This window comes from Lathamus discolor, chromosome 5, assembly GCF_037157495.1.
Source record: "Lathamus discolor isolate bLatDis1 chromosome 5, bLatDis1.hap1, whole genome shotgun sequence".
Taxonomy (NCBI): Eukaryota; Metazoa; Chordata; class Aves; order Psittaciformes; family Psittacidae; genus Lathamus; species Lathamus discolor.
Genome location: NC_088888.1, coordinates 123,902,163 through 124,117,448, shown reverse-complemented (window position 1 = coordinate 124,117,448; position 215,286 = coordinate 123,902,163). Strand labels below are relative to the sequence as shown.

The 215,286-nt window shown below is 42.3% G+C and overlaps 2 protein-coding genes across 6 annotated transcripts; one reads left to right on the top strand and one right to left on the bottom strand.

Annotated features, from left to right (window-relative positions):
- Positions 1-7,358: 7,358 nt before the first annotated feature.
- On the top strand, positions 7,359-124,265 carry EML6 (EMAP like 6). Its single transcript, XM_065682510.1, has 41 exons — positions 7,359-7,555; positions 42,963-43,122; positions 50,094-50,192; positions 52,256-52,324; positions 54,923-55,108; positions 56,951-57,086; positions 59,493-59,694; positions 65,330-65,467; positions 67,810-68,066; positions 68,712-68,924; positions 69,793-69,960; positions 70,833-70,939; positions 73,941-74,059; positions 74,672-74,858; positions 75,539-75,644; positions 79,793-79,886; positions 84,035-84,135; positions 85,998-86,200; positions 87,550-87,661; positions 88,396-88,523; positions 89,839-89,980; positions 91,134-91,286; positions 91,551-91,682; positions 93,029-93,117; positions 93,813-93,989; positions 94,102-94,303; positions 94,514-94,640; positions 106,018-106,096; positions 107,251-107,380; positions 107,986-108,084; positions 109,662-109,835; positions 110,526-110,734; positions 112,547-112,704; positions 113,791-113,905; positions 115,047-115,235; positions 116,896-117,068; positions 117,650-117,812; positions 119,273-119,376; positions 120,478-120,631; positions 120,975-121,075; positions 122,751-124,265. The coding sequence occupies exons 1-41, from the start codon at positions 7,359-7,361 to the stop codon at positions 122,773-122,775; spliced, it is 5,877 nt and encodes a 1,958-aa protein (XP_065538582.1). The 3' UTR covers positions 122,776-124,265.
- Positions 124,266-125,336: 1,071 nt separating this feature from the next.
- On the bottom strand, positions 125,337-174,382 carry RTN4 (reticulon 4). Of its 5 annotated transcripts, XM_065682511.1 has the most exons (9): positions 173,628-174,382; positions 154,774-154,830; positions 151,496-153,949; positions 136,468-136,675; positions 134,178-134,316; positions 128,674-128,743; positions 128,018-128,064; positions 126,779-126,837; positions 125,337-126,399 (listed from the first exon to the last, which is right to left on the bottom strand). In XM_065682511.1, exons 1-9 carry the CDS (start codon positions 174,085-174,087, stop codon positions 126,357-126,359), a joined length of 3,537 nt encoding a protein of 1,178 aa, XP_065538583.1. In that variant the 5' UTR covers positions 174,088-174,382; the 3' UTR covers positions 125,337-126,356. The 5 variants fall into 5 exon arrangements, with proteins under 5 accessions (XP_065538583.1, XP_065538584.1, XP_065538585.1 ...); XM_065682512.1 differs by lacking the exons at positions 151,496-153,949; positions 154,774-154,830 and adding an exon at positions 166,060-166,095 and having other exon boundaries at positions 173,628-174,212; XM_065682513.1 differs by lacking the exons at positions 151,496-153,949; positions 154,774-154,830 and having other exon boundaries at positions 173,628-174,210.
- Between the last annotated feature and the right edge of the window lie 40,904 nt (positions 174,383-215,286).

Here is a 215,286-nt window from a genome sequence, read left to right as displayed (position 1 = left end):
ATGGGAACAGGACTGGAACTGGAGCAGGTTGTCAGCACCACTAGCATTAACTCTTGTAGAGGTACTGTGTTGCTTTGCATTGCACCACTAAATGTGGTTCGACCTCCCAGCAGAAGAAATGCTGTGCTCCTCCTGGTTACCGCAGTGAAGAATGAAGACTTGTAGTACAGTTTGACTCTGTATTTCAGGTTCCTTTGTTGGCTGGTTTTGAAAGCTAACTCATATTTAAGTTGTTTATGTTTTCTCTGGAGATACATAGTAGAGAAGTTGAACCTCAATGTTTTCAAAGAAAACTAATGAAGGGCAACCACTTTTCAGCTATGTTGCTATCATTGTTATGAAGAAGAGAAATCATCCTCCGATCAGGTCAGTCTGCCTTTTTTGTCTCAGTGGGAGGCCTTGGATTGTCTGTTCTAAACTGAGGAAAAATAGCAGAGCGCTGCACCTGAAGGGGCCTTTCTATATCTACACAAATAAAGCACAACGAGGGGAAAGAATCCAAACCTCATTAGCCAAAGGAATTAAGCATGTGTTGAGTGGGAGGGTTTTCTTTTAGATTGATGCAAATAATCTGTTAATCCATCTGTTCTGCATAGAGAATATGTTCCATTGTAGGGTTGTACTCTGCATGATGAAGATCAATGGTAAAGGAAAAGTATGAATAATCTCTGTTCTGGTGAAATACTGGTTCAGCTGGGTTTTCACTTCTTGTTGTTCTGGTTTTTATGATTGAGTTCCCAGAGAATGGATTTTAATTATGGAGGGTCTTTAAGAATATACTTTTGTAATAAATTACTTGTAGGTATGATGCAGTTTTGCTCTTTTTGGTGGCTATTTGGGGTTTGTTTCTACCTTAACTAATCTGAATAAATATAGAAACTTAAATCGCAATGATTTTGGACAAACATTAGTCCTTTTCCTTAAGAAAAAACACTTCAGAAAATCAGGTTGTGCTAAAGGACTGACAATGTTAGGAATCAAGTTAGTGGGAAAAGCAGAATTCAGCTCTTTGACGCTACAGCTCCACCTGTGGACCGAACAATTGAGGCCACATCCTGACAAGGGGAGGAATGGGAGATCTTGCCAACAGAAGTGGAAGGATTTGGCTTGTTTCTCTGTGTCCTACTATGAAGAAGGTGTGTTCTGAGGCCAGGCAGAGCACAGCTGAGGTAAGAAAGCACTGTGTTCTCAATGCATCAGGATCAGAACTGTCCCCACAGCTACAGGTGTGCAGGGCTGAGTTAAGAAGTCAGTATTCAGCACTTGAGACTAATTTATTCCTTCCTTACTGCTGGATGTAATTTATTCCCTGTTGTCAAGCATTTTTCTCTAGCCTTGTGACAGCAATTCACTGACTATTCTGGTTCTGATAGAGCACTGGATTTTGTTCCAAAGGATTTTAAACAAGATTATGGTACAAATCAGGCGAGGCATAAAGCAAACCCACAATGCAGTACTGGAAATGCTGCAGCAGGCAGGACAACTAGTCAGAATAAAGAGAAATGTATTACAACATGGAGCAATTAAATGCAAAGAGCATAGTGTTTATGGGGTTTACTTGTAATTCAGCTTGTACCCTTTGTCGCTGTGCATTCTGACAACAGCCTGTCGGGGTGAGATGTCTTCTAGGATGTGTGAATGCTATGGAAGCGGATGTGGATGAGCTGGGTGGGTGAGTGACTCTGTGTAGCGAGGCAGCAGAGCGGCTCCGGCAAGCCCACGTGGTCACATCTGCAGTGTGTCATAATGCAGCACACGCAGCACGCACAGGGAGCTGCCTGTGCTGAGCCACCTGCAGCAGGGGCCCACAGCAGAGGAGCGGGAGACCTGGAATGGTCTGCTTGGTAGTAAAATACTGACCTATTCCATGAAGAATGAAATGAGGGATTTTGTGCCTAAGTGTGTAATGAATTCTCCCTTGCTTCTGAAGCTCTGCATGCTGATTGGCCTGGTGATGGTGAACATCGCACCTACAGTTCAATTACTTGTGTTGTTCTATGTTTGAAGTATCATCTACTCTGTGTACCAAACTAATGCACTGCACAGAGTAATCTTAGGTGAGATGCTGTGGTGGTTCGTTATGTTATACTAGCAGAAATTATCTGGTCCCAACGTGATTTTTTACTAGTTTGTTATTAGTATCACTATTCCTCTACTCCCACAGGCAGCTGAGAAAAGTATTCCCCTTGTTGACAGTGCAAGCGCTATCCATGAGAGGTCACTCTGTGCAAAGCGTTGCTGAGCTGCGTCAGATCCGCTGTGGCCTGAACAATATCAAGTGTATTTATTGTGTTATTATATTAGTGTACCATATTTTGAATTCAAGAGAATTAAGAGCTTGGACAAAAATTTTCTTAATTTGGAGAAGTCAGATTTTAAAGGAGTTATGTAAACTTGTGGCAAGATTTAGACGTGTCTTGGGTGAATCATCATAGGAAGGAAGCTGAGTCAAGCATGGCAGCCAGCATATGGAAAGGCAAGGAACACCACCATCCTTGCTGTGGCAGGAAAAGTGATGAATTTCTGTGGGAAGATCAAGATCTCTGCTGTGGTGATAGTAAGTTTTAGCTGATCACTGCAATTCCATGAAAATATGACAAAAAGAGCCCTGTGTGTGTCTGGAGAAAGACAGGAGTAACCCATTGGAGACGAGGTCTCCTGTTGGGTCGGGGTTATCCTTGGGGCAGGTGGTTGTGTTGCAATGCAGAGGCTCCGTGGGGTCAACCAGACTGCTTCGGAGGCTGGCTCCATGCTGTGACTCTGAACCTCCAGACTCTGAGTAGGGATGAGCACAGGAGACCAAGACCAAGGTTTTTATCATTCTGCTGCTGATGGTAGTCCTAGACTGCACTCAGAAATGCAGCAAAATGAATGCATTAGGGCTGGTCAGAAGGACTTTCTGCCCAGTCTGGGATTTGAAAGAATATTGTACGCCTGATCTTTTACAAATGCTTTGCATTTGAGGATGGAGAAGACTCAATTTTTTCTTTTCCCTCGTTTCCTTAACATTATTTCTGTCCAGACCCTAGCATTTCATCAATGCAAATCAGTACTTCCACCCACAAGGACTAAAAGCTTAGAGCCAATTCCCCTGTTATTATTTTGTACTTAGATAGTAAAAACCACTGAGAGGCATCAGTCAGGATTGGATTAATGTAATGCCAGGCAACAGACAAACAGAACTAGATCACAGTTCCTGCTTCTGATCCCTGCCCCCAAGTTCTTATAGATTTTACATAATTACAGCTCAAATAAGAGGTACAAAATAGGAAATGCCAATTAATATGCCATCTCTGTGCATCTGCTGTACATTCATCCATTAAAATATGAGTTACAAGTGGGATTTTGTGTAACAAAGAGGTAGAATATAACACAGATTTTTCTGGAGGGGGGGTAAATCTCAGTGTTTATTGTTAATCACAGCTCTTGCATATGTAGGATATATCACTGAGGATTGGAGTTAATTCGAGATGCGGTGCTTTTTGGCATCTTCTATAGAAGGCACGCTTTAAAACAAACAAGATAACAAAACAACAACAGCAAAATAACTACGAATAACCCCAAAACCCTCAAAAACCCCAGTGTGGAAGCTGTCATTCAAGCGCTGCTCATACAAAGTGCTCTATTAGATTGGTTTTATATTTAAAAGAAGAAGTAAATGTAGTGAAATATATGTTCTAGGCTAGGCTAATGGAGTCCTTGCCCCAGGGAGGATGGAAAACGGTGGTGCTACTGCAAATTGTTATATTTCAGTTATGTTCTGAAATACATCCTGAAGCGTTGGGTTTTTTGTGATATTTATGTTGTACTGACAATGGACGGCAGGCTGCAGTATTGAGGAGCATTTTTAGTGACAGAACGGCTCCTAATAGGAAAGTAGTAATGCCGTTTGGCTTTTGATGGGGGAAAAAACTTGCCATGAAAGATAATTCACAAAATCCTTGAGTACAGATACTAGGAGCATGAGTGAAGCTGACCTTGGGGTTGCACATGGTTAAGGCTTTTTTCTTTAAGGTCTTTTTGGGTGTTGGTTCATGACTAGCATACTTCATTGCTGCAATAATGATCATTGTTTATACCAAAGCATTTTTTCCAACATTGGGGATGTATTTTCAGTGAAACAATGCCTAGTATTTACAGCCTCCACACCTTATACTGAATATCACAAATGAGACAAAGAATACGCCGAGGTTTTACTGAAGGATGAAGTACAAAGTTCAACTTGAACACTTGCTCACAGCAAGATGGCAAGCAAACTTCAGACTACCTTTTCTTTGTCCTTGCTGAGTAGGTGAAGAACTGGTTTGTCATAAGTATTATTGTTTTAATGAGAATTATGTAATATGACAAACAAAATCATTCAAAGAAAGCTAAGATCACATGGAAGTTATTCCATGGACTAATACTGGGATAACAAAAGATGAAGAATTCAGAATTCATTGGAAGTCTTATTAGATATCAACACCCGCTCGTTGGCAAAGCAACTTTCTATGTTCTTATGTTTCAGAACAGGCAAAAATCAGTGGTTTTTAGCAGTTTCGTCATGGTTTAACCCCACTGCTCCCCTCTGGTGTGGGAGTTTATGGTGAATGTTTAATAATGAATGCTCCATCCCTGGCTGTGTTCAAAGAGGGGTTGGACAGAGCCTTGGGTACCATGGTTTAGTGTGAGGTGTCCCTGCCCATGGCAGGGGGTTGGAACTGGGTGATCTTAAGGCCCTTTCCAACCCTGACTATTCTATGATTCTATTAAGTGTTAAATACATTTTCATTATTTTAAGCACATTTTCTAAACAGTTACCTAAGGGAGAGAGGGTTGATTTAGCAATTACATTACTCAAAGTTTCAAAGTCCCTGAGTTTTAAGTTTATTGATGTAAACAGGCGGGAGATAGGCACAAAGGCACCCATGAGAGCACTACACCCTTTATGAACCTGAAATACTTTAAATAGCTTTTAACAGCGTTCACTATGCAGAACTGACTTTGACATGAGTAAACAACAGCGTTTTAAGTCTTTGCGGCTCCATCCCTGAGGGACCATTGGAAGAGAAGGTATTTTTGTACAGGCCCTGAGGATTTCTTGTAATCCCAAAGGGAAATTAATTGAACACAACAGACTTGCACCAAGATGTGTTTTGCTGCGTGGCTGCTAGGATTTACCAGGTTAACAGCTGGCGAAGCAGCTGAACGCAGGGAAGAGCTGGCCTCGAGGAAAGGGTCAGGTAATTGTTTATATCTTCATTTTTCTCGATTCTTGTGAGAAATTCTGGGTGCAGCTGCAAGGGAGGAAAGCAGAGAGAGGGGGTTTATTGTGTGAATTCACGTATGGCTCTTGCGGCAAGCCACGCTTGAGGGAGGGAAGGGCTGGGGCGAGCTCGTATTCAACACCGAACGCTCTCTCGCAGGACTGAGGTGACCCACTCGCCGCGGTAAGCGACGGGCAGGGCGGCTCCGGCCGCAGGACTCAGCGCGTTGAACACCGCAGGCCGGGGGGCGCGGACCCCTCCGTCCCTCCCCTCAGGGGCTGCCTCAGCGCCCTCAGAAAGGGCGGGAAGAGCCGCGGGCGAGCCGTTGGGCGGCCGTCACCATAGCAACCGCGCTCCGCGGCGCCGCAGGGCACGCTGGGAGTTGTAGTCCTCCCTGGCCTCAGCCTCCCGGCTGCCCAGGAAACAACAGCCCCCAGAACTCGCGTTCCCATGAGGCACCGCGGGGGCCGGGCGCCAGCCGAAGGCGGTCTCCACAGCGCTGAGGGAGCGCCGCCCTGCGCGCCACCGCCTCCGGGGCGGCTGTTGTTGTGGGGCCGGCTCCTCTTGCCTTTGAGGGAGGGTGGACACGGAGGTGCCCCCGCCCCTCGCACACGCCCAGGCTGCCGTCCCTGCCGTGCGGGGGGAGCGGGCAGCGCCCGGTCCTCCCTTTGCAGTACCGCCCGCCCCGGCGGGGATGGAGCTCCGGCTGCTGGGGAGCCAGGCTGAGGGGCGGCGGTAGGGACTGGGGTCATGAGAGGTGGTACTCCCTGTGGAGGCTGTTGATCTGGGTGTGATGACAGGTTTTACTCGAAAGCGTGGAGTGTAATCCGTGAATGGCGGGTTGTATCGCTTGTACGCCGGGCAGTACTGCCGGCACTAAAAGCCTTTATGTAAGCCGCTATCAACACACGGCTCCTCGGTTTGGGCACACAGTGAATGTGAGGTGTCTTGTGAGGGGAAAGGTAACGGGATTAGCCTTGTAGCAGGTAGTTCATTCTTCCTTTCCATGTGGCACTTATCCTCTGTGAATGAGGCTTTGCATTTGCTCCTCTGATTTTAGCATTCTCTTCCCTGCGGTTGTGGCCGAGCTTCGGAGGGTTGGGTTCGGTCTCTTGTTGAGCGATACTGTAAAGTGGTGGATGTCTTACCACAAACAACAGGCACTGTACTGGTGATACCCATACAAATCTTGCTTTAGAAAAAGCAGAAGGCGAGCAAGGACGTGTGTATTCCTTGGGAATATTGTTCCAACGAATGGCTAAATAGGCACAAGCCCCCACTACTTCATGGCAAACTGGAGTGGTTTGTGACTGAGAAATGGGAATGTAAAACTGTTTTAATTACATCGTTGCTATAGACTCCAAAAGGAGGAAATTTGGGGTTGCTGGGGGATAAGGAAAGGTGGGGTGGTATTGCCATGCTGGATGTTGTATACGAGTCTTCTCTTTTAATAGCATCTCATGTGAAGACTCAAGGTTTGATTCTGTGAAAGCTTAGAGGACCCTAGAGCCCCAGAACCGCCACAGCACGGCTCCCAGCAGTGCCTCCCCTATTCAGAGTAGTCCCTTTACATTATAAATACACGTATATTGTGCAACTCAAACGCACGGCTTTTTTTGTGTGTGTTTTTCAGTTCGCACCCAAAGGTAGATAGCTTAAAAAGCAGAGCACCCAGGAAGCCTCTCGCAGCCAACCGGGAAGGTGCAGCCTTCGGCAGGTGCTGACGCACAGAAGTTTCTTTGCCTTCGGAAAGATAAAGCCCCGTCTACTGCTCCTGAAGGTGCATTTCTGCGATCTCGCCTCTCCCCTAAGAAGTTACCCGGGTGGCAGCAGCGGGGCCGCGGCTGCTGCTCGCCCTGGGCAGCGGCAGCAGCAGATTATGGAGGCAGCGCAGCGGTGAGGAGCGGCGGCAGCAGCAGACCTGATCCGCGAATGCGTTTTCCGTTTAAGCCCGCCGCTGGGAAGTGCCACCTGAAGCTCTGCTGGGCAGCGATCGCTAACGTTCTAAAGGGGGAAACCCCGGAGGGGGAAGGAGTTGAGGGAAGGAGGGGCAGCGCTCGGCTCTGTGTGTGCTGGGGGGTGGAGTGGGGGGGGGAGAGGGGATTGGTTATCATGGCGGATCGGACGGCTCCTGGATGCCAGCTCCGTCTGGAGTGGGTTTACGGGTACAGGGGTCACCAGTGCCGCAACAACCTGTACTACACGGCAGGCAAAGAGGTGGTATACTTCGTGGCTGGAGTCGGCGTGGTTTATAACACCAGAGAGCACAGCCAGAAATTCTTCCTCGGGCACAACGATGATATTATCAGGTAAGGGGGCTGACTTTGCTGCTGGTGGGGTGGGGTGGGGTTTAAAGGGAAGGGAGGAGAATGCAGGGCTGGCAGAATACCCCCTCCTCGCTTCCCACAGCTCTGCTTGTACCTGCCGTTTTAAAGCAGCTCAGCTCTCTTAGCAGCAGCCTGTGTGAGAGCTTTATTTCTAGATACCGTTCATGATCGTTATTTTTGTACCAAAGCTTCAAAATGTTGCAATAATAAGAGAGAAGGTAAGTTTTCTCCATTGCACTGCACCAAAAGCAAAGCACTTCGTTTCGGTAAGGAAATGCCCTGGGAAGCTCTTAGTGCAACAGTGCTGCAAAATCGTGGTTCAAGCACCTTGATCTTCCCAGAGCCGGGACTCTAGCTCGCCAATTTTGATGTCTAGAGAGAGAAAGTGTAGCTCTGCTTACGCTCCACAAACCCCAGCACAAGAGTGCCATAAATCTGGCACATGGGGCAAACTAATCTCTTTTTAATATCTGGAAAAATTCAATCAAAATCAAGTTTAGCTGTTTGTACTCCAGCCAAAGAGCCCCAAACGTGCTGGTGCAAGATGGCTACAGAAGCACAGGTCTTGAGCCTGGTCTAATGGTGTTTTGTCTCTTTCTGTCAAATTTTGCCTGAGAAAGAAGTGGATTTGGGTGATGATCTTGTCCTGCAGGAATACTGATTTTACTGCATCTCACAAAATAACACACTAAAAACGTGGTTGCAGAGTTCAAGGTGGTGTTTTAAGAACTCTGTCCAAAATGCACTAATTGACATAATAGAAAATTAATGTTTTATCTGCTACTTTATGGCAGAAATCAGAACGTAGCATATCCTTATGAAGGACGTTGCATGGTGACGGCACTCCTCCAAGCACAGCTAACTGCTGCCCTCCCTATTCACCTAATACAGCATGAATGAAGCCTTTCTTTGATGATGTGAAACCAGAACAGCCCTGGGTGACTCATGGTGCAGGAGTACCGTGGAAACATCTGCTGAAGTCACAGCTTTGACACTCGGCAGCAAAATCACATAAATGTCATGTAATCATTCTGGAGTTCACAGAAAGCCATCCACGTTTCCCAGTGAGAGCTTTTCCCTGCCGTGTATCCTGGCAGTGTTCTTCTCCTCCTCTTTATAATATGTTACAGCAGTAGGATTTCGTGAAGTACAATGTGTACAGTGTGTGAAAGTTTATTTTGGTTTCAAAGGTATTACCAGCTCTAAATGGGTGTTTTAAATAGACACATGGCTTCTCAGGTCCTTCAGGGGAATGAGTACTTCAGATGCATCTGCATTGTTGTGAGATGAAAGTTTTCCTTGTTGTGTGGATGTAAGTTTTGGTACTCTGTGGAATATGAAGTGCAATATATAGAGTTATTTTTCTGAGTTCTGACTGAACTCTCATTAAATACTAGAAATACAATTTGTCAAGACACAGCTGTGAATCTGGAGAAACCCACTGGTGTCTGACTGGACAGCAATGCTTTGGTTCTCTCACTTCTTTCTTCTTTCTTTCCTTTTCGCCTTTCTTCATTTCTTTCCTTTTTGTCTTTCTTCATTTCTTTCACCATTTCTTCTTTCTTCTTTCTCTTTTTTAATATAGCATCAGCTGAGTTGAAAGTGATCCTGTTACACTTGACAACACTCCCCCTCCCAAAAATAATTGCATTGTACAGCTTCTTTGGCAACAGCCTGTTGAAATCAGTGGGTGATTTGAGGGACTCAGGGAATCGCTGGACATCCAGCTAATATCTTGGAAAGATGAGTCTTGGTTTTGATCTGCAACAAGATCCGCATTTCATGAGATAACTGTAGTTTCAACAAGGGATGAAACATTTAGGTCTATAAAGCACAAGCCGAACACAAATAATTTCAGCTTTTAGTGGCCAAGAAGTGTTGCTGTTACACGGGCTTTAAGGAAGTAGAGAATCTCCAAACTGTTGCTAGAATATTCTGTTGTTTGCACCTCGTAGTGGTTGCCTGTTTTGCCACTGATGCACTGTGCAGTCCTTATCAGTGTAATACCCCATTAATGTTTGTACTTTAATTAGGTGCTTCCTTGTATGGTTATCACTGATATGGCTCATAAATAAGGGTATTTAAATACTCACGTTTTAGGCTTCACAGCTATCATTCAACTGAGATGAATGGGGCAAATCTACTTGACCAAATCATCTGGTTCTGTTGATATTTACTTGCTGAGACCAGGTTTTAAACAGCAGTGATACATGTGCAGTCCAACAGGGTGTAATTCCTAAAGAGAGTTGAATCATGATGTTAAAACAGAAAACATGCAGATTTGGGGAAATACAGTGAAACCATTAAGACTGGCTGATCTTGAAGAGGGAAGGTCTGCTTCCAAGCACTGCCATTAATTCCTCCTGTGTTGAAAGGTTTCAGTGAATACTATTTGTGGGGAAAATAATTAAGGAACTCATGATGCAAGGGGTTGAGAACCTGTGTATGACCTTGAAGGTTTATTAAGTTCACAAAAGTGGGTATTTGTCCTTGGAGAAAAAGTTCAGGTGTTCAAAAGTGTATGTTTAATGTGTTTTCAAAGCTTTAATAGTTCTGCCTCTTGTTTTGTATCAAGATAATGCAATTGGACATAATTTAGTTTGGTCTACAGTAATCCAGACTGTATTGGATTAATGGAGAAATGCTATTTCTCCCAAGATTCATATTTGAAAAACAAGTTCTATTTGCATAAGGAACATACAGCACTCAGCTAATAAGGTAAATGTCTAGAGTATGAGCAAGTGAGCTCTGAAGTGTTCTGCTTCCTGTGCAAAGCCACTGCAAGATGCTGTGCTTCCAGACTCTTCCTCTTTATAACTTCATGATGAAATAAGGTCTTGTACAACTTGATTTAACTTGGAAGTGAGCTCTGTTTTGTGAAGGGGTTGGACTGAGTAACCTCCAGAGCTCTCTTACTAACCTGAAGGGTTGTAAGCCCTATGGTTTACCCAAAGGTCTAAGCTTCAGACCACAAAGCAGTCATGAAGTGTCTTGCATGATAGCTCTGCATTTGATTGCTCTTGAAGTGTGATCTAGCTGAAGCATTATAGCCAATGTGTAATAGCTATGTGAAAGCTATTGCAACAATCTAATATAGAAAGTGTCATGTAGACACATCATTACACGTGTAGCTGATTTTCAATGAATTCAGTCATTGGTGCTTTGCAGGATTAGGTTTCAGGAGCTGTCATGCTGACATAAGGGTATTGTTTTCCTTTGTAAGTAATTGCAAAGTGGGCTTCTGCAGCAGCTCGTTCTACTGGCTGTAAATCCATGTATTAATGAGAATCATGCGATTCATGCAGCACCACTGTCATCAGTGGAATTCATGCACATGTGGGATTTATGTTTATTATAACCACTTACAAGACTGGATTGTTAGTTTTGACAGCAATTAAACATTTTCAAAGGAACAGAAGGTTTTCTTACTTTTATATTGTGCATTACCTGTATTGCAGCAAGCAATTAGATCACTCCTCTTTTTTCTCTTGATGAAGTGTTAAATAGAGGTAGTTCTTTCCTGGAATTTTTCTGCAATTTATGCATGCAAAAGCCAAAAAAGCTTTCCACAGAAAACAGCAAAAATCGAAATATAACCACTTCAGATACTTATTATAATTTAAAATAGTTGATTTTGTTTATTTTTACAGAATTCATTTGTTAACAGAGGTTCCTAACTTCAGAAAGGTTTTCTGATGATGTAGTTGGTATGTCTCCCTGTCCTTGTAGTTCCAAGAATGTCTGCAGTATTGAACAGTTTTCTTTACTGTGTCAAAAGTTAGTGAGAGAAAACCTTTGACAGCATGTTAAAGACTTCACCTGCACTTTTTAAATACCCCAGTTTCTTGTGTTATCTGATATGTTGTGGTATTGAGCACAGGACACTTGATCAGGAACTGTAGTGATAGGACAAGGGCTGATGGGCTTAAACTTAAACAGAGGAAGTTCAGGTTAGATATAAAGAAAAGGCTCTTTACTGCGAGGGTGGTGGGGCAGTTGAACAGGTTGCCCAAAGAAGCGGTAAATGCCCCATCCATGGCAGTGTTCAAGGCCAGGCTGGACAGAGCAACGTGGTCTAGAATGAGGCATCCCAGCCCATGGCAAGGGGTTGTAGCTGGATGATCTTAAGGTACCTTCCAACCCAACCATTTTATGATTCTGTGATTCTGTTATTTACAAAAGTACATTTTGCCCTCCAGTAGCCTCCAAGGGAGTCACTTGTGAGATGGTGCTGCAAGAGATCAACCCCTTTCTCAGGTCTCTCTGCAGCGCTTGCTGCTTGGCTCAGTCCCTGGGAAGCCATCCCATTATCTATGGATGCCAAAGCATGTAGTTTCTGAAAGGCTGCTTATAGCGTAATAGCAATGTCGGATTTATCAGAATATTGCTGTAAGTACTCTGGCGTGTGTGTTCCACTCTGCTGACAGATTGAGATTAGAAATGCGGATGTGCCAGGGGTGATGAGATTTGCTGGGCTGCGAGAGTGACTGGAGGCCTGGTTTGTTCTTTAGAGTGATGGTTTCAGGAGACAGGGTGCATACTGGAACATGACTGAAAGTTTTCTTGTCTTTCTGCAGTGAGGAAAAAAGAAATATGAGATTTGAAGCAATGTTGCTGACTGTAGTAAATGTAATTTTGGAACAATTAAATTGGCAGCAGAGGTATTCAAACCAAAACCTCAGAGTTAAAATAGCCAATTTGTACTTTAAGTTTCTATTTAACATTAGGTGTTGTAATAATATTTCTGTTCATAAGGTATTGCTTATATGAAAGGATCTAAAATACATTATGTTTAGTTGCCACCATTCAGATGATAAGCAAAAGTTCCTGTTTTCTGTAGAATGACGTTCAAGTTACTGTGGTTACTACTTATTATAAGTGTGTGGAAGACTGTTCTGTCCATAGCTTGTGCTAAACCTTGACTTCTGTCTCAGAAGGTACACATACAGGGCAGCTGAAATGTAGTGACCCAAAACACAGCAAAGTAGCAACAAAGCTATCTGTGTCTTTCAACAACAGAAATTCCAGACCTGTTGTTTTTACACGTTGACATGCAAGTTCCTATGTGGAAAAGACATGACTTTGGAACAGCTAGAATGAAGCAGAACCTGAGATCATGTGTACTAACTTGCTTCGGAAACTGTTTTGAGACTGTAGGTTGTTAAAGGAGTTTCATGTTACAGAAATTAATCCCCCATAAAAGCTCCTCTAATTTCCTCTTATTGCTTCGTATTCCTAAGCTCCTCTTATTGCTTCTTTGGCTTTCAATCTCATAAAACCTGGGGAAAATGCCTTTTATTTCATGGAGTCCTGGTGGCTACTCCTTTTGCTCTGCTTGATTGCTGTGCTGCATTTAGATTTTAAGTCTCTGCTGGGGCATGAGGTCTTACAATTTTTTTCTTCAATACCTATATTAATGCATGAAACATTAGAATATATAGTTACAGTATGATATTGAGTATGGTGTTAAAAACACATAGATCAGTTAAAAATGTAGAGAAACTCCAGAGGCATGTGTAGCAACCTGTCTGTGAGGACAGTTATCACTTAGCTGCACTATTTGAAGAGTGGGGTCTGTATACACCCTAGTGATACATCAGGTATGGTAGCAGAGGAATATGTAAACTTTATTACTTGTCCAATCACAGCTCACTTGTCTGAACAAATGAAGAGATGTTTTTTATTACAAATCACAGATGGAGTTTTGAGCATTTAAATCATCACATTGATGTAACTCCTTTTAAAAATGGAAAAGAAATAAACATGTCCACCAAAATAGGAAGCCCTTTTATTCCTCAGTAGAGTAAGTTTGCATCTTTACAATGTTCTTATCTTTCAGAGCTGAAAGGCAGACAACTGTTCAAGTCTGTATCAGCTAGCATATTACATTTTCACTGGATTTGTGTGAAGCAGAACTGACTATCCAGCTTATTAAATACCAAGATTTATCACACAGAACTGAGTATCCAGTTTATTAAATATCCAGATTTTCACAAGCATTAGTCTAATATTGGGATTTTGCAGTTAGAGATTTCTGTCACATTATTTTACCTTTATTTCTCCACTCCTTACAGTATCTTAAACTTTAATCAGCCCTATTTTCTTTTCCACATTTGTTCTGTGTTAACTTTCTTCAACTCTTATTTCACTTCAATTTGATTGAAGATGACTAGGAATCATCAGGTAGTGCTGTGTAACTGTTGTTCAGCAGGATGAAAATTCATAGAAAATATTTTGATATAAGAACCTTAATTTCAAACCATCTTCTTAGTTAGAAGAAGGGAGGAAATTATGGGTTTGTATTACCATTTTCTGCTAGAAAACTTCCTGTCAAAGTCTACAAATTCTGTGTTTTACTGAAGTTTATAAACTGTACTTCGTAGAACAGAAGAGATCAACCTCCATGAACTATTATTCCTATCTTTCTTAATGACTGTATGGATGTCAGAGACATTTATCTTGGCAGTTTCCAGATAGCTACTTTCTTTCTTCTAAGTCTTGGTTAGGTTTTTGCAGGAAGAATCACATCTTCTGTTTAACACTTAAGGGAAAAATAATACTGTGTATTTCAGCCATGAACATTAAAAAATCATACTTTTGCCCACGGTAACTTCTTCATAACTGGGTATTGCAAGAAAGAATTGTCCTGTGGCGACTACAAACATCCTTCCAACGTTCTCACCACTCAAGCTGAGACTTTTCAGGTGAGTAAGTGCAAGTTGCTGTAGTCTGTGCTTTGGGCTTTCCCTCAAGGATGCAGGTGCTATTTTGTGAAAGTGGATGAGAGCTTTTGGGGTTTGTACTGCATTGCAGAAGAAAGCTCCTTTGCTGTAGTATCTGTTTGGGAATAGAAACAGGGGCTTCAGTTTGAGGGAGATAGGTATTTAATTTTAAAACCCAAAGTCTTGGCGAAGAAACTGCATCAATATTTGTAGCAATATTCCCCATGTGATTCTGTAGAAGGACAAACTGCTGGAACTGGTTTTGGATACCATAACTAGTTCTGTGAAGTGTCCTCAATGACTTCAGCACTGTGCTTGCACCTAGAATCCATATGCTTTCCACAGCTCCAAGTGTTTGAATGTTTCTTTGTAGAAGTAGGAGGGGGCTTAAAGAGTAGTCTGCTCACTTGCCTACCACTCAGTTCTTTAGGAACACTGATAAATGGCAAAAGTGCCTACTTATTTTCCCACTTAGACTCTTCCTTGGAATAGCAGTTTGTTTTTCATGAGACGCATGTCTACCTCAAGAACGTTTAGTTTTCTAGAGTTTCTGTCTTGGAAACATTTTGAATTTTAATTTTTTTTTTTTGAGGTGGTATTTATAATGGACTTGGAATGAGACTTCCAAAGCTTAAAGCCAAATAGAGACCATGTGTTTATGTCTGTCTTGAAGCCTGACATGGTGAACCAACCTAAGAGATCCCTAAAAGAAACATCTTTCAACCCTGATACGTCTTCAGGGACACTGGATGCATCCAGGGAAGAACATTAACAGCACTTCTTTCTGGAGACATTGGTATTGCAGGAAAAGGGTTAGATGCGTTGTGCAAATATGCTGGAAATAAGTGGCTAATTTAGGTTTCACCTCATTTCTACCTCACATTCTGAACAAAACTGTACAAGTTATTAAGAACAGCTTAATGAAGGATTATTCAAACGAAACACAAAAGTATTGCTACTTGTGTGACTGTGTTGTGGTGATGTTCTGGGCTGCACGTTTGCTTTTGCAAGTTCATGAGCTTTTTGCACTTACCAGACATGACTAACAGCATAGTGACTCAACTCTGGTCAGAGATGGCTTGATGACTCCAGATTTCAATGAGTGTGGTGTGCTGCTGTACACATTCAGATTTCAGAATCGTTGCCGAGGTGTTTTGAGTGTACTCATGAGTTTCTGTTATAAAACACATCAAGTTTCTTTCAGCAGTCTAACAGTACAATGAACTTTGGTACACTGTATCTTACTGATATAATTAATGTTGATGCTGGCATTGAAGTCTGTTCTATCTTTTGTGACAGATGGATTGGAATACACTGAAACTATGGTAATAAAAATAGAACATGAAATAAATTATACTCGGAGAGATACAACAGGATTCTAGTTGCCTAATACTCCTTGTTACCGAAGATTTAACTGAATTTTTATTGGGATTTTTGAATGCCTTCATTATTTTTAGCAGACCTGAACGTTCAAGGGATAATCCTACATGGAAGTTGCTGACTATTAATACAGTTTATAGATCATCCTACTAATATTGATGCATCCACATCAAAATTGGGCATGTTTTTATGCAGAACGTCTGCTTCCTCATCTTGAGAAATTGTCTTCCATATGCAGAGATAAAAATTGCAAGTGGCATTTACTCTTACACTATTTTTAGTAGTCAATTATTACTTACAAATATTAATTGCAAATTAAGGGTATTTATAACAGCTTTGAGCAAGAGCTGAACTTGTTACACTGTATCCTGAATTCTTCACATTTCCCTCTTTTAAAAAATAAACGTTTTTTATTCTAGAAACCATTGTTAACTCTAGTAAAAAAAAAAAAGACAATCAGTAAAATACGCCTTCAGTTTATTACAGCTCTACTTGCAGTTAAGGTTAGAGCATGTGTTTCCTTTCACCCTGACTAGTCAGATCACACTTTGTTCTTTCATGTAACTTATGACATGCTTAACAACAGTAACCTGTTGTCACAGTCAGCTTCTCTCTGATAAGAAAACATAACTTGAATGTAAATTTCCTTAATTTTTCTTTCACATCTCCAGTTTTTGAACATTATTCATAAGGTACCTAAAGAAATTTCTGGCTTAGTTCTCCAAATGCTGAAATCTGTGTTTAGGTAGAAGTTAAGTCTTCTCTTCATCTTTCTGCCTGTCAGAATATGGGAAAGATTATTATGTGTATGTGACAAATGACACTAATAGGACCAACCGTTTGGCCCTGGTTTTACTGATGTTGAATATGTATTTGTGTGGCTGCATTTAAACTGGATTTTAGCAGTAGGTCTAGAGCAGATTCCTGATCCCTCAGGATTCTGAGATGACATTCTCATCTGTATAGAAGTGATATATTCATTGTTTTCTAAATGCCTATCAAACACTGTTTAGTGGAACTACCCTTTCTGTTAGCAGCTCTAAACCAAGTTTGTAATATGCAATTATAGTGTTATGCAGATACAGTGATTACTGCATGTGGGCTGACTCCACTACTTCTAGAGTAGTTCAATATTATACAACTACTACTTTGTTCCAAGTGAAACTTGCTTTATCTCCCCAGTAACAAAACTCTTGCTGGTGCACTGTTTACAGCTCAGAAGAAATCTTCTAAGCAGCAGCTTTTGCAGGTGCTAAATTATTTTAAACTGGAAACTTAAAAGCAAGCTGCTTGTAGGTGACGCTGCACATCTGTGTAAATAGGATTGCTGTTCACTGTGGTGGTCTTCTAGACATTACCTTCTCTTTTTGTTATGGTGGGGGGTTGGTGCGGTCAAAACAGTGACAGTGAAAGCCGATGTTTGAGGAAGACACAGTAGCTGCAGAATATGGTGAAGGGTAGGCTTCTGCTGGCAACGGAGCTCTGGAAAAACTGATTTAGCTGTAGTTGCAGCATTGAAAAATACATTACTTTATAACCTATGAGTAGTCATGATGAATAGTGTATTAGATGCATGCATTTATTAGTAGTGGTGATAAATCACTGCTTTGAACCCAGCAAGAAGTGTGAAAGCTTTTACATTTCTGCTATAAAATGTATTTTGACAAATAGATGAAAGAAGGTAGAATAGTTTAATCCACACTATATAACTATAGCCATGGACTGTAGATAACAAGATTAATCCACGCAATTAGCTTCCATAGCCTCTAATGTAAATGTGTACTAAATGTAAAGGTACCTTACTCCTTGCTAAGGTAGATTTCAGTAGGTCCTTAAAACTTAGACCTTTCTGAGATAAGGATTGTAATCCTAAATTTATTTGGCTAACTGTTGGGGTGTTTTTAATTACTGTGATGCTAGTATTTCTGGTTGAGAGAAATTATTGATTCAGAAATAGAACTAAGGTGACAAAACGTTCAGGGACCTCCGTCATAAATCCTTGTAAAGTGAAAGACAAAACTGACAGTAATAAAACTTATGTAAATGTGCACACATAAGGAGTAAGTATGGTTTTAAGAAAAAACTGAGGTGTTAAAGAATATTGCTATGGTAAACTCCAGATACTGACGTTTTAATGGATTTTGTATTTAATTAAATCCCTCATATTCTATCTAGAGATAGAATGGGATCAAAACATGCTGTTTCTTATTTTGTTTGTGGATTGTGCTGTGCCTGAAATCTTACCTGTGTCTGTAGCCAGCTACAAGGGAGATGTTAATTACAGGAAGGAGTACAGAGACACTGAATTTTCACAGTTGCACTCTTTTTAATTGAGCAGCAAATTTATATCCCTGTTCACTTTATATCACTACTATACAGATTTTTGGACTACTCTGGTATTCTTAAAGCTTACAGATTGCAAACTGTTTAGTTGTCCTTGTACAGTGCTACTTCCATCAATTTTATTTTAGCTGAAGAGGAGCTGCTAGCAAAATCACTTTTGATATGAAAATGTTTCTCATATGATTAATGTCTAGTCTGTCTGGCAGCCTAAAATCACTTATTGCCTTTTAAAGTGATTCTTTGAGCTTTTAAATGATCCTTATATCATTTTTAAAATTACCTTTCATAAATCCAAGTCCTTCCTGTCAGAACACTAAGAGTTTTATCAAAAAAGCAAGAAAATAGACCCAAAATACTTTCTTCCTTTGAAATAGAACTTAAGAGTTTTGAAGGTTTGCAGTTTGCTTTGCTTTGGTTTCATATTTACTTTTCCTTGGGCTTCTATCAAATTTTGGGGTTTATACATTTTATTCTTCTTGGAAGGAGATTAATTTCTTGGAGAGAGAAATAAAATACAGCATGAAAGATACCATCTTATTTCAGTTTTGTTTGCAGAGTGAGTGGAGTGCATGCTACTCGTTATGCTAGAGGAGGTCTTGTACTGATTTCTGGCTACTCACCTCTAAGGCATTGCTTCTGTATCTCAGCACTGAGAAGGAGGCAATAGGGCTGTTCTGAGCGGCCTGCAGTATCCTTATAGTAGAATCTATGGAAAATAATTCCTCAGCAGGAAGAAAATACCAAAGTTATAAATGTTGGTACTTTTCAAGGCTTTTAGCAGAATATGCCCTATTGTTTGAATGTCTGCTCTGTAGATGTGTTCTAGAATAATAAATCTTCAAAAGCACATATGGCAAAAGCCTACAGGTTTCAACTCTTGCACCAAACCAGTTATGTCAGTGTATATTTTAACACTTTCTTTTGCAGTGAGGTTAATGAATTACCAGAGAAATCATAAATAATAATATCATGCATGTACAGAAAATTCATGGCTTGAATTAACCATGAAAACCAGGACTGGGTGAGTTTTTGGAAAGCTTGCCCACTGGGTTTGTTAGTGTAGGTATATACTGGAGCATTATGTATGATACCTCTTTCTGTAATAGGTAACTTGCACAGGTGCAGTTTCATCCTCAAAATACTTTCATGAAGAGTAGGTATTTTGTTCAGGAAACCTGTAGGAGAACATAAGAGCAACTATGTATCTGAACTGTGTACAAGGACACAGGAAATCTTCAGAAGCTTGTGTTTTCTAAAGCTCTGATAGAAACTAATATCTTAGTAATGCAGAGACCCGTTTCTTTTCCATATGTCCCTGCACACAAAGCCCATTGCTATTTCCCACTCCTGGCTGTCTGCCATCATATGGTTAAATCTGGAAGTCTGATAAGCCAAACTGAATGCAGTTGATTAGCTCTTTCATTGAAACAGCACTTCCCTAATATTACATTGGGTTTGTGCTCAAATATTCTGTTCAGTTTTAGCCTCCAAATATCAGATAAGCTATTAGTAGACCCCACTTTCTGTGTGTAACGGGAGAGTGCAATGCTTCGATTGCTGAGGCAGAAGTAAATAGAAAAGATGCTGTCGAGAGGAAGATGCATTTTGTTCTTCAGATGAACCTGGCAGTTGTGGTATGGAGCCTGCTTTCTCTCCTGCTGTGATGCAGAAGGCAAAACTTCCTGTAACACCCATGGTACCATAAGCTGGAGAAAAAACAGAGTATTAGAAAATGGCAAGCAGTAAACTAGATTATTACTGCTGGAAACTGCATGCTGTCAGGCACTTAAGTAATTGCATGAAACTCTTCAGTCTCTGAACCTAAAATTCAGCAAAAAAGGTCTTGGATGAGACCTGCTCCCCGAGATTTCACAGAAGGCACAACTCCAGGTTCAGAGTCTCTGCTTTGAATAGGTTGTGAAGAAATCAAGAGAAAACCAGAAATAATAACAGACAAGGGAGTGAGTCATAGTGCTTACATAAAAACATAAGAAGTCACAATTCCATGTTTGTTAATATAATTCCTGGTATTGGTCTCACCAGAACATGTTTAAAAGGCATTCTTTGGATGACTGTAAGCTCTCTCGAATGCAGCATTTCATGGAGTTTGGTAGTGAAATTACTTCACAACACCAGCTCTTTCCTATATGTGCTTGTGACTGTCTGCACATCCAGTAAACCCCAAGCAAAATTAATAACTATATGGAGAATTAATAACTTCATGTTTCATAAAAAGATACCTGTGTTTTGAATAATAGGGGGACTCTGAGGGTGGTAGTGCTGCCAGCTCTAGTGAGCTAAAAATAAGCTGAGGCTTTTTTGTGAGTATCTTCTGGAAGTGTCTGATCAGTCGTTCACCAGAATGTGAGGATTAATGGTTCCAGTGACCATAATATAATGGTCAGAAACTTTATAAAGAAAGATTTATCTACTTATGTAAAATATTAACTACATAGTATTATTTTGTATTTGAAACTGTACTTACATTTTATATAAATTAATTTTTAAGCAAATATAAGGCAATCCCAGAAACATTGCTTAACTCAAGATAAAGTTAATGCCAAGTCAGATTGTGCATTTAGCCTGTGGGATTTGAACAGAGTGTCAAGTGTTTATATAGTTTCTTTTTGTTATCAAGCTTAGGTGCTGCTTGAGAAACTAAAGTCAGGAGCCTGTTTATTCAGTTGTCAAAGGAGAGCTGTTTCCAGGCAGGCAATTTAAACTTCTACCAACCTGTTGCCTAAAATAACCTTAAAAGAGATACTGCACGATCTCCCTTCACGCGTTTTCTCCCAGCTATCCATTTGTAGCCAGCAAAGAAGTGATCTGATTCAAAGAACGTGCTAAGTTTCCAAACTCTATCTTCATTTTCTGCTATTTCTCTTATCTTTCTGTAGAGTTGCCACAGACATAATTTGCTTCTCAGCTATCACGATGGCTCTGTGGGCTCTACCTTATGTGCTAACATATGAACAGCTCTGTTAACACAGATGGATCTTTTAAAGAGTTTGGAAGTAACTTCATCCTCAGTGTCTAAAATTTCTAGAAAATACTTGAATACTTGAATTTCCAGTGGCAGGAGTCGTGGTGTATGTTGAGACTTGTGGTTTAACTGTCTGTATGTTATGTGGTGTCTGTATGTGATAGTGGTGACTCTGCATGTTTGTACAGTAGACTGGTTAGATGGAGTTTGGAACAAATAAAAGACTTCCAGCTGTATAAATGGACATGCTAGATTTTGGGTGAGAAAAAGAGATTCACTTTCCAAAACCTGGTGAATACATGAGTGTGCCCAGTCATGTGAGGAGATCTTAGATCAGCTTACATGGCTGACACTATTGTTTTTGTAAATGCCTGTCTTGAAGAGTATTTTAAATCTGGATAGAGAGTATTTTTCTCTGAGAGCTGGCATCATGTGAGATACGATTTTTCTGTAAGAGAGCTGAGAGAGCAGTGTCCATGTATCTGAGCAAGGAATGTTTTGGCACTTGTGTCTACTTCAGTATAATTCTACAATGATATTTCAGTAAACAGTTAGACCTGGGGGTTGGTCATAAGACAGTTTAAATCAGGAATAAACATGTTATGTTGTTTTTCAGCGCAGGACACATTAAATCCAGTATGAATACACTGTTGTTTAAATAAGCTCTTTAGAATGCACTGTTTCTTGCTGTATTAAGCAGTTCCTTGATGGAATTACTCTGGCTGTCCACTGTACACAGAATATTGCATTTCACTTTTCCCCTGCGGTATCTGTTATTTTTCATTCTGAACCTATGGGACTCCCACTGCCTAGAGGTAAATGTTCTTTTACCTTGTCATTTAGTCTGGTATGAATTACTTATACATGATGACAGCTCAGTGCACTGCACAATCTGCCTTCTTCCTCCCTATCAAATGGAACTGTTTAATCAGCCTCACCCCCTCGAAGCTGAGCATTTTCTGCAGTTGTCACATGTTACTTACTACCAGTTGAGTACTAAGTATATAGTTTCTTTGTACTGATCCACCTCATTCTGCTGTCAGGATTGTGTTCTGGGGGTTTAATATTAATTTTTAGATATACTCACACACTATATATATATGTATGCTTATACATAGATTATTATATGATTATGTAGAAATACATAATGCATAAATATATATAATATATATGTTTGGCTTTCAAATGAATTCTTGGCTAAATGTTTCACATCAGTGTTCAGTATTAAAAAAGCCCCACACCCCTATTCCATGTTACAGCATCCTGTGTGCTTTGGATTTATGGGCAATTGAGCTGATGACAGCCACAGTGTGCAATGTGAGTTATCTCTAGATAAACAGGAATATGTCTCTCGCAGAAAGATGTCCATACAGCAATAAATTTGGGAATGAGCCTTCCTTCAGCTTTCCAAAAGTCAATTTCACTGTAAATTCAAATCAATAGTATTAGAACTCTTGCCAATGAATTACAGTGATCATGGCCACCTCTGCTTTACTCCTTTGGTTTCTAGACACTCTCCTTTGCACTGGTGATAGCAGTGGTGAGTGAGGCTGTCCCTGCCTTCAGTTTATGGATGTGCTGGACTTAACCCTGGGGTTTCTAAGCAGTTGGAACTAGAGATGTTCAATACTGGCAAACCTGAGATCTTTCCTAGTTGTGATGGAATTTTAGGCTCCTTGGAAACATCACCAATGAGACAGAAGCTCTTGCATCGTGTCAGGATGGGGGTTTTTGGCAGTGGTATGTGGTAGAAATTAGGAAAAAGAAAAAAAGTGATAGTCACCCAAAAAAAGTGATAGTCACAACCATGATTTGTTCTTTGTGGATTGATCTGCTGGCTTTATAACATGTCCAAATCTAGTGTACTGGTAATAACATACACCCCCCTAAATCACAAACAGAAGAGCTTTGCTATATTTACACATAAATCTAAGGCATGAGCACAAGACATTACATTCTGCTCAGAAGCTCATGGGCATTTTTAGCTCTTCATTGCTTTCTGCAGACGGATCATGGCATTTCACATGTCATTTCCAGTTATCTTCTGTACTGATCATTCCTGTAGGAATGTTAGCATACTCTTTCCAACATGTTGTATTTCAGTTTATCTTCCAGCTCCCCTGAGCCAGTTAGGTAGAACTAGTTTCCCGTTACCTTTGGCATCCACCACCCCAAATGGAATAGCTTCAGTGGAACTGAAATGAAAGTACATTTGTGTCTCTCCTATTTTGCTCTTGGATTGCTCCCTGCTGTGGGGCTCCCCAGGCTCAGCTGTTCGTACAACGTGACAACATATTTCACCTATGTTATTTTGAACTTTTTAGTGTGTGTCCTTGATCAGCTTTTCCAGAAACTGATAAAAACCCCTGAGGTATTTAGTTCATAGGAAAAATTGGTAGCTTCTCATAAGTTTTGAATGTCTTTCTGTTGTTAGACATACAGTCTTTATTTTTATTTATTAGAATCTTCATTTATATCTTAAAGCGTACTCCTGATTTAATAATTTTCCTTTTTCTCAAACTTATTGGACTTCTTAGACTGTTGTAAAATGAAAGCTCAGCTGACACAATCAATAAAACGAGTGCTTCTCAGGAGCCTTTGGGGAGATAACTTCAGAGTTATCAATTAATCTCCCACACAGCTGCAGCAGTCTGCTTTGAGTGATGACCCAATGGTCACCTCCCTAAAGGCTTGCTGAAGGTCTCTTCTCTGCCCTAACTCAGAGACATTCTTTGATTAATATGTGGAAAGTTTCCCTGCTGTCTTCTCTCAATTCTGTTCAGTTTCCATCCCTTTTTTTTAGGGGATCTATTTTCACTCTTCCATGTTAATCTAGATATTAATTTCATAGTTCTTTCCAGTCAACATAAGATGATATCCCTTGGGTAAAACAGTCATTTGTCATGAATCTTTATTGTTCATCAAATCTGTAAGAGTTAGATGTGACTCACACAGCTGAGAGATTTATTTCTCTGAAATGAGCTTCAGTTGTTTGCAACCTTTTAATCCTGGGAGTACTGCTGGGCCAAGGGACAACTGATTTCTGTACTTCTAAAGAAAACAGTGACGGCACTTGGTTCTCCAGCCTTAAGAATAAATAGCATGGTACAGCTTGCATCCATGCAGTTGCCTGGTTTTCCCTCTCAAAAGAAAATAACACCATGCATGTCATAAGAAAATGTCTATGTCATGTTTTGTCTTTCAAACCTTGTCCTGGGTTTGGGACAGAGCTAGAGGCCTCAGGCTAAAACTGCTGCTGTTTCAGTAGCACAGATGGTAGTAGGTCAGTGCTGACCCCATGTTTCTATAGTAGTTTATTTGCTAGTATAGATGTGGCTATTAACAGAGTTTATGCTAAATGCTTGGGAATTAAATATCGAACTCTGAATAACTAAAGTCAATCAGGCAATTGCTAACAGATGTATCTGAGAACTTGAAGACCCTCTCCTGTTGGAATGCTGGGGTGATAGATTCACATCAAGCCACAGTGACATACATACATACATACATACACACACACACACACACACACACACACACACATATATATATATGTCCTGGAGGTATGACAAGGGAAGCTGTATACAGAATGGACAATCAGCCACTCCAGAGCTCTATCACTTGTAGAAGCTCTCAGGGTCATGCTATGCATCTCTATTTCGTATTTGTAAGAGTAGAATCACAGGATCATAGAATAGTTAGGGTTGGAGAGGACCTTAAGATCATCCAGTTGCAACCCCACTGCCATGGGCAGGTAGAATAAAGCCCATTACATCTTTCCTCTTCTCTGCTGTCATATGAACTGAATTCAAACATGGATAGAACTGAAAATAATTTCTGTGGAAGTTGTGTGTGTACAATACTATTACCCAGACCCAGTAAAGATGGCTTTCCTGGAGGAGTAGAGAAAACATTGGCATTAATATTTCCCGCACTTCAGTAGCTGAACTGTTTTGTCCAAACTATCCAGACTAGCATAAACCACAAAAAAACAATAGAACATCCTCGCTAGGTGTTAATATTTTTATTTTTGATACATGTCCATAGTGTCTTGAAGTTTCAGTGTACGTCGCTTATATTCAGCTGTACATCAGAAACAGGTGGAATTGGCATCATTAATAGAAGTGTTTCTCCTGAAGAAAGGACTTAGTTTCCTTTGAGGATTGTTTCCAAACTACTCAACTGAGACCTAAGAGAGATCATCTTTATACATAGCAAGCTATTGCCACCTGCATGGGAGGAATGTGTATATTATCTGTCAAGAGATAAAACAAAAATGTAAAAGGGGTCCTCTTCCTAGACCTACTGTAGAGATGGGGAGGTGGGTTTGAAAAGAGGAATTGTTGGAAAAATGTATAGCAGTCTTCAGTTTTGGTGTTTTTGTTTAACACTGTTGAACTGCACCTGGTGGGGTATTTAGGTTTCTTAATGAATATAACATAACTGAATATATAGATTTATTCTGTTGCATTCAAGAAACCAACAAGAGGTGACACCCTGTAGGACCCTGTATTCGCCGACAAGAACAGGTCAGAGATGTCAATGTCAGGAGGAGGCTTGGCTGCAGTGGCCATTGAGGTAGTGAAATTCAGGATCCTGAGGGGCAGCAGTGAGGAAATTGAGATTGTAAACGTGGATTTCAGGAGAGCAGGCTTGGGGCTTTTCAGGGTCTGCTTCACATGTGAAAGATCTTGCTATCGCGACTCTGGCTTTTAGTCTCATTAATCTTAGTTTCAAATCTTTCTTCAATGTGGAACACCTACTTGCTTTAACATTGATAGGCTGTCACATATAGTTCATAAAATAATAAAAAAGCAAAGTGAGCCATATATTCAGCCAAATAAGTTAACTTGAATGTTATTAAACTTAAACAGTCGTTTCCAAAGAAATAAAAAAAGAGTATTATCTAATGCCATGTAAAGAAGAAAACACCACTTTCATTTTTCTTTGTTGAGGTGTGTTCCAGTCAGGTTATGAGGCTCATTTCCAAAGTGAAAATACAAATGTTTCTAAATATATTTATGACTTCATTATGAGATCATAAAAGCCAAAGTATATAATTTTACTATTTTACTATTTAAATCATGAATCTGAAAAGGAAACTCTGGTTTTCAATGTGTTTTTAGGCCAGGGAAGAATGCAGATCTTTTTTTACTTATTCCAGCTGCCCGCATAATACCAAAATAAGAGCAAATTTATGCAAAATACAGTGTATAAATCAACATATATTAAGATTCGAGTTGTTTCTCCACTAGTCTGGTATTTTTGCCAGTGAGAAGAGAAGAATGTGGATAATGTGTCTCACATCAGTCAGATGTATTAATATTCTGCTTTCAGAAACACAAAAGTAATCAGGCAATGCTGATGGCTGAGCTGCAGGTGTCTGAGTGCTGCAGACTGTAATGGTCCTGGGCATATTTTCAGCTAGCCAGCTTAGGTGCCACTTGCATGGAATCCCAAAGGACAAATAGCCTTAGTTTTGTTATTCCTTCTGTGGCAAATCTGGGAATTCCTCCAATGCACTATCACTTAAAATATGTCTGCTTCCCATTTGATCTATTTGATCTACACTGAGAGCACAACACAAGACATGAATACCTAAATCGGCTCAGAAGCTGTTTTGTAGCACATTTTAGAAGCCGTACCCCAAGTATGCCAAATGTATGCAACATCCCATAGATGCTGTAGATGCAGTAATTTGAATTAGGCAGATTTATTGCATTCAAATCTTAAATTACATTTTAATGCACACTTGAAACCTTATGACAGTGTAAACAATTATTGAGAAAACAGCATATTGATTTATTTAACTCCTAGTAGTTGTCTTTGCTCTCATATGCTTCTGTTCTGAAGCTAATGAAGAATGAAATCTGTATATAGTTGATTTAGCTTTGCAGCTAAAGCCTGAAACATATTACATGAGACAACCTTGTTGTGTTTCCTTCTTCTGCTTTATGGAATGTCACATTTATGAATGTGGTGCCAAATAATATGTTTGGCTTTTTTCTTGAGAGGAAAATAGAATCATTCTGTGATTCTAGGCACTCTCATCCTGTTCTTTTGAGTTGTCCTGGTGGATTTTAGCTGGCATTAAGGTAGACAGCTTGAAACTCTTTGAACTTTCTTATCTATCATTCCTATTGCTTTTAGCAATACTAATTCATGAGTCCTCCCTTTGTAGGTTAGAGACTTTTGGGAGAAGTAGATTCTGCTGTCACCTGCAGCCGAGGAGCTGGTGAATCTCGGTGGAGAGCAGGTGCAAGGGATGCCTGAGGCACCCACATCTTGTCTTTTATACAGTACCCAGGGTACACACCCTGGGCTTCCTTAGATTCAAACTATATACTAGCCTGTGTGTGCATGCTCTTCATGTTTTATATACATTGTTATGCACATATGTATAGTCTTAATATGCTTTCAGTTATCACAAAAATTGAAGGAAGTCTGCATATTCTTCCTAAATAGCGTTAAAATACTATGTTGGTATTAACATCTGATTTTTGGGATTATAATCTCAAGAGTAAGATTTTATATTTTAGAAGTCTAAGAAGTAATTTGATTTTCTAGTCGTGATGAACTACAGTTTCTCATCTGAAAGCACTGCTCATGCCCCCATTAACCTCAAAAAAATACATTTTTAAAGTATATACAACATTATACAGATTCCAAAAGAAAAAAAACCCCAAAGATTTACTTTGGCTTGTGTAATTAGTATTAACATTTACATTTGAAGCTGCTTCTTTCTTTTACTTTGTTAAACAATAAATTATTCCTTTTGTGGCAGGTTGATGGAATAATATAATCAAACTTTCTCATGGGCTTTCTACCTCTTCAGGCAGTCTGCTTTTGTATGGAGCACCAGACTAGGGTGAACTTGATGTACTCAGTAGCTAATAAAGCCATCTACCTCTTTATCCTTTTTATTATTACTATAGGGGGCTATAAAGATGCTTGGGAGGGACTCTTCATCAGGGACTGTAGTGACAGGACAAGGGGTAATGGGTTCAAACTTAAACAGGGGAAGTTTAGATTGGATCTAAGGAGTAAATTCTTTCCTGTTAGGGTGGTGAGGCACTGGAATGGGTTGCCCAGGGAGGCTGTGAATGCTCCATCCCTGGAGGTGTTCCAAGGCCAGGTTGGACAGAGCCTTAGGTGGGATGGTTTAGTGTGAGGTGTCCCTGTCCATGGCAGGGGGGTTGGAACTGGATGATCTTCAGGTCCTTTCCAACTCAAACTATTCTATGATTCTATGATTGTATGATTAGAAAAGCATAAAAAGTACTTGCATAACAGGGCATTAAATGTTTAGTAATATCACAGGAAATTAACCTTTTCCTGATTATAATTTCTGTATATAGTTCAGTTCTAAAAATGACCAGAGTGAATTTCTGTCTTTCAGCAGATATGGGTGGGAGAAACTTGTTTAATACACATGGTTTGGGCTTTTACACTTCTTTGGCAAAGGGTTATATCTTCATATTCTTAGAGTCATTTCTGTAAAGATAAACTCAACAGTACTTGTATGTGTTGAGTGAAGGGACATTTTTAAAGGCATTCATGTATTTGTCTAGGTCTTACAGTAGTTTCAGTAGTTTTAATAGGAAATGTAGGTGTCTCATTGAAGTATATCAGCGTTAGGCTGAGTTTTGTTAGCCAGTATCCTAAAACATCACTCTTACAGGAACTTAGCAGAATTTGACTCTTAAATCACTCTGGTAAAATGACAGTTTCTTGAGATTCTTTGAGTTATGGTTCTCAGATTGCTTAAGGCCACAGATGGTATGGCCCAGATGTGGTCATCGTTTACCTGCAGTTTGTGAAGAAATAACTCCGGGTTTCCTTTCGCAGATCTCTGTGGCATCTGCTCTTGTTTGTAGTGGATGTTTTTCTATATTGCCTTCAGGAAGAAAAGGTAATTCCTTTGTTATCGTGATGAAAAGGGAGGCACTAAACTAACTGTACATATAGTTTATGTTTTACATAAGCTCTTACAGTCCTTTAACCTTTACATTTCCTCTGTGTGATTAACAGCTAGAAGGAGGTGAGATAAATCCTTTGCTAGTAAACTTCCATCTAACAGCAGTGAGGAGCTGGGGAGATTTTGAGCTCACAATTTCTGTAAAGAAGCAGATCTTGCTAGTCCCACACACTTCTGCTGCTGCAAGATTCAAGAACTCTGTCTTTAGACATTCTCACCTCCAGTCCTCCCATTCCCAGTTTCTGCATTTAGTGTAATAGTCAGAGATGGAGTCCTGATGCCTGTGTCTGGGATCTTCAGAGGATTCCACTAGCAAATAGATACATCATCATGGAGACTTTCTGAGACATATGTTGGCCTTATTTAGGCTTATTTTCACAAGTGAAGCTTCTTCAGCTTGAGCACCTGTTTTAGAAACATTTTAAATAGCTGCAGATAGTGCCATGAGTCAGATTCCTATTAAAATGGTGTCCTTTCATTACCTTTGATTAATAAGTAATTTATTTCAGTATAAGGTTTCAAAATGAGATGCCTTTTCCCAGACATCTGAAAACTTCCACTTGGCAAAGTGAACACTCTTAACTGATGATCAGAGGGCTGAGAGCTGGGCTTGTTCAGCCTGGAGAAGAGAAGGCTCTCAGGAGACCTTATAAAAGCCTTCCAATACCTAAAGAGGGTCTACAGGAAACCTGGAGAGGGCTTTGGACAAGGGCCTGTAGGGCCAGGCCAAGGGGAATGGCTTGAACCTGCCCGAAGGGAGACTGAGCTGAGCTCTTAGGCAGAAGCTCTTCCCTGTGAGGGTGCTGAGGCGCTGGCACAGGGTGCCCAGAGAAGCTGTGGCTGCCCCATCCCTGGCAGTGCTCAAGGCCAGGTTGGACACAGGGGCTTGGAGCAAGCTGCTCCAGTGGAAGGGGTCCCTGCCCGTGGCAGGGGTTGGAACTGGATGAGCTTTGAGGTCCCTTCCAACACAAACCATTCCAGGATTCCTTACATGTAGAGTTTAGTGTAATGTCTGTGCTTTGGACACTAGTGATTTCACTGTGAAAAAGATCTGGACTGTAGAATCAATTCTGCGATTCCAAACCAATGCAGACTTGAATTTCAGCTTTTCCTGGTAAAATCCAGCTCTGTCTGTGAGGACTTTCTGGTGTCTAACATTGGCTAAGCCCACATTTTTCTCAAATGAGTCTTTCACCTCTACTTGACCACCTGAACTTGAGAAACCAAAAGTTAGAAGGTACAAAAAGCAATTAAGGACCTGCACCTGGACTTGCCAGGGCTTTCTGTTTGGAGCTTATGTGGAGCACCTGGAAGAGGGAGGGGACAATAGATGTGGGTTAGATGCAGAATTCAGTTGTTAAACTGGAATTAAAGAAGCTGCTCCAAGACCTGGTAAGCATTTATGTTGCTTATTCCTGCTTTTCCAAACAAAACCCCAAACCTTAAAACATTTTCTAGTTTTGTTTGATGAAGAAACTGGAAAATAATTCCTCAAATCTTTCAGTATTTTCCCCATTCAGAGGCAGATCTTTCACTATTTAGTGGTTCAAATCAGCAATAGCTTAAATCACCTGTGTTGCAATGACTGACAAAGGCTGTGGTGGAGAGACGGTTAAAAGGTGTAAGCGGTGGAACACTGATCACAATGAACTTCTAAGTGTGTTTTACTGCTTTACCTTTCTGGATTTTCTGTGCAGAGTATTGGTGTGTTTTTGGTGAACCAAGTTACAGGGTTTGCCATGATGCTGCTTAACTTCACCATCAGAAGTACAGCAGAGTATGGTGAAACCAAGGCTTTGGTTTTAGTCCTTAATTATTTTCTGTTATGGTCTTAAAAGGTAATGATACTCAGCTGCTGTTTGTTTAATAATAAGCTATAGCTGGGTGACATGCCTTTGAGCCAGGGCAGCTAGAACAAGCTCTGGGAAACCAGATAAATTCTGTTAGGAAAGAAGGTTTGTGCCATTCCTGGAAACATTCTAGGCCCAGCTGGATGTGGTTCTGCGCAACCTGATCTAGTTGAAGATGTCCTTGCTCGCTGTGGGGGGGTTGGACCAGATGGGCTTTAGCAGTCCCTTCCAACCCATGATTCTATATGGTTAAAACTGAAGTCTAATGCTGGGTGGGCTGTAGTAGCTTCTTGTTATTATAGTTGGCAACTGAGATACAGAACCTTTGTATATACATCATATAAAACAGACACCAAATACTTAAAACCTTCAGGGTATGTAGACAATATAAAGCAAGATAACAATGGTAATTTATTTTAGTAACTGCACTTCTTGACAGATAAAATAGCTTCATGGGGTTTTGTATGGAAACTTTTATTGTTTTAACTGCTAGGAAAAGGGAAAATGGATTTATAACATGTATGTGTTAAAAACAGTCTCTGAGTTTTCAGGAACAGTGTTTGCATTTGTGTTCTCCACAATTAGCTGGTGAAACAGGGTTTCAGGAGCCTGGTGAGAGGCCTCATAAAACTGGTATTCACAGCCATGCCACTGATGCACTGTAACTAGAAATTTGTAGTATAGACCCATTTAACGTTAAATATGGCTTCTGTGTACTCTGCAGTGCTCTCTGCTCCGATCTGATCCTTGTTGTTATTCACTTCAGTATGCCAAAAGGAGCAGGATTTCTCTGCAATCATACAAGATTTGCTTTCCTATTTCTGCTATTTTTTACCCTCTAAAATACAAGGGAAGATAGTTTCTCCAAGAACCAAAGTGAACATGAGCTTTCAGCTGGCTACAACAAAATGGCATTAACAGTTCTGTCCTTTTTGCAGTTCTTAAGGGAGCAAAATAATTCAGTTTAGACAAAGTAGAACTACAACTCCTAATTACAACACAGTGTAGCTGATCTCAGGCGCTCCACCATGATGACTTAGAAGTTTGACAACGTTTTATTGCTGCCTAGCAGCAGTCCTAAAACTGGGCCACATCCATATATATACAGCCAATGTGTCAGTGTTACACGTCTTCTACTACAGCATGCTCAACAAAGAAAAACTGCTAGTTACCAAGTTACCACTTGGCTAGTGGAGATACTTCCAGTTCCTCCGCACTGTGCGATATTCTGCCCTTCATTATGCCTAGAGATCTGTGACCCTGTGGAGGTGTAACTGGCTGCAGAATATGGACTGCTGTCATTCAGAAAGTACAAAAGCAAACTGAAGTGTAATTCCTTCTCCAGCACAGAAAGCTTGTTTTATCTCCCTCGGTCAGACCTGATGATCATCCCATGTAACGATACCCTATTTTTGAACAGGAACAAAATTGCAGGTCTTGTCTTCACATTTGTGTGAAATAATGAGAAATGTGGTGTTCATAAGAGGCAAAAGCATCCTCAGGAGCACTGAAAACTCCCCATAGTCTAGGGCACCTAAAAGTTAATGTTTTTCTCCAACCACATTTATTCTGTGCAAGAAGAGTCATCATCTGCTTCTGACTGATCAAGTGCAGCTCAATGTGTTTGTTTGATGGATTATTGAATCAAGTGCTTGCTTTTCTCTACTTCTTTCCATTAAATTGCTTAAACTCAAAACATTGTGTGTCAGGATTATCATGAGAAGAATATCAGAGTAGAATGCAGCTCTAACACTATGCAGTCATGGCACTTGAAGAATAGTTTCCCTCAGCTTAAACCCCTTCTCCCTGCTGACCAGTTAAAGGCAAACCTTTGCAAGCAGTATTATCCCCCCTGTGTGAATCTTTTAAAGGCTGATGAGATGTCAGATCACACAACTTGTCGTAAGTGTGAACAGACCCAGGGATTTTCAAAAGGATGAGATGAAATCTCTTAAACTAAAAATGAAAGAGTAATCCAGAAAAGTTATGACAGGGGAGGGGTGCTTTTCCTTCTTCTCTACAATACTTCCAGTTTGTCCTTGACTGCTCTTCTCTGGGCTTTTTGGTTATTTTGGTCACATCTATGTTTTATTCATTTTGAACTCCATCTTGGTGCCTCTTTCTATTAGCTATGTCTATGTCTGTCCTGTTTCCATGATTTTCTTCCCATTTCCTCCCTCCTCTTTCTCAGATGTTTCTGCAGATATTTTGACTTGGCTTGTGTTGAGTAATCTGCATATTTGAGTTACAGCTGCATTCATTGATGACTGTTAGCTGTAGAAAAAGCAGAGTAGATCCAGGAAATCCCAAAGCAGCTAATTACCAAACCAGCCTGTGGAAAGAATACCTTCAGCTGTGCTGTCAAGCATAGTACCCATCTGCAGCAACACTGGTACAGCTTGATTGACATCATCATGCTGTGGGCTATTAATCAGTGCACAGATATTTGCTGTTCATTGTGACCACCAGTTTTAGAGCTGTTGGCTTAATCTTTTCCTCAATTATGATCACATCTTTGCACTGGGAGAAAAGGCACAGCTACATCAAGTCCATTTTTAGATGTTTCAGCCCTGGAGTGTGATGGAATCACAAAGATAAACAGTTTGATTACCAGCAGCCATGCACAGTTCATGTCATCTGTTTGGACTGCACTTCGGAACTAGTATTTCAAGGGAGTCAGACTGAAATTGGGTGAAATAAAAGAGGCTACAACATGTGACAGTGGCCATGATTTCTTAACTTGCAATTTATACATAAGATAAAATCTGTATTTTGAATCCCAGTGTTCACACTGGCCTGGAAATTCTTTCTACCAGATGAACGTGAACGTTTTGCTCGTTTTTGTTGAGCAATACTAAATCTGCAGCAGTGCATAATCTGTTTTCTATGTACTGAGTTAACCTGGTATCATTTATGTTGCTGGTTTTATCTCAACTTCAGAGACTAAGAATCTACTTAATGTTTTGTTGTGCATTATATTTCAAAATATCTTACATTGTCCATTTAAGTTTTATAAACACAGAATAGGGAAGGGGGCAAATATAATGCTGAACTAAAAAGCTCTTTCCTCTTTCCTGCCCTTGTTTTTAGTCTTCAATTCTAGTATGGTTTTCTTTAGAATAATTGATTCAGCTCCATCTTCCTGATTTTGCCAAATCATGATGGTTAAATCCAGAGATATCTGTCATGGTATTTATTTACATGTCTTTTGGCCAGAGTCTCTACAGTCTTTTTCAGTGGTTTCTATGATGTTCACACTTACATACCTGTAATTTTCAAGCAGGCCATGACTGAGGCTATGCAGCAAAAGCTTATCCAGAAATGCTTCAGGTATCTGAAAAGTCTATTCCCTCTTCTAATGTATAGCTTTGATACCTTCCTGCTCTGTTTCTACACAAAACCAGCCCCACTAAGTTTTCTTTCAGACCAGAAGTACTATCGCTGTCCTGGCTAAACTCCACACATCAGCACAACTTTATCCAGCTGTTTGTTTAGCAGCACCACCATACTTCTCTCAGCATGGGCCAGGACCCTCTCTTTCCAGTATATCCTAGAATAGTTTGGGTTGGAAGGGACGTTCAAAGCTCACCCAGTCCAATCCCCCTGCAATGAGCAGGGACACCATCAGGATCAGGATGCCCAGAACCACCTCCAGCCTGGCCTTGAGTGTCTCCAGGGATGGTGCAGCCACCACCTCTCTGGGCAACCTGTGCCAGTGTTTCACCACCCTCATTGTAAAGAGTTTCTTCCTCACACCCAGCCTGAATCTCCCCTATCTTCAGGTCTTTCTAGAAAAAATAGCCATACCGTGCTACATTTGAAAATTCCCAGAAATTTCATAGTTGTGTCATTTGGGGGATTATTTTCAGATATTGCAGCATGCTGCAGTCATCATCATGAATGCAAAATGTAATTAGACTCAGATGCCAACTCTGTGCATGCATGTAAAAGATGAAGGGCAAAACTGGTATATGGTAGTTTAACCTCAGATTTACCCAGTAGGGTCAGTTTGGTGTAGTGCAGCTGATAAGCACTGCATGTTTTCCCCTGGTCACTCACTTGTTGCTCAAAACCCTTGATTCATGAGGCTACCAACCATTGTTTCTACTTACCTTTCAATGCCATTAAATGGGCTTTGGATAACATCTCCTTGGACTTCTTTTCACTGGCAGAAGCTCAGAGTTGCAAAATATCCATGAGATACATATGGAATAAATATGCATGAGGATAATATGTCACTAGAGAGCTGTGTGACCTTTGTGCTACCTTAGCCATGTGTGATGAGGAACCACAGTGCTGCAGTGTCCTCTTATTAAACCTGCCAAATGTTTCTCAGTGTACAGATGCATGGGTGTAAATCAGAGCTGGCCCTAATTAAAATGCAGAACACTTTTGCTCAGAACATTAAATTTTAAGAGTTTGGGGATTTTTTTGCTTGCTTCTTTTTCTCTTCTGTCATTGGGGAAATTTTAATCACTTGATCAAAAGCAATTTAGTCTTTAAATCGGGCCTGACTCTGTGACCCCCCCTGTAGCTCCATGGTGCAACCACAAATCCCATGTTCTGCTAGGCTGCCTACACAGCCTTATGGGCCTGGTCTGTTAGGGCTTCTAATAAGCACTGAGCAGCTGAACAAACCCTACTGAAGTGTGGTGGAATATCTCCATAGGCTTGAACAACAAACACTGGCACAGGGAGCAGGTCAGCAGTGATTTTCCAAGGACAGTTTTAGAGTGGCAGGAATGATTATGCTTCTGTCACCATTCCACCCACCATGAGAAGTAAAATCCTTGTCAAAATGCCCCTTGCAGTCCCAGGACACCTTAAACAGACTTTAGCATAACAACAGCTATTAATGTGTGTGCTTTAAAGACCTCTATTAAGCCCTGAGCTGCACATCCGCTTCATAAATGATTAATCTTAGACTCAGTCTGTGGCCAAGACCAGTCAGGAGTGCCAAGCCTAACGCAGTGATTTCCAATCCCAGGCTGCGTTGGGTTCATTCAGAGCTGGAGGTGTTCACTTCCTCTGACAAGCAGATAGGCTGGAGCAGGCCACCCAATTCAGAAACTGCTGCTGAGCAGGTGAGCCAGCACTGGCTTGTTCTAGGTGGGAAGGCAGTGCTGAATGGTGACTAAATGCTAGAACCTCTAGCTCTATCACTTTTCTTCCTACACAGGGAGTATGGAGGGGAAAAGCAAGCAGCGGAATAGTTAGTAAAAGCTTCGACCTCAAAAATGCCTTATTTGCCAGATGGTCTTAAAAACATATTTCTTAAAAAACATATGCTGTTCTGTGTTATAAAAAGCAAGATATTACCATATAGATATCAAGCCAGTAAATAAATTGTCATTGCCCTTACCCAGTGGTGTTCCCATCAAAGTCTAATTTTTTCAGGACAAGTATGTTCTGTACTTGAGTTTGCAAGAAGTTTGTGGCAACATTTCTATATTTTCTATATAGAAATGTCTATATTTCAGTTTATTATTGTAGCTATATGTTCATGTGTATAAAAACTGATTCAGTTGTATGAGTGTGTGCATTAATTGCATTGTACATGCATACAGACACAGAGAGTCTCTGCATGTATCGGAGCCACCAGAGCAGATCTCTGTTCTCCCAGGCTGGTTTCCTCTGTCTGCACTGTGGTACATGTCAAATAGAATCGGTTATCCTGGCGTGTGATGTGCCTGCCAGCTCCTCACAGCATGTGGGGTCACAGGCTTGCCCTGGAAGAGCAAAAGGTTGGGAGCTGTGTACATGCACAGCAGACTCCATAATTAAGACCCTGATTTCCCTCTAATGATAATTGTGGTATTTGTGTCCTGGAAGTAATCTCTAAGGAGAATATACACAGAATAAGCATGTCAAATTCCTGGAGTTTCCTTCTCAATGCTTCTCTCCATTTTAACAGCATGATCTAGTGGGGTTTGTGCAGGTTGCTTTGTTCTTACTTTGTTCTTCTTCCCTTTTCCTCCCTCCCCTTTCCTTTCCGTTGTTCCTATGCTGCTGCAGTCCCCCACATTTCCAATTTAACTGCTGGTCTTTATTCCCATGCTTCCTTTAGAACTCAGGCTGCATCTTGCCTTATTTGGCTGATGATTGTGTTCCGTCTGTGCAGTCTTCCCTTTTGACCCCACCACTGAAGAAGGAACTCATTTTGTTCTGTGAAATGAGGAATTCCTAAAGAGTGTTCTTTGCTGATACGTGAAGACAGCTCTGTCCTTAGCACTGCGTGATCAGTAAAATGCAGCTGGAAAGCTTCCTGGTCTTTAAACATGCCCGTGGTCTGTCAGGATCTTGAAAGTGTCACTTCCTTCTATGCAGAGAACTCACAGCACAGAGCAGAAGGAGACAACAAAGACCATACCTGCTGGCACATAATGGCCTATTTCAGGGCAGGCTTGGAGCTTCTTGGAAGCATTTTTTCTTCAGAGGTATTTTTTGCTACAAAGTCTTCAGAAAAAAACAGAGTTGTGTAATTTATCTGTCTGTCATCCAAGCGTGGCACAGTCAGTGCCCTGAGTACTCGGCAAGAAGTTTGACCTGATTTCTGAGGAAAAACCCACTATGTTCTCTGTTCTGCTGAAATGTAGAGGTTTAGCAGATCTTGAGCACAAAACCAAATGATTTCATTTATTTCTGAAGAGAACTACTCAGATACAGACAGTAGCTGTATCTCCCCAAGTCTTCATTATCACTATAGCAGAGTTACATAAAACTGCATAGTTCATAGAATCATAGAATGCTTTGGGTTGGACCTTAATCCTGTAAAAGTCTGTCTAAACATTAAAGTTATGGCAAATTTAAACCAGGGTGGATTTGAAGTAGGGAATGATTTATCGGTGTCTAACAGTCTGGAGTTATTTTAGAATAGCATCAAATCCTCTTTAGGTGGAAAACAGCCCTAGCACTGAAGGTGAATTGCATTGATGGGAAATCCAGAATCCACATTGACTTCATTCAGAACTGGAGGTGTTTACTTCCTCTTTCAAAGAGCAATCCTCGTTTGTCAGGTGGGATGTTCTGGAAACTAGTTTTAGTTTGTATGAGAAGTGTATATACTGGATTCATGTTAATCAAACAAGAGTAAATAGGACGGTTATAAAAAGGTTCATATTAATGTGACATTTATGAATAGAAAACATACCTTGAAAAATTACACACTCAAAACCATAAAAGCAAATGTTCAGCCTTCAGTTGCTGCAGTGAAAAAGTCTTTTGGCTGTCTGATAAATAGGATAATGCTATGATATATTTAAAAGACTTAGAATGGTGAGTTTTTAACTTCTATCTCTTCTCTGATCCACCCATTTCAAGACCTCCACAAACCTATCAATTCCATGTGTATGTATTAAAGATAACAGGGTTGCTTGCTTTCTGCAGCATCAAGGAGCAATTATCTAATGCAAGTAAACTGCTGTGAGTCAAAATGTGGTTTTACTTTGATTATTTCAGACTTTCTGGATGTATTTCAGTATTGGGAATAACAGCAAAGTCTAATTTAGAAGGGGCCTCTGGAGATCATCCAGTGCAACTTTCTCTTGAGAGCATGACCTCGGATTAGGTTATTCAGGGTCTTGTCAGGCCAAGTAAGTCTTGAATCGTTGTCTAGCGAGGGGCGTTCTTACCACTTCTCTAGGCAACTTATCCCAATCTTTAGCTGTTCTTATGGTGGAGAACATTTTTCTTGTATCCAGACAATTTCCCATGAAGGAACTTGTGTCTCTTGCCTTTTGTCCTCTCACCCTGCATCCTTGTGAAAAGAGCACCTCCACCTTCTCTGTAACTGCTTTGGACGTTCTGGAAGACTGTCCTTAAATCCACCCTGAGCCTTCTCTTCCTCAACCGTCATCAATTCCCTCATCCCTTTTTTGTTCTTCCCAGTCATCCATTCTTTCCAGGACCTGCAATTCTCCGGTTTCTTGCCTGTATGCTTTGTGAAGGAAAAAGTGTTTTATCCACAGCTTGGGAACAATTTCAATACACGAATTGCAATTGAATATTCAATTCAACTACTTGAAGTAGATCAATTTCCCTATGTAATCTGTTCTACTCGGTTCCATTTCAGTTTAAACTCAATGTGTATTGTATGTACTTTAGTGTATGGAACCTGTTACATAAAACCAAAAAAAAAAATTAAATACAGACAAGAAACAAATATTTTCAGTCCCTTGAATTTCCAAAGTGGTTACAAAAGAAGAAGAAAAACCTGGAGCGGGTATTATTGCACCAGAAATTGCGGAGGAAGCAGGAGTTTACCATCTGGCAGGGCCTCCAGACCAGATGGATCCACTAATGACTTTGATACAGCATTTCATCAGACCCTGCTGGAACACGACTGGCATCTTTAATCATCCTACATTAATGGGGTTCCAGCCTTGGGTGCTACAATCAGAACTGCTGATCTTGGAAGGGGAGGATGAGGCAATGTTCCCTGAAATCTCTTCTTCCTAATAGACCATTTTATTAATGAGGTGAAATGTTAAAATATTACCTTGGTTCGTCTTAAATGGAGTGTTTGCTTAAAAGATGTACCCATCGAGGCACTTTTATTAAAGCCCTTTTTTGCAAACACATCAGAGTGCTGTAGGAATTCACTGTTAGCTTTATGCACACACACAAACATTCAGCTGCTCGCAAGAGCAGACTGCCAGGAATCCTTTACTTGCTTTGCCTTCCCAGAAGAAAGGGAACATGCACTTCCAAAGAAGTTGATCTCAGCATCTTACCCTACATGTGCATCTGCCCCTGTTACTCTGCCCACTGAGAGACGGTCGAGTTGTGCGAAGAAGTGACTGCCACTACCAGCAAGCAGTACCAGCAGCAATTGTGCTACTTTTATCCCATCTCTTTCTTCTAGTGAGAGAGTGTCCACTTCTTTTTCCCTTTTCTTCTGAGATTTCTTCTGCCCTCTCTGCTTGGATCTTGTGAGAATACAGCCTGGTCAGTGCAGCACTGCCTGTGCTGCCATGGCTGCCCTTGGTTCCCTGCTTATCTTTCCTTGTAGAGCAACCCTGCTCTCACTGCTCATTCATAGTAAAGCCATTGCTACTATAATGTGTATAGTGTGCTTATAGGAAAAGCATGGGAATTACATGTATTACGTCTAAGAGAAATGCTCATGGTTTTAAGATCATAGAATCATAGAATATCAGGTTGGAAGGGACCTCAGTGATCCAGTGTTCCAGCACCCTGTCCAGCCCGATCTTACATATTTCCAACATTGGGGAATCCTGGGGATATTATTCCAGTGGCTGATGTTCTCATGGAAGATTTTGGGAAAATTTTGGTGAAAAAGTTGTGTGGTGGGGCTGTGGGACTGGAGAAATTGTGACTTGCTTGAAGATGTGAAGCCTACAGTGGTCCAGCCATTCCCTTTAGCTGAACAGCTCTGTTGTACACTGATGTGTCTCAGACAGGTATGTGCAGAGCTGTTGCCTGTGACTTGAAGAAAATTGTCTGGTTGCATAAGAATTGTGTTTCTAGATGTTCTGCCTGTTGAAAGGAATAGAAAGTAATTGCCTAGTACTATTTTTCTGTACCATGAATTACTGTTGTTTGATTCCCTAATCTGTTCTAATCATATTTTCATGTTGCACCGATATCATAGTATTTCAGTATTTTCCAGTGGTGCAAATAGTGAGGTTATGTCATAATAAATGGTGTAGATACAGGATATTTGCTTAGAAAGGTTGAATAAGTGCACCTAAATGTAAAACACAAGCAATGAAGTTCATACTCATCTTAAAAGGGAGGGAAGGTCGTGGAACCTGCTCCAGGAGAAATCTTACAACATGAAGACAGGAACTGATCCACACAACAGATACAAGGTACAGTTGGACATACTATTTTAATATTTTAATACATAACAAAGCTGTAAATCATATATACAGGTATCTGAGATTTGTTCTTGAAATTGGACTCATGTAACCCACTGTTCTGTCTGCCAAAAATAAGCACTTGGTTATCTAAGAGCCAGACTGAATGTAGGCGGTCGTAGTGCATTGTAAAGGCTGTTAGCAGGAGATGAATGTCCTCAGTGGTTCTGAAAGACCAGACTGCTTATTTAGGTGCCAAAAATTGATATTAGTTCCTAATTTTAGCTCCCCCACTAGTTGACTTCATGCATCAGAAAGGATAAAACAAATAACGGATGCGTTCAGTACAGACATGTTTATGTTGTAGGAGATGTTCTTGTTCTTAACCTTATATGCAGGAATGGGAATGTAAAATGTAGAATAGGAAGTTCTAGTATGTGAAAACTGAACTGTACAAAGCAAAGATAGATATAATTAAGCTGCAGTTCTGCCCTAGCAGTGAGATAGAAGAGCCCAATTAATCTGTTCAGTCTGGTTCTTAATGAAGAAAAGTATTCTAACGTAATTATAGGTATCACAGCTTAAGTATGGTGGAGTCATCCTTTATTCCCCCTCTGGGTTTAGAATTGAGGTGAGCTACTTGACACACAGTATAATGTAGAATCAAAGCCTGTGAAGGAGAGGAGGAATGAGCAAGTACAGGAGCAGATCAAGCATTTTTACTGGGCATTGTGTTCTTTCTGCATGAATTGTTCTTTAACATGAAAAATTGAATACATACATTTGTGAAAAGTCCTCAAGTTTTTTGATATATTCTTAGTAATTAGTATTGTCTACTCCTGGGATAGCAGAAATCCTCAGCTTCCCTAAGCCATCTGTTGAATGTCAGTTTATTGATAGGATATTTTTCCTCGTGCCATCTGTAGCTCGCTCAGATATTGTTCAGATTTCTTTCCTGGCTAACGCTGTCAAACTGTCTTTGTGTTCAGATTTCCTTAGGGTGGGTTTTTATTATTAACACCCCCAAGCTAGATTTTCAAACTAGATCCTCTGGGGTTTGTGAGAAAATACCACAAGGGCTGAAGAGCAGCTTGACAACAGCTGAGAGTAATTGCAAAGAGGAGCTGCTGGTACGGTGCCACCAGTGATAGCCTGTACTCCTCTTGTTAACGTGGGATGAAGTTTGCTAAATGGCAGCCTTTTGTCTTCTGTGCTCCAATGAAAATCTGTTATATGTGATGAGGAAAACAGAATTTTATGGTTTATTTTGAAATGATGCTGCTGCTTCGTTCCAGAAAATGTTTGACATCCAAGAGGAATGCTCCCAACACAACAAAATGGAAGTAAATGTTACTGTTCACACTTAAATGGGGTGTGAGAAGGATTCTGTGGAGGTTTTCAGATCTCTGAAGGATTGTGAACAGACATGCAGTTGGATTCTGCTAAGATTCCCTCCACCAGAGTGCAGCTTGCAGTAACAGCTCTGTGCAAATACCACAGAGAATGTTTAATAAATGTCATTTTCATTGTCAAAGCAAGCTTTCTGGATGCTTATGGAGTTAATAGCTGAAAATCAGAAACAGTGTTTGCAGCTCTGGCGCCTTTCTGTGATTTAAGCAGTAGAAATACTGCTTGATCTGACAGTTGTGCAAAGTACCATTTCTAACTGGCTGTTAGAGAAAATGGGGTAAACTGATAAATTACAGTCAATTTTACCTCTCCTTAGGCAGCAGTAACTAAAAGATCTGAAAATACATATGTCATTGTTCAAGTATAGAAGAAACAGTATATTTCTCTGTCTCTTCTGAGGTTACTGTCTTTAAACATGTGAAGATGAGGGTGTTTCTTGCATGTACTTTTCATAGTGAAATATATCCATTATTTAGCCAGTGGTCCTTATTTCAGAATGTTCTAGCTGATGTGTAAAAGAGGAATAAACTGTAGAAACTCATCCATTGGCTTTATAAAGCTATGAAAGACTAACATAAAAGCCTGTGTCTATTCAGCTTCCTAACCAGAAGTATTCAGAAATTCTCTGTCTATGTTTTCCTTCAGTTTTCCAGTTAAATATTATTACATGGTAGGTTGTACCCTGCACTAGCCATGTTGGTCTCAGTAAAACGTTATTTGAAGTAAACAAGGGGATAAACTCAGTTTAGAAGATGGGTTTTATCATCATGCCAATGAACCAAAAGGAACTGAAGTTTTTGAGAATTAAAACATATCAAGTTATATTGTAATTAATTTTTATATTTTATACTATTTTCCTGACCCAGAAAGTGTATTATAACTTCACCTGTGTTCTATTTTAGCCTTGCAGTTCACCCGGATAAAACCTTAGTAGCTACAGGGCAGGTGGGGAAGGACCCTTACATCTGCATCTGGGACTCCTATCGCGTACAGACTGTGTCTGTCCTCAAGGATGCACATACACATGGAGTTGCCTGCTTAGCTTTTGATTCAGATGGCCAGGTTTGTATATCTTCTTTCTCTATGTTGTGAATTTAGTTTGATTTCTGATTCTGGAAGGTACACATAGTATTTTATGTTCAGGAAGTTATATGGCTGTAGTGCTGAAACCCCTATTACTGTTAAATTGTTAATCATAGAATCCCAGACTGGTTTGGGTTGGAAGGGACCTTAAAGCTCATCCAGTTCCATCCCCAATGCCACGGGCAGGGATGCCTTCCACTAGACCAGGTTGCTCCAAACCCCATCCAAACACTTCCAGGGATGGAGAATGCAAGGTCTGCAAATACAGCTCTTTCAAAGAAGGTGGTTTTGAGATGAAAATCAGCACCTAACATTCAAGTCAAATGGAAGCATTGGGTGATGGACAAATATCCACAGAAGAAATGGCCCGGGGTGGCTGAAATGTCAGAGCTTCACCACATTTTTGTTGCTGCTGCTCGAAGAGATCAGTTCCTGGCAAAGGCCTCACAACAGTGCAGTGTTTTTGGCTCAGGAACTCCAGCAAGCTCACTGCTGGGAGAGTCTCCTTGGCTGGGGTGCACAGTCAGTTGTACAATGGGGTTAGGGCACAGAGTGTGTGGCTTTGTACAATGTGATTAGATTATATTGTAATTTGAGACAAAATTTAAAATATAAGTTAATGATGAGGTATTCACAGCTAAACACATTGATTTTTCTGTTTTTCTCCCTGGAGGCAAACTATTAAAATCATTCAGTTGTCAATGAAGTAGGAGGAAAATAGATCTACAGTCCACATAAACCTGAGAAATATCTTTATTAATATCTATCTGTACAATTTTGTCCTTGCTGTGGTCATACTTCATAGCTGGTTGCTGAACTTATTTCTAGGAATGCTTAGAGCTGATACTTAGATCCGTACTGGATCTACACACATCCGTATTGGGGCTTGTAGTTACTTGTGCATCTCAATTGCATTCCAAGAGGGCAAACTGCCTTTAGGTGGTGTTCTTCAAATCATGTGCTAGATAGGTAGCTGTCTACTGAGAGTGCTTTATTGTAACTCTTCCACTGACCACACAGTGCTTTTATTACTCATTTTGAGATCAGAACTGGCCATACAATTCATAAAATGTATTCTCAGATGAAGCAAAAGTACTTTTTATTGCACATTATCCAAAGATTAGTCTGAAATTAAGGACATCAACGTAAGCAGTTGCCTTTAACATGTTTAAAAAGCATTGGGTAACTTGAATTGCTAACAGCACTATGGATGATATTTCCCCATTAGAAACTGGAACTAGCTTTCTATTTTAAGCCTAGTTTTTAACCTTTTTCCTCCAGTTTTCTTAAATTAAAGCCATTTCCTCTGAAATCTCTTGTGCCAATTCTAATTAAAGGAAAAGGTGTTCCTGGGAGTTGTGGAATAAAAACATCAGATCAGAAAGCCCTCAAATCAACAGAACAAAATTGCTATTGCTATAATACTTTTTAGAATCATAGAATCCCAGACTGCTTTGGGTTGGAAAGGACCTTAAGATCACCCAGTTCCAACCCCTGCCATGAACAGGGACACCTTCCACTGGACCAGGTTACTCCAAGCCCTTGACTGGTCTCTAGTTTCTCAGGTCTTCAACTTTCCCCTTCTTGAAAATGGGAGTTATATTTCCTTTTTCACCTGACTGCCATGATTTTTCAGATAGGATGGACGTTGGCTTACCCCAGGACCTCAGGGGTAATGGGTTCAAACTTAAACAGGGGAAGTTTAGATTGGATATAAGGAAGAAAATCTTTACTGTAAGGGTGGTGAGGCACTGGAATGGGTTGCCCAGGGAGGTTGTGAGTGCTCCATCCCTGGAGGTGTTCAAGGCCAGGTTGGACAGAGCCTTCGGTGAGATGGTTTAGTGTGAGGTGTCCCTGCCCATGGCAGGGGGGTTGGAACTGGATGATCTTAAGGTCCTTTCCAACCTTTCCAAAACTATTCTATGATTCTATAAATACCCGTTCTTAATTTTTTTCCTCATTTTTAACTTCATAAGACTGGTGAATAAACTTTTTTAGTTTTTTAAAAATCTTAAAGCACCAAGTAGGAATAAAGACACCCTGAAGAGCCCAGTCAGTGTGAAGTAAAGGTGGAGGCTCTTCTGCAAATCCTGGCTGTAATGAAAACCTGAACTCATTCCTATGTTGACCCTGCAGAACAGCAAAGTTCTGCTTCTGGATGTGCTGGAGAAGTTGCTGTTTATTCTGGAAATACAAATTTGCACAGATCTGGAGAAAGCCCAAGCCTGGAAAACATAAATATGAATGATGTATCTTGGCTTTTTGCTGCTCTTTCTGGCTTTGCAGAAGAAGCTGCCGTGCTGCACCAAAATTAAAGGGCATGGTAGAAAGACTGAGTATTTGGAATTCGTTGCTGCTAGCAGGTCCAGTTTCTTTAGTCAGCACACCCAAGGGAGCTGGCATCTTGTGACAGAACAAACCAGACTTCACATACATTGTGTGCACCTTGCCTTCCAAAGCATACCTTTCATTCTTTTATACTGAATGTCTGTTAATACCCAAGACAGGGCTTTATTTTAGCCCCAAATCACAAATAGATTCAACAAGCATGTAAAGTATAGATGCTGTAAGAAACATGTTTTCTCTGCTCACTCTGTCAGCTGTCTGTCCACTTTCTAAATGTAAGCAGCCTGAGGAAAAGCCTGGCTAACTCTGCTTCTCTACCTGAACTGGTTCCCATGCAGTCAGTGGGCTTTGTCCCGCTCCAGTGTGCCCAGCTCTGGTTCCGAGGGTTGCTGCTGTGCTGGGTGCTGCACAGCTCCAGTCTGTGCATTTAGTGTCTCAGATACTGACGCTGCCTCTGTATTTTAGCCAAATTAATCAGCTCCTCTTGTGCCGGGATCTCTGGGTGTCTGTCTGAGGCATTCGGATGAATCAGTTCTAAAGTATTACTCCCTGCTGTACTTCAGCTGACACTGCTTGGAGATAGCTTAGTTGTTTCTGCAGTGCTTCTCTGGAATGATTTACCACAGACTGGGTAATGGAGAGTAGACAGGATTTGTTATCTTTTATAATATAGGAGATCAGAATGCATCTTAAATGAGGGAGTAGCTTATAGCTTCCTTTACTTTGTAGAATCATAGAATGGTTTGAGTTGGAAAGGACCTAATTAAAACTCATCGAGCTCCAACCCCTGCCATGGGCAGGGACCCCTTCCACTGGAGCAGCTTGCTCCAAGCCCCTGTGTCCAACCTGGCCTTGAGCACTGCCAGGGATGGGGCAGCCACAGCTTCTCTGGGCACCCTGTGCCAGCGCCTCAGCACCCTCACAGGGAAGAGCTTCTGCCTAAGATTTAACCTAAATCTCCCCTGTTTAAATTTGAACTCATCACCCCTTGTTCTATCACTGTGTACATTCATTCATGTACCTTCAATGCAAATATAAATTTGGAGGCAAATACTTTTTGAGTAAATTTCCTATTTTGAACATTATCTGTATTTAAAACTGTATTTTAGTAGTACAGGTGGGAGCTAAATATCCTGCAGACCTGTTGCTATTTAAAACCAGGTATTTCACTTTGGTCTTTTTGTGTATGACCAGGAGATTACATTTGGCAGGCGAGAAGCTGCATTTAGTTCAAATGTTTAATGAAGAGCTGTCAGTTTGCCTGGAATTAAAAGTATTTTTTGTTGAATTAAGCATTAACTGCAGTTCCTCCTTAAAAGGACCAATGTCCACCCTTTGTGGAATTACCTACAGAGCTGATGACTTTCCTGTTCACCAGTATTGTATACTTCAGTTACTTTCCTGAGTTATTTTCAATGAACCCTTTTGTGTGTTTCCTAAAAATACAATTTTTTCAATGGAACGAGGAGGGCACTGCACAATACACAGATACATTTCTAAGTTTGGCCTTAGGTAGCAGTTGGCTTCTTTATCCAGATCTTCCAAATCTGTGTAGATTTAAAAAGGATTGTTTCATTTCCATGTGCATAAACTACTTGGCAGATATTTTCTTCTGTGAATTCTCTGAACAGAATTCTGTCAAATTCTCCTCCAGAAGGAGGACTAAAAGTGTCAGTGTTCAACCAAAAAGGAAATCCAGCATTTAGCGCTTTTCTGCCACCTTCCTCAGCAGACATATGTAAAAAGAGAATCTCAAATATTCCTTCATTTCCCCATGGACTTTCACTGTCCATCTACCCCACTAATGGCAATTTCCTGACTGATAGCTGCAGTTCAGGTCTGATGATGTTCACACCATGAATCTGAAAGATGCTGTAAGCACTGCCATGGTTTCCATGGTGAAGAGTATAAAAGAGGTGAGAAAAAGTTGGAATTGGTGAAGGTTCTGTGAAAAATATCTTGTGTTTTGATCAGTACATCCAAGCCCCTGGGTGGGTGTAGATTGCTGAGGGCAAAGCAAACTTCCTTTTCTACATTAATAGGCATTTCTGGAAAGTAAGATTTTTATGCTGGTAACTGGCAGGAGCAAGTTTATTCTTTCCTATATTTGATTTTCTTTTTCCTTCTTTATCATATGTCTAATAACCAAGCATGTTGTCCAAGGTTAAATGAAGATTTTCAGGGCACATCTGAGAGAGAAAAACTTGGGGGTTCATTCACATCTAGTGATAGAACCTCAGATTTTGAACCTACCTTTACCTACCATTGCAGAGACTCACATATGAAGAGTCTTCAAACAGATTGTGCTCAGGCATTGGAACAGGCTGCCCAGGGCAGGGCTGCAGGCACCAGCCCTGCAAGTGTTCACACACTGTGGAGACGAGGCCTCAGTGCCATGGGTTAGTGGTGGCCTTGGCAGTGCTGGGAGCGGTTGGACTGGATGAGCTTAAAGGGCTTTTGCAACCTGCTTGATTCTGTGATTCTGTATTGTAATAAAGTCTTCTGAGTACTTGGTGTCTTGTGGGTTCCTGCAGTACATTCTCACACAGTTTGATTTAATAAGACCTGTGGCATTTTTTATTCCAGTGAAAAGCAATATAAAAGTAGACCAGGCTCAGAGGAACTTGTGGAATAAGTCTGTAAATAGGTTTTTGGCTTGTTGGCTTTGTTGGTTTGGTTTTTTTATTGTTTGGGGTTTTTTGGTTTTGTTTTTCTTGAATACCATATTGCTTAGTACATTTGCTGGTAGGATATTGGTTGGGTTATACATTATTCACTAGGCAGAGTTCAAATATTGCCTTAGGCATAATGCATATTGTCAGCTCTCATGCAACCAAAGTCTGAGAAGACCTCTTTCGTTTCTCTGAAATAAAAGAATTGTAACTACTGAGGGGAGAGTGTAGGGTGCATGTGTATCTACTGCATTTAGACCAGAGGCTTTTGATAGTGGCTCCCTTAAGAAGGAAGATGTACTCTATGTTTTTACACTTATAAATGGTGTGAAAAGGCATGGAGTACCTGGTCTCTGAAGTATTTTGCTACAGAGTGAAAACTGGAACCTTGTGTTTCTCTATGAATGATAATCCTTTCTCTCAGTTGTGCAGTAGTTGTTGGCCTTACTGCAGTTAGTATTTTTTCTAATATAGCATTTTAGGGGAGTCTCTAGTGATTGTACCTGTTTTCTTTGCTGGCTCAGTCCTTTGTATTATCAAATATGTCTCCAGACTTTAAACAATTTGCCTATTGAAAATTTGAGCCAAAAATAGCGGACATTTAGTTGAAGGAAATCCAGTTGAAGGGATGCAGTTTGCAAGTCATCTTCTTGAAGCAAATCTTCAAGGAAAAGATCTGTTCAGTGTTATCTCTGAAACATACATCCATCTGGACCAGAAGGTTCATCTGTTGATCTTTGACTCTGAGGCAAAAAGAAAGGTTTCATCTATTTCATGGTCTTGAATTGCAGGATTTCCTATAACTGAGCAAAATGCTGTGGAACTTCAGTTGGACTGATAATTCCTTGTGAGATGAAGTTATTAGGCAGGACAGTGAGAAGAACAAGGGACAGGCAACACAGACATCACAGATACAAGTCTTTTTAAGAAGTCCTGTTGCTGAGCTCTTACATAGTTTCCCATGAAAATAGTCTCTTGTCTTCCCAGTCACTCAGGCACACTATTTTAACTAATATATGTTGAATATATCCATTACATATGTTATATATCCCTATACAACACACCTTGGCATCACATCTAGTATGTACAGATGAAGTACGTTTGGCACTAGCTTAGTCTTTGCCCTGGTACATATAATGAACCCAGTTCTCCTGTCTCTGGGCTGCGAAGTCCAGGTGAGCCCTCTTACCTAGTAGGAAGCTCTGGGGGAAATCATGTAATGCTGGACATAGTGAGCACAGCCACTGAAAGAGGACCTACAACCTCCATGATAACCATTGATCTTTGGATGCTTTGCTAGTGCATGCAGTCTACCTCCTCCCCTCTAGATTTTCCCTTCCATTTTATTTTGTTCTTTTTTTCCCTTGTATTAATGAGATATGAAAGTATTAAAATAATCAGTTGTTTTAATTGCTGAATAATTAATAATAATTTTAATGAATAACTTTAATTTGGCAAGTAATAATTTTAATTACTTTAATTGGTATTTTGCTATACTAAGCTATGGAGAAGGCAATCAGTAAAGCGTATCTAATTGTGATTCTAAAGCTCAACAAAATGAGCACAATGAACAAAACTGTAGTTGGAAATAGCAAGAGCTTTTATTTCCCATTCACTTTCATTATCAGATTAAGAAATCAAAATGCTACAATGGTGTGCACCTGAAACAAGCACCTTGAATATTTCATGGTAAGAATTATACTTGAGACATTGGTAACCCAAGATTAAAACTTGACTTTTTTGAATAGGTTTGACTTTTCAGCACTTTGTGCAGTGAGTAAATGTTGAATATGAGTATCTCGAAGGTTCCTTTTTAGTTCACTCCAAGTCACATGTTGGGAAAATCAATTTGTACACATAATAATCTGAGCTACAGTAAAGAGATCTTTGAGCTGGTTTTCTGCTAACTGGATTACTGTTGTTTTTCCTTAGCGTTTAGCTTCAGTGGGACTGGATGCCAAAAACACAGTGTGTATTTGGGACTGGAAGAGAGGAAAACTACTGGCGACAGCTACAGGCCATTCAGACAGGGTAATTGTATGAATTGAATTGTATCTTGTGTTTTAAAAATAATTTTAATTGTATCAGGTTAATGCAAAGATAATTTGGATCATTCTGCCTGACTTTTAAAATCCTGACCAAGGTATTTATTTCTTCTCCATTATGCCAGAAATAGCATAAAGCACTGTGTTAGTAAAAGAGGAAGACAATGGATTCTTGTGCTGACTGTTTACTAAGCCTAGGGAGGAAACACTTTGCAGCTACACACTGATTAGGATGATTTATAGCTCTCCACATGAGATGTGAAGAGCTAGTTCAATGGACAAAGATCATCTTCTTTCTGAATATGTCCGAAAGACAGTTTATCCTGAGGGAAAGTTTAATTAGCTCTGGTTTCTTTTTGCCTTAGACAGTTAACTGTAGGAGAAACATAATTAGGATAAATAGTCCTTTTCTGTCTATTAACTTCAGATAAAGGATCTTAACTTCAATATGTATGAGACCTGAAAAGGTTTGAGTTTTGAACATTATTCAGGATTAGGAAATGTTTTAACAGGTTTAGCATAAGCAAAATACCACCCCAACATATATAAGCACAAGGATGTGTACCTTTAAATAAATTAATGACACATTCTGACAAATCCTAACCTTGTTATGATATTATAAGATGCTTGAATGCTATAATATTGAGCTTTATGATGTTTTATTACACATGATGGAGTATCTATAAATGCAAAGCAGCAGACTAAACCCTTCCTTGCAGTCTGTGTATGCATACAGTCTACCTGCATCTTGTGTGTCATCTGAGTAAATCTGGTGGTTCATTTTTACTTACAATGTTCACAACACAGCAGAAGCTTAGTCATCATTCTAATTTCTCTTTCAGAACTGATTAATTTCCCAGTCACATCAGCAGAAGTTTTGCTACTGAGCTCAGTAGGTCCAAGATCAGGTTCTGAATTAGCAGAAGACCCCAGGACAGGCAAGAAACACTAAACCCTTAGTATCCCAGTAGACTTTCACAACCAATGAGGAGATATTTTGCACTGAAGAGGGAGTGGGGAAGAATGCATCTCTAATTGGGCCACAGATTCCAATGATATAGTGTACAACAGTCCTAAAGCATTTCTGAAGGTGAAATATTTCGTGTGTTCTAAACCTTTTAAACAAATAGTGCTTGAGCTAGCGTGAATCCTGATGTTCATAAAGAAGATAAATATTCTGTAGGAAGACAGTGCTTCCTGGTGTATAAACTGGATGATGAGTAAGCTTAAGACAATATGTTTGTGTAAACTGATCAGAATTCTCTTGTGATTTATACTTAACAGCTAAAGAGCTACAAGCAGAAAAAAGTCCCATTGTCTTTCTGTACAGGCCTACATTTCCTGGAGTAACTAATGGTTGTGGTACTTCATTGGTTTTCAGCTTGGACATTGAAAAGCTGAATGCCAGAGGTACAAAGTCTAAAACCAACAAGTGGTTGGAAATTTGGGCCAAAATACAGCCTTTTTGTTTCCATACCTTATAGAGTAATTTTTATTTGGCATAATCCCATAGCCACAGAATACACTTTGAGTTTGCTCTGGTAAACTACACAGGACCTTTTACTTCATTTTTTGATGCATATTGTTATAAATGAAAATGTGAGACTAATCAAATAGAAGAATTCAATTTTAACTCTGTAGATTGAGTCAGATGAACGATATTCACCCATTTTGTCACTGGGGTCTTTGGTAATCAGGTTAAGTTAGATACTGTACCTTCTACCTGAAATAATGCGGAAAGATAAATGCACCAGTCTTTCATCCCTAATCACACTGTTAATTCCCACTTTACTTGACACAGTAAATGGTGTTTATTCAATAACATCTTGGAGCTGCAATACATTGGTATACAAAGGCAGGAATGAGGTGTGCTGACAGAACTCTGTGAGGAAGCCTACATATTTGCTTTAATCTTTACCTAAATGGTGTTCTTTCATTGTTAGTAATACGTTGGAGCAGAAATGATGCCTAAATATTGGCAAAAGCAAACCGAGCCTAGATGCAATTACTCTATAATTTGAATTATCAGCTTACTGTATTTCTTAACAGATATTTGATATCTCCTGGGATCAATATCAACCAAATAGAATTGTCAGCTGTGGAGTAAAACACATAAAGGTAAATAGTTTTTTACTGTTTAATCATTAAAAGGAAAATAAATGCCACAAAAGAAATTTGTTCTATTATATGATCGGGGTTTAAGCATAAAAAACTATCATATATATTTATTTCTTTCTTTACTCTGTGAACTTTTAACAACACTTTCTTTGGAGCCAGATTAGGCACTCAGCAGTGGCTGAGGTGCAAATCCACTTGACAAGATCATTTGAGGTCATTTTCCTCATTACATACTTGTCATTTTGGGATTCTCTGCCCTCTCCATTCCACTTCAATTGGCTCAGAATTGTCTCAGCCTGTAGCGATTTCTCTCACTGAGCATCACAAAGGGTCACTAAGCAGGTACAGGAGGAATGAAGTTAAAGTATGGATTAAATGAACTGCTATTTGGCATGTCATGGAATACCACAGAGAAGGTAAACAAAGCCTGAGAGATGAACAGACCAGAACTCTAGTGCCCACTTTTGCTCACTCTCACCCTTTCTGGCAATTTAAATATGAACCTAGGTATATACTGTAAATTTAGGATAAAACATCCTCGTGCCTGTGAAAGAAATCCTTCTGTTTGCCAATATTCCCTGCAGGTTTCTATTTTTCTCCTGTCTCATCAAAAGCTCTCCTAACAGATGGCAATTATTTCACATGACTGGGGTGGGAAGAGCTTAACTAGAAGTTTAGGAAACCAGTTAATATCTCTAGCTCTGGTTAGTGAGAAACCCGTGCCCTTAAAACCACCACTGCTTTCAAACTGTGGGTGGGCTTGGCAGCAGTGATACCATCTGTTGTATTCTGCAAGCTGTTTTCCAAAACCTGCCTTTGTTTGGCACCTGTATTCTGTTTAAAATGGCCATAATTGCCCTGAAATGCATCACACCAGGCAAAGTAAATACATATGGATAGAGGCATGCAAAAACCCAATAAATAACTGTGGAGGGGAAGTGATTCAATGTTCCCCTCCAGTGGTGCCCAAACAGTAGTCTGTATACTTGCCATTCATTGTAAGACTGTGAGAACATGATAATTAACTTGCAACAAAGAACAGCTCTGAAGTAATTGTGTCACTGTGAGAATGGGACTAGGACTTGGAAATAGTGCCATTTATTCCTTTAGCATTTCAGTTCTGTTGGCTCCTTTGGCTGAGCAGGTATTAGAGGGTGTGGCAAAGCCTGGGAGCTAAGGGTGCTAAGGAATCGCAACAGTGAGCCCAGGATCCTCCCTCCACCTCTTTCCTAACATGACTGTCTGCTCTCTTGTTCTGCTGCAGCTAACCAGAAGTGAGGAGAGCATATGTTTTGCTCACAGAAAGCAAGCCATAGAGGAAATATTCCCACTGACTTCTCATAAACTGGCTTATTAAGAGGCAAAGGGAAAATTTAGGTGAATTAGAAATAGAGAAGGATCTGAAATAAGAATGCTTCATCCAAGAATTTTATGGAATTCTGCTTTATAGGAGTTTTATAGAAGGACAAAGAGAAAGACCTAAAAATTCATCTTAAAGCCATAAAAAGGTTTATATAGGTATATAAAGTGGGAATGAGACAGGCATTATGCATCTGTGTCAGGCACTTCAATATTCCTGTTCAGTCCCTGTCTATATCTCTCCAGTGCAATGGACCACAGAGCATAGATCTCAGCTATAAAGAGCTGAGCTGGCAAGTCCAGACAGGATTGTGCTACACTGCATAGTTTTCCTCTGTCTCTGTATGCGTCCAGAACACTTCAGTGCCTGCAGGCCTGGATATTTCAGCATTTCTCTTACACATCTAATTGAAATTCTCTTTACTCTGCCTTCCCTGGAAGCTCTGATCCTTGGGGGGAACAGAGAGCACAAACCACTCTCTCTGCTTGCTAAATTGTGTTTTTAAAACAAAAAGGGGCGCTCTGATTCAGGAAGAAATAGTGTGGTATTTCTAGCCTACCGCTAAAGACACCCTTCTAAGGCAAACTGTGTATTCTCTTGTCTCTTACAATCTTACATTCTTTTCTGCAGTATCTATGTCTGTGGAGAATTCAATAAAGTCGCCATTCCACACTTAGAGAACCTAGTACACTTGTCAGAGAGAGTTGTTTCACATACAAGCATTTTCAGTCTCCATCCAACAGATGGTTTCTTCGTAAATGTAACTATACTTGAAGGACCTAGCTCAGCGCACCGGAAAAGGCCAGAAATGTCTACTTCAGGCACATAAGTTCGTTAAGATAAAGTATTTTATCACTTCAGAACTGTAGCTGTATTTTGAGTTTTGCAGACCAGAGAAATGGCACATTCCTGGCTTTAAAAAGTGTGCATTGACAGATGCCCCCAGCAAAACACGATAAAAGGCAGTGAGGTAATGAGAAGGGAAGTGTAACAATAGTGAGTCGGAACTGTGCCTCACTTGCTCAGTTTGATCATTTTGCTCTGTTCTTAGACTTACTGCACTTGCCTGGGGGTGTCCATGGTAGGTGGGAAGGTTTTGGAGTAATGGGAATTATGATGGGACTGCAGAAGTCATGTAAGTGTCCGTCCAGGATGTACGTCTGTGAGATCTGCACATTAATATGAGCAAACAGATATTCAGCAGAAGTTCTTCCTAATATGCCATTTCTATTTCACAGTTTTGGACGTTGTGTGGAAATGCACTGACAGCAAAGAGAGGAATATTTGGTAAAACAGGAGATCTCCAAACTATCCTTTGTTTGGCATGTGCAAAAGAAGATATCACATACTCTGGTGCTTTAAATGGAGACATCTATGTTTGGAAAGGGCTAAACTTAGTCCGCACAATTCAAGGAGCACATAGTGTAAGTTATGGTTTTAACATGAATTCCTGAAGTGAACTGTTTGTTCAATGGCAAAACTTCTTGAAGGCTCATCTACAAAGATGATCTTCTGTTTCAGGCCAGAAGAATGTCTTAGGACTGCTCATCAATTAAGAACTTCTATGTAATGTTATACTTCATGTATTGTCAACAGATGCTAGGGCTGAAATGGATATTGGCAGAACTGCTGATATTTATAGCATTGATTTAACCGAGCAGACTAAATCTGAAGAGACGTTTCTAAATCTAAAGTTTCACAGATTGAGTAGCTTTAGTTATGATCAGTTTACTTAAAAATAGTTGGTAAGCAAATGATCTGATTTTAAATAGAATTTTACTACTAAAATTCCCAACACTGAAGACTGACTCTACATAAAAGCTTCAGTGTGGAGTAAATCTGTTTAATCTGCAAATTGCTCTCCAGTCACATTCCAAAGGCTGTTTACTCCAACTGGCTTCATTACACGCCCCCCCCAAGTTTGGAGCATTTGTAATTGCTGAGAAAGGGGGATGTGTAGGATAATGTTAGATTCCTAACCAGTCTAATATAACAAATTGATGTCTTTGCTGCTGCAGCAAAGGCACAACAGGATTTTCACATCTTGTTTCAAATGTATTTGAGGGCTACTCCTGTTTTAAAACATGGTTGTGGCCAACGGCATTCCAGCATAACGGGTTTGAACAAAAGGAAAAGTGATGTGAAATCTGACAACTGTCACTATAGTTTGCTTCTAAAACCTTTCTAGAAAGAGGACTGCAAACTTAACAGTTTGTTCTGACCTCCCGAATCAGTTACGCTGACAGTGCATCAAGATTCATAGTAGCTCTTCAAATCAGATCTAAGTGTTCAGGAGAGTAGTTGCTATTTATAGACATAATCCCTCATTTAGGAAAGCAGTCAGTGGGACATCCTACCTGCAGAACTGTTGTGTAATTGCCAGGTTGTGGTAATGTGCAACTGCAGTAACATGGAAATACCTTTGGCAAAGAGTATATCTGTACGTACTGTAGTATATTTGCAGAACTTTTGTTTGCAGAACTTCATTTAGATCCATTAGAATGATTAAATAGAATCTCTTTGTATTTCTTTGTCCAGTTTCATTCTTGTAAATTATGGCTAATATGCATTCTCTTGCCCAATTTCCAATACTAATTTATTAAGACATTGATCAAAACCACTTTGAAAACATAGGTCTTCTCTTCATTTTATTAATTTCCATGCAGTTCAGCTTGTCTCTCAACCAAGAGGCTTTCCTAATAGAGCACTGAATCAGCATTCATTCCATGAGCTATTACAGTGTAGTACAGCGCAGTCATCAATCACAAGGCCTTGTCACTAGTGAGGAAGAACTTCAGACTGTAACAGAAACTTGCCTTTCAGTGAAGAGAATGAATTGACACTCTTTCAGTTCCTGTCAGATTCCAGCTGACGTCTGAACTGAAATCATGAAAGAATATCTCAGTCACCTCCGCACCTGTAAGAATATTTGTGTGGCCTGTTTGCTTGGTTTTGCTTATTCTGGGTAACTATTTATTTTAAGTGTTCCATTATTTATTTAATGCTCCTTGTAGCAATATTAACTAAATCAGATTTAAAGTTCTATGTCTCTGCTGTTTGTACAAAAATCCCTATATCAGCCCCTAAAGTGGGAGCACTTGAAATAAAAGTATCCCCCTGTGTTTGCTGTTTGGCTTTCTGGATGAACAGCATTTTGCTGCCTAGCAGTTTCTAGCCTTAAACAAGAGTCTATTCATAAACATTTACTTTGTGTATTTATTTTGATTGCAAAAAGCATTAAAACTTGTTATACTATTGGTTAACAGGCTGGAATTTTTAGTATGTATGCTTGTGAGGAAGGTTTTGCCACTGGAGGGAGAGATGGTTGCATTCGGTTATGGGACACTGATTTCAAACCAATTACTAAAATTGATCTCAGGGAGACTGAACAAGGATACAAAGGTAACAAGCTATTACTTTAATGATTTTTCACACATCTAGATAATGGGTACAATTTAATTTGAAGCATAAATGTCTGCATACTGCTGGGTTTTTTACTTAATGACTGCATTAACTTTTGAGATCTGTATTCCCTCTTTTCTCTGACAATGATGTGGCCTGAAGAGTTATCCATGTGCCGTAGAATAAACAGGAGGATGCTTATAGGTGCTGTTCCCCACCATGCACATACAAGAAGATAAACGAAAACTAATTAAACACAAGAAGAGAAGATAATGAAATTAGTCAATCTTTAAATAATTGTTATTAACTGAGATTTCTGGAACCTGATATTCAAAGCTGCTGACCATCTGAGCACTCCATTAGGTCCATCTGGAAGTGTAGCACTTGGAATATTAATGCATAGAAAGTTGATAGCTTCTTGACCATCATATTTGTTGAACCTACTCATGCTTCCTGTGAGCTTAGTCATCACTTGGTTTTATGATTAGACTCTCAGAGCATTTATAATCTCCATAGGTTGTAGAGCGTGCTTTAACAAGATCTTAGTCTTCTGGGAATTCTACACATCTGTCTGGAGTGAAAATAGAGCAGTCTGTCTGCTGGTTTGCAGTAGGCTTTATACACTTTTGGCAGCCAACTTTGCAATGGTAATTGTTAATTTCCCCTGTTTCTCAACTTCTGTTTTTAGACCTAGTTTTCATATTAAAATTACCATTGAAATAGTCAAGATGCCACTAAAAAGGGTAAAATCTACTTTGTCAATTATGGACATTTTGGCTGTGATCTGGTAACATCTGGACAGCTTCCACTGGAGCAGGTTGCAAAGGCATCAGCTTTCAAACTTAAAATGTCTTTCTAGGGTGCCAGGAAGACTTCACAGCCTCCCATGTACTCATTCATCAGTCATCCTGTACTGAAGGATACTAACCACTTTTTAAATGGGCTGCATCACCAGTAACAATCTGACCATAGGCTTGGCTTTTATATGTAAAATATACATGTATATTAGTAAAGAATTCTGACAATAGATATCTTTATGTGCAGTATGTCACATTAAACATTACCTTTCCCACATAAAAGAGCTACTTCGTATTCTCAAACTTAACAATACTCGTTTTCCACTTAACATCTAAACTTCATTGTGTGTGTAGCCTTTGGTGTGTATCAAGAAGAAGATACAAGTCATAACTTCAATGTAAATTTAGCTAAGTCACAAAATGACTATCAAAAAGTACTGGAAATGGACAAGACAGTAAGTGAAGATTTATTTGTCTTTCTCAAGAGATGACACAAAATGCCTACAATGAATATATTTTATTTGTGACCATTAATTAATTGCATTATGTATTTGGTTCCAAAAGATGTTCAAATGATGACATGGTTGACCTTGCCTACATGACTAATGGAGTTGTTATTCATTCACATCTCACAGCATCCAGAGCCATTACCCAGACTTTAATTTTCATATCCTGGAACAGAAAAGACAAACTCTGCAGGGAGTTAGCCAGAGGATGCTGTCAAATTGATCAGCCTGTTAAGAGGCTGTTTCTAAGCCTAAGTTAGTAACATTCCAGCTGCAAAGTTAGGATCAGATTTGTGGAATAAGATCAATCATAGAATCATAGAATAGTTAGGGTTGGAAAGAACCTCAAGATCATCCAGTTCCAACCCCCCTGCCATGGGCAGGGACCCCTCACACTAAACCATCCCACACAAGGCTTCATCCAACCTGGCCTTGAACACTGCCAGCGATGGAGCACTCACAACCCCCCTGGGCAACCCATTCCAGTGCCTCACCACCCTAACAGGAAAGAATTTCCTCCTTATATCCAATCTAAAATCAAGCTGTAAAAGTTATACTAAGCAAGATTCTGTTGGCTCAGTGGCTTTTTTGATGTTTTGGCTTATTTTCTAACAGTCAGCTGGGACTAAAGTGTGGTAGTACAGGCACAAACCATTTAGATTTGCCATTAAAAATGTATTCACCATTGTTATTTTCATGTGAAAAAAGAAAAGTACTGAAGAAAGGAACAAAACCAGCTTCAGTCACAGGAACCTTGCCTCATCTGAAATTTACGGCTTTAAATCATGTGAAATTGAATTGCTTTTTAAAGTAAATTCCCAAGGTTTACACAAAGCATGAGAGCTTGATCCCTTGAGGAGCTGGCAGCAGCAATGTTAGACACTCAGCACCTTCCTAGGACTGAGATTTTCTCTTCCTCTGTAAATTAAGATGATTTAACAGAACTGGTTTGAGATTTTAATCAGCTGTGATGTATTGTAAGACTTCAGTGTGAAAACATAACAGTGGCTATAAACTAACTCTCGAAGTCTCAATGATCTTCACTGTACTATCACTTTGTCTTGTCATTGCCGTTAATCTCAGACTATTCTGTCCCCTGTCAGGTCTGTCCATCCGAAGTGTCTGTTGGAAAGCAGACAGGCTTTTAGCAGGGACACAGGACAGTGAGATATTTGAGGTGCTAGTAAGAGAGAGAGATAAACCCATGCTGATCATGCAGGGCCATTGTGAAGGGGAGCTTTGGGCCCTGGCAGTCCACCCAAAGAAGCCTTTAGCAGTCACAGGCAGCGATGATCGATCTGTACGGTAAGGCTGGATCTTATTTATTGTCTTATTCATTCATGCTCACATTGATTCGTCATTTATTTATTTTAAGACCCCATTAAACTTTTTCCCCCCGTGTTTTTCATGAGGGAAAAAGCAGCTTTGCTTTTTCTCTTCAGCCCTCATATTTGGGATCAACACATTGTATAAAAGTAATCAGAATTGGTGTTCAAAACATGCTGGATTTATATACTCTGCTATAAGTACTGTTCTGAACAGCAGGGGTAGGTATCTCAGTGGAGAATGGTCACCTCCCACTTCTGCCAATAAACTTAAAACCTCAATACCTTTGACCAGTGGTTTACACAGCAGGAGTCTGCCTCAGCCTAGAGTGTTAGAAAATCCGATCTAAACCCAATTCAGTTAAAATGCCACAAAATGAGATTAGTGAAAAAATGCTGATGTGCCCCAGTGAAGATCTTTGAGATGTTTAGTTGTAGCACTTGTGCCTCAGGGCTTTGTAGCAGAGATCTGAAATTTTGTGCATGGATTTTGTGGATGTATTTATGGAAACTGTCACCAAGTCAAGGCTGGCTTTTTCCTGTGCCTGTTAAAATCTGGCAAATTGATAAGCCTCTGAAAAAAAAAACCTAAGCATTTTTAATAAAGTAAGACTTTACAGTAAAGTTTGGAGATTAGGCGAAGATTCTCACTGTAATGACGTCCCCCCATACCCACACAGCTGCTGTGTGTTATCTCAACTGGGCAGAGCCACTGCCCTTCCTGACTAATTATTTACTTGTGATTTAAGCAATTGAGATTTTCCTGTCTGCTAAAACTACCCATGGGGACTGGAGAGATCTGTGGGAGACCTGGCTTTATTATGGTGGTCTCCTGAGTCTTTCCTCAAGTTGTGGGTCTTCCTTTACCCTGCAGCACAGCACACACAGTGGGGCTCATGGCAGCTTGGTATCCCAAGCTCTGCTGCCCATGATGTCCTCATTACTGTTTTCTCCTATCGCACTATCCTAGTTTCTAACCCCTCCATCAGGTTTTTCTCCAACCCTATGCCAGATGGGTGATGGCAGCTTTTCATCTTACCTAGGTAATTTGATTGCATCTTTTCAAATCAACCCCAGGCAGCTACCAAAGCGTTCTTCAGTTTTATGGACAACTAGGCACCTTATTTCAGAAACACACCTGGATTATACCACTTGGGAAAAATCAACTCCTGCCATATATACAGCTTCTAATTCATGCTCCTTTGGATTCCACGTTATGATTCCCCTCTGCTTTGAGGCTGGTCAGCTGAAATTTCTTTTTCCCTTTCCTTTCATTTTGCTTGCACTGATTTCCTGTTCCTGCTATCCCTCATCTCTTTTTAACCATAATTAAAACCCAGAGTGTGAAACTAATAGAACTGCCAGTTGTTCGCCACAGTCATGTTATCTCCCTGCTTCCTACACCTTAGTATGATTTCTTTCAGTTCATAAAACACACGAGTAGTCTCTTCTGGTTGAGTTTATCTGCACAGATGTATAGATAGACACAAGTTCACACTGCCTGCATTCTGGTGGGATGTAAGCCAGTTCTGAAACAAGCTGCAAAGCTGGGATTAGCATTGTGCTGCCCTCAAGCTAATAAGCCTTGCTAAGACTTTTGGATCTCTTGTTTTGGGCTCATCTCTGGGTTAGTGGTAACTTAGCTCTGGCTTGGAGCTGGGAGATGTACTGCTGGCTCAAATTGTGCTGGAACAAACTTGTGCCCATCTGTGAAAGACTCTGCAGGCAAGCTCTTTGTGCACATACAGACTTCATTAGTGGTGTTCTGATGATTATTATAATTGTTATTACTGCTGCCTTTGGACATTGCCATTCTATCAAGTGTCAAAAGGCAGCAGTAATATGCAAGTATAAAATACCTTGTTTTGGTAACATTGCAGGTATTTTACTGTGCTACGTCACACATTCATTTAGCTTTTTAGGCCCTAGAGAATGTGGGATTTGAATTCTAGTTCAGACAGAGGTATTTTTTACATACTGTGGCTTCATGCGAGGAATAAAAAAGTCCATAGAAGGATTATGGATCTTGCTCCTCTCCCTGCCTCCAATAAGAAAATTGCATTGACAGGAATGTTTCTATAGTGCTGTGTCAGTTTTCTTAGTATTTGGTTATCCCATTATTTTGAAAAGAGTTACGATATAATATAAATCTAAATCGTTCTACAAATAAAAGTATTTAGTGGGCCAGATTATTTTTATGTCTGAGATGTCTCAGTGGGAAGGACCTCTGTAAGTTAAGGGGAATTACTGTAGCCTCATGCAGCTGAGAGAAGGCTCTAGCCAAATACAGCGTTTTAAACTTCACAAGTGTACCAACTAGGAAAGCTGCCTGCTTCCCACCTCTTCCAGCAGGAAAAACCCACCATTCTCATCTGAATGCAAAGAGTCACACAGAATCAGTTATTACATTTGTTCAGTGGACCTCACATAGGTCTTTTTGTAATATGGTGTTAGAACACCTACCTGAAGGGCCACAGGTAGCTGCTCTTCTGGCAGAAGCTCTCTGCTGCACTGTCTTCTGGAACAGTCTCCTTCTCTATTCCTGCATTTGTGAGAAGATTGATTAGAAACCTGGCTTTGTATGAATGCATTTGAATATTTATACCTCTGACTTCTGTGTGGAGCCTTGCTCTGCCAGTTGCATGGAACAGCAGCAGTAAAGCTCCTGTCATCAGCTATTGCTTTTTCTGCAAGTGAAGAGGGTACGAGTAACCCTCTTGAGAGGCTGTAATCAGTCTGTGCTCCAGTAAATAAACTCACCCGCCAGAGCGGTGGCAGGAAAGTCCAGAATGCTGGCTAATAAAATGATGTTTCATGAGCCCATCTGGGTTTTATACAGTCAGTAACAACGCAAAGGAAAATTGTCATAGAATGGCAGAAACACCTTATTTGAAAATGCAAGCACTTCTCACATGGAAATAGTTTACTTCTCTGACTCTTCCAAAAACAGTGTGCAGAAGTACCTTGCCAGAATAGATACTTCTGCTATTTTCATAAGGCTTTTATTTTGTCAGATGTTTATACAAATGGCTGCATGCATGCAAAATGCTTTTATTTTTCTTTATAAAATTAAAAAGCTCATGTTTGGAATTACCCTTCCATTGATTCAAAAAGTGGTTCGTTTGGTTTTTGAGAAACTGGAATTATTCTGCTTGTGCTGCCATGTATTGCACTTACATTTCTAATGAATTGGACAAAGTGATTCATGGGAAAGCAACAGTTTGGAGGCAGATTTTATCCTGACGTATCCTTTGAAATCTTTCCAAATCCTTTCTGGTTTGTTCCTCATTGTGTTGGGCTCATAGCTTCTGCCTCGCAAGGCTGCTGAGATTCTTGCATCTGATCCTACTTCTGTTCTGTCTTTGAAAACAGTTTCAGCATCCCACATCCGTTTTGTTCCCCGGGAAGAACAGAGAAGCCTTTTCAAGTTCTTTCTCATCCTTTTCAAGTTCTTTCTCATCCTTGAATTCTCTCGGCCTAAGAGGAGACCAGCATCGTTCAGGGTAGTTGATTCTAGACTGATCCTAATACTTTACCATGACAAGGCCCACAGGGTTTCTGCTTGAAAGGAAATGCTCAGGTCACAGGTTTCCATCCTTTCTCAGTGCAGGCAGTCAAGTTCTATAATCCTTTCACTAAATTTATCAAACTCTAGCTTTACTTTTTTCTGCTGTTTCTCTTACTTCAAGGCCGTTACTGCTGGGGTGGACAGAAACTTTGTTCTCTCGGGCTATATTCACTTCCTGTTGATGCTGTTTGTTTCAGTGCCAGCATGGTCCTTCAGCAGAACTGTTTCTCCTTTGACATTTATCTTACTGATGTGTTTTTGGAAGCAATCCTACCCCCTCCCAGCCTTTGTTTCATTAAGGTATAAAAATTAAACTCCTTTGGTCATCTTTGATGTGATACAATCTTCATTCTCTTAATCAACCCATTAATCCTTCGCTGCATCTATTCCTGGTTTTATTCCAGTTTCTTTGGATAATTCATAAAGAACATGCCAGATGTGTGCTATTGTTTTTTGTGTACCTCCTGGAATAGCACCCAGGATTTCCTTTCTCCTGTCTGCAGCTCTGTCAGTGATCATAAAGACAGCATGAGATCTTCCTCCTTTTTGCCGGTTCCACTGAGCATACAGCATAGTGCTAGACATAAGGCTCTGAAAGTACGGGCTTTGCTTAAGTTTCATTCCATGTCTGTTTGTTTCATCATCAGGAAACCTCTGTTTCTTCCAGCAAGATAAATCCATCTCCGGGTTCACAGTGCCTCCCAGCTCACTGTCCATAGCAGATCCCATCAGCATTCTCATCTCCTGTGCCGGTGTCTAGCGAGAATATTAAATGTCACTATTCCAAAGCTTGTACTGGAAATGTCAGTGCTATCTTCCAGCCAGCCTGACTGTCTCTTTCTGTAAAGCTTGCTGTAAAACTTCATCCAATGTCACATTGCACTTCTTGGACAAATTGTCATTTTCTTGAGTTCAGCCAATGATCACATATGCTCCTGTTCAAATATTTTATACATCTTTTACAAGCACATCAGATGTACAATGCTGTCCTCAAAATATTGGTATTAATAACTTAATTTTTCTACCTCAAAAGGGGTTTTATGCAATTTCTTCCATACTTCTAATTATTCTTTTCTATAATTCTACATCTTGCATTCTACTGAGATCAGATTAACCAGTTTGTAGTGATCGGGGGAACTCCCTCCATTCCTTCTTAAAACTACAGGGACATGGTTTGCCTTTCTCTATCTTATGGCACAATTTATTGGTTGATTCTGTCTATTTAAGATGATGCAAATGAGTGAACCAGAGTGCAGTTTTGTCTGCTGGTTCATCCAGGGTTATGACATTGTGTTCCAAGATGTTCCCCATGGTCGGAATATTTTGCTCTCTTGAGTATTGCCTTCACTTTCAGTAAAGATTTCAGTCTGGTCTGCCCTGACCTTTTCTGTGTACAGAAACTGCATTTTTTGTTATATTTTTTGTTATATTTTGTTATTTTGTTTATAAGTAAAGTCCAGAGGTAACACCAAATGATAATGTGATTTAGCTTCACCCTGTTTTCTCTTCCTCTGTCACAGGTACATAGAAACCCAGACTGGTTTGGACTGGGAGGGACGTTAAAGGTCATCCAGTTCCAAACCCCAGTCATGGGCAGGGGCACCTTCCACTAGGCCAGGCTGCATGTTCAAGTCTGATGTGCCATTCCTGCTAGAACTGGGACCAGTAGAGAATCTGAAGCTGGTGCTTCACTTGAAGGTGTCTGGAAGCTTCATTTGATATTATTTGCCCAGACATGCAGTGCCAGTGTCAGAGAATGCTGTGTCCATGTATTGACTCAGGCACTCATTCTGCACCCTCTTTCTCTTGTAGATCAATAGTTTTGAGCTTTTAAAAACTGCATTTTAGTAGGTCTGTATGCTCAAGTCAGTGACATTATCTTTGTTCCATGCTTGGAAAGGAACTCATTATAAAATCTGAATACAAGGTGTGCATGCAAATGGGCCTTTACCAACTAACTTAGACTTTTTGGTTTTACTCTTGATGCCATTGAAATATTGTACAGTCAGGAAAAATGTGCTACTGCTTCCAATTTGCTTTGGTGCAGATTATGGAGTCTGGCTGACCATGCCTTGATAGCCCGTTGTAACATGGAAGAAGCGGTGCGGAGCGTCTCTTTCAGTCCAGATGGATCCCAGTTAGCACTCGGAATGAAGGATGGCTCCTTCATCGTTCTTCGAGTAAGGTACAAGAAGAAAATCTTACGTTACTTTCTCATATTAGTAGTTTTAGTAGTACATAATTGAGATAACAGTTTTGAGACAGATCTCCTTGATCATACAGTTCATTTCCTGTCATACACAAGAATGGATACCAGGCAAACTAACTGGTGATAGATGTTTTTAATCAGTTGTAAGATACATGTGAATTCTACTTTTCCCATAAGAGGACAAGCCTCTTTTTGCATGAATGCATCTTACTCTGTAGGCATTTTGTGTCTGGATTACTATTACGGAAGACACACAAGAATAGGTAAAACAGAAAGTTGGCGATAAGAGTGAAACAGCCAAACAAAACAGTGTGATTTCGTAACACACAAGCTATTTTAATTGATGCTTGGAAGAGATTACTGCTTCCTTAACATCACTTCGTATGTTTGGTGAGCATATATTGAAAACATTTGGAACAACTAGCTGATAGGAGAGAAAGCCTGCAGCTGATGGAGGATCTGTGAAATCTCCTGTAAATTTACTGCTTTAAAGACTTTAGCAAAACTTAAATGATCTGTTCATATTAATACAAAATCCTTTTCAAAGACTACTATTTTTCTACAGATGTTAATCTTCTTTGTCTCACAGTAATCTTGTCTTTGCTAATTTGCCTGATAACTAACATTATTAATCACTCAGCTTGTGGAGACTGATAATGATAAACCCAGCATTATTCCTTGTATAAGGCCCTCAATGCAATTGCTTTTCCATCTGCTCCTTCCCTGTGACAGACCTCCTGATGGGGTGACAAATCTGCAGCACAGGATCCTGTAAAACTGAGTGATGCTAGTGTGTTTTATTGTCATTTTCTTTGAATCATGCACTCAGCCACATGAATCTATATTCACTTTTTTCTCGATCAGGAAGGATCTGGATCAATGGAATAATCCAGAGAATGAGCTGCTCTTCTCAGTAGTAATATTGACTAATGGAATAGTTATGTTACCAGTTTTTGGTAATAACTGGTAGCTCTTAGCAGGGCTAAGAACTGATTTGGGGTTTTTTCCCCCAAGACACTTTTTGAAGTTAAAAATGGTTATGAATAAATAACAAATTTCCCAACAAAATTTCTGCCATTATTGACATTCCGGAATGTCACCATTTTAAGAGAAATTTCTAACAAACTTAGTCTATTAGGTCTTTTTAAGATCTTGATCATCTGTAACACTAACCTTTCCATTCATATTGGCATCTCTCAGAAATCTCTGTCTTCAGTTACGGATAATTCTCCTTTCACGACTCTGCTTTTAACAGTGCTGTGTATCAGCATTTTTAAGCAATATTAACAAAATTTATTAGGTTTTAAATAGATTTGAGTCTTTTCATAAAGTTGATGTTTCTACCAACAATTAATTAAAGCAGAAATAAGGAGAGTATTTCAAAAGCTGAAAATACAGAGTAACAGCAGCATGATATCCACAGAAGACTCTTCCTCCCAATGTTTTCTTATAGCCCAAATGCGTAATCTGGTGTGGATTGTCTTTCTGAATTAATGGAGCTGAGACTTGGCTCATGTTCAGCCAACTCAGGGGAAGGTTTTCTTTTAATTTAGTCTTAATTCTTTCCTCACAACCTAAGAATCTGGGGAAACCTACTTGCAAAAATCTGGTGTGTATTCACTGGCATTACAGGTTTTGGTTCTTTGATTGATAGGGGGTTATATCAAGTGTAATTTGATGGGGAAAGGTGAATATTTATATAAACAGACTACGTAACCGTTGGATTTTTGTCAAGGACACATGCAAGGTGTTGTCACTTCTCTGTTTTTCCATTGGTGGGTGATGGCAGTGGTGATGCTGCAACCCCAAACCCACACACCATGACCAGCTAACTAGTCATGGTGTGTGGGATTAATCATATCTAACTTTGCCGTCTATTTGTTAGCCTCTAATCTAAACTGTTTGCCTGTCTTCCCAGAATGTGGGAGTCAATGTGGAGAAATGGGTGTCTTCCAACATGGTTCTTCTAAATAAGAAGGGACTCGTTTTCCAATGCTTGTGCAAAAAGCCCCAAATTAAGTCTGATCTAGTTTAGACTAGACAGCTAACTATGCTACAGGTAAAATTAGGTGAATAGAATTCAGAACATCATTGACAGGTAAAGCTGTTTCTATCTTGTGCTGTGAAAGTATGCTTATAGCCAATGAAAGCAACAGGAACTTCTCAAAAAAAGGATGATTTTAGTGCAATCTGGGTTTTGTTGTACAAATTATTCAGTGCTTCTATCTTCATATTTGTCTATCTTCATATATGTCTTAAATATGCCTGTTCCCAGGTTTCCAGTTCACAGTTCACACTTTCGCTGTTGGTTCTTGCAGAGACATGACCGAGGTGGTTCACATTAAAGATCGAAAAGAAGTGATCCATGAAATGAAGTTTTCACCAGATGGCTCTTACCTTGCTGTGGGTTCCAACGATGGCCCAGTGGATGTCTATGCCGTGGCTCAGCGATACAAAAAAATTGGAGAATGCAACAAATCTATGAGTTTTATTACTCACATTGACTGGTCTGTGGATAGTAAATTCTTGCAAACCAATGATGGGGCAGGAGAGAGGCTCTTCTACAAGATGCCGTGTAAGTTTACAAGTGGTTCATGTTATGGAAAAGTAAACTTCAGTATGGATTTAAAGAGGACAACAAAAATACAATAGAAATAGTAGAGCCTGAAAATGGAGTTTCTTGACTGGACTTACATAAGTATCTACTGCTTGTTTTTAAAATCAGTGTTCACAGAATATATCCACCTTCAGCTTGCATTAAGTAAAAGCTGTCTCTGCATTTACTTCTGCATAAATTGTATGAGTTTACATAACATGTTTTTATGCTTGTTTATATGCAGCTGCAGTAGAACTTATGTATGATGTCCTCAAATACCACAAATGATAGAATGGTTTGAGTTGAAGGGACCTTAAAGCTTATCCAGTTCCAAACCCCTGTCGTGGGCAGGGACACCTTCCACTAGAGCAGCTTGCTCCAAGCCCCTGTGTCCAACCTGGCCTTGAACACTGCCAGGGTTAAGGAGCCACAGCTTCTCACCCTGTGCCTTAGCACCCTCAGAATGAAATGTGAATATTATAGTAATTTAAAGAAAATTGTGAATATTTTTAACTTATTGAGGTTGAAAGACTAATCACAGTAAGAAGACAAAGAAAAAATAGTTTAAACGGAGTTTACTGTAAAACGAATTATTAAATTGATTATTCACTTCTATATTTGCAGCTGGGAAGCACATAACTAACAAAGATGAGGTCAAAGGAATTCACTGGGCCTCATGGACCTGTGTGATAGGATCTGAAGTGAGTGGAATTTGGCCAAAATACACTAATGTTACAGACGTCAACTCTGTGGATGGAAATTACAACAGCTCAGTGCTAGTGACTGGAGATGATTTTGGGCTGGTTAAATTGTTCCGATTTCCATGCCTAAAGAAAGGTAAGGCAGTATTTTGTATTTCTGAAGAATGCATTATTTACCTTGGTACCACATCAGTGTATTTTCTAATGGTAGGTTTAGTGTACAGTTCAAGTGAGTGTGCACACAATTCATGTTAGTATTTATGGGCATAAATATGAGACTTTAACCCTGCTTGTATCCAGCAATTTCCTATCAATGTGTATGTGCTGGGGTTTAGAACTGTTGAGAACATACAGTTTGTGTGTGCTTATTCTCATTTATCAGAAGGTGACTCAGACTTTACATCACATCAAATTGTATCCACACCAAATGCACTACTATAATTTGTCCACATTTGTGCCAGTAACTGTTGCAGAAACTTAGAAGGGTTTCACTGTCAGTTATTTGCTTCACATCTGTAGTAGGCTTTTAACACAGATTATTTCCTCAGGGTCTGCACTGTAACGTGCATAAAGCCAACAGAACTAAATAATACAACCTTTTGGCCTTCCATGATCCATGTGATATCATATCAGTGTATTTTCTGATAGTAAATTTGAATTTATGTTGATAGTACAATACGTAATACATGTGTATAATTCGCATTAGCAGTAATGTCCATGAAGGTGGCAATTAAACCCAATGTGTATCTGGTAATTCCTGCCAAGATTTAAAGACTTTTCTGAAAACTGAAGTGAATATATCATTCATATTATTTTATGCCATTTATTTTTACATTATAGTAACTTTTAGCAATAGAATATCAAGTGGCATCTAAGTATTATTTTGTCTTCAGTTTCCATAAGACTGCTCTGGCTGTGTTTCCATTAAAGACCAAACTGTATTAGTCACAGTGTTGTGCGTTTTTTTCCTTCTTACATACTGAAAGTCCTGGTTTTGGTTTTAGGAGCTAAATTTAGAAAGTACATTGGCCACTCAGCACATGTAACCAATGTCCGTTGGTCCCATGATTTCCAGTGGGTTTTAAGTACAGGAGGTGCTGATCACTCTGTGTTCCAGTGGCGGTTTATTCCAGAAGGGATAACAAATGGCATCCTTGAAACATCTCCACAAGGTAAGAATGATCTCTTCTGAAAGGTTTGTTAAATAAAACCAACATAGAATGCAGCAGTGGTAAAAAACCACTTATGGAATCAATTCCTTGGGATTACTTATACTTGGCATGTTTGGGATACTTTATTTTTCATAGACAACCGTTTATTTCAGGCAAGTCTTCTGCAAGCTGCAGTACTGTATGTCTACGAATACACAAGTAGTATTCATCAATGTGATAAAAGCCGCTTAGATGGGAGATTACTAGATCAAGATAAATTCTCAGAATCAGCCATCTAACTTGCCTTAAGAAGTCTGAGGAATTCTTTTTGTTTCCAGTGTAATTTCACATATATATGTGATAGGTGCACTTAAGAATGTTTTTCTTGTTCTATTCATGACACTTACAGCATTGTACAGTAGCCAGATGAATTGTGGAGTGGCACTTGCTGAAAATTGGATTCCCTGCAGCAAAAGGACAAACTTGTGCCTCCACAATTTGGTAAAATACCTTTGTAAAATAGATGTTACAGCAGCCCTATTTAAACACAGACAGCGATCACACTGAAAGGTTTTATTTATCACTTCTCTATGTTTTCACTCCAAAGCCTGTTAAGAAATCAGTATGTTCTCAGATGATGGAAATGTACCAGTAACTCCTCAGTTATTGTACTTCTCTCTGCCACCTTCCTGCCCCAGGCATTGAAACAGGAGAAACAGAAATGAAACCTGGCACATTCAGTTGGCCCCATGATATTTATAAGCTGCTCAAGCTTCCAAAGTTCTTGAATGCTGCTTTGCCATAGTTTAAGTTATATAAACCCATCACATACTAATTTCTTGTGATTCTGTGTGTTCAAAGGACTGTTTTTTATTTATTTATCTTTAATGTAGAAGGTGGTGTTGACTCCTACAGTGAAGAATCAGATTCAGATTTATCTGATGTGCCAGAGTTAGATTCTGACATTGAACAGGAAGCTCAAATCAACTATGATCGCCAGGTGAGTAAAAACTAACACACTGTGCCAAATACCTGACAATTTATCATGACTATTCCATAAAGTAAAAGATGCTTGCAGCTAGTTCAGCAGACTAAGAAGATTATTTTGACAATATTCAGCTGATTATGCAACCAATATACATAAAACCAGAGTTTACTTTAGCTGGAGATGAGAATGAAAAAGAGTTTGGAGAAAAAACAGTGTATGTACTACTATGTGTTAGAATAAAGAATATATTTTTAAAAGCACCAAAAATAAACAAGGTTTTGTGAGATCTTATTGCTATTCCCATTTCCATAATAGAAGTTAGAGAAGACTTTTTAGGCCAATTAAACTTAGAATCCTAGTTTGTAGAATACAGCTCATGGAGTTTTTGTGTGAATTCTGCATATTCAAAGCAGAATATTAATACTGAATTTGAAACCTACATAATAGAGTTGTTTGTGACAGATTCTTTTTTATTGCCAACGACAAGAATGTCCAAGAATTAAAATTCCCCTGGTTTACAGGAACCAATTAAAACTGGTTTCTAATAATCACTTAATGCACTTCTTTTTAGTAGCACTGTGCTGTGAGGTAAATTAAGATAGATTGCTTCCACACAAGAAGAACACAAATCAGTGTTCTTTACTGCACTGTTTTTTTCAGGAACGGTAGTGTGCCTTTTCACTCTTCAACCTGATCCTTCAGGGTTGATTTATGCTTTGTCACTATGGGCTTGGCTGGTGATCAACCCTGAACTTGGTTACGAACACCGAAATCTGCTTTGCTGCTGTCACTGTGGGACTGCTCCCTCTCTGAGAGGGCACTCTCTTGGCTGGCCTTGTGATCATGCTCAGCTCCTGGCTCGTCTTCTTCACTCTGCTGCTCCATGACATGAGGTTTCACCCAACCTCCATCAGGACAATTACACAATACTGTATTAGAAAACATTATTCAAGTCACAAAGTTACATCAAGTTTAGAAAATGCCATAACAAAACATAGTTCTGCCCTTTTTGGGTGCATAGATTATGGTTACTTATTGCTGCAGGACTTGTGCTTCGTTTGGTGTATGGAACATTTAGTTCTTACCTAACAAGGATCTATTCAATCTGGTTTCATTCATCAGCTGCCTTTATTGCACATTGCTTGAACATGTCTCTGGAGACAGAATTGTTTCCCTTGTGGTTCTTTCCATTCTATTCATGATACTGAGTGCTTCACAAACACTGATCTTTATAACAGTTTGCAGTGTGGAAGGATGACATTGTCCTTGTTTTGGAGGAAAAGAAGTATTAACATCAAGTTCGGCTGTTGTCTGACTTTTGCTTTTACTTAAAAATATTTGGAACCTGATTTTTCAGGACCTGTTGTCATTATGAGTAAAATATTATTTGTCCCTTTGTCCTGTTACCTTAGCCATTGCAATGGTGAAAGGTCAGAATTTCCTCAGACCAGAACTGGAATCTTCTACTAAGCATGAAAAATGCAGAATAACCTTGGTTCAAGTTGGTTTGAGTGATTTAATGGCTGACGTAGAGCTACTTTCTAGAATGTGTAAGGATCACTTCTAATGTTCCATGCTTTAGCCAAGGACCATCCTTTATCTTTTCACCTCACTTGCTAGATCCTGCAACCAGTTATAAAGATCCTTCTGACAGAGTTTATTTTGCCTCTTCAGAGATCAATCAGAGATCATTTCAAAGATGGATCATATTTGCCAGATGAAACAGAGGTTTTATCACATTTTATCCCTCCCCTCTCCTTTACTGTAAGACTCACAGGAGTGTTTGTCCCTTTTTGCTCCTCTCCGCCTCCTTCTCCTGATTTTCCATCTGTATTCTAATCAGACAGCACTCTCCTCCATGCTGTCTACGTGTCAAAAAGGACGTCTGGGTTTAAAACCTAAGAGTGCAAAAATAGGTGTAGGAAGTTAAACAGCAGTATTCCAGACAGGTTAATGCATGAAAGATCTGGAAGCATCTTGAAATAGAATCTTACACAGGAAGTGTGAGACAACCCCAAGCATAAGCTGCATTTGCATTTTGATGAAGGAAATGATTTACAGAAACACATGGAAACAAAAACAGTCTTATTTTGGGAATTGGTTTGGGTTTGGGTTTTTTTGATGTTATTTATGAAGCAGTATAGAGGATTCTAGATTTTGAGATGCATTTGAAGATGATGATCATATTCTATTTCATTAGTAGCATACCGAGGAGCAAAGGCAAATGGATGAGAACGCACAGGATAAAATACAACACATACGAGACACAGACACAAAATGTTAAGACTCTGTGCCTACCATTTCAAAAGCCTAGCTCCTTGTATCAACACCTTCCTTGTAAAAATTCAATATTCCATCTTTGTAGTCAGGTAGATACATGTGGGAATGGCCATCTCATTGTCCTGCAAAATCCAACAAAGGTAGGAACAGAAGACAAACAATAAAGTTATGTTTCAGCATTATAACAGTTTTTGTTTGGTGTCACAGCTCTGAAGATGTTTCAAACATCTTTAGCAACTCCACAGAGATTCAGCATTCCTGAAAGTTTTAAATGTATAGTATTTTATATCTTTAGTGTATTTATAGAGCTGGAATTCAACGTCAGGATTCTGGGCATGGCACATCTCTTAAGTTCTGTTGGTTACTGTATATTTCACTGTAATCCCTATATAGAATCAATTCATTATGTTCAACTTTGAGTATGTACAGGGAAGTTAAAAAACACCAAAGAGTTCCAGTCAGTATTTAAATTGCTTTTCACTAAGTGGCACTGGAATCTTCTAGAGAAAACACATTCTGCTGCTGCTATTCCAGACTCATGTTCTGGTCCTCTCAGGGGAATTCACTGAGCGGAAAAAGTTGATTATTAACTGAAGTTCTGTAGGACACAACTTACTCTATGTTGTAACTACTGAGCATCACATTAATACTTAAAGGAAAGTCACTTTCATCCATATACACAGGTATTTAGCAAACTGGAGATGTGCAATTAACTTTAGTCATTATTCTTCAGGTTTACAAAGAAGACCTACCTCAGCTGAAACAGCAAAGTAAAGAGAAAAACCATTCTGTGCCCTTCCTGAAAAGAGAACGAGCACCTGAGGACAGCTTGAAGTTGCAGTTTATACATGGGTAGAGTAATATTAGATAATATTTGGTTTTCTTTCCTGACTGTTGAAACATCCTAGCAATGTTAATTCACATCAGAGCATTTAGCAAAGCATTTTTCATTTTTACCTACAATTGATTTGTCATTATTACTGTGGGCAATTTTTGTGATATCATAGATTCTCTTTATTCAGTTGTACTTGTTGAAGAACGAGACCAGTTTACAGTGCTGTAACCACGCAATAAGTAATGCATAAATGTTACGTTCAATACATAAGTGTTGCATTGGCCTACAAGGGTGCTGGAGAGGGATTCTTCATTAGGGACTATAGTGATAAGACAAGGGGTGATGGGCTCAAACTGAAACAAGGGAAGTTCAGGCTAGATATAAGGCAGAAGCTCTTCCCTGTGATGGTGCTGAGGCGTTGGCACAGGGTGCCCAGAGAAGCTGTGGCTGCCCCATCCCTGGCAGTGTTTAAGGCCAGGTTGGACACAGGGGCTTGGAGCAAGCAGCTCTAGTGGAAGGGGTCCCTGCCTGTGGCAGGGGTTGGAACTGGATGATCTTAAGATCCTTTCCAACCCAAATCATTCTATGGTTCTGTGATTCTAGTATAACTTGGTTTGTATTTACTTCAGTTACAGAGGCTATGACTGTCGAAATAACTTGTTCTACACACAAACTGGAGAAGTAGTGTATCACATTGCTGCTGTGGCTGTTGTATATAACAGGCAACAACACACTCAGAGGCTGTATCTTGGTCATGATGATGACATCCTCAGCCTAAGCATTCACCCAGTGAAAGACTATGTTGCTACTGGACAGGTGGGTGTTTAGAAATGACCATTAGCAAAACATGATAATAAATGCCCTTTACAATATGGAATTAGGAAAAACATGATTCTCTTTGTGAGAATATATGTGTGATATAGTGTTTCCTCCTAAATATGGGTAAGCTGTGTATTGTTTCCTGTATCCCTCCCAAACAGCTGAGGAGCACTGGACTGGAAACTATCCAAGGTGATTATTAAATTATTCCTATGTAACAGGAGAACTTACAATCTTATGCTATGGCCTTGCAAACAATCTTACATTCACTTTGAAACTCTGCTTTCATCTGTAAAATGCAGGAGCCGTATTTCATCTATATCCTGGGAGATTTGGGGATTTCATTAGGTAGTCTTGGTATTTTTGTACTGTAGTAGCATTCAAAAGCCTTACTCGGATAAAGGTTGTTTTATGTTGGGCACTCTACAGATATCTGGTACTGAATCTGATATGTTCAATATATTCATATATGATAATAAATTATGTCATTAACATGATAACATATGCTGATGATTTAGAGACTGACTAGTGATATTTCTCTAAAAGAGGAAATGAATCTTGAAGAAGATAAAAGTAGTTACCTCTGGAGTGTTTCAAAGCTGTGATAGTGCTAATTACTGCTGTAGGTGTGCTTTGAACTCCTCTGAGCTGATATTCCAATTAACCCTCTGATTTAGGTTGGAAGAGATGCTGCTATTCACGTCTGGGACACACAGACCCTGAAATGTTTATCACTGCTCAAAGGCCAGCATCAAAGAGGAGTGTGTGCACTGGATTTTTCAGGTAAGCCACAACCTACATTGATCTAAATGCTTAATTAAAAAGCAGTACTTCTGATGAAATCTTCATTTGAGGAGCCAGACAAATTTACAAGCACTACAAATTCTACGCAGAAATTGTTTTGATAACAGTTAAAACAGCTGACAGTTTTGATAACTCTAGTGTGTGTAGTAACGGCAGTCATGGGCCTTCTGTCAACTGATCAATAACTGATGTCTGTGATGGCTAATCCATAATACCAAGTGTACAGATAGGACTCCGGTGTCTGCCTACATGGTGGCATAATAATTTAAAACCAGGCAGAATGGTGGCGTGAAGTATACACATGAGAGGGAAATGTGATCTGTAGGCTCAGACAGTTCTTCCCATTTGCCAACAATTCCCATATTTTAGTGAGTTTAAAGAAGTAAATATGACGAATTTTCCTACTTGTCTTTCTGAGATGGATGACCTCAGTTGTCTCAGTTCTCAAAGAGTAAATCCTGTGCTCAGCATTGAAAAACATCATCCATATGGTGGTGACTTACATACGTCTGCATCTTTACAGAAGTGCTTACAAATCCATTCTCCCTTTTTCTATTTTTGTAATTAGATTACTTTACCTGAGCTATCCTTTTTCCTATCTGATTTTTTTTTCAATTAGATGCAATTTATTTCATATTCTCCTCTCTAGAAATGTGGTAAGAATTCACTAGGACATAGATCACAGTTACGAGACATGGCTTTAAAAAAGAAGTTTTACTTTCACAAAGATAAGTCTGTGGAACTGAGTCATATTCCATTATCAGAAGAGGAGTCCTGGTGTTCATCCAAGAACTGGAATTCAAATGTGATATTGCTGATCCACTGTGGTGTGTAACCAAGCTCTGAAGGTAGATATGGTAGCAGAAGTGAAAACGGATAAGGATGAGCTAACTGACATAACGTACAGGGATGTTAAAACACTTCTGATCATGATCCCTAGTTGAACAAATGCTCATATATTTAGAAAATACCTTGTGGTTTTTAACCGTTAGATTCCTGTATAGATGTACTCCATGTATCAGAATCCATCTCCCTCCATAAAAACCTAAAGAATAAACTGGCCACATACTCTGTGGACATAAATCCATACAAAAACATTAATGGTAGGCACTACTGACATCATTACAGCCTTGCTTAAGGACCTGATCCTGAGAATGCACACATTGCATTCCTAACTGGCTTTAGTTAGGATTCTTGGCATAGAGAGGAGCAGATAGTTGTGCAAATATGCACCTCACTATGGGATCACAGTGCTGCTTTGGTCTTGTGTAAGCAGTTTTCATTGTGTTAATAATAGGTATTTCTAAATTAGGTTCAGGTCACACTTCTTGAAGTTTAAAGGAAGAAACCTAAAACTCCCAACCTTTTTTTGGCTGTACTTAACCTGGTAGGTGACTCTGTACTCCCAGTTCTCTCTGCCCTTACTCACTTGCTAAAACATCTGCTACTGGCCATTACTGAAAGCATGTGCAGGGCTGGACCACTTCTGTAGGACCTTTCTGATGAAGTTATGATTCAAAGATTATGAGTTCAGTCATGCAATATTTGGCTGTGCCCCCTGGTGGCTAATTTAACTTCTGTAATTGTGGATAGTAATTGGAGTGTATAGTCCATAGTAGTGCATAAACCCTCCTGTTTCAAGGGAATAAAACATTGCATTCTTACCAACAAAATTTTGTCAACATGTTCCATTTACATAATTGAGTTACCACTAAAAATAGTTGTCATCAAAACATACAAATATACCTCTTAAATGGTGCACATTATTGCATATTTGCCTTTCATATCAGCTATCATGATAGCATTTTATCTCACTAAAACTGTTACAGAATAGTTCTTCTGTCTCTTTTCTTATTAACTTTGTGTCTCCTTGTTTGTTTCTATTTAATTTTTAATAAACTTGGTTTTGGTTTCCTGTCCTGTTTTTTACCTTCCTTCCTCCTTGCCTTCTTACACTCCTTCCATCTAGGCCTACTTCATTCAACTGTGAACTCTTTTCCTCTTTCTGTAATTCCCCTTCTCCTTCTTGACTTGCTTCTCATAGAACTCAGTCACTAAATACAGTGAGCCCAGCCTAGCTTGTGAGAACCAGGTTCCAAATTTCAGCCTGGTGAACTTTGCAGTAGTTCTATGGAATAATTCATAGAATCATAGAATGGTTTGGGTTGGAAAGGACCTTAAGGTCATCCAATTCCAACCCCCTGCTGTGGGCAGGGACACCTCACACTAAACCATCCCACCCAAGGCTTCATCCAACCTGGCCTTCAACGCTGCCAGGGGTGGAACATTCACAACTTCCTTGGGCAACCCATTCCAGTGCCTCAGCACCCTCACAGGAAAGAATTTCCTCCTTAGATCCAATCTAAACTTCCCCTGTTTCAGTTTTAACCCGTTACCCCTTGTCCTGTCACTACAGTCCCTGATGAAGAGTCCCTCCTCAGCATCCCTATAGCCCCCCTTCAGATACTGGAAAGCTGCTCTGAGGTCTCCACGCAGCCTTCTCTTCTGCAGGCCGACCAGCCCCAACTTTCTCAGCCTACCAGTGGCACTTCTACAACCTGTGAAGTTCAATTTTCTTATCATATACTCTAACAGTTACAGTTTAGCTTTTTAGACTTTTCCAATTTCATGACAGGAGTTTGTCTCTAGAAGTTTGTCAACAGTGATCTTGTTTCTTGTTATGTCGTACACGTAGCAAGGATGCCTAGGTAGAGTTGAATTATGTATGATCTTCTGTCCTTGCCTTTCTTCCCCTCATTATCAGTAGTGCTGTGTCTTTCTGCAGTCAAGAGATGATAGCCAGCAGTTATATTTAGCCTTACAATTTTTTATCATACTTGCAGTTTCATTACATTGTCTATTAACTTTTAACCACCCATTTCGGTACACACTCATAATTCTTGTCATCATCTCAGGCACAAGAAAAGAAGCACCATCTGATCAGAAATGTTTCGAATGTTTTGGAGTACTTGGACTTTATGGAATTGACTTTCATTGTCTTGTTTGATCCTACCTTCCTTCCTTGTCCTTAAACACAGGGATGTTTTGTGTCTGCCTTTGGGAAAGATCAATGGTTTCATAAGGAATAGGAATTTTAAAAGAAACTAAATTATAATAGAAGATAATAAAGCCAAAATAACACCTTTTATAGATAAGAATAGATCCTTGTACTAAATACAGTTAAAAATCATAGAATCATGGAATGGGTTGGATAGGAAGGGACCTTAAAGCTCATCCAGTTCCAACCCCCTGCCATGGGCAGGGACACCTTCCACTGGAGCAGCTTGCTCCAAGCCCCTGTGTCCAACCTGGCCTTGAGCACTGCCAGGGATGGGGAAGCCACAGCTTCTCTGGGCACCCTGTGCCAGCGCTTCAACACCCGCACAGGGAAGAGCTTCTGCCTTATATCTAACCCCTCAGTTTAAGTCTGAACCCATCACCCCTTTTCCTATCACTCCAGTCCCTGATGAAGAGTCCCTCCCAGCATCCCTATAGGCCCCCTTCAGGTACTGGAAGGCTGCTCTGAGGTCTCCACGCAGCCTTCTCTTCTCCAGGCTGAACAGCCCCAACTTTCTCAGCCTGTCTTCATACAGGAGGAGCTCCAGCCCTTGATCATCCTTGTGGCCTCCTCTGGACTTGCTTCAACAGCTCCATGTCCTTTGTATAAGAATAAGAGTGTAATTAAGCAGAAAACACTTTTTGTCACCTATAACACAATCTGGTGTGTCTCTGATAAGGGTGATGACATATTGAAGTCACCTTGGTTAACAAGAGGAAGGTGGGCTCATGGATTAGTAGAGTGCTCTATGAAATCTTGATGTGTCATTACACAATAGGTATTCACTTTGGTGCTATCGCACTTGTGGATAAAACTGTCTGCAGATAAAGACTTGGTCATCTTAAGAGGTTGGGCAGGTTGACTGTCTTGGTTCACTTGTCTAATTCTGCATGCCGTCTGCTTTAGGAACTGAAGGCCATCAGTGAATCTGAACCTTAATCTCTCATAGCCTTTTGCTTCATTTACAGTACATCATTTGAGATTCAGTTTATGGTGTATTTGTTTTGTTCATTGCCTGTTTTCAGCTAAAGCCGTAGTACCTTTAACATTGCATATTACTTCTGTACAGCTGATGGAAAATGTTTGGCATCTGTTGGGCTCGATGATAATCATGCCATTGTGTTTTGGGATTGGAAAAAGGGAGAAAAGCTAGCAACAACCAGGTAAGAATACACCTCAGAATGAATGTTCCCCATGGTCACATTTTTCTATATAGTACCAACCACATTTATTACTATGCTTACAGGAAAAAACAAAACATCTCTCTGCAAACCAAATGGTGTTTCAGAGCAATATATCCAGATTACAAACCTTGGGATGTAAAGCTTAGTGTTTGGAACTCATGTGAACTACTTCTGTCGAGAGATCCCTAACATTTCTGTTAGATAGCAACATTGACATTGTAGCTTATTCAATGACTTATAAGTGAAGTTCATATTTTCTTTCAGTTTTATATCCCGATTCAGGGCAGAAGTCATCAGAGATGTGATATATTCCTTTATGCATTAGATGACATGCTGGGTTCCATCAGTGCACATAACCAGATCACTTTCTAAAAAGCAAAAAGTGTTCCCTGTAATAGAAGCAGATTTTTCAAGGTCTACTGATCTAGTCTTTTTTCTGAGTCAGCTGTTTCTGAGATATTTACTCTTTGCGGTTTCTAACTGAAAGCTTAGATAATAACCTGAGAGTGAAGAAGCTTTTGCTGTTGCTTGACGGGACCAGTGTTGCGGAGAGAATGGGATTACACTCTACATATTTACTTTTTTCCTTCTAAAATATTGAACTGCAAAATCTTCTTTATTATAGAATCATAGAACAGTTTGGGTTGGAAGGAACCTTCAAAGCTCATCTAGTCTGAGCCCCCTGTGATGAGCAGGGACATCTTCAACTAGATCAAGTATGAATGTCCCCTGTGATTTATAATAATCTAGTTGTATATGATAGAAGAATCAAAGTGTTTGAGAGCCTTCTTTCTGTCTTACCCTTGGGCAAACCAAATGTACCTCTAGAGTTGTGCAGATACCGTGTAAGCATGGGCCTGTGTATCAGAAAGGCAAGGACTTAATTTCATATGCTGACAGAAACTATGTAAGGTCTAGCACAGGTCAATATAAATTATTAGTATAACTGCAAAAAAGTGCCTGTAAAAGATAAGTTACTTTTATTATTATATAGTGACATGTTCCAGAAGAAATAAGATTTTCTCATTGCAGCACTATCTGTTCGCTGTATACCATTGCTGAAGAAAGAAACACTCTGATCCAAGTGTGTGGGTACCATGATCTATATCAGCTATATCATGTTGTCTCAGGCATCCCCTTTATCAGGCAGCAAGATTTCCGATCCTGCTTAAAATCTCTGGTGTGGGGCTTGCTTAGCAACAGTGTTGTCTGTGCTGGAAAACGTGACATTTTCTTTTGCTTTGCAATCCTGGTTTCACTGTCTGCACACAGATTGTGCTTCAGATGACACAAGTGAAAGAAATACCACGTATATTCCCACAGAGACCTGTTAAGTTTAAAAACAAGGTGATGATGGGCTGTATGGCTCCCTGTCTCATGTTGCTCACAGGACAGATAGGAGATTTAGTACTCAGGTTGTTTTCAGTGTATAAAGCTGCATGTACCCAACGGTTCTACTATGGTCACTAACCTATTATTTTGAAAATACTCAAGAGTCCTGAAAGAGAGCATAAAGAAAGAGTTTATCTTCTAAAATATTCCAATTTATTGTTTATATTTTTGAAGTGCCTAAAAAGTCCCCCATTCTGGCAGGCACAGGAAGACATACAAAGAGAGAGACAAAAAGCAAGACAGGAGGGTTTACGTCTGAATTTTAGATGTATGCCTCATGTGACAAGACGTATCTGACATGAATAGAGAAGAGATTCAGACCAGCCCTGTGGAGAAGGGCTTGGGGGTGCTGGTCGATGAGAAAATGAACATGAGCCGGCTGCAGTGTGTGCTTTCAGCCCAGAAACCAACCGTATCCTGGGCTGCATCCAAAGGAGCGTGACCAGCAGGGCGAAGGAGGTGATCCTGCCCCTCTGCTCTGCTCTTGTGAGACCTCACCTGGAGCATTGTGTGCAGTTCTGGTGCCCTCAACATAAAAAGGACATGGAACTGTTGGAACAAGTCCAGAGGAGGCCACGAGGATGATCAGGACTGGAGCACCTCCCGTGTGAAGACAGGCTGAGGAAGTTGGGGCTGTTCCGCCTGGAGAAGAGAAGGCTGCGTGGAGACCTCAGAGCAGCCTTCCAGTACCTGAAGGGGGCCTATAGGGATGCTGGGGAGGGACTCTTCATCAGGGACTGTAGTGACAGGACAAGGGGTAACAGGTTAAAACTTAAACAGGGGAAGTTTAGATTGGATCTAAGGAAGAAATTCTTTCCTGTTAGGGTGGTGAGGCACTGGAATGGGTTGCCCAGGGAGGTTGTGAGTGCTCCATCCCTGGCAGTGTTCAAGGCCAGGTTGGACGGAGCCTTGGGTGGGATGGTTTAGTGAGAGGTGTCCCTGCCCATGGCAGGGGGGTTGGAACTGGATGATCTCAAGGTCCTTTCCAACCCTGACCTTTCTATGATTCTATAATTCTATTGTATGATCTTTGCAGACAAGAAGAATAGGACATCTCCTTACAATCATCTAGACCCACAAGAAGAATTCATCTAAAGGACTAATTCTGAAAAATGAAGTGTGCATTCACTCTATGCAAACATACATTATGTTTATTCTGGAGTTATTTAATATTTGTTTCTAATGAATATTCTCTTTGTTTAATCTTTTTAAGATAATTTATTTCTGCATGACTTCTCAGTTTTCTTTGCCTGTTGCAATGTTCAGAATATCCTGTTGTTTATTTGTTTTAATTGCATCCTGGATAAATTATACAGCTTGTTTCCCTATCTTGCCTCTACAATCTTCTGTCTAGTTTCATTAAAATCCTCCTTATTGAGTGAGTATAGCTTTTAGAATCAAAACGTATCTGAGCTTCCCTCGCCAGCTTCTCGTGCCTCATATGCTGAGGCACTGATGGTCCAGTGTTGTGTGTTAGTGGACTGCAATCCCTAAGGGAGCTGAGGGGGGCATTGTCAAATGCCTTTGCAATCTAAATCAATGAACATCGTGTTCTGATACTTCATTCTATAAGAGCAAAATTCCTGTGCCAGCTCCTTAGAACACAAGGACACAAAGGAAATCAGGGTAGAAACGTACCGTCCAGATCTCATGTGTCAGCGCTATTCATCCTACCGCAGATGCAGACGTACTCTCATCATCTTACAGGGACTCCTGCACTGGGATGCAATTAGTTTGGTTTTGCACTCTGGGCAGTACATTTTGCCTGCGTGAAAGGTGCTTCCAGAAGCAGCAGTGTAACTGGCCTGATCTGAAAGGCTGGGCATTATTATAGCAAAGTAGATGAACAAAAGAAGAAGGAATTGCAAGATGTACTTCAGATGTCAGAGGGGTTAAAGGACTGTTTTTCATCTAGCTGATTCACCTAAAGAAAACACTGAATCCAAGGAGGGTATCAGAACCATGTGATTTCCAGAGCTACTAAATCTGATAGATGAAAGTGCCATTGCCACAAGACAAGACCTGGAAATACATACTGAAAAGCTGGGGAGTGTTGGTTTTGGTATTCTATAAAACACTGAGATATAAATAATTACTCCTTTTTGCAATGCTGAAACTTAAACTACAAATTCCTGTAAACACATACTCCAACAAGAATAGTTTAATTACCCAAGAACTGAATTAGAAGGTGTATGTGCTGCTGAATTAACTGTTACCTAAACTATAATTATATAATTTGGGTTTTTAGTTCTTGCCTTGAAGCACAGTATGTTAAACACTTCCTTGTTTTCCTTGACTATTTACAGTGCTTCAGTTCTTACCCACTTAAATATTTATGTTGTCCTTTACACCTTCTCTTAATTGCACTGACCTTTGTAGCTGGCTTCTTCATGACTTAGCTGAACTGAAATTCAGTGGGAGACAATTTTTATTCACCAGGTTTGTGAAGGTTTCCAGGGCTAAACTCTTGCAGATTGGAAACACAGTGCTCTACTTTCTATTGGATAGGGTAAGGATGGGAGGGATAATGAGGACATAGCCTCTGTGTCTCATCCGCCAATCCTCACTGTGTTACAGACCCATAGCTGCACCAGGAGTAGGACAGTCATGGTGATAAGATTCTCATTGCTAAAGACCATATTATTCCATACAATGAAACGCCTGTTTAGAACAAAACAATTTGAAATGTTAGCTCATCTCTTACCATGTACTTTTATTTTTCATTTTTATTGCAGGGGCCATAAAGATAAAATATTTGTAGTGAAGTGTAATCCACATCATGTAGACAAACTAGTCACAGTTGGGATGAAACACATCAAGTTTTGGCAGCAAACAGGTACTTTATTGAATATTTTATACGTAATTTGTTTGAGACTGTGTATACTTTTAATACATGAACACTATGTTCTCGGTTTAAGAATTTGTTTTATTCGTAAAGCAATTTTCTGATTACCAAAATAAGAGAGGGATAAAAACCTACCTCTGAATCAGCAAATGTCCCAGTAGACCTTTCTTTTCGGAAGACGTTTCCAGCTACTTGTTTTTTAGCTCTATTCATACAATTATGGATTTCTGCTGAACAAGCATCCTTGGCTCACAGAAAAATCACAGTCCTTTAATTTACTTGGGCAGATTATGACCCTTGTGAAAGCATCTGCTGGTAACTGCAAATCTTAGGTGCCTCTGGCCCACTGCTGGAAACAGTAGTGTTTGTTCTTCAGGTATTGTTGGGACACTTCTGCAACCTTTCAGTTTCAAGACAAAGCTGGTTTTCAGTCACCAGAGATGACTTCCAGAGATGACTTCCAGAGTTGGAAGTATATGTTTCACGGTGCAGGCAGGTTTGAGGATGGACCTTAAAATGTGTGCCTGGGCAAAACAAAAAAGAAACGAAAAAATAGGGTGTTTTGCAGAAGTTGAGTTATAACAATTTGGGCTAAAATTCATAACACGTTATCACAAGAACCAAGATATCAGGGTAATCTATTTGCGGTATGACACAAAAGGTTTGTTTCCTTTTCTAAATAATGAAAAATGAAAGTGTATTTTCCATTATTTAAAAACAGGATAAGATTCTGCAGGCTAATAAGCAAAATATTCAGAATGGGAAGTAGCTGTTGGTCTAGAATTGGGTCAGACTGAGAAAGAGCTGGTTTCTGATTGAGGGTGGTTTTATTCTTCATGATATTTTGTTCTTCATGACTTTTAATTGCATAGACACTACATGGGCACTTGGTCAAAAGATCTTGGAGAGCATCTTCTGTGTGTAAGGTTGGAAGGGCAAGGGCAGCTAAAAATAGAACTCAAGACAACTCAGAATCAGGTAGCTTTATGGAGCTCCTATACCTACACCATACTTGACAGTGTTCAAGTGGTTTAGGTGCTCCCAGATTAAAAATTACATTTTTCCCTGCGTATTTTATGTTTAGGGTATTTTTGTGATGATTAAATACACTTTCAGTGCTGCTTGCTAAATTCCATTGCAGGAATTTGCATTAAGCAGTATCTTATTCAAAGTACAGTCTCTTTGCAATAAAAATGGTGTATTCTGAATTAAGATTTGCTCCATGGGACTCTGGATGTGGTGTTAATTGTGAAATACACAATGACTTGACAAAAGGATGCCACTGCTATTTTATTTTGTACTTATATGTATATTTTAATCTATAAGTACTCAATTCATGGATGCATACAGCCACTCCTGCTTTCTGAACTGAAGTCACACTGTGGCAACTTGGTTCTCTGACGAACAAAACAGGAGCAAATCCTGCCATTTATTCTGCAGAACTGCTGCCAAATTGCCAGGTAGCTAGTGGACAAGTAAAACGAACCTCTTGTATCTCAGGTGTAGTTGTGGTCACCTTTAAAGAGAAAATGCTCGGCAGGAGCTTGGCAGGCTGTTTTGGGCAAAAGCCATCCTGCCAGCCATTGTGTTAGTCCTTTTTACACATTTCCTCCCTAAATTTTCCATTTGCTTGGAAAGAGCAGTCTGAAAAATAAAGTCTGTGCTGCTTCAAAACTGTCATTACTACATTGATTTTCTTCTATTATGTTTGTCCCGTGTACTCTGTTTTCAGTATTTCTCTGATCTACTCTATCACAGATAATCAAAAGGGATGATGGGGTCAAGACATTTGTCTTTACAGCGCTGTGGCTGCAAACTGAAATCAAGACAGATTCCTTTTGTTCATGGTGCAGGTGGAGGCTTTACATCAAAACGAGGAACGTTTGGAACTACTGGAAAACTGGAAACTATGATGAGTGTCTCATACGGGCGAATAGAAGATCTGGTTTTCTCTGGTGCTGCCACCGGAGACATTTATATCTGGAAGGATACTCTGTTGCTGAAGACAGTGAAAGCCCATGATGGACCTGTATTTGCCATGCATGCATTGGATAAGGTATTTAGCACCTGATGTGACCCATGCATCTTTATTGGTTCTGTTGGAGCACTGGATTTTAGAAGTGTGTAACTAACATACCTTCCAGTGAAGTTACTCAGGGTAACTTGATGTGTATGTGAGCAATACATTGTCCTGCATTGCATTAACACTGAAGATGCTTTAATAATCAAAACCATAACAGAAAATGAGTTGAACTGTATGAATCTGAATGTGATTAAAATCACAAACCCAATATTAATGTGTTCTGTTATTTGATAGACATTTATTTGTAAGCACCATGTCGTTATGTCCTTGCTGTCTGACTAATAGCTTTCTGACCTGGGAATATGCAGCATTTATTTCTCACTGAGAAAGAATGCACTCAAGCTTGTCATTGTCATATTTGTAAACCCCAGGAGAGTAACAGGAGCCATTCATTGCCCCTTCAACCTGATCCCAAAAATATGTTTGCATTATCAGTTTCCCAAAAAATGAAACATGAATTTTTAATAGTATTATCACTGTCTCTTAAACAATCAAGACTTTGAATATCCAAAGCTTTTGTTTCTCTGAGTTATTTATTCCAGATAGCAAAAGTATTTTTCTTAAGCTGCATCAAGAAATCTTTAGAAGAAACTATGGCAAAATACATTATTGACATCACACGAACGAGGTTGGGGCAAAGTTTTGCCATTGGCAGTTTGAAGATGCTGATAATGGAACATCCTTTTTGAGGTTATAGTTTCAACTTCAAAAGTATAGCAGGAGGAGAAGAATATTAACTATAAACATTTTTATAGATCAAGGTCACTTAAAATCCCTGCAGCTCAGTCCTTTCTGGCCCTAGCTGATTGTTCCTAGCTTTTCCATCAGTTTTTCTGTTTGATCTTGGCACTCCATCTTCTGAACATCCTCTTCCCTTACTTTTTTCTTGGTTAGTTATTTATGCTGTATTTTACACTCACTTGGCACATATAAAGAGAATCTACCAAGGGTATTAATCAAAGAATTGGTTCCTATGCATTATTAGAACTCAGTTTGAAGCATCTGCTAAGTGAAACTATTTTACTAGCTACTTGTCTGCAGATGAAGCACATATTTTTCCATAGCTTATTTTCACACGCAGAAAAATGTTATGGTCCAGCATTACTACTTACAATAGTGTTCAATCTGCAGGGTTGTCAGTCTTTATAACACTAAAAAACCAACTCTCTAATCTTATCACCTTCTATATTTTTTTTCATAGGTGTAGGCTCCAGCATTTTTAATTCGACACATAAATAAAATGCAGAGGAGAATTTATACTGTCCTTGGACATGTCTTTTTAAATGTTGACATTTGTCTGTTTCCATTCTGTGATCACACAGGGGTTTGTAACTGGTGGAAAAGATGGAATCGTGGCTCTGTGGGATGATATGTTTGAACGATGTCTGAAGACATACGCTATTAAAAGAGCAGCACTATCTGCTAGTTCTAAAGGTATTATTTTTCAGTGTGTTTTAATAAGAACTATATGCAGGAAGGCTGGTATAACGGCAGCAATAGGTGTTAAAACTTACCAGGAAACAAAGGGAACTGTAATATATTACTTACTACTCCATGCTGTAATTCTCTGTTTGGATCGCTGCAAGTTGCATTTCACACAGTCTTTGCCTTTTCTAGTTTGCTCTGCTATTTCCTCCTCTATTCCGTGACATTTGGCTTTGTTTTCACTAAAGAAATGATTCTAAAAAGAAATGCCACAAGCCTGTGAGTCTGGCTGCTCCAAAGCCTGTTCTTTTGAGCAGCTAGCTGCCTCAGCTGGACACGTTTCATGTAGTGAGACCAAGGTCCCTGTGAGCTGGAAAGCCCTGTTAAATTGTACTTCCAGCAGGCATCAGGTGAAAGCCTGTACAGTGACATTCACAGCTAATGACAGACTTAACATCCATGGTGCTGGAGCAGCTGAACCCCTGGTACACTGTCACTGCTAAAGCAGTAAAATACCAGCCTTTATATTGCCACAGTATAGACTAGCACAAGCTCCCCTCCTTTGAACTGTTAATTAAATCCAGGGATTATGTAGTAGTTTGATCAGGCAAATGTATCTCATGTTTCATGATTTTAAAGAGATTTTAATTTTAGGTAATATCAGCTGTATAAACTATGGGTGATATGAGGCTGTTTTTGATTTCACAATAAAAACCTTAAATTAACTTTTTTATATTCTTTAGGTTTACTGCTAGAAGACAATCCCTCAATTCGAGCCATCAGTCTAGGACATGGGCATATACTAGTGGGAACTAAAAATGGAGAGATACTTGAAATTGATAAAAGTGGTCCTATGACTCTTCTTGTTCAGGTACGGTATGGATCTCCCGTATCAAAATATTCCCTGTAGAAACAGAAGACATTGTAAGATTTTCCCAGTCCTTTCCTTTCTGTTTTCATTAAACCTCTTGGCCACCATTCCTTTCCTGACTTAGGCAGAAGTTGATGCTTTCTTATGTAAATGACTTTGAAATTCACTGTGGATTCAGAATTCTGAAGGTGAAATGAACAGTCCAATAGGTCCAAAGGCTGATGAAGCCTTTTATGATTTTTGTAGACGATATAGCTTAAAGAGATCTCTTTTTGCAAGCCAAAGTTTTTTGCAAAGTTTGGTTAAAGCAAATCATATATATGCCCACTGCTATATTTGAAGATGCATTGGTTTAGTGTCTTAACCCTAAATTCTGTATGTAGAAAATCCTATGTATAATCTGTCAAGCTGTTACTTTTTGTTGTCTGTAACTGACTAAATTAACATTATATCTTACATTGGTTCTTTAGTATTTTTCTTCCAAGTCAGTTCTAATCACACAAAATAATCTTTCAAATTGTCATTGCCTGCATGACAGCCTTGCTAACCTGAAGGTAAAGTTGTAAATTATTTAACTCATTCACTAATTTGGAGTTGCAACCTCATCCTTATATATTTGTCTTCAGATGAATACTAAGGTTGTCAGATATAAAATTGCCTTAGAATTACCTGATTGCTGTGAGTTTTCTGAGAAAGTGTTGTAATTGTCATCCATCTAAAATGACATCTTTAAATGCATCAGCTTGAGCCAAAATAGAGAATCCATAAGGTGTAATCAAGATGTGATGAGAGTTCCTCCCCTTTTCCTGTTATTGGTATCCTTCTATCTCAACAAAACCAGTTACCAAACTGAAATCCAGATTGAGAATAATGAGAAATGATTTCACCTTGAACTGCAGGGCCAGCAAGCTGTGGCAAGTTGAAAACTGGGTTCTGAGGAAAGATTAAAAGAACTGAATATGTGTGTGTTGGACAAAGAAGTTCTTCAGGATCTCAAAAGTGACAGAAGCCTTGAAGACAAATTAACCCATGTTGGGATTTCAGGATAAAGTCATGTTTTGGCATCACTATTTCTTGTTCATTTCAAGTCTGGAAGAGAGAGCGTTAGAAGCATAGGAATTGCAGCTAGTAACAGTGGAGGAGACTATGGAAAAGTATATTTTAGATGGTTATCAGAGGAAACAGACCAAACTGTCAGGTCTCTTTGAATGTGGAGTTTGAGAGGAGATGGTGAAAGCCTTATTGCCTGGGACTTGTAAAGTACTACATAAACCCAAATGCATTATTTTCTCTTATATTCAATGATTCCCTTTAGGGACATATGGAAGGAGAAGTCTGGGGCTTGGCAGCTCACCCTCTCTTGCCTGTCTGCGCAACGGTGAGTGATGATAAAACACTCCGAATCTGGGAGCTCTCCTCCCAGCACCGCATGCTGGCCGTGAGGAAACTCAAAAAAGGTAATTCTCATTTGGCCATACACTGTGATGGTCATGATGCTACTCTGTTCCTGTAACAGTCCTATCCTTGTTTTCAATGCTCATCACAGGCATTAATTAGGTAGGAAGAGGACACAGTCATTAAGAAATTAGAAGCATAGGAAGTGAATTGTCTTTGACATGTGTCAAGTCAATGAGAAGGGTAGAAAGAAAAAGGATGATAATCTATTGTAATGAATGATAATAAAATTAACTTTAATATATTTTCATTGGATTCCAAGTGGAATGACTTGACCTTGGAATCATTTTCCTTTCTAAGAATACTTATTTAAGGCTAGCATATTTTTTTGCTGACATTAAAAAGTTTTCTTATGAAGACAAATGTAAAATGTTCTGCATGGTGAGCACTATCAGTGGCAACATGAACTTTGCATGTTATTCTAACTTCTCTGAAAAGGAACAGTTTTCCTGCCCTCTCCTCTGTATAAAGTTGGATGAGCTATGCTGAAATGCTGTCTTCCCAAAATTACTCTTATTTCATTTATTCATCAGTATCCTTTAGGAAGTTTTCTGATGGAAGTTCAACATGCTTCATTTTCAGTCACAGATCCAGAGCACAGGAACTCTAATTGGATGAGAAAACCAGAGTCAGGTGAACTCAGAGATGGAGGATAATAGGTTTATGAGAGAGTATGGTCAGAAATAATGGTGAGGCCAAAAGTAAGTGGAGGAAGTGTAGTACATCTCTGTTTTAAATGTGTTTCACCTGACAAGAACCATTATTCAGTCGTATAATGAAGAAGCTTTCAGTGTAGTATCCCTAGAAGACATGTAGTTATGCTGCCTATAAGTGTTTGAATTTTCCATCTGGATGTCCTTTCTGTTGTTTTGTTTTGTTTTGGATGTTTGCCATCATTGGCGTGTTTAGAACACAGCTGCAAGGTGGTATTTGCACCTAAACCCATTCCAGGTCTTATCAAATCACAGAGGGTACATTCCCGCTTAGTGAAATGTTAATCATAGCCCTCCTATCACATAATACATTGGTTTTAATAACAAATCTATTTAAAAGGTATAGACTTGATATAAAAACCTTTCAGTTGCAGTTTATTGATGGTTTTCTCACTTTCAAGTTTGCAAACCTGAAGATATTCCCTCCCCTTTTCTTCTGCAGGTGGACGATGCTGTGCCTTTTCTCCCGATGGGAAAGCCTTGGCTGTAGGCTTGAATGACGGGAGTTTTCTAGTGGTAAATGCAGACACTGTTGAAGACATGGTCTCTTTTCACCACAGAAAGGAAATGATCTCAGATATAAAGTTTTCACGAGGTATAATCAGATGATAAGGTGAAAGGGCAGCATTTATCTTGGAGTTTGGTTTTCTTCTCTACACAGAAGAGTGAATGTTCAGGTCGACTGGCTTTATGTGTGCTCCATTGAAATACTTTACAGTTCTGTATGGTTGTATGCAACCCAGTATAATGGGGCCCACCCCAAACTTGTGCATTTGGTTGGTCTACAGCAGTAAAAATGCATAACAATAATAATTATAGCATGTACAGCTTTAATAACCTCAATGTCTCTTCTTTACAGAATCAGGGAAGTACCTGGCTGTGGCTTCCCATGATAATTTTGTAGATATTTACAATGTGCTTACCAGCAAAAGAGTTGGCATTTGTAAAGGTGCATCCAGCTATATCACGCACATTGACTGGGACTCGAGAGGTAAAATGTTTGACCGGAGATACAGATTTAAAATGCCTGTGAAACAGAATACCAGAAAGCTGTTCTCGTACCACTTATTAGCATAAACTGTCACTACTAATGCAAATGATGTTTCAATATTAAGCACCATATGGGTTCAGTGCAATTACATTTGCTGGTGTCCAATTTGCTTGCTTCTTTGCTGATCATTACATGGCAATCACTGCAATGAAGTTAGAGAGCCTTATTGTCACAGCTAATTACATCTAGCAGGACTGATAATGAACTCTTGCAAATAAGCCTTCCCAGACCTAATATGATTCTGTGTGGAAACACCTGTGTGTCTGAGCCCTGCTTCCCCTGTTGTGCTAGTCCCAAAATGTGGTGCAAGCTCACTGCCCACAACAGGAGCTAAATTCCTTGCAGAATTCATTCAGGTCTGAGTGCCATTCTTAAGCTGGAAATAGAAAGCCATGCTACAGCTGAGCTGGTACTGTGTGCCTGCTTAAAACCCTCATAATCTGGCTACTGACAGTTGTAAAGTAATAATAGCAAGTTGTCTAATACTACCTGTAGTAGCCAGTTCTTGGATGTAATGCATGGGCAGATATAAAGTATAAGAAAACTGAGAATTCGTTGTGTCCTTTGTGGTATTTATTGGAAACTAACTGAATTTCTAGATGTAAAGGATTAATATACTAAATTGTATAAACTGCATTATACAGGTCAGGTAGGAAGGGCATGATGCTTCTATAGCATATTGCATTTCTGTTTGTCAGTGACCCCCAACAGACTGACTATATATAGCTCACGTAACAAAGGTCAAGAAGCCCAGTGAAAATAGAGCATTGCTGGAACTGCACTAGTTCATATCAGTTGATAATCTAATGTACAATCAATTGCATTCAGGATTATCTTTGTAGTATCACAGCTTTTATATGAGTATAGTAAACTTCATATGGAAGAACAATTTGGTGTGTCACTGGACTATATGCCAGTCCAACACTGCAAAACAGGATCTTAAGTGCATTTAGCTTTTGGCAAAGCTGTCTTGCAGAATTATTATGAAAATTAAAAGCACGCACATTTATGGTTTTTACTTTTCATTATCATGGTGATGAAAACACAAGCAAAATATTTCTTATGAGAAGAACATGATTTGCTGCAAGACAGTAATTTTTTAGGGATGCTGGATAATATTTAAAATACTGCTTCTGCAGTGAATCAAGAGTATAGGATTCTTCTGAGAGTGATTTGAAGCCTCTGCTTTAGCTTACCCCTAGAAATCTCTTCACTCAATCAAAAGAAAGTTCAGAATATTCATGATAATGAATAAGAATCATAATAAACTCTTATTTCATACCCAGGAAAGTTATTGCAAGTCAATTCTGGTGCCAAAGAACAGCTATTTTTTGAAGCACCAAGGGGGAAAAGGCATATTATAAGAATTGCTGAGGTACGAATTATGCTTATTGGATCTTTTTACTGTGAAAGTTATTTTTCAGGACTGTTGAAAATTAGCATTTTTTGTCTTCAAATGGTATAGCTTTTCCTTTTGAAATACAACAGAATTAGATGTAATCATTCTGTATAGCATCTTTCCTAGCCTTTGTAAATGGTAGGACTTGCAAGCTTCTGCTTGTATCTCTAAATTTATTGCTGGTTGTTTAATAGCAGTCATTTTCCATAACCCCTTTCCTGAAAAGTCACCTGTTTTCATAGAATCATAGAATTTTAGAATGGTTTGGGTTGGGAAGGACCTTAAGATCATCCAGTTCCAACCCCTGCCATGGTTTTCTCTGTAATGAGTGTTCATTTAGTTTATACCCTCTCTAAAGAGTATGGCCTGGATTTAATGATGTGAATCATTTGTGACACATAATTCTTTTGCAAAACTGCCAGTGTTTAGCACCTCAGAAAATCTTTCAGGAGATTTGTATCGAAATCCTGCTTTACCTTGGAAAAGTGGGAATATTTGAGGTTTTAAGCCTTTTGATGATGATAAGCAGTTTGTATTAATAAGCTGTAAACAGTGAATAGTTCCTAAACCACTAAAATTAAGCTAAAATCAAACAGAGAAAAATACAGGTGTGAAACCAATGTGCATTTGATGTATTAAGACAATATCTTCTGGGGATATTTTGATTGCAGGTAGAGAAAATAGAGTGGGACACCTGGACATGTGTACTTGGCTCTACTTGTGAAGGAATTTGGCCCATGCACAGTGACGTGACTGTTGTGAATGCAGCCAGCCTTACAAAAGATGGAACGCTATTAGCTACAGGAGATGATTTTGGGTTTGTGAAGCTTTTTTCATATCCAGTGAAGGTAATAAATGCATTTATTTCTGTGACTAGATGCTGCAGAAGCAAAGGAATTAAGGAAGACACTGTTTGTGGTATGTCAGGCTTCTAACATGGGAATTCTTTGTGCTACCCAGGGCCAACATGCAAAATTCAAGAAGTACGTGGGTCACAGCGCACAGGTAACCAACGTGCGGTGGTTACACAATGATTCTGTGCTGCTGACTGTAGGTGGTGCTGATACAGCTTTGATGATCTGGACCAGAGAATTATTGGGCATTCAGGAGAGTAAGCTGGTTGATAGTGAAGAATCAGACACAGATGCAGAAGAAGATGGAGGTAAACAGGCTTGTATGAAGCATGGCTTTAATTTAGACTCACACAGGAATTTAACTTGAAGTGGGCAAGAAACATTCCTGTGCTAAAGCTCAGTGTAGGGAGAACTTGGTAGGATTTGTTTCCTTCCTTTTATTGGTGTAGATCTTGTTTTCTGCTCTTACACTGTGAAACAAGGGTAGTTCGTTTTATTTTATGTTTTATTTTCCTAAGGTTATGATAGTGATGTTGCAAGAGAAAAAGCAATTGACTATACCACTAAGATCTATGCAGTAAGCATCCGAGAAATGGAGGGGACAAAACCACATCAGCAGCTGAAGGAAGTTTCAGTAGAAGAGAGGTATGTCACACAAAGGCATTCATTTCTAAATGTACGTTGCATTCTTTCGAATCTCTGTTCATGCAACTAAAATTTGTCCTTAAAAATAAGACAGGAATAGGCAAATTCACAAGATAATATTTAAAATGGTGCTTAAGGTATTAATATGATGGAGAATAATAAGTATACATCAGTTAAACATCTGTGAGTGTTGTGTTCTCTGCTACTGTCACATAAGCAGTTATATTCTTTCCTAATTAGTAGGTGTAGCTGCGCATGTGTGTGCAGCAGGGCTTTGGGGACAGGGTGAACTTGTAAATGCTTTGTAATTGAGGCTTTTGGTGATGTTTTCATTGAAAGGTTTTCAGCTGGTTATAATTGTGTCAGGTTGTTACTGTTAAAGCTGAAATTTCCCATGGCACACGTTGGCCTTAGGCTGAACTATTCTGGGAAAAATAAGCTGGAAGGAGAACAGTATTGGAGAGGACAGTAAAGAAAAGAGGTAAGAGCTGAGCATAGAGAGTGAAGTCCACTGGAACGTAGACCTAGGGGAGTGGGTGAGTAAAAACTCTGACTGGGACAGGATTGCTGCTAGAGAAGAATCTATAACCTGTAAAGTACATTCCCCTTCCTAATCTAGACCAGTAAATCTACACCAGTGAATCCAGCTGATTTCTCAACTGTGAATCCGTGCAGCCTCTTTATAGAATTTCTTTTTATCAGTGGTCATTCTTTCATCATGAGTTTTCTTGCCTTCGCCCAACGTTGGGCGCTGACAAAAGGCTGCTGTGGGTTAACCCACAGAAACAATTTAAGCTTGATTGTTTGCCCTCAGTTTGCCCAGAACACGTGACTAGCAGCAATTCAGCAATGGCATATTGTTCTCCCCAGGGATCCTGCCCTAGTTAGAGAGCAGGATACATGTCCTCAGGGAGTACAGCAGGTGCAGAAGGAAGCACTGGTGCACTGCGGGATCCCTGCTGCAAGGTACTGCAGAAGATTAGAGTGCTGGGTGCAGAAAGAGGCTGGGTGGCAAGAAGAGAGCTCTGGAGCCTGTGGAGAGCTGTGTTCTGCTTCTGTCACAGGGCTCTGGGTGGTGGCTGGCAAAGAGAGTATTCTGCAGGCAGCCTCTTACCATGTCCCACCTCAATTCCAGAGGAGTACAGCTGAATTTGCAGGAAAACTGCACGCTCATGGCTGCAAATGGAGATCAGTTAAGCAGTGTGTTGAACAAACATGTAACACATTGAACAGATGAAGGTCTGAGGTTCTCTTACCTGACTATGGAAAACTAGTGCTATCTTCTGAGATTTTTGGCTTTAAATCTCCCTGGTGTCCTGATTTGCAAGATGCAAAATGGAGTGAGGAATAGTTCCCGATATCATGCAGACCTTTGAAAAATGAATTTGTTTAGTTTTTAAAGCTCTGAAGGAATGGATAGAAAGCGATCATAACATTTTCACCCAGTATTTGAATAGGACAGCAGAAGTTGGGTGTGAAAAATGAGAAGAAAAATGGTGCACCCCCTTATTTTCATCACATTTTAACAAAAACATGCAATAGAAAGATTGGTCTTTTTTTTTTCAGTGGAATACTGAACCATAAACATTTCTTTTCCCCTTCTTTTAAGGATCTCTCCATTTCCTCATTTACTCATATAACGTCTTTCCTCCTCCATTTTTCTCTAAAAAGGCATAGGGTATTATCTAGTAATGTTTTCAGATTGAATTAAAAAAAAAGGAAACTATTTTATTTTGGGGTAATAGGACTGAACTGTTATTACACATGAAATTACAAGTGCCAGTGGTACACCAGATGTTTTACACCAGAAACCCTTGTACCTTCCAGCTGCTTTATTCGGCTTTGATGATGCAAAAGCAACTGTAGAGCCAGTTTAATTGACCAATTAAGCTGAGCTTAAAATTGTTTTGTACTAGTGAATTACCAGCAATAGGAGCACAAGCATCAGTCTCTTCTGGAGTTTGCCAGTACTATTTTCAGTCCAGGAGTGAAAACCACCACAGTCCCTTTGGGTCCATAGAAAGCTTCCCTTCCTGAAACCTGGCCCTGGATCTGCTCTCTGATGCAAGCAAGTATCCAGCTTCTCTGAGGAGTATCTGCCTGCCACATACACTTCCTGACTTCTGATTCTGTCCACATCCTCAGTCCTACAATGCATAAGCTGATTCAGCTGATTCAGCAACACAACTGCTGTGCTGCTGTGGAGGAAAGCATCCTGCAATGAACAGGCAGTTTGCTGTTTTCAGCCTTTTAAACAAAACCAGTGGTACTGCAGAGCAGGCTTCCTGCTTGTCACACTAACTGATAATGCCTAATGCAGGGAAAATGTGCTTTGTACTATCCAATGCCACAAAGCAACACTGAAGCTGGAAGCTCTTCTAGTGTTTCCACACTACCCACTCTGTTTACAGCTGGTGGGCCTATTTAAATGGGTAGGCACCTCCTCTGCAGCGAGGTTGCCTTCAAGTAATAATGCCTTCCATAATAATCTCTTGATAATGACTGTACATGAAAATAGTTTCCTGTGGCCTATCTGAAAGAATAAGCTATCCCATAACAAGTTCTAGGCTGTAAGTCTCCATATCTTCTTTTCTTCTTACTGCTTGTATGTAATAAGCAGTTTTGAACTTCATTTTAAAATAGCTTAAAAGTAATCCTTTGTAACTGTCCTTTCCACCTTTTCTGCTGAAAAGTCATAGCTATTCAGTACATTTTTATATCTTTCAATTACAGCTACTTGGAAAGGACCTTAAGATCATCTAGGTCCAACCCCCGTGCGATGGGTTGTACTGGTTGTACTGCACCCCATGGGCAGGGGGGTTGGAACTAGATGATCTTAAGGTTCTTTCCAACCCTAACTATTCTGTGATTGTATGATTTGCAATTTGATGTCCTGTTAAACTTGCCGTTCTTTAAATTTGCCAACAGATCCCATACATTTCGTATATAACTTGTTAGGCAAAGATATATTCACTTCCCTTTCTATATCAGATTAATATAAATGACCAGAATTTATAGTCAGATCATTATAAGCAGAAATTTCAGGGTGAAATGTAGGAAAACCTGCAGTTTCTGAGGGTGTTGTGCTGGGATAGAGCCTGAAGCTGTGAAAGGTCATTGGTTTTGGATGCAGTAAGATGAGATTCATGTGTTGGCTACTGCAGTAGTCAACGACTTCAGGTTTTTGGCCACAGTTATACCAATATGTGCACGAATTATGCAGAATCTCAATGCTCTGAATTATGAGTGTTTCAGGGTAAAGCTGACTTCTCTTGTAAGACATGTGAATTGTGAGGCAAACTTTAGCTGTGCCAAGTCCCATCTCTTCTGAGAATACAAAGTAATGAAGCAGCCAGTAAAGGTTTGTCTGACCATGGTCAACTCCCAAATCTTTCCTCTTTGTAATTATGCCATATGTCTGGATAAAGACCCCAGAGATTGTGCATTTGATAGGATTTGCACACTGTGAATACTCTGATAACACACTGTCTACGTTTTGAAAACCATGTTGCAAGATGGAAGGTCCTTTAAGGTAGACGTGAGCTCATCACAAGACCTGAAAAACTGCTGCTCTGCTTCATTGCAGAGTACAGTGAGGATCTGAGATTTGTCCCCACATTGTATGTTCATTGTGTGTCTGAGAAAAGAAAGATAGTGAGTTATTCATAGATACAGAGAGTTATCCATGGGTATGGTGAGTTATTCATAGGCATAGTAGGTAGAACACCAGAATTAAAGAAAGGAGGTTTAAATTAAGAAAAGAAAGGAGAGAAAACCAACCTTCCAGCCTCCAGCTCGAGCAAGAGACAGAAGTAGCAGGGGCTGTTGCTCTGAGCTGCTTCTTGGGAACAGGGACTTTAAGCTCACTATGTTTCTTTCTTTAAATAGTACTATTGAGAAGGTGAACTGGTGCTGAACAACTTATTTCCCTCAGATAATACAAATACGCTTCAAAGGTACTATGAGACACCTAGGAGACAGTTTTGGTTCAAGGTGGCTGGTTTATTTTCCTCTTTATTACAGCTGCATTTCCATCTCTCTAATTTTTGCGTTTGCTAGAGCAAGCTTGCAGGAATCTGCTTCCGTAATATTAAGAGTGGTGACTCTGAAAAACTCAAAGCCCATTATCTCTCTAAAAGTGACAAATCATTGTACAATTCAGGAGGAGTTTAACCTTGGGAACTGAGATGTGCAAGTGTCTATTTGGGAGCTGATACAAGGAGTGAGGGGAAGGCTTTGCAACAACCACCACCCATCTGGAAAGAAGTCAACAATTTAGGAAGGACTCCCCCAGCTCATACTAAGACTTTGCTGTCAATTCTTGTCCCTTCTCTCCCCCATCATGGGAGAGTAGGACAGATTTGACGTAATAATACACAAGATAACTATGACTTTGAGCAGCTGCTGTTATTACCCAGCACGTGCCCTGTGCTTAGCATAATCCAGCAGTATGAAAAGGAAACCTGTTTTCCACTGGTTTTCTCTGGATCTCCAGAGTATTGGGCCCCTGAGCAAACTGGGCAGAGAAATTTCATTATTATAAAGGGCAAAATACTTATATATGGGAAACTTGGGGATAATATTAAGGTTTTTCCTTAGAAAAGAAAATGAAAGCCCTTTGTCAAATGTGCTTTTCCAGTCTCATTTATTTACATGATGAAAATAATGATGATCCTGCAAATATCTTGGATGAATGGAGGAGCTACATGGCAGATTTTACTTAGAGCACTTGAAATAAATCACGATGTGGCATTTTTGGGGGGACCCAAGATTTACTGTCTCCATCAGCAGTTATAGCTATAGGGTGGGAAAATAACAGGAAAGATGAGGCTGAGGAACAGTTCTAAAATGCCTCGTGGGTGTATCTGCTGCATGGAGTTAAGTAATTAATCGACTGTTGTTTCTCTCTCCTCTCCCCAACCTTGTTTTATTTCTTCTCCCTCTCCATGTCTGTCCTCCTGCCCTCCCCACCCACCCTTACTTTTCTCTTCCATTCTGCTCCTCTGATTGGCATCCTCTTTGCTCTGCCTGTGTGGTTCAGAAGTGGGGTGCCCATGGGAGGTGCTGCAGGAGCAGTCTCATGGTGTGGGAGCTCCAGGAGCAGTGCTCCCACACTACGGGACCACTTGGTCACTTGTGGGGCTGTCCCAGGCAATCCAGGACAGTTGTAAGCTGTGCTGTGTGTTATGTAGGAGTTGGGTTTCACTTCAGCAAAGGGCTAACTTCTGAATTGGGACTGGTTTAACTGGCAAAGAATTTCTATGATAAGAAGTAAAACAAGCTTGTGTGAAGACTGTATTTATGTTACTAATGCAAAAGGCAAAGATATATTTGCATTTGCATTCTGCTAACTAGTAATACATATCCTATGTCTGCAGCTTCCATTTAGTTTGATTTGCATGACTACATAAACTGAAAACTCTTGTAATATACCTGGTGATGGAAAACCCTTTGAAGCAGGTTGAATGCTTAGGAAACAAAAAGCAGCATTGGCATGTTTGTCTAGTTTTCTGGTTTCTTAACATACTGGCTTGTCGCACTCTCCACGAGCTGCCTGTCTCAGAGCCTGTTCCCCAGTGTGTTACTATGCATCATTTGTAATCATATGCTCTGATAAAGGCGAGAAGTTGAAGAAGGTTGAGAACCTGGATCTTCTCTCTTGAAATATTACCCTTTTGATTCTTTATTGCTTTAAAACAACATGAGCTGAATTAAACAGGCTTTCAAAGTAGCCTCGCAAGTGGTGAGCACAGACCTTCGTACCATAAACTGGATGATTAGACATATGGTTACAAAATTTGCTCATGCATTTTTACATGCACACTTCTGTGGGTGCAGCGTAAAAGCTTTGAATGTGAATCTGCTTCGTATTGATGTGTAGGAGGGAACTGTTCAAAATATATCTGGGAAAACACATCTCTGGGGTGGAGAAAACAACAGCAGGCTTATTCCAGCAGAAACCTCCCATCTGAGAATGAGCAGCATCCTTTGGGATATTCCCTTTTACTTTCTCAACAGCACCATGTCAAGCTAATGCATCCTAAGCATATTTGGCAGCATGCTGGTTTCATCACAGTTGTCCCCAAGGCTTGAACACATTGTGAGTGGTATTTTTGCAGTCCCTGCCAACCTACTGAACTCAGTGTCAACCTGGCATCTCCCACGGGTCAGCACAAAACTGGCCCAAAGGTCTGTTCCCTTTGGGGGTGTGGAATTGAGGGATGCCAATACTGTCCCAGGGCACAACGTGTCACCAGCGTTTCCTTCTCTGAACTTGAGTGCTCTCTGCCCTGAGGTTGAGGTGAAATATTCAACTAGTTTTGAGGGTTGTAGTCCAGGATGGGTTGAAAAAGTGTTGGTTTCGGCTATGCTTTTTTATGCGGGGGAAGGATCAGCCCATAAAGTTCTCCGTATACTGTTGGTGGAATATTTCTATTTATCCAGTAAGCACAGCTTCAAAACGTGTCAGAGATTATGGAAAGAATAAAAAAAAACAGATGGGGAAGGCTCTTCCCCTCAAATGTGATCACAAACCCTGAGAGAAGCCTAAGGAAAGAGAGAGACCTTCCAGAACATGCTGAAGTTGGGTTGATTCTGGTGCCTTGGTAGTATATGGAAAGAATTCTCCTGCAGTCTTATTACCTGAGGTGATCAAAACCTTTTTAGCTCAAAGACAGAAAGCTAGGTTTTGCCTAAAGCAGGTTACAGTGTGTACCTTGCAGCTGGTTTGAGCAGTTGATGCTGAGGGAACCTCCAGACAGCCCTGTGCCCAGTGTGTTGCCCTCTGTGCAACGGGGCCAACCCATTTGCAACAGTTGTGTAGATCAACAGCTTTCCAAGATGCTTAGAACAATAAACTTGTTAAAAAATAAGGGCCTTCAGGTCTCATTCAGAAGTGATTACCTGCCTTACTAATCTACTTCCCTGCGTGTTTCACATGTGGGGACTGAACTGGAACGACGCGCAAATGTAATGCCTTAACGTGACTGCACCACGAAGTGCTTTGCAACACCACCTGTGTTTTTTGGTTACTTTATGCATCAGCATACATGTGAAATCATCAATATTTGTGCTCATGCTGAGGCTTTTTCACTGCTACCCCCTTCAGAAACAATTTGGATTAAAATTGATGTTTCCCTCTGTTTTTGTGTCAGCTTTGCTTTGACCCACTGTGTTAAAGCAGGGTGTTTTCATACTGAATACTGTTCTCTTTGGTTGTCTCATGTTATCCACAAAATGTGACTGGAAAGTAACATCAGGAAAAGGTGTCTGTTTAACTCCTACCTATGTTGGGATGGGAAAATGCATGGGTTTAAAATTCACAGGATCTTTTAATCCCCTCTTACAGCTCCAGTTTTGCAGCAGTTTTAGGGCACTCCATCTGCACTGCCAGGAGAAATGTACTTTGAAAAGCTGCTTTTGCATTTTCACAAATGAACAGTATATATATATATTGAAATCTCAGGGGTTTTGTTCTGTTGTCCAAACAAACCTACAGTAGTGGGTCCTCTTACCTCTCTTTGCACTTTGCTTTCTCTTCCTGGGAGCAGTCCTGCTCAGTTTTGTGTAGCATCCAAATCTGTTCCCTCTCCAGGTAGCTGCCATCTAAATTCACACCTTAGTTTCCCTGTTGGACAGTCTTCAGCTTCTCCTCTACCCATTCCTGCTGAGCCCAGCCCGTCTGTCCCTGTCCCAAGCCTCACTGTCACTTTCATGCAGTGCTGTCTCTGAAGATCCCATTCTGTTCCCCATTGGCCTCAGAACAGAGTATTTGTGTTCTTGCCAGTTTATTACTGATGCAGGCAGTGTCTCTCATCAGAGAGCAGTTATGCCATGTGCTCTAAAAGCATGAGCTGGTTATCCCTGTCCCATAGAATTTATCATAACAGTTTTGGTCTGCTTTCTCTCCTTTATTTTCTCTCTAAATATATCTGACTTTTTTACCTCCCTTTACTTTGTCCCTGTTTCCTAAGATCACATCTCTTTTCTCTCTCAAGCGGCTTCACTCTTCCATACCCTCATTCCCTCTTCCTCCATGCCCAGCCCTCGCTGTGTCTGTCTGTTATTCTCTGTCCTGGTGCTGCCTCTTCACCCTACCCATGATTTAGGCTCCTCTTCTTACTCATGGTTCTTGGTCATTTCAGTTCACCTTCTGTTTAGGTGTGAGGGAATGAATTGGCTCTTTCACCCTTCTCTCTGAAGACAGTGGGTGAGGTTTGTCAGTGTAAATCTGGAGTAGTTCACTGATTTATACCCCTGCATACTTGTGTAAGCATATTGTCAAGCTAATCATTAGTAACAGGAATTTTATTTGCTGTATTCACAGTATCTAAAGAACCGAAAGCCCTTTAATGTCTGACTGTGTCTTACCTTTCCTGGAACTCATTCACCCCATAACGTAATAGAAGCACATTTATTTTAAATGACTGGAAAGAAACCTTTAATGCTTGTATTATGTTTTAACTTGCTTTCCTTTGGAGGCAGGGAATTGTCAAGTAAGTACTAACACAGAGAAAGCACAGATTGCTGTCCATGTACAATGCAGACTGCATAGATCAAAAGGGGGAAATACATGTCATTTGCTACAGTGCCCATTTCTTGTCTTGACACTGCCATCTTCTGTATCAAAATCAAGTAGGTGCAGTCACAGACTTGTTAAAAATGAAATTACTTCTTAAAATGTTAAACATTGGGTGTTGCTTTATATCTGTTTTCTTAACATAATAAGGCAGTGAATGCATACATGTGTATATATATGTGTATATGTATATATGCACACAACATGGTGTTGGTGTGTACTGTGAAAAGGTATATAGCAAAGTATATGTGTGTATGTGTATGTTTCCAAATGAAATCTCATGCTTACAGTAGTGATGATCAAGCATGTCACAGTGTAATGTCCTCTTCTTTTCATAAAGAAACTTGCCTTGCTCTTTTCATAAACTTTAACTGATGCTAAATCTTGGGGGTTAAGAAATGAGAAGAAATGTACAAATGATCTCTTTTAAGGTTCCACTAAAACAGAAAAAAGAGCAGGGAGCATGCAAGAAAATGATTTATTACTTTCATAAGCAAGGCCCTGGTAAATCTGGGCTGCAATGAAATCATGATTTTATTTTGTAAGAGCCTTAAGTTTTGTAAGAGTTTCCTCCCCCGCTTCTCTGGTGACTGCGCTGCTATTCGGTCCAGTTGCCACCACCACTTATGTAATGTGATTTGATTGACCACTTTCAGAGAAAATAAAGGTACTTGTTTCCCTCTGAGCAAAAAAGTACAAGCTGTCCCCATGAGCAAGTTGGCCTCCCAAGGAACAATGACGAGGCAAAATCACAGGCTGAACTAGGAGAGAAAACAAGCATCCATTGTGTGACGTTCTCAACTGTGCTTAGGAGGCTGTTAAGTTCCTACCAGTTTCCATCCCTGTCAGAAACCTGCAGATAGACACATGGAATCATATTCTCCTGCAGTATACAGTGTGCAGGAAGCATGGATGTAGCTTCCTTTTTACCTCCATCCCATAGGATCTTTAGTTCAGAGCATACCCAGGGATGATGTTTCTGAATTTGTGGACTGGTGCACTCTTTAATTTCTGTTTTAGTTCTTGCTGGCATGCTTGAACAGCATGGTCTGTGCCACAAAGGAATGACTGGTCGACTCTAAAAGTGCTTGTGCATGAGTAAAGTGGTCAGAAGTACACCTAAACTGTATTAAGTTTCTTACTTGGCTTTATTTGCTGCTTACAAGGGGATCAAGGTAACTCTTTCACTCTTTTAATGTCACAAGATCACCTGCTAATGCACTTTGCTAGTACTTAGTGAGTTTGTTTGTTTGCTTGGGAAGTGGGTTAGTTTGTTCACCTCCAGCTTTGGTCTGTCTAATTGAAAGCTCAGATTTTCACGCTGCTTACTCCTGCAGTAAGTATTCTAGCTGTGTAGCAGTAAGTGCTCTAAATGTGCGTTTTGTCAGTTGTTGCCTTTAATACCTTCCATACAAAAATACAGTTCCAGAAAAAAGCATCTCCCTTTAAGTAAAAGGAATTTCATTCTTTTGCGATTACTTTTTGCACAAATGAGAATTAATGGCAGTAAAAGCAGAAGGACAAGAACAATGTCATTTTCATGGCATTCATCATGGATATTGCACACATCTTTTTAAAAATCTTACACTGTGGAAATGCTTTCCAAATTGGAATATTTATTAGATAAATTGAGGGCTTTTCACTTATAGAACCCCACTGTTGTTTAACCTTGTCTCCAGAACCTGCGATTGGAGTTTAAAGGCATGTTGTGAGGTGGGGTTTGTGTAACAGCAGCCATCAAGTGATGTTTTGGAGAAGAATTTAACCATAATATCTGGTTTTATTCTTTTCCCATCACTTCTACCCAGGACCTTTTCTAAGTGAAACATGATCAAACCTGATGAAGGATGTGGGCCAGATTTCTGTGGGCTAATTTCTCCAGTAATCCAGTGCAACCCTTATGGCTCTGTTCTGCTGCGAACAGGGTTAGAATTAGCCCTCATGAAGTTGTTACATGAATTAGCCCTCATGAACTTCTGTTAACAGAAAGGGAGAATCATTATGCTCAAATTAACACAGTGCTCATCTACAGTGGAGCAGGCCTTTGATTTTGTAAGGTCATGAACTTAAGAGGCTGAGCTCCTGCTTCTCCTCTTTGGGTCTGTGCCTCTTCTTTCTTCCTCATAAGGATCAATAGTAGCAGCACAGGCTGCCAGTCTTTAAAGACCATTTGCTCAGATCAGATTTTGTTTTCAGTGTTCCACATTTGTCTTTTTAGCTACTTCTCGCAACTGTGATTATATAAAAGTGCTTTGCTGGCCTCAGTCCCTGTTAACTTCACACGGATGAATAACTTGTACAGTTCAAATCTAACCATTTCATAATGTCCTGGGTTGAGCAGGGTCGGGTTTAAACCACAACACATCTTTAATATGGTTTTGGAGAAGGTTTTCATGAAGTCATGTCAAGGTTTCATGATGGGGTTTCTCAGAAGCAGCAAGGTTGGGGAAAGGTCAAGTGCCAGCTGTAGAAGATCTTTTAGCTCATTTCTGAAAGCAATGATTTACTATCCTTTAGTATTCAATGAATTCCCCATGGATTTAAATCATGCGGGTTTTAGAAAATGGCATAAGGTGTTCTGCCACTCATCCACAAAATCAGTGTTATTTCTGCTCTTTCCATCAACATGCATATGATTGTATTCAGTTTGTTGGTCAGCTCTAAAAAAACCTAGGCATTAAGCTGACAGAGTTGCAGTTGGCCATTTCTTGTTGCCGTACCGAACACATGCTGTGGTTTTGGAGGTTTTATTTGCTTTCAAGCATATTGATTGTCCTATTTTGTACCTGTTTGTTTCAGGCCACCAGTTAGCAGAGCTGCTCCTCAACCCGAGAAACTGCAAAAGAACAATATCAACAAAAAAAAGAAACTGGTTGAGGTCAGGCTTTATCCTTTTGCATTTGCTTTAGAAGTGCTGGGGGAAATCCATCTCCGTCATGGAGAGGTAGAAGAGAAGAGAAAGAGATTTCTAGGAAGTGCTTTCAAACACCAGGAGATGTGATAGAGAGCAACCTCTGTCAGGAAGAGCCTAGATTCAGGGTGTTAAAGCTTGCCTGCAATGGGAAGCTCTCCAAACCCACCATCTGTCTCTGAGTTTGAAGGCAGGTAGACCCAGAGTGTATGTGCATTCACAGCAAAGCCTGTACTCACTACATAATCCCAGGGGAAATACAGTCAGAAGCTGCATGTTCACACATGAAAAATCACATGCAGGACTTTGCATGCTGAAATTTGCTTGTTTACTTTGGAACACACCTTTTCCCCCAAACAGCCTTTTTGAATTCCCACACTATATGCTGAACAAGAGATATTCTATGTTCTATGTGGGCTGTTCGCAACACTTGCTTGGGCTGCCACTATCATTTGAATTGTGCCAAGGAAGCTGTGATTGTGTCTGGGACAGGTTCATTAACTCTTGTCTTCTGGGCTACAAAAGCAACTTTAAGAACTACCCATTAACCACCACTGTTTTTCTGGAGGAAGTTTCCTGAGTAGTTACTTATTGTATGCTGAAATTACACCTCTGATTAATGTGTTAATTGTAAAGTTACTTATAGCCTTTGCTTCCTGTAAGGACTTTAAGGTCAGAATTTGATCTATTAAAACTCAGTAGTTTGAAATAATGATTTTTGAAGACTCTTAAAGTAGAATTAAAGACACTCGCAAAGATCTGATGTCCTATATGGATATCAAACTGTGATGGGAAGATTAATAGATTTGGATCTGTTTTATAAATTGCGTATATTCTGAAGGGAAATTTACAGCAGCCAGATGAATTATTAAAGAAATAGTAATATAAATGCAGTGCTTAGTTGACCATTAAAGCATTGTATATAGTCTGTGAGAATGTCATGCCCCAATAAATGAGTAAAAGAACAAGGTTAACTGATATAGTTTAATTATATCACATCTACAAGGTATTTGTAGCTCATGTGATTACTTTTGAACTCTGCTTATGTGAGGCAAAATCTGTGATCTCTTGTTCTTTCTTTCATTTCATTCTTCCTCTTTCTTATTGTTTTACTTGACCAGGAGCTGGCTTTAGACCATGTTTTTGGATACAGAGGATTCGACTGTCGCAACAACCTCCATTACCTGAATGATGGTGCTGATATTATTTTCCACACAGCTGCAGCAGGCATAGTCCAAAATCTTTCTACTGGTAATTCAGCTTGAAACAACACTTTGAGATGAAAAATGCTTTACAAGTAAAATATTTCTGATTGAAAGCCTGCTGCCTTCAGAAGGAGCAGGGGCAGAGGCAGAGAAGCTGTCACATCTGGTTACCTTTAGGGACTTTGGTCCTAGCATGGCCTCTGACCCACAGAACTGGGAAGCTCAGTCCCATCTGCTCTATTTTGGCCCTTGCCCATGGGATGATAGTGCAAAGCTCAGACTTCACAGGGCTTACTCTCCACTTTGCCTTGATTTACTGGGGAACTGGGACCCTGCACTTCCCAGTTTGGCTTTTCCTTGCAGTTATGGGTTGCTACAGGATGATTCTTGTGCTGATTCCTGGTTCCCTGAACATAGCTACGTTATCAAATACTGCTTTTATATATAGATATGTGTGTTCATGGTTATGTTCATAGTGCATTTGCTAATGTTGCCTGGGAGAGAGAGCAGAGCAGCTGCTGAGGTAGTTCCATCCCCATCCATCCCTGGAAAGCACAGTATCAGTGTAGCAACAGGCCAGGTATTCTTTGTTTCAGTGATGGCTTTTCCTTCAATACTGTTGTGATTAAAACCATGTTTGAATTTTATTAGGTAGTCAGAGTTTCTACCTGGAGCATACTGATGACATTCTCTGCCTAACTGTGAATCAGCACCCAAAGTATAAAAACATTGTGGCTACCAGCCAGATCGGTAAGTGGCTCTCCATATAGTAATGTTGTACTCACAAATCATCAGGGGCACTGATTTATTTTGGGCTTTTCTGTGTTGGAGTTTTACCAGGACATGCCAGTTCTATTGTCTTCAGTCTTTGATTTTTAAAGAGGTAATCAAGCTTCAGGATTTCCTATGATTTGAATTTCATCTGTGATTGTGAGTGACTGGATTTTAGAGTTAATTGTAGCATAATCATATTTCAGAAAGCAAACCTTGATAAACTGCACTAAATCATCTTGCTAACCTGTAATCATGTGATTTATAGAATTCCCATTCCTTCCTGTATCCAAGGCAGTGTTTAGCAGTAAAATGTTTAGCAGTGACAATAGAGCTATACAAAAAAGGAAAGAAAAAGAGTGGAATCTCAACAGAAATTCTGGCACATGTGAGGGGCCAGTTGTGAGACCCTATGTATTTATATGTTTCGTATTTACACAAGGAGCCTTCTTACATTCCCTAGTGCCTTTTGCAGGAGTAAACATTGCATGGGAAATGCAGGATATTTGTCCCAAGCCTTCCAAAGGATCTGTTGCCTTTCACTTAAACCTTCTTAATATAATTAACTGCATGAAAAAGAACGGTATCATTTGAATTCATCTCATCACAGAAGGAGACCTGAGTCTGTAACTTCTGTAGTGAGTAACTTCACAAGGGGCAGGAAAATGGCACTTTGACAAAGCAGCTTTGCCGCCTGCACCCAGGGCTGTCACTTCAATCTGGATGTTGACTGAACACAAAAATCTGTGTCTTGTCAGAGCTTCTGTTCAAAGTACTGGGTTAAAACCTGACTGTTACAGCCCCCTTTTTAGTCCATCAGTAAGAGCCCATGAAATCAGCGCTTCTGATTGTGGTTGAGATTCTGTATGACCACAGATTCATTCCACTTTGAAATGTAACAGTTTGTAAAAGCTGCATGTCTTTAGCATTTCTTTTAAAACTCAAAGTACTAAATATTGTTGCAATATTTGTGTATAAAAGCCAATATACCCAAAGAAGTTCAACAATATTCCTGCTTATTTGCTTTGTTGATTTAATCCATATCCATTTTCAAACTTTTAATTTTGTTTTTCCTTCTGGTGCTGATGCTGGCACTTCAGCATTAGAAACATGACTTACTTCACCTATTGTTTTCCCTTGGTGCTTCCTCATTTGCCATTGCTCTCACAATGCAGGTGATATGACAGAATTCCCAGGTAAGGCTGATTTGTTTGTGGATTTTAGTCCAGCAGAGTTCTGTTAAAGTCTCATGTTTCCTCGCTGTATCTGTGTGAACCGCGGATACAAATGAAACATCCACAGTTCCTTTTGCATGAGGCTCTTCATGAGTGTTACGTTGTTCTTTCAGAACTTGTCTTACTTCATGAAATCCAATGATTCCCCCTGTGTTTTGCAATGATTATTTTTTGGTTTGGGTAGTGTTAATCTTAAAACAACCCCCCCCCCCAACTTCCAACTGTCTGTTTAGGTTAAATGTTCTTGAAAAATGCCTCTTTTGCAATGAAGCTTTCCAAATGCTGAATTAATTCTCTTTGAACACATCTTTTCGCATGTAGGTACAACTCCCACAATTCATGTATGGGATGCTATGAGTAAGCAAACGATTTCAATGCTGCGTTGCTTCCATACCAAAGGGGTCAACTATGTTAACTTCAGTGCAACTGGCAAACTTCTGGTTTCTGTGGGAGTTGATCCAGAGCACACCATCACAGTGTGGAGGTGGCAAGAAGGTAACTGGAAGAATCATCTTCCTTTGGCCTGACAGAACTGTGTATAGTTGTTTGCTTTTTCTTTCAAGTCTTTGGAATAGATGGGTATTCCAGAGAACAGATTGCTCTGAGTATCACAGCTCCTTAAGTCACAAAACCAGTTAAAGGAGATGGCAAAGTGATAGATAATACAAACAAGAAAATCAGTTTTAAATTTCCACTATAAATAAAAGTTAAGGAAATAGTGTTGTTTAATATAAAATTCTATAAAATTAAGGAAATTATTTTCTTCTTCCTAGAACACTTGCAATTCTACGCTGTAGATAGGCCTTGGTAATTCCAAAAATGAATTAGCATCTTTGGAAATGGGGGAGATGAGAGGGAAAGTGTCCCGGCTGCGCCCCTGTGCATTTCACCAGAGGGCAACTCATTGATGATATTCAAAATTTCTGTGGTGTTATTTCACTGATGAAGGTGACAAATCGTGCTGTGAAGACTTAACTCTGAGCTTCCTAAAGCTATCATCACATCCAGGGACCTTACAGTTTGCATGAATTAAGATCTTTGATGCACCATGTGGGGATTTGCTTAGCTTTCAGCATCTGGGACAGTTCTCTAGTCCAGTCCCAGGTCGATTGATGTTATAGAATCATATCGGAGCTTAACTTTGCAGCTAAATTTAACTTTGTTTTTATCCTTTCATTAAAACAGGGGCTAAAGTTGCCAGCAGAGGAGGACACCTGGAGAGGATATTCGTGGTAGAGTTTCGTCCAGACTCAGACACTCAGTTTGTGTCTGTTGGGGTAAAACACATGAAGTTCTGGACATTAGCTGGCAGTGCTTTGCTTTATAAGAAAGGAGTCATTGGTTCCATGGAAGATGCCAAAATGCAAACCATGCTTTCTGTGGCCTTTGGAGCAGTGAGTTCAAGTGACTTGTTACAGACTTTTATCATACATTGTTATTAAAACTGCAAGTGTCAGTTTGCTTTGTTGAAATCTTGTGCAGCACACACAGTGCGAGACCATCGGCCTCTTGCTTCTTGGTTAAACTTTGCATTTCAAACTTGTACACCTTTGCATCCTCATGGAAGTTTTCTAAACAGGGTTTGGTTTCTCTGTCAGTGAATGGTTTTTATTAATGTCTGTGCTCACCTGCAGTATCAGCTGCCATGGCTTTTCTGGTTTTACTTTGCTAGTTATGTAGTGCTTCACTAGCTGACTCAGAAGAATGGGATGTTATCTGGTGGGTAGGCTCTGCTACCTTTTTTTCTGCTAACAGTATTTGGTACAACATATGCCAGTGATCCCGCTAATGGTGCCAGTATATTCTGCTCTCCAGTATGGTCATTAGGGAGCCTTGCACTGTGCTTTAGATTTCATCGTTAGTGAGAACAGGACATATTAACAGGGAAAAAGCAGCTTTACCATGAGCCTAACTAAGGTCTGAAATAGCTTCTGCTTCATCCAGAAACCCTACAGAAATTACCTTTGCACAGGTTGGGCATAAAGTACACAAATCACCATTTCTTTGAATTACTCCTAATTACCCACCCTGGACAATAGTGCTAAAATGTGAAATGCAGGACAATAAAATTAGCCTCCCAAATCCTTGTCTTTATGCCCAAACAAGTGAGTGTGTTGTCAAAAAATGCTTAATACCAAACACAGAATCACAGAATCACAGAATCCCAAGGGTTGGAAGGGACCTAAAAAGATCATCTAGTCCAACCCCCCTGCAAGAGCAGGGTAACCTACAGTACATCACACAGGAACTTGTCCAGGCGGGCCTTGAATATCTCCAGTGTAGGAGACTCCACAACCCCCCTGGGCAACCTGTTCCAGTGCTCTGTCACTCTTACAGTAAAGAAGTTCTTCCTGATGTTAATGTGGAACTTCCTATGTTCCAGTTTACACCCATTGCCCCTTGTCCTATCACTGGATATCACTGAAAAAAGCCTAGCTCCATCATCCTGACACCTACCCTTTACATATTTGTAAACATAACATTTATTTCTCTTCAGTGGAATTATTCCAGTGCAAAATAGGAGTAATGTAATGGATAGGAAAGACCCCAAAAGTGATTTTAAACAAGAAGTGGAATATAATGACATGACAAACAAATTGCTTGTCTGTACTTTTCAAAACCAGCAGATGAACTCAACTTGATCAGAATATGTCATTCTTCTAGGGTGCTTTTTTCTTCCTCAAGTATGTGTGATTGAATCTCACTGGCTTCCTTTTATGAGGAATTATGCCATTGCTGTGGTGCATAAAGCAGGTACCGAGTTAGTTCTGCAGTTAAATTTATACACTTCATTTTCAACATCTGGAAGATCCTGCTTGCCAGTCACCTGTACTGGGATTCTCCCTGACACATACTCCAAGAAGAAAGCAGCATCACTTAGAATTCAGCAGTGGTAACCTGCTGTCCATCTCACCAGTGGGGCCATGGCACTGCATGGGCACACCAAAAGAAGCACATGCATCTGAAAGTTCAAGATAGATGCATGAGGTGAATGTGTTCTACACACATGATTTATAAGATCCCAAAGAAACACCCTTAGAGTGCAGTCATTAAACTCATTCTCTCAATGCAGATGGTTTTGATTCCTACAGTCATTGCAGAGTTGACTTTTCTCAGGAAATTCAGTAGCTAAAAGAGTCTTAACTGAAGCTGAACAAAACTGCTGAGGTATTTATTATATCAGAGATTGTTGCTTTTTGTTGCAGAATAACCTTACATTTACTGGTGCCATAAATGGAGATGTCTACGTGTGGAAGGACCATTTTCTGGTCAGGCTTGTGGCAAAAGCTCACACAGGGCCAGTGTTCACAATGTACACGACCCTTCGAGACGGACTCATTGTTACAGGAGGGAAGGAGAGACCGTAAGATACAAAACCTTCCTACAGTGCACAGCTTTTCTCTCTCTCATTTTGTTTTTAATTTATCCAATACCCCAGGTGTACACAATGCTTCCCAGAGATAAATGGCATCTCTACTGTGGCAGCTTCTATCTAAATTTGATGTAATGCCCACAGATATCTTAGTAAAGCACTAATAAGTAGGATACTCAAGGGTCACAGTAATGCATGTTATGTGCGAAGGATGTACTGAACCTCAAACTAGCAATTGATAGGAGCACCTGCATAAGCTCCTGCCAGCCTGGTAGAAGTGGGTTTTCCTTAGTTTTTTAATTCTGTCAAATTACAGACAACCTCTCCCAGTGGAGATGCTGATGAGTAAATTCTGTCATTTACTTGAAGTAACAAATCTGCCAAGCTTGTCTTGGCAACAGAGATTTGAGATTAAGTGACAAGAGAACAGTTTGGTTTTTACAAAGTAAATACTGTTCAAAACATAAAGTGTGATGCCATTTACATTATTTACTTTCCGTTACACAATAGTGAGGTGTCTTTATAGAGTCGTAGAATCCCAGCCTGGTTTGTGTTGGAAGGGATCTTAAAGCTCCTCCAGCTCCAACCCCTGCCATGGGCAGGGACCCCTTCCACTAGAACAGCTTGCTCCAAGCCCCTGTGTCCAACCTGGCCTTGAGCACTGCCAGGGATGGGGCAGCCACAGCTTCTCTGGGCACCCTGTGCCAGCGCCTCAGCACCCTCACAGGGAAGAGCTTCTGCATTATCTCCAGCCTGAATCTCCCATTTCAGTTTGAACCCATCACCCCTTGTCCTATCACTAAAGTCCCTGATGAAGAGTCCCTCTCCTCATCCTTGCAGCCCCCTTCAGACACTGGAAGCTGCACTGAAGTTTCCATGCACCTTCCCTTCTCCAGGCTGAACAACCCTGATTTTCTCAGCCTGTCTTTGTATGGGAGATGCTCCAGCCCCCTTAGATACAGTGATTCAGTGTATGTCTTATTTTTTGATTAGAAGAATACGGGTGGGATTTACATATGGGCTTTGTTGTAGCCTGTGCAGAGGGAGATGTGGCTAACACAGCACCCTTCTTTTCAGCACTAAAGAAGGGGGAGCTGTAAAGCTGTGGGACCAGGAGATGAAGCGATGCCGAGCGTTCCAGCTTGAGACAGGACAGCTTATTGAGTGCGTGCGCTCCGTCTGCAGAGGCAAAGTGAGTGAGCAGCACCCCTGCGTGTTGTTCTTGGTGGAGGTTGCTGGGAGACACGGGGGGGAAGATTTTTGTAGCATTATGTGTGGAGGCTTTGCCTGCCTACCCAGTGATGTGTCCTTACGTGTCTTCCTGAGCTCAGGAAGGGCTTTAAGCCGCATGAGGATCACACTTCTGGCACTTGGGGCCTGCCTTTCCTCTATAGTCATCAAGGAAGCGTATGGACATATTTCACCAGGGCAGAACCCCTGTGTCCCACCTTTCTTTTCAAATGACAAAAGGAATTTAGGTGCCTACTTTATGAGCTTTGCTTCCTGTGAAACATGGGCACAGCTTAGATGCTTCACTTGGACAGAGAGGATCCTAGCTTCGTTTTTAGCTAAAGTCACAAATAGAACAAGTTGATGCTGAGAATTATCAGTTGACTTTAAGTTTTGGTAGAGTGGAAAATAGAAATAACTGAGTAATTTACATGTTAAAGTCACTTTTGCACACATTTAAATAGCACTTGTAAATGTTGTGAAAGGAGTGTGTGATGATGCAGGAGTGTTATTTTATATGATGAGTATCTGTCCAACCTAACACCACATGAAACGGTCTCTATCTTCATAAATCATGTCTTAGGAATTTGATATACTCTTTGTTAATCCCACCATTGAGGAATGTTCTATGTTTCTAATCAAGTAGCCACTGACCAATTTCAAACTGTATCTGTTGATGCTTTTTCCATGTATTTACAGTTTAGACAATGACAGAGTGGCTAGAGTAGATGCAAGGTGCTCTTCAACAGTCTGAGCCTAAACCCCTGTTGTTATTGCCCAACATTATTTTGTTACCTCAAAGGTATGAGAATCACCCTTTGCCAATTTGTATGTAAGCACTGCTCTGAATTAAAATCCTTAATAGCAAGCAGCAAATCCACCACAGCACTCACCAGTAACACCAGAACATGATAGCAGATGCCGAGGTGTGAAAGTATCCGTGGTTTAATCTTCTGCTTTTAAGATGCTGCATGAACAAGCAGTACAAATCAGGATGAGTTATCACAAGTATTTCTGCGATACATTGGTATTCACTGCTAAGGATCTATTCTGTCTCTTACACTGATAACCTATCTCTTATTCTTCATTTCACCTACAAACAGGGAAAAATTTTAGTGGGAACAAAAGACGGAGAAATCCTTGAAGTAGGGGAAAAAAATGCTGCTTCAAACTTGTTGATTGACTGTCACATGGAAGGGGAAATCTGGGGCTTAGCAACTCACCCCTCAAAAGACATATTTATCTCTGCCAGTAATGATGGAACAGCAAGAATCTGGGACCTGTCTGACAAAGTGAGTATTGCTGAATTTAAAAGTATATGATAAAATATGATCATTGTACGCAACAGTGTGGATTTCCAGCTGTACGTATGCACCTTTGCGCAGCCACAGAGAGAGAGCAATGTGTTTCTCCTGGTTTGGTGTGGTTCTTTTTATTCCCTGCTCCATGGTGATGTGGAAGGGGGAGTCCTTGCTGAGGAAGCATTGCTGCTCTTTCCAACTGCAAGCACTCTGCAGAGAAACACAGTTATGTAGAATCTCAGAACCCCAGCCTGGTTTGGCTTGGAAGGGACCTTAAAGCTCCTCCAGCTCTAACCCCTGCCACAGGCAGGGACCCCTTCCACTGGAGCAGCTTGCTCCAAGCCCCTGTGTCCAACCTGGCCTTGAGCACTGCCAGGGATGGGGCAGCCACAGTTTCTCTGGGCACAAGTTTAAACGCCCTCATGCTGATGGAGTGTCTTTTGTTGTGCATGGCCTATTTTGATCTGAAAGCACAGGCTGGCATGGATTAAGGAAGGGTTTTATTCCATGCCTAGAGACCGGCTGACACAGATTGTCCTGTCACTAATACACAGACCCTGACACTAAGCCTGCCTTGCTGGCCACATGGCTCCCTCCTCCTTAGAGACTTTCTTTAGAAGCAGTTACATTCTTCCAGTCCATCCAGTATCTGAAGGGGGCTACAAGGATGCTGGGAAGCGACTCTTCACCGGGGACTGTAGTGACAGGACAAGGGGTGATGGGTTCAAACTGAAACAGGGGAGATTTAGGTTGGATACAAAAAAGCTCTTCCCTGTGAGGGTGCTGAGGCGCTGGCACAGGGTGCCCAGAGAAGCTGTGGCTGCCCCATCCCTGGCAGTGCTCAAGGCCAGGTTGGATGCTGTAGTGTAGTCCAGGATATTTATTTTGCCAAGTCAAGTTTTATACCAACAATCAGTTTTAAAAGTAACAAATGAATGGAACATTTTTAAAAACTAATAAAAAGGTTTCTGCCTGTGGGAGCCTACACAAACCTTTTCAAAATGCAGTTACCTGAGCCTGCAGGGATCATTTTTAATATGGAAAATGAATAGATCACAAATACAGTTTGTGATCCATTTGATACAGTTTGTGAACCTCAAGGCCAGGTGGGACAGGGCCTTGGGTGGGATGGTTTAGTGTGAGGTGTCCCTGCCCATGGCAGGGAGGGTGGAATTTGATGGTCTTAAGGTCCTTTCCAACCCTAACTATTCTATGATTCTCTCACTCTACAGTCAGATAGGTGAAAAATGCAGGAGTTTTCCAGGCTGCTTTCACACAGCCAATGAAATGGAAACCCTGCCCTGATCAGCACTTGCAGAAGCTGCCAAAATCACTTTCACACAAAATGGGAAATGGATTTTTCTGCCTTTTCTGATAAATAGTGTCCCTTCTGGTGTAAAGCATGAAGTCGCCCCGCAACAAGACGCAAACCCGAAACTCCCATCTGAGTTACATCTCTCCGGTGAAGTCTGCTCTGTGACATATGCCTGGTGGGATGTGATTTTTGATGTGAAATTTCAGGTTTATATTTAGAGGAAACTCCAAACCATTTGGTTTTAATCAGGGGCTTCCATCCCCTGTGTTTGGAAGCTTTCCCTTCTCTGGGAGCTCTCCCAGGGCAGGTTTGAGCCTCTTGCTTGTGTTAACACAGAAACTGCTGAACAAAGTGAACCTGGGCCACCCCGCGCGCTGCGCCGCGTACAGCCCCGATGGTGACATGGTTGCCATTGGCATGAAGAACGGAGAGTTCGTGGTTTTACTTGTGAACAGCCTTAAGGTCTGGGGCAAGAAGCGAGACAGGAAATCTGCCATTCAGGATATCAGGTAGGTCAGAACTGCAGCTGAATGCACAGCCCTGACTCAAGAAAAGGGCCATTGAGATCCCAGCCGATGTGCAGATTCGCTATAACTCCGTATTTGTCGTGTGACAGCATGAAATGCATTTACTGGCCAACTAGTGGCTTGATATATACCTAAAGCTTGTATTTACATATATGTAAAGTTTATGTGTCTCATATATCACATCTGGCATATTCCTGTTATTAATCCAGTTATATCCACTTGGACATTGCTAGGAATTTGTGTGCTGTAGAACTGGGAATATGGGAATGAATATCACAGACCATTTTAAAATAGTAATTCCTGTTGCTTTCTCCCAGAGGAGCAGGGTTACTCTGCACATTGTGCTGTGTGCTTTATGCACTAACATCAGTTCATACAGTATCCTCCATCCTATTTATCTTTTGAGCATCAAGGTTTGGTTTGGATTCAGTCTTGCTGCTTACAGAAGGTTTTTGTTGTTTTCCAGTAGAAGAAATCTGCTCTCTCTTATTAACATGAGAAGCAAAAGAAAATCTTTTACAGAAGCAGTAAATTCTATCCCCATTCCATGTTTTATTGTCCAGGATCAGCCCCGATAACAAGTTTTTGGCAGTGGGTTCACAAGAACATACTGTGGATTTCTACGATCTCACTCAAGGTACGACCCTGAACCGAATAGGCTACTGCAAAGACATCGCAAGCTTCGTCATACAGATGGACTTCTCTGCAGACAGCAGGTACATCCAGGTAAGTCTTGTTTGGTTGGATTTACTGTGACTTCCCTGCTACCAGACACAATAACAATACGGAGGTGAGAAAGGGCAAAGGGAAGCTTTCCAAAGTTGCTCTGGACTTCAAGGTGCCTCTAAGTCTCCCAAGGTAGGCCAGGTAACTCGGGTTGCCTTCAGAATGTTCATAGGGCCCTATAGCCCTCTTTCTAAATACTCAGGTCTTCCCCCTGGGTTCTGCATCTCTGCCCATAGCAACAACATAGCTTAGTTCCCTTATATTGAGGGTTATCCTGCTACCGTCAGCAGGGAAGAAAATTAACTCTATCCCAGTCAAAACCAGCTACCTTAGAAGATTATCAGTGTGCTAAAAGCAAAGTGTTGTCTCATTTCAAGGAAAAGGGTGCAACATAAAGAAAGAGACCGGTAATGAGTGGTGTCCTTCAGGGGTCGGTGTTGGGACTGGGTCTTGTTTAACATCTTCGTCGCTGACATGGACAGTGGGATTGAGTGCGCCCTCAGCAAGTTTGCCGATGACACCAAGCTGTGTGGTCCGGTTGATACGCTGGAGGGAAGGGATGCCATCCAGAGGGACCTTGACACGCTTGTGAGGTGGGCTGATGCCAACCTTATGAAGTTCAACCACGACAAGTGCAGGGTCCTACACCTGGGTCGGAGCAATCCCAGGCACGGCTACAGACTGGGCAGAGAAGAGATTCAGAGCAGCCCTGCAGAGAAGGACTTGGGGGTGCTGGTCGATGAGAAAATGAACATGAGCCGGCTGCAGTGTGCGCTCGCAGCCCAGAAACCAACCGGATCCTGGGCTGCATCAAAAGGAGCGTGACCAGCAGGGCGAAGGAGGTGATCCTGCCCCTCTGCTCTGCTCTTGTGAGACCTCACCTGGAGCATTGGGTGCAGTTCTGGTGTCCTCAACATAAAAAGGACATGGAACTGCTGGAACAAGTCCAGAGGAGGCCGCGAGGATGATCAGGGACTGGAGCACCTCCCATATGAAGACAGGCTGAGGAAGTTGGGGCTGTTCAGCCTGGAGAAGAGAAGCTGCATGGAGACGCCATAGCAGCCTTCCAGTACCTGAAGGGGGCCTATAGGGATGCTGGGGAGGGACTCTTCCTCAGGGACTGTAGTGACAGGACAAGGGGTAACGGGTTCAAACTGAAACAGGGGAAGTTTAGATTGGATATAAGGAAGAAGTTCTTTCCTGTGAGGGTGGTGAGACACTGGAATGGGTTGCCCAGGGAGGTTGTGAGTGCTCCATCCCTGGCGGTGTTCAAAGCCAGGTTGGCCAGAGCCTTGTGTGGGATGGTTTAGTGTGAGGTGTCCCTGCCCATGGCAGGGGGTTGGAACTGGATGATCTTGAGGTCCTTTCCAGCCCTGACTATTCTATGATTCTATGATTCTAAATGTAGACAATGATGTCTTTATGGCAAAGTCACCAGCTTTTTCCTTTCCTGCTCTCAGGTATCAACGGGTGCCTATAAGCGCCAAGTGCACGAGGTGCCGCTAGGGAAGCAGATAACAGATCCTGCTTTAATAGAGAAGATCACGTGGGCCACATGGACCAGGTAAAGCACTAAGAGCAGTGTTCTGCCTGGTTGGGGCAGCTCTAATGCAGAACGAAGGTCAGGTTGTGTAAACCAAAGGCTTGAAATGTCCCCAGGGCACACAGACGCTCCCTCGGCGCTCTCTCTTCCACACTCATCTCTCTACACACCTTTATAGCTGGTTGGTGTCTGTAGTAACTATTACTGCAGTCATGCTGAGGGCTGTCAGACACCCACAAGGGCTTGTTGCCCTCATGGGGCTCTGCACCATGTCAAGCTTTGCTTCCACTGGCACACTGGTGTAGGTGCTACCTTACCCCACATCAACAAACGCAAGCAGCATGGGAAGCGTGGAAACAGGAGCTGCCTATGAAGGAAGGAGCTGTGGGTATCATTAAGATACATTCACTGCCATAGGTTTATATGGGCCCCTCCCAACATGATTACAAAACTCTAATCATGTGCAAAGTGGAAGAGGCCAAAGGCAGATCTGAGATCTGAGCGGGTGGTAATAGAGGCTGTTTGAGGAGAAGGTAAGTGAGAATCCTCCTCTTCCTCCCACTCCTCTGCTACCAAGCATAAGGATCTACCCCAAATTCCTTGTTCCTAAGGACTCCTGATCGTGGGAGTGGGGCAGACACATCTGACAGTTAATGTGCCGGTAAATAGGAATGATTATAAAGGAGCTTAATCTAAGGGAAGAGCAGGTATTTTAGGAAGTGTTCCACACCCAACAAGCATCCCCTCATCCAGTAACTTACAGCTAAGAGAACGCTGCTGTCAAAAACCCCGTGGGAGGGTCCCTGTGTGTCCTTGAGGAAAGGAGGAGACTGTAGCTGCTTGTAGAAAATGAGAGAGGTTCACAGGAGGTAAACCTCAGGATTTATGGACAGCGAGGGTTCAGATTTAGAGGTGATCTTGTGAGTCACACAGAGATGTATTGTAGTGATGGTCTCTGTGATGAGATCGCATTCAGTGCCATGATTTAGAAGGAAAAGACTATTCTAAAAGGCAGCAATTACTTATCCCTGAGCTGTGTTGCCTCCCCATGCTGTGGAACAGAGCAGCAGCGAGTGAGCCTTAAGGTCTAATGCTCTTTTTTTCAACTTGTTTTTGGAACAGCATTCTTGGAGACGAAGTCATTGGAATTTGGCCACGAAACGCAGATAAAGCAGATGTCAACTGTGCATGTGTGACCCATGCTGGCCTAAACATAGTCACAGGGGACGACTTCGGGCTGGTGAAACTGTTTGATTTCCCATGCACAGAAAAATTTGTAAGTGGATATTTCACTTTAACTTGAACAGCCTGACCTTGCCCGTGCTCAGGCTCCTCGGTCTGTGATTTTAAGGCCTCCAAATGCGGGGTCCAGCGGGCCAGCTCCAAGCAGGAATGGCTGCAGGAGCATGGGAGCTGGGTGTCCCCAGGTGAGCAGCTTGCAGGTGATGGAGTAGCCACCCTCCAGCAGCCAGGGAGGGAGGAACACACAGGAGGGAGCACCGAGCTGGGGTTACTGTGCGCTCACAGCACTGGTACTGCTGGGGTTTGGGCTCCACGAGGCAGCTCCATCACCCTAGTGCCAGGCTGCTGTGCCAACCTGCACGTGTCCTTCCCCACAGGCCAAGCACAAGCGGTATTTCGGGCACTCCGCTCACGTCACCAACATCCGCTTTTCCCACGACGACAAGTACGTGATCAGCACGGGAGGAGACGACTGCAGGTGAGGGCTGGTGCGGGGATGACCCAAGGTGTTGTGTGTACCCTTCAGCACCAACCGCACAGCAGCGCACTGAACACCGCTCTCGGCCCATCAGCGCAGCCTGCTGATGTGCGGCAGCTTTAGCTTGGTTCTCTGACCCTGGGATCGATGCATTTCATGGTCACTTGTACCCAAATCCTGCCACCTTGGCACCACTCACAAGGTGATCTCTACTGCCTAAAACATCTTGCATTTGCGTTCCTGTGTTTAGCAGCATCTGCTTGAGGCTCCCTGGTTTGCCTCCTCCCTGTGGGCAGAGGCAGAGCAGAGCTGGTGCTGCGCTGGCCAGCACCCAGCTCTGAGGCTTTGGGCACCAAGAGGTAGCAGAAGGAGCCCCGGCTGCTGGCACAGGCCCCACACGTGTGCCTGAAGAACATTGAGACCACTCAAAGACAGCTGGTGGGGGTGTCAGTCACACAAAAATAACTGAATAGCTCCTGCCCAGCAAAGGGTAGGGCAGGAATTCCGGCCAAACACAGGGCTGGACAGATTTAGAAAGACATTTCAAGCAGCAGGAGGTGCAGAAGGTGCCCGAGGTCTGAGGTGGGCTTTGCTTTCTCCTTCAAAGAAAAGGCCAGTAAATGCACACACAGAGACACAGACACACGTGTGACTGCAGCCAGGTTCCCCTCCACTCTCACTCCGCACGTGTTTAATTTGAGCTCCCAGTACTGCTCACAGGACACAACTGCCGAGCAAAACGGGGAGCACAAAGGTGAGGAATAAAAACCAAACGTGGTTAAACACAACCCATGGGAGAAGTTCAAACAGCACGAAGCAGAACTAGAAAAAGTGCTTTTTCCCCTGAAAACCAACGAGGTAGGAAATGATAAGGCACAAATCCCAACAGGAGCGAGTACCAGAGAGCTGCGTTCAAGCAGCAGGAATGTATAACTGCTTCCTCAGCAGGAAAACAGCAGCCAGGGACCGCAGGATTGACTTTGCTGCTTTCCAGAAGCAGAACCCTAAACACCGATGCACATTTGCTGACCCCAGGCCCCCTCGCAGGAAGCCTGCAGCAGACACCGGTCTGCCGCTGCAGTCAGTGTAACGCTCACTGCACGAGTTCTCCCACATTAAAGCATCCACCGTCGCTGCTGCAGTCACGCTGGTAATGAAGGACCCCCCTCACCTCCCATACATTTTGCACTGCTTTGGGGGTTATGGGGGAGGAAGGGGGGAAGCGGAGGCGAAGGGAGTGTTTTGCTTTGAGAAAGGGAGCAGGAGGCTCCGTCCCATCACAAAGCAGCTGCATGGGCACAAAGGCTGCATTCACCTCAGCCCTCACCCTGCAGGACACACGTTAGGTAAGCTCAGCTGCCCTGCTTTGGCCAGTGGTTATGGAGGGGATTGCTGGTTTCTGAGGGCAAGTACAGCGTAAAACAAACAACGGCGTTCCCCGGCCCGCACTGAACACACGGGCAGGAGCTGGTCACGGTGCTGTATCTCTCCCGAGAAAGGGAAGCGCATTCAGACCATTCCGGGCTCCACGCTGCTGTATGTGGCAGCTGGCTGGTAAACCCACAGCTGGGGCCACTGATGTCTTTACAGGCATTATGGATCCATAACGTCTGCATTTAACAGAGCCTCTCTTGGTGCTGCAAACTAACGCCTCCCTCCCTTCCTTCCCCTGCAGTGTCTTCGTGTGGCGCTGCCTTTGAAAGCAGCCTCTCCTTACCGCTGTTACTGCCACCACCAGTGACTGGGCCAGCCTGGACAGCCACGACGCCTCGAGCCCTGCGGCTGCCGTGACCTCCACGCGATGCTGCACCGTGACACCTCCAGATTACTCATAGCATTTACTGAATGTGATCTCGCCCGCTAACCCCGAGGAGGAAGGAGACGTCTGAAAGGGAATCCTTTTGTAACCCGGGTAGGCCAAAGTGATGAACAGTTCACTCACAAAGCTGCTTTTGCCTAATACTGTGTTATCTAAACCCCGTCTGGGAAGGGAGCACACGGAGAAAACGCTGGGCCCTTTAATTTGCATCATTCCAAAATTTATGGCTTGATTTGTTCAAGAAAAGGGGTGGGTTTTTCACCACCTGCTTCAAACTCACCTTTGGTGCACTGAGTAAAGCTGCAGGTTTGAACGGGCGTGCTGGGGTCACACTTCAGCTGTCAGCGAGCGAAGGAGCAAAGTTATCAGTTTTTAAGTCCATCTTCTTTTTAAATATATATATTTGGCAAATTTTTCTATCCATGAAGTGCCTTTGAATAGTTTTCTATTAGTACGGGCTACAGCCTTGCCTCCCACCCCTTGCTTTCAACATACGGTGCTATAACTTTCACACAGAGGAGGGCTAACCATCACCACCTTTCCCAGCTGTGTACTTACTTCCATTGTCCCCGTTCTCTGCTTTGGGTTTCAACACCTTCACAAGTGAATTCCAAAATGTTCGTAACAGACGCAGCTCTGTGCTGTTCTAAGGACAATTCCCTGATGGCATCACACCCCTTGGTAAGCTGTTCACAACGTGCGTGGTGGTAGCGCGACTACAGCCGGAGTGCGAAGCTTAAATGGTGAGTAGAGGGGGAGAGGCTTGGTTAAAGATGCCAACAGTGAGGAAGCTGTTCCCCACGGTCTCATCCACTCCCTGTCTATGGGAAACTGTGCTTTAGGTAACTGCTTCCACAGGCAGGGGCCATCCACTCTGTTAATGGTGTGGAAGCCTCTGCATCACTGCTGCCTGTTCCTCCTGTGCTGGGGGCATTCCTGCAGGCATCCCAGGGAACACCTGGCACTGCCCATGCGCAGCGGTGTCTGCTGCTTGTGAGCAGAACAGAGCCCCCTCCCACACCAAACATTTACCTGCCCTTGGGAAGAGCAGCCCCTGTGCTCATTTGGACTCCTGTTCCCATCATCACCTCTCCTGTGGGACAGGAGAGCAGAGCAGACCACGAGCAGGGGGTCACGCAAGGCAAATAAAGCCCTTCAGTGCTTCTGTCAAAACCAAAACTCCAGGGACAGGGGAACTGGAGGAAAGTTCAACTTTTTCCAATGAAAGCGGCTGGAAAGGAATGGGAAGTGTGGGCAATGGCAAAGGATTTCTGAGATTTCGGCGAGAATAATGTCTTTTAAAATCACCTTTCTTGTAAACAGACTGTTGATCAAAGACATAAAGGCCAAAATAAAACCTTGAGACTTGCATTTGGTCTTTGAGAAGAGATGTTTGTTAGCGCTTGAGCCCCAGGTCAGGACCAAACCATTCTGAACCGGGGGAAGTTTCCTGCCAACCCATTTCTGATGCCCACTGCACAGAGGCGGCTGTTGGGTGCAATATCCAGTGCAAGGAGTGGATCAGTGGCCAGGTACCACACAAAAGTGCTTCAGCAACCTCAAAGCATCACCTTTTTTACAATTGAATTTATTAATTAATGCCTTGTATCACTACACAGAAGATCAGTTTGTCAGATACACAACAGGGCCCTATGCAGTCCTTGTTCTAGCCACACCTCCTTGCTGAGATGATGTAATCCTGGCAGGTGATGATGTCAGCGAGCACCTTCTCTGCCTTCCTTCCACATGGATTGTATCCCAGATAGAACCAGAATGAATTAATCACTGGTGATGTGACAAGCAGCTTAAAGCAGTAGTGTCTGTCAGGAAACACATTGTGTGTTTCTAGGGTCTGGCTTTATGTACAAAAGGTTCAGAAGTCACCATATCCGATACTGTAGAGTCAAGTCCTAGCGCATGGATTTATTTTCTAATGGTCAGGATGCCATTAATTACAAATCTGTGTCCCAAAGCAATCTGGATACAGGTTTCCAGGGTCCAGCTCTTAAATCAGATTCAACAAATTGATCTGGAAGGATCACTGGGACTTCTGCTTGCCAGTGTGCTCCCAAGCAGACTACGGCATCACACATCAATCGTCCCTAAAGCAAACCAGGCACCTTCACTTGGCTGGGGCTGGAATGCCCCTTTCACCATTTTCAACACCCAACTCACGCCACTTGAGCGGCAGCACCAACCAGAGCCACAGCCAAGAACCACGCGCCCACTGGAGCCGTCAGGAACGAGAGCTCTGGAACTGGAACTGCCCCAACTGCCTCGCACTGCCCGGACAGGAAGAACAGGTACTGAGAGGAGCCACCGACTCACATCGCCTACACACTGTGGCCACCACCATGTACAATGGGTATTGAATCACCATGAGCTTCAACAAAATAAACACAAATAGATCAATTTGCCTCAAGAAAGCAAAATGCCACCAGGTTCTGTCTAGAAGCTTTATTGATACTTGGGGTTTGGGTTGGTTGGGGGGTTTTTTTTTTTGCCTTTTTGTTGGGTTTTTTTTACATTTCACAATGCATTCCACAGACTTGGTTCAATACAGCTTAAACTGCAAGTGGAGAAATTCTCTCTTATTTCTTGCATAACAAGGTTTTAGGGTTCCCAACAACATTTGCAGCATTAGATACTCGGTCCACAGATTATGAGGGTTTGAGAGATCAGAATCAACTACTGTACGTTTGTGCCACAAAGTGTATGCTTGTCTCTTGCTTTAGGTGTATGTGGAGGTTCCTTCCTTCATCCCCCTCTCGCTGTTTGTTTTAACCAGATGCTAGTGTTTACACAGACAGTTTGGGGTTCAAGCTTGTGTGCTGCAGAGCTAGTCCAGCCACCAGTCAATTCTCTGAAGTACAAAGCACTGTGGAGCAGCTGAAAGATCTAAGCTTTGTGAAACACATATATATATATATATATATATATTGGCAATTGATAAAACAATAAAATCACAATACAGCTATAACTCATACCAAAAAGGCAAGGTTTGCTTTCAAAACTTGCTCAAATGGTATAATTCTTCTAAAACATCTCAGTTTAGAAAATGGGCATCAACCTACACAGACCATACACCGTGCACACACTGCAGTGCCTCCGCTCCACCCGCCCCAGCCGGGAACGCCGCAGGGACTACCGCTGACGAAGCAAAATGTACAGCTTTCAACTCTTGGGTTAGCCAGTGCTGCTGCACACAGGATAGAGGAAGATGATTAGTTTAGATCCATACATAGCAGCTTACGATACTTAGGATGATGAAACACATGGCAGTCAAAACAGTTATTTTTGTTTTCCTCAAACACTGCGTTGCTAAAAAATAAAGATCTGTGAAATTGCACTGCAATGTCAAGGGGTTTGCTATTCCCTGACCCTCCCCGTGTAAATCCAAATGAGTAGTTTTTTTTCCCCCTTAAAAGATGAACTTCCTATCGATACGTTGCTTCAGGCTTTTTACTCGGTTTTGCGCTTCAACCCAGGGATCTTTGCTTGGATCCTGCAAGAGGGAACAGAACGGCATTTGAGTACTGAACAAGAAGCAGGAGGTGTAAAACACAGTCGTAAAGCAGCAGCATGGCAAGGTAATGATCACAGCAACATACAACCCAGCGCAACCGCTCAATTCTTCTCCATTCCCCCCTGAGTTGCAACTGCTGAGGGCCCTGGGTTGAAAGACACAGATTTCTGGTAGAAGTCATACAGGATTAACTTAGCAGCAGCTTTAGCAAGAACTGAGCTGATTTTGTAACCATTCCAAATTTAAACAAAGGACTTTTTCCTCCCGGGAGCAGTGCACGTGATGTGTTTGTTACGTACAGGAACGCCACAGGTACCGAGAACTCTAAATGCTACTTATAAAGTGCAGTTTTACTCACTTCGCCATGGCATCTTTGACATTCTTGTTCACGAGTCCCAAATAATGGTCAATTTGGGCCTGAAACGGAAGAGGACAGATGTTACCAGCAGCTCTTACACTTACTGTGCTGCAGAATCCCACCACGCAACACGTGCCTTACACAGGAGACAGACTGTAAGGAAGGGGCTCACCCGTGTGTGTGTCCCAGGCTGACGCTGGAGTGCCCCCGGCTTCAGGCACAGCACACAGCAGCGGCTGCCCCGGAACAGCAGGGAGCAGCGGGCACGTGCCCACAGAAATCCACCTCTGGCTTCCAGAGCAGCCACTGGTGGCTCCCCGCCTCAGCTCCAGGCCAACACGAGGGTGGCACAACCAGCCCAGGCCCTCAGTGCCTCTGGGCAGCAGAGGGAAGGGAAGCGGCTTAGGTGGGCCGGGGCTGGTAACCAGCTTATGCCCTCGGTGAGCAGCTTCAGCCCCTCAAGAGGATTGCGGAGCCGGGTTAAGCCACACAACTTGTCCCTCCTCCTCCCCGGGCCACGGGGTTTCCTTTCCCTGCAGAGCACCCTGCTCCCTCCTAGGAGCTCGGAGGGGAGCCCATGAGGCTCCACCATCTGCTCCCAGCCCTTCTGCTCCCTCCCCACGTCCCAGGTCCCCCCCCGACCCCGAGCAGCCTTGTTTGTGAAAGAGGAGAAGGAACTGCTAAGCCGGGGCTGGCTGCCCCCTCCTGCACTGTGACCTGCAGCAGGCAGCCCCTGCTCCAGCCCGGCTGCAACTGAACTGAACTGAACACCTTTGGCTCCTTCTTGTCTCTTCCCTTCACATTTGTCTCCCGCAGGAGAAGCTCTGGACTGAGCCAAGCGTCTCCCACCTCCTGTTCCTGCCAGGGTGTCGTGGTTTAAACAGATTCCACAGGGCATGGTGAACCCCGACCATCAGCTCCAAAGGGTTCTGCAGAAACGTGCTTCCATCAGGATTACCGCACTGTGCTCTGCTCTGGTCCTGCCCAAGCTGGATCAGGGCAGAGGAGGCCTCCAGGTTAATCAGGCCTTTGTCCGAACTGCTTGCTGGGGAAGCTCTCCCATGCTGCCGTTGAAGAGGAGGGGAAGCACACGCAGCCCGGGCTCCGAAGTGAACGTGACCTCCCTGGCACTGCCTCCTGGCTCAAGGCCTTTGAAAGGCTTTCAGGATTTTAGCAGATTGGGGTGAATTCTGGGTTTATTCGCTTGTGGCAGTTTTGTGATTCACATGAAGCACTCACCTGATGTCTCTCATAAATAACAGGAACACTGAAGAGCGAGATCAAAGCTGGGAGAGAGCACAGCAGAGGTATAAACAGACAGAAGGGAGGGTGTGCAGGTAACACAAACCCTGCCTTCCACACCTTGACTTTGCCTTCCACAAGGTACAAGAAATAACCAAGCCACACAGAGCAACTGTTGGCTGCTAATTTCAATAACCCCTGCGAAGCAGAGGCTGGGCTGGTCTCCAGGTCTCATTCACAGCACCCCAACCTGGTCACTGTGGGTTATGAGGGGATGCCTCAGCTTCTGCCAGGGCCAGGTGGGTTCCAACACCTGAAGCTCTGCTCTGGGATACGAGGAACAAAACTGCCTGTGGTGGGACATGGCCAGAGCCAGCTGGAACCTCCTCCGCAGCCCCAGGCTAACCCCGACAGGGACAAGCACAACAGAAGGTGCTTTCAAATGATACAAAGTCTGAATTGCTCAGATTGCTGGGTTTGGAACAACACGGTTCAAAATGACCTGTTCCAGTGTTATCAACACCCCAGAGAAAGGACACGGAGCTACCGTATCCTGCTACGTGCTCCAGAACACAGGAGCAGCCCCATGGTACCCAGCAGACCTCAGTGCTTCCCCTGGTTATTCTGTATTGGGCATGGTTTCAAACACTTACCCAGAATCAGCAATGTCAGACCATTAAACAAGGCACCAACATAAGTGAACACCCACATCAACACTGCAAACTGGAAAGGAAAGAGAAACAGCGTGTGTCAGCCCGTGGCCTTGCCACTGCAACTGCTCAGAGCTTTAACCACACACACAGAACTGAAACACCCCAAGCCCCTTCACCCTTGGATGTCTCGTGTAATGAGAGAGGAGCGACAAGGCGGCTGAAGGGCTCAGTAACGGGATATGTGGTCTGGGTCATGGGCTGAATTGAGCCCGAGTCTGCAGTGACCACAAGCTGTGAGCTCTTGGTGGCTGCTCCGTGTCCTCTGCATTATTTGGTGCTTTCAAATCCATGTCAAACAGCAATGGGCAAACACAGCTCCTACCTCCCACCCTCCAGAGAGATGGCACGAGACAAGGAAGCGAGAGGTCTGAGGGCTGGTGTGTGACAGAGCTGGGAAGCCGGTCAGCTGCTGGGGTGGCAGCACAACAGCATCCAAGCGCATCCAGGCTTGGTACCAACGATCAGTCACACTTTGGCTCAGCAAAGCTCTCAGTGAACACTGACCAGGGCAGGCAGGTTTCTGTCACCCTGGGACTAAAACCTCTCTGGAGGTACACGGCAAGGCTGGGTTGATTGGCTTTTACCCTTTAAGAAACAGGAGCTTTGGATACTAAAACTTCAGAGAGGAGTCAACAGCGCCGGGCAATGGAAGCTGGCTCCAAGTCGGAGGCAAACTCAGAAGCAAAGGTGTCCCTTCTGTTCACAGACACCCAAACCCCCTCAGTGCTGCAACTGCTGGCTTCATCCCCAGCCCAGCTCACACCCAGTCCCTGTTCTTACCCCAGCACCCACTGACTGCACTCACACAGCTCCTCCGCTCGCCCTGCACAAAGAAGGGGGCTTTGGGCCCCCGTGCTCAGCCAGGTGGAGCGTGTCCCGAGCACACCTCTGACCTATACCAGGGGAGGCAGCCGATGCTATTTCTGTGCAGGGTTCCTCCCCAAGGAAAAGCAGCCCGGTTCTTCTAGTGTTGCATGGCCCACGAGGAGCTGAGCAGCAGCCAGGGGCTGGCTGTCACAAACAGCGCATTTACCAGGGCCTGGCTCCGGCTAAACACGGAATCGCGCTTTGCTTGTGAAGAGACCTCGGCCCTTTCCTCTCCTGAGCACATGGGCTTCTTTCGTGTGCAAGACACTGAACAGGCAGTGGGAGGTGTCCCTGCCCGTGGCAGGGGTTGGAACTGGATGAGCTTTAAGGTCCCTTCCAACCCAAATCATTCTATGATTGTAATGAGTGAAGGTGAAGCACTCTGGTGAGCAGGAGATGAGTGTGAGGAGAAGACTGGTACAAAGGCCTGGGAAGAAAAAGCTGCATGCTGAAGGCCGATGGGAGCGGGTAAGGATCTGCCCTGCAGCTGAGTCACACTGAAGTTATGTATCCAAACATCCACTTTTAGCTTATCGTAAGATGTAAAGTATCCAAACCAAACAAAATCAAGTGCCAACAGCAAGATAAGGGCATGAGAATCAACGCAAGCTTAACTGTGGGACCCCTGTAACAAGCAGAAGTTACTGCAAGAGCTTCGTTCAAAGCAGCTGATCCCATTCAAACTTCAGCAGCATTAACTCCGAGTCGTGCACTTCTTATCTCTGGGTTCCTCCTCGATGTGACGCAGGCACCCCCTGGCACAGTCACCCCTCAGGCAAGGCTGATGTTGCCATGGACTGAAGGACTCTGGCAGGGTTACCAAGCAAAACACAGCTCATTGCTCCAGCCTCCCTCATGATTCATTCAAACCTTGGCCCAGTTCTGCTCTGCAGTGCCAGGGCGAGCGCTGGCTGCCAGCCTCTGCACAAGAGACTTCAACAGAGCAAATGCTCTCCCTGCACAGCAAGCCTGGACATGCAGCACATCCCCCTGCCCAGCCAAGGGAGGGAAGTTAACTTCTAATGCAGCAAAAATACCCCCAGGTCTGTGGTCATTCAGGTTGATTTTTCCTGCAGGCTTTGCATTCAGAGAACTGAAGGTGCCAGCTTCAAGCACACACATCCTGCCAGCCAGCCACCTATTAGTGCGGAGAAGAGAAGGCTCAGGGGGGACCTTGTTGCTGACAGGAAGATGGAGCCAGGAGGGGCTGGGCTCTGCTCCCAAGGAACAAGGGATGGGACAAGAGGAACCGGCCTCAAGCTGCCCCAGGGCAGGTTTAGATGGAGCTGAGGAACAATTCCTGCCCCAGAGGGTGCTCAGGCATTGGAACAGGCTGCCCAGGGCAGGGCTGCAGGCACCGGCCCTGCAAGGGTTCACACCCCGTGGAGACGAGGCCTCAGTGCCATGGGGCAGGGGTGGCCTTGGCAGTGCTGGGCAGTGGTTGGACTGGATGAGCTTAAAGGGCGTTTCCAACCTAATTGAATCTGTGATTCGATCACCTCCTCTTGTGGGCACCATCCGGCCAGGTGAGCACTGAGTAACGCTGCTGAAGACTAAGACCGAGGCAGAAAATGCAAGTTCATGCAAGCAGAGGGTAACAGCTTGAATCAATCCCAAAGTCCAACCTTTATCGGCACTACCCAATCCTATTCAGTGAGCACCGATTTTATGGCCCAAAGAAGATCGAAATCCAGGAGTTAATGTTTGGCTGGCACAGGCTTTGCTCCTCCCAGAGTCTGACCAGCCTAAGGTCTAATGACTGCATGTGCAGGTTGTAATCCCCTTCACTTATTCATCCCGGGCGGGAGTGGGAACCCTAAACCCAACAAGACCAACTTCCTCTAGCACATCGCTGCGAGACGCCAGGGCTACCAAAGCAAACGCAGTGCAGCCAAAACCTCCCACTCTCCTCCCACAACTCCTCCTCTTCCCTTCACACACTTTGTCAGTTAAAACACTGCTCTGGGATTAAGTGGAGCTGACCTCAATCCCACATTTACACACTGGCCTCTGGTTTTTGTTCTCCTTCGAAAGGAGACAACTCAGCCTCTCAAGCGCAGAAGGGGTTACCTGGGACCCATCTAAGCACTTCAAGCTCCAGATGAGAAAGAAAGCAGAAGGCAACCCGGGACTGACCTACAAAGATAATGCTGCTCTTCCCACACACTCACGACCAAGGGAAAGCACCATGCCCAAGCTCAGCCTGAGCGTTAGGACGATCCACACACCAGTAACACCCCAGTGTATCTGATGGGCCTGCATCGAGGTTTTGCCTCTCTCTTTCCAATGATTCCTAACTCCCCAGCACCCAGAGCACACCACAATTTAATGGCAAATCCAGGAATGTCCATATGGCAATTTCTTTACTATAAAATAGTTGCAGCAAGGAGCTCTGCTTCTCAAAGCATCAACTGAGCAGAGGCAAAAGCCACCATGCTCAGTGCCAGACCGGCTGCGGCAGCACATCGCTGTTGAGCAGGACAAAGTGCAGCTCTCCTGGGCTCCCTGGCAAGGGCTCCTCTGGAATTGCTCCTCCCAAGCTCTGAGGAGCTTCTTTGAGCTGCATAAATATTTATAGTCCATTTTAAGACCTCCATGTCTGAAGCATTGTTTAATAAAGCAAGAAAATCCTTCACAAGACGGATTTTACAGCCAGGACTATTACACACAATAACCTGACCTGCAGACATCTCCTACATTAAAGCTCTCTAATTATACACAAACATGCTGCTTCCTACAGTGAAGATGTTTAAACTACACGAGCCAAGACATTTCTATTTTGTGTTAAACCAGGGCTGCTGTACTCCCTTAGACCCCAGCATCAGCATCACCTCCTCAGGCACAAGCTCTTCAGATCAGTAACCTGTGCTCATGAACTCTCCTGACATTCACTGGTTTCAGATAAGGTTTGCTCCCAGCTACCATAAATTACACTCATTAACATACATAAAACGTTTTGAATGTCAGAAGAGAAGGGAAATGAATCAGTTGAGCTGAACAAACATGTCTTTCCTATAGCCCACAGCCTCGAAGGCATTCTGACTGGAATTAATTCTGCTTCCTACCTAATCCCTCTGCAAGGCCTGGTTTTCTAAACAGTGTCAACTGAAGCAGGAGTTGGCTGCCCACTGCTTCCTTTTCCTTCCCTGCAATGGATCGGGATCTCTAAACAACCCTTATAACTCAGATGAAGAAACGTATCACAAAGGGCTTAATTATTAAAGGAACACAAGTGACCTTGTGGCTGCCAAAGTTTCTGTGCTGGTGTTCAGGCAGATCAAACATGACTCAAAGTTAACTTTTCTTTGAACGCTGAAACTCAATCCCCTTAAAAACCCCACAATAGACAAAGGGTATGTCCCTTCCTTCCCTCACACTCCAAGTTTTAGTTATCAAATGCAATTCTGGCTGTGGAACAGTAATTCTCTTGGCCAAGGCTGTGGCCTTCAGATGCTGCAGAGATGAATCCCAAGTACTCAGTTCCGTAAGCACGACTGTGACACACAGCTTCATACAGCCCAGACTAATGAGCAGTGGCGAGAGGGTTTATTCATCCATCAAAACACATCAAACCCCAGCCTAATATCTTCCATCTCCTCTTCCCTTTGGAGAAAATGCATCTTTATCACCAGCAGCAGACCCCAGGTAACAACCCCACAGCCCCATCCTCTCCCCCATCTCCAGAGGGATGGGACTCACTGCAGACTCGCATCAGGTGCTGCTTTTCCAGCACAAACTCTGCTTAAGTTGGATCATAATGAGAAACTGGATCAGAAGCTCTGGGTAAGATCCTGAGATCCACCTCTGATTTATACTGCAGAGATCCAACACAATCTTCCCTTTTCCTCTCCCTTCCCCCAACCCTGCAGCAACTCAAAGGACTTTACAAAGCCCTGAGTGAGGGATTTCCTTTCTTCCAAGAAGATTAAGCAAACTGAGAAAGAAAGGGCCAGCACATTGTACTTGGTAAAGGAAACAACTGTTTGAAAAACAAAGGAACACTATTAGCTTGAAAGGAGGGAAAGTAATCCTCACAGAGCAGAGCTGAAGGGTTTGCAGCCAATTCTATCACTATTATTATGCACTGTCAATTTTGCTCTGCCACCTTCAAAAGTGCTACTTGCAGCTACTGAAGGTATCTGCTGGGCAGCACTGCACACTTCAGGGAGAGTAACTTGCAAACCCCGTTTCAGTGACGTGCAGGACTAAAAGCAGCAGATTTCTGCTGTTCAGCACCAAAGAGGAGGTGTAAGGCTGAGCTACATGCAGCCAGGGATTATGTCAGTTTTCCACTGGTTATTATTATACCGGCAAAATGAAGCGGAGCTAAAGTTATCCACTGTTACTGCAGGCAGCACTTGATGTTCAGCTCAGTGTGGCTAACAGAAAGCTCTACTTCTTGACAAACAAAAAGGCTCATTACTTCCAACACCCAAACAAAAACTCCTTATTTACTTACACAGCGCCAAAGCTGCTATTGTTCCTCCACGTTCCTGAGGACTAGTGGGCTTTGTAACCCAGGTCAGCAAGGGACCTATTTACACAAGGCTGCTGCTTCTACCCTGGAGCAAACTTACCTTCAGAGAATCAACTAAGTCATCGACTAGGAAGAGACGTCTCAGCTCTTTGACTGTGCCATTAATGTGACCAAGCACAACGTTACTGTACTTCTGAATAAGCTCTTCAGAGACAGCTACATCAGACTCCAAGTAAGCCCTGCAAGAAAGAAGAGCTTATGAAACTTCACTGTAGGAGTACTGCCAAGCAGTGTCAACATATGTTTTATATATATAACATCAACATGTGTTCCTTTGAATTCTATAAAGGGAAAAACCTTTTGCTAAAAACAGTTCTTACAGTTAGTGACAGCAGTTCTTTTAAGATAAAGGTATAAGCTCCTATATGGGGAAGTGTTCTTTCCACCATTTTGATGCTTCTATCTGCAGTTGCAGTGGCCACAGCAATTTAGATTTTTTAATTAGAGATTAATTTATCTATTTTGCCTGTTGGAGGAAGAAGGAGCAATGCAGCTCATCTGTAACAGGGCACTCATGTTATAGTTGCTGCAGTTGCTGAGCTTTTGTTTAGGGGGGATTCTGATTTGGGGTGAAAAGCTGAAAAATGAACACTGGAGGCTCCCATGGCTGTCACTTAAGGCAAAGCCAAGCACAGCCTTGCGGCAAGTCCAAAGCAAATGCAAACACTTCAAACAGTAACTACAGTAGGCAGCCATTTCAAGGCTGCATTCTGCTATCCATGCTTGGCTCCAATCTGCACACCCTTCTCAGCTCATCTGTAAGATATTCAGTACCTGAACCACAAATTAAGCCCATTTCAGACACGTGCTCTTCACTGCCTAAATTCAAGTAAGGACAACCGTGTAGGTGAAGGTATGCAGACAAGAAGCAATCAGGTTTGTGGGACAAGAACATCTGGATGCTTCTTACGAATATCAGTAGTTTTAGAAATAAACTACAGTAAGAGCACAGGTAAAACAAGTCGTGCTTGTTCTTGCTAAGACAGAACTGGGAAACCTGGAAATGCTGTTTGGGTTCCCAAGAGCACCATTGGGTAAAGAGAGCTAGCAGGATTTCAGGTGGGAATTACCCTCATGTGGGTGAATAAGGAGGGCCATGCAAGGCCTTGGTGGGTTAAAGCAAGCAAGCAAGCAACCAAAGCCCTAACTTTACAAAAGATACAGTTTCATACTGCTATACTGAATGTTCAAATGGAGTTTCTATCCGAGTTTTGCCCCACACTGGTTTGGACACAGATTGGCTTCCACTGGGTAAATGAGCCACAACACCCAGAGAGGAATGGAGGTAAATCCAAGAAAACACTTTACTTTGCCTTACTGAAGATGAGAGGAAAAGAATGAGAACAACTGAAACCAGCACAAAATCAGGGAGAGCTGTAAAGAGGAGGGAAAGCAGGAGTTTCGGAAAGGTGCAAGGGAAGGCGAGACGGAACCAGTTCATTGATTAATGAAGGGAGAGAAGTGAGTCTGAGCAATGTGAGGCAGGGCTGGTGTGCAAACAGGGAACAGGCACTCTTAGCAATTAATCACATTAGTTAAGTTTCTCCTTCTCTTCAGATGCAGCTTGGGCACCGCTGTACTCCCCACAGGGAAGCAGGAATACCATGGGTACCACATTCCCACCCTGCAGAGATGTGTACATGTGGGAAGCCACAAGGGCTTAGCTCATCACTTCAAGCAAAGAGCTGAGGTCCTGTTCAAGGACCTCAGTTAATCCTATGACTCAATTCCTGAAGCCACAGAATCCAGAGTCCAAGTTTCTGGATTTCTGATCTGGGCAGGCCTCAATGAACCTGGATTCTGCTGGTGAGAAGGCAGCCTTGTGTGCGGAGAACACAGCCATGCTGCTACACCCAAACCACAGACTTTAACAGTACTCTTTAAAGAAAAGTCCCCAAAAGATAAAAGGATCCCCTGGTGCATTTACTCTGATTTTTGCTAAATATACTGCATGGGAAGTGCTGCATCTCCTGGGAATCCTTTACATTTTGCAGCTCATCTGCCACTGATTCACATTCTGAAGACTCTACCATTCTAAAAAGCATGTATTAGTCCATTAGATTGAAGTATTTGGGGTTTTTTTTATGTAATTTAAGATACTCCAGCATTCCCAAGGAAATCCCAGGTACCAAGCACACAGTTCAATTTCTTTACCACTGTGTATGCCTGCTGAGAAAAACTGAAAGAGTCACAGGCCGGGCGTTTTCCACTACAGACAACATACATTATATGCGACATATTACAGCCTCTGTCATCCCCTGTGCTCCCAACAGCACCAATACTGCTCCCCAAAACAGCACACTTCCTGTTAATGAAAGGAAGACTCTCACCTGAACGGGTGGCCTTCATCGGACTTCTGGATTGCCTGGATAACTCCCTTGTATATCCTAAAGCTGATCGTCACCGAAAGCAGGGCCAAGGCAATGTAAGCTGTCACGCTCACGATGCTGAACACTGTTAATGAGAGCAGCAGGAACAAGCTGGCACCAAACACCACTCCTGTCTTCTTAATGTCTCGCCAGTAAAGGAGGTCAATAACTAGAATTTAAAGAAGGAAAGAAATTAGAACAAGAAACCTTTTGCAACCGTATGAAAACAGTAAAACACGATTCACTTCACTGATAAGAGTCATCAAGAATGGAATTTGCCATCTCACTGTGACACCAGAGCTGAAATGACAACTAATAGGTTATTCTAGCACTGGTTCTGCACTGGACTTCCGATTATTGAGATTATTGTCATTAGGATTACCTCAAATGTAATTGCTGAAGTTTAAGAACAACTCTGCCCTTAAGCAATGCCAGAATTAATCTCTTCGACTACTGCTCTGCACTCTGCACCAGAACCATGGCAGTTTGTGCTTCATTTCATTCTATTTTTGTGCCTTTTGTGGAGGTCACTCACTGAGTCCAATTCCCTGTTAGGACAAATGACAAGACGCTAACAGATCTCTAAGCCATTATATCTTTTAAGTCTGGTAGAGGCAAAGGCACTGCTCAAAACCTATTAAGAGTTCATTTTGTTTCCTTTTGACCAAAGACATTCCTATGGGAGTGCTGATAACCGGTGACAGACTGAGCCTTCAAGAGGGAATAATCTCACTGCAATTTCAATCCAGGCTAAATCTGCTGCACTCCAATGCCAAATGCTTCATTTGTAAGCCAAGCTTAACTTCTTCCTTAAGCAACCCTCATGAGAGCACACAATACTGAGCCATTCTTAACATCACTGTTTAAACTACACCCTTGCCCAGGTCATATATAATGGTTTAATGCACCCACTGCACATGTGTTTCCCTTGAGGTGCTGCTGCATCTGGTCAACTACCCCACTGAACTCATGAGCAAACGTGCTCCCCCACTGCCAAATACAGAAGTAGGCAGGGGCATCTCTTCTGGTTTTACACTTCATAGGGACACACACAGAAAAACTCCTGCTTCATCATTTCTATTTCCACAGCTGACCACATTCTCACAAGCACAAATTCCTCTTCTGCATCAAAACTGCTTCTGAACAGCAATAATGCGTTAGCTACAGAACTCAGGATAGGTTATAGTAAATTACTGCTGCACCACAAGGTTAGTAATCCCGTCTCACCCTAAACACCACTGCAGTTAGCTGTAAGGTAGCACATCACAGTTCAGAACACATTCTTACTCTGAATGACTGCATCAGAAAATTAAATAGATCCATTATTGCTTACAGGACGAAAATGTGGTAATGCACCAGCATTAAATGCTCAGTAGCCTCTGTAGGGCAAAGTCTGCACAATCCCTTTTGTAGGTACAATGTGAAAATGCCACTGGGGCTGTGGTGCAATTTCACAGTGTTTCAGAAGCTGGAGTCCTTTCCTAATGATTTCCTTAGGGAAAATGTACTGAGCGGCAGGCGCTGGGAAGATGAGAGCCTGGTCAGAAACTTAAAGCTGCTATTTTCATATTGTCCTGGTTTTGGCTGGGATATAGAGTCAATTTTCCTCCTCGTAGCTGGCACAGTGCTGCTTGGATTTAGGATGAGGATAATGCTGATACACACTGATGTTCTAGTTGTTGCGTACCCTGATCAAGGACTTTTCAGTCTCATGCTCTGCCAGTGAGGAAGGGCACAAGAAGCTGGGAGGAAGCAGAGACAGGACACCTGACCTGGACTGGCCAAAGGGGTATTCCACACCACAGCACGTCATGCCCAGCAGAGAAACTGGGGGAGTTGGCTGGGAGCTGTGTGTCACTGCTTGGATCGGGCTGGGCATCAGTCAGTGGATGGTGAACAAGTGCGTTGTACATCACTTGACTGCCTTGGGTTTTAGTCCTCTCTCTTTTTATCTCCTTTTCACTACAATTATTATTATATTTCACTTTATTTCAATTATTAAACTGTTCTTTCCATAACCCATGGCCCTTATGGTATCCCCCCCCACCCCTTCTCCTTTATTTATCACAAACCAGAACTGCAGTGGGAGGATCAAGCCCCAGCTCCACCACCACCCTCAGTCCCACTGCTTGCCTGGTTTTCTGCCTGCTGCTGACAACTGCTGCCCTCAGAAAGCAGAATACAAACAAAGCAGCAGCCAGATCAGATGCTGGCTGTGGTTCCCCATGTGACTCCACCAACATATGGGGTGAGAGATAGAGCAGCCAGCTGAAGGAGGTGACACTCCTGCTCCAGCACCCATCCAAAGTCCTTGTCACACTGAGGCCCAACCCACCCGTGCACTCTGCTGACCTGTTATCCTGCTGGGTCTCGTCATGTTACAGAGCTGCTGTTCTGTCAAACCAATGAGGCTCTAAGCAAGAAAACTTGTCTGTAATATTAATTTGCAATAATCAAATGAAAAAAATCAAGTAATTGTAACATTCCTTTTCTATGGGCTATAATCCCTAAATGTAACATTACATTTGGTTTCTTTGGCTTTGCTTCTAACCCCCAAAGTGCCTGGTAGTGTCCTGGCACACCTTAATGAAGCAAGTTTAGCAGATAAAAGAAGCTTATGAACCAAACCGTGAGCTTGACCTAAAAATCGCTGTAAACTCTAAACCTAAACTGAGCTGCAAGTATCTGTAACACTGAAGGGGGGGGTGTCGGAAGCAGTATTGCAAAAAAGGGATAAATGAGTGGATTTTGTGCTCCTAAATCATGCAAAAAAAAGCTTTGAAAACCTCATTTCTTCCCCAAGTATTTGCTGCAAATCCTGAAACTATATTTAGTTTCAAATGCTGCAATTTGAGCATCCATATGGCGATATTTGGGTGCTGCTCCTGTATCGTGTGACATGCCAGGCATGAGCCCCTCTCCTCTCCTTTCGCAGGCAGCTTTAGTTGGATAACTGAGATAACTCCCTCCTCTCTAACACAGTTTTGCAGCCTCTCCACTGCTCTGAGGTTCTGATTGCTTCACAAGAACTCACCTACTACAAGCAGGAAGCATTGTACCTGCTCCCAGGTGTAAGGAAGGTGAAGAGTCATTCACCTGTATCCGGGTTTCCAAGACAGGAGAAATCAATGTAAATGGCTGCAGTTAAAGCACCCACAAATGGCCTCCAGTGCCCCATCCTCAGCCTTTTGTTCTCCAGTCAACAGCAAGAAAACCCCCAAGCTGGGAGCCCCCAGACCACAGTTAAACTGCACACGTAGCACTTCAGTGTCTCCTCTCTGCACCAAACCAGCCCCAGCATAACGACACTCAGATCCGGTTTCATTGTGAATTCCTCCTAGGGAAAGTCAGCTACAAGACACTGAAAAAGCGAGGTGCAGTTTTAAAGAGAGCAATGAAAATGATTTCTAAACGATGGAAGTGATTTATGAACCCCAATCGATCAGAAACACGTATGTGCACTTCTTTCTAGAGGAAAATGAAGAGTTAAAAGCATTACCAGGAGCAGCTTTCTGGCTTTAAACACAAGATATTCACAGCAGATTAAAAACAGCACAGCACAAAAACAACCCCCCCACACCCCAACTCTCAGGAACTGGTGCCAAGCAGCCTCCTTCCTCCTGGAAACCGCTTTAACCTTCATTTTATACCCCTGAACTACAATCTCCTACGTTTAAAGCAAGTACCCCCGGCCTATTCTAAAGCAAGAACAGCTGCCTACATTTGGTAAGCACGAACTGTCACTTGGCACGTCTAAAAATAGCGCTGCTAGCATCCGTGCCTTACATGCACAACTCATCCCATTACATTTTGCTTTTAAAGCGAGTGCCGCGACAGCTTTACCGCTGCAGTAACTGTATTTTTAAGCCTTTTCTCTCTATTCCACAGGCATTTCAGCTAACACCGAACAGCCCCTATTGTGACAAAATGACAACAAGTGGCTCGATCGATTTAACTTGAGAACGCTCTTTATAAACAGCGGAACCAAGCGCCCCTCGCTCTTACTGCGGCAGGAACTGAAAGGCTCGACATCGAAAGCGAGTTCCGCCAACAGCTATTAGAGAAAAGCAAGGAAAAGGGACTGACCCATTCTGGCCTCCATCTTGAGCAGCCTGCATGCAGCAGCCCGTGCCCAGCGTCTCCCCGCGCCGTTCCACTTCCTGCAGGGCACGCAGAGGTCGGTGCCTCTACGCAACCGCAGCCAAGCCGGACCCCGCCAATGGCGCCGCGGCCGCACACGCAGCCGTCAGCACAGCTTCACCCGCACGCAGGGCATGGCCATGGCGAGCTCAGCCCCATAGGGAGGCTGCTTGTGAGGGTGAACGCAGTACAGGGAGGTTTACACATGGGGAACAACGGTGAGAACCCCTCTGTGGGGTGGAAGGTAGGGAGGGATCTATGGTCTGCGAATAAAGACAGTGTGGAAGCACAAGAAAGGGGCTTTTCTGGGTGGGTTTAACAACAGCCGCACTGTGCTAACACAGAAGTGGTGAGAAAGGGCAGCTTTCACACTGCAAAGTGCACAGTCACAACTGTCACTGACGTACAGTGGAGGCTTATTGATTAACCCCAGACCAGCATAAACCAGCACCCAAGCACAAATCCCTGCTGATTGCTGTTTAGAGGCATTTTGCACTTTACATTAAATAAACTTCCTGTTTACACCTGCAGCGATGTCCAGGATTTCCACCGATCTTTTTCATGCACAGTATCTAGCATCTTCCACTTTACACCAAAAAACCTCCCCATTTACACCTGACAGCGATGCCCAGTGCTTCCACTGATCTTTTACACAGATTATGTACCAGGCAAGAGCTGAAGCTTGCAGATTCACTTTCAAAGCCTGGCCCAGCCTGATTCGAACCAATCAGACCAAGCCAGCCCCAAAGAGAAGCCACCAACCCATCAAGTGGTCAGTCTGTGAAGCACAAACACCATTAGAATGCTGGCGCCTGACACTTTCCAGACTTCCCACATTTTCAAGTTTCCTTACATAACAGCGACCACTTAAATATCACAGTTGTCATAGACTCATGGAATGGTCTGGGTTGGAAGGGACCCTTTAAAGCTCATCCAGTTCCAACCCCTGCCACAGGCAGGGACACCTTCTGCTACAGCAGCTTGCTCCAAGCCTCATCCAACCTGGCCTTGGACACTGCCAGGGTTGGAGCATCCTAAGCAGGAGCAGTCACAGCCTGAGCCACAAAATTCCAGCCTCCTTTTACCCCAATGAGCCGTGCTGGGAGCCAGTTTGGTGCCTCGCTGCCAGTCAATAACAACAGAACAATCCCAGCCTGGTGAACCCGGGTGGTTGCAGCACGACTGCACGTGGTGCCCTGCACATGGAGCTGACTTCAACCAACAGAGCCCTCCCTGTCCTCGGGACAGATGTTACACAGGGGTGGCACGGCCAGTGGGAATGATGGGCTGGTCTAAGCAGAGCCCAAGGGCCAGAAAACAACTCTGCATCGCACACGTTCCAGAGCTGGCACATTCTGCCCCGCAGGCCATGGCAAGGAAAAGTGATACGGATTTCCCAAGGACATGCTAGGATGAAGACAAAGTCCCACACTACCAGATTGTCTCCCCCAGATACAAATACTACCTATATATCAATACATTGACGTACCTATAAATAACTATAAATTACTAGTAAGCCAAAACAGTATTTTTCTTTCAATTTCTACTGAAATCATATACCCGTGCACGTATGCACAGTGCATAAACAGGGAAAATCATTCCAAAGCCTTGGCTACTCATGATAATGCAACCTTTTCCTCTATTTAACTAATCTGAACCCGAATTCAGGTAGATTTTCAGCACATTAATATACATAATAGCCATCCTGGGACAGCCTGGGTGTAGAGCTGTGCTGTTCACCCTGCCATTAGCATTATTCACCCCTTCAAACCTGACAATTCATTGAAATAGTGAATAAATAGAAGACTCATTTTAGTCCCAATTTGTCCATGGAGACCTGTCTTTAAAAATGCTAAAAATAAAAGCCATGTCATCCCAGGGTAAACCTATTTCATCCTGCCAGTCTAGATGATCGATAGATCAAATAACAGGTATTAAATCAATACCACAGGTTGTACCGCTTTCATTATGCTGGTTCCTCAGATACTATGGCTGTCAGCATAAGAAACGCACGTAGCAAAACTAGGTTTAGGGTTATATTAATTAGAAAGTGGTGCTTTAGCTGGAAGGTCTAACTAGGGGCCATCCTTTTGGCTCTTCTCTGGCTTTATATTTGATCATAACATTTTAGAAGGTTATTTTTTAGCATGTGAAGAAGCATGTTGCAATATTTGCTTCTATATTGATTTTGGGGCAAGCTGAACAGTGTAATCAGTCCCTGAACTTTACCCATCATCTTCCATGCCACTGGAGCCTGACCTAACGAAGGAACAACACATGAAACAAGGCATCTTCGTCTTGTTACGAACAAATGCTACCACAAACCACAGCAAACCAGGCTGCAAGATCAGTTGCAAAAGAAGAACCAGGCTCTTCTGCTTCCCCAGAAAACCATCTTCTTTTTGCTCTGCTTCCATTTTCTTTTAGACCCTACCTCTGCAAGTGAAATGACAATTAAATCTAACACAGCAGGGACTTGTTGGAGGGAGAAACAGGCACTGAACCCGCTTCCTGCGCCTAAGGGGATGCCAGTATGTAAGAACAAAGTGGGGAAAGAGGAATTGAAAACTGCTTGAAGCAGTTTTACCAGCACAATGTATGTACAAAGGACTGGTTTAGGTTTGCTTTGTTCATGTGATGACAGCTCCATTACACACCAGTCAGGTCCACACTTTGCACAGCAGCCAAGAGCACAGACCCCTGGTACTAGGATGGCTTGCTCTGCTTAGTGTATTCCCCCTGTGTGTGCCATGCAGGCATGCTCATCACTGGCAATCCGTACATTTTAAACCAGGAAAGACTCCATCATTCCCAAAGCCTCTAATTTCAGGCTCAGAAACGTCTGCTTTCAGTCGCAGCGAGGCACAGGCCACCACCAGCCCTCGGACTGGAAAACACAGCCTGCAAATTGGGCTGGAATACCCAAAGGAAACTGCCTTTAGATTTTTACAGAATCCTTCTGATCGCCCCTCCCACCCCTTTTTTTTTGCCATCCCTAGGAATTTCAGGCCTGACATAAGCAGTGCCGAGCGTTTAAACCAGTGACACATCCAGACCCTATTGCTAAACACTGCAGAGTATTTTCTTCCTAATATTTTACAGCCCTTGCATTAAAGATTAGCATCTTAAGAAACTGTTTTGCAGAGGGGTAAAGGGTTTTTTTTTCCCCTGCAGGGCTTTTTTGCTGCATATTTAAGTTCTGATTGAGCATTCCATGGATTCTAGACAGCCGGCAATTTTGTCCAAGGGGAAAATAAGCATAGACTTTGATCAATAGCTATAAAAGAAGAGGAAAATTTCACATGTAACAAGCACAACAGGGCCCTTTAAGAGATATTTAAGTAGCCAGAGATGATGAAAATCTTTTAGAGCTCGTCTTGCTGATAAAATATGATGATTACATATTCAAATCAGGCTTAAACCCTTACACACTGAGCACTAATATAATGATCCACAGAGATTTACACCCGCCATCTCCCACTGGCGGCTCCAGGAACAAAGGTCAGAACCACATTCGTTTAAGGTTAGCTACTTATTTACCTAAACCAATTCGGTATTATGGCTGCCAGTTCTGAAAAATCAGACTCAGTTTTACCTAAAATCCAATAGAATTATGAAAAATCCACAGCAAATGTGATTAAGGGGAGATTCCGGCCAGTATTAAACAGAAAACCCCACACCCCCACCCTGCTCTAGTCCGCGTAAGATTTCTCCTCATAAAATAATGAAACCACACGAACTGCAGGCACCATATTCTTTCAGGCTAATAGCTAGCACTATAAAAACATTAATAATCTAGGAATTTCAAAGGAACATCAAGTAAATTGAGGCTATGCTGGTATTTGTGCAGTGCGTACGGAAACAAGCCGTGCTTTAATACACTCTGTAGGGCTGAAAAAGATCTGCAGTGTCACACAAGCTATTTCACCTACATAAATAATTTATCCTTCTGCATTGCTCGTATTTACCCATTTTAACCTACAGCTTTCTTTTCCTGCAAACAGTACAGATCTTCCACCCTCGGATACATTTCACAATCACAAGCACGCCACAAACCCCATTTGCTAAAAACAACCCGCAGCATCTTTAGCGTTACAAAATGAAAGGGAAGAAAGGTGAAAGAAATACCCTTGTCCTTCCAGCCGCTCAGCTGGCTGTCCATCTCTCCACAAAGGCTCTACCCTCCAGCTGTGGTTATCAATTATGCATTCCAAGAGGGCAGCTGCAGGAGAAGGGATCCGCAGCCCGGGATGGGAAGCATGGGCTTGCGCGTCTGCAGTGCGCGGCTGCACTGGTGCTGCAGGAGGCCGGTCAGCTGACGGGGTGTGGAGCACGACTGACGCAGTGCGAGCTCTCTCCAGGCTCCTCATGCTCCAATGCAATCCCTGCCCCGTGCAGCCATTTGCTGCTTTCCTGCGTGCCGACGGAGCCAGGAGAGACGTGAGGCGGAGGGAGAAGGGAAGCGGCAAGGAGGGAGATGGCTTCTCCCTGCAGAACACCCGTGCGCTGGGTTGTTGTGGTGTCCATACCATGGACAGGCTCAGCACAGGCTAACAAAAATACTGCCCTAAGAAGCTTTTCACAGTGGAGCTAAAAGTAGCCACCAGACAGGCTTTAAACACATTGCTTTTCAAGCAGTGGTTAAACCACGTTACAGACCTCCTCGATACACATCTTCCCTTGCTTCCTTAAACAAACGCCCGACTGTCTGCAAGGCTAACAGAGACCTCTTTGTAACACCTCTCCCTTTAAAGAAAAAAGGCTTGAAGGAGGACAGAACAGGACCCTTCCTGTGCCTGTAACAAAAGCAAGAGGCTGGGGAAGAACACAAGAAGTCATTTTGCTGGTATCTTTAGTCCTTATGAAGCGCTCAGCCACATGTATTCATTAAATGGAGGCTTGAGAACAGTTATCTAATCCTTTACAACCAAACACCTTCCCCTTTTTAGTTTACCCTTTGCTGTCTGCTGCAGAAGTAACAATTAAACGTTCCCTTCATTTAAATGAAAATGAGAACCTGAAAGTTCACACTACTAATGTATAGAAAGTAACATACAGGCATGAGACAAGCCTAAACCAGAAACTCAAGCTGAAAGAGGTGTGAGAACAACGTCCTTCTGTTTTCCATCCCTGCTGAAAAGAATCTGACTATTTCTCTGGCTTGGAGTCTGTTCTTAAGATCTGGGGCTGACAATGCAATGCTAAAAACTCCCCAGCACTGCTCCAAAGCCTCTTAAAAATGTGATGGAGGTGGCTGGGATGGAGATCCTGATTCCGTACTTACACAGTAGAACAGACAATCCTACACAAAGACACAAAGCTACCTGAAAACCCTGCTATTGCTTCAACTGCTGCATAGATTTAAGGCCTCCTTTGACAGCAAAAGCAGTTACATACATTTTCAACATACCACGATGTACATTTCGTTCACAGGTTCGACAGGTAAATCAAAGCATACACTGTAGGAGGGAAACGGGAAGTGTACATGCAAACATCAGTGCAAGAACATGTGAAGAGTTGCACTATGCAGTAAGAACAAAACGCATTTGAAAATGTGCTTGCCTTTGAGCTGAAATTCTTAAGATCAACTGGAAAGCACCAAAATCCATTGTTCTCCCCTCACATTTGTTTGGATGACTGCATTGTCACTAAAATAGCCAGAAACCTGATGCTTTCAGAAAGCTCTTTCCACTAATTACCCAATACACAATTAGTCTCTTCATTTCTTCTTCATAGTCCTTATATTGCATACTTAAAATAGTACATTTATGCAACACATTCCTGAGCAGACATTTCATTGTATCCACAGCAAATCGGCAGCACCCAGAACATAAACATGCAGCCAGCTGCGTTACCAGTCCCCATCCTCCTTACTTGAGAACATTCTCCTTACATCTTACATGAGCCACTAACTCCATCCACAGGAGTTTCTCCCTGCCCTCAAGATCCTCCTCTTTACTGTGTTCTCTCTTCCCACTCCATGCAAACAATGCCTAAAACAAAGTGGATCCCTCCATACTCACATCTCTTATTTCAGGCACTTACACTCTATTCTACACTCTCTACTCCCTCCTCTTTAAACAAAGCACCAGCAGTGTCAACAAACTTCTGTATAAGCTTTCTTGTTTCATTAGGGAAGTTGCATGCCTGTTTCTACACCAACATTTACACAAAACCTATCCAACTAACAGACTGTGTACATGATGGCTTTATCAACTCACCCAGACAGCTAAAACAGACGCAATCAATTCTAACCATGTTCTTCTATGGAATGCACCTACATCCGAAGGGCTGCCTGCTTGCAGGGTGAGTACTTTACTCACTACATAGATATTAAATCACCCTGAGCAGATGTACAGCAGCATTTCTGCACAGAAGAGTGTTCCCAGCTTCCCACAGGAGAGCACTGTGGATGACCACCTAACTCTGCTCTTGCCTGAAGGTTCATTCAATGCTGGTCACCTAACTGTGCCTCTGGGAAAGCTGGAAGCTTACCACAAAAGTTTCATTTTCTCCCCTAATTTTGCCACTCTGCAAATAACTTCCCAAAGGCCTTGCTTTGTCAGTGGCCTTGGCTTTGCTATACGTGCCTTTGCATCTCAACAGGGCGCCACAAGAGCTCTACAAAAACACAGCAGGTCCTCCTTTCAACAAAATCTGTCTAAGGGTCAGGTTTGGGTTCTTCCTTATTTCTCCTACTCTGCAAACACTTCGCTCTGGAAAAGAAGTCTCTATCTGTTAGTATTTACCTGGTAGCAGAAGAGAAGACCTGAATCATCAAAGAATCTAAGAATATAACCAGAACAAATTAAAATCAAGATTTTAGGTTGAATTCCAGGCTATTTTACAAATAATCTGCTCCTGAAAAGAATTCCAGAGGCATTCAAAAGGTATTTTTCCCCTCTGTGAAAACCAACTAAAACCAAACCCATCTGGTAATGGCTCTATTTAATTAACTACAAATATGGAAATTAACAGGAAATAACCACAAGGTGTAAGGAGCATTTCTAACTTCTTTTAAGCTTCACGTACCTGCAATGACCTGGCTTGCTCTTACAGAATCACAGGAAGTGTTTTTATTTCTGCCCCCATGATTCAGGACTAAAAAGAAAAGCTCCATCGTTAGTACCACCCAGCCACCTTCCCAAAGCACATTCCCACTTGGAATTCACCTCTGAATTTGCCCTCTCAAGACAATCCAGGAAGTGTAAGACATAAGCAAATAGCTGCATTCCTGTAATTCCATTAGAGTGCTCTGTAGCATGTGTGAAAACGAGACCTGTAAACCCGTAAATTTAACCTAAAATGAATGTCTACAGAGCCTGTTGTTCAAAATCACCATGAAACAAGGGTATCCTGTCAAACTGAGAGCCCTGGTGGGAAAGATCTCAGCATCATTCTCAAATGTCATTGTAATGCTCCAGGTGAACACAGCAAAACTTACACTGATAATGTCGTTACATTTTGGTACCCAACTTTCTGTCACGGTCAGAGGTTTTGATTTTGGGGAAGGTTCTACAATCTACAAATTTAGTTGTATTATTATTCAGTAACATAAAAGCCTCACATCCAGGTTTATGAAAAGCCTGGTTTTCTAGCCTATTTGGGAGAATAAATGGTCTCTATCCAAAAGTAATGCATTACCAGTGAAGCAAGTCTGTGCAACAGAAGGGCTCCGATGTGCATTTAGTTTTCAGTCCTAAGAACAGTGAACTGGTTTCAATGCTCCGAGGTTCTCAAAACCCAGATGCAATCCCCTGGCAGGCAGATACCCGAGTTACACTCCATTTACAAACACTAGATGGCAACAAAGCCCTTTCATGAGCACCCCTTAGCACAACTCCCTGCTGCGCTGTGCTGGTACAAACACAAACCCTGGCAGAAGCTGAGGCTGCTGTGGCCGTGGCACAGGTCAGCAGCAGCACAAGCATCAGGAACTATCAGCTCCGAAGTCACATCTTAATGTGGAGTATTTTTATGGAGGTCAGAAATGTGTGGTGAGGGTGAAGGAGGAGGATTATCTGCCTGGAAGCCAAATACAGCATGTACTGAGAAAGGGAATGGGGGGGAAAAAAGCATCACTGTACCCATGACAGTAGGAATTGACAGTGGTGCAGCAGAGGGGTATTTGCTGTTAAATTGTTATAAATTGGAGTTTCTTACAAGGAGAGGGGTTTCTTGACAGTTAACCATGGTTCTGATTTTGCTTTGGTTGGTTTGGTTTTCACAACTGTGCAGCTATGAAGTAAGTACAAGGTGCCTGTAGTCTGATACCACTGCAAAATAGATCACCCAAGGGTCTGCAAGGCAGCATTCAACAAACCTCTTTCTAACCCAGGAAGCTGCTCGAAGATTTAGATTTGCTTTACTGGAGTGGTGGAGTTTTAAAACGTAAAATGTGCAACCCCTTTAGAGGTTTTAGCTCCCTGCAGTTCACTGGGACTGGTGGAAGCTACTTACACCTTCAGGTACACACAGGCAAGCTTGCACTCACATTAGCGATCAAAGATAGCACTGTTAGGTAAGCATTCAAGAACCTTCATTTAAGTGCAGCTGTAAGGCAGTTGAGAGTAATGTTTTAACAAGCACGATACACACACCACACCAACTGATTCCAGAAGTCTTAAGGCACAGGAAGATCTGTTTCAGTTCCACTCATGGAATGAGAGAAAAACCCAAACCAACCCCCCCCCTACACACACACGATAAAGGTAGGACTCAAAAGGACAAACACACGCACAGATCCACTTCTTGGCCTTGTGATGAATTATCCCTCTTTTCAGAGTGTGGAAGACCAGTGTATGTGTTAGTTTTTTAATGCTACTTTGAAACTGTGCTTAAGTAGTGTGGTAGTAAAAGCAGACAACTGATTTTGTTCATGGCTTGTCATTACACTCCTCAGGCAGGTCTCAGAAGTCCTGTTCTGTTTTATAGAATACAGCAGAAGTGAGCAAAAAAGTCAACAGCACAGAGTGGGGACAAAAATCTAGGCCAAATGGGCCCTGGTTTTGGGTTAGTATTCTCATCTCTTTAGCTTTAAGAAAATGTGTCTCCAGAAACAACAACTTTCCTTCCCAAACAACACAGCCCATCAAGAATTAAAACTGCAGCTGCTTTACAGTGATTCCAACAGACTGCAGACAGTGCCCCAGTTTCCCACACACGCAGGCCAGCCCCATGCCTGTCCCAGCTCCTGCCCTGTCCCAGCTCTGTGCCACTAGATGGGAGAAGGAAGACACCCTTCAAGTCTCTCCTCTCCTGCTATGGGAAATGGGTTCATGAGCAGCTTCTCTGGCAGCCCCCACAGACAGAAGAGCAGCAGCTGTGTCCTCCTCAGACCCAAAGCAATGATTTGCCGCCCCTAGGCTGCTACATCAATGCAATGATTTAAGATACCCCTGGCAAGGCTTCCTGTTATAAGACCCAAGGAAAAAAGCCAGTATATTAAATGCAATGTTATTTTTCTAAGTAGTCTGATCTCTGAACAATTAACCCCTTGACATGAAGGGTTAGATACACAGCAGCTGTTCGCTAGACAGCACTATGTGCTGGAAGTCTGAGCACGAGGACAGAAGTCTTCACAGAACACACAGCATTTGAACAGTGCAAGTACCACTGGTATTTCATCACTGGGGAGAAGGGAAACTGTCCTTTCCACCCACCTATATGTATGAAGAAGCGAGACAGGAGGAATGGCAACTATGATGCAAAGTTAAATGTAAGCATTACATCTTCTACCTTATTTTCCAAACCCTATCTTCAGCACATCAACACCCTGACATTCCTCACAACACACACCTGTGTGATCCAAAACACATTTGATGTAGTCTACCTACACTAGGAATGTATTTTATGAACAGTGGACTGCAGCTACTGCACAAATACACTGTCGCTGAGCCAAACTAATATTTGACTTTCTATTTGGAACAGAGTCATTGTGCTTCCTGCAGTAGTTGTTATTTTAGCGGGAATGCTTCTGATGTAAGACTCAAGCAGCAGCAGAGTGCTGGGGTGTCAAAAAGCAGGTACTCCTCTAGGCTACAATAGCTGGAGTTTCATAAGGCATTCACTTTAGAGAACACTACAACGATCTTATCTTTCAACTTTTGCTACCTAAGTACACTCTACCAGAAGAAAAATCACCTACACTGAAGTGTAAGCCCCACCTGAAAAGAAAAATGAAAATTAGTATCTCTGTTGCACGTAAACCAATTTTAACATCTGCAGGATACTCAGCTTCGCAATGACCGCTCTCCTAGTAACCTGAGTACTGTGCACTCACTCATGTGCACTGTTTATTTCAAACCATTGGCCCTTGATCTAATGCAAGCTGCCAAGTCCCATGATAGCAGATGTGCAGGTTCTCTTCCAGATGTGTATGCTACACATATAGTAGCAGCAAGGGTATTTTCCTCAGTTTCACGTCTAATGTCTGAACTGTGCATGAAAAGCAATGCCTCTTCAAATCATGTACACACAGCAGATTGAAACACCATCCCTGGCTTACTGTCATGTATTAAGAGCAAGTTTGGAAGGCCACCTAATGCCCAGCTTGTAGACCACCACAGCAGAGCTTGCAATGAGTAGTGACTTATTTCTGTCTCAACAGATCAGCAGGAGAACTGAAGGAGAAAACTGGAGACAGTGAGTCCACCCCTGATAAACAGAAGAAAAAAAAGTACTAAAGCAATCAGAATGTGAGTAAGGTAAAAGTGCAGGCACTAACATTCTGTTACCCTTAGAGAAGTTTACAGAAAGTGACTTAAAAACAGTTAAAGTCATGACATGCTTAAGCTTAGCTATAAAAATAAGCAGATAGGCAAACTGCAAGACAGCACACACAGATTACCTGAAGACTTATTCAGCTTTGCTGAAAATATAGCAGTAGGTTTTTCCTTTTCTTTAACAGAAGCAGCTTCTCGCTCAGGTTCCTTCTCAAAAGCTTCTGGTTTTCCTACACTGACTATCTCTTTTTCAGCAGGTAAAGGTGAGGTATCTGTGGCCAGTAAGGACATCTTGGATACGTCAGGCACTTCTTTGTCCACAGCCTCCAAGGACTTTTTCAAGGCATTGGTATCTTCCTTAGCTTTTACGTCTACATTCTTTACAGACAGATCACAGGGTAGCTCTGGACAAGGCAATTGCCTCTTCTCACCTTGGATCACCTTACTGATCTCTTCACTTCCATCTTTGTGTGTTACTTCTCTGTCAATGGCTTCTGCCAAAAACTCAGGAGTTTTAGGATGACTTAACATCACAAAGTCATCTTCCACTGTGACTGGGGAAGACTCCATGGGTGAGAGAGCTTTGTCATCTCCTGTTTTTGGTTGTGTAGCAACAGGTACATCAGCTGGATAAGCCACAGCATTCAGCTCTTCCATCTGAAGAGGAATCTTCTCTACCTTGGCTGGTTTTGTAGGTGTTGGCTCAGAGGGCAGAGCAGCCACAGTTTTGGAAGAGTCCAGTTTGGGTTGGAAAGACTCCAGGTAAGGTTTGCCTTTGGCAGCTCCTGACTCCACCAGCTGTTCCTCATGTTCCTCGTCAGTTACAATATTCTCAGCTGATTTACTCTTTAAGATGAGAGATGGATCTTCACTCCCTCTCTCTGTGAAGTCAGGTATCACCTGGCTATTGAACAGGTCAGATTTCCCAAACTGTGGAGACGGTTTTTCAATGAGTTCCTTGTCTTCAGGCACATCCTGAGGAATGCATTCTGTTACCGGTGTCTTTGAGTATTCTGTAAAGGATGGAGCAGTAGGCTCACCAGAGACCTTTGTTTCCTTAATCAGGTCACATGCAATAGAGATATATGGAGTCTCTGTATCTTCAGGACTGCTGCTACTCTCATGCTCAGGTTTCTTAACTGCTAATGCCTCTTTTGCTTCTTGGGCCTGTGTCAGTGGTGCATTCACTGCCTCTTGGTACATGGGAGGTTTTTCAGTCTCTTCTTTTACATTCTCAAAATTAGCAGTAGGAATAAATGTTTCTAATGGGGAAGCTTCAAGCTGCACAGCAGATGTTTCTGCACCAGCAGTCCCAGTGCTCAGTGGGGCTTCCATAACAATATCTGGTAAGATTGGTGATGGAGCAGCTTCTGAGCCTTCAAAGGAGGGGCAGAGTTGTGTCACGGGTTTCAGAGTCTCTTGTACTGACTCGGAGGTTTGAACTAAATCAATCTTTGTTTCATAAGCAAGTTTTGTACATGCTGCGTCATGCATCTCACTTTCATATGCTTCTTGTACTAGATCAGGAGTAAGACCTTCAGGCATATTTGCTGCAGTGTCAGATGGCACTGTTGATATACTCTCTGGTTTAGCATAGTCAGCTTCCTGGCCTTCCTGCTTGCCAACTGCTTTAGTGCTAAAATTACCTTGTTCTGTGCTCGTCTGAGCTTTCATTTCTGCAATCTTTTTCTCATCATCGGTTCTATTTTCTGAAGCACCTTCCTCTAGTGGAGAAAGAGACTTGCCTTTGTTACCATCAGGACTCACAGAGGATTCAAATTTAGTACAAGTGATGTAAGTCTGCGAAGGCTCTGTTACAGCTTCAGGGGTACTTGGGAAAGAGCGATCTTCCACGCTGCCTTCACTGTCTCTTTCATAATCCTTCTGCACATCCAGCTTACCTACACCATATTTCTCATCTAAACTGCTTTCTAGCTTAGCATCTACCTTACTTCCAACATCCTCTTTCATGCTGCTCAGTCCATGACTAGCACTTTTTAGCTCCCATATTGGCTCAAATGGTTTGAAGTCTGCATATTCTTCCCTCTTAAGAGGGTCTTCTTTCTGTGCCCCTTTGTCATCCTGATCACCACCTCTGTATTTGTCTTTGTTATAGAAGAGATCTTCCTCATTTTTCTCAAACAAATCTTGAGGACTTTCTGGAGACATTTTCAGCTGCTCTGCAGGCATTTTCTCCAGATTAGGTAATTCTTTAGGGCCCTCTAGCTGTGTTTCTTCTTTAGCCTGAGATAAAATGGCTGCTTCTGCTTTAGCAAATGGGAGTTCTGAGGACTTCATCTCTGGTGGCTGAATGTCTTTCCCAATTCCCTCTGAAAGAAATGGATTTCTTGCCTTTTCCACTGGTTCTTTATAAACTTCACTTGCATTTTCTTTGCAAGTGCCTCTTGTAGGTAATCCATCTGAGAACGTATCAAGGGCTGAGTGCTCTTTAAAGGGATCAGCTGAGACAGGAGAGAAGGAGGGAAGAGAAGGAGCAGTATCAAGCGGGACTGCAGTAAAATCCTCTTGACCAAGCGACTTAGTGCTACCTGGCTGCTCCTGCAAGTCCAGAACTTTTTCTGTGACCATGGATAGAAAGGAAAGTTAGAGAATGCAAGTGCTCTTTAAAGTCAACGCAAACGTTCATGACAGGTTCACATAATGTTAGTTATTAAGAGGTTCTTCCAAGTTCTATCATAAACACTCTTACCCATTAAAAGCATGGGTTAAAGTGTGCTATTCTAGTTCATTTCTTCTAGCAGAGAAGTATGCAAGAGGCTAGAGAAGCAGCAATTTTATGCAGCGCAGAGATCACAGTAAAGCTGAAGATGCCGGACAAGTACAGAGCATCCAAGTACAGCAGGCAATATTAACACAGTAAGAGAGGGAAGGTGGCAAGGTGAGACAGAGAGAAGATATGTGTGGATGCTTGTGCACAAACATGCGCACAAACATATGCACAAACGTGCATGAAGTCCATTTTTGACATCTTAGTGGGAATTTGGCATGGTAGCTAACAAAAAAAGCATTAAAATACTACAGGTAAATATTTTGCTTACATAAAGTACTGCAGAAAGTTACTATGGATTAAATCTTTCTGCTAAATCAGTAAAGCAACTATGCTTTGATATGTTAACCTGTTAATAATATCAACTTATCTCCTACATCAAGGGTCCAAGAATTCAGATGGCTGTGGCTTGTTCACACAACATTTACCATGTCAAGAAAGGAATGAGCATTAAAATCTTGAACGGATCAACTGGAAAGTCACAGGATGGAGCGATGTGATGGAGGCTATTCTTGGACCCATGCTGACTTTTAGTAAAGGCAGACTAATTGGAAAGGGTTAATGAGGTCAGAAATGCAGGATGTATTCAGACAAAGGTGAGCAGAAAGAACTTGCCTGCAGAGGAGTGCATCAGAGGCGCAGATGTAGCAGGAAGAGCAAAAAGGGTCTCATCTGAAAAACAAACAAATAACCTCAGCAGAAATAAAGGCTAGGTTGAAGAGGGGAGAAAGCACGCAAGGAGTCAGTTCCCAGGAAGTCAAACAGATCCATAGCCAACATCTACACCCACAGAGAACCACAGAACTGGATACAAGCTCAGTGATACGAGAAACACAACACTCAGATTTCTCCATTTACAACAGAATCTTCACTGAGGCAACTGAGGGACCTCCACCGTCCAAGCCAGTGACCACACTTAAGGTAAGATACACCACAGTAGCTACTCTTTACTTGCATTCTCCAAACATTTACACTACTGAGCAGCTACAGCAGCTCTAGCACCAGAAAAACTACTTCATTTGCCATTGACAATGACTCAATCAGCTCACTTTGTCAGAGGGGTTTCTGACACCAACCAGTTTGGGTGAGAACAGCAGCAAAATGGAGATTCGACCAAAACCTGTGGGAAGTGACTAAGGCAGGCTTTGAAACTTCGCAAAACAGAGCACTGGTCAGGCATGCTGATCCTGATCAAACAAGGAACAATAAATGACTAATCATAGAATCATAGAATCATAGAACAGTTAGGGTTGGAAAGGACCTCAAGATCATCCAGTTCCAACCCCCCTGCCACAGGCAGGGACACCTCACACTAAACCATCCCACACAAGGCTTTGTCCAACCTGGCCTTGAACACCGCCAGGGATGGAGCACTCACAGCTTCCCTGGGCAACCCATTCCAGTGCCTCACCACCCTCACAGGAAAGAATTTCCTCCTTAGATCCAATCTTAACTTCCCCTGTTTAAGTTTTAACCCGTTACCCCTTGTCCTGTCACTACAGTCCCTGACAGAGTCCCTCCCCAGCATCCCTATAGCCCCCGCTTCAGATACTGGAAGGCTGCTATGAGGTCCCCACACAGCTTCTCGTCTCCAGGCTGAACAGCCCCAACTTCCTCAGCCTGCCTTCATACAGGAGATGCTCCAGTCCCTGATCATCCTCGTGGCCTCCTCTGGGCTTGTTCCAGCAGTTCCATGTCCTTTTTATGTTGAGGACACCAGAACTGCACACAATGCTCCAGGTGAGGTCTCACAAGAGCAGAGTAGAAGGGCAGGATCACCTCCTTTGACTTGACTGTACTGTTTGTTGTATGTTCAGGTCTTCAGTATTTTCATAGAATCAGTGAGGTTCGAAAAGCCCTTTAAGCTCATCCAGTCCAACCACTGCCCAGCACTGCCAAGGCCACCCCTAACCCATGGCACTGAGGCCTCGTCTCCATGGGGTGTAAACCCTTGCAGGGCCGGTGCCTGCAGCCCTGCCCTGGGCAGCCTGTTCCAATGCCTGAGCACCCTCTGGGGCAGGAATTGTTCCTCAGCTCCATCTAAACCTGCCCTGGGGCAGCTTGAGGCCGGTTCCTCTTGTCCCATCCCTTGTTCCTTGGGAGCAGAGCCCAGCCCCTCCTGGCTCCATCCTCCTGTCAGGCACTTGTAGGGAGCCATCAGGTCCCCCCTGAGCCTTCTCTTCTCCAGACTGAACCCCCCAGGTCCCTCAGCCCTTCCCCATCACCACTGTGCTCCAGCCCCTGCACCAGCCCCATTGCCCTTCTCTGGCCCCGCTCCAGCCCCTCAATGTCTCTCTTGGAGTGAGGGGCCCAGAGCTGAACACAGGATTTGAGGTGCAGCCTCACCAGTGCTCGGTGCGGGGGGAGTTACAACACAGATAAGCTTCCAAATGAAGGCATTAGTTTTAATGCCTTCTTTAGCATGAACCCAGGAGCATATTTTGCTTTGCTGTATTTGTTTTACCCCTAACATTTCACACGACATTCCCAGCTCTCCAATTTCCACTCAAAGAACTAAGTAAATATAAAGAAGGCCACACTTCTAAGCTAAGGAAGTCACCATCCTCCTTCACTACTGCACAGTGGTGAGAAGCTCGACAAGCTTAGAGCTTCATATTGCACATTACCCAAAGTAAAAGCATACAAATATGATATTTTACTATGCTATATGAAGCATTTAATGAAAAGCCCCTTCGGAAGCAGCAATACAAGCCATCATTACGAACCAAGCAAATTAAAATCAGCCCTCCTCTGCATTTCTGCATCAGCAGCAGTGTTTTTCGTAGGTCCGTCATGGCCTATTGGCACTGAGTTAAGGTAAAACCAGTAATGTTTGGGTAAATGCATTTCATTTTGAAGAATGCACGAAGTTTTCAAATTAAGGCTGTTAAAGCCTGCTTGTAATTGACATCAATTGTATCAGCAGCATGCAGAATTGTATTAAAGCATTTCAATTAGATTTTGAATGTCTACTACAGACATCAATAATCTTTAGTTCTGATGTTGGCATAGGCAAAAATCAAGCCCCACAAAAGAATTTACTATTCTTAAAGCCAAAGAAAAATGGAAGCAATTGATTTTACAAGATGCAAGAAGGGAGGAACTTGGCAGAGCCAGCAGCACACGTAGCACAATCCATGCCTTTCTGCAAAAGCAGTGCCACTTCAACATAATCATGACCTGTCACAGGCTTGACTCAATCCCCCCCGGAATTTCCCCAAAAAGAAAAAAGTCAAGTCTCCTCACAACCTACTTTTGCTGTCCCAATATATACCCAGCTGGTTTTGTTTCACAGAACATTGCTAGAATCACAGAATAGTCAGGGTTGGAAAGGACCTCAAGATCATTCAGTTCCAACCCCCTGCCATGGGCAGGGACACCTCACACTAAACCATCCCACCCAAGGCTTCGTCCAACCTGGCCTTGAACACCGCCAGGGATGAAGCATTCACAGCTTCCCTGGGCAACCCATTCCAGTGCCTCACCACCCTTACAGTAAAGAGCTACCTCCTTCTATCCAATCTAATTGTTATTCTAAGCGATGTTTATAATCCACAAAATATGGCAAGATAGAAGAAAAGAGTAACAAAGCAGGAGCGTAGGACTTGGAATTTAGGAGCTTCCTCAAGTCCTGCTGGGCCAAAGGGATTTCTGTTCAGTTCTCTAGAAATGACATTTTCCTATTAAGGACCACCCAGAGAGAAACCTCAATTCCAAATTTAGAACACATTAAAGCAGTGTTACAGCTCAGTTGTGGTGAAAGCTTTTAAGGACAAAAACCACACTGGAGGACAACCGATCTGTGTGTGACACCAGGTCCCAGGACTGCTGTGCTCATCCGCACACTGCCGAGTGTCACTGCACACCCTTCATTCCAGGGGATGCTCGACTCCCCATGCCCTGCTCACAGGGATCTCTGCTCACAAGGGGCCCACAGCCCCAGGTTAGACAGTCATCTGGTGTGGAGTGACATGAGGGGCTTCAGTGAGAGCTCAAGCTTAGGAGCTGCTCTGCCTTCCTCAAATGATGCTTTCAGCAGTAACAGAGTTTTTACTTTAGTTTCTGGTGTGCCTGGTACATCCAGGATCATTACTGAGCTTTACACTTTAGGCCTTAGAATCCCAGACTGGTTTGTATTGGAAAGGACCTTAAGGCTCCTCCAGCTCCAACCCCTGCCACAGGCAGAGACCCCTGCCACGGGCAGGGACCCCTTCCACTGGAGCAGCTTGCTCCAAGCCCCTGTGTCCAACCTGGCCTTGAGCACTGCCAGGGATGGGGCAGCCACAGCTTCTCTGGGCACCCTGTGCCAGCGCCTCAGCACCCTCACAGGGAAGAGCTTCTGCCTAAGAGCTCAGCTCAGTCTCCCCTCGGGCAGGTTCAAGCCATTCCCCTTGGCCTGTCCCTACAGGCCCTTGTCCAAAGCCCCTCTTCAGGTTCCCTGGAGCCCCTTTAGGTATTGGGAAACTGGTTTAAGGTCTTTCCTGAGCCTTGGGGTTTGAATCAAGCAGCTGCACACTCTCCTTTTCTATCAACATTATGCCTAGATGGACCAAGAAAGCACACACAGGACTGTGTCCCTGTGTGTGTGTACTGAATGCTGATGCAGCTGAAATACCTACTCACTTGTTTAAACAGAGCAGTGCCGTCCACATACTCCATACTTGAGTCAATGTCAATCCACCACTGCATCTCTCACTCGCCTGTGGCACTGCACACACACACAGACCACATCCAAAGCCTCCAGGGACCTGTGCTGCGGCAATTCACCCTGAAGCTGGTAACAAAGACTACTCCTCAGCCTGCACCTTCCCTGAAACCCCATGCCCTCACCTCCTCTGTGCCATAGTATAGCAGCACAGACTTCATTCACTGGAAGGGGTCTATGCTTTGGAACAGAGGAGAGAGAAAGCAGGATGAACCTGACAAAACCAGACTGTGCAGCATGAAAACAGAGACCTCTGGCAGCCCAAAAGAAGGGGATCTCACATGGAAACCAAGAACAACTCAATGGAGTGGAGGTACTGAGAATGTAGAAATAAAAGATGGGCAAAGAAAGGAGTCCACTGGGGTAAGGTGGCAAAGAGAAAATGCACAACAAATCCCTTAAGATGTAGTACATTTGGTGTCCAAAGACTAAGTGCAACCTCTACCAAAAATTCCAGACTTACAAAGCTTTTGAATACTTCCCAGCCCCAGAGAGAGAGGACTCAGCTTCTGGTGAGGAACGCTGCTTTTACGAGCATGGGCACTGATTTTCCAAGGCTCCATTAGGACAGCACAACACAGAAGCTCTTCCTCAGGTTTGGCTTCCATTTACTCAACACAGCAACACACAATAGCTGTGCTAGTCACTGGATTCCCAGGTCCTCTTAATGGAAGGATATTATGCCCACACCCAAGCTTTATTTTCCACACATAGCTGGAGTGTGAACAGAGATTACATAAACCAGCATTTCCTAACCAGCCAAGGAGAACCACCCACCTTCCCTCCACCCACCACAGAATGGCATTTTCCCTGCTGAAAGGAAGAAGATACAAGGACTTTTTCCTGCTGTGGGCCCTGTACAACCCCTCCAGGCAAGGTGGGAGAACAGAGAAGGACCTGCACAACTCCCACATCAGTGTGAGTGCCAACTGAACCAACCATTCCCCTTCAGGCTAATTCAAATAAGGTGAAAGGAATGCTGTTTTTGCCAGCAATGGTATTTGCACTGAAGATCCTTACCTTCAATGTTGGGAGGGAGAAACCTTTCAGAACCAGAAACCTTTCTGTGGTGCTTTGATAAGCAAAAGGAATTAAACACAGCATCTCTTGGACATGGCCTGGCACAGAGCAAGACTGCCCAGGCTCAAAGGCAGACCCTAAGGAGCGGGCAAACCACATCAGCCAGCACTGCAGAACTCCAGAGAACCACTGCCTCTTCCCACCCATTGCTCCATCCATGGTAGCACCAGTAACAGCTGACAACTGCAGTAAATTTGGTAACAGAGTATTACACATAGTAGAAAAACTCCATTTGTAAAAGCTGAGGAGAACAGATCACTGAGGGTGGCTTTTCCTATTTGCCTACCAAAGGCAGAAAGTAGGTGATTCAAACAAACAAGTAGGACACCACTAGTAGAATCAAGTAAAATTTCACAATATATAATCTAAGCAAGATCACTGTTTAGTAAAGGTGCATATTCAAAACCCCTTTCTTGACCTACAAAGCAGGCCTTTGCTACAGCAGAGCTTCACCCAAAGACAGAAAGAAAATGGAAAGATAGAATCATAGAATAGTTAGGGTTGGAAAGGACCTCAAGATCATCCAGTTCCAAACCCCCTGCCATGGGCAGGGACACCTCACACTAAACCATCTCACCCAAGGCTTCATCCAACCTGGACTTGAACACCGCCAGGGATGGAGCATTCACAACTTCCCTGGGCAACCCATTCCAGTGCCTCACCACCCTCACAGGAAAGAATTTCTTCCTTATATCCAGTCTAAACTTCCCCTGTTTAAGTTTTAACCCATTACCCCTTGTCCTGTCACTACAGTCCCTGACAAAGAGTCCCACCCCAGCATCCCTACAGGCCCCCTTCAGGTACTGGAAGGCTGCTCTGAGGTCTCCACGCAGCTTCTCTTCTCCAGGCTGAACAGCCCCAACTTTCTCAGCCTATCTTCATATGGGAGGTGCTCCAGTCCCCTGATCGTCCTCGTGGCCTCCTCTGGACTTGTTCCAAGAGCTCCATGTCCTTTTTATGTTGAGGGCACCAGAACTGCACACAGTACTCCAGAAAGAAGCCTTCAGTGTCTACAATTGTAAGAATTAACTCAGCAAGATGAACTGTTCAATGTCTGTTTCCACCAGAAGACAGATTTTGTTTCATGAAACACAGAAGAGTGAGAGTTCAAAATGAGCACTGAATCTCCAGGGGAAAACAGGCTTTACTTCAAATCTGATCTGCCAAAAATACATAATGGTGCAGGTTAGTAACCTGCCTTCAGCATTACAGTTAGGAGAGCTCCTATCTGGGAAGAGTGTTACTTTGCATTAGTTAGGGATCACTTTATATTAGTTACTGGAGTAGTCCAACCCATGGTTATTAAAGAGAAGTTTATAGACAGACTCAACCTTGCCCAGGTGATGTTGCCACATGCAGTAAACCACTAATACTGTATTCAGACATATGCACCCACACTTCACCAGACCAATGCTGCATGACTGCTGCTTGCCTAACAAGAGAGGAAGTTCAGTTTTGCTCATTAGCACACACTCCTCTGGCTTTTTATTTTAATATCTATGTATATGAACATATCCCCCCATTGCGAAAGGAAAAGCATTCACGGAACAGCAGAACAAAGGGATGCTCAAAGTGATTCATACTGACTGAATTCCCATTTTTAACCGAAAGCGTTCTGCAGGATTTACCTTGGATTTCTGCAAATAAAATATTCCCTGAAATAAACTAAGAGGTCACCCACCAACAACCCTGTACAGGCTGAGAAAGTTGGGGCTGCTCAGCCTGGAGAAGAGAAGCTACATGGAGACCTCAGAGCAGCTTCCAGTATCTGAAGGGGGCCTGTAGGGATGCTGGGGATGGACCCTTCATTAGGGACTGTAGTGACAGGACAAGGGGTAACGGGTTTAAACTTAAACAGGGGAAGTTTAGACTGGATATAAGGAAGAAATTCTTTCCTGTGAGGGTGGTGAGGCACTGGAATGGGTTGCCCAGGGAAGTTGCGAATGCTCCATCCCTGGTGGTCTTCAAGGCCAGGCTGGACAGAGCCTTGGGTGGGATGGTTTAGTGTGAGGTGTCCCTGCCCATGGCAGGGGGGTTGGAACTGGATGATCTGAAGGTCCTTTCCAACCCTGACTATTCTATGATTAGCACAAACTCTCACACTTTAAAACTTTGTGTTTTGGTTTCAACTAAAACTTCAGCTCCACCAAGAGATTTCAGTTTTGTTTAAAAACAAAAACCCTGACAACAAGAAGACAAAGAGGTGTCTCTTTAAACTCTCATATTCACTTTTGCTCATTGCCCACTAACTGGTGTTGTGACAAGATATTACCAGCGTCAAACTTTGATATCAAAGTTTTGGAGAAAAAGCAGAGAAATTGAGAGAGATTTCCCAGACAAGAAAGAAAAAGGAAGTAAAGTGAGCTGCAAAGATCTCTGGAGAAATAGAGAATGTTTAAATGAAGAAGTAGTAAACTGACAACTCCAAAAAAAGCAATTTATGGAAAAACTGCCTTTCCACCCCCAAACCAGACTTGCCAACAGAAAGCAGAGGACTGAAGTCTCGTCACTGAAAACAGGAACCCAGCAAGAACATGTTCTATCCCTCATCACTGTGTTCTGGATAACTGATGGATCTTCCCATCTGCTCTCATGTGTGACTCTTTCCATGTACAAGCAGCAGGTCTATCACAAAATCACAGAATGGTTTGGGTGGGAAAGGACCTTAAGATCACCCAGTTCCAACCCCCTGCCACAGGCAGGGACATCTCACCCTAGACCATGTCACCCAAGGCTCTGTCCAACCTGGCCTTGAACACTGACAGGGATGGAGCATTTACTACTTCTTTTGGCATCCTGTGCCAGTGCCTCAGCACCCTCACAGTAAAGAACTTCTCCCTTATATCCAATCTAAACTTCCCCTGTTTCAGTTTGAACCCATCACCCCTTGTCCTATCACTACAGTCCCTGATGAAAAGTCCCTCTCCAGCATCCTTTGTAGGCCCCCTCCAGATACCCTAAGGCTGCTCCGAGGTTTATTGTTCTGATACTTTCCTTATTCTTATGTATGAGCTTAGAATCAGGAAAAGATCTAAATATTTTATTTTCTACATATAAACTGAGTAAACTTCACCCGGATACCCAGTCAAACTGTGGTAGGAGACTGTATTAAGCTGCTAAATGGCAGTTTCGGTCTTCAGAAACCAAGCCCACATTTCCTGGATTAGTTTGCTGGAGAATGGATGCTATTCTTAAGCCAAAAATCCCCACCAGTTAGCAAGTATAAAGTTTTTAAGGATCCACTTCACCTTTGCATGTTTAGAACATGAGAAAAATACCAAACTAACAAGACAGGGGCTGCTTTCATCTTACAGACCTACCGCGACAAGACATGGATTGTGAGGGGCCTCTCCTGTTGATACAAATATTTAACACCAGAGAAAACAAGAAAATGGCATCTGTGACATGACTCATCTGCAGCCTGAAAGTTGCATTTGCAGCAATCCCTCCGGGGTAGATATGAAAGAGAAATTGTCTCCTTCTTCAATGCACCGAGTTGTTCAAAGACTGCCCCAAGCAGCATTTCTAATCTCAACTGGTTTCTAATCGCAAACTGTTATCTAAGCAAAATACATATGTAGCATCAACATGAAGTTAGACTCTTTTACAGATTAAAGAGCTTCAAAAAGCTCTTTTGCACTGTCACTCTAAAGCTTTTGCTGCACCAGTGCAGCACTCTCACACTTCATAATCATAAGGAGGAAATGCCATGTTGGGTTTTTCCCCCTCCTGTGTGTGTTGATGTCAAATTATTGTGAGTAAATTGTTACCTCTCGGCATAAAGTGTCAAAAACAACATATGTGGGTATTTAAAAGTTAAATGACTTCAAGGAGAGTCGAGTTCTTGGATGCCTAATTTCCTACTGCAGTCGGAAACAAGGGCACCCAAGTTCACAAGAATTTCCTGAGAAAAGCAGCTGCCTACACAAACTCCATTTAAATCACCTCCCTTTATGATGCAATTGTTCCAAATAAGCTATTCCACCAAATATTTAAGGCATTCAAGTTAAAGAACAGTAACTATTAATAGCATCTTTTCACATCATTAGGTCAGGCTGCAGAGCCACAGCAACTTTAGCAACATTAGCTGCTTTTTAGTTCTATGTGTACGTTTATAAGGAGAAGTTCTCAATTTAGGAACTCAGATTGTAAACTGTTTGGAAGTCTTTGAGAAGAGCATAGGACCTGCTGCAGAAGATGGAGACTGCTGAGGACTGAAGTGAAAAAAGAGCTGTTTTTAACATCTGGATACCCTTATCACAGCTAAGATCATAAGAGGATCCAAGAGGTTTGATTAACAAACAAGGGTAGCTGCAGGTCATCATGGAAATTATCACAAAGTGGTGCCACACATCACATGCAGAGCAAGTCGTGCTGCACAGGTTTCCCTTTTTGTGTTATTTGAAGTAAAGAAAACAAGTTCAAAAGAAGCATTTCAAACAATGCTGCTTTCAATATTCTGTTTATGGAAACACAAGTCTCCAGCAAGACACAAAGTGTTTTCTTACTGTCTAAGCAGAAATCTATAAGCAAACTGGATTAAGTAAGGTTGATTCGACTGGGGGCTTTTTTTCCTCCCCAGTATCATATTTACATGATCCAACTTGCAGCAACTTGTCTTTTGGAAAAGTTACACTTGAGGCAGGCTGCCAGCGATGCAGATCCTGTAGAGTGCACAAGGACACAGGTAAGTTATATGCCATTTCATCTTCTGAGCAGCTATAGAGAAGCAAGACAATACCACTGCCCTGCAACTGCTAACCAAAGCAAGAAGGCACATTAGTTATGGTTCTGTCACAGTTCTTTCCATTACAATTCCCACATTGCCAAACTAAGTACCCACTACAAGGGTGTTTTGAAAGGTCATTAAATGCTTCAGACAGGTCACTGCCAGTCTCACCTCACTCTTGCACCAAACGTTTTGATCAGTAACAGTCTGGACAGGATCCAAGCAGCATTCCAGAGGATGGTTCTATAACGCCATTTCCTATTAAAAGTCCCTCATCCATATGAGGGCCAGTATATCTCCTCAGAGCAGGGACAGAATCTTATCTGGCACATTTTGTTATTAAAAGCAAATAAACAATGAAAAAAGTCACATAGGTCAGCTCCAAAGGAGCTTTTCATTATTCTTATACCAAGTACTACAAGAGAACAAAGAATTCTCAGAACCAGGATGCATGTAGCTATCACAGACCAGCAATCCACAGTGGCTCACCACAAGGCAAGTTAAATCCTCTGAAGAACAAAGATAAGCTATTTGGCTTCTGAGCTCCCAGAGGAGTGGCACTGTTTGCAGACTAACTGTGCCCTGAGGGCCTGGGCCTTCTCCCCCAAGTAAATCAACTGACCTGGTCATGCCAGTTCTGCCTCTTGAGTCAGCATCAAGTGGTGGGTTAGGATCTCCTTTCATTAAAGTCAGGTGGCCACAATAATCAACTTCATCTGTTCACAGCCCAGCTCTGATGGCTGGAAATACCCACTTCACAATCACAACCACATTTAATATATCAATCACAAACGTATTCAATAGCAACATTTAGAATGAATTCAGAACCATCTCAGATGTGAACATTCACAGATCCAATTTCATATATTTAATTAAAAAGAAAGAAGGAGAAAGAAACCATCTACCCAACTGCAAACACATGTGTCCAGCTCCATATAGCTTTAAAGTATTCAGTCCTTGGCAATATTTGGAACTAAAGAAATACCAGCTAATTCCTCTAAAAGTGGAGTAATTCTTCCTGAATGCCCAGACTCTTTCATTTTGTTGAAGTAACCAAATTTGGGTTCTGGCAGAGCCACAAAGCAGAAAAATCTAATAATTACAGCAGAAGTTATTCAAAGGCAGGAGGTCTGAAGAGCCATGCAAATCCTATCATTATGCAGACATTATCCAATTTCATTTTAGAGATTATACCAATCATAAGATTCCCTTTCACTGATTTGTACAGATGGAATTTTCCCCTTTCCCCACAATTAAGCAAATTAAGCAGTATTTAGATTAGCAACTTTATCACTGCGGAAGAATGTATTGATTAGCTAAATTAATCTTTAAAGAAAGGAGAAGAGCTGCTACTGATTTCTTTTAGCATCTCTTCCCAGAACATTACCTTGCGTGAGAAGCCTCTGATATAAGAGCTTATAGTCTGTAAAATAAAAACAGATTGATGCATAAGATATCTTCACCTCAAAAGAACAAGGACATTCATCAGAGGATTCACTACAGCCATTAGCAGTTGTAAAAGAGTATCTTTTAATAACAGATAAAGCAGTGTGAAGATGATACACACTGTCCTCATGTCCTCCTCCTCAACAAAGACTATCACTTGTCAAGCAGCGCTGCATTTCCTGGGTTGCAATAGATTTTTGATCAATATGGGGTTTAGCAATCCTCTTTAGTTTTTGGCACTTAGATACAATTCATATACAAAAGAAACACGACTTTCTTGTCCATCAATCTGATTCTTAAAGAAAATGTGAGTTTGACACACTAGAAATTCATCCTTTTGCCCTCTGAGCAGCATTTTTCAAGCTGAACACATGAATACTTGAAGACCTGGCTGAAGACCAAGAAAGAAGCAACCTTTCTTCCACAACTACCACATATGTTTTTCTACTTGCTCCAGACCTTGCTTGTTCCTTTCGTTTCTGCAGCTACAACTTGCTTCTGAAAGGCCTTGCACATGTTTTTTCATCTGTTTAAGTTGGCATTCATTTCCTTATCCCACACAAATGACAGGCATTAAGGAAATTTCATCTTCTGTCAGAAAAAAGGGAAAGAAAAGCTCAAGAAAAACCCTTACAAACCAGTAACAACTGGAGGAGTAGCAGGATTTTAACATTAGACCAACAGCATCTAACAGACTGAAATCTTCTTTACCTGGCAACAGAAAAGTTTATATTTATCTCAGCCTTGTGCCTTATTTAAAGACGCCATCATTAACACAGGCTTCCTGGCTGATGAAGTTGATGATATGATTGCCCAGTTCATTAAGAAGCTGCAACTAAAAGTTCACAGTACATTCCTTAAAACACAAAGGAAGCCTTCCAGCAAAAGCAGGGAGGGTCAACCTGGTATTCCTAATGCTTCTACATGAAGGGGGAGGAAATACAAATATTCTTTCTTTATACATGAGAAAGCAGTAAATGGAGACAAACACATTAAAAACCACGGGGAAAAGTAGTCATTTGAAAGCATCTCTAAATTAAAATCTTTGTGTTTTGATAGCAGATTATTTCCATTTGAAACATAAAAACACGCTCCTGTGATAATCTGATTTTCTCAGGCTTTGTGAATATTAATAAGCCCATTATTTTATTGCTGTTGTAATAGCTTTTATTGATAGAAATACCAATCTCAAAAGCCATACACCAAACCTTTGTCACATGGCTGCAGTCTGGTGATGTCGGTGCCAGCTGTGCTGAGCTGCCCTAAAAACAGTCTTAACAAGTAGAAAATAACATGTGTTTTCAAAGCATAACAGGAGTAATTCCTGGTTTAGATCATAAGACAAGAACTTAAATAACCACATGGAAACACACTCGATTGTTCTACCTGGAATAAGTCTCAGATCACTATTTTTTACTTGGTAATAATAGCTTTTTTCTTTTGTCTCTAATGAAGCTTGATAGTTACACAATTTTCCTCCTACTTCATGCATAAGCATTTCTGAATACCTAAGGACAATTTATCTGTAAGCTATACACTGCTTTCTATTCTCTAGCCCAAGAACTATTACCTTGCTCAGAAAATACCCAAAACCTGAAGGCCATGTTTAGATTGAACTATGCACTGCTAATTTCTGCATGAGTTTCACAGTTACTATAGTAACAGGACACAAAAAACGGCTTTTTTCATTCAATATAAACAGAAAACAAAGAAACATAACTCAAGCCCACCAAGGCATGCCTCAAGTTATAGGTTAACTGCCTTTGTTATTCAAATACCTTCTTCCCAGCACTCAAAGGCTGGACTAATCTGATGAGAGCCACCAAGCAGTTGGGTGTGGTAAAACAGACACTGGAACAGGCAAAACCACCACCAGCCCTCAAAACCGGGTGGCAAACAGTAAAGGCCCCAGGGAATGACAACAGCAGGAGAATGTGAATCTCCTGGGTTAGAAGAACAATGCCTAGATGCCTTCTGCTGAAGAGCCAGGCTTCAGACTGTGATCTCCAAAATCACAGAATCCCACACCGGTTTGGGGTGGAAGGGACCTTAAAGCTCATCCAGTTCCAACCCCTGACACAGGCACGGACACCTTCTACTAGAGCAGCTTGCTCCAAGCCCCTGCGTCCAACCTGGCCTTGAGCACTGCCAGGGATGGGGCAGCCACAGCTTCTCTGGGCACCCTGTGCCAGCGCCTCAGCACCCTCACAGGGAAGAGCTTCTGCCTATGCTAATGCCAGTCTCCCTTCTGGTAGGTTAAAGCCATTCCCCTTGGCCTGTTCCTGCAGGCCCTTGTCCCAAGCCCCTCTCCAGGATTCCTGCAGCCCCTTTAGGCACTGGAGCTGCTCTCAGGTCTCCCCTTCAGGAGCCTTCTCTTCTCCAGGCTGCCCCAGCCCAGCTCTCTCAGCCTGGCTCCAGAGCAGAGCTGCTCCAGCCCTCGCAGCATCTCCATGGCCTCCTCTGGCCTCGCTCCAGCAGCTCCACGTCCCTCTTGTACTGCTGCCCCAGAGCCGGATCAGGGCTGCAGCAGTGATCTCCCCAGAGTGCAGTAGAGGGGGAGAATCCCCTCCCTCGACTGCTGCTCACACTCCTTGTGCATCAGCCCAGCACACAATTGGCTAAAATCATCATCATCGTCCTGGACACTGAAGGAAGAGGAAGGAAAAGCGAAGATAACATCCTCACAATATAGTAGAAAAATGCATCAAGTTCCTGCAATAACACAAGATGCATCTGCAAGCCTCTTAGCAATCATGTTTTTCGAATCACAGATCTACTTTTAAAGTTGTCATTTCACCATGTCAATTGCCTGCAACCGCAGCTTATTTCTCTCCTTGTGAGCTGCAATGTTTGAGTCTCTTGGCCTCTATATTCCAAAGAACATAACCCATCTGTAGATCAGCTGTTGCAAAAGGACTTGACACTTTCCTAGCAACTTTGCACCAGTCAGCAGGAGAAAACCACTGACCAGGAGGCTTTAATGCTGTCCTCAGCTTACAAGAGTGCTGTCTTTAGTGCTTTTCTTATGTTGTTAAACAGTCTAATCTATGAGATATGAAAGAGTTTCAGTGTTCACCAACAAGGTGATACAACAGGGTGGACAAGATAGTGGCTACTTTGTACACATGCTGCAAACTCCTTAAGTACAGATAAGGAGGAAGAGGGGAAAAAAGAGCAAACAAAGAGTACTTCTTCACTGTCTCCTGACTTGTGGTTTGTAGGATTTCATCTCCAAGGGGAAAACACCCAGCGCAACTCAAGACTTCCCTGCAGGCTGCATCATTATATGGTAGATGGAAGCTGTGTGGTTTTCTCCTGGAAAAACAACTCCACACAAAGCAAATATACTACCATACTTGGCAATATCCTTTGCACATACCTCTGGTTAACAGAGGAAATAGCTATTTGGCTTTAGAAACTCTCATCAGCTCAATTACAGAAGCAGGCCCCACTGTGCCATACACTGTACATGACAATAAATAAAACCAAATAAACAGCGATGCCCTTGTTGAACTCACCTAGATGGGAACATGAAATACAGAATTAAGATAGCAGCTTTACTAACCAGTCAAATTGCTGGTTACTCTCCTCCTCCTAAGTCACTAGAATGGAAAATGTGTAATAGGAAAAATATCCCATTCTACCTTTGCTATACCTAGCTTGTAACCACCTCCCTTGCAGCTTCCCTGACTGCATTTGGCAAGAGAAAGGGTCTTGCACCTCAAAGAAACACTGAAGATCAGTGAGAACATGATGAAGAGTGCAAATGGAAGTCACTAAAGGTAGTTTCCAAGGACAGCCATATTTTTTCCAAGTCATGCTGCATTCTGTCCTTAAAATCCACACAACTGCTGCGTTTGTGTCTGTGCATACATAGAAGCTCACCAGAAAACTCAGCAACACGGTAAAAAGCTGGGGAGTGGATACGCTGCTTTAGAATTTGTATAAAATACAAATGACAGGACTTGAATACCCCACTATAGAGTGGGCAGAAGCAGGTATAGATCCCTCCATCTAATCCCCACCTACTGCAGCTGGGGTCAGCCCGGTGAGGGTGAACTCCAACAGAGAACAGTGTGTGTGCTCCTGGTACAGCCTGCGGCATCCTCATCCCTGCTGACCTCTGCTTGACACCATCTGGCACAGAAGCAAACTGCTCACGAAACCTCTCCTCAGCACTGAAGAATTACAAACAAACCCTATAAAACTAAATGGAAAAACAAGACTAATTACTAACTGGCCCTCCACAACATTTGCCTATGTACTGAACCGTGGCTGAGCTGCAGGCAGCTGACATGCAGGGAAACGTCTTTATTCACTTTGGATGCTGATCTGGTGGGTTTAGTATAGGGGCTTCCTCTAAGTGCAGCTGAATTTCAAAACACCATAGTCGGTTCCAGAAGAGTGATATGTGACCTCCCTTTAAAAGCAGGATCTGGTGCTGCAGGATCTAGGGCTTTAAAGTGCTATATTCTTATTGTTATTTACTGGTTAATCTTACTTTGGACAAGGAAAAAAACCCAAAGTGTAATACTTTTACCAGATATGTATAAGTACCTCAAATTTACTTTTCACTATATGCAAATTTAGGTAATCAAAAGATTTAAGTATTCTTCTTGAGATTACTTATGTTTTCTGCTACCCACAGAACAAGGAGCAGCAAAGAAACCCCAAAAGTATCAAGGACAGCCTAAGTTTCACTGCAGTCCTCTTGCTTGTTTTCTTCTCTAGCAAGTATTTGAAGCTCTTCAGAAGGTAGCTGCTCATACACAGCCAGAGGCTTGCATTACACAGAATTATGTCACAGTCTCTTACAACAATGATACTGAATACTCCCAAGTCTGTAACTAACAGTAATTGCAAAGATTTACTTTTAATACACATCCAGATGTATAAATAATACATTTTAATGGGCCATCAAGTAGTCCATACATTTTTTTCTATTGTTGCACTGACAAAAAGCAGCACCACGACCTACTGTGGCAGATGAAAGAATCCCTGCTATTCTTTGCATGCTTGCTACAGGCAGTATGATTTGCTCATTCTCTGGGAAATTGAAGTTCAAAGTTACTTGCCTGAAATCCTCACTAAATCAAAGAGCCAGGCTTCCAGATTGAGTGCTCTCCAGAATCCCAGGCTAATCTGGGTTGGAAGGGACCTTAAAGCTCACCCAGCTCCAGCCCCTGACACGGGCAGGGACCCCTTCCACTGGAGCAGCTTGCTCCAAGCCCCTGTGTCCAACCTGGCCTTGAGCACTGCCAGGGATGGGGCAGCCACAGCTTCTCTGGGCACCCTGTGCCAGCGCCTCAGCACCCTCACAGGGAAGAGCTTCTGCCTAAGAGCTCAGCTCAGTCTCCCCTGGGGCAGGTTCAAGCCATTTCCCTTGGCCTGTCCCTACAGGCCCTTGTCCAAAGCCCCTTTCGGTATCGCAAGACTGTTGTATGTTACACTCTGTTGACTGAGATAGCTGCTAGATGCAAAACTAAAAAATACATGACGTTTAAATGGATACTTCGCATGCTCAAAACTAAGTACCCCTGCATGCGAGAGGACCAAAGTACTCACGACACCACTAGACAACGCTTTTGTCCAAAAAAGTTGCTCTCAGCAAGTATTTCAGACAGCGTCTAATACTCCAACCCATCATTATATGAGCATTATGCTCATCATACAACTTGTCTTCGGAAACCAGGCCTCCCATTGACGCCAGGCCTCACTTCAGAGCTCTAAATTAATCATCACTGATAAATGAAAGTAACTTTTTGGCACCTCTGCTCCACTACCCAATTCTCACAGCTAGGTCTCTTCTACTCTAATAAAGAACTATTTCAGCAATTACTCTCTGCTCTTTGTCTTATCCTTCAGGGGTCAGAGAGTAGAAAGACAAATCAGCTCTAGAAATCACACTTATAGCCCTACTTTTCAAAGCAACATCAAGATTTGGTTGATCCTATTCCTTGCATTCTGCTCTGTTAAAACCTTCCAGAGCTCCACTCAAAAGATTCTGTTCAGCCATCATGCAGGGTCCCTCCTCTTAAGTCTGTTGCAAGCTTTTGTCTTCATCTGTCCTCCAAATGGTGGAAACAGAAACAATCTCCTCCGCATATTGCTACACAGCTACCAGGAGAACAAAAAAAGTAGGCTTCATGAAAGACAACAGCACAACTAACCATGAAGTCCTGCCACATATGCAAATAAAATGCATTGTGAAACTCCCTCCCCAACGAAATCTAGTTCAGGTTTAACAACAGGCCCTTTTTATTATTGTTCCAGACGCCCTTTTTAATGAAGTCTTGAGTATTATGCCCACTCATGCCATGACATCAAATCCTTCTTGAAATCATCCCCCTTTAAAACCCGAGCATCGTACCAATATAACAATAGCCGTGAATAAGAATGCACCATCATGATCGTAAGGCACTTTGATTTGTTCATTTTCGCTCTTTTAATGGCCTCATTTCGCTGTTTTAATGGGTTCACGTTAGCTCTTGTACTTTGAACTAAGCAAAAGCAGAGCCAAGGCACAAGCTGCATGCAACACATTAGTCATGCTCCTGGATCAGACCTTCAAGGGTTTAGCACTTCGGCAGCACTAACAGTTGTTCGGGGAGCAGCACACCCATCACTGCAGAGCATCTGAGCTCCGGAGAACCCCAACAACAAGGAGTGAAGCCCTTCAATGATACCTGCGGCCATCCACAGGCATCCGCAGGACGCGGGGCCGGCGTTCCCCTCCCAGCGCTGCCACACCTACAGCAGCCAGCACGCCTTTTGTGCTTCCACACGTACTTCACTAGTTTACATCCCCTCTCGGGGCTCAGGATTCATTGTCTGGGGCCGGAGCGCGGCGCTGCCCACACGGCCCGGCGGCTGTGTCAGCCCCGCAACCGCCCATCCCCGCACCTCCCGCCTGGCTCCCTGCCCCGCCAGGCAGGCTCGGGAAGGAGGTAGGCAGCGCTGCTGCTCAATTCCTCCCCCGCGCCCCTCCCGGCGAGGCGATTTGGTTAAAATGAGTAAGATTTAAAGTATCCGGATCCCCTCCTCCCCTCGGCTGCCCGCCGCAGGGCTGCCCGCCCCTCCCCTCCCCGCCGGGCCGGGCCAGCAGACGGGAATGCAGTAGCCGCCGTAGGTAGGCAGGTTTGGCACCGGCAGAAGAACCGGCGGGACGCGGGCGGCCCCTTCATCCCCGCATCGCCCCCCTCCCTCTCCGCGGAATGGCCCATGTGCGGGGCGGCGCTTCCCCCTCCCGCCATTAGCATAACAGAGAGGGGAAGAGGGGGGAAAGAGGAGAAATTGCCGGAAAACAAATAAAAACAGCGAAGGGGAGGGGGCCCTTTCTCCCGCATGAGCTGCGGCGGGGCCGCGCCCCGGCGCGGCGGAGGGGAGGGAGCGATGCCGCAGGAGGCGGCCGCGGGCCGGCAGACAAAGGGAACCTCCCGTCGGGGCAGCGGGGCGATTCGGGCGAGGACCGGCCGCCGCCCTTCCCGGCTCCGGCGCGGAGGCACTCACCAGCCGAGCCGGAGGACGACCCTCTTCTCCGAGCAACGACAGCAGCGGCGGGCTCGGGCTTGGGCTGCGGTGGCTGAGCGGGCCGGGCGGGGGCCGAGGGCTGCTCCTGCGCGGGGGACGGTGTGGTGGCGGACGAGGAGGAGGAGGACACGGCTCCCAAGGGACTCCAGTCGGGCTGCGGTGGCTCTGGAGCGGAGGGGCGCGGCGGCTCGGCGGCACCGCCGAGGTCCAGCAGCTGCGGCGGCCGGTCCTGCAGGGTTGCGGCGGGAGCTGGGGCGGGCTTCCTCTCCATCACCTCCAGCTGCTCGTCGAAGTCTTCGTCCTCTTCTTCCTCCTCTTCTTCTTCTTCCTCCTCCTCCTTCTCGTCGTCGAGCACGAACTGGTAATTAAACTGGGGCTGCTGCGGCCGCGCTGGCCCGGAGGAGGAGGAGACCAGGGGAGACTGGTCCAGCTCGTCCATGGTGCCCGGAGGTGGCGGAACAATGAGTGCGCGGCGCTGGGCTGTGCCTGTGCCGGCTGCGGGGGGAGGGCGCGGGCTGCGCCGCTGCGGGACCGGCCTCCCCGCCCTGGTGAGTCACCGCCGGGCGCGGCCGCCTGCTCCGCCCCGCGGCGCTGAGTGACAGGGGCGCCGGCCAATAGGAACGGGAGGGGAGCGCGGGACAGCCAATGACGAGCAGCGATAGGTGCGGCCTCATGAATATGCAGCGTGGGAGGCGGGGCGGGCGGGGTGGTGGAGCGGGGATGGAGAAGTCGGGTAAAGTTCAGCGCCGAGAATGCGGGGTGGGGCCGGGCGGAGGGGGAAGCACTTCACGGTAACGGGGCGCTGGGGAGGTGCCCCCATCCCTGTATCCCCCCTTCCCAACATCTCCCCGTCCCTCCACCCCTCGTACCCCCATCCCTTTATCTCCCCACGGGCCGTGCTCCGGCGGCACCGTGACAGACGTGCCGTGGGCTCGCACGGGGATCCATCGCCTCCCGCCAGCGCTAGGGTTACTCTTAGCTCCCTTAAAGCTGAGAGTGATGCCGCAAGGACCGGTCACCGCGCCCCGGTGCCTCTCACCGCTGGGAGCGAAGCGTCCCGGATGGCTCCGCACTGCGGGGTGGGGGAAGGCTCCTTCTCCGGCCCCGCAGGCAAGGAGCCGTCAGCGCCTTCCTCGGAGGGGAGCGGAAGGTTTAACCGCAACACGGTGCATAAACTGGACTGGGCCTGAAAAACACACAGGAGGGAGACGTTTTTAGAAGAGACAAACTTGTCCGGGCACTCGTGTTTAGGTCAGCCAGCTGGGCAGATCCAACCATCTCTGGTCGAATCCTGGCTTGTGCTGGGGAGAATGGCAGAAGTTCACAGAGCAGAACTTGGCTTGTGTCTGCGTTGGACCCCGGTGTGGTTTCTTGCTTTCTGTGCAGAGATGGAGCATTGCCCAAAGCCCTCAGGGTAACAATTTAACTGAAATGGTGTTTATTTGGACATGATTTCCACCCACAAAGTTATCACAATAAGACCAAAAGGACTTAGAACTCTGTATTCAAGGATGCTGGAGAGGGACTCTTCATCAGGGACTGTAGTGATAGGACAAGGGGTGATGGGTTCAAATTAAATCAGGGGAGATTTAGGTTGGGTATAAGGAAGAAGTTCTTTACTGTAAGGGCGCTGAGGCACTGGCACAGGGTGCCCAAAGAAGTGGTAAATGCTCCATCCCTGTCAGTGTTCAAGGCCAGGTTGGACAGAGCCTTGAGTGACATGGTCTAGGGTGAGGCATCCTTGCCCATGGCAGGGGGTTGGAACTGGATGATCTTAAGGTCCTTTACAATCCAAACGAGTCTATGATTCTGTGATTAAATCTTATGCCAGCATTATTATGGATTTTTAACTCACAGATGAGTTATTCTCCCACATATGCCTGTATAATTAGCTCATAGAAATGTTTGGAGCATGCAATGGCAAGTTCCATGAGACATGAGAAGTTAAGGAATAGAAGCACCAGTTCTTCTGTTACCTCTGCTGTGCCATGGAGGGTGGGATGTCTGCAGAGATGGATGTTCCAGTGAGCTGCCCTGTTATGCAGAAGGCCTGATGCCCAGCACTGGGAGCTGTTCCCACGTGGGCTCTCTTCAGTGTATCTGAACACAGTGAGGGAGCAGCTGTGTTTCTTCTGCACAGGGAAGAGCCTCTGGCATGGAACTGGGGTTGGATCTCCAGTATTCAGCCATATTCTGAAAAACAGGATGGCAACACACGAATCAGGGACTCAAAGGGCTCCTGGCATTGAGTCTGCTTTTGCTTCAGGAAAACATGACCATCTATTCCTTGCATGAACTGTCTGAGCCCAGATCATACAAGAGAGCTGGAGCAGCCCTGCTCTGGAGGCAGGCTGAGAGAGCTGGGCTGGGGCAGCCTGGAGAAGAGAAGGCTCCTGAAGGGGAGACCTGAGAGCAGCTCCAGTGCCTAAAGGGGCTGCAGGGAACCTGGAGAGGGGCTTGGGATAAGGGCCTGTAGGGACAGGCCAAGGGGAATGGCTTGAACATGCCCGAGGGGAGACTGAGAGATGAGCTCTTAGGCAGAAGCTCTTCCCTGTGAGGGTGCTGAGGCGCTGGCACAGGGTGCCCAGAGAAGCTGTGGCTGCCCCATCTCTGGAAGTGTTCAAGGCCAGGCTGGATGGGCTTGGAGCAGCCTGGTCTAAATATTTGAGATGTTGCTGCTATTTGTATTGTTCTAAAAATACCTAAATAACTAGAGATCTCCTCCTAACATCCAGTTTTAATTTGCCCAAGGCCAGTGTACATCCCTTAACTATTTTTCCCTTTAATTTAAATTGTTCTTTTCTCTGAACTTTAATTTCTAACCTGTTTAAAAGAATACCCTTTGTCCAGACCTTGCTTTCTTAAGCTAAAGCTAGAGAATCTCCACTGTTTCCCCTCCCTTGCTACTCCAAGCAGCCTTTCCCTGCACCCGATTCAGCCTCAGTTTGGGCACAAGAGGTTCCAGATGAGTTTTTTTCTAGAATGTGCAAAGACATCAATATTCCCGATCTCTATCAGGAAGGACGAGAAGGAACATGAAAAGTATTTTTATAAATACACTAAAGGCAACATGCTTACCCTGACTGAGATGGTGGGTCCTGATGTGGAAGATTATCGCCCTATATCTTTGCTGGAACTCCAGCACCAGCACTTGTGTTTCACTGAGCCAGGAACTAATTTGATTCATGATTTAAGATACAAACTGATACCTTCAGTCTTTCTTTTACTTCCCAAATGATGTGTCTACAGCAGCTGCCTCAGTGTAAATGCACGCAAAGGAAACCTCCCCAATACCTCCTCTCTTTTCCTGCCAGGCAGTCACTTTGGAGGGAGCTCAATTCTGGGTAATGTGAATTCTCAGAACAGTTTTAGTCTTTGAAGAAGCTTAGTATATTAAATTGCATTAAGAAAGGAGTAACATTCTGGTGATGGCTTTTATCTGAGGAAAACAAACCCAACAGGGCACATTTAATGACCTCATTGATGAATAGCAGTCTGTAGTCTGCAGTGGCATTCATCCTACCCCATGCATAGTGGATGTCTGGGCTTCAAATACTTTATAAAATGGAAAATCAGCTTTTTTGTGTACTCATTTACTACATAGCGGGAAAGTAAATGGAGTTTTATTTTTGTGTTGTGAATCTGCACTCTTTGTAAAGCAAAGAAAAACATTTTGATTGAATAAAGTCTCTATAATTTCACCAGCCAATCTATTTTCCATGTTTCCTGGTTAAACAAGAAAATGGAATTTAAACATTCCATTAAAATATGCCCTAAGGGAACAAGGTCCTTTGAAAAACTTGTAAAGTTCTGAATACAGACACAGTGCTGAAACTGATTTTAACAGATCTAACTGCAGTGGGGTTTGGTCAGCTACAAGTAAGGAAAAATCTAGATACAATTCAGCTGATTTTATCAGAAAGCTTGAAAGTGAATCCATCATCAGTTAAGGACAAATGAAAGGGGCAGTTATTTAGGGAACGGAAGTGACTAAAGGTCTTGGAGGGAAACAGGAAGGGAGTTCCAGATAGCCTGGGCAAGGCAAACTAACAAGTGAGGGGAAAATACAGCTCTCCAGTACTGAAACTACACTGCAAAGCAGCCTTTCTTCTAGCCCTTTAGAAAAATACTTTACCATTCTTATATGAAGATTGTCAAGAAGCAGGAATATTCGGCGGGTATTCTGCAAGTTCATTTACTTAGTTTCCATGAGGTGTTTTCGTATGGCAAACTTGGGAAGGATTCATCACGTGAAGGAGAAACATCAATCAGTGTGTTTCCAAGCTTCCTGAGCAGTGCTAATTATGGCCATGGACTGACTGGAGTTTTTCTGTCCACTGTGACCTGTTTGATCCTACACAGATGTTACATGATATCACAGCATGTCATGGACTAGGAAAATCATGGTGATGGGACAAATGCAGTATTATCACTTCACAGCAGGACCAAACAGAAAAAAACACATTTGGGCTCAGATAGCAGTTAAAAATACGGAGTGAAGGTCACAAGGGGCTGGGTTTCTGTCCCTCCTTTTAAGCTTGAAGTACAATTCTTCAGGTTTCAGGCATTGTGTCTTTATCTCTGGAGAGATAAAACTCTGGGATTCCTTAGTTTCCAGATTATGCCCGTGCTGCAGCACCTTGGGCATCACGAGTGAAGACAACTGAACATCTGCTGCAGCTGTTTTCAAGATCTTTTCGAGATCACAAGGACATTGTGACAAAATCACTGCTTAGTTCATTAATAATGCAGCATATGGAGGGAACAAGTGGTAAGGCAGTAATACAGAACGATTACCATCTCCTGATAGTAACTGAGTTGGGTTCAGCTCTATCAGAACCTTCTGACTGCCTTTTAGCCTCATCCTCCACAATCATTAATGTTTTCTTGACAGTAGCTTTGTAATCTTTTATGTGCTTTAGTGTTCCTGGCACTTCCTATTCTGGAATTGTTTCTAACATCCTGACTTAGATGGAGCCAGTTTTTCTACTTTTTTTATGCTCTCAAAATCATCTTGCTAAGTCAAAGCAGTCAATTTCTACAGCCAGTGTCCTTGTGACCTTGTCCATAGGTAGTATTCTGCTTCAGACCTGTCACAAAACTTCCTTCAGCCAGTCTACCTGTGTGAATAAGAGTGGTTTAAGGACAGTCCTAAATTATACCAACTGTCATGAGTGAAAAGTTGCCATTAGCCATAGCTTTGAATTCCTACACCCAGCTATTTTCCTCCTAGGCCATAACTTGGTCTGTTCAAGCTTTCATTCAGAGGAACCAAACCTGAGGTATAACATTAAAAATGATGGTACAACAGTGAACACGATATATTTGCTTGATCTTAAAATACACCACCATTTGAAGTGAATCAAAGCAATGCCAATGCTCTCCAGCAAATGAGGCTGTGACATGAGAAATTCACCTCCCTAAAACTGCACAGGAATTCACTATTAAGTGAATTTGGGTCTCGCTCCTCTTTTCCTTGGAAAGAACCATTAGCTCTTAAAAGACAATACATAGTTAAGACACTAGTTTTACGTCTTACTGACATGTAGTACCTGAAGCAGTGGCATCCTTCCACACCCAAAGATGACACTACAGAGAGGTGAGACCTCTGCAGAAACCTCAAACATTTCTGATACAAGCCAGGATCACAGAATCAACCAGGTTGGAATAGACCTTTAAACTCCTCAAGTCCAACCATTCCCCAGCACTGCCAAGGCCACCACTAACCCATAGCACTGAGGCCTCACCTCCAAGGTGTGTGAACCCTTGCAGGGCCGGTGCCTGCAGCCCTGCCCTGGGCAGCCTGTTCCAATGCCTGAGCACCCTCTGGGGCAGGAATTGTTCCTCAGCTCCACCTAAACCTGCCCTGGGGCAGCTTGAGGCCGGTTCCTCTTGTCCCATCCCTTGTTCCTTGGGAGCAGAGCCCAGCCCCTCCTGGCTCCATCCTCCTGTCAGGCACTTGTAGGGAGCCATCAGGTCCCCCCTGAGCCTTCTCTTCTCCAGACTGAACCCCCCAGGTCCCTCAGCCGTTCCCCATCACCCCTGTGCTCCAGGCACTGCACCAGCTCCGTTGCCCTTCTCTGGCCCTGCTCCTGCCCCTCAATGTCTCTCTTGTAGAGAGGGACCCAGAACTGAACATAGGATTTGAGGTGCGGCATCACCAGAGTCCAGTACAGGGGATGATCACTTCCCTAGTCCTGCTAGCTATGCTATTACTGATACAAGCCAGGAAACCATTTCCTGTAGCACTTCCGTGTTCCTGGATAACTTTCTACCTAAATAATAACCCCAGTGAAAGCCATTTGACTTGTAGAACAGACAAGTTCCCAACAAGCAGATAGTGTGGATTAAGATAAATATTTTCCTTGAAGTCTCTTCCTCTCTGCCCAGCCAGGGAGATGAGGGTTGGACCCTCTGAGGGACCATGCAGTCAATCAGGAAAGTCCTTAAGTGAAAATAAAGCCTAGAGGTTTACCTTCTGTTATTACAACGATGCAATGTATTAATAACAAAATTCAATCAAATGTGTCCATTCACATGTTAATAATAGTGTATTAGGAAAACAAAACCATGGGAATGTGGCAGAATGATGTACACTAAACAACTGTTAATGCCACTTGCTAAATTCACCAGGGCACTGTAGAAATTTTAAACCGACAAGAATGTGAAGTGTTCTGAGACTCCCTGTGAGCATTCCTGAAGTTTCTAAGGCATTAGAATGAATGGTGAAGATTCTGATTTTTCTAATTCTAACTTTCCAGATTACCCAGAACACAGGTAATTCCCTACTTCAGGTTTACCATTTACTGTTGAGTAAAACAGTAATCTGCTTCAGCCCTCCTACTTTTAGGAAATACAACGAAATCATTCACTTACCAGTTTGGCCATAGTACTTTACACTCCCGAGGAACATAAGGACCAACTTCATTGGACCTAGACACAAAAAAATCCATTCTCTGTTATTCCCTGCTGCGAACAGACGAAGGTAGTATCACAACTACTTTTCCCAATTCATGTTCTCCCCTCCCACTTTTCATTTAAACATGAATGCTTAAAATCAATGTTAAGTTTAGATCTTGGCATCCCTAAATCAATACTCATGGACATGTCTGAATCCAAACTTTTCAGCCTTTAAACTTAATGATTTTTTCTAATGGTTTTATTATGGTTTTCCTCAGTTTTATGTGAACATCCCACACACTGTAATTAAAAGTAATGAATGAGCAGTGTTTGTTCCCTGTGTGCCTGGGGATTCAATAGAGAGGAAAAAGCCCACTGACTCCCTGTACCTTTTGGGTCATTTGGACTGACATATCTGTGATGTTCAGTTCCTGGAGATCAAGGACAGGAGGGTTCTACTCATCACATCACAAATTAGAGCATGGACAGAACAGTTTTACAGGTTACAGGTGTAGCTTTAGAGCAGGCAGCATGTGGATGGTATGTTCCAGGCTCAGAATATCCAACCTCTCCAAATCAGGGGTGCTCAAATCTCTGATTTCTTAACTTGGAATGTACAAGTGACTGAGCTGAATTAGCTGAACAAATTGACTGATGGAAGCATATGCAGGGGGAGATGCAGGTGGCAAGAGCCTCTCTGGCAGCTCCACCATTCTGATTCCAGATGCTGAACTAGTGATGCTGCTGGCTCAGTGTCTAGAGTTTACAACTCCAACAGCAAGAATGAACCATCTGAAATCATGGTATTGTATCTACATTATTTTAAGAGCTTTTTTTAAAACTTTGGAATTCATACATATTATAATCTTTTGGAATTTAAATTGGTTTGCTTTTTAAAAGAAAAAGTGTGTATAATTTAAATTAGAAATCAATTTTTGCTCTTTTCAGCACTGATATTTACCCATTTAGGAAAAAGCAGCCTGGTAACCAACACCCAGGGTTATTCCCCTGGCTGCTAAATAGGTCTGAGGAGTAAACAGATTGATGGTAGCAACAATTTCAGCATTACTATAGCCAAGGTTGATGGCATTGCTACTGGGACTATGAAACTTGTACAGGCAAAGCTTGCACTGGAAGCAGCAGTACTGGTTTTAAATGGCTCACATTTGAAAGGTACCAGCCCACCATCTTCTAGCACTTTGCTCACTGCTTAATAACATGTCCCTTGTAACTGCTTTTATCAGACTACAGCAGCTGGAGTTATGGTGGTGCTTGGGGGTTGCATTTTTGACTTCCAAAGCAGAAGGTGTGGCAGCATTGGAAAACACCACCAAGACTGTGACTGTGGCTTCTTTCTTACAAGCATTTAGGGAGCTCTTCCTCTTATCTGGGTCAGACAAAGATAGGACACCTAAAAAGATCTTCAACATCACTACCCTGCTTTCTCAGTATCACATCAAGCTGATCATGCACTGAAGTCCTTTATCTCCCTCACCTTTCCCCACATAAACCACTCCAGCTTTAGAACACTTGGGATGATTTCAGTTAACTGTGGCAGAAGATTCAAGGATATTAAATTCCTGATAGTTTAGTAACAATCAGCAGCTGGCTCAGTTACAGAGAGCTGAGGTTTTACCCCTTCCATTTCGGAGCCACCAGCTTTATGTAGTTTTTACAGATGTGTCTGTATTTTACCCAGGTGGCAAAAGCAAAGAGAAGGATAAGAGAGATGTGAGAACAACTGAATATATGCCAGGATAGATGCAAACAGTGTAAGACCTGGAGCTGTAGGAAACCTGAATTTGCTAGTTTTACTGGTTTTGGAACTAGCTTGTGACTGCTGTAGACGGGGATGTATTTTAGGTGAGTCATGCCAGTGGTGAAGACTATGTAGGTGCAGCCACAGTTTTGGCAAGGATGGAAAAAAAAGGAGATAAATCTTGTAGGCTGAATTCTCTTTGATGTATCCTTTGAAAAGGAGCAGAAACAAAAAGAAGTCGCATAGGGCTACTTTATTCCCCATAGAAAACTGAGGTTCTTCAGACTTTCTAGGCCAAGATATTTGGTAGGTATCACTTATTCTAAGCAATTTTCAAGTGCACTTTTTTCAGTGAAAATACAGTTTTTACTCTTCTCATTATAACTTGTAAAAAACTAACATATTTCAGTAAAATCTGACTTCTTGAATACCACATAACAGCTGCTTAAATTATTACTTCAGCACAGGCTGTTGGCTAAGATTAACTTTTTTTATTCCATCAGGTAGAATCAGGTTGCTAAACAGTGCAAGTTTAATGTATGAGCCTGGAAATAACTATAACCTGACCATACCCCAGGCAGAAATGCCCGGGTCAACTGAAAGACATAAAATCAGTGTGGTTTCAGAGGTAGCGAGCTCTGTGTTATTTCTCATCCAAATCTTACCCACTTCAAACTTTAGAAAATAAAATCACAATTTATATCTATCAGTGTTGAAGATTTACCCCACTAAATTGATTCAACAGAGTTCCTGTACGTTTTGCACTGTGCTATTTAACGTTGAACAGATCCTTCTGATGGAGCACATTACAACCTTCCTGAAGCCAATACAGATGAACTAAGATAGCAGGCAGAGTCTGCCCTCAGAAACTGGTCTCATTCTCCATCTCTCTTTACATGCAATCTTTATTTTTACTTAATCCCTGTTCACTCAGATTTTCCAGGAGAATGATGACTTCCTTGAAACTTCTCTTTTTTCCTCAAATGTCACTTGGCAAATCAGTTTCAAATGACTGCTGCTAAAAGAATAAAATCATATAATGCTTTAACTGTGTAGTCTGCTGTAAAGCCAGCCTCACTGAGTGATGACAAGCAGCTTTCTGGCACACTAGTAGTAATTCCTTTTACCTAGACTATAATCTAGAGGAGGAAGAAGTTAATAAGGCATACAAATATGTGAATACCTAGAGGCTGCTGTTAAATTCATGTCAATTTATTTCTTCTTTCAGCACAGTGCATTTCATACACTTACAATTACAGTGTAAAACTGTTTTGTAAGTATTCTAATAAAGAATGAACTCAAAATCACAGGCCTATTGATTGCTATTCTAAATAAATTCTTTTGATGGGGAGAAGACAGCCTCCTTGCTCCTATTAGTAAGTCTAAGAATTCCTCTATTTCACTCAATAGCATGTGATCACAGACCATACACAGGCAGCTTCTTTGTACTTTGGCACAGATGTGATGGTAAGATATAACTCTGGGCACCCACTTGGTCTCTTTTCAGCACTTAAGCAAGTGCCATGCTTACCTTTTCCTCTTGTCTCAGAGGAATCCCCAAATTCAGCCCATTTTCAGACAAACACCCTCACCAGATCATCACTGTCATCCTGTTGCTGCTCGTCTGACCTGGTTTAGCCTTTCTTATAGCTTAAAGTTTGTACAGATATTCAATAGTTCTTCTGAACTTCTTCTTCGAAGCAATGTATCCTTTATTTTTCTTCAAGAATATAACAAGAAGAAAGGTTCTGAGACACCAAGACGTATATAGGGATGCTGGGGAGGGACTCTTCATCAGGGACTGTAGTGACAGGACAAGGGGTAACGGGTTCAAACTTAAACAGGGGAAGTTTAAATTGGATCTAAGGAGGAAGTTCTTTCCTGTTAGGGTGGTGAGGCACTGGAATGGGTTGCCCAGGGAGGTTGTGAGTGCTCCATCCCTGGCGGTGTTCAAGGCCAGGTTGGATGAAGCCTTGTGTGGGATGGTTTAGTGTGAGGTGTCCCTGCCCATGGCAGGGGGGTTGGAACTGGATGATCTTGAGGTCCTTTCCAACCCTAACTATTCTATGATTCTATGATTCTATGTATATGCACTTATATTAACTAAGCGTAATACTTCATCAAAACTTCTCTCCTGGCTTTTCCTCTGTAGAGTCAGCCTCTCTGCACAGATCTGAGGCACTTCCCCCCTCCAAATCCATTTCTGTGGCTGCCCCAGGATGCTGAACTTGTAAAAGTAATTTATGTATCCCACTGTGGGATAAGAGGAAAGACAGCTGGGAGCAGACAAAAATGGATGCTAAAATGGACTAGACCTCCAGCTGCTGACCTACAGAACAGAAAGATCAGCACTGGCAACTGGCACAGTCTAAAACTATTGAGTTCCCCCAGACTAAAGCAGCCTGGTTAATTCTTACTTCTTCACATAGCATCCATCTAACTGCAACCAAAAAAAGATAAACATATTGTTCCTAAAACCAGTAAAGGATATTATTTCCCATATTCTTCAGAAATAGCAAGTGCTATTTGAGCTGCTTTAACAATGAAATCAGGTGCCCCCATATAAATACATGGTATATGATACATTGGTTCCATTTTAGACCATTTTATGGCAGCGTTTAGGTTTTTATTGCATTCCTACCAATATGTCATTTTAAAACATACTATATTAGGGATTTTGTCTTCCTCTCCACTTGGAAACTTCAGTTCTAAGTATGGATATTCCTTCAGCCTAAGTATTTATGCATTTATAGTTGTGTGGGGCATGTATATATATGTATGTATAAATGCATATGCAAAATGTGAACCAAAAAAGCAGAATATACTGTCTCTGGCTGAACTGGCTGTTTGGCTTTAGTTAGGTTCATGTTTGCCCTGTGGAGTGCTCAGGCTTACAGCTGAGTACTGAGGCTCACTGCCTTACGCAATGCACTGGCATGTCAAGAAGCTGATCCCTCCTACACACAGTTCATAAAACACAATGCAGCAGGTGGATGAAAGACATGCTACGTGGGGGTGTTTTGGAAAAAGGAGGTAACAACAAACCAAAGAGGTCAGTGGAAAAAGAGCAGTCAGTTTGCTACCTACCACTATTGGCGAGTTGATTTCTCTTGCAGATGTTTGGGATTTCCTTGGATTTGAAAGATGGATCTAGAAGTAAGCAAGTAATTATACATATGGATTGGGAAAAAAAGAGTAAAAAAAGATCTTCAGTGAGCAAAGAACATCATCCCATGCTACTAAATTTAGCTACATAAGCAGACTACAATATAGATAGAACACAGAATCATAGAATCAACCAGGTTGGAAAAGACCATTAAGATCATCAAGTCCAACCATCACCCCAGCACTGCCAAGGCCACCACAAACCCATGTCACTGAAGGCCTTGTCTACATGGTTTGTGAACACTTCAGGCACTATATATTATATTGTAGCACACACATCTGATCTCCTCAGTTGCAAGCTTCTAAGGCAAAGACTGTATCATCTCCTATCTACAGAGTGTAACACAACGAACCCACAATCTTGATCACAGCCCCTATGGTACATAGCTACTATAAATACCTCCTGCCAAGATGGGCTTGTGTTTTCTTTCTTCTCCCATCAGATTTCTCTGACAACTCTGCTGACAGGGCAAACGCATCAACTGGAAGCGCTGCTGAACCAGGTGCTTGTAACCCACACTGCAGAAGTTCAGAAGAATCATTATGCCAATGAAGTTCATGGCACAACATACAGAACAACTTAATTTCTACTTATTCTCCTTCATGTCAGCACATGACTGATCTGTTTTAAAACCGCTTCTGAGTATTTGCAACATGCAGATGTGTGGGATACGTGTATGCAATGTTTGTAGCCCTGTCACCTGGGGCAACACCACATGGGATTTGACAAGATAGGTGGGTTTGGCAATACTTGGATAACGAACCCACGAGATCACTGCAAGAGAGAAAGTTGGTTATTGGTGTTCTCATTGCTGCTACACAGAAACTCACAAGCTGTGTGATGCTCTTCCAAAAATAATGGCCATTTAACACAGCAAGCATGAAGAATGGCTGCCTGGTCCTGCCCATGTGTCTGAACGAAGTCACTTGCTCAGGAAGAACAACCAACACTGAAGCCAGGAGGCTGGGGGGCTTCTCAGTGATGGTTATGAGGGGGAGAGATTCAAGTGGCAAAGGAAAAAGCTGGGAATTTATGCACAGAACCTGTGATGACAGTTGAGCAAACTCAAGGTGCTTTGCAGCCTGGATGGGGGAACAAGGCAAGCAGTGTCAGGCAACAGCAGCTGGAGGAGAAAGCAAATAGACAGAACAAAATGGAATCTGTATCCCAAAGTTTTTGAGCCAGGCATGGGAGGGTTAGGAGAAAAAGAGTGAAATGAATCATAAGCCCAACACAGAGAAATTGTAAAAGATGAAGACAAAAAGGAAAGGGCAAGAAATCCCCTTTTCTAGCACAAAAATAGATGAGGCAGAGAACTGAAGTGTAATTTCAGGTTACCCTGCTGCATCGAATGTATTAATACTTTGATACAGTTCTGTTACGCGAAATGAAGACAGAAGAAAGGAAAGGGCGTAAAATGCTCCTTAGAAGCAGAAAACCAGATGAGGCAGAAAACCAACAAAAACTGTGATTTCAACTTACTTTGCTGCACTGAATGTAGTTAGCGCTTGACTCAGTTCTGTTATTTTAAATGCACATTTAAGCCTGTACTGTTCTCTACTCTCCCTTCTCATTCAAAACTTATTCCTAAGGACCAGCTTTTCTCTAAGGCATGTGCGTGTGTCACTACAGTAAAATGCAGTTGTTTACGGGTATGTGAAGGCAAAAGGACTAAAGTCTGTGCAGGAGAGCTCAAGAGGCAGTTGTTGCAGGGCTTTTAGTATGATGAGGACCGACTTTACAGCCTGACCTTCCATTCTGTTTATTCAATTGTATAAATAATTAATATAGGAAGGTGTTACCTTAAGTTAGACAATGTTCTGAAATAACCATCCATTCATTTAATGAATAACAACAAATGTGAGTCTCTGCATTTATGAACACCGCTCAGATTAAACGTCTTGTAGTCTAAGAATTTACCCTCAAAAGACTATTAAGCAAGAAAAACCCAAACCCACCCACAAAGAAAGGCTGAAAAGGCATTTGAATGTATAATAATAAGCAAACCTGTTACAATGATTAGACTTTCAATATGATTAAAGTGTTTTGGGAGGATTACACATAAAACCTAGAAAGCCCAATAGAGCTGGGGGAAAATAGGTGTTCAGACTTGGAAGTGAGCAGTTCAAGAGATGCAGCTATTTAACTCATCCCTTCTTCAGCTGAAGGAAGTATGACTCTAGTACAGCCACTTCAAATCAGAGACTGGGTGACGAAGTGAGAAACACAAGTTAGCTGAACCAACAAGAGTTTGGGAAAGCAACGTGAACCACAGCTAGATGGGGAAAAAAGACACTAAAAAAGGTTGGTGTTGTCCTAACATAAAACTACCAATATTACTATAATCCTCAGTGCTCGTGAGGGTTTGAAGTCCCATGAGAGTTGATCTGAAGTCCTGATGCATCAGTTTGAGGACTGGATTGTGGACCACTTTCTGGGGATGCAGCAGCCCTGTGGAAATCATCTCCCCTTGTTTCTCCAGAGGAAGTTTTTCTTCTACGTAGCTCTGCAGTGTTAGGAGCACAACCTCACTCTAAGAACACCACAGCACCCTGCCACAGCTTGATACGTTAATGACATTGGTAGACTATGTTTTCAAAAGATAACCCCAGAAATGTGTGGAATCATGCAGATATATGTTGCTTCTGGGATAAGTGAAGTGATCCTTAATTGTTGCCAACCTGGGTAAAGATCTAGAGAGTTCATGTTATGTGTTTAAGAGATTTGTCACTAAAATCAGATCCAACCTTCTTATGCAAAGAGTTATTGGACTAGATGGTCAGCTTGTATAACATTCAGGCTGCTTCATTGAAATCAACACACTGTTGGGAATTAGTGTTGGCTGAGAATCTGGCTTGCTGCAGTTAGGCTCATAAGGCTCAAAACTAACTAAATGAAACGTGGGCTATATGAAAAGCATGGCATCAGGACATATCTCTGTGCAGAATAACACTCCAAGCTGAAGTCATACCAAAGTCACCATACATCACAGAAGCATTGGAGTGGAAGGGACCATCTGACTCCTGTCCTGGGTTCTCCCAGAGTCTGCCTCCCCAGTGTTTAGTCCAAAAGAGAGGTCAAAAGATCATGTACTCTTCACATACCCATATACCACCAGCTAAAACCCACTTCCCAATACCCTACTACAAGCTTTTAGCCCACAGCAAAGACCAAAAATGGCAGCAGGTCTCTTCAAAGATAAACTTTAGAAATACTCTACCTCCAAAATCAGTTACATGCTGTTTCCTGTTATTGTCTCCAATGCCCTACAACAATCTTCCTCTGTATATGTGAAAAAAAGCAGAACCAATACCGCTATTGTTCAAACTTGAGCCCATATTCCCACTACTTTAGTAATACAGTTTCTATTTGGGATGGTATGCAACACTGAAACCAAAGACATCAAGAGACGGATTTAGTAGGACCATGCTGTGATCTCAGGCTGACAAAGAACAAGCCATATAAAGGGCCCTGCAAAGTCTAAAAGATTAAGAAAATAGATCTTTAAAGCAAGTGTTGTTTAGAATCTCTCTTTCAGAGCTGTACAATAGGTTTAATGATACCTGGCTTCACTGTCAGCTGTGTCTGAAAATGAGTGAATGTGGCCACTTCCCGTATTTTTCAGAAATGAATGGATGTATCTATAAAATGATGTTTAACTGCACCTATTTTCTTGTATCTATCTGCAGATTTCATCTAATCTTTGTGCTTGATTCTAAGCCGAAGATTCCCCTGAATAAAGTCCACATATTTCTAAGAACAAGCAGTTCAGATATTTCTATTCTAGTTCCCACCATACCACAAGAACTGAAATAGCATCAATTAAAATTGTCATTGACCTCTCACAGAGCACTGATATAAAAGCCATTCTGCCCGTGTCCCAGCTGCTTTTTATACAACAGGGTATTTGATTTCCTCTGAACATCTGATAGAAAGATTAAGCCATCCAGTGTTCCCAATTAAAACCAGTTTGTGTTCTACAGTGGAGTTAACTACTTCATTAAATCACTCATTATGGATCTTCTCAGAGCACTGTGTTCAGTTCTTCAGTCTGTAGATTTTTTCACTTACAGATCTAATAAAATCATCAGGAGGCTTAAATTTCATTCAGATGCCAACTATCACAAAGATGTAATTAAAAATCATTACCACGATTCCATCTGCCACTTCTGTGTGTTGTCAGTGCACCTGACTCCTCTGTGTCTCTGCTGTTAAGAGTCTGCAAATGAATGCAGGATGAACAGAGAAAATATCTGTGCTATCTTGACACTATATATTTCTTTCACACCATCCCTCACTGCTCTTTCTCACCCCCAGGAGTCTCTGGTCCAGCACTCAGCCAGTGTTCCTTCATGGGAGTGAAATGCTTCTCCTTTCTCTTTGGGAATATTGCCAGTACACTTCCTTGCCTCTGCTGGATGCGACTGTCCTTCTTCATGTCTGTGTTTTGTTCCATTTAGACCAGCGTAATGTTAGACCCTTTCTGCTGATGTGTATGCATGCAGAATTAATAGACTTCATCTACTACAAAAAGATGCTGGCAGGAGTTTTGTTGGCAGCAGACAGAGTAAGCACATAACTCCCTTCGTAGCTTAGTTACCCTGGTTGCCAGCCACATTCAATATTGGCCTCAAGGTGCTTCCTCTTGACCTTTAAAGTCTGGTGGAATCTCAACCCGGGTGCATCCTCCAAGGCAGCAATTCCCTCACCTTTCTGAGTGCCAGACAGGCCCATCTGAGTCTTCCTGTTACCAGCAGTTATACAGATGTGCCCACCTCACCAGCAACTTGACTGCTCTACAATCATTCTCCTGCAGAAAGGTCCAATATACTGTGATCACCAAAGTTACACAGATTTTTTGCCCTTCTTTCCTCCAAAACGCGGTTTGGTGTCCAAAGTTACACTGAAATCCTCTATTTTTATGTAAATGCTGTATCTGGTTGTTATAAATTAAAACACAAACTGAAGTTGTTACTCTTGGTCACATTCTTCCCTTAACAAAATAATATTGAGCTTTAAGAAATAAGAGATCCTGATGGCAATTCATCTTACTGGATAAAAGTATTAAAAATAGGGAGCTCTCTACAGTATATATCAATCCACCTTTATTTCAATCCAGTAAAAGCTGCAATAAGCCAATAACACAATTCAAGGACACTAAATTCCAGTTCTTTTGGTCCTCACATCCATGAATAAAACCATAAGCACTCTCATTTGCTTCTATACCAACAGATCTTGATTCTGCAGTGCTTGTGTAAGTGTGTTCCGATTTGTAGTCACAACCTGCCCTATCTAGTATCCAAAACCGTGCTTTGTGGCAAAGTATTTGCTGGACTGGACCTAAGAGCAGGATTTCTATTAAAAAAAGTTTTACTTTAAGAAAATTAGGTTATACTCTGAAAATAAAACACAATTTAAAACAGTTTATAGCCAGCTTTTGGGGGGGAGAGGTCTAGATTCTGTTAAAGATGCAGATTCAGTAACCTGAATATCCTTTCTGCACTATGAGTCCTTTGGCCTTTATGGCACTTGCCTCAACACTGCCAATAGGAACAGAACATAACAAGTAGCAGAGTTTGCACCTATGGTCATAAATGCAGCTGCAAGACAATTGTATGCAAATATGTAGTCACAGTTCATTTCAAAATACTATTTTAAGCATCAAATTCAAACTGACAAAACTGTTTAAACAATTGTCAATAAATATGTTCACTAAAATAAGAGCATTTTTCCCTTTTTTATTTACTTTGCAGTGGATTTGCACATCAGTCCTCTCATAAAAAATTACGTTAATAGATAAAAAAAATCTAAGCTTCTTTTTAAGAGTCCATACTTCAGCTTCCCAGTCAAAGTTCAGCTTTTCCAACTATCACCTCTTGGGAAAAAACTTACGAACACTGTTTCCAGAGAAACACATAGTTGTGTTTGAACAGAGGGCATAGCCTGTGGTTTGAAAACCTGGCTGTACTTAACAAAGCACTGACGCAGGCCTGCATTGCAGAAGGCTTATTTCCAAGCAATAAAAGACAGCATAAAATGAGAAAGCTGATCCTGGCCTCTTTTTATCTTACTGGAGAGTTTGGCTCAACTCCAATCTTCCCTCATTGTAGGGAGCAGTTAACAAACTACTTGTCAGTATAAGAAAACAAAATTTTTCAGCCACTTTACCTTTCTGGTATCATTTTCCTCGAGTTCTGTTTCCTAGTCTTATTCCAGAGCTTTCTTTGACATGAAGTGAATATGATGAAAGCCACAAGCGATGCCTCCACTGTAATTGCTGCTACAGGTACACTGTAATTGGTACAAATAAGTTGTCATTTTTTATCATAGTAAAAGAAGGTGTGGTTTGGTTTGTGCTTGTCAGAGGGTCTGGAGGAGTTTTCACAACAGAGAAGCAATGCTGCTTTTATTTTAGCAACAAGAGCTGTTTGAATGATGGTATTTAAGGAATGAGGTCACATATTCAAGCTGTTTAGATACAACAGTGTTCAAAGATGTCAGTCAGGCTCCAGAGGAGATAAAAAGTGCATCAGCTTATCAGCCAGGCATTTCTAGCGCTGGTGTGCTTCCCCCGTTTAATAAAGCAAGGCATGCAAAGTGAACTCCAGCCTGGCACAGGGAGGTGCTTTTGAAGCCCTTTATACAGCACGGCTAGAAAATACAAATTACAAGGCTTGATGCATCTACCCTTCAGTGGTTCAAGAAACTCAATCCATATCCTTACCTGGATCAGTAGTTTTTCCCTGTGTTAGGAAAGATTTCAGTAAGATGGATGTTGTAGCAGGAAATCCCAGGCAACCAAACATTCCAATTACTGTATTGGTGAAATTTAGCAGTGGAAAGTACTAATCTGACTTTATAACTTCATCCAGATATATTTAATTAACATGGAAGATTTAGCCCAAGACTTTTGGCCAATGGCAGAATACATTGGGGTGTTCCCATGCATCCATTGAAAGGCCAAAATGTACTCCTTTAAGTATACCCATTATGTAAAAAATGGGATCAATGACTGACATGGCCTGAAATCAGTTGCTATGACTGTAACCTCAGTAGAAATTTCCTTGACCACAACTAGACTTAAACTTGATCCTATGTAAAAAACATCAACAAATCATTGTGCTTTCTTAATGGTTAGTGAGTGACATGTCCTTTCTCAAAACAGGCTTTAGAAAGAGTATTTGCCACTTACATTTTCACAAATATCTTTTTGATATGTGTTTGAATTATAATTTCTGTTACTATAGAGCCAAAAGTTAGGTATTATAATCACTTCTTTGAAGAATTTACACTGACCAAGGCTCCACGTTGAAAATGTTTACATGGATGAGTCAATAAAAGTATTCACATGAATGATTCACGTGTATAAATGTTGCAGACTTTAGCCAAGAAAGATGATAACGCTCAGTCCAAAACCACTGGAACGGTCTTTAACACAGGCAGGATAAACCAGGCTGTCAGGCAGTGATCTCTATTAAGCTTTTATGAAACAGTTTATGCCAAATATATTTCCTCTTACTTCACAGATGCAAAACAATTTATTTCCAGGCCTCAAACATTTAGCAGATACTCCCATCAGGCTTTAGTAATTTACATCATTACAAAGAGAGCAAGATCAGGCCTTTGCACTGGTAAATATTTCATCTTATTATTCAGTTTCTACCTTCCCCTAAATTGTGTTTTACTGCTTGTGTATTGAAGCACCAAGATAGCAGCAGCGATGAAAAGTATTTACAGCCCACTTTGATTTAAATTGCTTCATGCTTATACAGAAGCCAAATATATTCAACAAGCCTCACCCATACATGTGAATTTTGCTGGAAGAAATGAGCCTGTGTTGCTTAACAGCAACACTCTGGGGCATAAAGAACTAGCTCCAAAGAGAGGACCTGAATTTCAGGAATTAACCCTGAGAACTTGCTGAAAGGCCTCTCCCATTATATTCCTACCTCAGGGACTAGTATGCTACCAGAAACCCAAGAATACTTAAGGATAATTGAGAGATATCACAACTTCAGACTCTTCCAAATGTGATCTTGCTTAATATTTATGTTGAAGAAGAACAGAAGATGGGTGGGTAAAAACCTTTAACAGGGACTTGACTACTGCAGTCATGCGATCTAATCCTTCAATTCAAAATATTTCTCAAGCATAAGAAATATCAAGCAGTGAGTTAAGCAGACAATTATTCTGACCAAATACAACGAACAACTCAGTAACTATTGCATTTCCACTTTTAGCCTGGACACAGCAGCCAGAAGGCATTCACTACTTATCTCTAGGCAGACAAAAGAAATGTGGAATATCCAGCTATAGAAACCATCAACGAAAGCACTGTCATAGAAAGTGAAAGTACTGAAGGAAGCAGCCAGTGAGTAAACTGAGACAGTTAAAACAGGTATTTTCTATGACATGACTACAATTATTCTTGTTCATTTCCATTCTGTATCAGTTATTCTTTTCTTTCCACCCTTCCACCAATATAGATATGTAGAAAATATAGATCATAGAATCACAGAATCCCAGACAGTTTTGGGTTGGAAGGGAACTTAAAGCTCATCCAGTTCCAACCCCCTGCCACGGGCAGGGACACCTCACACTAGAGCAGCTTGCTCCAAGCCCCTGTGTCCAACCTGGCCATGAACACCGCCACGGATGGGGCAGCCACAGCTTCTCTGGGCACCCTGTGCCAGCGCCTCAGCACCCTCGCAGTAAAGAACTTCTTCCTTATCTCCAGCCTGAACTTCCCCTGTTTCAGTTTGAACCCATCACCCCTTGTCCTGTCACTACAGTCCCTGATGAAGAGCCCCTCTCCAGCACCCCTGTAGCCCCCTTCAGACACTGGAAGCTGCTCTGAGGTCCCCACGCAGCTTCTCTTCTCCAGGCTGAACAGCCCCAATGTTCTCAGCCTGGCTCCATACAGGAGGTGCTCCAGGCCCTGATCATCCTCGTGGCCTCCTCTGGACTTGTTCCAACAGCTCCATGTCCTTCTTACAGCATCAAGTTTTCATTAAAAAGATTCTGATGAACATTATATTTTTAACTTTTTGACCAAAATTCCCTTGGCTCTACAATGCAACAAACATCCCAATAACCTCCCAGACAAATGAAACCTCTCCTACGCTGGCCATCAAGCAATTTTCAACCAAAGTAATTTACCTCCATTATAACCAATTAGCAGGGCACTAAGAGCATTTTACCACTTCATTATTTCCTGTTATCAAAATGTGGGTGATCCACTGTGTTCCAATGTCTCATTTCATGGCTGAACAAAAGCTCTCAGTCATTTTATGTATCTGATTCAGAAAATCTGCCACTGCTGCTTACAGATGGAGTTCAAATAGACATGAATGATTGAGCCCATGTTAGTTATTTACCAGATACAGAGCAATTACAAGTGGTTCTAATTGAGGTACACTGCTGTTGTGTTAGATGCTGTATTTATTTTGGCCAGATCCTCAGCTACAATAAGCCAGCAAACCTCAATTATATTCATTAACCTGTGTAATTTAGGCCAATATAACATAACTGCTCCTGGATTTTTCCCTATTGTTGCACTTGCCCCCATTAATACACTTGTTTCTTGTGGAGAAGCAGAATTACTGACTGTAAAAGCAAAGTCCAGATGAGGAAGCCTGGAGCAGCCTCTTCATTTCTCTACTATTATTGGGTAGACATCGCACAAGAGCTTTAAAAAGAAATCTCCCCAAACTGGAATGCACTGTCATCTTCTCATCAGCTCTAATATATATATGTATCCTCACAGACCCTTCTTCCCTTTGACAGCCCCATCAGAGCCTTCTCCAGCTGGAGCCTTCACCAGCAGATCTCTGGAAATGGTGTCAGGAACTGATTTAGCCCAGTCACACAATGCTGCTGAGTAACTCTGCTCCTCACCCCAGTCAGCTCTGCTGCTGTCACTTCTGAGTCACTGCACTCGCTGAGGAAGCAGCCTGCTCTTCAAACTTTCTTTGCTACATCAAGGCTGAGTTCAAAGTATGCTTGGCAATGTCCCACAGTAAAATAAAAGGTCCAAATGGGTTCCTCTAGGGAAGGAACAACAGGCAGTCCCTAACCATGACTTACTAAACACTTCTACCTTTTTGTGGCTTCTTTTCTTTACTCAGGAGTCAAATCCTTCCCTAAAATCATACATCCAAATCCTCAGAATGAAAACCTTCTACAAGGAACTTCTGAGCTCACTTCAACACCTTCTGCCTTCATTCTCTTTGGTCCACATCAGCTTCCTCTTTTCCTCTATAGTAATTTCTATCTTTCCGTGCTTGTTTCTTTCAAACACCTTCTAACTTTCTTATGGCTTTTAAACAAAAAGCTATTTCAAGTTTTTACTTTGTGAAATAGTGATTAAATTAGTGATAGCCAATAAAGAGGACACTCGGCCTTAGACTCTAGAGAACCCCAACTCCTTAATCTTTCCACTCAGTTCAACAGACATTAAATCTTCATGGCTTGACTTCCCCTTCTTAGAGACCAACGAAATCTTCAAACCATAAGCATCAGCATCTGAATCCTTTCAAAAACGATAAGTATAAACCAAGGAAGAAGCAGTCATAAGAAGCTGTTTTCAGCTCTGAAAATACTAAGTCATGTTCTGTAGTGTGCTGAAATGACTTTTCTTTCTCAGCCAACCTATATAAAGCCTTCACACATTTGTGAGAGTCCGAGTAGCTGATTGGTGTTGATCCACTGCAAGCTTTGGAGGGGAAACTCTCTCTCAGTTGCAGTGTGCTCAGGGTTAATCACTCCCTCACAAAACAAACCCTGTTTCTTTGGATTGAGCTTCAACCTGACAATAAGCTTATCACACAGTGGTAACAAATGTAATGGATTTTGTTGAGAAAACATTCACAAACGCCAGGATATCACTCAGCTCTAAGAAACACGCCATGTAAGGTTCCCTGGACTAAATCAGATGCACTAAGCCAAAAACTGTAGCTTAAATTGTCTATACATTTACCTTTGTGTGAAATTAGGTTTCTCTTTTCCATCCTCCATCGTCCTTCACACATAGAATCATGGAATCATAGAATAGTTAGGGTTGAAAAAGACCTTAAGATCATTCTCATATTTTCACCTGCCAAAGCACAGATTTAAAATGAGAACTGGGGCAATTTCTTCCCATTGACACCCAGCAGGAATCCCCAGTTAAACAATCTCTGTGTTCCCTCTTGCACCATGGTGTAGTGGCATAACCATACTGGGCTTTTGCAAGAAGCTGATGGCTGCATCTCACTGGGGACTCCACATACTTTGCAAAAAGCCCAAATCTTCTCAGGTTCTTCAGCTTTGAAATCAGCTTGTCTATATTAAAAGGGTTTTCCTTTCCTGCTTTACAGCCTCATATTATCAATATGGACATATCATATCAAACAGGACATATCATCAATATGGACAGCATTTTCTATCTGAATTATAAAGCTTTCTCTTTGTCCCCTGCCATGTAGACAGCAGTAATGACAGTTCATGAATCTCCCTCCTTCTTTTTCAAGACTTCAAAAGGGAGATATTGACCCAACACAGTCCCTACAAACACTGTGACATAGCATATGCCAAGCTCTCGGCAAATCCAGTGCAAACACAGGACAGCGGGGAACTTACTCCAGTTTTCCTTGAAGTTGGAATTACTAAGCCTGAAGGATTAACTAAACTTTTACACATAACTTTATCAACAAAAAGCTGTTTGTTGTACATACTCTAAATCATAGCATCACAGCCTGGTTCGGTTCGGAAAGGACCTTAAGCTCATCTAGCTCCAACCCCCTGCCATGGGCAGGGACACCTTCCACCAGAGCAGCTTGCTCCAAGCCCCATCCAACCTGGCCTTGAACACTGCCAGGGATGGGGCAGCCACAGCTTCTCTGGGCACCCTGTGCCAGTGCCTCAGCACCCTCACAGGGAAGAGCTTCTTCCTTTTATCTAACCTAAATCTCCCTTCTAAAATGCAGAGGGTGCGCTAAAACACTGTAGAAAATGTGAGAGTTTCATGGTGGTTGCAGAAACTCAGTGTCCAGAGCCTGGTGGTCACAAGCAATGAGGCCACGTCTTGTTACTACCTTGGGGATGAACAGCACTGGGGCAACCTTTTCCCATAGACACCACAGCAGGAATTCTCACTTGGGAACTGAAAGGTCTCCTTGTTACCTCTTGGTCTCACACAGTTACAGTGCAAGAGCTGAGCACAAACCCTATAGATAATGACTAATCATTTAAAACCACACCATGCTGATTTTCCCAGTACCATGTAGCAGCTCCAGAAAATCCATTTACAGCCTGTCAAGGATGGGTGAAAGAAAGAAAGGGAAATCACAAAGGAGCTAATTCTTCATCTTTTTTTTCCTTTTTAGTCATTAGTCAGAGCCCATTAAGCCCAGCTCCGAGTCCCCTATTAAGGACAGAAGACCCCTGCAGATATAATGGGGAATTTGAATGTGAGGAGACCCCTCGCAGCAGCCTGTGCACTGCCATCTGCCTACCACCAGCTTACTGTTGACAATGCTTCATTACTGGGAATATCTTCCACTAGGGATCCTGGGCCAGCTGTGCCCTGTTGGTTTGAGTCTTGCAATGTGTCACTGCAGCAATACAGCCAGTCCATTGCTCTCAGGTTGTCTGACTAAGCAGCTTTTGGCTGAGAAACTGTTCTGTTATTTCACCACTGGGACCACGTTTTTATTTCAGACATAATCCTGCAGTCTTGGCATTTCCTACACAGTTAGGGCTACACTTCCAAAAATCCAAGGACAGACTCGGTCCTTCCTGGGTAAACAGTGGTGAGCAGCTCAGAAAGGAATCCACCACTAAGACTCTTTGTTTCATCCTGAGAGTTAATAAAGGGATGACAGGGCACACAAAAATGGACAGAAAACAACGTGTTAGATACTACAGGCTCCAATTCTATAATCAGTAAAATATTACCTACAGATATTCTGCAAGAATTTACTAAATCTAGTACTAAGACTACTTATCTTTTCAACGGTACAAAGAAATAGTCCATAACCCTGAATCAGATGTTCCTAGTTAAAAGACTATATCCTATATAAAGATTATATATCCTATATAAAAGACTATGTAGCAGGAATCCCACATACTGTAATTTTAATCTAATACTGACTGACTTAACAACTTTTTATTCACTACTTAAGAATATAGGAGTCAAGTCTTCGGAGAAACTTCCCAACATAAAATCCATTAACTGCAGAAAGGTGGCCTCTCAGGGTGGTAAATCTGGTGCCAAGAAGTAACTTTTTGTGTGTATGGAAATAACATGACAAGCTCTTGTGGGCTGGCTACAGATACCTCCCTCTTTGCATTCTGCACACACTCGGCTCTATACCGCATGAGCTGGTTTTGTTTGCAGATGACAGGGTTTCTCAGCAACGTAAGAATGTGAAGTAGAAACAGCATGTGTCAATAAGAACAAAGCAGAAAGTCACTCTTAGTTGCCTTTCACAATCTGGTAGTTTTCCTTTCATGCATTTGCCCTCCTATGCTTCTTGCCTGCAGATCACCCAACAATTTTCAGAGCTCATCTCACGTGCACTCCTGCTGCATACACAAAAATGCCCCAAAAGACAAGGGGAAATAACGGACATAAATCTAAACACATAGATGAAATAGTTCTGCTTCACGTGCAACTACACAATACACATAAACACATCTAGATCCTGCTCTATATTACTGGGACAAATCTCACACCTAACCCAGGTTTAGATCTGTTGATAAGCAGAATTGCAACTTCTTGGCTCTTATATTCATCCCACCTGTATATTATGAGTGCTTCTGACTATTCACACTAGTTTTATCTGACCCAAAACCAGGTAAGTTAAAAACAGCTCTAGTGATCAATTTAACATTCTGGGGATATACATACTAGACAGCCATTTAAAGCTTGTTTTTCTTAATGGTTGTATCTTGGAGTAGAAGCATTGGTCTCTCTGGCCACATATAACTGCAAGTAACATTCCTCAGTACTGATGTCACTGTATTAATTAGCTTTTAAATGCAGCCCCTTAAGTGTCACTGAGAGCTGCTTCTTCACCAGCACTGAAATTATCTTTCACATCAAGGCTCAAACTGATAGGCAATGAGGTGAACTGCAAAAGAAAAGGCCTGATGTAGCCAGCACCAAAGTGCTCTCTGTCATTTATGCAGCCTAGAAGCAAGAGCAGCCTTGAGACTCAGCACTCTGGGGAGGGTCCAGCAAGCTCTCTAAACCATATTCACTTACCAGCTCTAGCATTGTTTGCAGAAGTTGAAACCAAATGGAAAACAATACCAACAACTCCTCGCAGCTCAGTTCTACTTGTCCTTATCTTGGGGAAGGAAAGAAACCTGTTGTTTGCCACCCTTCACGCCTTCCCAAAAGGAGCACAAAAGGAGGAAAGAAGTCACAGCTCAATTTCACTATTCCCAGCAGGCTTATGTCCTGCATCCTGTCAATCCAGTCCTGAATATTTATATCACTACCAGTCAACAGACTGTGTTCTTTCACAAACTGCCAGCCAAAGTGATGTCTCACAGCCAAGCTGCTGCTATTCTTCTCTGTCCTTTCCAAGGGCTCGACTTCACAGTCACTAGACAGAGAAAGATCAGGCTAAACAAGGGCAAAATTCACATGTTCCTAAGTCTCAAAACAAGAGAGCAAACAGATTTATCCACAGTCACAAGGATCAAGGGCACAAGCAGCAACCACTGTTTTTGATCCAAGATTATTTGCAAGGAGTTGCATTAGGAGGCTATAGAAATAACATTAGCATTTTGTTAACTAAGCATGTGAAGAGGATGGTTTGAGCATCACAGCAGAAATGCCATTTAGCTGGCCACATGCTTGCCAGCCTGAAGGGATCAAACACTGCCTGGTAGAGGAGGTGATGGATTTCAGAGCACAACAGGAACTCAGCCCTTCCAACACACTGGATGTCGCCCTGGTTGTTCATCTAACATGTCTGCAACATGACTAAAGAAACTGGGATAGAAATTCTTTCTGTCAGTGTCATTCCTCTATTTTGACATCTCTTAATGTACCATTTGACCAGATGGGGTAACTGTCAAAGATTTAAATGTGCGGCATCTGTCCCACTCTTCCTTAGCAGGATGTGGGGAATATAACATTTTACTAGTAATATTTACAGAAGTTATCTTGTGAAGAGAGTTACAGACCTATTCTGTGATTCATTCATCAGACCAGGGCTGCTTTACAGTATGGGGCCCTTTAACTGAGACAATTTACTTATCCAGGACAGTTCCATTTTATTTTGATAAACTGCCTTCTGAAGTTATTATGGAATTTTGTGATGCTCCACAGAAATAACATCCCAGATACAAATCTTGGGATGTCAATTGTTACTCCTCTCCTAAGTTGTCCATTGGTTTTGACAGTAGGAGAGACACAAGCACATTATCACTCAAAGAAAGTAAGTTTTTAGATAGCACATCCATTTTCCTATTCTTTAGCACATTCACAGACTCAAGACAGTGTGATTCCAAAATGAAGATGGGATCATCTTTGAAATGTGATCTTTAAACAAATACAGATTATTATATATACTCTTAATTGTTCCCTGGAGATTGAAACATCATTTTGTTAAAACTGAATTACTAACATGAATTAGAATGAGTAATTTGAAATGCCTGTACCATCCGGTTCAGATGAGGCTTCCTGGAGTTCCATTAAAATGAAGAATGAAAAACATGTCCCCTAGTATTTTTGTCTCTACTGATCAAGCCTGGCTCCAGCTGAGCACACTGATGTACCCCTGCCAGCCAGCCTTTCCCGCTGCACCAGCTACATCCCTCTTCCAAGACACAACAGAGAACTTCCTACAATAGGGAAGACTCGTGGTCCCCTCTGCACTGTGCGTATTCCAGGACTCAGAGGCCATGTGCTTGGCATTCAAAGTATTTCTATGTCAGGTGGAGCCAGCTGCAATTCAGATGCTGCCAGGTAACACCACCACTATGGTCTGTGAGGACTGGAGGTTTGTTCTTGTACAGCATTTAACTTTTTGTCTGTCATCCTCTGTTAGGAGGCCAAATACTTGCTAAATTCCATCCCCAGTCCAGGCCTGTGATGGCCTACTTTGACAGCATGTGCATACACTCACTACCTAAGAGCCATACCACTGTATGTGTATCTCAGCTCTCTGTTCGTCTAGAACAAGAAAAAATGCTGAGGAAATGAGAAAAATATTTTTCACTCCCTTTTTAAAGCCAAGATTAAGTTACCTGTGTTGGAATAGGCCTTAGGACCATGTTTAGATCAAACAGCTGTAATAAAAATTGGGAAAGATAATAGCTACCAACCATAGAGCAAACTGAGAGTCCTGTTCAAAGGTGGTAAAAAGAAAAGTCTAGAATATGAATCTTACTCTTTTTTCCTGCTTCTGAAGCAAAATGCAGACTGAGAATGAGTTCACCCTACTCCAGTCACTGCTGGATGATGGATGACTTCATTCATTCAAGTTGCAGCATTCCCTGAGGTTGGCAAGTCTCAGAGGAGACAGAAATTGCTTCTGCAATTGGTGTTTCATTACTTGGTATTTCTTCACTTGGGAAGCTCTCTGGTGTGTAGGAGATGGATATTACAGCCAGGTGGACCTTAACAGAAATGGAAACTTGGTTTGAAAAAGTACTGCAGCTGTAAAGATGCTTTACCAAATCTGGCCAACTTCAGACTTGGTGGTTAAAGCCCCAAACAAACAGATCCCATCAGAAATACTGTGTTTTTTCAGCTCCCAGTGCTTTTAGCATGAGCAGCAATGCAGTTTCAGGCTTCTGGTTCTTTTTATTCATGGGAAACCTCTGTTAGTCTGGTGTTACTGAGACGGAGACCAGTTTCTGCAAGTGAAAGAGGAAGAGAGCTGTAGTCACATGCAGTGTCACACCGATGAAGTCATACACTGGCATAGCAGCAAGTGTTGTCAGTTGTCAAAGGCCATCTGTAGCCAGCAGACTTAAACTGTCATCCTGGAAAAAGATGCAGACAAGCCTAATGGGAGATTGCATTATCCTCTCCCTCGCATTCAATCAAATGAAGCTTGTTCCCTGGACAGATATAGAACACAAAGGGCCACATTCTTTCATTTTCTTAAAAGAAAACAATTATTTTTGGGGAGTTGATACATTTTCAAAATGACAGGAAAAACAGGAAGGACCAAAGAACTCCAGATCTGAGGAGTCACTCGTCAAATGTGGGTTGTGTATCCTTAGTTGGGGCTATGGGCAGAGAGGGATTGCTCCAGTGTTTGCTCCGCAGAATTGCCTCAACACTTTTGATTTGAATCATTTAAGGGGTTTCTATGTATGCAATTTGACACTCTGTGTACCTACTCTGGGTTTGGGGTGGGGGGAATTACTTTTACTGTGCCAAACACACTGTGGGAACTGCTGGGAAAGGATGCTAAAGAAGAGATGCATTCCTTGGAGCAGGAAATGGCTCCCCACTTAGAGATGATGCATTAATCATTTCAGAGGGACAGTACAGGGATGGCTCCCAGTGCACTTTGTGTATCCTCCAGCTGGTGTGAGATTTCCAAATCAACCTGCAACAGAAGAGGGGAGATGTGCTTGGGGAAAGGTCCACATTCCATCATGAGCAGGCCCCACTGATGCAAGAAGGGAAATGCTCCTGTTTTGTGTCCTAGGAGGCAAAGATAGATGTGCTGCTTTCGTTGGTTCTAGTGCAGGCGGGGGCAAAGAAGAGGAGCACTGAAAACTGAAAAATGAGTCTTGGGATCTGTGCCTGGTACTGATGCAAATGAAGGTGAAACTATACAAACAGCCACACAATCAGACCATTCATCACTCCTTCATTAGCAGCTTTTCTTTGCACCACCACCACCAAAGAAAAGCCCTCCTCTCTTTTTATGAAGGACCAAAGAGGATTGAAAAGAAAGCCTAATTTGTGAGTGTACAGTATACACACTGTAAGGCCATTTGTGATGCTAATCACAGCCTGGAATCCATAGGTGATGTTAGTATGGTTCAATTTACACAACCTTGTAATACAGAAACTCACTGAGGGTGTGATATGGAATCTGAGCTTACAGCTACGAACAGAAAAGCTTCCAGCCCCAGCGCTAAGCAGACAGAAACTCTACACTCTGATGAAATCAAAGCCATGTTATCCTGCTCAGATTTATGGGAAAGGTCAGATTTCCATAATACTTGCACACCTAATAGCCTAGCCTTGCCTACCCACAGGAACACAATTGCTATTAATGAGAAATTATTACATTGTGTTCAAACATTTTATGTTCCTTTAACACAATAAGTGTCTTTCATGTTCTATTCACTTGGAGGATCTAACATTAAGGTCGTGGCTTTATAAGTGTGTATGATACTCTGGGCTCACACACTTCCATACTGCGCAGCTCCCTGCCACTCCCCATTCAAACAACTTGACTTCAGCTCCTTAGAAACCTTTGCATCAAAATTTTCCATGCCATTGGCTGAAAATTTTGGAGCGCTTTGCAGCAAGAAATGATTCAGCTGTTTCAGAGCAATGAGCCAAGGAGAGAAACACACTGTCATGGTGATATTAAAAAAAGAAATCTTAAGTGGGTTGGGTTTTGGTTTGTGGGTTTTTTACCTTGAAGAGCACGTAACTGGTAAGGTGCACATCTTATTGTCCCTGAAATAAACCTACATATAGAATCATAGAATCCCAGACTCATGGAATGGTTTGTGTTGGAAGGGACCTTAAAGCTCATCCAATTCCAACCCCCGCCACAGGCAGGGACCCCTTCCACTGGAGCAGCTTGCTCCAAGCCCCTGTGTCCAACCTGGCCTTGAACCCTGCCACAGATGAAGCACTTACCACTTCTCTGGGCACCCTGTGCCAGCGCCTCAGCACCCTCACAGTAAAGAACTTCTGCCTAAGAGCTCATCTCAATCTCCCCTCTGGCAGTTTGAACCTATCACCCCTTGTCCTATCACTACAGTCCCTCTCTGGCATCCATGTAGCCCCATTCAGACACTGGAAGCTGCTCTGAGGTCTCCATGCAGTTTCTCTTCTCCAGGCTGAACAGCCCCAACTTTCTCAGGCTGTCTCCATACAGGAGGTGCTCCAGTCCCTGATCATACTCGTGGCCTCCTCTGGACTTGTTCCAACAGCTTCACATCTATACAATCCTCAGAAAAATTCTAACTTATACGTACTGTGTAGAGTTCCTTGAATTTGAAGCTACTAAATTTCTAGAGATCCTGATTTACAGCTTCCTATGTAGTCAGACTGTGCAAGCACTTGCCACTTGCAGAGTGTGAGCTCCAGAGATTCACAAGGACTTTCATCTATAATTGCTGAACCAGATGCTGGAAGGCTGAGCACTGAAAATGAGGTCAGGAACCTCCCTGTCCTGCGCACAGGAACCTCCTCAGTACGGTCAGCCTGCAGAATGTAGCTGCTTTCTTCACATGGGACACACGGATTGACACAAGGATGTTATGAAGGAAATGAGCAGAATGGGATAAGATGTCTTGCCTGCACAGCAACAGACACCTGACTGTACCTATTAAAGAGCATACCTATTAAAATAAACAAAGCATTGCCAGGTTACCTACAAAGATCACAGATGGGTACCTTGGGCAGCGCAGCTTGTTTCTTAATTTCCCCTTTTTGTTCCAGTTGTAATATTTGTAACATTAATGCATCATGTTCAGCTGCTGGTCTGTGGTATGATGGTGCCAGAAAGACTTCTGTGCTCATTTTCCAATTACTAACCACAGGGCAAAAAGTGGAGGCTCCATGTCCAGCTCCAACCCTTTGGAGCAGCGCCTTGTACCACACTGGGGTACTGCCTCTGGCCTGACAAAGCAGCACTGGTGCAATTCAAAGTGTGCTTGCATGTCAGCTGAAACAGAGTGCTGCAGAAGGGGGATTAAGTGAAGTTAATACTCCAAAAAACAAGTGCAAAATTACCAATAATCCAGGAGCGATGTGAAGGACTGCTTCAGGACAAATAACAGAGCAGCAAAAATACTGCAGAGGCATAAGGAGGAACAGAAGAAACTCAAGACAAAAAGGGATTAAGCCTTTGGACACAGACCAACAGCCAAGGATTCTTTGGATTTAAGGTCAGCCTTAGCCACTGGCTGCAGTGCAGAAATCGTATCTGAACAGATTAGAATAAATGCAGATTTCAGCATTGTGGTGCCTGAGCCTGAACATTTGCCAGCCCTGTCCTTGATTTGACTTATGCTTAACTCTAGGCCAAGTCTGAACAGCACATCTCCAACTCGCAGCTGATCAATAAGGATCTTTAATGTATGAACTGCTCTATTATAAAATATACAATCCAGATAACTGACTGCAGGAGGCAGATGATTTCACAGAAGAAAGCTGAATCTGAACATATGATGCACTATTAGCTTATGCACCACGTGCTTGTATGCCTGGAGCTTACAGACAGCTGGTAATATGGATATGCATGTGTGTTTCCCAGAATCAAGAGCTAGTAGGTAGAAGCTTGGTTATAGCTGGAGGTTATCTGAAACATCTGTGCCAGGCATAGAGGCCTCTATAAAGACGGCCAGGTCCAGAAATTCACAGGTTGTTCTTCCAAAATATCCTACCAGTTTGGAAGGAACTAATTCCTTTCACTCAAAAGCTGGGGATACAAAGCAACAGGAATCTAACTGGAGGAACCAGTTGATATGAACTGTCCATGAGGTTCCCAAAACACACAGGTTCAAGTGGGAAGTTTCAATTCTAGCTACAATTAACACAGCTGATACTTGTCAACCTGGACTATTTCAGACTTTGGTTTTGCATCTACTTTCACATGAAAATAACATGCCTTTAGAGCAATTTAAATGCACAGCTGCTCAACCTGCTTAAGCATGACTCAGAATGAAACATGAACTGCACAGTAGGAGAACATAGCTCCTGCACTGGGATTTTACAGTCTCAGACCTTGATTTTCTATTATTCACACAGCTCTCATTTGACTTCAGGATGACTATGCTTGAGCAATGGCCATTGTGGAAGTGGCCTAAAAGGACACAAACCAGGATCAGGAGCAGAGCAGGGTGAATGCTGTGACAGTTCCATCGACTTCCTTTACAATTTAAGTCCTTACAAATTGGAATTATATGGAAGGTGCAACATCTCTTTTGTAAAGAGTGGAGACAGGAGAGATGATGAAGCCCTTGACCATCCTTAGGTACAGTTCTGAGAAAGAGGAACAGTAACCAGCTGACACAATGCTTCAGATGGCCTGGATGGGTGAGAGCACAAGGGGAAAAAAAGAGGCTTTTATTCTGAATGCATGTTTTCATCTTAAACACCACATGCTCTAAGCAAAGGGAACAGGACCTTGCCCACTGCTGGGGGATCTGCTCACCACCTTGCAGAGTGTGGCACACATGCAGTGACCAAAGGTCACCAGAAGCATGTCTTTATAATTCCATATTGTTTCTATATGTAAACTAGTCCAAACCTCAGAAGTTGTGAGATTTATTCATTTAAGTGAAACTTACCCACATTTTGTACATTATTAACAAACTTTCAGGAACAAAACAAAAAAAGTCACAGAGGAAACTAATGAATATTTCTGACATGCATTTACAGAGAAGTCTGTGAGAGAACAACATGGTCACATTTGCTCTTTGAATCAAGAGGCAGTGTTAAACCACATGCAAACATAACTGGATGCAAAGTGGATACCTAATTAAACTCCACAGATTGGATCTAAAGAACCAGATGCATTTTTTCCTCATTCATCATTCCCAGGAATTTAGTTTAGTAGTACCAAGAGAGAGCTATTGGTCTTTTGATACAGTTTCAACATCTCTTTTAGAAGGAGAATGGATACAAGACATGACCCCTTCCACCTCAGCATGCTTTCTTGCCTAGCTGCTGATGCTAGTGCAGCCCTTAAAGCATTAAAGGTATTCTACAAAAACTACTGGCCCCACCTAACATTTGCTATTCACAGCTGGTAAAGCTTTTCCTATAGCATACATCACATTTCCCTACATTAAAGAGGGAAAACCAGAACAGTGTCTAGAAACCAGAACAAGTTTTAAACAAGCCCGGCTTGTTTGACTGAGACCCAGCAGCTCTGCAGCTGCAGCAGTCCTGAAGGGAGTTTGCCATGGGCTCATTTCCCTGTTTCTGGACAGTCTAGTTCAGGGTCAGGTTGGATGCCTTCAAGCTACGCTGCAGTTTTCAGTGCAGACATGTCCTGAAGGAGGACAACAGTGACTTGCTAAAGCACATACAATCAGTCTACAGTCATCAGGACTTTACCATTAGGATTATATCACTCCTTGATTTCCTTTTCCTTTTGAAAAAGTCTTTTCAGATGCTACAGCTGAGATATAAAGCAAAAGAACAGCAATAGAAGGACACTGGTTTCTTTAGTTCAGTGACACCAACTGTGGTGAAACATCAACAGTTCTTATGATACTCCTATTTCTATATCCTTAAAAAGACAAGACAGTTGGTTATTTTTCAAAAGCCTTTGTGGAGGAACTAATAGTGAGTACTAGTGGATAGTTTTTGTCACCCTTATACGCTTGAGAAGCTCCTAGACAATAGCCAAGATGATCTGCAGACAAGAAGTCCTTTTGACTGGATGTTGAGCTGCAAGAAGAAACTGATTTTAAAGCAAAGGCATAAAATTACAGTCATACTGATGTACTGAAAAAGAAGGGAAAAAGAGAGTAGTACCTCAGGTGCCTGAGAGCTTGCTGTATGTGTTAGCAATGCAACAGGAAAGTTAATAACTCAGGTGCAGCATGAGATACTTCCATGTACTCAAATCCCCCATTTTCCTGGATAAGGAGTAACTTATTATATGAGGTATAGTCTTTCTCTATTCATAACAAAAGTTTTTATCACACAATGGAAATGGAAATTCCATTAATGGGGAAAATGAAAGGTTTCCTGTTCTATCAAGAAGTCTGCCAGCAGTGATATCAAAAGATATACCAGACATCCAGACTGAAACAAAATTCTCCTTATTGGTAGCCCAGGGAAAATTCAGAACTAGAACGGAGCTTCAGAAATTAAGCTTATAATGGGATTCACACAGCCCTTCACACAGCCCCTGGATGTGAGGAAAGTGAAGATCTAAATTAAAGCTTCCCTTTCAGGTCCACCTCTCTGCCTGAAGATATCTGCTGTGATATAGAACTATCCTACCGTGAACAGGGGTAGTTCAAAAAGAAGCACAAACATCTCCCAGGAGCACACTCAAAGAAATCGAGAGTGGGTCTTCTATTTCTGGTGTTGGCAGACATTGAATTCACTTCCCAATCTCACACACAGGCAGAACTACAGCAGCAACTATTGGAATTATGTTCCTTTTATTCAACTTGCACATAAAAAAACTACTAATAGGTGGTAAGATTACTTGTGATTGAAAATGAGAGTAAGCCAAATGAGTAAAAGCAGCAAAATGTCAAACAGATTTTCATTTATAGGTAAATTATTTTAGAAATTTCAGGTTAAATGAACCACAGATGCAATGTTATGGCTACGTTGTAAATTATGGGAAGGCTGGAAGAGAAGAGTCCAGGATTTACCTGTTCATCTTGAATTTACACAGTCTGCCAAAAGAAGAGGGTGCCTTTGCCAGTCTACATACAAGGACACCTTAGCCAGGTCCTCTTATTCTACCCTAAGAAAGATTAAGACATTTCTACTGGATCAACACTGTCCCAGTACTAGGGAAACATTTAGCTTTCCTGTTTCTTCCAAGATAGGAGCAATTATTGTTCTAATGCTGCACAGCGGAGAATGGCAACAGGGACAAACCAGGTCACTCCATTAGCATCCACAGGAAACTTGGCAGCGTAGTTCCAGGTTAAAACTCTGTAAACAAATGTATTTATTCTGTGTCCATCTCTCTCTTTATCCCAGGAGACATGAGCAGCTCAACAGGTATGTTTGGAAATTGCTGCTTCTCTGCATTGGAGGTGTCAGCTACTGCAAACTGATGCACTTACCCACGCAATGCAGAGCTGTGGCACCCAGAGCTCTTACACTGTCAGTGTGGCTTAGACAAGGACATTTTCAGTCACAAGGAATAGCACCAACTCCACTGGGGCACAGCTCTTTATGGATAGTCCAAGGAGCATTTATAACCACGGACTTCAGGAGGAGCCACACTTACACCCTCAGGGTGTCATGCCTAGAAACTAAGTTTCATTTTCTCTAGCAGCAAGTCAAGATTGGTATTTGCTGCAGAGAGCTATTACAAGGCTTGCATAATGTTAGCAGAGCGCTGCGAGCATGAAATATGCCTCATATCATTAAATATGTGACAGATGTACCTGCAGAGAACTCATTAAGTCTCATTTCTATTCCTGTTAGTCTAGAAATATTAGCATATAATTGTTAGTTTCTAAAATATTCTGGCAAACTTTTTTTAACTGAAAAACTGTGTCAGCATTTATTTTGGAATCTCAGATGGAGCCTGTTCTCTTGCATGCCCCTCAAGTTAACGTGTTACAATAACCTCAATTACCTAACAGGAAATGTCAGAGCCTCAGCGAGGCTCTCTGCAAGCCTTTAAGTAGGAGCTGTGAAATTTCTTCTCTGTAAGCCTAAATGAAGAAGCCTTCAGCATGGCAAGAAAATTCAGAAGGGACTGATCTGCAAACGAAAACCAAACCCAGTGCATGTGCGGGACACAAAGAGGCTGTATGGCAATACCTCATGTATTTTGTGATTGTATTGCAGGGCCCATCGTGAAGCAAAAGGCTGAGTGAAGCAGCAGCCAGCAGTAACAGGCTGTAAGCAACTGCAGTCTGATATGAAGAAATCCAAAGGAATTTACATATCTCCTTTCCTTAGAGTATGCTACTTAAAGAAATCCTGAATTCCTCTCTTATGGTGTTTTCTTCCTGGAAGTCTCTAGATCATTTAATTCCACACAAAATCAAAGCCTGGAAGTAATATCAGCCTGATAGCTGCGTACAAAAGCCCTGCAAAAATGAATCCATCCATCTTAGTGACAGAAGCAGCTCGCATTCACAAACACTGCTCCCCCAGTAAGGATGGCATAAGACCACATGTTGTTCTGTACAATAGCATATGGGGACCAGAAATTTATTGTATGTTACCCCAAAGTACAGCTTTGGGGATAAAAATCTTGCATCAGCTTGGATTTCTTAGCCTCCTCTTTAGCATCGGGTGGTTTGAAAGGCCGACAAAGGAAAACTTCATTTATCCACAAAGATACCAGAAGATGGATGTGCAAACAAAGCACAGCAGTATCTCTGCAAACACTGTGTAAGAATACCAACTGTGTATGAGAAACTACACTGTGACAAAGAAACATAGCTTCAACTCTGTCATAATGTTTAAAACAGGGAGATTTTCAGAAATTACAAAGTGGAAAGTAAATATATTAGCCAATAGGCCTTTGCAGGAAATAAGATGTTTAATTATATAATGATTACTGTTTGGGAAGAAGCCAAAGAGAAGGGAAATGCATGGAATAAATCTGTGGGAATGCAAACACTTGCCTGGGATGGTATCACAAGTGCGGACAAGACAGATAGCAATGTGGTTCTGCTGAGCTGTTTCCCACAGTATGCGATTACCTGATTAAAGGCTCTATAATAACCCATGTACACAGAGGGGGTGAACTACATTTACACAGGTAAATCAGGGCAGATTTTTCTCTTTGCTCACTCCTGCATACCTCATTTCTGATGCTTTATTTTCTATGTCATTAGTCTGTCTTGCTGAAGCTGAGGGCTGTCCTTGTTTATGGACTATGCTAAAACACTATGCAGCAGAATACCTCTTCTAGTTACTCCAAGAACATGTGCTATTCAAAGTATCTCACAAGGTTTTTCCTCCAAGTATGCACACTGAGTTGCAGCACTACACAGAGTACCTGACATGTTTTACTGCTTCAGTTTTTCCTTTAATTCTTACTAAATATTCACAGATCACATATCTACCTCTGACTTGGTGTTGTTTGATTGGGGTTTTGAATCAGCACAGTGTGGCACCTTACCATGAATGAGAGTTCACTGCCTGCTTAAGCTTCTCAGGCAGATTCCTCAATATCTTGCACTCTGCAATTTCACAGCAACTCGGAATCCCAGCTGAGAAGGATAAAAGTCTTTGAGATCTGTTTCTAAGTGATGCCATAACTCTTAAGCCTCTAATAATATTTGTACTTTGAGAAATCAAACTATTTTTGGTTTCTTGACTAGTATCTGCGGAAGGGGGGGAAAAAAGAGGCATTTTCTGTGAAAAACTCATGGTGCATAAGCAAATGGCATACTGCAGTTATGAGCAGCTGCTAAGTAAGGAAGAAGCAAGCCTTAAGAAAGGACACTGCATTGCATTAAAGTGTAGCATGGCTCAGAAGATGTTTTTGACAAGTCTGCATGATGAAATTCTGATCAGTTTGGCACATTTCCTTTGTGCCATCCTGAACTACACTGAGGATTATAAGGAGCACTTTTAAAGGAGTACACATAGAAGAAAAGAGACAAAGGGGCTGGTAAAGAGTCAACTAGCTTGACAGAAGCCATGGAATAAATGGAAACTATATGCACCAATTTTATGCTTTCAATCCAGTGTGGAACCTCAGTAGAACAGTGATACACAATTTAACTATCCATGTATGTTTAACAGATAGTATAACACATGACATGCTACACTACATTGAGAACAACATGTTCTAAGCACCTTATGTTGCACGCACAATGCAGGATTTTATCTGTAGGACTAATGAAGGGTATTCATGCTACTCTCTCCCAGTAAAGCTATTAGTGTAAATGGGAGCAACTCCTAGTGTCACAGACAGCATAATGCTAAAAGGTTTAATAGGCTATTTGGCAGGAGCCAGACAGAATAGCTTCAGCTGCTGAAATCCTGACACTCATATTTTGCCCTTCATTACCAGTGTTCTTATCTTTCCCCACAGAACAAGAGGTGTTGGATGGTGCTGCCAGTCTCTGGGGTTCCAGTTAAGCTGCACTATAACAGCCCTACAGCACAAAGGGAAATGTGTTTTCCAGGAATATTTGTCATCTGTTGCTATTAAAGGTTTAATTAAATGTAGCTTTAGGGCAGTAATTAACACGTAAGAATGACATGCTTTGAGTATCCTCCACACCACCAGCTAGAAAATATAGAAGAATAAATAAAAAGAGGTGCACAACATATATACATTGTTATATATATATATATACACATATGTTATGGCCTCACTTCCTTCCCATTGGATTCAACAGTAAAGTTCTAAAATAATCCAGCACCGCCTTCTTAAGAGAATAAATTGCCTAAAAGTTCAATTTTGTATCTTGACAAGTTAGAATTTCACAAGAACTTTAGTATTAATGTATGGGTCACAGTTTTATTTCCAGTCCTACTGACATTTTAAGGCAGATGGGTTATATCAGGGAAAGAACACATCAATAGAATTGTGAAGACACACTGAATACCCTGAAACAGTTGAAAACAAAGACTAGAGGAGGAAAATAACAAGAAAGCTGTAAATGGGATAAACCCCAATATAAATACTGTGCTTTCCCCAAGCAAGAAAGGGCCAGGCAGCTTTTTGCATCCTTCACAATTAATAGGCCAGAGCACTGTTTCCAGAGTTCTCAAGAACTCCCTCAAGAATCCTTATTTAATCCATTTTTTAATCCCTCTGTGTGTTTCACCTGAGAGCTGAAAGCAAGAGCAGAAAGCTCCCACATGCAGGCATCCCATCTTATTCTCTCCAATATTTGTGAGAGCAAAGAGATGCTTGAACATATGTTGCAAAGTATGACTAAGCAAAAAACTTCATTCCTGCCATACCATCCCTATTACACCCACCCGAGCAATTATTTGCAATTAAGTTGCCTTCTGCAGGGCTTTATAAGGATTTCATTTACCACAAGCACTTATTGCAGACAAGTCACTACTCCTGAAGTGAGGCCACACCTGGAAGAAGGGGCTTTTCTCCTCCTGCCATGGGCATTACCCTCTGGAATCCTGCAGTGCAGCTCTTTCCCTGTCACTAGCACTGCAACCAACCCCCAGAGAGTTTCAGTTCTTACACGCAGCAACAGCTGATTGTGCATTTGATGGGTTACTTGCTGTTCTACAAAATAACTTAGGCAGACCTTACGTGGAGCTTAAAAGGGGCATGTTCAGGTAGCAAATACACCCGAGCAAAGACTCTGGCCTTCACACTCCACATTCGTGGGCGCCATCTGCCGGCATTTGATTAATTATTGACAAATCTCCTGACATCCCATGCCCAGGTCACTGTGGAAGGTTTTCTCCTGAAAGGCATTTTCTTTTCCAGAGGCTCACCCACAGCTTCCAGCAAAGCTCTGGAGCACGGAGCTTTCAGGTCTTCCTCTGCTCCCACTTGTGGCAGCTAAAGGAGAGGAAGGAAAGCCCACGCAGGATGGGACACAACTCTTCCCATGGCACCTCAGCCTTTCATCACAAGCCTGTCATCTGCAGCCAACCCCCTCCCCCGTCTCCTACCTGATTGTCCTAGATGATAAGATTCAGCAATGCCAAACTCTGTGCTATGAAGCATCCTGCCACTACCAGCAAATCATCACAGCAGGTGGTGGTGACTTTCCACCCAGGCTACCAAAACCTCTACCACATATTCTATTTATACTGCTGTTGTTAACCCACTGTATGCCTCACACACTTGATTCTAAGCAGCAAAGTCTTGGCCTTGGTTATGAATATGACCCTAAGTCTGCACTCATTCTGACCAGTGGTGAAGACTGTGATTCATCTTCTTAGTAAGAGCTAAAAGCGTGTATTGTGCCAAGGTCTGGACTCAAAACTATGATTACCCATTTCCCTACAACTCACATACACAGGAACATAAGTTCCAGATCATGCCTATTCCTAGTATAGACATATTCTCTCTCTGCAGACAATGGCACCACACACTGTTCTAGAAAGAACAAAGTGTTGTTTGTACAGGTCTCTGTCATTTAAAACCCAAGAGAATACAGAAATACCTCTAAGAGTCAGATATTCCCATCAGGCTCAAGAGAATTAGGCAATATTCATGTACGACAAACAGAATCTAAATTTACAAGTGTATGACTCAAGGGAATTTCCAGAGCACTTTACAATGAGGAGGCCATTTCTCTGTCCCTCTTCAAACAAACCTCCTGCCACATGCAGGCTTTGGAATGAGGAAGAAATTCAGCTCTCAGATTCTCTGCCAATGACACAACACTCAATTTGGAAACATTAGCTAATGAAAAATACAAGCTTGCTCCTACAGCCACAGCTATGAAGACAAATCGAGTACACTCACTGAATGGAAATTAGAAGCATTTTTAATAGCTGAGCTTAGCAGCAGCAAGTGTACAACTATTAAACCTTGTCATACATTCTTCTGCAGAAGGATCAAGCCTAAGAATAACTAAAACCACCACTGTAAGTATCTCAGTGTAAAGAGGATTTAGTGCAACTAATGAGGGGTGTACAAATCCTTATGCATAAGAATATTTATGCCCATAGATCATAGAAAAGATCATAGAATAGTTAGCGTTGGAAAGGACCTTAATCTAGTTGCAACCCCTGTGCCATAGGCAGGGACACCTCACACTAAACCATGTCACCCAATGCTTTGTCCAACCTGGCCTTGAACACTGCCAGGGATGGAGCATTCACAGCTTCCTTGGGCAACCTATTCCAGTGCCTCATCACCCTTACTGTAAAGAATTTCTTCCTTATATCCAAACTTCCCCTGTTTAAGTTTTAACCCATTACCCCTTGTCCTGTCACTACAGTCCCTAATGAAGAGTCCATCCCCAGCATCCTTGTAGGCCTCATTCAGACACTG

Bases quoted from the DNA above. Each gene is read 5' to 3' on its own strand.
- EML6 (XM_065682510.1), top strand. From the start codon at position 7,359: ATGGCGGATCGGACGGCTCCTGGATGCCAGCTCCGTCTGGAGTGGGTT. The intron at 75,645-79,792 runs GTAAGCCACAAC...ACTTCTGTACAG, and splicing joins GTGTGCACTGGATTTTTCAG to CTGATGGAAAATGTTTGGCA. The intron at 91,683-93,028 runs GTAAAATGTTTG...TTTCATACCCAG, and splicing joins CATTGACTGGGACTCGAGAG to GAAAGTTATTGCAAGTCAAT.
- RTN4 (XM_065682511.1), bottom strand. From the start codon at position 174,087: ATGGACGAGCTGGACCAGTCTCCCCTGGTCTCCTCCTCCTCCGGGCCA. The intron at 136,676-151,495 runs GTAATCTGTGTG...TTTAAATTCTAG, and splicing joins AAAGCTGAATAAGTCTTCAG to TTATTGACCTCCTTTACTGG. The intron at 128,065-128,673 runs GTAAGTGTTTGA...GCTCTCTCCCAG, and splicing joins TCTGACATTGCTGATTCTGG to CTTTGATCTCGCTCTTCAGT.